Source organism: Glycine soja, chromosome 11, assembly GCF_004193775.1.
Source record: "Glycine soja cultivar W05 chromosome 11, ASM419377v2, whole genome shotgun sequence".
NCBI classification, from domain to species: Eukaryota; Viridiplantae; Streptophyta; class Magnoliopsida; order Fabales; family Fabaceae; genus Glycine; species Glycine soja.
In genome coordinates this window covers 50946240-51171586 of record NC_041012.1, presented here as the reverse complement: position 1 = coordinate 51171586, position 225347 = coordinate 50946240, and the positions used below count along the sequence as shown (strand labels likewise).

At 32.2% G+C, this 225347-nt stretch overlaps 28 protein-coding genes and 1 non-coding gene across 50 annotated transcripts; 17 read left to right on the top strand and 12 right to left on the bottom strand.

Annotated features, from left to right (window-relative positions):
- Window positions 1-946: 946 nt before the first annotated feature.
- On the bottom strand, window positions 947-3568 carry LOC114373400. The gene is made up of 6 exons (XM_028330865.1): window positions 3479-3568; window positions 2859-3173; window positions 2580-2763; window positions 2278-2451; window positions 1700-1890; window positions 947-1371 (listed from the first exon to the last, which is right to left on the bottom strand). Exons 2-6 carry the CDS (start codon window positions 3162-3164, stop codon window positions 1087-1089), a joined length of 1140 nt encoding a protein of 379 aa, XP_028186666.1. The 5' UTR covers window positions 3165-3173; window positions 3479-3568; the 3' UTR covers window positions 947-1086.
- A 549-nt stretch (window positions 3569-4117) lies between these two features.
- On the top strand, window positions 4118-8937 carry LOC114374626 (endonuclease III homolog 2, chloroplastic-like). Of its 2 annotated transcripts, none has more exons than XM_028332290.1 (9): window positions 4118-4440; window positions 4589-4637; window positions 4716-4831; window positions 5469-5535; window positions 5759-5850; window positions 6064-6201; window positions 7665-7769; window positions 8349-8432; window positions 8551-8937. In XM_028332290.1, the coding sequence occupies exons 1-9, from the start codon at window positions 4321-4323 to the stop codon at window positions 8605-8607; spliced, it is 828 nt and encodes a 275-aa protein (XP_028188091.1). In that variant the 5' UTR covers window positions 4118-4320; the 3' UTR covers window positions 8608-8937. The 2 variants fall into 2 exon arrangements, with proteins under 2 accessions (XP_028188091.1, XP_028188090.1); XM_028332289.1 differs by having other exon boundaries at window positions 4121-4440; window positions 8547-8937.
- A 1192-nt stretch (window positions 8938-10129) lies between these two features.
- Window positions 10130-10201, top strand: TRNAP-AGG. The gene has a single exon. It is a non-coding gene; the product is annotated as a tRNA-Pro (tRNA).
- Window positions 10202-11073: 872 nt separating this feature from the next.
- LOC114376009 (protein farnesyltransferase/geranylgeranyltransferase type-1 subunit alpha-like) lies at window positions 11074-14369 on the bottom strand. Of its 3 annotated transcripts, none has more exons than XM_028333902.1 (5): window positions 14262-14369; window positions 13465-13920; window positions 12637-12757; window positions 12415-12510; window positions 11074-11753 (listed from the first exon to the last, which is right to left on the bottom strand). In XM_028333902.1, exons 2-5 carry the CDS (start codon window positions 13869-13871, stop codon window positions 11289-11291), a joined length of 1089 nt encoding a protein of 362 aa, XP_028189703.1. In that variant the 5' UTR covers window positions 13872-13920; window positions 14262-14369; the 3' UTR covers window positions 11074-11288. The 3 variants fall into 3 exon arrangements, with proteins under 3 accessions (XP_028189703.1, XP_028189704.1, XP_028189702.1); XM_028333903.1 differs by lacking the exon at window positions 14262-14369 and having other exon boundaries at window positions 13465-13574; window positions 13641-14035; XM_028333901.1 differs by lacking the exon at window positions 14262-14369 and having other exon boundaries at window positions 13465-14042.
- Window positions 14369-18303, bottom strand: LOC114376010. Of its 3 annotated transcripts, none has more exons than XM_028333906.1 (9): window positions 18106-18303; window positions 17944-18008; window positions 17467-17649; window positions 17302-17349; window positions 16791-16857; window positions 16305-16405; window positions 16037-16081; window positions 15230-15700; window positions 14369-14772 (listed from the first exon to the last, which is right to left on the bottom strand). In XM_028333906.1, the coding sequence occupies exons 3-9, from the start codon at window positions 17599-17601 to the stop codon at window positions 14599-14601; spliced, it is 1041 nt and encodes a 346-aa protein (XP_028189707.1). In that variant the 5' UTR covers window positions 17602-17649; window positions 17944-18008; window positions 18106-18303; the 3' UTR covers window positions 14369-14598. The 3 variants fall into 3 exon arrangements, with proteins under 3 accessions (XP_028189707.1, XP_028189705.1, XP_028189706.1); XM_028333904.1 differs by having other exon boundaries at window positions 17467-17636; XM_028333905.1 differs by having other exon boundaries at window positions 17467-17627.
- A 14453-nt stretch (window positions 18304-32756) lies between these two features.
- On the bottom strand, window positions 32757-40493 carry LOC114376461 (probable E3 ubiquitin-protein ligase ARI7). The gene is made up of 15 exons (XM_028334591.1): window positions 40071-40493; window positions 39490-39614; window positions 39271-39376; window positions 39052-39142; window positions 38689-38861; window positions 38220-38324; window positions 38042-38130; window positions 36754-36861; window positions 35304-35394; window positions 35093-35182; window positions 34899-34946; window positions 34335-34406; window positions 34012-34111; window positions 33802-33928; window positions 32757-33378 (listed from the first exon to the last, which is right to left on the bottom strand). Exons 1-15 carry the CDS (start codon window positions 40245-40247, stop codon window positions 33111-33113), a joined length of 1770 nt encoding a protein of 589 aa, XP_028190392.1. The 5' UTR covers window positions 40248-40493; the 3' UTR covers window positions 32757-33110.
- A 5883-nt stretch (window positions 40494-46376) lies between these two features.
- LOC114373807 lies at window positions 46377-48462 on the top strand. Its single transcript, XM_028331353.1, has 3 exons — window positions 46377-46564; window positions 46720-46800; window positions 47665-48462. Exon 3 carries the CDS (start codon window positions 47711-47713, stop codon window positions 48122-48124), a length of 414 nt encoding a protein of 137 aa, XP_028187154.1. The 5' UTR covers window positions 46377-46564; window positions 46720-46800; window positions 47665-47710; the 3' UTR covers window positions 48125-48462.
- Window positions 48463-54857: 6395 nt separating this feature from the next.
- On the top strand, window positions 54858-59938 carry LOC114375296 (beta-glucosidase 24-like). Its single transcript, XM_028333075.1, has 13 exons — window positions 54858-55070; window positions 55618-55687; window positions 56074-56132; window positions 56721-56796; window positions 56899-56976; window positions 57069-57156; window positions 58220-58463; window positions 58548-58663; window positions 58752-58978; window positions 59061-59098; window positions 59191-59293; window positions 59446-59554; window positions 59631-59938. The coding sequence occupies exons 1-13, from the start codon at window positions 54906-54908 to the stop codon at window positions 59806-59808; spliced, it is 1551 nt and encodes a 516-aa protein (XP_028188876.1). The 5' UTR covers window positions 54858-54905; the 3' UTR covers window positions 59809-59938.
- Window positions 59939-63421: 3483 nt separating this feature from the next.
- LOC114377105 (DNA topoisomerase 6 subunit B) lies at window positions 63422-69732 on the top strand. The gene is made up of 19 exons (XM_028335500.1): window positions 63422-63676; window positions 63761-63813; window positions 63922-64019; window positions 64110-64215; window positions 64438-64575; window positions 64776-64827; window positions 64949-65013; window positions 65178-65284; window positions 65364-65466; window positions 65608-65693; window positions 65781-65977; window positions 66567-66682; window positions 66801-66886; window positions 67149-67221; window positions 67788-67879; window positions 68217-68355; window positions 68438-68532; window positions 68658-68832; window positions 69399-69732. The coding sequence occupies exons 1-19, from the start codon at window positions 63583-63585 to the stop codon at window positions 69543-69545; spliced, it is 2022 nt and encodes a 673-aa protein (XP_028191301.1). The 5' UTR covers window positions 63422-63582; the 3' UTR covers window positions 69546-69732.
- A 4575-nt stretch (window positions 69733-74307) lies between these two features.
- Window positions 74308-78703, top strand: LOC114372885 (glucose--fructose oxidoreductase). Of its 2 annotated transcripts, XM_028330444.1 has the most exons (12): window positions 74308-74455; window positions 74549-74820; window positions 74896-74944; window positions 75106-75123; window positions 76114-76229; window positions 76295-76408; window positions 76859-76909; window positions 77401-77489; window positions 77569-77629; window positions 77757-77831; window positions 78008-78118; window positions 78296-78703. In XM_028330444.1, exons 2-12 carry the CDS (start codon window positions 74551-74553, stop codon window positions 78422-78424), a joined length of 1083 nt encoding a protein of 360 aa, XP_028186245.1. In that variant the 5' UTR covers window positions 74308-74455; window positions 74549-74550; the 3' UTR covers window positions 78425-78703. The 2 variants fall into 2 exon arrangements, with proteins under 2 accessions (XP_028186245.1, XP_028186246.1); XM_028330445.1 differs by lacking the exon at window positions 74308-74455 and having other exon boundaries at window positions 74462-74820.
- A 6063-nt stretch (window positions 78704-84766) lies between these two features.
- On the top strand, window positions 84767-88000 carry LOC114375104 (FT-interacting protein 3-like). Of its 2 annotated transcripts, none has more exons than XM_028332852.1 (2): window positions 84767-84986; window positions 85379-88000. In XM_028332852.1, exon 2 carries the CDS (start codon window positions 85413-85415, stop codon window positions 87738-87740), a length of 2328 nt encoding a protein of 775 aa, XP_028188653.1. In that variant the 5' UTR covers window positions 84767-84986; window positions 85379-85412; the 3' UTR covers window positions 87741-88000. The 2 variants fall into 2 exon arrangements, with proteins under 2 accessions (XP_028188653.1, XP_028188652.1); XM_028332851.1 differs by having other exon boundaries at window positions 84767-85286.
- A 5073-nt stretch (window positions 88001-93073) lies between these two features.
- On the top strand, window positions 93074-94798 carry LOC114373399. The gene is made up of 4 exons (XM_028330864.1): window positions 93074-93280; window positions 93732-93955; window positions 94032-94234; window positions 94346-94798. The coding sequence occupies exons 2-4, from the start codon at window positions 93754-93756 to the stop codon at window positions 94796-94798; spliced, it is 858 nt and encodes a 285-aa protein (XP_028186665.1). The 5' UTR covers window positions 93074-93280; window positions 93732-93753.
- A 258-nt stretch (window positions 94799-95056) lies between these two features.
- On the top strand, window positions 95057-101837 carry LOC114374875. The gene is made up of 4 exons (XM_028332591.1): window positions 95057-95410; window positions 95486-95664; window positions 95777-98758; window positions 98994-101837. The coding sequence occupies exons 1-4, from the start codon at window positions 95068-95070 to the stop codon at window positions 101616-101618; spliced, it is 6129 nt and encodes a 2042-aa protein (XP_028188392.1). The 5' UTR covers window positions 95057-95067; the 3' UTR covers window positions 101619-101837.
- Window positions 101838-108297: 6460 nt separating this feature from the next.
- Window positions 108298-111204, top strand: LOC114376488 (ETHYLENE INSENSITIVE 3-like 3 protein). The gene is made up of 3 exons (XM_028334638.1): window positions 108298-108567; window positions 109018-110788; window positions 110890-111204. Exons 1-2 carry the CDS (start codon window positions 108533-108535, stop codon window positions 110756-110758), a joined length of 1776 nt encoding a protein of 591 aa, XP_028190439.1. The 5' UTR covers window positions 108298-108532; the 3' UTR covers window positions 110759-110788; window positions 110890-111204.
- A 1894-nt stretch (window positions 111205-113098) lies between these two features.
- LOC114376979 (pre-mRNA-splicing factor ATP-dependent RNA helicase DEAH7-like) lies at window positions 113099-123118 on the bottom strand. 4 transcript variants are annotated; one of them, XM_028335327.1, is made up of 19 exons: window positions 122980-123118; window positions 122748-122886; window positions 122509-122650; window positions 122186-122398; window positions 121739-121809; window positions 121086-121296; window positions 120677-120850; window positions 120404-120549; window positions 120076-120173; window positions 119634-119739; window positions 119324-119501; window positions 119000-119229; window positions 118731-118907; window positions 116575-116646; window positions 116288-116464; window positions 116022-116083; window positions 115770-115922; window positions 113962-115690; window positions 113099-113620 (listed from the first exon to the last, which is right to left on the bottom strand). In XM_028335327.1, the coding sequence occupies exons 2-18, from the start codon at window positions 122751-122753 to the stop codon at window positions 114091-114093; spliced, it is 3816 nt and encodes a 1271-aa protein (XP_028191128.1). In that variant the 5' UTR covers window positions 122754-122886; window positions 122980-123118; the 3' UTR covers window positions 113099-113620; window positions 113962-114090. The 4 variants fall into 4 exon arrangements, with proteins under 4 accessions (XP_028191128.1, XP_028191126.1, XP_028191129.1 ...); XM_028335325.1 differs by having other exon boundaries at window positions 122748-122831; XM_028335328.1 differs by having other exon boundaries at window positions 120677-120847; window positions 122748-122831.
- A 2635-nt stretch (window positions 123119-125753) lies between these two features.
- LOC114377085 (IRK-interacting protein-like) lies at window positions 125754-128249 on the bottom strand. The gene is made up of 2 exons (XM_028335476.1): window positions 127752-128249; window positions 125754-127481 (listed from the first exon to the last, which is right to left on the bottom strand). The coding sequence occupies exons 1-2, from the start codon at window positions 128085-128087 to the stop codon at window positions 125943-125945; spliced, it is 1875 nt and encodes a 624-aa protein (XP_028191277.1). The 5' UTR covers window positions 128088-128249; the 3' UTR covers window positions 125754-125942.
- Window positions 128250-136500: 8251 nt separating this feature from the next.
- LOC114373398 (G2/mitotic-specific cyclin-1-like) lies at window positions 136501-140335 on the top strand. The gene is made up of 8 exons (XM_028330863.1): window positions 136501-136570; window positions 136643-136941; window positions 138175-138308; window positions 138388-138421; window positions 138528-138587; window positions 138708-138917; window positions 139000-140086; window positions 140167-140335. The coding sequence occupies exons 1-7, from the start codon at window positions 136501-136503 to the stop codon at window positions 139318-139320; spliced, it is 1128 nt and encodes a 375-aa protein (XP_028186664.1). The 3' UTR covers window positions 139321-140086; window positions 140167-140335.
- LOC114377179 (histone H3.2) lies at window positions 140139-140976 on the bottom strand. Its single transcript, XM_028335588.1, has one exon. The coding sequence runs from the start codon at window positions 140880-140882 to the stop codon at window positions 140472-140474; it is 411 nt and encodes a 136-aa protein (XP_028191389.1). The 5' UTR covers window positions 140883-140976; the 3' UTR covers window positions 140139-140471.
- Window positions 140977-142777: 1801 nt separating this feature from the next.
- On the bottom strand, window positions 142778-148281 carry LOC114377346. Of its 2 annotated transcripts, XM_028335818.1 has the most exons (5): window positions 148139-148281; window positions 147420-147883; window positions 144413-144696; window positions 143872-144099; window positions 142778-143571 (listed from the first exon to the last, which is right to left on the bottom strand). In XM_028335818.1, the coding sequence occupies exons 2-5, from the start codon at window positions 147844-147846 to the stop codon at window positions 143074-143076; spliced, it is 1437 nt and encodes a 478-aa protein (XP_028191619.1). In that variant the 5' UTR covers window positions 147847-147883; window positions 148139-148281; the 3' UTR covers window positions 142778-143073. The 2 variants fall into 2 exon arrangements, with proteins under 2 accessions (XP_028191619.1, XP_028191618.1); XM_028335817.1 differs by having other exon boundaries at window positions 147420-148280.
- Window positions 148282-154037: 5756 nt separating this feature from the next.
- On the bottom strand, window positions 154038-156924 carry LOC114375170. Its single transcript, XM_028332929.1, has 7 exons — window positions 156416-156924; window positions 155988-156194; window positions 155733-155876; window positions 155358-155477; window positions 155183-155269; window positions 154505-154954; window positions 154038-154289 (listed from the first exon to the last, which is right to left on the bottom strand). Exons 1-6 carry the CDS (start codon window positions 156785-156787, stop codon window positions 154511-154513), a joined length of 1374 nt encoding a protein of 457 aa, XP_028188730.1. The 5' UTR covers window positions 156788-156924; the 3' UTR covers window positions 154038-154289; window positions 154505-154510.
- A 5125-nt stretch (window positions 156925-162049) lies between these two features.
- On the bottom strand, window positions 162050-165220 carry LOC114376824 (transcription factor bHLH122-like). Of its 2 annotated transcripts, none has more exons than XM_028335118.1 (6): window positions 164575-165220; window positions 164041-164369; window positions 163573-163740; window positions 163182-163247; window positions 163044-163112; window positions 162050-162575 (listed from the first exon to the last, which is right to left on the bottom strand). In XM_028335118.1, the coding sequence occupies exons 1-6, from the start codon at window positions 165113-165115 to the stop codon at window positions 162570-162572; spliced, it is 1179 nt and encodes a 392-aa protein (XP_028190919.1). In that variant the 5' UTR covers window positions 165116-165220; the 3' UTR covers window positions 162050-162569. The 2 variants fall into 2 exon arrangements, with proteins under 2 accessions (XP_028190919.1, XP_028190918.1); XM_028335117.1 differs by lacking the exon at window positions 162050-162575 and adding an exon at window positions 162577-162925 and having other exon boundaries at window positions 164575-165217.
- Window positions 165221-171544: 6324 nt separating this feature from the next.
- Window positions 171545-175956, top strand: LOC114376745 (protein FAR1-RELATED SEQUENCE 4-like). 3 transcript variants are annotated; one of them, XM_028335000.1, is made up of 4 exons: window positions 171545-171803; window positions 172534-174705; window positions 174772-174840; window positions 175637-175697. In XM_028335000.1, the coding sequence occupies exons 2-3, from the start codon at window positions 172651-172653 to the stop codon at window positions 174790-174792; spliced, it is 2076 nt and encodes a 691-aa protein (XP_028190801.1). In that variant the 5' UTR covers window positions 171545-171803; window positions 172534-172650; the 3' UTR covers window positions 174793-174840; window positions 175637-175697. The 3 variants fall into 3 exon arrangements, with proteins under 3 accessions (XP_028190801.1, XP_028190799.1, XP_028190800.1); XM_028334998.1 differs by having other exon boundaries at window positions 171549-171803; window positions 174793-174840; window positions 175637-175956; XM_028334999.1 differs by having other exon boundaries at window positions 171549-171803; window positions 172516-174705; window positions 174793-174840; window positions 175637-175956.
- A 4393-nt stretch (window positions 175957-180349) lies between these two features.
- On the top strand, window positions 180350-182265 carry LOC114376728 (DNA damage-repair/toleration protein DRT100). The gene has a single exon (XM_028334971.1). It carries the CDS (start codon window positions 180880-180882, stop codon window positions 181984-181986), a length of 1107 nt encoding a protein of 368 aa, XP_028190772.1. The 5' UTR covers window positions 180350-180879; the 3' UTR covers window positions 181987-182265.
- Window positions 182266-194823: 12558 nt separating this feature from the next.
- On the bottom strand, window positions 194824-196482 carry LOC114374637 (serine/threonine-protein kinase UCNL-like). Its single transcript, XM_028332304.1, has one exon. The coding sequence runs from the start codon at window positions 196263-196265 to the stop codon at window positions 195105-195107; it is 1161 nt and encodes a 386-aa protein (XP_028188105.1). The 5' UTR covers window positions 196266-196482; the 3' UTR covers window positions 194824-195104.
- Window positions 196483-200484: 4002 nt separating this feature from the next.
- Window positions 200485-204905, top strand: LOC114375160 (pentatricopeptide repeat-containing protein At1g62350). 3 transcript variants are annotated; one of them, XM_028332911.1, is made up of 3 exons: window positions 200485-200569; window positions 200948-201204; window positions 204184-204905. In XM_028332911.1, exons 1-3 carry the CDS (start codon window positions 200566-200568, stop codon window positions 204595-204597), a joined length of 675 nt encoding a protein of 224 aa, XP_028188712.1. In that variant the 5' UTR covers window positions 200485-200565; the 3' UTR covers window positions 204598-204905. The 3 variants fall into 3 exon arrangements, with proteins under 3 accessions (XP_028188712.1, XP_028188711.1, XP_028188713.1); XM_028332910.1 differs by lacking the exon at window positions 200485-200569 and adding an exon at window positions 200578-200811 and having other exon boundaries at window positions 200911-201204; XM_028332912.1 differs by lacking the exon at window positions 200485-200569 and adding an exon at window positions 200580-200747.
- Window positions 204906-205582: 677 nt separating this feature from the next.
- LOC114374296 lies at window positions 205583-206942 on the top strand. Of its 2 annotated transcripts, none has more exons than XM_028331924.1 (4): window positions 205583-205741; window positions 205945-206221; window positions 206314-206356; window positions 206626-206942. In XM_028331924.1, exons 2-4 carry the CDS (start codon window positions 205952-205954, stop codon window positions 206760-206762), a joined length of 450 nt encoding a protein of 149 aa, XP_028187725.1. In that variant the 5' UTR covers window positions 205583-205741; window positions 205945-205951; the 3' UTR covers window positions 206763-206942. The 2 variants fall into 2 exon arrangements, with proteins under 2 accessions (XP_028187725.1, XP_028187726.1); XM_028331925.1 differs by having other exon boundaries at window positions 205584-205741; window positions 205906-206221.
- A 4340-nt stretch (window positions 206943-211282) lies between these two features.
- LOC114376807 (serine/threonine-protein kinase BSK5-like) lies at window positions 211283-215553 on the top strand. Of its 4 annotated transcripts, none has more exons than XM_028335087.1 (10): window positions 211283-211662; window positions 211784-211995; window positions 212341-212513; window positions 212684-212817; window positions 212900-213005; window positions 213481-213566; window positions 213768-213956; window positions 214118-214282; window positions 214604-214717; window positions 215079-215553. In XM_028335087.1, the coding sequence occupies exons 3-10, from the start codon at window positions 212372-212374 to the stop codon at window positions 215319-215321; spliced, it is 1179 nt and encodes a 392-aa protein (XP_028190888.1). In that variant the 5' UTR covers window positions 211283-211662; window positions 211784-211995; window positions 212341-212371; the 3' UTR covers window positions 215322-215553. The 4 variants fall into 4 exon arrangements, with proteins under 4 accessions (XP_028190888.1, XP_028190887.1, XP_028190889.1 ...); XM_028335086.1 differs by having other exon boundaries at window positions 211285-211662; window positions 212341-212476; XM_028335088.1 differs by lacking the exon at window positions 211283-211662 and having other exon boundaries at window positions 211984-212104.
- A 636-nt stretch (window positions 215554-216189) lies between these two features.
- LOC114377472 (zinc finger A20 and AN1 domain-containing stress-associated protein 8-like) lies at window positions 216190-218761 on the bottom strand. Its single transcript, XM_028335998.1, has 3 exons — window positions 218521-218761; window positions 218334-218410; window positions 216190-217178 (listed from the first exon to the last, which is right to left on the bottom strand). The coding sequence occupies exon 3, from the start codon at window positions 217160-217162 to the stop codon at window positions 216644-216646; it is 519 nt and encodes a 172-aa protein (XP_028191799.1). The 5' UTR covers window positions 217163-217178; window positions 218334-218410; window positions 218521-218761; the 3' UTR covers window positions 216190-216643.
- Window positions 218762-220712: 1951 nt separating this feature from the next.
- Window positions 220713-224842, top strand: LOC114377601 (zinc transporter ZTP29). 2 transcript variants are annotated; one of them, XM_028336195.1, is made up of 13 exons: window positions 220714-220878; window positions 221070-221128; window positions 221276-221368; window positions 221489-221578; window positions 221721-221802; window positions 222037-222092; window positions 222235-222291; window positions 222544-222584; window positions 223337-223404; window positions 223731-223787; window positions 223875-223992; window positions 224441-224486; window positions 224571-224842. In XM_028336195.1, exons 1-12 carry the CDS (start codon window positions 220815-220817, stop codon window positions 224484-224486), a joined length of 831 nt encoding a protein of 276 aa, XP_028191996.1. In that variant the 5' UTR covers window positions 220714-220814; the 3' UTR covers window positions 224571-224842. The 2 variants fall into 2 exon arrangements, with proteins under 2 accessions (XP_028191997.1, XP_028191996.1); XM_028336196.1 differs by having other exon boundaries at window positions 220713-220878; window positions 224441-224842.
- Window positions 224843-225347: the final 505 nt, after the last annotated feature.

The window sequence follows — 225347 nt, the reverse complement described above, 5'->3', positions numbered from 1 at the left end:
TTGATAAAAAAAAACTTTTTTCAATAACAGATTTGTACTGAATGTCACCCCCAAGAGCTTTATTTAAAATGTTACAGTCTAGGTGGATTTTATTTGTACCTCTTATTTCTCTTCATATTTCCTTTTGCAATTTTGTAATTTTTTCCTGAAAATATCTGCAAAAGATTTTAAATCCTTTGGAAAATTAAATTTCTCTTCATATGTTCCATAAACTAATTTTCAAAACATTTGGAAAACTAAATTGAAAAATATATTAATTAAAAACAATTCCAGAAGTATAAAAATTTATTTTTTTTAGCAACAAATTGCACAAAACCCACTAATTCCTTGTTTCTTCCTTTTTTTCTATTTCCTTCCCATTTTCTTATCATTTTATTCAATACCTCCCTCAATTCAACACACTACTCTCATGTCTTAGACCACTCTTGCTCTGTTGCTTTTTGCTGAATAACTTTATTTAGTTGTTTTTCGAAAACTAAAGTCTTTCAAAGTAGAAATCAACCACACCCTTCTGTATGGTTGCTAGTTTGTTATGTACAAAAAATAGCACTGTAAATGGAAGAACATTCAAGGCAAAGTAAAACAAGTAAACCAAAAGATATAAGTAGTTAACTAAGGATAAACTTGGGAGTTGAGAATGATACTACACAAACCACCGGTGATGTCGTTTGTTTTACAATTCAATCATAAAAAAACACACTGCAGTTTCCTCAATATTCCTGCTTTACTATGGACGTGGCTTACAAACTTGGAAAAGGATTTCAACACCCACTATAACTACTGGTCTTCCAATGTCAGAGCAGGGTTTCTCAATAGAGTAGGATAGAATATTAGAGCAATTTTCTGTAATACTCTAATTTATAGTTCACATTCTTGGTCTAATGAATATGCCAATTATCATGGGACCAAATATGGACTGTAATATGTATTCCTAGTACCCCTGGTACTCAATTAATTCACTATATTATTTTTGCTGAGCAAAAAAAAAAATACTAAAATGGCATCACTTATGGAATATACGATGTAAAATTGAGTAAATACATCCAAATCAATCAAAATCAGGCGTTACCAAATGGGAAAAGAGAACTACACCAACCTAGAAATCCACTCCAAGATTACTTCAGAATAAAGAAGCACATAGAAGTACTCAACAACTGAGGTGACTGTCCAACTGCTAGAACTCCTCTTGACCAATGGACCTAGCAACCTATTCAAAGAAGGGATATAAAATATTGCGCATAAGCATGTGCAAATTTTGTTAACAATCTGATTTATTTCTATTGAAAAGTCTAGGGACAAATATCCAAGTAAACCAAGAACAGGAGTACCACCTCGAGCAACAAGATAGTGCAGGCTAGCTTGCCACAGATATTATTCTATGATCTCCTATTGTATAAAAATATAACAAAAACAGAAGAACCCTTATGATAAACTGCAACATATAGCTAACAAGTAGCCATTCAAAGAAATCCAGGAAAAATGAAAATAACTATCAAAATTGATGTTAATACCCCAAAGCATTCAAAAAATTCATAAACTAGATCATAACTTGATTTAGAAGCAACTAAAGTTAATGTTGTATGAAAAAAAGTATCTTTGACATTCCGGTTTCCGGGGAAAGTGAGCTAATGAATCCATCTGAATAGCAGCCGAGCCCGACGACATCTATGCCATTCACCCTTTGGGACTCTCAAGTCATCAGGCTATCAGCCAATGGAAAAATAATAGCAATTGAAATGAACCTTTCAATCAAAGATTTGATAGGTTGAATAAATTCCAGATTGATCAACTGGGAGCACTTCATTATATAAAAGCGTGAAGCTGTCTTTGCTTTGCTCTGAGAATACACAGTGTAGCTTTCCAAAGACGTAATATCAGTTTTATTAATACCTGTATAGCATATGAGAATCATATTCAATTTTTCATGAATCAAAAAACACCCATTAAAACCAAAATTAAGAGATAGTGATACATTTACTAACATGTGCAATATGATGCAATAGCTTTTTAGTACAGACAAATATTTATTAAAGAGAGAAAAAGAAAAGAACAAAGTAAGACCCCATATTAACCTCAAAACAGATCGAGAGAAAAATCAAAAGTATACAGCATAGTATTGTGCCCAGTCATTTTGACATCTTCACTAGATCAAACAAATTGGATAGTGAAAAATCCTTAAACGGAACAAGTCCCCTGATTTGTGGTCCTAAAGTTAAAACTAAAATACAGCAGTCACTAAGAATACATGTGGCAATCTTTCAGTATGAGGATAGTTACCTGCAGCTTTCTTTACTGCAGAATATCCAATTTGCAAAATTCCTTCTTCCTCAGAATTTGATTCATTTTTTGTAGGTTTTTTAATGGCTCTTCTCTTTTTGTACATTTGTATGGCTCCACTTGTAATTTCAGAACTTCGGCTGAAGGTATCCACATCTTTTTCAACCACTGATCATACCCCTACATCAGGAACATTTTTTAATGCATCCAAGCAACTTTTGAAATTGGCAATCCCTCTACATCAGGAACATTTTTTCAAGCATTCAAGCATGTACATATATTACATGCATTCAAGATCTTGCCTTCTGTTAATGACAACTGCTCCACAAGCTCAGTTTCATCAGGCTTCAGCATGGATTTCATATGCACTGATAAAGTTGATCTCAGAACCAAAGCTAACCTGCAAAATTCAACAAAGGACAGAAATGCAAGCTCTGGATATTGTTTTCGGTGGTAGTAGTTGTACAGTAACACAACAGAATGAACCTGACACAAATGACCCCAAAATCCAGAATAATAAGGTAGACAATTACCTCTTCAGATGTGCCTATAATTTATAAACTACAAGTATATCCTTATTATGCTTGTACAACTTGCTTCAGACAATAATAACACAACATCCTCAACAACCCTCCAAGCAGAGAATAAAAACATTTAAAAAAAAAACTTAAACAGGTATCCAAATAAATCACCCAGGTTAATCTTTGTACAAGAATAAAAGAGAAGAATGAGGATATATATACCTGTTTGGCAACTAACTGGTGTTGAGATGGTGAAGGGGAATTATCTCGTGTAGAAGGTTTAGCTGGCAGCACTGGATCAACCAAGTATTCTAGGAATGCCTTAAGAGCATCCTCAGTGGGACACACATCTGATGAATCGGCCATGAGTTCCAGCTGTCACATGCAAGACAACCTAGTTAAAACTTACAGAACAAACTTGCATTGTCAAAATCAAAATGTGTGGAGTTGCTATTAGACAGGCTACAGCTTACAGAACAAGTATCGTGGATTTTAACAGGAAGATAGTTTTTTGCTAAGACATGCAACTCTATAATAATCAAACACAAAAAATTCCAACTTTACAGGACAAGAGTTTCAGAAATGTTTCTACATTCTCATAAATAAGTTCTTTTGCCCGAAAACAAAACACAATGACAGAAAGAAACAAGGGTTTTCAGACAGAAAAGAAGAGGCGCCACCTTGGAGAGAAAGGAAGAGAGGGAGCCAAAGCTTCACTGTCACCGTGCTTTGACAAAAGGACAGTGAACTCTTGTCTCTGTCTGTTTGTAACATTCGATTTTCTATTGATATACTCAATTTTTCTTTTATTTTACTCTTATTTCATGTATTATATATATATATATATATTTTTTTTTTTAAAGTATACATTGAATATTTTCCTTGTAATCAAAGGATCATATGCGTGGAATAATGTTAAAGTTGAAAATATTAATGCTTTGTTTGGATGAGTAACGAGTAAAGAGGAAATAAGTATACACGAAACAAAAAAGAATGCAAAATAAAATATTATTTGAATAGATAACAATAAATACATCTATTTAATAGTTATGTCTTATGTTTCAAATATAAAAAAAAATCTTTATTTTAAATATAAGAAAAATTTAACTGTATTTAATATTTTTCAATTAATTCAAGTGTTAGTTTTAATGATTTTTTTATCTTTTATAACAAATTTTAATGAAAAATAAATTAAAAAATATTTTAAAATTAAAATTAATACTATTAACTATTTTTTTTAATTAACAACATGTTTATTTTATTTTTTTATATATGAAACTAAAAGGAATACGTAACTAAGAGAAAATGCAAAAATGAACGCAAAAGGCGAGTAAAGTTCACGGGTTTTAGTTTACTGGTCGTTGCGGGCGAGGTGACGTTTGGAAGGGAAGAGTGAAATATCATAATTTCTGTGAACCAATCTCTGGCCATGAAACTCGGAAGCGAGGAAATTTGTAAAAAACACAAAATCGAGTTTTGAATTTGATTATTATGACATGACATAAAAACAACAACAACAACAATGTTGGTGGTTTCTTTGGGGCGAATCAATGTCTCCTCGTTGTGTGCCAAAACAAGAAAATGCTTTTCCTCAAAATCTCATCTCCATACTTTCACTCCTGCTTCAGTCTTCCATCAGAAAGTGAGTCTTTCAGTTTCATTATCGTTAGAGCTTTTCTGAGCTCTGCAATTTCAACCTTCAATCACTATTTCTTAATCCTTTATCTAAACACTTCCACCTGTAACTGTAATATGAATTTCTTAACTGCATCGTTCTGATGCCGTGTCAGTTTCCAGAAGATCCGATGATTTGCACAAATGAATTGCCTCAAATTAGTAGTAAGTACTTCTTGCCTCAAGGTTGAATCTTTGCTTTTAGGAACCTTAAATTATGCAGTTCCATGTATGTATATGTAGGTGAGGCCCCTGCACATTGGAAAATGGTTCTTCAAGGGATTCGCCAAATGCGGAGTTCTGCAGATGAACACCAACCGGTTGCACGTGAGAAAGCTGCTGATACTGTACCCCCTAAGGTCTATCACTATATTCTACTGTTGTTGATTTTGTGTGCGGGGAAAAAATAAATAAGAAATTAAGCACTTGTGTTTCAATTTCTGTCTTTTAGAAAATGTGATTATAAAATTATGTTATGTACTTTCTATAGCATTGGTTCTCAGTTCTCAGACTATTGTTTAGGCAAACAGAAGACAATGCCTGTATGTCTTTGATTTCTTCAACAGTTAGGCTACGTTTAGATATTGTTTTGACATTATATGACGGGATGGAGGTATTGGATGGGATCATGGAGTAGATTTGATTAGGTTCCATCACATTTCACCTTATTTTAAAAATTCCAAACAATGGCAACTAATGTCATTGCATTCAATTCCCCTCTATTCCATCCCTTTCCTTTAATCCAAACATAATTTTAGTCAACCGTTGACCGTTAACTCATTCTCCCCAAAGTAATCTTTTGCCTATGTGCTGTCTCCTATTACTCATTACTCATTAATATAGGTTTTGAATCTTGAATTGGTTGGATTGTCATAGGGACTTTCTATTAACTATTTTGATTATTGGGGCATTTTTTTTCTTCTAATTTCAGCATACAGTATAAAGCATGATATGGATAAAAATACCTCTTATCTTAATTCTCGTGATTATAATCAGGAAAGAAGATTTGCTGTCCTGACATCTTCCCTTTTATCAAGCCAAACTAAGGAGCATGTTACTCGTGGTAAGTATACATTGCATGATATAGAGTATAGAAGGTTAAACTATGAGAATCAATACGTTGCAAATGAACTGCCAATTTAAGAGATGCACTGCCATTGTACTTCAGCCCCCCAATTATGTTTATCACCTGTCTTCTTTATGTGATTGATGCCCATTGCCAGTGTCATCATATTCAACTTGTTTATGAATCTGTTTTAATTACAAGTGTGTACTTTTAAGAGTAGGAGCGACACAACGTCTTGGTGAAAATGATCTGCTTACTGCTGATGCAATGGACAAAGCTGATGAAGAAACCATCAAAAAGTTAATTTACCCTGTATGTTCTTTGCCAAAGAATCTATGGTATCTGTTGAAAACCATTTACTCATGCTATTCAAATAATCTGGATTTGGTGAAGGATGCTACGTTTGAAGCATCCAATATTTTCATAGTTTTCATGTTAGCATGTCAATTTCTTTTGTTGTTATGTTCATTTTGTACTATATTAATTAAATTCCTATGCGTGTAATGTATGGTATTCTTTTCCAAGGTTGGATTTTATAAAAGAAAAGCTAGTAACTTGAAGAAAATTGCCAATATTTGTCTCTTGAAGTATGATGGAGACATACCAAGCTCAATTGAGGAACTACTCTTGCTGCCAGGAGTAGGTCCTAAGATTGCTCATCTGGTACGTATAAAATGCTTATGAGATTCAAAAATCATTTTTTTTTCTGTTAAAATAATTATTTGGTATGACACATTAGGAATTAGTTCCTGGATGAAAAAACTCAAATTTTAATCCTTATAAAGGCATATAAGGACTAAATTTAATTTTAAGAACTAAAACTTAAGAAATTAAGTAACCACAAGAATCAATGTTTATTAATAACGGTATATAGGAACTAAAACTTATTTTGTTTTTTCTCTGTACAAGGACTCATTTCTTAGTGTCACCTATAGGGATCAAATTATTATTTAAACCTTCTTTAGGTGCATTTTGTTGGTGATATTAGTGTGCTTGTTGGACAAGTGGCCTCAATAATTTAAGAGGAAGGGTGGATTAAGTTTTAAAATTTTCGACTAACAACCTTTTTAATCCCCTTTTAAATGATATATGTTAGGCTCAGAACGAACAAGAAGAAGCAGCAATTAAATTAATCGATATTCTTTAAACGTGTAAGACAAAATCAGTTGCAATAAAATAAATGAGACAAGGGAAGTGAGAATTGCTAACTCGATTTATATTGGGTTGACCACTTCCCGTACCTACGTCCAGTCCTCAAGTAACCTACTTGAGATTTTTCACTATCTCTATAAATCCTTTACCGTCTTTGAACACACCTTGAGATCCCTCATCTTTGTGTTCAAGATTCTCACAAGCCAAGAGACAAAACAGTCTCTTGATTACAACTGAGTTTTAAAAGAGAAGAATAGATTGATTTATCTTCTTTAGAGTAGATGATATAAATTGAAGATTCTAGAAAAATTCTCAATAGATTTACAAGTGTTTGGCCAATAGTTATTTAGAGAGCATTTGACAGTTAAATTCTCTTAGAAAAATCTCTCTATGTTTTCCAAAGTAAAGACACATATATAGGCCCTATTGTGCCTGTTCAAAACAACTTGAAGAGATGTGTCTTTTTAAAAATATTTTCTAAAACTTTTCCATTGTAATCGATTACAGAATTCTAATAATGGATTACATATTTATATTTTTGAAGAGTCATGATTTTTCGAAGTTTTTCTGAAATCTTTTCACTGATAATTGATTACAGGATTCTGGTAATCAATTACACAGATCAAAATTCAAATAAATTTGTGTCATTATTCTACCAGTTCAAAATTTAAACAAACTATGTTCACAATCTCTCTAGTAATCGATTACCATTTCAAAAAGATATTATTTTGAACTATTTGAACTTTGATAAAGGAATTTTGATAGAAGACTTTAAGGTCAAACTATAACAATAAAAATGAGATTATTTTAACAAATTGGCTAAGTCCTTATCTTAAATTTTCTTGATCTTGTTTGTTGACTTGAATCAATCTGTGCTTTCATCAAGTAAATTCTTTTGACATCATCAAAACATGCATGATTTATAGTGCTTTTTTGTTTTCCTCTTTAAATTTATTCTGTTAGTGGCAGTATAGGTTATGATTGTTGGATGGAACAATGTCCAAGGGATATGTGTAGATACTCATGTCCACCGCATTTGCAATCGTCTTGGATGGGTTTCGAGACCAGGCTCAAAACAGGTTCATATAAGTTTGTGGCATCTCATCTTATGTTTCTTCACTGACTTTCTGAAACTGACATTTTTATTAAAAAATATAAATTTGTTATTACATTTTTTACTGCTAATGCAACCCATTACCAGTATAATTTCTTTTACTGGAATTGGATGCCAAGTGTCATGCCAATTGCCAAGTATTATTAGGATGTTACTTGATTCATTGTCTCCCAAAATCTAGCCGTGTAGGTGCTGATATAGAAAAGACAATTGTGACGTACGATGGTTGTAATTAGTTTTCATTGTATTTGCTGGTCAGATAAAAGAATTAAGCAAATTAATTTCCAAGGTTTTTCAAGGCATGTATATATATATATATATATATATATATATATATATATATATATATATATATATATATATATATTTTGGTGAATGTCATTAACTCATTACCAGATCACATCACTTGTTCACTGTGATATCTGAAAGTTGCTGCACTTATGAGTCCGTTTCAATCAGCAATAAGAAATTTGCTCTTTGATTGACTGATTTCATTTCTTCTGCTAATTTGTTTCTACTGTCACAAATTGAAACCCTTTGCCAGAAAACTTTGACACCGGAAGAAACAAGACAAGCGCTGCAACGGTGGCTTCCGAAGGAAGAATGGGTTCCAATAAATACTCTTTTGGTATGCTCAGCTCATTTCTTTTGCTGTGTATAGTTATGAACAGATGTCCTAAATGGTTACTTTGGATGCCATATGTTGTGTATATACATCATCCTCTGACTTGAACGCAAACAGGTAGGATTTGGACGAGCAATCTGTACTCCTCTACGGCCTCACTGTGGAGATTGTAGTGTAAATAGGTTCTGCCCATCAGCATTCAAGGAGACTTCAAGCTTGTCATCCAAGTCCAAAAGGTTTACATCGAACAAGAAGCCTTAGTGCATGTTTTGATATCCGATGAAAACTTCAATGAAGAAAACATATTTATAGGCATGAACTTGTTCAATGAAGAAAATACAATTATAGGCATGAACGTAGAAGTAACTTTTTACTTTTGAGAAAATCATAGTTATGTTCAACGGAACAGTTTTGCAAACAATCTTAATCTAAGCTTATTGGAACTTATCAACTTATTACAAAAAAGACTAATTATGAGATTCATGTGAAAGGATTTGTTTTCTAGTCACCCTAACATTAGTACAAAATATCCATAGTTGTGTTGATGACTACTAATCTATATGTGGTTGGATTTGAATCCTTTGAAATAAATAGGAGTAAAATAAGTAATTTTAATTATTGATAAGAAAATTAAGTGTTTATATTATAACACATGCATGTACGTGTAATATTAACAATTGATATTTTGAAATTACTTTATTTTCTAAAGTGAGAGGAGCGAGGAGCTGGATTTGTAAGCCAAAAGGCTATATTCATGTTGAGACTGCAAAATTTTCATTCTACAAAATTTGAAAATAATTATTTGTTATAAAATAAGCGAGAACGTTATATTCATATGTTCAATTTATTAAATATTATTTTTTTGGGATTAACTTAAGTGACGATAGACACATTTTACTCGAAAAGTTTTATTATAATCTCCATTATAAGTTAGCCATAATGGGATAGTCTTCACTTCACTCAATAAATGAAAGAAAGATAAAAGATGAAATCGAGTTTCTTAAAATAAATATTTATAAAATCACGGAGAATGTTATATTCATGTACTTGATTTATTAAATATTTCCGTCTTGAATGAAAACATGTTTGGAAGTTATTATTTAACGAAAAAAATTTCAAGATTTTTTACCAAATGAGATCTTTTTATGAATTAAAATATTATCCTGATTTCATGTATTAAACATTCAATTTTATAATTTGTATTCCTTTAAAATATACTTCTTCGTTTTAATTTTAAATTTAATTTGATTTAATAATTAGTCCATTTGTTTTTTACCATTTCAAAGCACTTTTCTTTTATCTTATTTGTATACTCAATTTTCTTAATTATTTATTTCTTTCAATTTATCTTTTATCATCTTTATTTTCAAATTATATTTTAATAAAATTAAAAATAGTCTTATATCAAAATATAATTTATTTGTTTAAATATATATATTTACTATAATATTTTCATTATAGAAAAACAAATATTTTTCCTTTCCATTGCAGAACCAAAATGCTAGTTTATCAAATAAATAATTAGCTCTGGTAATAGTAATTTTTGTAATTCACTAATTTGGGCGTAGCGTATGTTAAGATCGACATCATTTCAGATTGGCTCAATTGATTGCTGTCAAACTGTCATTCCTCTTTTGGATTCTCAGAGCTCTAATGTTTTTAGTTATTTTTAAATAAAAAAAGGAGGATTATCAACAATTGGGCATTTGGTCTAGTGGTATGATTCTCGCTTAGGGTGCGAGAGGTCCCGAGTTCAATTCTCGGAATGCCCCTTTTCTTTCTTTTGGTGATTATTTTTTAGGTGATAAAACCATGACTTTCTTTTGGAACTACTGGGATTTTTTTGAGAAATTAAACTTGCACATGCACGTGCATTTATGCTTGTTTAAAGTTCTCACAATCACACTTCTTTTTGTTTTTTTTTTTTTCATTCATTCCGTTCTCATCATCTTACCGTAATGTTGACTATCAAAATTTACTCTTTCTCATGAACGTTAATCGTATTATTACAAAAAAAATAAAAAATCATTACAATATATCTCAAATCACCAAATTGCTGTTGTAGAATGTGATTTTATCTAATCTATCACTTGTTCTATGATTTTGATTCTCAACATTTTGTTTAACAAATTGTATGAGATCTCAGCCATAGTTTTTTTTTTCTTTGCATTAAGATAAAAATAAAATTTATAATTAAGCAAATACCTATCGATGGATAAACGCTGTACAAGTGTACAGTCTTTCGTTTGTTTCAGAACTTGGAGGATCAGTGGATTACAATCTCTTTTATGAGCTTTTCTTTATTTATTTTTTAAATAAACCATGTTAAGAAATGATTCGAGATTGGAATCTCTATTCTGCCTTCAACTTCCCTGTTTTAGTCTTCTTTTTTTTTTTTTATCTTTTTCAATCTATCTTTACTTTTGACAATTACAAGAATATGATTAAAGAATTATGTATAGAAAAATTGCTTTACTTTCCACTTCATCTACAATTCAAGATATTTAATTAACCTAATTTGCCAAATTTATTAATTTTAATTTTTATAATTGAATTTATTTATTAAATTTATGTATAGATAGGCTAATGATAATTAATGGATCCAATTGTCACCACAATCAAGAACTTATTCAGGTGACAAGAATTTCAACGGAAAAAAAAACTTAAATTATTTCCATAGCCCGTACTAGATTTGGCTTTCAATCCTTACACTCAGAGTCATATGCCAGTAATGACATGACAAAAAGACATTTGCACAAACAGCAAAATGACAACATCACAAAAAAATAAGCATCCACTTTCAATAAACTAGGTATAAAGTACACATGACACAGACTTGTCCTTTAATTACTTTGATTACTAAGCTGATAGAGGAAGTCTGCTCTTGCGCCAAATCCAATAGTTGGTTCTAATTGGATCAACTTGTTCTAGGATAGAACAAATATTTTGAGCTATATTTAAATTTTGCTGTTCCCCTTTCTCATTATCATCTAAATTTTGCTTATCCATATCTGCGGTCTTTAAGGCGTCAATGGCATCTCTAAAGTCTTCATTTGGTAGATAACCAAAGCATATAAGATCCAAAATAGTGCTAAGAGCAAACACGTAGTTACTCTTAGTTCTCAAAATCTTTAAACATACTGAAGAAACTTGGGGATCATTTACCCATGAAGTGGTTTCACCTTTATAAAGTCCTCGTAGATATCTCCACGAGCTTTCATTTTCAGGGTAGGCTATAATGGCTTCGATGGTGTAAAGCACTTCAGACTCTCTCATAGCTTTTAGGCCCCCCAAGAAAGGAGACCTTGTTATGACAAAATATCTCTGTAAAAATTATTATAAGTTAATTTTCTAAATTGAGAAAGAAAATGAAGAAAAGATTTTAAAAATAAAATAGATTGTCAAGTTATTGCACTAGAGGTAAACCCCAAGCTGCATATAATAATAAGTATGTACACATGCAAAATATCAGATTCTAAGTTTCTATTTTATTTTCCTAATAATAATTGATTATTTGTGTATGAGCAAGTAATTAAATAACAACATAAGAGACTTAAATTCCTTGGAAGCTTTAAGAACATTAATAACTTTAACCCTGAGCTTATTATAAGTTCTTAAGGATTATACTTCCTCATTAATTGAGGCAGGGGAAGATGAAGAATGCAAGACACCAAGGTGTATGTGTAGGAATTTTTTTGACAATTATATTGAAGAGATTGAAACTCAAATCAATTTACTATTAGAGCTCTTTTGTTTGTAAAGAACCTAATAGAGAATAATGACCACCATTAGTTAAAGTTACAGATGATATGGAACTTTAACAAAGTACAAGGAGATGGTTATGTTTCAACTGTAACTGTTGAAAAATGTAACATTAGGGGCATAGGGATTTGTGTGGGTGTGCTCAACTAGTTAGGCAACAATCATACAATCCATGTTGAACATTTGTTGCGACATGTTGCCAACAGGTACCATAGTTCCATACCTGATTCCAAGCGGAATTGTTAAAAATGTCTTCTTTAAGAAGTTCTGTGCAATAATTAAGTTCATCTTCCCATCCTCCTAGTGCTTGAAGAACCCACTGTCCACACAAGAAGAGAAGAAACTTTTTATTGAGTCTCAAATAATTAAACTGAGCCTCAGACTAATGTGCAATTGCTAAAATTGTGAGCATTTTAGATTCGTGGGGACAATGTGAGAAACAAACCTGTCTATGAGACCATGCATGATAATGTTTGGCATCAACGGACAGTATCTTTTTGGTGAACTCAAGCTCATTTTTTCTAGCTTCTGGACCTAACTTCTCAGCAACCCATCGTCTATGATGCCTACAAAACATCTGACAAGAAGATCAATATGATGGCATGCGTACAAAAGAAGATAAATAACTCAGAAGCACTTCAATTCAGGATAGCATGAGTACATACCATGGTTTATATAAGAAACAACAGCCAAACACAGCATACAGAAGAATCATGGTAAAAACAAAATGCTATTGTGCAGCTGGAATATAATGTCATTATGAACAAAGAAGCATTTAAAAGCACTGGCTGCAAAGACACCACAGTTCATAAATTTCCACATTATATCTCCATTTGGATAAACTTCTCCATAAGCACCTATAAGAGAAGAAAATAAAAAAAGTAAAATGAATTGAGCTTCTCACATGAGCTAAAATCAACTTATACACTTAACTTTTAATATCTCCAAAAACTATGGTGCAGAAGTTGATTTTAGATTAGGGAGAAGTTTGTCCAAATAAGATTATATATGACTAAATTTACATGAATTTATCTTTCAGCCATGGACATTTGAGTGGGGCAGAATGAGCACAAGCAGGTCATGGACTTAAGGCCCAGTTTGAATAAGCTTCTAGTTCATGAGAACTTTTTAATTGATTCCTAACTAAAAAACAAAGTATAAGTCGATTCTAGCTTATGTGAACAATACTAGTTTTTGAACAAGTAGACAGGATGGGGAATCACAATGAAGTGATAGCAAAGTATGGAAGAAAGAGCAGAGGAGAGCATCTGACCACATCTGATAATTTTTAGAATTTCCAGCGGCCATACGCTCCACAAAGTCCAGTTCAGCGTTCAAGTCAACTTTTAGCGACTCAAGTAACAACCGTCGGAAATGCCACACCTGCAACAAAGACGAAATAAACAAAAATAAACGCAATCGGAAGAATTTAATACGAACTTGACATACAGTGTAGTTGCCGGAGTTGAATTGAACGGCTTCGGCGGTGAGAGCGAGGGCGCGAGGGGAGCGTTCATCGGCGAGGTAAACGGCGCGAAAGTAATCCATAACTTGGGAAAAGTCTTCCGTGTACTGGATCGGAACGACAGGGTTAGGGCCGTCGTTTTGAGGAAGCGGAGTAACATCTGACCACTCCGCTCTCTCCCTCAAAGGCACTCGTTGCTGTTCCCCTTCCTTCATCCTTCACTTTACTCACTCACTCACAGATCCTCCTTTTAACTAATAATCCCTATTTATCAACAACAAACTTACTCAGTATTTGTTCATTAGTATTATAACTCCTTATACATTATTTTCTCACAAATCATCCTATTATTTATCTAATAAAATCATTTACAATTAAGTAGTATACATCCAAAGTGGAAATTTTTAAATTATATTATTATTAATATACTTTTAACACAAATTTTAATATACGTCTAATACTAATTTTTAACAGTAACTTTTTTATTAATTCCTTCTCTTCTTGACAATTAAGCAATAGTATTAGGACACAAGTAATAAAGATCTTTAGAATTACTATTCGCTTTCAATCCTTGCAGATTTTTTGGCTTTAAATTTACATCGCACCTTCTCATCTCTAATAAAGCTGGGCATTCCACTCTAATCCAGCCAGGCACGTACTTTAAATTTAAAAAAACAAGCTCAAATGTTAACTGAAAATGATACACGTGCAATAAACAATAGTAGTAGTGATATAGTAGTACTACTACTTTTTCAATATAACTAACGTTTGATTTACAATTCCAATATCTGAATTTCTTTTCCAACGAGATAAGTGTGCAACCTCCATTATTACTAAGCTATAAGAAAAATGAAGAAATTATAGATTTAAAAAACAAAAGAATGCCTGTGACTCATATTATGTTTTTGCTATGGTAGTCCATCCTGATTTTCGAATTCTTTTTTACTTGTGGAAGAACTTCCAGATGTCCCTGTCAGCCAAATCCTTGACTAAATGTGCTCCAAAAATGCCCTCCTCATCTACCAAACTTCTCAGTTGTCGTACTCCATTACTGAAGCCAACATAGGGCCTCTTAGTAGGAGCTAGATATACCACCCCATATGGAGGCCTTAAGCACTGATATCAAAATCAAAAGGAAAAAACAAAAAGAGGAATTAAAAGTTCTGCGGTTACAATTTGAAACTCAATTCAATATTAATAATTCGGTTAAAATAGAAAAGGAGAAACTTCTGCCATCAGGGCAGTGCCATAGTTACTACAACATGCATCAAACTTGATCATGCATCATTGTAAATATGCAACTGGAATTGGTACCAATTTGTTGTGTATGAGAGCACAGCTACAAGTGGAAGCACCACTGCCCACAAATCACAATACACAATATAATGTACCAAGGCTAAAAACAAATCAACAAATAAAGTGTGAGACACAACTCACATCCAAGCAGACCATGATCAACCACTTGTCAAGCAAACATATGCCACATACGATATGTTTACCATAACAGCAGACTAAGCCCTAAGGAAAGCATAATTTTCAGCGAGTATAGACAACCAAGTATAGGGAAACAAACCTTCTTAATAAGTGCATACAGCTTCTTCAATGAGGTAACAGAGTATGAAATCTCTGTCATTAAAATAACATCATAGCCACCCTCTCCTTGATCGGCCTCACTACCTCTTTCCCATGCTCGACTTCTTGAGAGCTTCCTAGACCGTCTTGAGTAAGATTCGTGTCCAATGATGCTACCATCTTGACTACTACATCCATCCATAAAATCTTCCTCAGAAAAGCTCAAACTCATTCCAGGCATCACTTCATATCCATCACTTTTCACAATAGACAGCACAGAAGGTAATTCTTCCCAGTCCCCAGCATAAAAGTTAACCGATGGTGCCAGAGTCTGTCTTGAAGGAGTAAGAGGAGACTCTGGCTGTCGACTCTGCCTATCACGAGCTTGCTTGAGATTAGCAAGGACATTTGGTATAGTTGTGCATCTTACAGTTTCTGCACTCTGATCTTGAAAATGCACCACAGAAGCTCCCTGTTAAATAAAGAGTCAGCGTGTTTCTTTGAATATGCAGGTTAAAATTTTACTCACTACTTGATTGTCTATTTGCAATATTACCCCAAAAGAAATATTGAAACTTTTCGTGGTCACACCAAGAAGACAGTGTAATTCAAGCATTCAAATGACAACAAACCACTTCCTACACAATTTAAGTCCATGTCATCGATTGTATAAACAGCTTGCCAAATAAACTTTTTGCTTTAAGAAAACATCTAACTAAATGCAGATATTCTTTCCAGCTTACACATAAACTGGTGACAAATGAACCAGCAAAAGGAGAAAGTGATATTTCAATCCTAAACTGTATACCTTCAAGCAAGCGAAAATTCCAGGAAGTCCATAGTTGCAACTCAGCTGCAAAATACAAGAAAGTGAAGAGATTTGTAAATTATGAATTGTAAATAGCACAGACATGATTGAAATATAGGGATTAAGGGAGAAGAAAAGAAAGTGATCTCATGAAGATATAGCTGACATTGTGAGCATTTGAAAATGAGGGAAGGATGATGCAGCACGAGGAGACTTGAATACAGTCAAGTTACAGTAGCAAGCAATAAAATGTTCATGGACAATATACCTCAAGTACTCTTTTTCCTCTGAAGGTCAGTTGCCCATCACGAATCTCATGCTTAAGAACACTAACAAGATCAATGGAACTAGTCCAGTATTTCAGATAACCTAAAAAGTCAGATGAGTAAAGTTGATAACATCAGTCCTTTGTACTGATGAGAAAATAAATTACATGTATATAGCAAAGCATAACTGTGAAAAGACACTTTCCTCAACAAGAATCATGTCACTTTTCTTTCTGACTTAATATGGATTTGAGGCTTGTTTAAATTTCTTGAGAAAATACTAAGCTAACCTTGGAGATTTGTCATTTTCCTTTCATGCCAAATAAGTTTTTGCCTTAAGCATTATAACTTAATAAGGTTCTACGCTGTATTAATTCCATGACTATGTTAATTTTATGGAGTAATGAACTTGAAAGAAAATGCCAGTTCACAAGAAAAACATCAGTCACGTATCCAATGTCTACAAGTCTGAAATATTAAGCACATACCATCAGGTTTTAAGGATATTGTCTCTGAACCACTGAATCCAACAATATCAGCAACACTAATTAAACCCTGTTATTGAAGATAAAATTTATGAGAAAATTCTCAAAAAAAAATAAAAATGAGAAAGTTTTCAAGAAAATGGAAAAAATTAAGTTCTAGTTAAGAAATAATGAAAACCCATCATGTAAAACACTTCAAAAGCACATAATAAACCATGGAAATGTAACCAAAAGGTCTTATTTCAGTATGACTTAGCAGGCACATTTCATTATCACAATTCACAGCATAATCTTTATGGAAACAATGCCTTTCATACATCAATGTCAAGAGATAAAACTTGCAGATATTTACAAAAAAGGAATGAATAAAAAAAACAACCTATAATCCTTCCACTATCATTGATTCAACAATAACACAACTTCCCATAAAGAATTGTGATTTAGGTGACAAGCCATCTGACTATGCCATCCTTCATAAAACAAATACTATAATATGAGCCACATTAAGATGTACCTTGAAATGATCTATATTCTCCCCATTATCCTTGTCAGTGTGAACTGCCTGCAAAGCACGACAAATTCAAATCAGTGTTACTCTTCTTAACCGCAATCCCTTCAACATTTTTTAGGGGGAGTTGAGTGGTGATTGGGTGGCTGATGGTATTAACAAGAATTGTACCTTGGAAGGTAGAATCTCTACTGCTGGTGATGGGAGATGAAAATCCTTCTCAGGAACGGATGACATGCTAAGACTTCCACGATCATGAGGCACTAGGCCAGGTAAGCACTGCGCAAGTAATGCCGGTGCACGCATTGCAACTGATATTTAGAAGCAATCTCCTGGAATAACTGATAAGATAAGCTACAACTATATATTAGAATTAATACATAAAAAAGAACAATAGAAAAAAATCGCAAACATCCAGTGTGCTTTAGCTACTGCTATGTCTATAAGAAAGCGAGGAACTCACAATCATAAAGAAAGAAACAAAATTATAACCAGAAAATAAAACTATCTTATGACAATTAAAAAATAATAAAGAGTTTATAAACTTCAAACACGGTCGCAGGTCCTCGATTGCATACAAGGAGGCAGACAACTGAAAGTTTTTTCGCTGCTAAGCTAAAAAAAAAAAAATAAGAGGGGAAAATTTACCTTTTTGCAAAAAGGAAAAGACAGTGGCAGGTATCCAATTGACACGGAGCTTCAAATCGAAAGTGCTGCGAGTAAGAAATTAGGGAATTAAAGCGATGCAAATTGAAAGAGGAAAATTAAACAATACTCAATCAGTTACAGAAGTAGGAAGTAGATTCGTACGAGAGAAGGCAGAATAAGACACGATCAGAAAGAAAAATAATAATAAATTGAATAACAGCAAGAGAGAGAGAGAGAGAGAGGTGAATGACAGTGTGGAAGAAGAAAGAGGGAGGAGTTGGATTTGGTGAGGAAGTGGGAAATGAAAAAGAGCCCAAAATTTCAAAGTTGTGATTTCTAAAGAAAGGAAGAGCATAAACAGAGAAGCTTCGACGTCAGAGGCTTGCAACAGTCTTAATTCCCAAAATGCCCTTTCTATGTAATTTTTGGGGATGCGGTGGGGTGGGGTCATATCAGATCACACGCTTGTCTCTAGACTTCGGCTTTTTTCACTTTTCTTCTTTTTGGTAAACAAAATCAAATAAAAATAAATACTATTCACTGAATCACTGTAGTGTGTCATCGTGTCATATGTTTCATTCCATAAATAAAGAATAGAAGGAAATAATATAAAAAATTTAATTTTTATCATTTATATGAGAAAATAAATACAAAGAAGATATGGTTTTAGAAAAAAAAAAATTGGGAATGAAATGGGGAACTGGTTTCTTTCTATTTCTTTTTATAACAAAAAAAATTAAAAAATAATAAATGATTTTATGTTGACAATAATAGAGTAATAATTGAATGCTTCATTATTATAAAAATAATTTTATTTATTTATCTACCCTCCTTTTTTACCTATTCAAACCATCATAAAAGAAAGAAATAAAATCTTCACTTTTTTTCTTATTTAACAAGAGATGAAATAAATATGACTAAAAAGTAAAAATGAAAAAAGTATGTTCTATTATAGATTTTTTAGTTTAAATACCATAGATGAATATGAGATATTAATAAGAATCTCACATATGATACAATATTATAATTAAAATAAAAAGATAGAAATGTTAACAACATATCATTTGACACATTTTTTTATTAGTTGAATTTATTAAAAATATATAATAAAATATTATTAAGCTCACATTATATTTAATTATTATTTATTTTTTTCAGTAAATTTTAATAAAAAGAATGTGTTTGAATGAGTGTTTCAAGCACTAAGTGAAAAATAACAAAAAGTTTTTTTTTAATTACAAAACATCAATCAACTTAGAGACAAGTTGTGTTGCATTGTTATACGTTAGGTTATATTACATGGCAGTGTATTTGGATAATAAGATAAAAATTAAATTATAAAACACTCCTTGATTTTATTCTTATATATTACTCATAGTTCCTTAGTTTTTTAATGTTTATAAAACCTTTTTTATAAAGCATGTGATTTTTTTAAAATAATTAAGAAAATTAGTATAATTTATAAGAGTGTTGTGTAATTTTTTCATACAATCAAGGGATTAATGTAGGAGAGAAAAATGGAGGATAGAGTGTCTAATTTGAAAAAATCTTTAGCAGTGTCAATATAATTTAGTCTATGATAAAAATGTGAGAATAATAAGATTGAGAATGTTAAGATAAATATATAACTATAAAATATTTATATATAATAAAATATTGATATAACACATTAACATCAACTGAGAAAAGGATGATAGAGAATCATTTAAAATGAGTTAGACACATAAAAAAAAAGTCACTAGAATTAAATTTTAAAAGAATAAATTATATAATCTTTCTAAAAATGGAAAAGTGAGTCCAAGTAAGACATCCACGACACTTATTATAATGAATTTCATAATAAATAATATTAAATCGCAACATAATACACTTTCTAAATTTCTTCTTAATGCACAATTTATGTTTATGATTATAAGAGTTTAACTATTTTCAAAAGAGTCTTATTCATAATTTAATGAGTTTAAAATTCACCAAAAACAAAACGTCACCAATATGTTATATCAAAATATCATATGGTTATTCCCAAGTCGGTTCGTTTCTCAGATTCGGTAATTCTCAAGACTCGACATCTATAGTTCATATTTTTTATTTTATTTTAATGAAATGTACCCATTTTTCAATTTTAGGTAAGATCTGTATAGGGATCTTTAGGTACACTAACCCCACCATGATACACGTTTTTTTTATAAAAAAAAGTTACTAATCATCTATTGTTTTGGAACAGGGAATGGCTAATTAATAAGGGCGTAATGAGTTGGTCATGTTGTGTCCGAGTTACTAATCATCTTTAGGTATGCTGTTCATTGTGCATGAATCATTTATCTTTCCAGAGTAATTCTATGCTAAAAAAAAAAAAGAATTTTACTTTTCTCTTATTTTCTAAACCTTTTTTTTTAAATTTAAACATGACCATTAAATAATCCAAAGTCAAAAAATTAAAGAGTGTAAATGATAATTTATTGTCAATATTTTTTAAATATACAAAACTAGTTATAATCTCACGTAGGGATAAAAATGTTTTGGATAAAGTTAGATTTTATAATATTTGAGTTTTATCTATTTATTTTATGTATATATATTTTTAACGTCTAAATTTTCTTTTTAAAGAGTTTTATCTCAATTTAAAAGTCTATTTTGCAATTGTAAGTCTTTTCAACAGGAAAATTGTGATTTTAAAGAAAATGGAATAAATTTTGATGTTTTTTTATTCTGAAATTTTGACGTATTATTAGTTTTTTTAAGTACAAAAAGATTTAAAATGCTTTAAAAAATATTTAAAATAATTAAATTGTTCGATATGTGAAAATTTGAATAGAAAAAAGTAGATTTATACTGACATTCCTTGTAATCTCTTTGAAATTCACACAATATCTCTATTTTTTCTTATACTAACTTTCTTAATTATTTGGAATATATTACACTAATATCACTTATTAATAAATAATAAAAAAACACCTTAGATTATGCATTCCTATAAAGGGGTTGTTAAAAAGTTAAAACAGCAAGAATATCGAATGAATTTTGAAGAAACTACAAACAATATTAGTGTAACTTTTGTTAATAAAAAATAAGAATTTGAAAGTTTTAGAAAGGTGAACACTAGGGTGAGCTTAAAGTTTCTTGATTTTAAAAAAATACACAAAAATCAAATTATAGGATAAAAATATAAATATTTTTCTTTTTCATGATGAAATGACAAAAATAAAATGGGTTGTTGTTGAGTTCTTGTTCTCCTGTTTGCATTTACCTGCCGCATTCATTCAATTATTGGAATTATTTTATTTTTTTTCGGCACATGACAATGAGTTGGGCCAAGGAACGTTCATTTCCATTTTCAACCACCAGTTGGTCCAACTCCGTCATTTGTCTCTCCTATTTTTTTTATTTTTTATTCATCTGCTTCTCAAATGTAAAATTTCTAGACTTAATTTCTTTAAATAAAATTTTAAATTTAAGTTTTATGAATAAAAATATAAAATAAAATTGATGAATATTATGTAAGAATTAAAAGATTCTACTAAAGATTTACAACTCACAACACTCACACTTTTTTATTCAGTCAATTAAATTAGACTTTCTTTCTTCATACAAATATTATATACATATTTATTTTGTAATTAAAGCATAATGCTTTATTGTGGAGAAATCTGTCTCTAATATGTAATTAAGAAGAATACATACAGTATTTTATATCATTTTTTCATTCATAATTTATGCTGAATTTAACAATGATTTGTTATTTATACCATGAACTTTTGTCGATTTTTTTCTTTTTAAAATTATTGACATATAAATGTAGTAGGCTCATAAAAAGTTACAGGTTTATGCAGGAACCGTAGATTTTCTCCTCTTTGCGTGATGCATGATAGAAAAAACCAGACTCTTTCATATCTAAAAATTATCTAAATCCGATTAACTAAACCCATTTAAAAAAAATACTTATTCTTTATTAAAAAAAACTAAATTCCTTATCACTTAAATAAAAGGTGTATTCATAAAAAAGACCAGATACAGACAATATATACGTATAATTAGATTCCTAACATGAATCCTTCTACCTGACGTATGAGCGCGTCTCTCTAGTTTGACTTATACCCGTAGACGCCTTTCTTTACAAAAAAACATATTAGAAACTATTGAAAAGCAGGTAGACTTTTCATGAGTATTAATTTTTAATCATATTTTGTCACAAAAAATAATCAAAAGTAAACGCTTAAAATTAAACAATTACCAACCACTTAATTGAGAAACTGCTCTAAAAAATAGTGCAAAGCATTTGAACAAATTAACTAATAAGGAGTTAGGAGGTAAAATCAACTTCTGATATATAATATTAGCTAAAAGTGTCTCTTGTGATAGACATCAAACAAAAACAAATGAAGAAATTAACAATGAATATCCATGAACAATAGCTAGCCAAAAGTTCAGCCACTAAGCCTAACTATTTGCTACTGGAACACGATGTGACCTATATGTACAAACCATGCCTAATTTTACATATGTTATTCAATTAGGAGAAATACATATTTAACAATTAAGACACAGAAAAACATTAGATCATATAAACAGGTAAAGGGGGTTAAAGGCCTAATTTAGTACTAAGTAGCAGTCATGCTAGTAGCTAGTTCTTCAGTCTTCACTCTTTTAGGAAGATCATTTGCTTAATTAATTATTGGAGATATTCGTCCAGCAGAGATACATCATCGAATTCCGAATCAAGCCCCTCATGTCCATCAAATTCCTTGAGCCCCACCAATGTCTCAATGGTAAGCTCTTGACACAAATCAAAATACTCTTTTCCCAAAAGAAGCTGGTCCTTGTTTGAATCAAAATGTTCACACTCAAGAAGAGGCACTATCTTTGCTGAACTTTTAGCCCACATGCTTAACTTTGACGTTTCATAGTTCACAATGCATAGAGCTTCATTGCCTTTTTTTTTATCACACCCCTTTATTCTTGATGTCGTTGATTTAGAGTCAAACCTTCTCCTCGGGGAGGTACAAAATGAACTCCAAGGTTCCTCAGAATTCCAATTGAGTTTCCCTTCAAATGGCCAAAAAAGTGGTTCATCAGCACTGAACTCTTCTTCTGAGTTGCCACACTGTACTCCAGTGAATGAGGAGCTAGTAGAGACTGAAGGAGGAACCACAATACTCCAACTACTCGAATCTGAGAGCCACTCAGAGTCTTCATCTTCAAGAATGAGTAGGGAAAGCAAGTAACTTGCTTTGTCCAAATCTGAAATCTCATAGTAAGCATCATACTTGTAGCTAAGAGGAGTTGAATTCTCAGATGAAAATCCATAAGACTTGGAATCTGAGAGCCAGTCGGAGTCTTCATCTTCAAGACTGATTAGGGGATGCATGTAACTTGATTTGTTCAAATCTAAAATATCAGAAAAAGCATCACACTTGGAGTTAAGAGGAGTTGAAGGGTTCTCAGATGACCATCCAAAAGAATTGGAATCTGAGAGCCACTCTGAATCCTCATCTTCAAGACTGAGTAAAGAATGCATGTAACTTGATTTGGAAAAATCTGAAATCTCAGAAGCAGCATCAAACTTGTAGCTAATAGGAGTTGAAGAGTTCTCAGATGAACCTCCAGAAGGCTTCGAATCTGAGAGCCACTCAGAGTCTTCATCTTCAAGACTAAGTAAAGAATGCATGTAACATGCTTTATCAAAGTCTGAAATCTCGTAGTAAGCATCACACTTGTAGCTAAGAGGAGTTGAAGGCTCCTCAAATGAACGTACAGAAGGCTTTGAATCTGAGAGCCATTCAGTGTCTTCATCTTCAAGACTGAGTAAAGAATGCACGTAGCTTGCTTTCTCCAAAGCCGAAATCTGAAAGTAAGCATTACACTTGGAGCTAAGAGGAGTTGAAGGGTTCTCTGATGAACATCCAAAAGACTTGGAATCAGAAAGCCACTCAGAATCTTCATCATCAAGACTGAGTAAAGAGTGCAAGTAACTTCCTTGCTCAAAATCTGAAATCTCATAGTAAGCATCACACTTGTAACTAGGAGGTGTTGAAGGGTCCTCATATGAAAGCCCATAAGGCATTGAATCTGAGAGCCACTCAGAATCTTCACCTTCAAGACTAAGTAAAGAATGCATGTAACTTGGCTTATCAAAATCTGAAATCTCACAGTAAGCATCACACTTGGTGCATAGCTCACTCCAGCTAAACGTATCATTTGTATCATCCTCTGTGGTTGCATTTGAGATGGTTCTTCTGTCAGATGAAGAAACTTTCTCTGCATGTTTTCCTCTAAAACCGCCAAAAACATTGACATCTTTGCTCAAGAGAAAGTAAGAGATTGCCACCAGGAACAACCAAAAAGCTACCAACACATTAGCAAAAAGATGAAACGAATTAACAGCGTAACTTTTGTCCTCAACAGATAGCGAATGCCGCAATTTCATGTTGCCGTCTGATGATACTCGCGGGAAAATAACATCAACTTGGTTTCTAAGATTACAAAAGTGATGACCTGTCATTTTATGTTCAGGTTCCATGCAGAAGACAGTGCCATTTGCTGTCAAACTCATTCTGGTAGCTATCCTCATTAGGAATCAATGGCACACTGTTACATTGGTTTAACCAAAGAAAAATAGGGATAAATATAAGTTGACAATTTGTGGGAATAAAGAAAGAGCAAAAAGAACGTGAAAGAAAAAACAGAATAAAAAAATGAAAATCATTCTCAAAACTCAACTGTTACATTTTTTGCTTACTTTCTGTTACAAGCTAGTTGAGTTAATTAGCTAAAACTCTCACTGTATATATAGTGCGACTCACTCTATCGGTGTAATTTTTCTGCGCCACTTTTTCTAATGTGGTATCAGATTTTTGACGCAGTTCACTCTATATCATCAGCCAAGAGAACTCCATCATAATTAGTGCTTGTTTGAACTTTGAATTCGCATTTTATCATCCATATTCACATTATTAAAATACATCATTTTACATAAATATTTGCATGTTTATTTCTAATTGAAAAATTGATCATGAATCCAAACGAAATTGGTTGAGTTATAATTAATTTGTTTTTAAAATAAAAATATACTAATATAAATTAAATCACTTCATTTCAAAAATAATTTTGCAAAATAAATTTCATTCAAAGTTATTTTTTCTGAAGCTCTTCCAACAAACAAACACAATGAAAAACAGATATCAAAGGGGAAAACTTAAAGGGAAAAAATCCACAAAACACATATTGTAGTACCCAGAAAATGTAAACAAGGGTTATATATAGATTATAACGATCAAGTGCAGTCGTAATTGGTATACCATGTCGAGTACGACATTTTATTTTCAAGTTTCAACACATAAAAGAGGAATAAACAAAAAGAAAACGTCAAACATGTCAATGAATGAGAAAGCTAAAAAGTAGAACGCGACATCATAAAAAAAAGAAAGTTGAATGAATAGAACACAATAAGATAAAGGTAATTGATCAAACAGTGAAAATCTGTAAATTATCCTATTGATATTATTATATGTGGACTAAAAAGCATAATCAAGTGAAGAACAAAAACATAGCATCTAAGGCCTAGAATGAAAGTATATAACCGGCCATTAATAAATTCATAAGAGATGATAATTGCCAATACGAAAAACTGAAAATGAAAGAGAAAGAAACCTAGATATATACACATTAAAAAATAGTCGTCATGGGAACAGGCACATAAAGTTAAGATGAAAAAGAAAGGAAGATGAAGAAGTGAAAAGAAAAAATGGTTACCTTTAATTAGTTTGAAGGCCACGTAACGCAGTTCTGAATAGCAATAGACTGGAGAAAAATAGGCATAAAAAACGGGATTAGTGGGAATGAATTACGCTAGAAATTAAGAGCAAAACGCGCCACTAAAATGGTACATAAAATAAGAGAAGGGTGACGTACTGAAAAGTGATAATTGGAGTTTAATAATATGAATTCAATCTTAAGTAAAATCAATGCCAAAACAAAACATATGGTAGCTTCGCGCTTTGGATTAGAGTAACCAGCCAATGTTAAAAAAGTTCAGTCCTCGTATTACAATGTTGTGATATTAATTCTTGAATGATTTAATTTAATTTAAGTACATGCAGTGAAAATGTGGAAAAAAAATATTAAATATTATTTTAAATAAATTATTATGAATTACTTTGAAAATATTAATTTTAATTATTATTATTACTCGTTTATATATTTTAAATTGATTAAGTTAAGAAAAGTAAAATATACTTAAAAGATAAGTATTGAGGTATTATTTATATAAATATATAAATACGAAGATTTTTTTCCTTGTATATTTGTTGAAATATAAGAAAATGATTATAAATATTAATTTATGATTTCTAAAAAGATAAAACTCTAACAAAAATATACAAACTAATATATAATATAAATAAGATATTTTTAAATATTTCCATATCATTTAACATTTCCATTTGTAATTTGTTTGACACTCTAGGCTTCAAAGGTGTCAAAATTGAAGAGAAAGACTCACCAGCTGTCTTCACAGGAGTTAAAATTGAAGAGAAAGAGTTTGGAATATCTTCTGTATCATTTTGAGGTTACTGCAAACAAAGAACATAGTGGAATTGATGAGATGCGCATTATCTGCTATACATATATGATTTAATGAGAATTAAGTTATTTCTCATTCCTAAAGAGTTTGAAAGTATTGATATATATTCCACTTGAAATGTCTACAAAATCAGAGATATAATGCATTGTTTAATTTTCGAGTCTGTGAAAATGATGCAATTTGTTTGTCCGCGTAGAGAATGATCAGAATAATGGATATTGTTGTCAACATAATTAGGCTTTCTGTTCACAATTATGCACGATTAATTTGAAAAAGTTGCTCAGATAAAAAGTCTACTAATTACTTGTAAAAAAATTAATTATTTTACGATTCCTAAAATTACAAACTCAAATAAAGTGTGGCATGTTTTAATATATAATTTAATATGGAACTAAAATGTACTTTAATATAATAAATAAGAAAAATATATACACATAATTCTAACCATAATACATACAAACTAATTCTAATAAATGAAAATAAAAATATGGCAGTATTAATATCTACATATACTACATAAAGAAACTAATTAATTTTAAGAGATAGTTTATAATATTGTAAAATATAATTAACATATTTTTAAATATTTTCATAAACAGTAAGCCTGTAACCATAATATTAATTATTTATTTATTAAATATTATATTTAATTAAATTTAACAGTATTATCAAGTACAATATTTATTAAATTTAACAAATATAATGCATTTATTTTATGTATCACTATTAATAGATTTTAAGAATTATATTATTTTTATTACTTTATAAAATTCACCAAAAAAATTCATTCGATAAATATTTTTAAAATAGAAAAATTTAAATGTACATTAATATATATATATATATATATTATTTTATCTATTTTCTTTTAATTTATTTTTAGAATAAAAACATCTAAACACAAATCACTTCATTAACAAAAATTAAATTTACAAAATAAATTTCATTCAAACTTAAATTTTCAAACTCGCCCAATCACACAAATACCAAAGCAAAAAAACTTTAAAAAAATCACAAAAATATTGTAAGACCGAAAATGTAAGCAAGGGTTACAGATTATAAAGACCAAGCGTAGGCGATGGTATACGATGTAAAATATGTCTTTTTTATTTATAATATTTAAAAGAGAAACAAACAAAAAGAAAACCTCGAGTATGTAAATGAATAGAAGGAGATGTCTTAAAAAAAGAATAAGGGCTAAAAGGGTTGGAGCAAGTCTAAACAGCTAACTAGGATTAAGTAGTATATGATGCGTCGGATTATATTAATAATAGGTCACAATTAGATAAAAGGAATCGATCCAACAGTGTAAATCTATACATTATAACCGATTGATATTTCCTATGTGCTATAAAGCACAATCTAAGTGAAAATATATAATCGTCCATCTATAAATTCATAAAACATGGAAGAGGAAAGAGAAAGCAACGTAGACATACATACATAAAATGAAGAAATGAAAAGAAAAAATGATTACCTAGTATTATGTTCTGAACTTCTGATAACCAAGAAATTTGAGAAAAAGGGATCAGAGGAAAATAAAGAGCAAATTACGGCACAGAATAATTGGATTTAATTAACCTCAATTCAATCTTAAGCAAAACTAACACAAGGTAGCTTCGCGCGTTTACGGTAGCTTTCGCGCTTTAGATTGGAATAGTCAATGTTAAAAAGAAAAAATTAGTCCTGATATTTATTTATTTATTTATTACTTAAAACTATAGGCATCTTTTATCGAAGATAATATTTTTTAGTCGTAAAATTAATTCTTGATTTTTTAATAAACATATGCCAATATGTCATTTAAGTTTTTTTATATTTAGTTAACTATTGGATATTAATTTGATGGAGTACTTGTTTATTTTTTCCTTCCTTTTTTTTCGGTGTTGGTATTTAAATTAAGAGATTATTTTTATACTATTAACTAATAAGAAAATTCCTAAAAAAACTAATTAGAAAATATTTTACATATGATTTTTAAAATAATTATTATGAGAATTAATAAATTTACCATAAGTAAGAATATCTGATCGCATGACAGTGTAAACAACTCTTACTTAAATACTTATCTCTAAATAAATTCCAAGATTAATTATTTCCAAATCCATCCAATATTGAGATAGAATCATTTACAATTTGATTTAGTGCCTTTTAATCCCCGAAACAAAATAAATTAGTCCATAAAAGTAAACTGCACCAATTTCTTCTTCTTTTTTATTATTATGGAAGGAAACCGCACTAATTTACACTTCATTTTACTTTATTTTGTGTTTCTGAAAAAATGAGATTAGATATAAAAATTAGATAAAATATAAGTACTTGTAAGGTTTTTTAGCCCAAAAACATTTAATATATTTGATTGTGACACCATCCCTTTCTCCTAATTTTTAATTCTGTCAAAAAAAATTGAGTTTAGCATGTTGTATTTATTAAATATATAATTTTATTAATTACTAATTATATAAAAATTATTGTATTATTAAATATAATACATAACTACCTTTAGTAATTTTATTAAAGATAACGTATTTATTAAATTAAAGAAAAATAAAATATATTTATTAAATTTAATAAATATTGAATGTATTTATTAAATATGTATGACTTTTTATATGTATATTTATAGTAAATATTTTATTAAAAAGTATTAAATAATATATATATATATATATATATATATATTAAAATCTGACTTTAATATTTATGTATTAATTGTGTAAAACAATTTTACATCTGATTCAATCATATATTATCGTTTAAATTATTTTAAAAGTCAACAAGCTTATTATACATAATGATGAGTTATAATTGAACGACTGTATAAAAAATTTACACGGTCATTACATAACTATTTTTCTCTTACAATTTCATAAACAATAGTTATTTTTCACGGGAGGCAATCTTATTCAAGGCAAATAAAATTATTATGGGTGATAAAACTCTTTCTCTAAGCATTTAAATATTTAGGACTCCAACCCAAGATCTCTAATTAAATTAGAATAACCCCACATCAGTTATGGTCTACACCTCGGCGATTGTTATATATGTGTTTGAATATGGGAAAAGAAATTTAAGTATTGTCTTATGATTTTTAAAAGGCAAAATGTCTAATGAAATAATTATACAAATGAATGTTTAAGATTTTATAAACTAGAGTGAGATTGTTTCAGTTTAACCAAAGATTTAGATTTGAGTTCTAGGCAAATAATTGTATTAAATATTTGGAGGAAATTTTTTTTTTGTCCATAATGATTTTATTTGACTCGAATAAGATCGTCTCTAATGCAAGATACTTATGATCTAGAAAAAAAAATGAAAAATGAAATTAAGGAAATCCATCGATACAATATATTTTAATAATTATAAATATACTAAATAAGGTCATTAGTCCTGAGAAATAGTTTGAAATTTTATAAAATATAATCATTAATATATTGTTCTAACATTTACATTTATAATTTGTTTGACACTCACTAACTTCTAAGGTATAGTTAGAAAGGATAGGATATGAAGTATATATATCTTCCATGTCATTTTTGTGTGGTCACGAAAAAAATTCCAAAAATATGGAGATTAATAGGAAACTACGTCTCTTTCTTAGAGACCTAAAATATGCTAGAGAAGATACACATTATATGTTATGCAATATATGATTTAATGAAGATTGAATTATTTCCTAATGCTATATATATATATATAAGTATTGATAGCACTTCACTTGATGCATCGGTCTATAAGAGAAAGAATTTGGATGTTTTCTCTTTGTCCCTTCCCATGTTGTTTCTATCCCGTCCCTTTAAAATCATACAACTTTTATGATTTTTAAAATTAAATGTCACTATTAAATATTAACATAGGTGTTATTTTGATGGGAGAGCAGAGAAACAACATGAAAATGAACAGTAAAGAAGTTAAATCCGAAAGAACTTGTCATTATTTCAGGTGTAAGAATGGTACAACTTTTGTTGTCTGTTTAAAAAAATTGAGAGTAATCGATATGTATATTGTCAAATACATCAACTCTTGAAATTGCTAAACATAATTAGACTTTCTATTAAGAACATTCCACCATTAGCAAAATTGTTTAGAATTAGATATCTGTCGTGTCAGATAAAATTAATTAAAAAATCAGTTAAAAATTGAAAAATTATTTAAATTAGATTATCCCTTGTGTTAGATAAAATTAACTAAAAATTCAATTAAAAGTTAAAAAAGTGAAAGGTTAATGAATAATTGAAAGTTGAAAATTAGTTTATTAAATGTAAGTATTTAACAAGATTAGTTATTGAAGTAACAGGAAAGATAACAAAATTATGATGTCTTTAAAAAAGATATTAAAAATAATGAGTAAATATATTAAGGATAAAAATAAAATAAAATATAAAATTTAAAAATTAAAAGTCAATATTTAATAAAAATATATTTCAAGTAACATTTAAAAAAATACTAAAAAGCTATTAAAAAGATGTAGTTTTTCATAATGTCATGGTTAATGATTTAATTGATTTGAACAAATATATATTGTGTGTATAATTCCTGAATTAAAATACAAAATTAGTAAGAAATTTTTTATGATCATTAATGATTTGACTAATTTGAGTTTGAATAACATTGGCTTGTTCTTTCTCAGTGCTTCTCTGATACACACGATGAAGGGACATGCATACACACGCACGTGCGCTCTTATAGTTGTATCTTGTATGCATGAACATGAACGTGGTTGGAATTGGAATTTCACATTAGTCTTTAAGCAAAGGCAAATAAAGAGCCAGGTACAAATAACCTTAATCATTTCTGTCCTTTATTACAATATCTCTGTCTCACACCCTTTCAACACGCTCCACTTCCCTACATTAACATTATATCATATAACCTCCAACACCCATCTCAATCCTTAGTCCCTCACGTCATTTATTTCTTACTCTCTGTCTTCCTGTTAACCTTGGATTCCCCTTGGTCCAACAAAGGAGTCTCTTTTATGCTGCAAGATTGCAACTTCCCCCGATTCTCACAGAAAGTATGTCAACAACTCAGAACAAGATGGAAGGAAATTGAGGAAGGCATAGATTTGAGATACAACATATGCATCTTGTTCACTTTTCAATATATTTCAGCTCTCTTTCTTTCTTTCTATTCGGGACTACTTATTTCACTGTGTATATGTATAATTTTTATCCAATTCACGACTGTCCATGCTATTAGAGTTTCTGATCAGTTTCTTAATTTCTACGATAATACAAAAGCATATATGAGAGCAAGAGGTATATACGGAGCCGTAAGAGGCCTATTTTGAAAAATTTATAGCGTGTTTGGAAAAGTATTATCCCATTTTTCGATGCACGAGAATACGAACATCGATCATTCTCTCGTGTTGGATTGTTCTAGTGATGAAACGGTGAATCAAACAAACCATTATTCGCCTCACGCCAATATATTTTTAATACAGTAATAATTCCCGAGACACAACGACCAAGGGATAGAAATAGTACAATTTGGTGCAAGTTTTTTCCCCGATCAATTTGCTGAAGCATGCCTTACGAAACAAATCTAGCAGCCATTCAGAGAACAAGGGGGGAAGATCCATTGTTGAACGTCCGTTCCCAGCCTTCCCAACAGAATTTCAAACGTACCCTTAATAGAACAATCGCACAAGTGAGAACCACGAAAAAGAGGAGAAAGAATATGGAGGAAGGATATGGATTAAATATGCCTGATTTTAAGAGAAAAGAGAGGATAACATTAATAAAATGCTAAAAATGATGCTTCGAACAAAAAAAAATTGACCAAATAAAATGGATAGACTAAGTAAAAAAAAAAAATAGTGAGAATATATTTTAATTTAAAAAATAATAATTTTTAAGACTCCTGATTTTGTCAATGTCTTTAATATTAGCCTCTGGGCCATTAACTAGACATAGGTCGTTCCAAACTATAAAACTTTCAAGTTCAAAGTCAACAACTTTGACTTCCTATATATAGTTGAATCCTTAACTATTGACTATTCTTCCGTCACTAAACCTGCTGTTGTTTTGTCAGTCACAGGATTTGTGGAATCTGAGCAAGCTTGGATCCTCTTAACAACTTCACCAATCAGCTTTCTAAAAATCAACCAGTTAAAGTTCACAGGTGCTATAAATCTGAGTGACAAAAATGTATGGTATTTGTCAAATAGTCCCTTTATTTGTCGGACATTTAAAAAAAAAAAAAACCAACCCAAAGCTTATACACAACTGACTCAAGGTAAATTAAAGAAGCTGCATAGAGATTTACTAGAAGAAATCAGGATACAAACAAGCACATTTGTGTTCATCTCCGGCATGTGCTGTATAAGATATTCGGTTACAGAAGCCTGTTGCAGAAACCCCATACGAAAATTTTAATGATAAAACATTATATACATTAAATTGGGATGTATTCAATAGGAGTGCAAGCAGGATAACCCTTCTTAAGCGACTTAAGCCCCTTTCACAGTAAATAGCATTACAAAAAGGAGCCAGCATATGATATAACCAAAGTAAGGACTCCATTTCAGCTTTTGGTGCATTGGCCTTAGGCAGAAGACATGTATTTCTAATGAAGGATCCAAGTTTCATCGACGCTGTTGATTGCACATTTGACATGTGGTGGCAGACTTAACATTGGCATAGGTACAGTGCTCACAAGACCAATGATTATCATCAGTCATTCTGCTGGATATAGTTCGAATAGTCGCTTTTCCTCTTCCACCTCTCCCCTTGCTGCTCCCAGCAGCATTTTTTGAGCTCGTTGCTTTGCTGGAAGCAGCTCCATTACTATCCACATCAGCCAAACCATTCTCTAATGCCCTAACCAAATTCTCAAAGTAGTTTCTAGTCACACTGCCAAAACAAAAGGATTAGAAACCAAACAACACAATTTGGGAAGGATCAATAATGATGTCCTACTGAAACCAAATTGATAGACCAAGAGAATTGACATACGGGAGATATATACATTGGGGGGGGGGGGGGGGGAGAGGGAGGGGACAAATCCCCAGAAACTAAACACTAAGAATAGATTTTTTTGGAGTATGTGTAATATACAAAATGTATTTTTGTCATCACCATATTCCAACTTGAGGCTGTAGATTTAGCACAGCTAATTCCAAAATAAGATGCTCATAGCATGTCACTTTTACAAAGAAACTAGAGGAAAACATAAGTTAAATAACCAATTTAAAGTCAAACTTCAATCACAACACAAGAAAATAAAAAATAAATAAAAAGACAGCATGAGGAATACTTAAAATCTGGAACATCTACCTGGTCAATCCAGCTAGTTTAGTGCGAAAGTCATTGAATTCTTTAGATGGGCCATCAGCATTCAGGAATAGCTGTAGTTCCTTTTCAGCACATTGATGAAGTCTCTCCAAACCAGATTCTGCCTCACCTGTAGGGAAAAAAAATCGCTTGTAGGGGAACTGCCACAAATGCAAGACATTTCAAACTAAGATTCTAGTTGAAGAATAAAACCTTGTAAGTACTCAAAGAACTGTTTTTTAGCATGTTCATGCTCCGGTAAATAGTACCCATATGAATATGTCCATTTCAGCACCCTCCTGCATTCAACTATCTGCCAACATGAAATAGAAATTATAAAGCCCTCCATTTTACAACTGTCAAAAACATCCATATGATCACCTTCAGAAAACAGTTCAATTAACAGTGACGTCATTTGTGCCCTAGGGAACAAAAACTGACTACTCACAGTCCAAAAACATGTAAAAGCTTCATAAAACAATTATACAAATTTTATAATTTATTATACCAACTCCAAAACTATAAGCTTCATTTACCTGTAACCAGGCCTCTGTTATGAACTTAAGCTGTGATTCAGGCTGGCACTGTGTATCACTAAGCTTCTCAATCTGCCAAAGGAAAAATGGCAATTACTAGACAATTTTACAATTCCTAGAAAAAGATATTAAGCTCTACTTATATGCAAGAAAGTGCCTAAGCAATCCAGCAGAAGTTATATTTTTAAGAAAGAAGCAAAATGGTTTTTAAGAAAAAAAGAATTGCAACTATGAGGAATGCTGGAAAGGTTAAGACCTGGGCTAGTTATTTTTAGTCAGTTTAATTATATAACAAAAAATTATTCCAAGGTTCAATTCTTTATTACAATGAAAGAATGAATAATTTAACATTTTTACTTTACTGATTTATTACAAGGAAAATTAAAATTTGCAACATCACATTCCATTATTCCTGAATGTTGGAAAACAAGCTTAGAAAACAGATTTGCCTAGTGCAGTTCACTTCAGTTGTCAAAATAACACACAAGCTAAAACAAAAACTTTGGGAAGAGGAGGGAGGGGGGAAGACGGGTGAAAACAAAAAGAAAAGTATGTATAACATACATGAACAGTTTGCATCTGGTGTAGATCTGCAAGAGCTTTTTGCCTTGACTGTAAGAAAGAGAAAATTAATTATATACTCTTACACCAAAGGAATTCTAGCAAACTAAAGATTAAACTGTGAAGAATTTGGAAATTGTATATAAAAAAATAGAGATATACGATACTGAATAGGAAAAGTATGGAGTAGTGCATACAGATTGGTTGCTGGCCCACCGCTCATAATAATGTGTGTATCTCTCCAATGAATTCTTTGCCATTTCTCTTCTTCTTTCAGTTTCATCATACTACATGCAACAACATTTAGTTCAGAAGAAGATATCGTTATCAAAATATATGCCAGGGGCAGTAGGTTAATGGTATCATGAAACCTGAACCAATGAAGTAGAGTATTTCTAATTCCCTTACCACTCCCTCTTGTTTAGCTGCTTCATAACGATTGCAAGCATAAAATCCACCAGTCCTTTCACCATGGTCTGACCATGCACCAAGGCATAGCCTATGTAGATAGAAATATATCAAGTTCAGTAAAACTTCTCACAAGCTCAAGTTGTTTGAAAATAATGAGTGATAACTGCGAAGTTTGAGTTTAATTGATAGTCAATTTTGACTTAAGAATGATTACAATTCCTCTACTATAATGTTGTTTTTAATGAAATAATGAGGATTTTAATATTATTTTAATTTTTGACTAGTAAGATTCAAAAGAATTGATGTAAAAACTTGAATAAAAAGTTGAAGATTGGGTCAGTGCAAGCTTAGCGCAAAGAAGGCCCACGAAGAAGCTCAAAGGCACGCTTAGCGCAAATCCTGCGCTAAGCGCGTGATCATCGCCATACTCACTAAGCCCAGAAAGCCCGCTTAGCGCGGGATCGCGTGAATTTTAAGTTACCTTATGCCTATAAAAGAAGTAGAAAGCAAAGGAGAAAGACACACCAAGACTAAGAACTCTCTATTGAATACACCCAAAGTCTAAGCATCTCTCTTAGGGAAAATCCCTCTCTCTCTAGCCATTCTCCCCTCGTTCTATTACCATCCATTTTCTTCTTCTATCTACATTAACCCCTAAAGTGTAAAGTCTTTCATGACAACGAGAGGTTAAACCCCCTCTGTTGGGAGCCTAGTAGCCAACACCCCTGTAATGTAACTTCTTTTACTATCTATTAAATGCAATTTCTGTTCTATTGTCTATTTTTTGCTCTTCATTGTATAGTATGGTCTGATCATCCATGCATTTGTTTAGAAATTATATATTGGAAAATGATAATTTCTAAAGAATTGAGAAAGAGCATCTAAACAACTCATTGTTAGGGATAGAGTGATCTTGTTTTGTCTAGGCATACATCTCCAAACTTCATGCAATTTACTGTTTTATCTTTGCAAAAGAATTTGGGAGAAAGAATAGATAAATTAGGCTCTTTATCATGAGGGGTCAATGTTGAGTATCGTAGTAGATATGGGTGGAAATTGAAATAACATTAAATAGATAAACACGTTAATATTGCATCAAGGGTAGTTAAGCATGTTAGGCCCTAACATATTTAAATTCTGAAGTTATCATTTACATTTAATCTTGTTATTTTTTACTTTTATTTTTCAATTCCTTCTTTCTTCTTCCTTATCTTCTGCTTGCAAATTGGGTATACATCAACTCAAGTACAAACAAAGTCCATATGGATTCGACACTTGGACTTCCGAGTAAATTTTACTACTTAAGACGAATTGGTACACTTGTCAATGAGTTACAATGAGCTGTTACCCATGCTAAAGGCGCAAATATAAACGTATCATTCATCCCAATGAAAGGAAGAAGAAAAACAATGGAAGCAAGCAAAATAATCATGGAAAAAAAACATACCAGCAAAACTCAAATTTACAAGGAGGAGTACATGTCATATGCATGCACCCTTGGTTTTTTTCAATTGGTCGCTTGCACTTGGGACATGGTTTTGAGTTAGCAAGTATCCTGAAAGTCATTAAATTAACAGTTAGCTCAGGGCCTCAAGACTAAATCTCCAAAAAATAACAGTATAGCAGTGTATACAAAGGACATTAAATCATACGATTCAGAGAAACAATGAAGAATAGCTTGAAATATATTACACAATTGGTATATAACCGTACATTATAAACAAAATGTTCAATATCAATCTCACAAGACAAAATCATAAGTCATTGTGAAATTATGAGGATTTACTTAGAGAAGGTAGAAAAGAAAAATTCACTTTGATTTGATGAAAAAGATGTAAACTGAAATTAAAAATATAAAACACTGATCCGTATTTATACTCTTAAACCTAATCAATCAAATCAACTAAGGAAAGAAATCATGAAGTAGTAGAAAATATGAAAGGCAATCTTAAGAGATCATCTAAGATACTATACAATAGTCTAAGACTCTAAGATAAATTGATATTGTGAGATATTTTTCATATACTCTTATCTCACAAATAGTAGGTAATCAAGTTGTCCAAAGTTTGTTCCTATGCTTGGTTCTCGAGTACAGTTGAGGACGAATTGGCAGAAATAGAAAAAAAAATCCCAAACATTTTTACCCCCTCAATTCCTGTGTCCTATTTCTTAACAAGAATAAATACATCTCAATATAATTAAACACCAGGAGTATTTTTATATTTGAACAGTGTTGTATAATTTTGCTCATCTTTAGTGTTGTGTAATTAAGTTATATAAGCCCTGGTGTAAGCTGCTTATCAAGATTCAGTTGAAGACAAATTCTAGCATATAGCCCATATAAGAAGGCATTGGCAGAGCTAGAGCCATTCAAAATAAGTCAGCAAACTCATTGACCTTGACATAAATTAGGCATCAAATATTATAATTTCTTATGGCAACTAAAAAAGGGACAATCAGTTTAGGAATATAGTCTAGTTTCATTCCCTATCTGTACTGTGGGTTTTTCAGGTTGTGATTTATATGTCTGTATCCTATTTTCGTATGACATGACTTTTTAGCTGTATCAACTAGTACCCCTGGTACTATTTTATATTATAATATATTATTTTTGCTGAGCAAAAAAAAAAAAAAAAAAGGGACAATCAGTACATCACAGCAGACACTAAATAAAATGTCCCAAAGGATTATAGGCAAGAAAATAGTATCTACAGATGTCAATATATATTTTGTACCAGTTCATGTTTTCAGATTCAGCACTATTTTTCAAAATCCACTTTGAAACAGTGCCACAGTCAACTGGACGGTGAGCCTCCTCTGTGCACTGTAGATCCAAAACACAATAGTTAGCAGAATATAAATATTTTAAAATGCAATGCTATAAAAATCTGAAACAATCCATATATAACTTACATTCCAGCAAAAGCTATATGAACAGAGGCAAGATACATCATAATTTCCACTGCCAGCATCAAAAGTAACTGCATATTCACAACCTGGAGCAGGACACCACTTGGTCTACACAGAACAGAGAGAGCAGAAGAAATAAGATAATTATGCCAGTAAGACATTGAAATAGAGAAAGATGTCAAAAATATTAAGTATAGAACCCCATCTATAGCCATAAAGGTAGGGTAACATCGTATTGAACTAATGGACCATTAATCACAAAATTTTAGGAATTCATAGCCATATGTACCCAGGTGATAATATTGTGGTTAATACTCAAATCAACACATGAAGAGTTGTGAATGCATAAATTGGGCAAAAAATGTCAACAAATCAAATACAAGACTGCAATTGGCAGTACTATAAGATCTGAGAAGGTACTAAATACCTTTACCATCATTATCGATGTCCAAATTCAATATCTACCACATACCTTCTTGTTGTCTTCAATATAAGATCTGAGAAGGTAACGGTCATACTTCTCTTTATCTTCATCAGATGCTAAAAGGTTAATCATATCTTGACCAACAGCAGCACCACAAGAGGGATCAGGACATCTCAGCACCAAACATCCCGGACCATCATTAATTGATGTGCCAATATATCCTAGCATGTCACAAAGGATATAAGAACATAAGAACATGATATAACAAAATGAAGAAATAATATTAAATGATACATGTATTGGCACTATAACCAAAGAAAAAAAAAGCAAAAGAGCAAGCCATGATTTATTAACGATTCCAGATAGTATCTGTAGCCACCAAAGAACACAAGGATGATACACAAGTAATACCTGCCCAGCATGAATAGCAGTAAGGGTGGCCACAAGCAGCAGATTCAACCCGTGCACGAGGATACATTTCAAAACAGATGCCACAAGTAAGCTGACCACAAGAGAGGGAAAAATGTGAGATAATTCAATTACTGAAGATTAAATGAAGTCCAAGCAGCATAAGACAAGAAATTTCAACATTAGTAGACCTATTTTAAAGCCCAAACAACCATGTCTCACCTCTCTAGTATTAGAATTCTGGAAAACTGGCTTCTCCAACAAACCAACTGTTTTCCGGACTTGATCTTCATCAGCAAACCAAGCATCATGCACCTTACTAACACTCCTGCATTACCAATTCACTCTCCTTCAGTACAATTAAAGATCCAAAGCTTTACATATCACACAAAACTGCAATGGAAAATAAGCCAATACAAGGTCAACAGATGACAAATTTACCAGTTGTAGTGACGAAGTAGGATGCTCGCAGAAACCCGCGGTATGGAAAGAACTGCCGCTACTCTAGCTATGTCATCCTCCTGCCTTTGCCGGATATCCAATTCCCTCAATATTGTAAAGTTTTGCTGAAATCCAAACAGGGATCCGTCAATCAGATAAGGATAATATGATTGCAGAAACAAATAGAGACACACGTAACATGGGAACACCGTATGTCTTGGACGAGGAATTACAGCACTCATATGATCATATATCCATAAGAGTGAATCCAACAAATGATTATTACTATTAATCTATTATCAGCATGCTTATCAAGATCAATTAAGCACATATTCCTGCCCTACCAACCACACACACTAGTATAGTTCCAAAAATTTATTAAGAATCAATCATAAAGCTTCAACGGTATCCCTTTACATCCATGATTGAGTGCAGCAAAATCCTCCACCGCAAGAGTCCAATTACTTCAATTCTTCACAGTTGGTGAAAACAGGCAACAAGAACACGCACAGCTCAACTGAACAATACAGAGAACAGAAATTCAATTGAGACAGCGATGGTGAGCAGGGGAGAAGACCTACCTCAGGGCGGCGAGACTCAACCCGGTCAGAATCGTCAGCATCGTCGAAGTAATCGTCAGCTTCGTCGTCGTAGTCACTGTAGTAATCCATGGGAGCGTCCTCGGTCTCGCCACTGTAGAAATCGTCGTCAAGGGACTCCACATCGTTGGCGTCGTGCATATCGTCCTCGGAATCCATGGGAAACCCTAGCGGGAGGGAATTCGGGAACGATTGAAAGGATAGAGAAAATCTAGGGCACCGCAAGCAACGAAGAAGGTGAAGGAAGGAATGAAGAGGAAAAAAGTGTCTTGCTTTATGGTGATGCTTCTTCCTTTTGATCCTTTCTCCTCCTAACAACTAACTAGAGGTTTGGAAATTGGAACAATAATATTACGGTGATAAAATATAAATAAATATTTCTTTTTTATTTATAATAATACTGAAGATTGTGATTGTGGCAGGTGTGATAGGAATTAATAGGCAGTAACATGGAAGGAAAAGAGTTTCGTGGGCAAAACTGGAAGTTGCCCAAAATGTTGTAGAGACAATTAGGTTATATTTTTTTCAAATTGATAGAGATTAAATTTCATAAAGAGTGGCATGATCCATAAAATGGTACACTTTCAGATACAAATTAATTTTTTGATTCTTATAGAAAATAATTCTTTTTAATTTTGATTATTTTAAAAATGGTTATGTGTTGATAGTAAAAAAAATTATACTTTTATTTAATTATATTTATTCATGTATGATAAATTTATTAATTTCTAAAATAATTCAAACCATGATGATTATAATCGAATGGCTTAGTAAGGAGTAACTAAACATTATAAACTAATTTTAAATATAGATTTTATCTTCAAAATTTAAATATGCTCTCAGTATTCTTTTATGATATTAATATTAATTGGATGACTTAATAAATTGTAACTGCATGTATATCAGAAATCCGTTTCAAATACATATTTAAATTTTAAAAAAATTTGATCACTTGTTCTTTTATTTTAAAAAAATATTTATCTTACATTTAATGCAAAATTTTAACATAATCTTACAAGGGTGCATTTCTTTCATGTACCCAATCTCTCTCTCTTCCTTTTCATTCTTTTGACCTGTTAACCAACAAAATGTAAACAAGAGTCGGTAAAAAAGAAAAAGAAAATACTAGTCAAAACCAAATTGCAATGACAAGAACAAAAATACTTGTATAAGAACCAGATTGATTATACATTTGATTCCGCAGCGACTTCAAAAACAAAAAGAGAATCAATGGTCGTGTTGTATCGTGACATATAAAACTTGGGGCATGTATTCAGGCTGGGTAAAAGGGATCATCAAATTAAAGTTACTAAGTATTAAAAACCTATCGAAACTTTTGATCCAATCAAATGGCTTTGGTTTTCAAATTAATTTAAATCTTGAAGTTGAAGATGCAACTGGGATAAATTCGTTTGATGCAAGAATCAAAACAAATGCTGTAGCTATAGGTTGATCGATGTTTTCCACTCTTTTGAAAGCATATAGCTAGACATGTGTCCATTTGTGATAACTGAAAGACTCAAGTTGATGTTGCTTTGTATTATGGAAGGCTTTCAGGTGTCTTTGTCGTGGACAAATATTCCACGATTCTTATGTTTTGATAAACTGGTTTTTTATCTGTTGGTGCTTTTGGTTTATTTGAGCATATGAAATTGGAATGATTAGGACAAAATGATACTGCTATATGTCAGGGTGGGTACATATGTCCAAGAATGGAATTATAAACACACTGTCGATGTGAATTGAGATTGTTCTAGTTTAATTGCTAGTTTTATTTTATCGAATTGAATTTGATTAGTTCAAGCAAAAAACGCATCAAGTTATAACAGAAAAAAAAAAAAAGAAGAATGAAACTACAAAAACTTTGCATAACTTGGTGTATACAGTAAGCATTTGCAAATTTGAGGTAAAACAATATTTATTAGGATATTAGTGTTCTAAATTGTTTTTATTGAACACAAAAGTTATTCAAATTTAATTTTTACATAAGAATAAATGTTTCATCACACTTGAGCTAACTTGGATAACGCCTAGACAAAGAAGCAAGATGACAATGTCATCAAATGTTTGCCTAGGTAGACAAACATGAGTACACATTTTTAGACAAATCGATTACAAAAAGACCTGCTGAAAACACGTATGAATTTAGGAAAAGAATCACACGATAAAATTTGTAAAGATTTAATAACAAATACAATAATTTTTATTTTAATGTAATTTTAAATAATTTAATGTGATCTAATATGTGGATGATCAAAGTGAAATTACACTTAGAATTCTTAAACAGAAAAAAAAATTATAAAAATGATTAAATATAATTTTTAAAAGAAATTATTCATTGATAAATTAATAAATACTCTCACGCATGATAAAAGAAAAAAAAAATAACTCAACTTAAAAGCAAAACGAAATTTTTGGCAAATCATCTGCTCTTGCAGTAATGACGTCCCTGAATTGCTTGATGCTTTCTCCGCTTCATTTCCTTTGTTTTTGTTCTGGCTTTTATTTTTATTCTTGTTCCGGATAAGTAATCAAAAGCTTGAATGGAAATTTTATATTAGGGCCAGAAATTAAGATATAACATGGGATTAAGGTAAGGACTAGAATGCCTTTGCTGACATCCAAAAGCCAAACAAGCGTGTGAACTTAACTACACTTTCTTAATTATAAGATGTGGATGTACCTTCTTTACAAGACCTTCTGAATGTCTGTTAACATTATGTTTTCTGATATTGTCTGGAGTCCTTAGGTAACAATTGCATTTCTAAAATTCAATAAGTTTGGGAACATGTCAGAGATATTAGACACAATTATAACCGGAAATGCAAATGTAGGATTTCTTAACATTTAGTAAAACAATAATTCGGCTTAGTCACGTGTCTAGTCTTTGTTCCATTCATTTTCCTTCCATTTTTTCCTCTCTTATTTTAATTGTTGATGGCCTTTATCTGCATTTGATTCATTGCTTCACATGCATTTCTTTTTATTCTACTTAAGAACACTTTTCTGCCTGACTATTTCAAAATTTTGAAAATGAAGTTTGACTTGAGTGCTTCAATTCTTTCTCTTCTTCCCTCTGATTCTAATCGTCTTTGTTCTTGAACTTTCGAAATAAAGATGTTGATTGTTATAAAAAAAAATATATTATACGTATAATTTTCACCAAATACAATTCTATTGGAGTTAAATATAATTATTATAAATGATAAAATTTTACTTTTAAAGTATTTAATATAAGTACATATCTATCGGAAAGGACGGAAACTTGGTTTCTTTGATTTTTTTTTCCAATTAAAAATAGATTATTATTTATTTATTATAAAAAAATCTAATTTTTATTCAATATAAAATATGATTTCTTTTATCAGTAAAAATAAAAAACAATACTAAAAGATTTGTAACACTCACACATACTTTTTTTAATCAATTGAACTATATTGCTTTAATAGTAAAAAAAATTGATTTGAAACTGAATATTATATTTTATTATAATTTCATCATATAATTAATTTTTATCTCTAAACTTCTTCTTAGATTATAAAATACATGGTAATCTTATTTTTTTTTAAAGAAATCTTATCTCAATATTATATTTTATCAAATTTTAGTTATTATATAATTAATTTTTATCCCAACTTTTTTAAATTATAAAATCAATAGTAATTTTATTTTTTAAAGAAATTTTTATCTAAATATTATATCTCATCAAATTTTAGTTATTATATAATTAGTTTTTTTTTCTTTTGTTAATACCTAATTGTTAAACTTTATTTTTTACTGTTGAAAGAATCCTTATTTTTTAAATCTCGTATAACCAAGGTTATTTGATTGATTGAAGATTATTATAATTTTAAAAAAATACATAATATTAGTAGTGAGTTGCATGAGCCTGCAAAATTGACAAGAGTCAAAAGTTGAAAGAGAGAAACATCACAAGAATAATATTAGTAGTGAGTTAATATCTTAGTAACAAACACTACTTTGTAATAAAATGAAAGAAAAAATATTTATTGATTATTTATTAGTGTACATTGAAAAGAAAATTGTTGAAAATTAATATAAACTCAATCATTAATTTATTTCCATGACATATAAAAAAGATGTTTTGTGTTCCGGTGGTTTATTAATGTAAATATTTAACATATTGGAACATTAAATTATAAAGAAAAATTGTATAAAAAATAATGAAATATAATTGTTAGATGATTTTTTTTATGGCTCGCCCCTGTTAAGAATAAAATTTGATGTTTCTTATCAAGTAAAAATAATCTTACTTTAATTAAATCAAAATTGGTTAGTTGATTATTTCAACTAAACAAATAGCCAATTAATTATCCAAATACTGTAAAATGTTATATTTACTTTGTTCACATTTGCACATAGAATGGTCTCTTTTTAGTATCTGTTATTGAGCAAAGTAAAAATATACACACACAAAAAAAAAGGTCTCTTTTTGTGTCTGTGTTATTTACAATAATCTATAACTACATTTTTGTAGCTTAGTTTAGGAGCCCAACAAAACAATGAGGAACAAGGATCCTGCTATATCGTATCATTTGATCAACCCATGATTTTGTATTTGTAATTAGGTATTAGTTTGGCTAACATCAATTCTGAAAAGATAATGAAAGAATTAAAAAGACATAATCCTTTCAAAGCTTATTTATTACTTCTACCGAGCTAATAAAAATACCATATTTTTATTATTTAAATCGTGACTGAATTACGGCCATAGTTAAACAAGTGGGCCGATTTATTGGTCCAAAAAAAATGGTGAACTTGTCTTCAAACAGTCCATTTAACCTAAAAATAACAGATTTTGAACTGGGTGTTTTATTTTTGTATTCAACCACACACACGCACACACGCACACACAAACAAAAAATAGTACAAAGTTAGGAAAATTCGTGTATAAGATTTACTTATGATTTATTATTATTTAGCCTATTATTATCAGATTTCATATCTTGTAAGATATATAACATAATCACTTTATTCTAATAATTAAAATGTATTTTATTTTATACAACGAGAATGTGAGGTTGGATTTTTTAAGCTTTATTGGGGGGAAATTAGAAAAATGAGAGAAAAGATCGGTGATTGGAACCATCCATGAGATTAAAAAAAAAAAAGCAAGGGAGAATGAGAGAGAATGAGTTATACTAAGGCACGAGAAGAAAGTCTCTTCGTAGTAAGTAACTATTATGAGAGCTTCAATATTATGTGGTAAAATATATATCCAGAATTAGTTAATTTATTACTTTGTGATAAATACGGGATTTTTTCTCTCTTGTATTTCCAGTATTAAAAAAAAATCTACCTGTAAAACAAATATTCCCTTAGTGAATTATATATATATATATATATATATAACGTCAGTGTGCCCTAAGATCCTCACTTGGTTGGGTAATAATTCATATTCATCAGCCCAAAACTCCAGCTAACGTTTGAGTTGAAAAAATCAAATTTACATTTTCATCTCATTTGTCGTCTCTATTGTCATTCTTACAATTTTCTGCACCCATACCATTTAAATCTTCACATATATAATTAGCAAATATGCACACATGCAGTCTGAATATTTTTTTATAACCTAAATAATTTATTATATCGCCACATCATATTAATAATTTAATTTTGTATAGTGTAAAGACGTGTATATATATTATGAATAAAGTAACGTCAATTCAGTCACTTGTTAAAAATGATTTTGCTTATCACCTATGAGGAGCAAAATTGAATAGAGACCACAAATCTAATTCCAAAATGGAAATACGCTTTACAAATTCCCATAATGTTTTTTTGTTACCATTAGAATAAACAAGTCGCATAAACACTCTCAATTCCACTTACATCACATTGCTATCGATGATGTAATGCAATAATCTATGTCCCTAATAGCAATGGCTCGCGTCACACAGTAGTAGCTAATTGTTTGTAGGGAATGTCCCTTTTTCCAATTACCTAGGTTTCAGTTATCGTTGTTGGGAGACACTTTACACTACAGATACGATACCATGCAATCTGCATTTCGGAGTTCGACATGCATTCATGACTCAACTTAAGCTATATAGACCCCAACACACGTAAGCACGGAACACAAGCACTAGCGGTTAAATTTCTATGTAGCTGTTACATGGTACACGGTTTTTTTTTTTTTTTATCTAAATAAGCACTTTGGTTTCAAATTACCAAAGTGGCCCTGGGGATTTAATTTTGTTCACGCTTTACACTGACGGATATAAGCATAAAATAAATAAATAATACACCTCAGTGTACAGAGTCACAGAGTCAAGAACCAATAGACAAACAAATATCTATTAAACACAACGCTCCTCTTTCTTTCTTTCTATCCCTACTTCGCCTGTTTCATTTGGCCCGTTGTTTCTCACAAGCCACACTCTTTCATTGAAGCTTAAACTCTCTAAAGCCCAATCCTTTATTAATTTACTCAATCTCAATGTTTCATCATCTGGGTATTGCTTATTTCTTCTTCATCTTCAGATCATAGTGCTTTGTGTTTTTATTTTTCTTCTACCCTTTTGAAATCTTTTATGTTTTTGAGCTTTTTACTATTCGAATCTACTTGCTTCTCAATAGATAATAACTCTCTGGTTGTTGCTTATTCTAGAGTTCTTCTTTTGAGGGCTTTAGCAGATTCCATTCCTTGAGTCTCATGCTGGATATGCCAATCCTTGTATCCTCATTTCTGGTTAGTATTTACATATATATTTTTTGTTATTTCTTTCTATTTTCTGTTCTTATTTTAGCTGAATTTTGGATTGAAATATGCGTTTCTTTTGCCCGGTTTTGTTTTTAGTGCTTTTCGATTTATGGGGTTCGAAAGTTTAAGGTGAAAATTTTGTGGATTTCGATTGTTATCATTTCTTTCCTATTACAAGCTTATTACTTTCATGGTTTATTATGAATCTTCTGCAGATTCTTTATGTTCAACATTAGAAACTTATTTTGTTCATTATTTCTCAATTGATTTACAATTTCATTGAACTGTCATTTTCTCTTGTTGTGTTCTTATATACCCTAATCTTTTTTTCTTTTTTTTTTTAAATAGTTTTTGGGAAGATGCATCGCTTTTACCTGGCTTTCAGCTTTTTTAAAGACCAATCTGAAGTTTTGTTCTATACTCTATAGTGCTAAAAAAATGGAGTATTTTGCATTTGGAATTTTGGATTGTTTCTCTGAAATATCAAACCCTGTAAATACAGTTTACTGGTTTGCTCTAGGTGAATAGAAGTGTGCAAGTGCAAGAACAATTGGGTAGGAAAAGTCTTTTTCTTTCTAGATAAAATAAAATGGGAGACTGTATTATTTCGGATCAGATATTCATTTTTTAGTTAATGCTCTGGAGGCTTTTAAGCTTGAGTTTGCGCAAGCCTTTTTTAGTCATGACTTTACCTCTTTATGCATATGTTTGTTGGATAAATGACTTTACCTCTATCTCTCCTAATGAAGCTACTCCAACCTGACTAAATTTGAGCTGATTAAGAATCCTATTGTACCTCTATTGAACATTATATTATGTGCCATTGTGCCCATCTTTTTATTTTTTTTGCAGATATCCTTGTTTGCATGATCACATATTTTCCAAGGATTTTAAAACCATGGGTAGAGGTAGAGGAAAGGGTAAAAAACTAACTGTTGCCAATTTTGAGGATCCAGCGAGTGGCGAGGATGAAAAAGTTCCCACGCAAAAGAGAAGAGGGAGGCCACAAAAACCGCTAAAGGACGACTTTGATGAAGAAGAGGTAGAGAAAATAGAAGACGACAGTGACAATGTTAAGAATGGAACCGCTTACAAAGAGATGAAAAGCCCCACTGCAACTGAAAATGGAAGGAAAAGAAAGCGAAACTCACAGGTAAAAGAGAAATTAGACTCAGTTGAGAAAGAAAATAGCATTGGCAATGGAACAAGCACCACTGATGAGTTGACAAAGGCCAATGGTTTTAGGCATAATGGAAGCAGGCGCAAAAGCACGCCCCGTCGAGCTGCTGAAGCAGGTGTGCAGTGCAAGTAAGGATAGTAAAAGTTGTGCAATAGCTTTCTTCCTTTTCCATATTATCAGTCAAAATTCATGAGAAGATAGGAAGTGAGGCGTAGTATCATTTATTTTGTTTACTTGTTTTGTTTCTTTATTCCCATTTTTAGTTTCCTTTTTCCTCGGTGAGTCTGATTTGAGGGGTTGCATTTGGTGATACCCTATCATTAATTCCTTTTTTCTTTATTTCAATCATGAATTTGAGAGTTTACAATGCTGGTTGTTGTCTTATAATGCTGTAACACTTCGAATTTAATCTTTTCTACTTTGACTTTCAATTTAATTTTTATGCTCCCTCTCCTTTCATCATCAGATCATCCCAAGGTCCACTAAATGAAATGATGCTTCTAATTATAAGTTTGCAGAGAACTACACAAGTCTTTACCTTATTTTCTGTATTATTCTCACATGTCTAAAACCCGGTTTTGAGTTTTGAGTTACCATTTGCAGTACCTGTCGTCCCCCCCTCCTCCTCCCCAACACACAAAAAGTGTATTAGTCCTTTTATCTTAGAGCTTCAAAGATAAAAGGAAAATTCAAATGACATTCATGAGTGCGAGCCTCTGAATTTGAAGTCATTTTGTAAGAATGAGAAGCAAATGGACCTTGAATGACACTTGTTAGAAGAATTTAGCACTCTATTTGTATGCTTAAGAGGCTATTTGCAGTTTAAATAAGTCCAGATTATTAATAATAAAAACAAGAAATTTGGTGCATAAAAAGTCCATCATGTGCCAAGACTGGTGAACTTTAGAAGTATCTACTTAATTTCTTTAAGAACGATTATTAATCTTCTGCAAATGCTTGTTTTACACGTATGGTAGTTCTATAATATATTAAATTTAACAAACTTATTATGCATTTTAATGTGTAATCGAATGATAGAATAAAAAAACACTTTTCACTATTAGTATTTATACTATTTTTTTTCTTTAAAACATTTCAAGTGTTATTTAAGTTTTTGAAATTCAAAATTATAGGAGTGTGAAAGTAATTAATTTTTAAATTCTCTTCCTTCTCCTTATAAACCAAACAAAGAAAAATAGAAAATGGTTATCATCTTCTTTACTTTTAACCAAGCAAAGTAGGATGAAAACTTACTTTCCTTACTATTATTTCCCTCTTTCTTTTTAATTTTCATCTTTTAAACCAAATAGAGTCAAAGAGTTAGACATTTACTCGTGGATAAATTGGTGTATGTTTATTTGCACGCTTTAAGTCGGACTCGTCAACATAATGTTGGAAATAAGATGGTTCTTTGCAAAGTTTAATTCAAATAGAATTTTTTTATTTATTTTAAAAATCAAAGACAATATTAACGAATTTAGAATAATTCATATGCTTAAGTAATTGAAGTAGAAAATTCAAATTAAAATTGGAAATGATTACTAGGTTCCCCCTGCTCCAATAATTGGGGTGTAGGTCACGTTTCCATGTCGATCTTTTGGTGACATCAGCAACACTGCAGTACTAAATAAATCATCTGGATTCCTTATGTTAAAAATAGAGAAGCAAGGAGGGAATTTTCTTCTTGCACCTAGTGTTTTTCAATACATCATTTGCTTTTTCTTTAATTCCAAAACTATCCTTACTTATAGGGTATTGTTGTTAGCAGCATGAGTTGCACCTATATATTCTCGAATCTCGATGTTTCTTCGCTCAATCGAAGCAGCTTCCCACAAAGCTTTATTTTTGGGACAGCATCCGCTCTCTTCTTAAAGTCTATTAGTTAAATGATCTAAGATTCTAAGTTTCTAATTAAGGTTTTGGATTTAACGTTGTAACTATCAAAATGCTATCAATATCAATATCAAGTAGAAGAAGGGAAAACACTTTTCCTATTTATATTTCCCTCTTATTTATTGATAAAATAATTGTTTTATTTTTATTTTATCGTATTTTCTGTTAACTAGGAAAAAATAGATAGATTCAGTTAACTAATTAAGCTTATAATTCATCATAGTTTTTCTAATTAATCATCTATGGAAATATAATATAATTTTTTGCAAGGTTCAATTCATTTGGTTTCAATTTTAAGAAAAACTCAAATTTTAATATTATTGATTGTGAGAAAATTGATATTAAAAAATTAATTTAACTAAAATTCAAAGTCATTATTGCTTATTTAATCTCATCTGATAATATAGTACAAAACATATTTATCTATTTTTTTATACATTTAAAAATATATATACAATGAAGCTGTACATATTTATCTTCTAAAAGTTGCCAATCATATTTAGTAGTGTCATTAAAGACTGGATCATAGTAATTAAATCCGTATAGACATGAAAAGTATGATTCTTATTTTCAAAATCTAATCCGTTAAGCTCTATTTGCATCTCTAGTGAAAATGATTGAAAAGAATAGATAAAAAAAAGTAAGAACGGTTTAATTATAAAAAGAAAAATTACTTGGGACTTATATTTTTCTTTTCTTTTAATATAAGAGAGTGAAAAAATTATTCATTATTTATTACAGTAAAAGTTTTAGCTGTTTCTTTTAATTAATATTCATTTAGTAAAATTATTTTTCTCTTGTTTTTTATTGATAGTCATTTTTCATTTTAATAGTATTTTTCTTTTCTTTCCCTCCTCTTCCTCTTCATTTTTATTCTTTTTTTTTTTATTTTCTATCATTTCCTATTGTCCTTCACCCAAAACACATAATCCAGCATCTAACCAAATGGTTTAGAATTATCATTTTACGACCTCTTCTTTTTGTATACTATTCATATTTTTTTTTTATGATTAAGATTCCTTCAAGTTTAAAAATAATTACAAAGCAATCCAAATTTGATAGCTGGTCAATTATGCATTCCTTTTTTTATCTTTAAAAAATATTTTTCTATCTAAAATATGATTCAATAATTTTATAATTATTATATAAATGTCTAAATAATATTTTTTCTTAATTATTTTTAAAACATATTATTATAATTTTTTAACTTAAGATAGTTAATTTATAATTAATCTAATACTAATAAATATTTAACCTGCAGATAAAATACATGACAGAAGCAATGGAGATATCGCAGTTGATCAATATCACCGTTACAAGGTACGATTCAAATTCCAAACCATGACAGGAAAGTGGAAACCATATAAAAAATCATATTTCTTCCTCCTTCAAAATTGGGATGAGTTAAAATAGTTAAATTCGTCCATAAATTTGTAATATGGTGATAAATACAATTTTAAAAGATGAAAAAAATACAAATTAATTTTTAAATATGAAAAAATATAACAAATTAATTTTATTGTTAAATTTGTAAGATTATTTTATCATTAAATTATAATATTCAAAAGCTAATTTAATAATAAAATACATATTAGTATTGAAAATACGTATTAGTATTGAGGAATTAGATTGATAATATTATATTTTTTAAGGATAAAATGACTTATTATTAGTATTGAAAATAATCTAGTTAACTCAATATATATATATATATATATATATATATATATATATGCGTCTGTTTTTTATTTTTATATGATGTTGAAAATTGGATCTATTTATATATTTAAATTTTTTTAACATCGATTAAAAATTGGATCAAATGAAGAAAGACATGAGAAAATCGATCGAAGGATATAATATCTAATAATTGGTAATGAAACTGGGGGTTTGAATTGCAGTACGTTATGATAATATGCTTAGTTGGGTGTAGAAAAAAATGAATAATAATATTTTTTATTTAATTAGAGAAAAAGTAGAAAAAATAAATTGACTTCAACAAACAAAAATCCAATTTATATTTTATTTTTCAATTTTCTCTTAATTTTTTTTCCTTTTTCATATTCCATAATCCAACCAAACCGATCGACCAATATTAACGTTAAGAGGGACTGGTGAGCCATCATTTACTAAGATCTGTGCTATATTTACTTATATAATCAATTACTAACCAGATAGATAAGGCATCGACCGAAACTTCTGCATTCTTTAAATATCCAGCGAAGAGGACCAGGGCCATAAAATACCACACTTCAAGGCTGCACATGATTTTTCAACCAAAAAAAATATTTTATTAAATCAATCTTTAAGTTATTAAAAATAAAAATCTTTAACCTAACACTTAATAAAGAGGTATTTATCATATAAGTAATATATGTTTGTGTATAACTTATTTTTATAATTAAAAAATAAACTAAACTTATTTTTATATAAATTATAATTTATTTTCATAAATTCTTCTAAACATTCACATCTCATGCAATAAGTTTAAACTCAAGTAAACGCAATATTAGTAGGATATGATTAATATTAACCAAGTCCAAAAATAGTTTCTCAGCAACAATAATCAAACCTTATTAAGTGAGATTGGTTATATAGATGATAGATCACACGACATCATTTAATTCAATATATATATATGCGTCTGTTTTTTATTTATATATATATATATAATCGATGTTGAAAATTTTTAATAATTGATGTTAATAGTGTATTTTTTAGTATTGATGGGTTAATTATAAGTTATATGCATGATTATAAGTCTAATTGATCTATTTATATATTTACTTATTGAGATTATATTATAAACATATTTATATATAATTATTATAAAATTTGATGACTTTTAGTTATTATAAAAAATATGTTTTAATCCTTTTTTACTAACTTGAAGTTAAAAAAAAGTGCACAAATTGAGGAGTAAGTCAAAGATTAATTATTTTTTTAAAATTTCGGAGACTAAATTACATGATATTAGAGTTTTAGGTACTAAAACACAAAATTTATGGAAAGTATAAGTGATTGAATTTTTTTATTCTAATTATTATGATATCTAAGGAATTTGTTCTTTTTTTATGGTTTGTTAAGCGTCCGGTTGATTGATAGCTATTGTCGTATGAAATTAAAAAATCAAATTAAAATATATAAATGAGAAATAATTCTTACTCGAACTAGTTTTTAAGATTAAGTTAAATCTAAACTTTTTTTCTTAAGATTTTAAGATGATCAAAGTGTTACTCATTACTGTTTACACACCAAGTCTAAAAAAGTTCACTAAAAATAAAATTAAATTTGAGGAAGTCTATAACCTAATTAATTAAAGTGGAAGAAAAAAAATCAACCCTCTTTAATGTATTCGTGGATTCATATTTTACAGTTTTGTCTTAATTTGGGGAAGTCTATAACCATAAGCGGTTTCAAGGCCCGGCTACCCTGGGCAATTGCCCAGGCTCTGGCCCAAAGACATAGACAGGAATTTTATTATTTTTATACAAAATGATATTTTTTACAATAAAAAATATAAAAAAGGGGGGCATACTTAGTAAGTTGAGAAGTGAATTGTAAAAGTGAAAAATTATTTGAGTTGTAAGTTGTAACAGCATATTTTGGGCTATTATTCTGAAGACCGAGGATTGAACTTGTGGTATACGGGCTCTTAATGGGCTGTATTAACGTAACTGCAATACTAGCACATACAAGTCGTTCTTCACGTTTTTCAGAGCTAAGATGCTCAAAAAGATAAGCTCAAATAGTTCCAATGCCTTCTTATTTTATTTCTTATTCTTTTTTTTATTTCCCTTGCTCATGGAAATGTTGTCTCAAATCATTTTTTTTTAATCCACTAAGATAAGTCTAGTAGTGAAGGGTTGAAATAGATGCATAGGAATTTAAGTTTGTTCTTCATTGCTATTATGCATTGTTTTTTATAGTTGTATTCATGAAAGGATAATTGTAAAGATTTACTTACTTTTTATATCAAAAAAATCGATTCCATCTTGTTTCCTTTCTATTTTTTTTTTCTTTTTTCCTCATCATCTCACTTATTAGTTATTATATTTTCTTGAAATTGTTTAAAATTTTGTGAAATGAAATAACCTGACTAATTGTTTAGTAATTTGCTTCCTATTTTATTTTCTCAAATAATGGAATAAAAACTTAAAATTTTTCTCCACTTTTATCAAAGAATATTCTAATAATAATTATAATTTTATCTATTGCATGACATTCTATTTGGCAGGTCACTGGATATCCTAATGTGGCCTCAGTCATCAAATTATGGCATTACAGTGTACAGATAAATGGCAACTCTTGGTTCAAACTTCAAACAGTATTGTGTGATAATATTATTTGTTATCCAAACAAAAGTTATGTTACTACAAAACTCCCGTTTCCGTAAATTCACGTTGATTCAAAATTAATTTTACAAATATATATATATATATATATATATATATATATATATATATATATCCAAACGCACACTAATAAGATGTTTGTGTTCAATATGACATTATCCTCACATGGATTTAGTAAAATGTAGAAATATACTCTGCCAATTGGGTCTCTGCTCTGGTTACTTTCTGGCTTGTCTGTCTCTCTGTTTCAAACAGGGATATCGCGGACTTAGGTCACGCACGCCTTATGTTCTTTTGACTGGAAATGATTCCTAATTTCTTTGGCACTTTTGACATGTTAACAGAAATTGCGTGCCTTCACCACTTATCCATATTTTATGAATTTGCTATCTTTAAATTTTTGCCCAGACTTTATAATTTTTCTGGCTCCGCCACTGTCTATAACCTAATTAATTCACTCACACTTTATTTTCTATACGCTACAAAAGTTTGGCCGGCCATTATTTGAATTCTGAATCAGAACCAAAATTAATGTTGGTCCCCTACGTACACATGCTGCACTCTAAACTATGCATATAAGTGTATCACAGCTAGCTAGCTAGCTTATATAAAGGACATTGTGCATTCAGCATTGATCAGAATCATCCTTGAATAGATCACATAACATGGCATCATTGGCATGCAACACGTTTATTGTTAGCAGCACGTTAAGATCAGTTGTTACTCGTGCGGAACCACCTAAACCTGGTCCTCTTTTCGATCTTAGTTCATTCAATCGCCACAGCTTTCCGGCAGGCTTCACTTTCGGGGCATCATCTTCCGCGTACCAGGTATACATGATATTGCCATATTGCTGTCAAATTTTGTTGTTGATTAATACATGTAGTCGGAAAATTAATTTAACTCATTCTTTTAATTGTGTTTTTTTCATTCAAAATGTTCAAACTCGATCCATATTTTACCTAAGAAAACTAAGTCAATTTTACTTAAACAATGATCAATATTGGTTAAAAATAATGATTTAATTTTCGATAAAAAAAAAATGATAAGCTTAAGTATATGATACAAATGTGTAAATTTATTATAATTTAATTTAGTCCCGTCTTTTTTTTAAATAATTACCATTTATAGTTTATTTCCTAAAGGCTATAAACTAGATCGTGTACATAGTGGATTTAAAATCCTGGTAAGATCAATCCCTATTCTCACGAGTTTGGATTTGCATTAATTTGATTCCAAAATCGTGTCATTTCGTGTTTTAATACAAAAGCTTGTATCAGTAAATTCATTCTAATATCCACATCCTCAATAAATTTGAATCTCCGTTTAAACTAGGTTTATTAATGATTTTTCTGTGTTCATAATATGCATGTACAGTTTGAAGGTGCGGCAAAAGAATATGGTAGAGGACCAAGTATATGGGATACTTTCATCAATCAACATCCAGGTATTTTGCTTTCTCTCTCTCTCTGATATATAACATGTTATATATATATAACATGCTATCAAGTATAGAGGAAGATAAAACACTTTCCTTGTTTTTATTTCCCGCTCAATTATTTTAATAAAAAAGGAGAAAATTTTCTAGTTAAAAACTAAAAAATTTAAAATTATCATTTTATGAGCTCTTCTTTTTGTAGCATTTATAATTTATTTGTGTAAAATAATTTTTTTTTATGATTCCTTTTGCAGTTCAAAAACAATTAATTACAAACTATCCAAATGATAAATTTTAAAATTACATTATATTTTTAAAAAATCTTAAGCAAACTAATATATGATAAATTAATTCAGAAAAAAAAAACTAATGATAAATGAATGTATAACCTGTAGGTAAGATAGCAGATGGAACGAATGGAGATCGCGCACTTGACCAATATCACCGCTACAAGGTACGATCCGAATTCCGAATGGTGCTAGGAAGTAGGAAATCAACTTAAATTGCTTTTAATTTCTCGTGTTAATTTTATATACCAGGTAAAAGAAATATACACTAATTGCTATAACAGCTTTTAATTGCTTATATTGCCATAAAAAAAGTTGTTCACCTGCTATATAATTTTGGCAATCATATATTTCATGTGTTAATTGCTTTTAATAGTACGTGTTAATTTTTTCGTACAGCTTTAATAACGTTAACTGCTTTCAAATTGGTTTTGCCATATATATGTTAAGTTTTAAATTGTTTTTTTTTTAATTTGATAGATAAACTAAATTATATAAGGGAAGTTAATTTTAATAACTATAGATCACTGTATTGTTTTGATCATTAGGTCATTGTATTGTTAAAAAGAAGATCATACCAAACAAATTATTGTTGATTTATGTGTTAAATTTTTGTTCTGTATTTTTTTTTTCTGTTCCTGACTGTAATATAACTATCAAATTGAAAGAAAAATTAACTTATACACTGTAAATTATAATTGTTTCTTTTGAATTTTATTATTTTTTAACTTACTGAACATATATATACATCACAGGAAGACGTTCAGATCATGAAAGGTATGAATTTGGATGCATATAGGTTCTCTATCTCTTGGTCAAGAATCCTCCCAAGTGAGTTAAATTAAATATAAATGATCATTTTTATCTTTTAATTATCTTAAGAAAATGATTTGTGTTAACTATTTAAAAAATATATGATTTATTTATATATAGATGGAAAACTTAGTGGAGGTATAAATCGAGAAGGAATAAATTATTACAACAATCTCATCCATGAATTGCAGACTAAAGGTAAGAATTTATACTTTATTTTCTTGATATATTTTTAATTGAAGTTTAACATTTAACAATCATCTAGAATTAATTAAATATTAATATCGCAGGTTTAAAACCTTTTGTGACCCTTTTTCATTGGGATCTCCCCCAAGCTTTAGAAAATGAGTATAAAGGCTTCTTATCCGAGTCCATTATGTGAGTGATACAAAATCTAATTTCTATTTCAATTATAGATATCATATTTACATATTTGATTACATATGTATAATAGGATAAGTGCACTTTTTAAATAGATTAAATTGCATGTTGTATTTATTTTAAGATAGTGTATTATTTGTCTTTTAAGATATTTACATATATGACTACATGTTGTGTATTATTTGTCTTTTAAGATAATTTATTTTTTAAAATAGTATTACCTAATTCAATATGATAAAATAAATTATTTTTTTTTTACAAATTTATCTTCATTAAAAGAGTTAGAACGTGATTTTTAATTCATTTGAGTGTTTAAATATTACATGGTGCTGCAAGCTTAGTTGTGATTTTTTTTTATAATCAAAGCCACCCTTACTAAAAGTTAGTAGTATTTTTTAAATGAGAGCAATTTTAAAAACTATTTTCAATTACAATGTTTTTAGACAATTTTTTAAACGAAAACGCTTTTAGGAATTATTATCACTTTTATTGAGTCACATAGTTTACTCTAATATCATAAATGAAAGATTTTGTTTTATTTTAAATTTTTATTTCTTTCAAATGTACCTTTTAATTTTAATTTGATTGAACAACTAGCTCAAAAAAATATTTTATCGATTACTCAAACTACTCTTCTTTTTTGTTTATACACATACTTAATTTTCTTAGTTTTTTTATTTGTTCATTTATTTATTTATTTTTGTAATTTTTTTTGGCAACGGCTTATCTCTTTGACATTCATTATTTTTTTAAAAGAATTATCATTAGTTAAAAATAAATTTGTATCACAATATAAATTATTTATCATAAATTCAAAATATAATTTGTTTCTTAAAATTTATTTATTTCTTATAAATTTGAATTATATAAAAATAAATATTTATCCAATGCATTATACAAGCCAAAACACTAGTATAAGATAATTTAATAATTTGGTAATATATTTTGTTGGATGTATTACAGTTGATAATCCTTTGTTTTCGTTATTTTGTTATACTATTGCTTAATATATATTTATGTTGTATATCGTCCAATATCATAATTTATGATTAATTTGCAGAGATGATTTTGGAGACTATGCGAAATTTTGTTTCGAAGAATTTGGAGATAGGGTGAAGCATTGGATTACTTTTAATGAACCGCATATTTTTAGCTCGCATGGCTATGCATATGGGACGAAGGCACCGGGTCGTAAGTCTCAGGGGCTCCGTCCAGACAGTGGAGGGACAGAGCCTTATCGTGTTTCACATAACATACTTCTTGCTCATGCAAAAGCTGTCCAATTGTATAGGAATTCCTATAAGGTTCTTTATAACCATTTTAAGATTTAATGTTGTTTATTATACTTCTAAGAGCATTTTTATCCAAAAGACTCTACGTACACACAGGAATCTCAAAATGGAGAGATAGGCATAACCCTCGATTCTAGATGGTTCGTGCCCTATTCAGATGCTTCTTCAGACATAGAAGCTACCGAACGAGCACTTGACTTCGAGATTGGATGGTAAATGCATGCTTACATTACAAGATCATCCTTCTCCAAATAACTAATAATTAAAAGGTGAAGAATCTGAAATTGGGTATGGTGATAGGTTCATGGAACCATTGACATCAGGAAAGTATCCAGAAAGCATGCAGCTTTATGTTGGTAGACGATTGCCAGAGTTCTCTAAAGAGGAAGCCGAGCTTGTCCGTGGATCATTTGATTTTATTGGACTAAACTATTACACCACCAATACCGCGCGCGTTGCCACTGGCTATACGGACTCAGTGCATCATCATCCAGATCTATCTACTGATCCTAATGTCGAACTTGGATGTAAGGGTGCCTTTGTCTGTAACATCTCTAAATCATATCTATTCAATTTCATAATATCATTTTTTCTTTTGTGTGCAAGTAGTAACTCGTCTCAACGGGTCGTCTCCTATAGGTCCAGTGGTACGTATATATACACGACATATTATCATCATTAATGTATTTGATTTAATTAATATATAATAACAGTACTCTATTTGTAACTCCATTTGCAGCCAGGTTTAGGATGGTTATGTGTTTATCCCAAAGGAATTAGAGAATTGCTGCTCCGTATCAAAAACCTGTACAACAATCCCTTGATTTATATAACTGAAAATGGTAGTTACACTTAACATCATATTTAGTATCCTGGCAAGTTACTCTAAAGTAAATTTATTGACAAAATTGTTAAGAATACATGTGAACTTTATCATAAAGTTAGATGTCAAATTTCTTATAACATTAACTTGTATCATTTTTTTTAATTGTAGGAATAAATGAATTAGATGATCCTACACTATCACCTGAGGAATCTCTTATGGATTTTTACAGAATTGATTATCATTATCGTCATCTATTGAATGTTCATTATGCAATGAGGTAATGATTGTATTTTCATGTATTTTAAAAAAATTGTTTATAAATCTAATTTTTATTTTTATTTTTACTTTACAAGGGATGGCGTGAGAGTAAATGGATATTTTGTCTGGTCACTGCTGGACTGCTTTGAATGGAGTAATGGTTATATACCTCGATTTGGATTGAATTTTGTGGATCACAAAAATAATTTGAAGCGATCTCCAAAACTCTCTGCAAAATGGTTCCAGCAATTTTTAAAAACTCGACTGCTTTGAATGGAGTAGCTCTTAACAATGTAATAAATTTAACTATGAATTATTATATGTTTGTATTTTCTCCAAAAGGAAAATATATTCCTTAAATTATTCGTCCTCTATATATCATATTTGTCCATGTTAAAATGAATAGTGTATCCAAAGATTAAAGTATAAGTTATAATTTCCAATTAAAAAAAGGTCTTAAGATTAAAATCAAATAGGTATATATGTATAACAATTTACGAAATTTTTAAAATTCAACCATCCATTAATTATTTTAACATTTAAAGTGCATTATTCACGTCATGGGGTTTAATTTTTTTTTTTAATGTGTGCACATTTATTTAGATGCATTTTTCTTTTTAATTTCACCATCTCTTTCAAAAGGTAATATAATAGAAGATGTTATAAGTTATGAATAATAAATCGATTAAGTAAATGTTTTGTGCCCAAATATATTGCAAAGCGTTTTTAAAAGCATGTTACAATATAATTATACACACGAGTAACCCTTAGGCTTTTACATCTATGATTTAGATGTCTTTTACTAGCTTTCTTAAATAATTGAATTCATTTTTGTTCACAAAGAACAAAAAATGATTCAAAGTTTTAATTCGAAAAAAAGAAGATCAAATCTTATATCAAATTCATCGTTGCCCATAATTTTACTTGAATAACATTAGTTTAATTATCACAGCTTTTTTTAAAGGAGTTTAATTATTACAGTTAAGAAATTATTTCAATGATATCTAGGTAACGAATTATATTTGACAAGAACAAACACCCTATATGTTAATAAACTCAAATTTCACACACAAAATAGATAAAGAAAAATATAATAAATAAAAAGACGCAGTCTCAACAAAAGGCTAAAATACGATTATAAAAATGACATCAACAAATTATACACATATCTAATATTAAAAAAAACCCACATTTTATTGAATTTGGATCCAATTTTATTTAATTATTAAATAATTTAAACTGATCGAACCAAATTACATATTATTTTATTTAATCTTCAAATTAAAAGACTTTTTAACCAAAAACCAATATAAACAGATCCGGAAAGCACATGTTTTTAAACTGATCGTTCACGAGTCCAATATCCTATCTAATATCCGACACTATATATGACATAATTAATGAGCCAAACTACGGGAAATATCTGCGAATAAAAAAAGATTTGTATATGTCGAGGGTTGATAAAAGTAAACTTTTACCTTTCTTTTTAATTGAACCACATCAATAATTTATACAATTTTTTTATACATAAAGTTCGATTATCTCTCTATTTTAAGAAGATAATAGTATTTTATTATTTTTTCTAAAATATAAAAACTAATTTCTCTATCTTCTCCCACACATTTTTCTCTCCTTTATCACCTCTCGTGTAGTCGATCTCAGTCAAAATTTCCAAACTCTTTCCTTCTTATACATTCATCTTCTCACCTCTAACAACGGAACAAATATCTTCTTAATTTTGTGCTTCTTCTGATACTAATTATATTTTAACTTCTGTATAGCACATATTGATTATTTATTTATATAATTAAAATTTATAATAAATAAGTATTTTAAATATATAAGTTATATTGTAATTAAATTTTTAAAATAATACTTATGGATATATAATTATATTTTAAATTTAAGATAAATAATCTATACTGACATATTTTAAATAATATTTTAAATATCTTAACAAAACTGATATCCTTTTTTCAATTTTTGAAATAAAAAAATATATATTTTAGTTGTTTTATGTACTATTTTTAATTTTTCGTAACATACATCTCCCCGTGTACTATGTCATCTTATCCCACTTTTACTCTCTAAACTTTTTATTTTTATTTTTTGTAAATATATTTTAAATGCAAAAATAAAAACAGACAAACATATGCTCAGTGTATCAACGTGAGAAGAGTAAAAGAGAAAGTTTTAAAAAATAGATGAAAATAAAAGAAATAGAAAAATAAACAATTATATAATTCATAAATGATCAGTAATAATTAACAAGAATGGAAAATTGTTCTCAACTCCCACCTTTAGGCTCCAAAGATGTTGCAATTGGTCGTTTCTTAATGTTGATATTTTTATGTTCCGTTTGCTAGAAATGAGAGAATTAGGATAGATGGAAATTAAATGAAAGAGTAGAAATATGAGCGAAATAATGTGTAAAGTAAATGTATTTGGTTAAAGATAAATATAAAAGAGTTAAGAAGAGAGATAAAGAGATGAGTAAAAATAAATGAAAATAATATAATGAATTTTATATTTTTTTTCCTAAATTTCACCTAGCAAGCATGCTAACTTATTTCTATATACATATGAAATTATTTCCATTTTTTATACCAAACAACATCTTTAAAAGGTGTATATGGAACTCCTTCCTCGGTATCATACAAAAGGGAAGATTGAAGAACCTAGTCTAGAGACTTAACAAAAGAGTATTAAAAAAAGTGTTGGTAGCGTTCTTCCAAGGATATTAAAAACATTTACATTTAATTAAAATGCATTTACAGTATAAAAGTTTGTTACATTTTTATTTAATCATAAATTGTTATATAATGTAAGTTTATTGTTATTTTTTATTATAATTAATTTAAAATTTATACTTGACTTTTTACTATTAACTATATTGTGGGTTAGCAAAAACAAAAGGTAGAAAAATTAAGTGTAAGAGGAGAGACAACAAAAACTGAAAAGAAAAATAAAGCTTTGATTACCATTCAACCGACACATGACAACAATTGAACAGTTTTTATATAACTACAGACAATAATAATAATAATACATGAAAATTATTAAACTTGTGACATTTTTAACAAAAGTTTTTTATTTTTAGTTTCTTAACCAAAACTACAATAACAGTAAACATTAGGCAAAAATTCAATTTCAATATTGATAAGTTATGTTCCGTTTGATTGGATGAAAGAAAAATTTAAAATTTGAATTGAAAAGAAAGTGAAAGAAAGAAAAGATTTCAATTTTTGTTTCCATAAGGCAACTTTTTTTTTCCTCTCAAACCAAAAAAAGAAAATATTTGGTTAGTTATATATTTTTTTTTATTATTTTCTTTCATCCTATTTTCTCTCATGTCAAAGAGATGATTAGAGTATTTTTAATGAATAATTTATTTTGAGTTCTTAGACCATTTTCTATGGGTTTTATAATACTATTGAAATAATTTTTGTCATTTTTTACTTTAGTGATCAAAATCAATTTAAATGATTGGATTTTACTTATAAAGCTAAAAAAAAAAAAAGACGTTAAAAAATATTATTTTTTAAAAAAGGTGAGTTCTTATAAGTTTTTGAATCTCCCACGAAGAACACTTAAACAAAAATAGTAATAGAATCTGGTGGACAACCTATTTCAAGAAACTCAATATTAAAGATGCTCTTGCATTAAATTTGGAAAATGCAATCACAACAAAAGAATACCCTGATGCAGATTGCAGACAACAGAATATGTAAACTATCAGGGATCTTGACCGTCCAAATATAAGGACTACAGCCATTGATATTATGCAAAACTATTAGCCGTTGATCTCGTGAATGGGTTTTGCCACTGGTCGTGGCAGCGTGATCCTCAATGCGGACGACCGCACTAGATCGCCACAAATCAAGCATTTTCAGTTTTTCACCTTAGAACCCTAGTGCTGGGTGCAGGAGCTTGCTGAATCGAAGTTAATTGCTCTCACCCACTCTCAGCTTCTGCTTCTAAATCTGAACTCAACGGTTCTGTGAAATCAAAATCCGCGGCAGTTCAGCATTCTAGGGTGATATTTTCATGGATGGAGATGGTAGCAGTGAAAGCCCAATCGAAACTAAGAAAGCCAAGTCAAAAACCCCTCGAAAACCTAAAGAAACCATTCTGAAGCAAAGTCTCTCACTCTCTCTGGATGTTGCAATCTGCGTTTCATTTCATAGCCTCTATCTTTCAACTGATTTTTTTTTTTAATTTGTAGAATCCCCTGCCGAATTCTTCGCAGAAAATAAGAACATTGCAGGATTTGATAACGTACGCATTATTGTACAGTGACATGTTTGATTTGCTATATGTGCATTTTTTATGGTATTTTTTTCTACTGTATATGTTTTCTCTGAAATTATGTGGATTTAACTGCAGCCTGGAAAATCTCTTTATACTACTGTTAGAGAGCTTGTGGAGAACTCACTTGACTCGGCGGAGTCCATATCGGAGCTTCCGGTGGTTGAAATTACTATGTAAGTGTGCAAGTGCAAGTATGATGAATGATGAACACGAGTAATTTGTATCTGTAAACTGTTTCTTTCATGCTAACTTCGTTGTTGTAGTGAGGAGATAGGGAAAAGCAAATTTAATTCCATGATTGGTCTTGTTGATCGGGAACGTGTTGATGCGGCTTTGTATGATGATTATGAAACTGAGAAGGCTCGTGAGGTGTGTTTAATTTTATCTTGTTACATTGGCTTGCTTTACTGAGATGTGCTATTCTGGATCAAACTCTATGGTTTGGTACTATAAATTGTTAATTTGTTATGGTAACTAATTTGAGATTCTTATCTTGGTTCGTTCATATAAACAACTTGTTGCAATTGGGTAGACTAAAGGGGAAAGGCTCTCTGGGTATGGTTCTGTTTCACATAATACCTTCCCTTGCAGAAACGATTAGCAAAAGAGGCCCGTGCTCAAGAGATGCAAGCAAAGAATGCTGCCCTCGGAAAGAAAGTGAAAGATACTCCAGCTTCAAAGGCTATCAAGGGTCGAGGTGAGGCTTCCTTTTACAGAGTTACATGCAAGGTGCGCATGGTTTCTGCCTCAAGCCTTCCTTTGTGACACTGTTGATGTGCTTTGTCTTTGTGTTAATTTTGATCCAGTCAGCAGAACTGTTTGATCAGATTTTGAAATCCTATTCGAAAGTAGTTTCTCATTTTCTGTTGTTATCAATCTCATTCCTGTAAGTGAAATGTTGACAGTCTCATGGTTCTTACTAATTGCAGGATAATGGAAAAGGAATGCCACATGATGACATCCCAAATATGTTTGGCCGAGGTCAGTCAGTTACTTGCTGCCTCAGTTATCTGTGCATCAAAATGTTTAGATATTTCAGTAGTAATATTTTGTTGGTTGGAACTAGAAACCTCAATTACTGTAAGCTTATCTATTCATGCAGTTCTATCTGGGACAAAATATGGCTTGAAACAGACACGTGGAAAGTTTGGTCTTGGTGCAAAGATGGTAATGATTGACAACATGCACTAGTTTAAATATAATTTCCCTTTTTTTGTTTTGTTTTATTTACTCAGGTAATTAACTTGTAAAAATGGGAAACTTTTCTGTTGAAGTTGTATTACATACGTGTTTCACTTGGCCGTATTAAGCAGTAATTTTCATGCATGCAGGCATTAATATGGTCTAAAATGAGTACTGGGCTTCCTATTGAGATCACTTCATCAATGAAGAACCAAAATTATGTTTCATTTTGCAGGCTGGATATTGACATTCATAAGTATGAAAATTTTTAGTATTGTAAATGAATTAATATTTAAACTCCCTCCAAATAAACAAATGCTTCAACTATTTTTCAGGAATATTCCTCATGTACATTTACATGAAAAACGGGAGAACAAGGAACATTGGCGTGGAGCTGAAATTCAAGTTGTCATAGAGGGGAACTGGACAACTTACCGGGTACATAATACTTATGTGATGAAATGTTAATAATTTCACTGCAAACTCTAGATAGCAGTTCCATTTTCCTTAATAAACTGTTGTTGTGCTTATTGATTTTATCAAAAGACTAATGGTGATCATCTTTGTTTGCATTTGCAGTCAAAAATATTGCATTACATGCGACAAATGGCTGTTATCACCCCTTATGCTCAGTTTCTATTTAAATTTGTGTCAGATGCACCTGAGTATGCATATGTATCTATATCTTTTCAGCTTCTGCCCCCCAAAACAACTGTGCACAATCATCTTATACAAACTGTTCTCTTTGGCAGCAAGAATGTCTCTATAAGATTTGCTCGCAGAACAGATGTAATGCCACCCATTCCTATGGAGACAAAGCATCATCCATCATCGGTTGATTTGCTGCTAATTAAACGACTTATTGCTGAAACTTCGAAGCAGAATCTTTTGCAGTTTCTTCAGCATGAATTTGTAAATATCAGTAAATCTTATGCTGAAAGATTGATAGGTAAAGAAAAACAGTAATTTCATTAATAATTTGTTAGATCTTTTTGCTTCTTATTGAGCAAATATTTATGCAGGTCTTTTAACGAAGCATTTCATATGGTATTTATACAGTCAAGTTAACTGTTTCAATTCATCATTCTAACAGAATTAATGACATTGGTATTTGGTTAGGAAATAGGAAAGATAATAGTAAACTAAGGTTCCCTACTTGAGAATTGTCATTTGTCTCTGATATAAAAACATTGTTATTGTGCAATGATTAAGTGGAGAGAGAAGATATATTTCACTCTGTCCTTGTTGATATTGAAATATGGGAATGATCAAGATTTAAGGGCCCTTTTTTCTTACTTTATATTCCCTTTTTCTTCATAAGTTAGTGATGGACTAAGTTGCCTTCTGCAGCTCTGCTGTATGTGTATATTTTTGTTACTGAGGCTCAGAAAGAGATACTTTTGGTTGCTGTTGACATTCTAGTAAAGTAACAATTCATTTTGCCTGTGATTAGAGGAAGTTTATATTCACATGGTTCAATGTGCATGTTATTGATGCCCAACATGTTTTCTGCTGCACTCTTTACCTTTCTTTCTCAGGAGAAATGGGTCCAGACTTCGGCTCGAAAATGACTGTGAAGTCTCTAACTTCACAGCAATTAGTACGGATTCATCAATTGCTTCGTCAAGCCAAGTTTGATGATCCTAGTGGTCATGTAAGTAATGGAGTCTGTATTATGGGGCCCTTTCATTTATATTTCATTTTCTTTATTTTTTTTTCATTTTAAATTCCTTGTTTTTGTCATTTTATATGCCCATATTACCTATTTTCAGTGTCTTAGCCCTGCTGGTGAATACAATCTTCGGTTAGGAATTATAAAAGAGCTGCACCCGGACATGGTTGCAACTTATTCAGGCAGGTTGTAGTTTTACCCGATCTTTTCTCTTGCCTCAAATTATTACTTTTTTGGAACTTCCGTATCTCTTAATTAATCATTTTTCTATCCTTGTTATGGATCACTGTGGGTATTTAGCTTACTTTTTTACTCTATTGGAGGTTCAAAAGGGGAAACATAGCCACTAGTCTAGAAACCCATGAGAGATTTCTTAATGTTTATGTGCTTGACTTTTCTGATAATTCATAATGATTTAAAGTTAATTTCTTCTGTCATTGCTGCACAGTGCTCAAGTTTTTGAAGGTCACCCATTCATTGTGGAAGCTGGAGTCAGTGTAGGTGGAAAAAATGTCAAACAAGTTAAGTTTCGTTTCCAGCAGTATTAATGCTTGATAATAGTTTGAAATTCATGTGTTAAAAATATCATTTTATCTGAAAAAAGTAGTTGGAAATAGAGTAAAATATTATAAATGTAGTAATAAACGTGGAGAAAAATATACAATCGAAAATAAATCTTTTGTTAGACATGCAAAAGGATTGGATTCAGAGAGATATTTTCTTTTATGTTCTTTTTCCGTGTTTTTGTGCTTTTAGCTGACTTCCTGATCCTACTGGTTTTTTTATTTGATTTATATTGTAATAAATTCTTGTTCTATAAAGAAAAAACTTAATTTAGCTCTTGAATATGCTTTCTGATGGATTGTAATAATATTCCCTGCCCCCACACTCCCATCTCTTCTTACTGTATTGTATTGTGTTATAGTTTGATTGCTACTATGGTCTTAAATTATGTGATGCTGGGTCATTTTTTATCAACCATTTGATCAGCTGGACAATGTTAGGAGGTAGTTGTAAAGAGACGTTTCATTCTATTCTTAAACGATGGTAATGGTTTGTCAGTGACGACATATAGTACTTGTTACAGGGTCTGAATATATTTCGATTTGCCAATAGAATTCCACTACTTTTTGAGCAAGGTGCTGATGTTGTCACCAGAACTGCACATAAAAGAATCAAGTAAGTATGCACAGAAACACATGGTTTATTTTGACTTTCTAATTTTTACTTTGTTTGGATGAGGGAACAGAATGAGAGGAAAAAGAATAAAAAGAAAGAAAATCAAGAGAAAATGAAGGTATAAATGATGTTTGGATGAAAAGAAAAAAGTGAGGAAAGAAAATATATTCATGTTATGATGAGGTGAAGGTATAAATGTTGTTAGGAGTGATTTTTTTTTTTTTAAGTCAGTCCCACTATAACTTTTCTTTCTTGCCAAAATCAATAATTGCTTTACAGAAATTCTCTGGCATCACAAACACTAAACCTATGAAATCTTTATGAAATACTTTTTCAGCTGGAGTAGTTACAAAATCAACCAGATGCAAGATAAGATTGGTGTCTTTGTAAGCATTGTGAGCACAAAAATTCCATTCAAAGGAACTGGGAAAGAATACATTGGAGATGACATAACTGAGATTGCTTCTGCTGTCAAGGTTTGAAGTTTTTAATATACAAATTTTCATATTTAGCTATGTAAAATAAGCTAACAGCATTTTCCCCCCCTGCAATCTCTAGTATGCTATTCAGCAGTGTTGTGTCCAATTAAAATCCAAGATTGTGAAAAAGATGCATGCACGTGAGCAGCAGGAGAGGAAACGAAATCTAAGCAGGTATGCCAAAGTTCTATTTGTCCCTCATAATTCCAGGAATGAACTGAATGGTGCAATTGTTTTCTTTATATATATATATATATATATATATTATGAAATAAAATATAATTCCTATCAATTGGCAGGTATATTCCTGATGCTTCTGGTGCAGTATACAATGTTTTGAAAGAAATGACACAGTTACATGCATCAAAGAAGATTCGTTATGGGGATGATGATGCTGAACTACTGAGTAAAGTCTCTGAGAATTTGATTACTAAAGAAACACTGTGTGAAAAGCTTTCTAAACATGTTGAACAGGTATACTCTCTAGCTTTGTGTGTGAAAGTTTCATAGTTTTCTTCCAATTTACAAACTAAAGGGATACCTCACAACGACACAACCTGAATAGATGGAAGTGTCAGAGTGGCAGTAAATTGATCCAGAGGAACTACTCTTGCTCGTCATATGAGCATGTCCACTCCACCTTAAGTTAAAATATAGATTTAGTTATATTTGGTAGCTAACAAGGGTTTAGCCTGAAGAAATACGAAATTGTCCTCATAAAACTTCTGAGTTATTTTTTTTCCTGACTAATGCAAAACGTATCTCCTGACCTGGAAATTTCTCTTTACATTCTAGATAATGTACTTAACTGCTTATTACCTTTTTTTAAGCTCATATTTCGAGCAATAACGGGTAGTTGCAATACCTTTAGTCAAAATATCGAATGAAGCTTTAGGCAGTACCATCTAGGATTGTCTCCTTTATCGATAGTATGAAGTTCATACAATGAACTGAAGATCAAGAGATGAGCTAGGTAGGAGATGCTTGAATTTTGAATTTATTGCTGAAGTTTTGTATATAATTTATATTTGTATATGCAGGTTGACTATGAAATGGCATTGGAGTATGCCACGCAGAGTGGAGTAAGCGAAGAACCCAGAGAAACAATATACATACAATCATTGGAAGCTGAAAATAAGATGATTGACCTACAGACTCCATTTATTGTTTTCAGAGTCTTTCAGTAGGCTTAGAAAATTTATTTGATAGTGAAAAGAAACAAAAGCGAAGATGATTTTTCCAGATTAAATTTATATTGTGTTACCCGAAAGAACAATTATTGTATCTATTCTTTTCATTTGTACCAAATGGCAATAAGATTGATATGATATTGCTGTGAGTTCTGAAATAATGTTTACGCGAGCATCTACAGTACACTGCAAGCATTTAGAAAAAGCACAGATAATGACTCAAACTCTAAACCCACTAAGAACACGGTTCTTTGCCAGTGAAAACAAGCTGAAAATTGTTTATTGTGATGATAGAGTATGTTGGACAATCACTATTCCAGTATTCCTGATCTATTTTGGAAAAACAACCCAAAGCCAAAAAAGTTGGGCCAAGATGTACTTTTGTCTGTTTTATAATTTTTATTTTACAAAATAATTTATTATTTGTTGTATAAACTAAACTAAAATACGTACTTTGGAAAGTAAGACTCCTTTCTCAATTTCACACTTTCAATCTAAGAATAACGTCTCACTGAATTTTCTACATGGGATAGTTGTTAGTTTCCTACACTTAGATTGAAATGTACGGTCTCTTAAATTGAACTTCATAAGTTCAATTTGTTATATTTTGAATGGATTAAAAAGGTAGTAGCATTTGCTTATTTATTTAATGGTATATAAAAATTCGATACCCAAAAAAGGTGTATAAATAAAAATTCCAATACAAAATTATGGTTTAATAGGTCTTTCTTCTATCAGTAAAAAAGTAAAAAAATAAAAAAAAATACATTTTTTCTAACATTTTTCTCTCCAATATTTAATGTTTAAAATTTATTTTATTGTAATTTTCTTTATCAAATTGAATATGATACTAACATATTTATAACACTCACACAGTATACATTTTACTCAATTGAGTGAGTTAGAATCTCTGATATTTTATTGTAATCTAAACAAATTATTTATCCATAAAAAACATGGTACCAAGTCTTTATTTTAATTAATTGTTTATCTTTATTATTGTAATCTAAAATATCAAGGGATAAAATACCAAAAAGGTACCAAGTCGATTATAATAACAAGTTAAAAATAAAGACAAACAATTAATTAAAATAAAGTTACAATAAATATAATATGAATCAGGAAAGGTGGCAGAGCCCCCTGGTTAGATTATATTATATTTTTTTATCAGAAATAAAATACAATTAACGAATTCAATTAAAGAAAACACAATTATAAGAGTATGCAGAAGGAAAGATCGATTTAGATGGATAAAGGACGCTCCTCAAGTAGACACGGTAAGTTATTTCATTTAAGAAAAATATAAAATGTGATGATCCCAGACTTTTTTTTATATATAAAAAGAAAAACCTTATAGGTTTTTTGGACATTAAGCTAAGTATTGAAGCTCACTGATAGCCCACACTCTTTGGGTCTTACGAAGATCTTATTTTCCTCCAAGCACTATCCTAACCATAAAGGACTTTTGTATTTTTTAAACATGTATCAAGGGCACACCTTTCAAGGCTTACAAATCCATGTTTTCTTAAAAAAAAGAAAAATATAGTAAATATATGGATTCTAAATCATATTTGCATTTTTTAAATGAAAATAACTAAGATCCCTTGAGGGTGTCTTCAAAAAACTTAGCCAGCCATAATAGATATCATATTTACAAATAGGAGGAAGAACAAGGGGGAAGAGGGGAGATTCAGAGAATACTGAATATTATTGCTGGTATCAAACCATTACAAACTACTACTTCTCTTTCTCTCACTATCTTTCTAATGTGTGTCTGTGTATTACAACTAAGCTCTGAGGCTCTTTATATAGAGAAAGATGAAGGAAAAAAAAAGACCCCTTTAGTCAAGAATAGTAAAATTATTATTCTTTTACTCTGTTAGAGGGTCCATTTTTACAACGGTTATTTATGAAAAGACTCAATGTCAGAGACTCAGCAAAAGCAAAGATTCTTGCCTTGGTGTATAGTTGTATTTTGGCAGGATGTGTCTATCTTCTGAACAATTTTTTGAAGACTTCGTAACAGTAACATTTTCTTCTTCTTGGATGTTTCCAGAGCAAAAAATGTCTAATGAGTCTTCCATGGAAAGGTCAGTGGATGGAAATGGAGGAGTTTGTTGTCCATGACAACCATTGGCCTTATAAATCTCTTTGTCTTTTCTTTCCTTATGAAAAAATTGTACCAATTTGTTGTTGTGTTCAACCGGGAAGAGTGTGAAAAACTTCCCGTTGTATGCTGGTAGGAAGAGTTTTGTGTCATGGATTTCTCTTATCGGGTCAAAATCTCTTTTGTCTGAATATGAGAAGAACCATTGTTATCCTTGTGTTTGTGCTCTCATAAGGCTGTATTTGTACTGTATGTTACCCTGCACATCCTAGGTCTTATATTCCTCATTGAACAGACAGGAAAAGTCCCTGCTGTCTTCTGGTAAGAGTTTCATAACATGAGAGGGATAATTTTGTGCAAAAAAGTTGCTCGGGCAGTTATAATTTTGATGGAAATATAGTCCATTATTTCTGTCTGTATCGGGTTTGTAGCTTCATTTATAGAGGGGTTAAACCCCTCAAATCTGTCTAAGGGAGGGATCAGAATTAATTCTAGACATCTATAGTGCAGGAGACTTTTTGTGGTGATTGCCAAGTCTTCATATCCGAATGACTTGAACTGGTCTAGGTCCAGTCTGACTTTTCTAAAAAGAAATTTTATCTTGCACGGACAATTAATTTTATCTTCGCAAAATGGCGTTTTATTAGTACACACAAATTTCTGGTTGAAATAGGCATGGACGCCTATGTAAAGGCCAACAATGGCTATTGTGTACCTTAAACAATAATTTTGGTATCTTTTTGAGATTGTCAAGGTTCAAGTTGTTTATTGGTCCGGGGACATTTGGGCTGACAGAGTCTTTGTAGGTTCTGGGGAGGTTTTGGCTTTTGGTAAGCATTTATGATTATGGTCATAGCCTCTAGCTAGAGGGCCTTCTTTATCTTATTGATATCACTGGTATTTAATTCAAGAGCTTTTTCTACTTCTTCCCTTAAATAAAATCCTTTGTACATTAGGCTTTGGATACCCTCATTTGTCAAGTAAAGGTCTTTAAAATTGGTGTAAACACCTTTATGAGATCCTGATAACAGGACAAAAGTTATATAACCTTTCCCAGAAGGAGAGGCTCTTGTGAGGAGAAAAACTCCTTGGTTATCTGTTATACAGAAATTGTATAAGACACAAATTATGCTCTTTTTCACATAACAAACGAAATTCTCATTATTGTTTGTGTGCTTTGTAATATTCCAAATATTGTTGATAAGGTAATTGAATGCATCATTGATAGCTTCTCTACCAGGGGTAGTGAAACTCATTTGTAAGTATTGACAACTCTTGATTGTTAAACTTCATTTTTTGTTTTATATTTTGGTAGGAGACCTTTAGATTTAGACAAAAGAGATTTTGACCTGATAAGATAAACCCATGATACAAAACTCTTCCTACCAGCATACAACGAGAAGTTTTTCATACCTTTCCCGATCGAACACAACAACAAATTGGTACAATTTTTCCAGAAGAAAAGGAAAGACAAAGATTTATGAGGCCAATGGTTGTCATGGAAAACAAACTCCTTTATCTCCATCCATTGATCTTTTCATGGAAGACTCATTAGACATTTTTTGCTCTAGAAACATCCAAGAAGAAGAAAATGTTATTGTTACGAAGTCTTCAAAAAATTGATCAGAAGATAGACACATCCTGCCAAAATACAATTGTAAATCAAGGCAGGAATCTTTGCTTTTGCCGAGTCTTTGACATTGAGTCTTTTCATAAATAACTGTTGTAAAAATGGGCCTTGTCTTATGACAGAGTAAAAGAATACTAATTTTACTATTCTTGACTGAAGGGATTTTTTGTTTTGTTCCTTCATTTTTTTCTATATAAAGAGCCTCCGAGCTTGGTTGTAACACACATACACACATCAGAAAGATAGTGAGACAAAAAGAAGTAGTAGTTTGTAATGGTTTGATACCAGCAATAATATTCAGTATTCTCTGAATCTCCCCTCTTCCTCCTTGTTCTTCCTCCTATTTGTAAGTATGATATCTACTATGGCCGACTAAGTTTTTCGAAGGCACCCTCAAGGGGCCTTAGTTATTTTTATTTAGAGAATGCTAATATGATTTAGATCCCAGACATTTGTTATATATATATATATATGTATGTATTTTTTTTAAAAGAAAACTTGGGATTTGTAAGCCTTGAAAGGTGTACCCTTGATATATGTTTAAAAATATAAAAGTCCTTTATGGTTAGGCTAATGCTTGGAGGAAAATAAGATATTTTAAAACCCAAAGAGTGTGGGCTGTTAGTGATCTTCCGTCGACTTAATATCTAGAAAACCTATAAGGTTTTTTCTTTTTATATATATAAAAAAAGCCTAGGATAATCATATTCTATATTTTTCTTAAATGAAATAACTTACCGTGTCTATTTGAAAAGTGTCATCTATCCATCTAAATCGATCTTTGCTTTTGCATAATAATTGTATTTTCTTTAATTATATTTTATTTATGATAAAAAAATATAATATAATCTAACCAGGAGGTTCTACCATCTTTCCTAATTCATATTATATTTATTGTAACTTTATTTTAATTAATTGTTTATCTTTTATTTTGTCTTTGTTTTTAACTTGTTATTAACTTATTATAATGAACTTGGTTCCTCTTTGGTATCATAAAAATAAAAATCTTTTAGAAAGGTTTAATTGTAATGGTTATGGTAAAGTTGGGCCGGAGTTCACTCCAAGTGACAATAGGGCATTACAAAATCCAAACAACAGAACAGGTGATATGCACTTGCTAGAAAATTAAATAAAGCTAAGGAGAAATATTGAGAAGCAGGAAGAAGCAAGGTTCGATTTGAAATCTGAAACCGTGTATCACATGAATCCGAATTGGTAGATAGCTACATGACATTACGTGGTAACATTTGCATTGTGTTGTAGTTATGGCGACGAAGCAGCTTCCGCAGATCGCCATTCTGGGAGCTGGTATCTTTGTGAAGACTCAGTACCTTCCGAGACTCTCCGAGATCTCTCATCTTTTCATTCTGAAATCCATTTGGAGCCGCACTCAGGAATCAGCTACAGCTGCCGTAGACATAGCTCGTAAGCATTTTCCCCAAGTAGAGACTAAGTGGGGAGATAACGGTTTTGATGACATCATTCACGATGGATCAATCGATGCTGTTGCCGTGGTCTTGGCTGGACAAAATCAGGTCTCTTAGTTCTCTCTTCCAAATCTAAGAGACACATTCAATTCTTCACTATTTACAATCAATCAATTGCTGCAGGTTGACATCTCACTCAGGTTGCTAAAGGCTGGTAAACATGTCCTTCAAGGTATTTTTTTTTTTTTTTTGCCTGCCTACTTCACATCATTCTAGTAAACTGATATTTTATAAATCATAACCATTTAATTTTCATGCCATTAACTCTGTTTTCTGTTTGTTTTGGTTTGGATATATTGTTTGCGTTGGGTGCCTAATTTGGTGGATATAAAGAAAAACCTGCAGCATCCTGTGAGTACTGTTTTCTTATACCAATTATATACTTCTATCTCTATGTGGATCAACATTTTAGGTCGACCTTTTTTTTATTTCTTTTCGTCAGTGTGTATGCAACTCAATTTTGTTCCCTATGAGAAAAAATTATCGACAAGTCATAAGGGTATTGTCTCACATGTTCTATGAAAACTAGACCTCAGTTTATTCATCTTCATATGATGACATGTTGTTTAGGATGCTTTTTCTTGTTATTTTCTAAGGTTGTATTAAGGCAATAAGAAGAATCTTGAGGCAAGACATGTGGATATTAAAAATCTTTAGTGCAATAATAGTGAAATCAAACTGAAACTTTGCTGCATTTAGGAACTCCTGAGGACCTCCACACTTTCTAATGCCAATTGTTCCATTTACCTTTTGGAATTCGATTGGTTCTATTCAAAATGTAAGTCAAGACGCTACTCATTTACTGATGAGGGAATATTGACTAAGAATGTGAAGAATTGTCTCATCTAGTACATTCAAATCTTGCAGCAGTTTGGTTCGGGTTTCATAGAGAAGAGTAAGGTAAAAAAGAAAAATTAGAAAAGAACAAGAAATCACGAGAGTGATATGGCTGCTTACTTAATGTGATAATAATCACATCTATTTGTAATCACGAGTCAAATACCAAGTTGCACACAAGCTAGAGTACAAAATTTCACCAGGGGGCATTATAGACCATCTGATGATTCCCATCTCACTTTTGTAATGGAAGTCTGTTAGGACCCAATGATACGTTTGATAATGACTTGGAAAAACACCATTCCCTCTGTCATGTTGATGACTTCTATATTAGGTGTTCCATGTATAATTATATATTCTATTCCTTTATAATTGCCAGTTATGTTATCATGCTGGTCTTATTGTTGATCATATTGTTGTCATGCCTTGTATAAACAATATTCTAATATTCTTTCCTTAAACTTTAAACTCTTAGCATAATTATATATCAATATAACAATGCAGGTACAAGTGAATTGGAAGCTGCATTGTCTAGCTACAAATCTATTTCTTCTGATGCTCCCGGTCAATTAATTTGGTCTGTGGCTGAAAATTATCGATTTGAGCCTGGCTTAGTAGAGGTATTTGTTTGTTTGAGATCTTGACCTATGAATCCAACTTTGCAGTTACATAATTTTTTTGGCAGTGCAAGAAACTAATTGCTGGCATTGGGAAAATGATGAGTGTCCAAGTCATTATTGAAGGATCAATGAACAGTTCAAACCCCTATTTTTCAAGCTCTTGGAGGCGCAATTTCACTGTATGTGCTTTGTGATTAAGTTGCACATTCTTTGTCTATTTAAATTTAACAGAGTGATTGCTTCAATGAACTCTGCCATTCTGGCCTAAAAATTAAAAGAACTCTACTATTTAATATAATAATTGAAGAATATATGATATCTTAATATTACAAACTTTATGATAGTAATGAATAAGAATGAGGTTTTAGTTTTTTCCCTCTCTCCCAATTTCAAGTTTGAATTCTTTATGACATAACCAATGGAGTACTAAGACATTCTAATCCATTTTTAATAAGGTTCATTTTGCTTTTCTGAGGTTATACTTGATAGCTAAACTGTTGCAAATTCTGGAAAAATTTCAATAACTTATCATGTTATTATTAGCTTAACAGTTTACGCATGTTTTATTGTCCTAATCATCATTTTTTTTGGTTCCTTATGTGAAGTTATCTTTTTCTTCTTTCTGGCAGGGAGGTTTCATTCTTGATATGGGTGTGCATTTCATTGCAGGGTTAAGAATGGTAATCTTAAAGATTTTATTGTATAATTCACAGACTATTTTGTTAATTATCTCATATCCTTCTGGTATTTCCAATGCAATTTATTGTGCAGATAAACTCCTCTGATTATTGGTCTTATCAAACTGATACTATTTGGCATCAGAATCTTAAATTATGAACTGTCTTACCATAAACTCTATTATTAAGGTTTAATGCTTTGCTACCAAAATACAGTTGAGTAATGAAAAGTTATTGATTGTATGATTTAATTTTTTTTATGAAAGACTGTATTTTGACATGCTTATAGTTTCACACTCAAAACTATTGAGTGCATAAATTATGAAAGATAACTGCTTTTATTTTAGTGCTGAAATGAGCGTGAAATGGGAAATTTGGTTCTAAAAGTTGAAGTAGTTTCCTTTCAACTTACTTCTCTATTATAAATCCTAGAAAAGGGGCTTAGAGGCTTGACTTCTATACAATGACGGTCTTAAACTTTTTATTTTTGGCAGCTTGTTGGGTGTGAGATTGTTTCAGTTTCAGCTATGACATCTCATGTGGATTTGACCTTACCTCCCCCAGATAATATATCATCTGTCTTGTAAGGCTCTATTTCATGTTGTTAGCTTTACAATACATGACTGGAAATCTAAGATTAAGTTTGGAATGTTTTGCCTTAGTCATTTGGAGAATGGATGTTCAGGAGTGTTTGTAATGGTTGTCTCCTCCAGATCCCCCAAGGCATGTATCAATGATCATTCATCTTACAAAATACACACATGTGCAACGCATGCTAGGATGTAGATATGCTTATTATTTATTCTTGCAAGTCTTTTACTTATGTCATGATATTTAATACCTTATATAGACCTTGTGGCGAGTTGTTGGCTTGAATGGAACCCTGCAAGTTGAGCGTGGATTCCAAGGACAACATGGTTACCTGGTATGTACTTTAATTTCAGTTAATGGTTTTCATGAATAATCAATATCTTAGGTAGGATCCGAGCTTTACTTTAAAATCACTGAAGTTGCAACCTATTTTAACCAAAGCACTGTAAGTTATCTTCACTGTCTTACCTAAAATGCCAGCATTTTTTGTTGTCTTATGATGCTATATAGGTTTCATTTTATGGTACCGATGGACAAAACAAAAGCTCTTTTTTCCCATTCAGTGGAGTAACTGAAGAATTAAAAGCTTTTATTAATGATGTATCTGAAATCACCCTCAAGGTAATTGAGTACAAAATGGTTCCTCCTTCTCATATTTGAATTCTATAACAAATTCCTCTCGTTGATTTATCATGTTACCTTACCCTCAATTATATGTCCAAACATACCCGGAACTATAGATTCAAATCAACCTGAACAGGGTGCTATTCTCTAGTCTAATTTATTTCCTTCTAGCAGAAGCGGAATCAGTTTGTGACTGAGCCTCGCCTCTCTTATGTCGAAGGTGCAAGAGATGTTGCTGTGTTAGAGGCAATGCTTGAATCTGGAGCTAGGCAAGGTGAGTTAGTTCGTCTGAAAAAGTTTTGAGGCAATAATGGAATTGGTCACCTAGTTCAATGTCTGCGGATATTTACTCTGTATTGTTCTTGAACATTGAGGTAAGCAAGGCAGTTAAGTATTAGATGAATAAGGTGGTGTTTAAATAATTGCTCTGATCAATGTCATTGGATGAAGTTGTAGGATTTGCATAATATATCATGCATATATTAATACTGTGAGAAACTTGGTGCTCTCATATTTCGTTTTGTACATATGCTCTCGGGCACTTACGAATTTCTTTAATTTTGGTGCACTTCGTGGACTGGATTTTGGATTGTCTTTTTACCCTCTATTGTTAGAAGAGAAGCTTTGTGACACCCATGCCCCAACATACATATAAATAAATAAAACATATAAAAATATTGATCAACAAATTCACGTGGGTAAAAGGTTCACATTCACTTCATTATTACTAAATAAGACTTATTAAAAACATATTCGGCTCAAAACAAGACAGTCAAAGTTTACAAAAAATGTTTTGTTAACATTTCATGCTCACAATTTAACATCTCATAATGTCACAATCCATTATCGCTGGTTTACATGTATCTCACAAATTAACATATGTTCCACTTTATACTTATACTCGATTTCAACGATAGTATTATAAGCTGATACTGTTCATGAATTATACAATATTCACGACCTCACACTCGTGTTTAAAACACGTTTAACACATTGTGCTACAATTTAACACTGGTTTCTAACTAGGAAACCTATATTTTTCCTTTAACACGCATCAACATTTTTTTTTCAAGATAAATATTGGTCGGGTTATTGTATAATTTATAGCTCACAACACAATTAATGTCACATCAAGTGTAAATCACACACTTATTCACAATTAAAACTCATGTTCACAACTTCACATCTCATTATATCACAATCAACCATTTTATGCTTATGTGTATCTCGCAATTTAACACATTCAATTTTGCACTTATACTCAATCTCCATAACAATATTATAATTTCAAAGTAATATATTATTCTAAAATTTATCATATATTCAATTTATCACTTATATATAATCTCAATCATAATGTTATAATCTCAATATAACTATTTATTATGCTAATCTTATTCAAAACACAAACAAATTATACAAAATTATTTCTCAATCCACGGGGAGTAAAATCCCTCAAACAATTTCACATAATCATTCAATACAATAAACATCCCAAAATAAACCCAAATTTGATCCTTTAAGAACCTTACACATGTTCATTATAACCACAATTATGATAAACTCATCATTTACCTCTAAGCGGGCTCACGTGTATATTGTGACAACAATAGCGGCATTTCTAACAGTTTCCTGAGATTTCTCAAGTTTTTCCTATGACTGCTCTAATAGGGTTCCCAAACGTTAGAGAGAAGGAGAAGAGATTGAAGTCTTTATTCCACTGTCTATGTGCGATAAGTATTTCTCCCTCCACAAATGTTATTTTGCAAATCAACGATGAAGATGTGCATAAATGAATTGCGAACCACATATAAAAATTTTACGACAATCTAACAGTTAACGAGTCTGGGATCGTAGTTTTACTAAGATAGTTTTGAGTTTCTGCGGGAAAAAAAAAACCTACGATGCAAAGGGTAGCTCTCAGCTCTGACCTGTTTTCGTAATTCCCAATAGTGAGAATGTTTGGAAATGAGTTCCAAACCTGATGCTCAAATTTCACTATGATCCAATGGTGAATGAGTCTGAGAACGTTGTTTTTCTGAGACAGATTTGATGATTTGCAAGAAAAAGAGAAGATTTTGAGAGGAGAAGAGAAAACAAAATTGAGAGGAAGAGGAGAAAACTGACCTAAGATATACCTCTATTTATAATTAGGGTACTCAAAGCTTATTATTTACTCTATTTTTCTTTGTTTATTATTTTATAAACAAATGCTTTATTTTATTTCCTATCAAATAAATAAATCAAATATCTTTTTTTTCTTTCAAATCATTATTTTAATAAAGTTATTTCTCTTTATTTATTTAATTATAAAAATCTCATCTTTTTTTTAAACTTCTATTTATTTTAAATAAAAAAACCTTTTTAATTTAATTCATGAAAAATGAGATGTTACAAGCTTAACTTAATTGACAATTATATAATGTATGAATTATTTAAATTTAGTATATGTTAGAAACTAGAATGTCATACGGTTCATGATCATAAGCTAAATGCATTTAGTTGTCATAAGGTATTACTCCGTATTTAGGAAGTTGCTCCCATTTACTCTTAATTAGTCTAGGAAATAGTACCCATTTAAATTTCGTTCTGCATAAAGAATGTCCTGTATTCAACCGAATAAGCAAACATTTCATTCAGAAAATTCTCTCTAAACTATTCTCAAGCAATTCCATCCGGAAGCCATTGAGAGAGGATTGGTTTGGTTAGTGGTTAGGCCAAGCAAAGCGAGAGTGGGCTGAGTCACGCGTTTTTGGTTATTGTTGGACTCAATGACTCACACTCACCTTTACTTGGCTGTTGGTAATGCACATTTGAAGAAGGAAAAGGAGAAGGAAGAGGAGGAGAATTGATTTTTTTTTAAAATAATTTAAATAATAAAAAATTATGTATTATTTATGTGTAAGTAATTATATTTGATGACGTGATAATCCATCTATCACATAATCACTTAATAGAATAAGACTAATGACAAGGATTATATTAAAACATAAAAAAATGTGAGATATTTAGGTGATCAAAAGTAAATTTTAAATAATAAATTGAAAATAATCTATTTTTTTAGATATGATAAATATATTTAAATCATTAATTAATTTAAATAAAAAATATTAACACTAGGTAACATGATCTAAAATATAAATGATAAAATTACGTTGTGTTTTATATGGGTGAAAATTATCTGATAAGCAAAAAAAGTTGTGTTCGACTCTTAAATTTTGTTTGGGTTGTAGGAAACACGGGGAAAAAAGTATGGTCCAAAGATAATGACTTCTGAAAAGAAAAAAAGGAGAAAAAACTGATTAACTGAAGCAGTTCCCTCCCACTTTGCAAATCTGTCGTGGGAACAATGATTTAGGTGTCTGTCTTTTGTCTTTTCAAAACACGCATTCTATCCTTTGTTCTTTTTTCAGAGAGAAGATTCATGCATTATTAGACATTGACTTGTCTCGGTCTCACTAAAATCATAATTACACATGAAGAAAGAATAACACAAACAACCCTTAAAAATATAAGTGCAATTCAATGAGTACAAATAATGAATTGCGAGCTTAATTTTTTTTGCCATAATTTTTCACAATTATTATTTGAACAAAAGCTACATAAAATAAGATTTTGTTTAAAACATAATTTCTAATATTATAAAGACGCAATCGATCGTCATTTTCACATTTCCTTCAATTTTTTGTTTCATAATTCTAGAAGACACTAGTCCTTGTTTGGTTCACCAAAGGCAGAAAGATAAGAAATCAGTGACTACAAAATCAAACTCACAAGTCAGACGTGTTTCAGTCAAGAAACAGGTGGTTTGATTTCACCTCTCACATTATTTCTAAATCGTAATAACATTACGTGTTTTTTGGTAAATTTTTACCCATTTACTTTGTCGTAAAGAAATTGATTTTAAGTTTAAAGTTAATTTTAATTAAGGCAACTTTAAGTAATTTTTATGTCACAAAAAAAATTATACATCAAATTTTACTATTAACTTACTCTTGTAATAAAAAACATCCAATCATAAATTATCTTCCTTCAATTTTTTAATTAAAATTAATTTTACAAAGCGTATACCCTTTTTTCATGGAAATATAGGGAAAAAGAAAATAGAAGAGAACAAAACATGATAAAAATATTAATTTTTTTTTATTTTGTTGAGATGAAAAATAAGAAGAAAAATTTGTAGGGATTTCAAAAAAGAAAATCCCTGGATAGAGGGAAAATGACGAGGATAATCTTTTTCTTTGTTTAGTTTATCTAAAAATTAAATATTTTTCTTATAACAAAAAATAAATAATTTCATGTTAATAATGATATAGTAAAAAATTTAAAACTTATGATAAATTTATCTTTTAATTAATATAAAGAATTTCTATAAAATTTATTTATTTATATTTAAATAAATGATAAGAAATTTTTACTTTTATATTTTTATCAATCCAAATAATATTTTTATTTTTTTCTTTTAATTCTACATCTCTTGTTTTATTCTTTTTTCCATTTTACTTCTCATCCAAACGTAGCAGTGTAGAAGGGTTCCTTCTGCGTTGTCCGTTTCCTTCCAACAGACACAATGCCGTTTTCTGTACTAAAAAAAGACACAATGCCGTTAATTAAGTATAGTTTGTAAAATAGTAGTAAAAATTATCAACGTAATTTATAAATTTAGTTTTGATAAAATGTGAATTTACAAACAATCTCCTTTCATTTGGATCCCGTCGTAGGATTCCAATTAAGAATATGCGAAGTTTTAAAAAAAAATTCCCTCCATCCAATAATGTCATAAGAAAAAAAAAATATTTTAAAACAATTACCATTTTAATTTTTAATGATACCAACTAAAAAAAATCATTAAGTTAACTTTGTAAAATTATTATTTACTTTTATTTATTTATTTATTAATTTTTCTTCATCTGACATAAAGTATCTAGAATGACAATTATAATGGATGAATAAAATAATTAATATTATAAGTGTTTTTAATATTATTTTTTAAATTAAAGTTAAATATTTGTCTTTAAAGTAAAATTTTACCTTTGCAGCTTTACTATTATTGGCGGATAAGAAAAGGAAGCATTCCAAAATTTACCAGCTGGACCACACTTAACAGTGTAAGTTAAGTTAGTCTTATAGGGGTAAGAACCGTAGGAATCGTAGGACAACGACCCCACCAACAGAACTACTGCAGTACCAATGCAAATGTCCCCGCATCACCATTTGTTAAATTTTATAGGATTTTCTTGGAAAAGTTGCTTTGATTATTTTTTCATGGTATTTGTGTGTTTGGACTTAGGATATCGGCTTTCAACCTTAATCCAACACCACCTTACTTTTATGCAGGAGCATTCATTTGTTCAGTTGATTTCCATGAATTTGACCAGCTAAATTAAATTAAGAAAAAAAGCACTTTTAATCTTTATATATATATTGTCAAACTTGATTTTAATTTTTGTATTTTAAATTAATAAATTTATTTCTTTAATTTTTAAAATAGGTGAATTTAATCTTTTTAGTGGCAAGTTTTTTTTATCACGAGCACAAAATTAGACTAGGAACTAAATTCATATATTTTCTAAAGTTAAAGTTTATCCATTTAAAATTATTGGAGTTAAAACCAAATTTGACTAAAAGTACAAAAATAAAAAATATATTTTTATTTAAATTAATTAAGGTGGTTTTTCTAATTAGATTTTTTATGCTTATTGATTAATGTAATAACTAATTTTACTAAATATATTTTTAATTTCATTAAAAAAATTTAATTCAACCAATTAAATTATCAAATGTCAACTTCCATTTTTTAATTTACTCTTCCATTGTTTATGTTAAAGCACATCCGTTATCAAATCACATAAACACATTCCCCTAACCATAAAATAAAAGAGACAGGACTAATCAAAATCCTGAAACATGCCTCAGGTTTAATTCTACCATCTTAACCTAAATTGAAGATCATATTTACTTTGGTACAAGGTGTTAGTCTATTAGGAATAAGCACCCAGCATTATTTAAAAAGAAGCTATATTCATTGAACCTATTTATGAAAAAAGTTGTATAAATCTCCTTATATTTATTCCCTGGATTTTTCCGGGATTGATATTAGAATTTATGATTTTACTTGATAATCGACTCAAATGACTAAGATAACAACAAATAATCTATAGACATCAGAATTTCTTGAATCAAAAGTCTTCATGAGAATCCATACATGGAGGCTAGATTAAGAGTCTCACAGACATTGTACAAAGTACTAGAACATTTTGACATCATTGACTAGGTAAGGCCCAAGCATTCATCGATAAGCTCTCAGGGCCATAATGAAATACTTGAAAATAATTTTCGTTTGAGATAAAATCTTATACCGGGTATAAATGATAAGATTTGAACACCAAATAAGGATAAAACTCATAAATTTAAGTCTTAAAATTTTGGATTAAAATATATTATCAAATTTACTTGTTCATGATATATTGGTATCATTGCCTGGTTGGATGTCCCAACAAGTTATATTATAGATGTTAACTTTCATGTTCCCCCCCCCTATTTTTACCATATTAATTGTTTCATCTCTATTATAAAAAAATCATATAAATATAATATCTCCTAGACAAAAGGAGGAGACAGAGGGTTGCAGTGGGTAGTTGCTATTGCTGATATATAGGAACTTTTATGTGTGAACATTATAGAGAATCAGTTTCCACCGATCACCCGTTTTTCTTTTTTCGTTTCATGTAGATTTCAAAGATGTATAGTTCCTTTTGTTTTTGGTCTTTAATGCATCTTCTGCTGCATACTGCAATGTCACTCTCCTCCTTTAAGAAGAAACTAGGAAGATATATAGGTGCACCAAGATGCTGTGACGTTTGAGGTATATACAGTGCTGTATGTATATCTTCTATATATGTTGCGTGTGCGTGAACTTCAAAGAACACCAAATATTTACCAATCCCTTCTAAAATAGTATTTGGTTTGAGTGGTTGTGGTAGTTGAAGAAACACTACTGATTCATACAACCTCCATGAAAAATAATCCATAAAAAACCAAAAAAGTGCAACACGCTCAACTTTTGCCATTTCCTTGGATGGAATGTTTATCTTGAGCAAATTTAGAATCTGTATACAATAGTAACACGCATGTTCTGAATCAAATGCTTCTTTAAACGCAGCAGGTAAATAATTGTACATTTCCTTTTATAGTTCACTCTTGTATATATTTATGTTTGCTTTCTTCATTTGAAGTGTTTTCCTTACATTGGTGCAGGTTAATTGGTGAGTATAGTGTCTAAGAGAGGAAAATGCATAAACCAGCAGAGGCACTAGACTTTGCTCTCAAGGAGACTTCACCCAACATAGGTGCGGGTGCTGTAATGAGGGACAAGCTTTCCTGTACCTATGACCTGGTTGAACAAATGCAGTACCTCTATGTTAGAGTGGTGAAAGCCAAGGATTTGCCAGGGAAAGATGTTACTGGTGGTGTGGATCCCTATGTTGAAGTGAAGCTTGGAAACTACAAGGGCCTTACCAAGCACTTTGAGAAAAATTCCAATCCTCAGTGGAATCAGGTTTTTGCCTTCTCCAAAGAAAGGATTCAAGCTTCTGTTCTGGAGGTGGTGATCAAAGACAAGGATGTTGTTGTGGATGACTTCGTAGGGAGAGTGATGTTTGATATTAATGAAATCCCAAAACGTGTGCCTCCAGATAGCCCTTTGGCTCCACAGTGGTACAGGCTAGAAGATAGGAGGGGTGGCAAAGCCAAAGGAGAGTTAATGTTGGCGGTTTGGATGGGAACTCAAGCAGATGAGGCATTTCCTGATGCATGGCATTCTGATGCAGCAACTGTTGGTCCTGAAGCTGTTGCAAACATAAGATCAAAGGTTTACCTTTCACCTAAGCTTTGGTATGTCAGGGTCAATGTTATTGAGGCTCAAGACTTGGTACCAAGTGACAAAACCCGGTATCCTGAAGTCTTTGTGAAGGCTAATCTGGGGGTTCAGTTTTTAAGAACTAGAGTATCTCAAAGTAAAACCATAAATCCAATGTGGAATGAGGACTTGATGTTTGTTGCTGCTGAGCCATTTGAGGAGCCCTTGGTTCTGACTGCAGAGGACAGGGTTGGACCAAGCAAGGATGAGATCCTGGGAAGGTGTGTGATTCCTTTACACAATGTGCAAAGGAGGTTGGACCACAAGCCTGTGAACACAAAGTGGTTTAATCTGGAAAAGCATGTGGTTGTTGAAGGGGAACAAAAGAAGAAGGAGATCAAGTTCTCAAGTAGGATACATCTGAGGGTTTGCTTGGAAGGTGGCTACCATGTGTTGGATGAATCAACACACTATAGTAGTGATCTTAGGCCAACTGCAAAGCAGCTGTGGAAGGCTAGCATTGGAATTCTGGAAGTTGGGATTATAAGTGCACAAGGGTTGATGCCAATGAAGACAAGAGATGGTAGAGGAACCACAGATGCTTATTGTGTAGCAAAATATGGGCAGAAGTGGATCCGTACTAGGACAATTGTGGATAGTCTTGCTCCAAGGTGGAATGAGCAATACATTTGGGAGGTTTTTGATCCATGTACTGTTATCACAGTTGGGGTTTTTGATAATGGTCACTTACATGGGGGAGACAAATCAGGTGGATCAAAGGATTCAAGAATAGGGAAGGTGAGAATTAGGCTATCCACTCTTGAAGCTGATAGGGTGTACACACACTCTTATCCTCTTTTGGTACTGCACAATTCAGGTGTGAAGAAAATGGGAGAAGTGCAATTGGCTGTAAGATTCACAAGCTTATCTTTGATAAACATGCTGTGTATGTATTCACAGCCATTGTTGCCAAAGTTGCATTACATCCATCCTCTATCTGTGATTCAGCTAGACACTCTTAGGCATCAAGCTATCAAGATTGTGTCAATGAGGTTGAGCAGGGCTGAGCCACCACTGAGGAAAGAGGTGGTGGAATACATGCTAGATGTAGATTCACACATGTGGAGTATGAGAAGGAGCAAAGCTAATTTCTTCAGAATAACCAAAGTTCTAGGAGGGTTGTTAGCCTTTGGAAGGTGGTTTGATCAGATATGCAATTGGAAAAACCCTCTCACATCCATACTCATTCATATCCTTTTCATAATACTGGTTCTTTATCCAGAGCTAATACTTCCAACAATTTTCCTTTACCTTTTTTTGGTTGGAATTTGGAATTTCCGATGGAGGCCAAGACACCCTCCTCATATGGACACAAGACTATCACATGCTGATGCTGCTCATCCTGATGAACTAGATGAAGAGTTTGATACATTCCCAACTTCACGATCATCGGATATGGTTAGGATGAGGTATGATCGCTTAAGAAGCATTGCCGGGAAGGTCCAAACTGTTGTAGGTGACTTGGCCACTCAAGGAGAAAGGTTCCATAATCTGCTTAGTTGGAGAGACACAAGGGCTACCACTCTTTTTGTGACATTCTGTTTCATTGCTGCAGTAGTTCTCTATGTCACTCCCTTCCAAGTTGTGTTCCTTCTAATTGGCTTCTATTTGCTAAGGCACCCCAGATTCCGCCAGAAACATCCTTCAGTCCCATTCAACTACTTCAAGAGGTTGCCAGCTAGAGTAGACAGCATATTGTAAACATGCTCCTCTATCAGAGTTGCCTTGATCAGATATTTCAAGCCAGGGAAGAAACAATTGTGCAAATTGCTCCTCGATCACAATGTCTCAGATAATGTATTGTGTTTGTCCATATGAATTATAAAATTTCATGTGACTGCAACTATGCTCATCTATTGTGAATAGATTTTGCTTGCTTGTAACTCTGATGTTTTCAGTGTGCAAAACTAGTCATTACTATTTTCAGTGATTTGTAATATAGTTAATGTTACTATTGGACTGATCGCATTTTATTGTAGTTGACACAGTTAATTATTTCACGTAAAGGTTTTAAGTATAAGGAACCAAAAAATAATATTTCTCCTATCCTCTTCTCATGATTCAAGAACTATGTTCGGGCTTTCAACTATATTTCAGTTCAATCAGTTAAGTTTTGATGATTGACGCGTGCAACCTTTTATTTCTTACTTGTGCAGATTATCAAATTCTGTTTTTCTCTTGTTCGTTGCTTCTTAAAAACTTTTATGCTCCATTTCATCCATTTATGTACTGATAGTTCTTGATGATCTATAAACTCCACAACTTGCTTCCTATTGAAAACAAGAATTTCCCGGAGCAATGTTCCATCAAAATAATCTAATTAGAGAAGTAAATAGTAATACTTTAGAAGAATTTAACAAGAATGCTTAAAACTTAAAAGTATGCTATAAAAAATCTTTACACATAGTGCTGAAAAATTGAACTCTGCTTTAGAAAATATATTATCCACTTCTACTAATCAAGTCACCTTTGATTTCTCTTAAAAAATCATTCAAACTATCCGCTAGAATAAATTCAGTTAGTTAAACAGGACATAAATTGTAAGTGTAGGATTTTGATCTCTCACAATGTATTGCTCCCTTTTCCATTCTCTTATCTCTTCTTTTTCCTTATACTTGCATCCATAAAAAAATAAAAAGTCATTTAAAATGAATAATACTGCTAAAAGATAATAATAAAAAATGCTATATTGAATGAACGAGTTTGTTTAATGACAAATGCAAACAGTATTTGCTTGAAAACCATGGCATGATGCAGTATCTTGGTATGCGTTGCCTCTGCCCTGCCAATTGGCAAAACCCCATAAATCAAGTACGAAATTTTATATTTATTGTAGAAATGTCATTTTCATAAAAAAGTTACCATGTCAATGAACTTCATATTGCATCTAATTAATTTTCGCTCATGTTTGCAGACCCCATGATTAGTATCACATTCATAATCATCATTTATTTGACTTGTTAATATGTTTTCAGAAAGTCATTTTCATTACCATTGCAAATGGAAAAAAGAAAATGACATCCATTTTACTTATTTATTTATAATTTATTTGTACAAACTGATTGAACATTTGCATGCCAATCAATATAAAATTTTCTACGAAATGTTTGGAAAAACAAAACAATTTAATTGCCAAGATGTAATTTAAAAGAACAAAAAATAAGCTTAATCAAACTAGTACATTATTATTAATCCAATCTATAATCAATTTTGTTAAGTTGATCGGATCAACCCAATCTATAATCACCCTTATTTACTAGCATGTATTTCTTTCTATATCTTAAAAAGTTCATTTTTAGGATATCTTAAAATTTGACATATTCTTTTCTTAGCTCTTTAACAGATACCCTTTCTCTCTCTGTGTGGGAGAAAAACATTCATCACCTAATAATGCTATACAATTATTTATTTAATTACTTGATAACTACAATATTTTTATTTCGTTAGAAAGTCAATTTCAAATAAAATTTCAAGTGCGAAATTGCGTGGGGATAATCCCAAGAATCAGACTATAATTTATAACCTAAAAAGAGGACAAATATATTTTAAAGACCATCAAACCAATGTAAAAAGAGACAGCGAGAGTAAATATAATTTTAAGGGTATAACATTTTTTTCTCGTATCAATACAATACATGTGTCATCTATGCTCGTACTTTTTTTTTTTTAAGAGATGTGATATATATATATATATATATATATATATATATATATATATATATATTCAGTAATACTAAATGGATTAAAAGTGGGGGAAAGCTAGGTCATGGAAGTTGAAAGAAAAGAGAAGTTGTTATTGTATATTTTTAATTAATTATAAAATATGTACAAAAAAAAGTTGAAAGTAAATTTAAATAATCAAATGAGTGAGGACTCAGGAATATAAACAAAGGAAAAAAAATTATTTTAACATCCAATACTAATTGATCACTTGAGAGAGATAACAAGAAAAGAGAAAAAAAATACTAATATGATAAATGATGTGAAATGAGAGAAAAAAATAAATAGAGATAAATAAAAATTGTTGATTGAATGTGTAAAATAAAAGATTGTCAACCTATCATCATTTTAAAAGAAATGAACAATCTCTTGTGGGAGCTCTTGATCTTGAGTTCCAACATAGTTAGAATACTCTTGTTACCACCTTTTGATTTAAAAGAAAAAAGATGAACGTGGAGGAAAAGAAAAAAGAAATAAAAATAATTTATTTGATTTAATTATTTGGAGAAGAAAATTAGAGCCTTTTTTTTTCTCTCTCTCCATCAACATGAAAGTTTTAATTAAAAGCAAACAAACGTACATAAAATGATGTAATGTCTTTCGCAAGCGTTGCCCGTGCCAATAGGCAAACACCAAATAATATTACATCTATGACTTTGTAATTTCTGTTAAGGATTATTTAATAAAGAAATGTCATTGTCGTTAAAAAGGAACCATTTGTCAATGCATTTCAAATTGGATCTAATTAATTTCTGGGTATATGGTTGCAGCCATGCTTGAATCACCGCGAAAGCGAAATCACAACAGCCGGCTATGGGAGACTATACTGTACTAATCCAGGGATAAACCCCATAATTATATTAGCACACATTCATAATCATCACTTATTGACTTCTTGATAAGCCTTTTTTTTTATTATTATTTCTTGATAAACTTTGCATTACAATGTCAGTGCTTCAGATAATTATTTTCGAATGATCAGATCAGCATTAGCATGCTGATTAAACACACAAGCAATGTTAATAGAGTAACAATTAGTGGATACATACTTCAACACTCTAAATTAAACTTTATTAACCTCACTATATAAATTGCTTTTTTTTTTTCTGGAAAAGATGCGATTGCGAGACAAAGAAAAAGTTCTCGAATATTCTTAGTTATTATTGCTTTTTTTAAATCAAAAATAGGTTAATTATACTTGACACTTTATAGGATAAAAGAAAAATGTTTTGAATTTTGAAGGCAATCCACCCCAATAATTCTCAAGGCCTAAGACACTTTTTTGATAGAATTTAAACGTACACTTAGAGATATTGAATAGCCTTGTTCAAAACTCTAAACAAGTTCCGTCAACTTTACGAAATTAAACATTAAATTATACCGACCAATTAATTAAAATAATTTTTGTTTGAAAAATCACAAAGTTTAAACACTATACGAATCTAGAATATACGGGAATTTAAGAATCTATTTTCAATAGAATTGGCTGCAACCGAAGTCTTTCGAATTACAAATCCATGTTCATGAAGGATATATGATTTTTTTTAAGGACATGAAGGATGAATTAGACAACCACATCCATACAAAATCAACCAGTATATACCAAGAAGTTATGAAACAATTTAAATTAACTACGGATGCTTAATCATTGATTGTTTCTTTATACAATATACATTTAATATCTTATTATAATACATAAATATCTACTTATTTTAAATATCTAATTAATATTTCTTATTTTTGTGTTTATCTATTTCTTAGTGTCACATCATAAATCTTATAAAATATATATTATTTTTCTTTCTATAGATATATTATAACATAATGGATGTTCATAAAACATTTGTATTTTACAAAACACGAGTATTTTTTAGGATAGAGAATCATGTTGTAGTTGAATATGTATGACCTCTATTTGTGGATAATAAGATATTCTTTCCGAATACTTAAGGCAACACTTATTCTCAAATTTAAGATTATTGATTAAATTGAAACTATTATCTCATTCATGGATTGGGAGTACCTTTGAGTTATGAAGTCTACACTATTAACGACAAAACATAGATAAATAAATAAATAATGGACATTTCATGGTGAGCTTTGAAAATTCCGTTGTAAATTATACGCATCAGATCGATGAATAAGAAGCACAATGAGATAATCCGAATCTTGGAAAGAATAACAGCAGTTAATTATCTTTCATCGTTGTGTAATAATCGGCGCCTGCCTCAGGTTTACTGTTTAAGTTACATTTTTTTATTACAACTGTTTAAGTTAATTATTTGAAGGAGAAATATTACATTCTTTTAAAAATCTTTCGACAAATCTTTTTACTAACTTATAAAGGATGTATTAAATAAAAAAGTAAATGTATAAACATTTTAAAAATATAAATGTAGCATTTAATACCTACACTTACCATACAAAAGAAGTAAAAAGATTAACAAATATATATATTAGGAAAATTTAGAATTGTTTTTATCTGAAATTGTGATAATGTTGTGGTTGTCCAATGTGCTATATAAAATATTCTGATTTAGCTAGTTAATTTTCAACAAATTATTACAAGAACCAAAATGGTTGATCCAAAAGAAAAAGTTAATGAGATTTAGCTCAATCAATTAGTTGATTAGTTGAATAGGGTATGTAACTTAGGGTAAATTCTTGATATTGTCTTTAATATCCATGGATAGAAAAAAATGATAAAAAATATTCATATTCACAAGGATATAATTTCAAATTTTTATTATTGATATTAGAATGTTGGTGAATAATATGTAAGTAAATATCTATATAAGTAATTTTCGAACCTACTTTAATGTCTGATAATAAGTCTGAGATTCAACTCATCTAACCTTTTTTGAATAATAATAAAAAAAACTTATCATGACAAGGGTGAGATAAAATTGTCAGCATCAGACGGATTGCTCAAAGGGAATATCTGTATCTCTAAATGCTATGTAATGTAGGTATGTGTTGTACAGAAAGTGAAACTCTCGTAGATATCGAGACCGACTTAACAACAGCATCAACTTGTCGTTGCTCTTATTATATGAGTTTGGACTTTTATATATATTACTGTAATGAGCTCAGCGGAATTCATTCTAATTTCTATGCATGATAATACAACGGAAACAATTGTTCATTTTTTCTCACATCATACCATTTGGCATACACTAGAAACAACTTAATGTGTTCCATAACCACTCAGGTAACTATATAACTACTTTTCTTTCTCTTTAATATTTTCTTTCTTAAAACCATTTTTGCTTTGACTTATGGCCATGCCTGATCATATCAACATCATCAACATGTTTCATCTTTGGTCTGAGAGTCTCTGTGATATTTTCCCACAACTTACATGTGTGTTGCATGTATTGTTCACTTCAAGTTTACGAGTTTATGTTGACAATCAATGACATTGCAGTTACAGCAAGTGCTGCATGTAATAATGCTCCGAGCTGATTGAGAAGTCCTCATCAAGATTGACAAGCAAGTGCTATACACCTCTCATATCTAAGGTATGTTTAATTCTCTCCTCTCAAAACATTTATGCAATTACGTAATATCGAACAGCAAATAAAACTCGTAAAACTTGGTCTTTTCTAAATTTGGCAATTTCTCATAAGGAAACAAAACACCTTGTTCGATTGTCAGAACTTATTTTCTATTTCAAAACCTGTTAAATTGCCTTTCAAACTTCTTTTTTCCTTTGGTTTTTTAAGTTTCTCAAAAGTCAGTTTCTCACTCTTTTGTTACTGTATGCTAAGTCCTAACTACACTTTTGAGTCTACTTCCTCTTAATACTGTCAGAAGAGAATGCTTTGAGCAGTGGTCATGACATTTAATTTTCTGTACTATGGGATTGGACCTTGCTCCTGAATGATGCATGTATAGGAATACAACTGAATCAACTGAATTTGAATGCAATCATTAGACCAAGTTGTCAACTGATCTAAATAACTTCCACAGGTTTCAGGATTTGAAATCAGAGATGGATCCAGAAAGATCAGTAGAGGATCAATTCTCCAAGCTGCATCCTTCCATGCCAGTAAACACCAGAATTGGAATAGTGGGTGCTGGTCCAAGTGGCTTATCAGTTGCTTATGCACTGGCCAGACTTGGTTATAATAATATCACTGTCTTGGAGAAGCATCATACAGTTGGTGGCATGTGTGAATCAGTTGAAATTGAAGGTATCCTATATCTTAATATGACTCTCTAGCTGATCAAGTTGACTATGAATTTTAATCATAATATATGTTTATGCAGGAAAAATATATGATCTAGGTGGCCAAGTTTTGGCTGCAAGCAGTGCTCCTGTCATCTTTCACTTGGCAAAAGAGACAGGCTGTACACTAGAAGAAATGAACTCCCACAAGCTTGCTGTTATTGACAGCTCCTCTGGAAAATACCAAGATGTTAAAGTTGCTGATGATTATGTATCTGTTATGTCACTAACATTGCAAATCCAAGTTAGTATAAATACTTTTTGTCTTTCATAGACATATAAAGAAAATTCCTTAGTATCTATGACTTGACAGTTGAATGTTTAATGATGTTAATTATACTTGTTCTACTAACAGGAAAAGGTGAAGAATTCTGGTCGTTTTGGGGTTCATGCTCTCAGTGAAGTTGCTTCAGACTTAGCTCCAGATTATCTTGAGCGTCAAGGACTTAAATCTGTTCCTAAATCTGTGGCTTATGGTTATACTGCTTCAGGATATGGATTTATTCAAGACATGCCTTATGCTTACATTCATGAATTTACCAGAACTTCCATGGCTGGAAAAATTCGACGATTCAAAGGTGGATATACAAGTCTTTGGCAGAGGATTGCTGAATCAATTCCAATAAAACTTCACTATAGCACTGAGGTGTTGGCAATCAGGCGGAACTCTGACACTGTCACTGTTAATGTCAAGGGCTCAAATGAAATCGAAACTATGGAATTTGATAAGATCATAATCTCTGGTAACTTTCCATTAAAATATGGAAGAACTTATAGATCGGCGCCTTCAACTTGCTTAGGTATGTAAACTTCTCACTGCTTCATATTTACATGTTGTTTTTATTTATAAATTTAATTATAATAGTACTGTCAATTAAAAGTCATTGATAGTGGAAAGGATTTTACACTGTCATCTAATAATGAATTGACATATAATAAATATTGTTAACTTTTATATAATTAATTTAAAAGTCAAATCTAGGATAGTTTCTAATTAGTTGACCAAGTAAAAATCTTCATGCTGAAAGTATATCAGAATCGAACTCTTTTCTTGTGGCAGAGAATGAAACAGAAGTAATGGATGCAAGTGAGCTTGAAAAGGATTTATTCAGCAAAGTAGAAACAAATGACTACTACACAACAGTTTTAAAGATCAAAGGGCTGGAACGTATGCCGGTTGGATTTTATTATTTTAGTGAATATATGGAAGATCCCAGCACAATTGGAAATCCAGTTGCCATGCAGAAATTTTATGCTGACAGTAACATATTCTTGTTCTGGTCCTATGGAAACTCTGCTGATATTAAGGGACCAACTGTCACTGAGCTTGCAATCAAATCAATAGAATCCATGGGGGGAGAAGTTCAGAATATCATTCTTCAACGTCGCTTTAAGTATTTTCCTCATGTTAGCAGTCAAGGTATTTTTTCATCAGTTTTCAAATTCCATTTTCCCATTTCTAGCTAGAATTCTAAATTTTGAAGTTTGAATGCAGATATGAGAAACGGATTCTATGAAAAGTTGGAGTCAGAGCTTCAAGGCTCGAGGAATACTTATTATGTTGGTGGGCTTATGGCATTTGAGCTTACAGAGAGAAATTCATCTTATGCCATGGCTTTGATCTGCAAGAACTTTGCAAATAGCAGTGATTTGCCAGTGTTTCCTTACACTAAGGTAATTTAGCACTTTATAACCAGTCATTGATTTGAATAACTAGATTTTACATACATTAAGCAGTCATGTTTTCCAAATAGAGCTGCACTTACTAGAAGAGTGTCTTTGGCAGAGTTTGTTTCCCTTGCAAACTGATATCCAGAAAAAGGAGCCTAAAGAACTAGTTGAATTGCCTGGAGTGCAATTTCCCAATTTGCCTGCTTTGAATAGCTATTTAAAGCACTGGGGAACTCATCCAATCACTCAAAACAGAACTCTTTATACTTGGCTAAATGAAGGAGGGACTGTGGTTGGCAAGAGGACATATGGAGAACAACATTTAAATGCTTCTTGCATTGCACATAAGCTCTTAACAAGCCAAAAGCCGGTTATCAAGCCTGGTGACAGGGTTCTCCTAGTCTATGTTCCTGGCCTAGATTTTGTTGATGCCTTCTTTGGATGTCTAAGAGCTAAAGTTTTACCAGTCCCAGTTCTTCCCCCAGACCCCATGCAGAGAGGTGGACAAGCACTTCTTAAAATTGAGAACATTGCCAAGTCATGCGGCATAGTGGCAATTTTATCAACGGCATCTTACCACACAGCAGTACGTGCCGGTCTAGTGAAAAGCTTGATCTCATTAACTGGGAAAAATGGTAAATACACAGCTCAATGGCCAAAACTTCCGTGGCTGCACACCGATACTTGGGTCAATAACTCAAGAAATTCGGCTGTGGAAGATGTAGATGATCAATGTGAACCCCAGCCTGGTGATGTATGTTTCTTGCAGTTTACCTCAGGTTCAACTGGTGATGCTAAAGGAGTCATGATAACACATGGAGGGCTCGTTCACAATGTGAAGTTGATGAGAAGTAGATACAAGAGCACCTCAAGGACAGTGCTAGTGAGTTGGCTTCCTCAATATCATGACATGGGGCTGATTGGAGGACTTTTTACAGCTCTTGTTAGTGGTGGATCTGCTGTACTGTTTTCACCATTGACATTTATTAAGAAGCCACTCTTATGGCTTGAAACCATCAGCAAGTATCAAGCAACTCACAGTGCCGGACCCAACTTTGCTTTTGAGTTGGTGGTTCGAAGGTTAGAGTCCGAGAAAGACAAGCTTCAGAGTTTAGACCTTTCATCCATGATTTTCCTTATGGTTGCTGCTGAGCCGGTGAGGATGAAGACCTTGAAAAGATTTCTTGATCTAACCACTCCTTTTGGCTTATCTCAAAAGGTGATGGCTCCAGGATATGGCTTAGCAGAAAATTGTGTGTTTGTGAGTTGTGCATTTGGAGAAGGATGTCCTATTCTTGTTGATTGGCAAGGAAGAGTTTGTTGTGGATATATTCACCCAGGCGATTCAGACGTTGACATTATAATAGTTGATCCAGAGAGTGGTGAAGAGCTTGAGGAAGATGGAAGGGAAGGAGAAATCTGGATAAGTAGTCCAAGTGCTGGAATAGGATACTGGGGAAAGGAAGAACTGAGTCAGAAAACTTTTAGAAATAAGCTTCAGAACCATCCTGGACGCAACTACACAAGAACTGGAGACTTGGGAAGAATTATAGATGGGAAGCTATTCATCACTGGGAGAATCAAGGATCTTATCATTGTGGCTGGAAGAAACATCTACTCAGCAGATGTTGAAAAGACGGTTGAGAGTTCATCTGAATTTCTTCGTCCGGGATGCTGTGCAGTCATTGGTGTCCCTGAGGAGATTTTATCAGCAAAGGGGATTTCCCTGCCAGATGGATCAGACCAAGTTGGCTTGGTTGTGGTTGCTGAAGTAAGGGATGGTAAAACAGTTAGCAAAGATGTGATTGAGCATATTCAGACACGTGTGGTTGAAGAACATGGAGTTAGTGTTGCTTCTGTCAAGTTGATCAAGCCAAGAACCATCAGCAAAACAACATCAGGAAAAATCAAGAGATTTGAGTGTCTCAAACAGTTTTCAGATGAAACACTGAACCTGGTTCCACAACCTATTTTGACAAAGAAATCACTGTTGAGGTCATTTACTACAGGAACATGCAGAGAAGGAAGAACACCTCGGGCACATTTGGTGAGAAGTAGTTCTCCTCTACCTATTCCAAGAATCAGCAACAAGGAAATTGTGGAACACTTGAAAAGGATTATTTCTGACCAGTCTGGAATCCCGGTCAACAATATCTCAGTCACAGACAACATGTCAACCTATGGAATTGATTCAATTGGAGTGGTCAAAGCAACTCAAAAACTCACAGATTTCCTGGGAGTGCCAGTTGCGGCTATAGATGTTTTCACTGCATCATGCATTCAAGAATTGGCTAACTTCTCTGAGAATCTTCTACTCAAGTCTCAACCTCAACTCATGAGCAATTCACCACATGCTCCAGAAGCTGAAATTGATTTTACTGAAGTGGTTGTGGATGTATCCAAGTCTCGCCAATGGGGTATCCGTTTACTTCAACTCCTAGCACTTGTTTATATTTCTATCATGCTGGTCACTCCTGCTTATCTATCCATCACTGCTTTTCAAAGTTTCATACCAAATGCCAGTGAATCGGTATATGGAATGCCTTGGTCAAGCTATTTGATTTCTTTGACTTTGGCACCACTTTCTTGGATCCTTTGCATAGTTTCCACTTGCCTTTGCATTTCCTTTTTTGGGAATTCTTTCTTGAGGCCAAACTATGCCCTTACACCTGAAATATCCATTTATTCAATGGATTTTGTTAAGTGGTGGGCGCTCTATAAAACTCAGGAAATTTCTTCAAAAGTTTTGGCAACACACCTCAGAGGAACAGTGTTTCTGAAATACTGGTTTGAGATGCTCGGTGCAAGAATTGGATCCTTAGTTTTGCTTGACACAGTGGACATCACCGACCCATCTCTGGTTTCAATTGGAGATGAAGTTGCCATTGCAGAAGGGGTTTTGGTTCAAAGCCATGAGGTGAAGAATGGAATTCTAAGTTTCCTTCCTATTAGAATAGGTAAAAATTCTTCAATTGGACCTTATTCTATTATTCAAAAAGGAAGTATCATCAAAGAAGGATCTGAAGTACAACCCCTGCAAAAGGTTGAAGGAGGCCAACATGTACTCAAACCTGCTAAGCATAATAACGTTAAAGAGGTCAGTACATGCAAATTGCTCAAATAACTGAGATTTATTTTGAAGGAAATGTAACTTATTTAAATTTTAGTTTCCACTGATAGCACTATTGCTACAGTTCGAGTATTGCCATCCTTTATTGCTCAAAATTTCATCATTTCATATAATAGCAAGTTCATATATTTAAACTAATGACCAGTACCACTTTAAGCTTGAACTATAACTAATATCTTTATTTTTTTTTTATTTTTTTCAGAATGCCCTGTTGCTTGTTTCTACCAGCAAAATACAGTCCAATGCCATGTACCATTTTCTGGGGATCTATCTCACTGGCTTTCTCAGCTCCCTTGCTTCAGCTATTGCTTACATCTTGTACATAAGGCTCTTCCAGATACCTGCATCATTCCAACACTTCTCATTTCTTTGTGTATGCGGTGCCTTCCACTGGATCCCATTTACCGTTGTTGCATATGCCACCATGTTTTCTGATGTCCCATCAAATCCCATTGCCTTTACCATTTCATTTACCAGCGCATATCTGCTTCATGGCCTCATACTCACCTCTCTCACTTGTGCTTTGACACGTTTGCTAAAATTCAACCAAAATCAAACCCATTTCAAAACCTGGCTTAGACATCAATTGACCATTTCCTGCCACCATAGATTTGCAAAGCTTCTCTCAGGAACAGAAGCCTTCTGCTTATATTTACGCCTTTTGGGTGCAAAAATTGGCAAACACTGTTCCATCAGAGCCATCAACCCAGTTTCTAACCCTGAGTTAATGTCAATAGGCGATGGTGTCCATCTTGGTGATTTCAGCAAGATAATCACCGGTTTTCACTATTCCAATGGATATGCTTGTGGAAAAGTAGAGGTTCAGGATAATTCAGTTGTGGGGAGTCAAAGCCTAATCCTCCCAGGTTCTGTTGTAGAAAAGAATGTCATTCTAGGTGCACTTTCAGTTGCTCCAATGAATTCTATCCTCCATGAGGGTAGCGTGTATATCGGATCTCAAACCCGAGTTGCAACCAGAAACTCTTCGTATCATTTAGATGAAAGGATAGAGGAGATGGACATGGAGTACAAAAAAGTAGTTGCAAACATGGCTGCAAATTTAGCCGTCACTACTATTAATGTCAAAGCAAGATATTTCCACCGCATTGGTGTTAGTGGAAAGGGACACTTGAAAATCTATGACAAACTTGATGGCAATATTCCACTACACAAGATTTTTTACCCTGGAAAAAGCTACCCTATCATGTTAAGACACAGTAATAGCTTGAGTGCTGATGATGATGCAAGGATTGATGCACGTGGTGCAGCTTTGAGGATTCTTTCTGATGAATCACCAGATTCTAATAACCTGCAGCATGCTTCCCTCATTGACCTGACACTAAAAACTGGCAACGCATTTTATGCTCGCACTCTTGCTGATTTTGCAACCTGGCTTGTGTGTGGACTTCCAGCGAGGGAGGAACTTGTTAAGCGCACCCCACATGTTCGTGATGCAGTGTGGAATTCCCTTAGACATGCAAACTCATACGCTGAATTGCACTACTATTCAAACATTTGCAGGCTTATGCGCTTCACTGATGGACAAGAAATGTACGTGAAGTTTAAGCTAAGACCTATTGACACAAGCATTAGTGAGGACACAGGTAAGGTTGTACCAACTGGGATTCTTCCACCAGAAACGGGTGCAATTCCTAGGGATGAAAAGGACACACGTCCTTTGCTTTTCCTTGCTCAAGATTTTCAACGCCGTGTGAATTCTCCTGGTGGAGTTTGTTATGTGTTTCAATTGCAACTCCGAGCAGTGCCAGAAGATGAAGCCGCAGGTGACATTGCACTGGACTGCACCAAACCATGGGATGAAAATGAGTTCCCTTACATTGATGTTGGAGAGGTAAACATCAATGAGAATCTCTCTACGGAAGAATCAGATAGGCTTGAATTTAACCCTTATCTCAAAAGCCATGAGTTGGATGTGATCCCTGCTACTTCCAACACCCAAAGTGCTTCAATTGATCATGGCCGTTCATTGATCTATGAGATTTGCCAGCACGTTCGTAACAGACAGCCACTCCCAGAATCTTGGAGGAACCTCGTAGAGCAATCTAACGTTAAGGTAGACTTGTCTTGCTGTCCCGTGGCAGCAGCATTGCCCAAAAAGGAGACGACAAAGAAAGTTACAACAACCTTAACCTTGACAAGAACCTGGTACCAGACATTCTCAGCACTTTTCACTCAACCGTTGCTGCAAACTGTTTTGCCTTACACGGTGATGGGTTTAGCAGTTTTTGCTCCTTTGAACTTTCTTGTTAACCTTAAGAACGTTGAGAAACTCCAAGTGCAATGGTTCTTTCCTTTGTTTTGGGTTGTCTCGGGTGTCATGGCTGCACTGGCATGTGTTGTGACCAAATGGGTTCTCGTGGGAAGAAAAAAAGAGGGTGAAACCGTGCCCTTATGGAGCAAAAGGGTAATCATGGATAGCACGTGGCAAGCGATTAGAACCTTGGTTGGGGATTATTTCATGGACATGGCAAGTGGGTCGTTTTTGTTTGTGATGTGGATGAAGTTGATGGGTGCGGACATAGACATGGATGGTGGTGGGGCCTACGTGGACAGCACCGGGGCTATGTTGAACCCTGAAATGGTGACGATTGAGAGAGGGGGTTGTGTGGGAAGAGAGGCATTGCTATTTGGACACATATATGAAGGTGATGAAGGTGGAATGGTGAAGTTTGGGGGAATCAAAATTGGTGAAGATGGGTTTGTGGGAAGTAGAGCTGTGGTCATGCCTGGTGTGCATGTGGAGAATGAGGCCAATCTTTCTGCTTTGTCTCTCGCCATGAAAGGAGAAACAGTTAGGTCAAGATAAAATATATTGATGTTTGTTTCCATTTACTATATATTTATATTTATCCCATCATATGCAGGTTAGATTAAGGTAATAATTATCTTATACATTGTAATGATGTGAGATGACCACGTAATAGTGTGAACAAAAAAATTGCACTACTGTGTGGATTAAAATTGTTAAACTTCGTGCATACCTCATTCAATCGTACAATAAAATTGTTATATTTATGTTCATGAAGTTTTCGCGTTTGGTTTCTGATTGCTCATTGAAATACCAAGTTTGTTGTTTGTGTTGTACTGTATTTCACTTTGTTGGAACCGTTTCTTATGGTTTGGGGGATTCTATCAATTTGGGTACGTTTAGGGTTTAAAAATCAATTTCCGGATCGTTTCATATGTCTTTAGTAATTCTAAGTGCTTTAGCTTGTGCTTCTGAATGCTAATTCTGAATACTCATTCAAACACCAAGCTTGTCCTTAGATGGTTTACTAATTCTGAATGCTTTATACCCTTTTATGGTATACTAATTATGAATGCTTTAGCTTGTGCCTCTGAAATGTGTGCAAGAATTTCAATGATGTAAATCCATCAGTCATTTTTCCTGGCTGAAAATCTTTGACGACCATGAAAGAAATGAAGAAGGTGAACAGAATTAGCTGCAAGCGAATGGAGAAGGATATGAAGAAGATGAAGGCGAACTGTGAAAGATGTTTCACAAAGGAAGACAATGTGGGTTTCTGAAATCCTAAATTGGATTATTGGGGAAATATATTTCAAGTTATGTTCCATGGTAGTACAACAAACCAAGGATTGACTAAACATAAGCATAAGGGACTATCGCCTGGTTACAAAAATTGAAAAAGACAAAGGATTCAATTATAAAGTTTTACAGTCTAGGACCTAATTAAAGTTTAAGTAAAAGTTTAGAGACTTGCAGATGTGTTATTCCTCAAATTTAAGTAAAGAAAAAGAATGTAAAATCACCAAAAAAGAAAACAATGTACAGAAAATGACAGTCTATCAATCTTAACGTCCATTTGTCTACCTACCTTATAAGCTAGTAGTATCTTACTATTTACTAATGTGTTAGAGGTAAGTGTATTCAGAATCAAATCAGGTGTAAAATTGAAAGTTGATAAAAAAACTGAAAATCAAAGAAAAACCAATGATCATTGGTTTTATTTGGTTTTTTTATTTTTCAAATTGCATTGTTTGATTTGATTTGTAGTTTGACACATAAAAATTGAACTAATATTTATCGTGAACATCTCTTAAAATTATTATTGTAATTAATATTTTGTGTTTAGATATTTATTTTCTAAGTTTCTATGTTGAAAGTATATATTATGAATGTTATTTTATTATTTTATTGTTAAGTTCGTTGAAACTTGAAAGTATATATTATATTATTTTTATTTTTAAGTTGAATGTTATTATTTAAGTATTATTTAACTTGAAAATAATTATTGTTTTACTTTAAATTTAATTGTTGAAATTTTTATTATTCAATTATATAATTGATTGTTAAATTATTTATTATTCAAATTTTGTCTAATTAATAATAAATTTTTTAAGTCTTTTTTTAATATTTGTTAGCAGAATTTTTAAATCGCAAAAATCGAAATAAACCAAATCATAAAATATTGTACTTAATTTTATTTTTTTAGATTAATTTTAAGCCAAAATCATGCAAAACTACCCCACGAACACCCTTAAATAAGCATCTTTAATTTCTAATTTCCTTTTTTTTTACTTTTTACAACATAAGCATCTATTTTCTCTAATCCAATAATTTTTTTAAAAAAAATTGTTAAATAAGTTTCACAGATAATTTAACATCATGTTTATTAATTACTTTTTAATATTATTGTAATATAATTGAGAAAAGAGATAATAATAACAATGCTTATCTAAGCACATGCTATCCAAGGACTGCTTGATAAACACAAGCTCCCATTGTAACATTCCAATTTTTCGTAAATAAATTTAAAAAGCTTTTTAGTAAAAACAAATAAATAAATAAATATAGAGCAAATAATAAGCTGAGTACCCTAGGTATAAATAGTTATCTTAAATCAGCTGTCTCCTTTTGGCCTCATTTTCGTTTTTCCTCTTCTCCTCTCAAAACCCTTTCTTCTTCCCACAGCCCACCAAACCTGTTTCAGTAAAACGACAATCTCAAACTCGTTCACCGTTGGATCGTCGTGAAATTTGAGTATCATGTTAGCAACCCAATTCCGAACATTCGCACCGTTAGAAATTTCAAAATAATTTCAGAGCTTAGAGAAAAGCCCTTCTCATTGTAGCATTTTAATTTCCCGCAGAAACCTAAAACTGTCTCGATAAAACTACGATCCCGGTTTCGTTAGCCGTTGGATTTTCATGAAATTTGGATATGTTGTTCGAAATTCAATTCCGCACGCTTCCACCGTTGGGATTTGCGAGACAATATTCGTGGAGGAAGAAAAAGGAATCGCATGAAAACAGTACAAGTGGAGGTTTCAATCTCTTCTTCGTCTCTATGACGTTTGGGAATTTTATCGGAGCAGTCAGAGGAATAACTGAAAGAATTTTATGGAACCGCTAGAGATATTGCTATCGCTGGCTGAAGACACGTGAGTCCGCTCAGAGGTAAGGGATGAGTTATTCACAATTGGGGATTAGTGAGAACATGTGTAGGGATCCTTAGAGGATTAAATTGGGGTTTTATTTTGGGATGTTTGTTAAATTACAATTTTTTTTCCTTTATGATTATAAATAAAATATTGATGTCCTAATGAAGATTGCTTGATAAATTGTGCTCTTGATATTTGTATGTTTTGACCTATGATTTTGATATAATTGTGTAATATTATTTGAAGGGTTTTAGTCCTCATGTTGTGATGGTCTTTTATATAAATTGTTATATTGAGGATATGAAATGATGATTCAAATTGTGAGTATGTGATGAATTGTAGAGTAACATGTTACTTTGAGATTATAATATTATTATTGAGATTGAGTATAAGTGTAAAGTTGAACATGTTTTAATTTGTGAGATACATGTAAACATGTAATGGTGGATTGTCACACTATGAGATGTGAAATTGTGAATGAGTTCTAGTTGTGGATAAGTGTGTAGTTAACACTTGATGTGAAATTACTTGTGTTGCAAGCTATGAATTGTACAATAACCCGACCAGTGTTATCTTGAGAAAAGCGTTGATGCGCAGTGTTAAAGAGAAAATGTAGGTTTCCTATTTAGGAACCAGTGTTAAATCGTAGCGCAATTGTGTTGAACGTGTTTAAAACACGAGTGTAAGGTCGTGGGTGTTGTATAATTCATGAGCAGTGTCTGCATGCCTAAAATTATTTTAGGGGTTGGACCTGAATCAGGAGGGAGAGGCCCTGACGGACTCTTCGGAGTGTAGGCCTTGGGGGTCACCGGGTTTGAGTGCTCCTTTAAGCCTATGCTGATCTCATATGGTTGGAGCATTCTCGCAAAACATCGTGACCCTGACTGGTCTCCCTATGATCTTACTTAGTGAGAGTGACCTAACAAACCCATGGTGTGGTGTGTCTTGTTATGTACTCCTAAGCGCCCCAGGGTGGTTTTTCACTGACATAGTACCACATTGCATATAGGATTGAGTCTTAGCATAACTATTGCATATGCTTGCTAATTGATGTGTTATTATATCTTGATCGAAGTGTGAGATTCTTGTGTAATGTGATTGATAATTGAAAAGTGAATTTTGAATGACGAAGTGGTGAAGTTACGTGAGCTATGTTTAAGCAAGTGGTATCTCATTTGTATAATATGTATATTTAATTGTCTTGTTCCTCTATTAGCTAGGAATGTGATAACTCACTCCCTGTATGTTGTTGTGTTTGGATCCTGTGATGATCTTGAACTTGTGTTCGGGGGAGCAGATGAATAGGTGGATGACTATGAAGAACCTCATGCTAGAGGACACGGGAACACAACGCTCTGATAGGATGTGACATTAGGATATAGGTTTTATATTAATTGTATGAAGCTTAGACGACCTTGTTGAGTCGAGAATACTTTATTATTTATTTGGATAAGTTTGAATATGATGTAGAAGAAAATGAATATGAACCTTTTTCCCCTTTGAAAGACTTGTTTAAAAAAAATGTTTTAAAAATACTTTTAATTAATATTTGAATTTTTTTATTCCTTATTAGTATATATGTGAGGGGTAGAGGGTGTCACACCAATTGGGAAAGTCATTTGTGTTTAATAAGTAAAATAAAACAAAAACTTTTGTTGGGAGGTGCCATTATACGGGCTATTGTAAGTTTAATATAGTATTTTTTTTTAATTTAGGCTATTTTCGGTTAGGTATTTTAATTGGCTTTTAATTTTTTTTACTAATTGAAAAGTTTATTTGAGTATTCAATAAACAAGTTTTGTTAAATAGTTTCTAGTGTTTTTTAAAATACAAACTTTTAACTTTTTATATTTTCTTTCATTTTTATTCTTGATATATTTATTTCTTTTTCTTGTTATTTTTTAAAATAAATTATGATTTAATTATTTTTCTATCATTTTACATTTTTCAACTACTTTAATAATTAATTTTACCAAACACTTATAATTTAATAAGTTAATTTTTCAATTTTTAACCATCTTTTCAGCTAATTTTACCAAACATAACCTTAATTAAAAATATTTAATACATTTTAAATTATTTTTAAATTTATTTAAAATAAATTTACAAAAAATATTTACAATATTAAAAATGTAATTAATAAATGTATTTAAAATTATACGAGTTGATTGTGTTTTTTTCTTCATCTTTTTATATTAGTCTATACTTTTTATTTAAGTTTTAACATATGAAATTTTAATACTTAGATGTATGTAAACAGGGTAAAAAAAAACACATTTAAATGCATTTGATCATGTGATGATTACATCTAACAACATAAGAAAAAAACTTTATATAGTCTCTACTCTGTGTTTTCCGTTTTAAATGATTTTTTTCTTTCTAGAATTAAAGACACACTCACATCACCTCACGTAAAAATTAATTATTAATATTATTGCCAAATAAATTTAATACTTAATATTATAATTTTATATAAGAAAATTTATAAGTTAAATTATATTTTTGGTTCCATTTAATTTATAATTGATGATTTTGTTCTCCTTATTATTTGTTAATTTTAGTCTCAGTATTTTAAAAATAATTTTAATTCAATCCTCAATTTTAAAAATGTTTATTTTTTTTCAATTAAATCTTAAACCTAACTTATTAATTTAAGGTGTCATTAGTAAATAATTTAGTTAATTAAAATATAAAAATTAAAACATATAAATGTATATAAAATTGAAAATTGGATCAAAGTGTTGGTGGATGTACTCACACTTCTATTGGGGCAATTGGCCCCACAAGCAATTTTTTTACTTAGACATCTTTAATAATAAAATGCCCCCATTAAAATTAGGTGTTACCCCTGTGTTTTTTTTAAATGAAAGTAAAAAGTTATAAGGGATCGACAAAGGAGAAAATACATTGATATGTGCACAAGGCGTTCGCAATTTATAGAAATTTAGGCATTTTAAAAAAAATATCATAAGATTATATATTTTGTAAAAATTTATAATATTTTATATTAAATATTATGAATTATATTTTACTCCACTAAACAATTTTTTGGATCCGCCACTGATTCTAAGTTATAGATTTTTTGAAATTTTGAGGGAAAAAATGCAAGAAAAATGAATAAGGGATCAAAACTGTGCATCATGAAATAAAGAAGAACCAAAATTTTAATTTATCAAATTTATATTTGATAATAAATATTTAACAGTATATTTAAATGTTTCTAATGTTGCTTTAAAGTAATAATTAATACAAACATAAAAAAGGTAATATTGAATATTTTCATTAATATTTTTTATCAAGCCAATTATACTTTGTCATTAATAATTAATGTGTGAGTGTATCTAGTGAAAACTTTTTTTACTACCTAGAATGATAATTATATATATATATATATAATTGGACGAGTAAAAGTGTAAGATTGAGTTCAGATTTTCTAATGTATCAAATTTAAGTATAGAAAAAAAAATCATTAAGAGACAGCTCACAAAAGTAGCCCGATTTTTTGAAATTTTAACAAAAATTAATCATCAATAAAATTAATAAATAATTTAAAATAATAGCATATATAGTGACCTAAAAAAATATTTGATGTGGCTTTATTGTAAAAGTTAACAGTGGCTTAGTAATTTTGATCATATGGCTATAAATTATAACAATCTTTATGTTAGAGTATCGAAAGAAAAAAAATCTGTTTTTTTATTAGATAATCATATTTCAAAATGTATGGTTGAATTAAATGTTCTTAATATATAAATTATATTTTATATTTATGATAAATAATTTATACTGTGAAATAAATTTATTTTTAATTATTGATAATTTAAAAAATATTATTAAAATTTAATTTAAAAACAAAGATAAAAAATAAAAGAGATAAGAAATTAAAAAAATATCTAAAAAGTTATTTTGATTTGTATATAGAAAAACTTTAAACTTAAAGAAAAAACTATCAAAGTTCAATTCCAGTTATTTTAAAAATAATTAATTAAAGTACGCCCGTGGATTTAGTTCAGAAAATGCGAAAGACAGAAATGGAATAAAAGTTTGACTGATGGAGAGGTAAGGTGAGGTGCATTCTACATAAAATACGCCTAACGCAGAGTATCTTCACATTGAATGCCACACTTTCAATTAAAATTGTCTTCTCTCCCTTAGGCTCATGGAATTTCGAACATTATTGGGTCGTAAAAGCTAAAACCTTTTTTTCCTGTTCTCACCCTCTTCGCCGAATTCGCCAATAAGAAGAGAGAATAAAAAAGAGGTACCCAGAAGAGTCGAATCGGAAAGTTCAAATCTTTGTGCTTTCAATTCCAGATTGATGGGCGAAATGGAAGAAATTGGAGCTGATGTCTGGTGTGTCTATCATGTTTTGTTATTTTCAGAACTTCAATTTTGTTCCATGTTTGACTGTCATATGTTTCGTGGTTTTCTCTTGTTAGTCTTTTCAGATTTATTTTTTTTGTGGTTTTATGATTTGTGAATTGTGAATGCTATATTTTTATTTATAATAGCCTTGCTCCTTGAACTTCTATTGGTTTTTGTTAATCGTGACTTAGTTGGATTGAGTTTATTGGTTTTTGGGACTCAGTATCTATAAATTTCTTACTGTTTTGTCAGTTTTCAATCTGATATGGGGTGTCAAGTTGTTAACTACTGTGCAATAATTTTACTAAGGAATCTGTCTCTTGGAAAGTGTAGGCGAGATCGTTCAGCACTTTAAGTTCAAAATTTGTACTTTTTTAACCAATCTAAGAGATTTCGTTGTTTAATTCTCCTGACTAATGGCGACACGTTAAATTGCAGTTCGGATATAGAAGTTGATGATATTAGATGCCCCAATATAGCAGAGAAAGATGTCAGCGATGAAGAGATTGAAGCAGAAGAATTGGAGCGGCGAATGTGGAAGGATCGAATCAAACTCAAAAGGCTGAAGGAAAAACAGAAGCTAGAAGCGCAGCAAGCTGCAGAAAAGCAAAAGCCGAGGCAGTCCAGTGATCAAGCTCGTAGAAAGAAAATGTCTAGAGCACAAGATGGGATTCTTAAATATATGCTGAAGCTCATGGAAGTCTGCAAAGCTCGTGGATTTGTGTACGGTATCATTCCTGAGAAGGGAAAGCCAGTTAGTGGTTCCTCTGATAACATTAGAGCTTGGTGGAAGGAGAAAGTTAGGTTTGATAAGAATGGCCCTGCAGCCATAGCCAAGTATGAAGCGGACTGTCTTGCAATGAGTGAGGCCGATAACAGCCGAAATGGTAACTCGCAGAGCATTCTCCAAGATTTGCAAGATGCAACGCTTGGATCACTCTTATCTGCTTTGATGCAACATTGTGATCCTCCTCAGAGGAAGTATCCATTGGAAAAGGGTATACCCCCACCTTGGTGGCCAAATGGGAATGAAGATTGGTGGTCACAGTTGAATTTACCTCATGGTCAGAGTCCTCCTTATAAGAAGCCCCATGATTTGAAGAAGATGTGGAAAGTGGGAGTACTTACTGCTGTTATAAAGCACATGTCACCTAATATTGCAAAGATAAGGAAGCATGTCCGCCAGTCAAAATGCTTGCAAGACAAGATGACAGCAAAGGAAAGTGCAATTTGGTTGGGGGTATTAAGTCGAGAAGAAGCTCTCATTAGGCAGCCTAGTAGTGATAATGGTACATCTGGAATAACTGGAGTGCCACCTGGTGTTCCAGTTGAGAATAAGCAAGCTGCTACTAGTAGTGCTAGCAACTATGATGTTGACGGTACTGATGATGGCATTGGTTCTGTTTCTTCTAAAGAAAATAGGAGAAATCAGTTTATGGATACCGAACCGTCAGATAACTTGCGCAGGGTTAGGAAATCTGGCCAAGATACAGATCAAGCTAAGAAGCAACCCAGGCCCAAAAAACCCCGAAGGGCCAATGACAAACCACCAGCTCAATCTGACAATGAAATTTCACTTGTTGAGCCAAGAAGCAATGGGCTCAATATGAACCTGACAGAAGCACAAATGGGTGGAGTCCAGATTCATGGAAATGAGCAGAGCAATGAGACAGATTCTGCTGCAAGGCCACTGGAAAGAGGACTTGAGGTGTCTGCACAACTACCAGCACCTGAGGTTGATCATTACTCTTATTTACATACAAACAACTTGATTTCCTCAGCAAGCATGTATATGAGTGGAAGGCCAATGCATTATCCTGAGTTGCAAAACCCTGACATGCATCATGAAACCACTTATAATCTTTATAATCCAGCAGCAGGATATGAGCCCGGTCAGGATGGGCAGCAGCTACATTCTGCAAACAATGAAGCAGTTAGGCCAGAGAATGTTGTAGTTTCTTTGCAAGGAGTACATATGAAAGGGGATGGAATTAATGGAGGAGACTTGCAATATTTTGGTAAAGATGCATTTCAAAATGACCTTGATAGACCTATGGATCACTCTTTCTTTGGATCACCCCTCAGTAGCATGTCATTAGATTTTGGAGGACTCGGCAGTCCATTCCATTTAGATGATTTCATGTGTGATGATGAAATGATACAATACTTTGGAGCATAAATTATTGAAACTGCTAGCTCAGCAGGGACCGTAAGTGCTATTTTTATTATTATTCTCTTAAATAATGCTGAGTCATAATATGTATCTTGATTCATGACTTCTCTATTGTTTTTTGGTTCTTCCTTTTCCAGGAACTAGAAAAATTCCTGCACCTGTTGCTTCTCTGGGTTATGGTTCCTAGATTGGTATTAGTGTTTATGGAGTTAGAGATTGAAAGATATAATATTAAGAACGTTAACAAGTCATAAGCACAGGTCCAGAAGAACTGAAGCATGAATTCCGTTTTATTGATTACCCCATTTCCATATCAATAAATATGTTTTGGGGTTGTATGTAAACTTGTCAATTGATGGATTCACTGAACTGCACATATGAATGTCTAGCTAAATATTTTTGGAATAGGGTTCCCTCCAAATTTAATAAATTATCATTGTTTCCATGCTCTTTCCTTTGCTTTGTGTAGGTTATATAAAAGTGTGACTGCATGTGTTTCCAAGACTGTTTGATACATCCCCCTTTGCTTAACATTTAGTATACTTATGTTTGCCTAGGGAAGGGATATTTTCCAATGGAAGAAAAAATTGACATGATCAACTCATTTTATTCTTTTAAAATTTTCATTTTATAATCGAAGTATAATAAAATTTATGGAAGGGGTAGGATCTCATACGGTGAATTTGAGGATCAATTCCCGTTCTGCTAATAACGTATGTTGGGTTTTCCAACGAATCAACAATTGTGCACTTGTCCATATTAGGAATTTAAAATATGGGTAGTAAATCACTACATTATTAAATGAAAAAGGTCATAGACATAGTGATAAGTGTCACTAGGGCGTAGTGCTCAAACTACGAACCATAGAATCAATAAATGCGCTCTTCGTGTCGGACAAGTTAAGGAGTCACTATCATGCTGATTTATTTTCATTTGTTAATAATGTCATTTTACATATGACGTTGATGAATTAGGATTCTTCATCTTCCTGTTTTTTGTTATTTTTAGATTCTTTCCTTGCCCTATCCTTAACCCCCTAAAAAGAATATTGATTGTTGTTAAGACCTTGTTTGAACATGATGCGAAATTGAAGGACTATCTTTGGGATCTCCCTCGTATCCTCGGACACATAACATAGGATTTTGGTTTTAGTCCCTACCTTAAGCGGAAGACACTCTAAGTTCCCATCTAAATTCTAAACTAGGGTAAACCTCTTTTCGTGATTGAGAAAAGGTAGAGCGAAAAGGATATAATTTGAAGTCTATAACTCTTTTTCCCTTCAGAATATAGAGCTTAAATTTGTTATATATATTTGTACTGATTGTACATAATACAAATTATATATCCGAAACATATCCAATTTTTATTATTTTTAAAGCAAAAAGCCTATCACGTGCTAAGTTTTTGTTTATAATATTACATCTTTATTTTTTTATGCAAGAAAACTTTTATTGACTTCTGTTTTTATATAAACATTATTTTATCATTATATATCGCTTATTTTTAATCATTAAACATTTCAAAATTTTCTTTTATATTAAAAAAATATTTTGCCTCAACATTTCATTTTTTTTCGATAATAACATTTCAAATTTTTAAATTTCAGATTTATTACTTCCCAAATTTTCTTTCTATATTGAAATGGCATATTTCATCTCACATCTTATCTATCTATAAATATAATCGAGACTTTTAAAATTTAGCTCATTTTCTCCTTTAATCTAAGCTACTTATATACAAAAAGGAGAAAGGAATTGCTCGTTTGTACAAAAAATGACAAACTGTTTTATATACAAATCTGCCTGATTTATGTCTCGTTTTCTATTTTTTTTTCATTTATTCTTTATTCTAAAATTTATGCCAATACAAAGTGGCCACCTCAATTCGTACTCTCCTGTCTCGTATACAAGAGAAAAAAATGCTGATTAAAAATATATTAGTTAACATTATTTAGTTTTACTAATTCCATTTAAAAAATAAACTTTTTTGATGGAAATGCTAATTAAAAATATATTAGTCTGCATCATTTAGTTTTACTAATTCCGTTTAAAAAATAAACTGTTTTCCATAGATTGTCCTTCATTAAAACTTCATATAAAAAATATAGAATCATTAGAAATACAGTCTCAATTAAATACAAGATATTTTAAAGATAATTTTATTAAATAAATTAAGAATTAGTTATATTTTAAATCAACATACATAAAATTTTGTTTGCTTATAATCCAAACCAGTGGAAATACTATTTAACACTGCTGTCAAAAAGGGAGATGAAAATTATTCTTTTCTTTATGTAGAAATTTTTTTAAAAAAAAAGAGATTTAATACCCCAAAGTCCTAACAAAATTGAGCCAATCACCTCCCTTTCTTTTTCCTAACATTGAGAAAAACACAAACAAAGGCAAGGCAAAAATAGTATTATTTGTTCAAATTCTGCCTTGAAAATCGCAAAAACAAAGAGTCACTCCCCCCTCCTTAATGTCTAGAAGTTAAAACTCAAACCTCATTGTGTATGGAAAACGTGATGCTTAGGAGTTGAAGAGCTTACAATGACTAAATTACAATGATAAGTGGGAAGATGAGGTTGTAAATACTAGACATGGTCACACACCATAGGAATACATAACCAGTTGTTTCATGTGGACAGTTTCTGCTTTGTGCAGTTATGAACCCTAGAAACTTGCAGAGCAATCGACAATATTCCAAGAGCTCAGTGCTATTACCAAAACTAATATATCAGGTCTTTCGAATATTGTTTTCCATAATGTAAATACAGTGTGTTCTGGCAGTCCAGCACCAAAATCGCAAAGGTTTATCAGGTCTTTCGAATAATGTTTTCCATAATGTAAATAGTGTGTTCTGGCAGTCCTGCACCAAAATCACAAAAGTTTATCACCATGGTACCTCCCTTAGATTGCCCTCAACTTAAACAAAACATGAATGGGTATAAAAACCGTTTAGTCTTCCAATAATGGCTGAAGATATTATTTTTACACAACAGGCTATAAAGGATGCATACACACTATAATTTACATAAAGATGTCATCCAAGAAAGAAATCACTTAACCAAATGTACTTTAAAAGAATTTCATAAGCAAAGATGAATTCTGAGAGTCATCAAATTCTTTTATGCAATTCAACCTGCCTAAATCAGCATATATATTTGAAGCCTCTGACCTACTAATTAATACATCAAGATAGTGAAGTACCTGCCGCCATCCAAGGAATCTGCGGCCGTCTCTTTCTTAGTCTGCCAATATTTCTTACATCTCATTACAATCAGAATGCAGCCTTCTCTTTCACAGTCTGCTGATATTTCTCTGTATTATCAACATAATTTACAAACCAAACTTCTTTGGCCTCAAGAATGTGGAAGAACCCTTCCTTAAACCTGGCATGGAGATTTGCTGCTGATGCTTAGCCATCTTTTCCTTCTCCTTCTGTTTCCTTTCTTTCTCAACCTCTGCTTGCACCTTCTTCAAGTTCTCCATCTCCTCCTCCATGGCTGTTTTCTCTTGTTTTTGTCTCTTCTTATGCTCCAGTAATGATGTATCAGAATCTTTAACAGAGAAAAACATGGGTCCCAGCTCAGCCAGCCACTGGGGCTCCACCGCTGTTGCACACTGCATGTACTCCTTTGTGGTCAGGATTAACTCATGATAAACTACATACTCAGGAGTGCAACCCATACCATAGAGAGCACTACTGGGATGAAGATGACATGGCATCCCATTCCTGCAGTTAACATACTCCCCCACACCCTTTAATCTTGCTGAATTGTGGAAGTATGCAGAACAAATTGCTTTCCTGACAATGTCAGTATCCGGCCAACATGAGGTTAAGGGGATCTTTAAAGTCTTGAGAATATCAAGCAGCTGGGATCTAACCTCTCTGGCCTTTCTTAGGCCTTTAACATGCAAAAAATGATCATTGCACCAATCACCTCTGTAATCATGTTGTTTCCATTGCTGATAAACGTTGTACAAGGTTAAATGGTCGGACTCTGGCACAAAAAATCTTTCCCGTGCAGCGTCACTCTCTTCCGCCCGGTCCTTGGGTCTAAAGAAAACAGATGGCACTGACAGCATGGAAACAATTGTCAAAACCTCCTCAAGACACCCTAATTGTTCACCCATCAAAAGCATCTTGGCCAGCGGAGGGTCCAGTGGAAATTCAACCATTTTCCACCCAAGATCAGTTAACCCCCCCACATTGTTAAGGGCACCCAACACCCACAACTGGTACATCGAATTGAGAATATTATCCTGTGGAGGTGGATCCATGAAATCAAAATCAAGTAAATTTTCAACTTTAAGAGATTTCAGCAACAAAACCACATTGCCAAGGTTAGTCCTCTGAATCTCTGGAACAGGACTGGGCAACATTTCATTTAGGTAAGCACTCTCAGTATACAACCGATAGCACGTACCAGGACCAGTTCTACCAGCTCGACCGGCACGCTGGTCAGCAGCAGCACGACTAACAGGGAAGACTTGGAGAGCATCCATGCCCATCCTAGGGTTATACACCTTCATTTTACCATAGCCAGAGTCAATGACATAGAAGATACCATCAACAGTTAATGATGTCTCGGCAATATTAGTGGCCACAATGCATTTACGGGCTCCATCTTCAGCTTTCTGGAATATCTTAGCTTGCAAGTCAGCAGGAAGCTGAGAGTATATGGGAAGAATCAAGAGTTTAGGGACAGCTTTCTTGGAAGATGACACCATCTGCTCCATTCTTTCAGCAAGGGCATAGCAAGCTGCCTCAATCTCATCTTGGCCAGTCATGAAGATAAGGATGTCACCAGGAGGACTGGTTATGTGAATAGTCATAGTCTGCTTCACTGCACCTTCAACATAATCTTCAACTGGAGTTTTACTCCATAATATATTCACAGGAAATGTTCGCCCGGGAATATGAAAAATTGGTACACTGCAAAGATGCCACAATTAGGTTGAATCAAACAAAAGTCAATAACAAGAAACACTGCTAGCTGACAAACTAAATTTACCTTCCAAAGAAATTTGAAAATTTCTGGGCATTCAGAGTTGCTGATGTGACGATCAGTTTGAAATCACGACGTTGGGCTACAACTTTCTTCAATATTCCAAAAAGAACATCTGTGCTTAAAGATCTTTCATGGGCTTCATCCATGACAATAACCCTGAAACAGTTTCAAACCAGATGATTGGTAATATTGTTCTAATTGCAAAGAAACAATATGGCATAAATGTGAGGGCAAATTTTGTTAATATTTCCATACCGATACTTGTCTAGATCAGAGTCTTTGAGTGTTTCACGTAGAAGTACCCCATCAGTCATGTACTGTAAAATTCAACCACTGAAGTTTAGAGCATAGCACATTAAGTTTATGATTAATGTGACCCAAATCCACATAATTACAGTATATGCTCACATTTGTGTCAATTACCAAATATATAAAATGCAACAAAAAGAAATCACACTTAATAGCACAGAATAACAGCACAAAAATTATTTCTAATCATAGAAAACATAAGTTGGGTTCACCTTTATAATGGTCTTTGGCCCAGTCACATCCTCAAAACGTATAGCATAGCCAACTTTATCACCCAACTCTGTATCCATCTCTTCACTAACTCTCTTGGCAACACTCATAGCTGCCACACGCCTTGGTTGGGTGCAGCCTACTATACCACCTATAGTATAGCCATCCTCATGCAGATACTGTTCAGCAAACAAGTGTCAAGATTTTCTATCTCAGATTCCTTTCTTGATTGGATAAACACCAACTAACAATACAAGACACGCAAGGAAAAGAAGAAGACAATAAAAACCTGTGTCAATTGTGTTGTCTTTCCTGAACCGGTTTCTCCAACCACCACCACCACCTGATTTTCACGAACCACCTACACATTGTATATTCAAGAAAATTATTACAATAACATTTATAAGCCAAGACTGACAATTTGGAACAGAAAATCCAAGTGGAAAAGATATTATTGAAGGTAAGGCAGTTGAATCAAAACATATTGATAAAAGGAGAACAATCCAAACATGCAGATAAAATGTGAAATTACAATATGCAAATGCATAACTAATAGGAGAAAAGAAGGAAAAGGGACTTGGTTATGTTATATATCAAAATCATATAATGATAATTATAGTTTTATATCCAACTCAATTACCAATACCAACATGATCAAGAAAATGAAAGGAAAAATATTGAGTTGACATGACATGCTCAATCCTGACCCCCTTCCACATGATATAAAGATGTATTAAAACTATATATTGACAAAGATATTCATTGTCCTAATTTGGAACATTTAGACTGATTGGTTGTGATCATTAACTGCTTCAACCCAAGAGATTGAATTCCCATATGTTCCTTACATTTTGACCAAACACAGCCCTATCATATCAATAATTGCCACATATATAAACAAGAATAAGTAATCAACCTGTAATAACTCTTCTCTCACTGACAGATAAAATGTGAAATTACAATATGCAAATGCATAACTAATAGGAGAAAAAAAGGAAAAGGGATTTGGTTATGTTATATCTCAAAATCATATAATGATAATTATATTTTTATACTCAACTCAATTACCAATACCAACATAATCAAGAAAATGAAAGGAAAAATCCTCGTATATACAGCATATCTCGGCAGCAACAACATTCAATCCAGCAGATGGGGACCGCAACAGCAGGAGGATGGGAATGGCACCTAGAGTGGAGAAGGTTTTTTAGGGAAGTGGAGCTTGATATAGTTGCAAAATTAATGAAGGACATTGAGGCTGTGACAGTGCAAGTGAATCAGCAGGATAATTGGGGGTGGAGGTTAGATCCTTGTGGGGTTTACACCGTGGGAAGTGCTTACAAAGTGTTAGCTTCCCAATTACCATAAGAAAACAACGATGAGGTATTTAATCAGGTTTGGAAGCTCAAAATTCCAAGTAAGGTGTATCATTTCATTTGGAGATTGATCCAGGAGAGACTTCCAACAAAGGTTAACTTGAGAAGGAGGAATGTGGAGTTGAATGATATCTTGTGCCCTTTCTGCGGATCTAATGAGTAGGAGGTATCCCACTTGTTCTTTAATTGTGACAGAATACTGCCTCTTTGGTGGGAATCACTGACTTGGCTGAATATAAAGGCTGTTTCCCAAAATCACCTAGAGACCATTTCCTTCAACATGACCATGGTTATATCAAGGGTTTTATCTATCAGCGATGGCAAATATGGTGGACTTCCTTAACCTGGTGCATTTGGTTTCAACGAAACAGAATTATCTTTGAAAATGAAAGGTTTACTGATCAGAAGTTGATGGAGGATGCCATTTTCTACTGCTGGAGTTGGCTCAAAAATCTGGAAAAAGGATTTGATATTCCTTTTCACTCATGGGAAAGCAACATAAGGGTTGGTTTTGTAATCGGGGGGGGGGTTGTTCTATAGGTTTTTGATGAAAGGCTGTCTTTACTAATTCACACCTATGGAGAGTTAATTCTTGCAATAAAGCTTGAATTAGGTTTCCATAGGTCTTTATTAGAGTAAGTATATGAAAATAACGGTTAAAAACAGTTTGCTAGGGCTGTTAGCTTTTGCTAACAGCACCACTCTTACTAACATAATTCTGTTATTCTGTCTTAGGCTTAGACTCAAGGTCTAGAGGTTTATAAATACCTCCTTTGTAACTAACCTTTCAGAATCAATAATATCAGTTTTTCATCTTTTTCTGTTCTTAATGTTTTCTCTCTCACTCTGTTCTCTAACTCTGATAGTCTTCAAATAGTAAGAACACAATGTACATATATCAGTACCACAATTAGTTTTGCTTACCAAAAAAAAAAGACTGATTGGTTGTGATCATTAACTACTTCAACTCGAGAGATTGAATTCCCATATGTTCCTTACATTTTGACCAAACACAGCCCTATCATATCAATAATTGCCACATATAAATAAACAAGAAAACGTAATCAACCTGTAATAACTCTTCTCTCACTGAAAAAATAGGCAGATATTGCCTTTGCTCTGCAAGGGTTTTTGACTTAGCAAAGTCACTCACGGCTTCTCCCTTCTTCATATGCTGTGAAAACTTAGCTTCCTCCTTAAAATCAATTTCACCATCTTCACCCACTTCAGCAGTGTCTGCATCAATCTAGCATTTACAAAAAAAGTATATAAGATGAAGTTTTCAAACCAAACAGAAAAGGCAAAGGACACAATTACTCCAGACTCCAAGAAGAATACCTGCTCTGCTGTTTTTTCAACACCCAAGATATCACCAAGTTTTGAGCCTGCAAGTTCCCAAAAGCGTTGGCGAGACTTGTTCATACTCTGCTTCTCATGGATTTCTCTAACAAGAGTAGATCCTTTGCGAGATATTATAGCCATGTCAGATGTTGGATCTTTTAATGGCATAATTGGCTCTGCCTGTTTAGTAAAAACAACTCTGCCATCAAGGAAAGGAGGCTTTGTATCTGTGGTCAACAGGGAAAAATAATTAGTCAAAAATGAAGAGTAATACCATGCAACCATCATTAAAATGTCAAAGTTGGCCAGATGAATATTTACCATGAACAAGAAGAATAACTTTGTGTTCTTCCTCATCGTCAAATTCAGTCTGAACCTCGGTACCTCTAACAGCTCCTGATCTCAGCAGTTGCCGATCCTCCCATTGAGCATTATCAGCTGTGAGCTGAGACAACTTCTTGCTCTGAGCAAGGGACATCTTGGTCCCATCTCTTCGGACCTGTGTAATAGATAAAAACACTTGTAAGAGAATAAGCCCGTACCAACATGCTCCAAACAGCATGCTTTTGGCCAACTCATCACTTATAAAATAAAAGTTAGTTTAAATATGTTCAGAAATTCTAACAGTTACCAGTCTTTTGGCCAACTCAGCCTCTTTTTTCTGAAAGGAAGCTTCGTCTCCAAGAAAAAGTGATGAGTTATCGCCATCAAATGTGCTACCTTCCTCTCTATCATACCTTCATGATATAATCGTAATTAGATCACACTATAATATAACGTGAAGTTTGAAAGAATCATCTACAACTTCTGCTCTATCACTACAAGGTAAAACTTGCATGATGAGTCAAAATTTGAATCTATATATCAAACAAGAAAAACTTGAAGCAATTTAAGCCATTAATTAATTCTAAAAGATAAGCACAACATAGGAAACAGCATATTATTCCAATATATCATTATTAAGCACTCTGATCTCTCTTTCCCAATAGATTCATCTATGATAACACTACATATTTCAAAAGAGATTTAAAACAATATCAACGAAAAATACTTTTCAAACTAGATTTAGATACCATGCTCGGTCAGCATCATATTCCATCTCTAAACGCATGCTTTCGGTAATCTCATACTTGTGTTCTTCACCCAAGTCAGACTTATCAGCCACTTCATCCTGAACACAAGAAAATCTGAAATTAATAATTATATAAGTTGATGATATAGCATGCATATCAAAACTCAGAAGTAATCCATATTAATTACTGTGAAAGAAGAAAACCACGCAACATTTCAGATCTTTGCTTTGTTTATTTATGCTAAAAGTCATTTATTTTCATTGTTCAGCATCTATAACGAATTATCATATACACAAGGGAACTATCAGACATTAAATGCAAAATATACCTCATATCTATTTGAAGTTTCAGATGAAAAACTAAGTTGATGTGACCTTCCATTATGTCTAGAGACAGAAGATTTGGTCGAAGATCCAGAAGCACGTATTGGGACAGGAGACGGAGAAACATGGTCCCAAGGAGAAGATGAAGTAACTGCATTCAATTAACGATATAACAATATTATTTCTCAAAAACTACCATCATCAAATTCAATTATAAGAACCAAAAACATTAATATTTTGACAATAACAAAAACAATATCATATTAAGAATAACATACAGGATGAATGAGGAGTGTGGCCTCCCAACCATGGCGAAACTAATCGTGCATCAGGTGAGGCACCTACAAACATTGGGGATGGTGAAGGTTGATGACGTCTAGAACTAGAGACACTGTCCCTTCGTGGAGTGTCTCCCCATTCCCATCGGCCATCGTCCCAGTCAGACCTGCCTGCTGGTACAAAAATTGATAACGCCTAGGTCATAAAGAATAGCTAGTTCATGACATTTTTTAAAATTATATTTTTTTTTTAATAAAAATATCTTAAATGTCAAATCAATATAATTGGAACAACACAGCAAAAAGTTTTTAGTATTCCAAGTACATAGAAGTCCATGACATTTCCTGGCTTCAATACTTGGATTAATTCCAAAATACTTACAAGAAACAGAAAATAACAATTACATACCAGGCGTTCTCCTGGAACCTTCATATCTGTTTCGCTTTTTGCCATACTCACGGTCATACCTACTATGTGAATCCCTTTCTGAATAAGATCCCCTACTCTCATAGTAGTCCCAATGCCGCACTCTTCCACTACCGCTTCTTGAATCATCCCTGCGATGCCTCCTCTCACTCCTATGATCCTCCCTGTCATATCCAGAAGGCGATGCAGGAACCTTCAAAATTGATAAAGCAAAGTTTCAAAATAATGAGAAATTTATTGAACGAAAATGGCTAATTGTAAATGGGAAATGTCAAAATATTAAAAAATGAAAATGTTGAACGTTTATTTATCACACAGATCGAGAAAAGACGTTTTTAACACTTCCAATAAAAACTAACACCTGTCATATTCTCTATCTTCAAAATATTTCAGCAAAAACCAACAGGGAACAACAGCCACTTAAAAGTAAGACAGTAATCTAAAACAAAAGTTCTTTTGATTCTTCCTTTTCCTTTATCATCCCAATGCTTTCTGCAGGTAACAAGTTTGAATGTTGTTTCACAAATAAAGTATTTCCTTAGGATAGCAGCATGACACTTTAAATGTCGTTCCTAAGGAATTAAAATGAGACCATTATATGAAAATAAATAAAAAGTAGAGAGAAATAATCTTACATCTGAACCCTTGTGCTCTGTTAAAGGAGTTCGGTTGGTATCACCATAGTGATCTTCGGTCACAGAACTTTCTGTACAGACAAAATCACAGCACTTTCAGAGGTTATTATTTGCTTTTCTTGAGGAAAAAATTAATGCCTAAATTCCATCATACAATAAAAAGCAATACACATACTTCAAAAACAACTTTAAATTATCATTTTAAAAAGATTAAGAATGTTGAGTTGGAGAAATTTCCTTTACAATTACCCTTTGTACTACATTGCTTTCTCACTTTATAAATCCAAAAAACTTTGCTATTTACCATTTTGTCCGTTTTTTTCTCATCAATAACTCCTCTGATGACTTTAAATATATCAGGCAATGAAGATAAAGGAGTACATGAATCCAACTGGTGGCAACAACTATACAAAGGGAAATTAATTATATATAGTAATTAAAAAAAACCTGCATGAGATGTTTCGTTGGTCGTATCACGGTATCTCCTATTAGTGTGTCTGCGTCTGTTGACAATCCCATCATGCCCACTTTCTTCAGAAACAGATGACTCGGACTTATCTTCATCCTCTGCAGATGCTGCAATGGAAATGGTTCTTTCTTTTGGCACCTTGAAGCCCACATCATGTTGAGACCGTTTTGCGCTGGCAAGGGCATCGAGTCCTATTAAATTATTAATTAAAATAAACAATGAACAGCATCAGCATTCAGTGCCTAAGAATGTAAAACAGAAACTCATGTGATTCAAAAAGGACATCAAAACAAAACAATACCTAAACGCGATTTTCTCTCCTGAGGCACGTAAACCACTCTATCCTTGCCAGGAACATAGAGCCCACCACTAGTAGGTTTTTCCTGTTCCAATGTCGTCGTGGTCTTGTCTATGTCAATGACACCAGCACCAGTTCCATCCTTCTGTTCACAAACAAACAAACAACAATAAGCTGAAGTAGTGAAACCAAATTTCGAAACCATTTAACGTGCTGAGCAATAGAATTAATACGATACTAACCTCCATGATGTGGTTTAACTAAAAAAAATTGCCCCAAAATCGTTGAAGATGAGAACAGAACAATTCCAATCGAAGCGCGGCTCTCTACAGAAAATTGAAGTGAAACTAAGCAACGAAGTATATTCCCATTCCTAGAACCCTAATACAGACACGTCGCTAAGCAATCCCAAATTGAGTACTACAAGATATATTCAAATTAGGTTTATCGCTGCTAATATTTTGGGATTCGTACCTGAGTTTTACACACTCGATCGCAGTCGCAGAGGTATCTGAACGTCGCCGGTTCACCGCAGAGAGTGACGGGGACGCCACCCCTTTAGTTTTTATATCTCGTCTTTGCTCCCAGACGACCCACTTCAGAGAGAGGGCAAAGATTAAACAAATAAAAAGAAATTAAAAAATTCAATAAAATATTAGTTTAGTGATAAGACACAGAAACATACATGTTTTATTTTTGTTCGTAGGTCAGATAATAGGGATTTTTCCTCGTCTATTGAATTAGAAATTAATCTCCTTTGAGTATATATAACGGTTATTAATTCAAGGAAATTATATATAATAAGTATTCATTTTTCTTAAAGCATGATGCTAACCTTGTCTATCTTTATGTTTCTTTTCTCTATTAATATATGTAATTTTCAAAGGCTTTATTTCAGAAATAACAGCTAGAAAAACAACTTTGTTTGCCAAGTGACCAATGACACAAAGGAAAAGGAAAAAAATAGGAGAAAAAAGAACAACTGACTCTTGAATCTTGAAAAATTTGTATTTGTATTTTTTATCAATGTTATTATAATAATTCCGAGAAGATTATGAAAGTCATTTAGGCATAATATTTTTCTTTAAAGATATTCATTTTGTCTATTCTCACATCTTTGGAGAAGAAACTCTTACGCTGACCTCTTTATCAATCATGGGGTCATTACCTTGATTAGAGATCATATTCAATTGTGATTTCTACTGCATTTAGTGTTAGTTTGTTTTTCTTTCATAATTAATTCCTCTTGATTTGTACATGTTCAAAAGCAATTTTTATCGTTCAAATTAATTTAGACACATGTCTCAATCATGTTTTTTTAATTTAAAATCTAATTTATCAGAATCAATTATACTTAAATTTTAAAACAAATAATCATGTAAGAAAGTCTCAACTAATTTAATAAGATTGAGGTAGATCTATAAAATAAAATAAAATTTCTCTAACACTTGGTGTTATAGTTAAATATGAATTCATAAGTACTCATTTTTTCATCACAACTTTGATCGTAAATAATTTTGCTTTGACTATTAAGGAGTGTTTATTTTACGGATAATTTTTAGTTTTGAGGAATATTATTCTTGAGAATAAAACATGAGAATGTTATTTTTAGGTATTTAATAATAAAAAAATGTGTTTGGTTGACTATAAAACTAGTTGAAATTTTTTTTTTGATATTCTAGGGAATAATTAAGAGAAATGTTTGGTTAAATTATTGTTTCCTAGAAATATATATTATAAATACTAAAATATCATTATTATGTTAATTAAAGATGTTATTTTTTTCATAAAACAAACAACTTTATTATAAGACCAATAATGTTATATATTTCATGTTTTCATGACAAAAACCCTCTCAGTACTCCTTCCTCTACCATTCAGTGTAGTATGACCCAAAATTTAAATATAATTATTGGCACCACATCATACATGCAAAGAGCAATTGACCATGAATGAAAAATTATTGTGAGTAAAAATTAGGAGATGATAAATAAAATTTGACACATAAATGAGAATTTTGAGAAGGACAAAAATTAAAAAACATAAATGAAGCATTAAAAAGAGAGTGTGATACTAGATAGGATAAGAATATATGTGTATTTTTATTAATAAAGAGAATTGTTGTTCCATGGGAATAAATATTCTCTATTTCTTTTCTTGGGATTAAATATTGACTAAATATAAGATTATTACTAAGATAAAAAAAAATATATATTTGAGATTAATTATCTCATTACTTTACAAACGTGAGATTATTTTTCACCTCTTATATATCGGAAACTACAAAATCTACCCACAAAATAAATAATCAGAAAGTTTAGATTTAAGTTTTTTTCGCTTTGTAAGAGCGAAAAATAAATCAAGTTTATGTTTTTTTTAAAATTTTTAAAACTACCTAATACTTTATTGAAATGACTTTTTTGAGAGATTATTAAAATGAATTTAATCTTATAGTCAATATTTACATTATATATACATATATTAAGTAAATATTCACCGTAAGATTAAACAATTGCAAATGTTCAATTTATTTAAAATGTTATATACATGATCATCGAATTAATATGCCCATAGTTAAATTAATAAAATTCAATATATACACCCAAATTTTTGGCCATTTAAACCAACAAATATTGGTTAGCTTTTACTTAGAGTTGTCGAAATGAAGAACTCACCCATGGCCCTTATAGGAGACCCCTAAAAGAATCTTCCATCCTTTATGATATTCCTTATCATATCTCTGATGTAAGCAGCTTTCTTCTTGATCAGTCATCACCATCCCTTTTTCCGTTTGGTTCGTCACCAATTCACTTTTGGCCACTAAATCTTTATGCTTGATCTCACAGCTCTTCCCTCTCACCTCTTCTTAAAAGAATATCTTGCTAGTTAATTCACAATTAGAAAAAACTCCATTTTGTTTTACAGTAATTTAACTCGTATTGATAATGTTTTTTGTTAGGTAGTATCATTGTGTCCTTGTTACCCAGGACACAAGACTTTTTGAATTTAAGATAATATCATGTTCAGAATACTCATGAACATTGAACAACAAAAAATTTATCTCAAAGTAGCCAACATTGTACATTCGGCAATTGATTAGGGTAGTATGGGTTCTCTCGGCCTGTAACTTATATTGACTATCCTTGCATGCAATTTGGTCATACCATTTTTTTTTTTTTGGGAACAGGTCATTAATTATTCTAACACAGTAATATTCGAATTCATTATTCATAATATTATCCGTGTTATACATAGACAAGCCCACTTAGTGCTCATTATCAAGCATCCAAAATCTAGTTAGTAAAAGATGTAACCAATTTGAGCGATTATACTTTATTACCGGATACATTTGGATTTTACAAACTTACAGAGAAGAGAGAATCTAAATAAAATGGACAGTGAAATTAAAACAATTTCCAAGTTCCATTTCACTTAATTTATGGTGCAGATTTGTGCCTGCAAATAACTCTACACCTCAAGATCATATCCTGAACATAGAACCCTGGCACCACCACGATCTTAACCCGGCTTGGACCTTGTGACCTCTGTCTATCAGTAACCAAATCTTCCATGTAGTGAGGATCAAAGCTTCTATTCTCTTCCACCCTTAAAATTCCCAATGGAGGGTTGAAAGAAAATGCCAATAAATGTAGCAACCATATGCACTTTGCTGCCACGAAGAAAGCCTGAAGGAGTTGCTCAGGCCAAGGCCTAGTCCAATTCAGTGTAGTAATGATGCAACTCATTTTCTGGTCACAGAACTTGCTAAACTCTTCACTGTAATACTTAGTACCCTTTCTGAGAACCTCACTCCAGCTCAAATTCCTAAGCGCGACAAAGGATGAGAATTGTGCTTGGCGATCTTGCCTAGGGTCTAAGAATTTTGTGCAGCCATTCTTTTGGAACACACTGTTCTCAAAGTCTTGGTAGAAGGACTGGTTTATGAAGGCTTCAAAATGGTATAGAACTGCCTTTGAGTATTTGGAATTCAAGGAGAGCTTATATGGTTGGAGAAGCAAGTTCAAGTTGTCCATCAAAGAATGATCAGTTTCTTCAATCTGGCATATAAGGGTCTTGCAGAATTGCTTCACCGATAACCTTGATTCTGACACTATCTGCAAGAAGCCCTCAACCATAACATCCTCACCCACAGGCATCAAATTTTCCCCATTCCCATCAAAGGGTGGTGTTCCTCTCTGAGGAGGGCTATTAAGCTTTTCAGAAAATGTGGTTTCTCTTGTGAGTATTGCTTGCCTCAAAGCTTTCTTCAACTCTTCACAGTAACTCTCTACGTACTCCAACTTTTGTTTCAGTTCTCCAAGTGAAGATCTCATCTCAGAAACTTCCACCAAGGCAGCATCTCTACTCTCATTTGCATCCATCAGTTCCCTCTTCAGTGCCTCAACTGACACTATCCCCATGTCCTTGAGAACCTGAGAGACTTCCTCAGATTCTGTTCTGCTTGGGGAACTCACATTCTTATTATGCTTCTTCTTCAACCTAGGGAACAGCCATGAAATCAGCCCTTTACTTCTTGGTTGGGTTTGGAAAGAGGCATGGGAGTCTGTGAGGGGGACAACAATGTTGGAGCTCTTGTTGTTCCTTGTGTTCTCATATTCACTAGTTATGACAGCAGGGTTGCACCTATTGCAGGAAGATAGGGGCTGCTTCGAGTCCCCCAAACTGTTTGTCCTCCTGGATTTGAAGTAGTCATTCGCGGTGGCCGCCGGTGATGTTTGGAGAACAGTAATGTGATTTGCACAAGAACCAGTCACAGATTTGGTATCATCATCAGCAGGACACATGTGAGAGTCAAGGTTGCCAAATCCAAAAGGTAGTCCCTTTCTTGAATTTGATTTCTCCTTGTAATCTGAGGGGGTCATGCTGTTCTCTCCTCCTTCTACCCCATTCTCATCACAGCTTTCTGATATTGTTCTGCTCCTTGTTGAGTTCTGGTGTGCCTCATCTTCATAACTCTGCCAATGATTCCCTCATTTAGAGACTAATTGTTCAACATAAAAAAGCACACATGAACTATACCTCTAAAAATGAAATAAAAAAAAAAGTAAGATAAAAGCAAAAGTCCAAAAAAGTTAAGTACTTGAGTCACAAATTTTTAAAGTTCCGTGAAAAGCAAAAGTCCTAAAGAAAAAGGTCAAACTCAATTCTTGCTTTATGTTAATATTTCATGCATAGTCTAGTAATGACAGAAGCAAAAAAAACAAAGTATAATTACATATTCTTACTGGTGTGAAAACAGGGTAGTCTTGGGCAGAGAAGTGAGAAGCAGGGGAAGGTGATGGAAATCTAGCATTGTTTGTGCCTGGACTACTTCCTTGTGTTAATGCAGCATGAAGGGCCCTTAATTCCACTGCTTTGGCTATGGCAGTTTGGATTTCCTCCCTTGTTATTTGAGGGTTGTTGGTTGCAGTTGCAGCCATGAGGCACAACAAAAGCAAGAACAAAGTGGAGCATGTAATGCAAAAGCCGAGAAGATAATATGTGTGCACTAGAATATTGATATGCTTGGAATTTTTATTGACAATCGGAAAAGAACAAAACGGGTTTTCAAGTGGTGGCATCCAACGGCTGGATTTGGCTTGATGGCTATTATTGTATCTGTGGTAAGAATGAGATCTTGTGGAGAATCAGAAAATGGAATGAGGTATACAACAGGTCACGTCTCAAACCCAATGAAACGAGCCTTGTCTCTGTTCTCATAGGGAAACTAATGGCGTGAGCACATGTGAAGAAAAGAGAGATAAGAGTAATTTTCTTTTTTGATACATGAGACTTGAGATAAGTAATTTTAAGTTTTTTTTATCATAAAAAAAATGTTTGAGATAAATTCAGAGTACATAACCTCAAAAATGCCAATCTAAACACAGATAATTCTCATTGTTTGATTTCAGTCATTTTGATTTATCACATGAAAAGTTATTTACTCGCATTGGTCTATCCCAAGGATTATACTTTTGACTCTGTGTGCATCCCAGCAGTGTGAACCCAGTTTACCAAAATACCCACACGTTAGGAAAATTACCAGAGAGTGGAATTAGGGGGTACTACTTTATAAGCAACATGGGATATGTTCCCCCATCATACCTAAGGTGAAGTAATATTCAGCTTTCAATTTGAGGACATTGTCAACGAGATGTTGCTTTAGCACTCATTTACATTTTGTGTGTAATCATGACCTTAGTATGTTGCCTACTAGAACTGTGTTCAAAAGGCCACCAAATACTTCCCTTACCCTGATATAGTGGTGAGAAGTAGGTGAACAGACTAATTAAACTAAATGGCCTTAACCTTAAAGAATATCCTTCTTGTATATTAAATGCCTAATGCACAGGTTAAACTGCTAACTTATTTATTTTTTCCATGCAATCGTGGTGATCCTTCATGAAAATTACGCTTGTGAATCTTTAACCTGTCCATGGAACCAAAGGTTACTGGGAACTTTCAAAATGATAAAAAAAAAAACACTTATCAACTTATCAAATTCATGGTGTTGACCTCAAATTGGACAACTTAGAAGCCTTTAACATGCATCAATAGGGAAATTAATGTTACATTAAAAGGATCTAAACAAAAATCTTGAGGTTATATACATTTTCTTTTGCAAATCAATAAATCACCAATTACAATGCAAGGGAGGCTGAGGTTAATATCGTCCAACCACAAAATGTAAAAATAAACAATATTGAGCCGTGCAAGGGTTCAGTTTTTCGGCCGAAAGGGGAAGGAAAATAGCCCAAAGGTCCAAAACAATCCAAAAACTTACAGACAAGGAATCCTACAAGACAGAATGCCACAGTGGGGACCAATTGGTTTGTAGCATCTTTTAAAAAATAAAATTACTTAAAGCCCTAGTCATGCCATATATAAGTAGAGGTCCCCATAGGGTATTTTTGAAATTGGAGAACGTTCTCTTATGCTTGGAGTATGGCATCGGTTATCCTTTTTATATAATTGGAATTGGAATTCCATGTAGGACAATAGAATTGTTTAATATTGAGGAGTTCGTTGTGACTGTGACATCCACTTTTTCTCGCACATGACACTATTTTATGGAAATTATGATCCCTAAGAAGCCCAACCAGCCAGGGCAATTAGCAAGATTTGTCAAACAAACACATGCAAAAGGTGTCTTTTCTCGCTTAATTGATAGCATTAACGTAGATTCCTGAATTAAAATTCTGGTATTTTAATTTCTTTGATCAAGGAATATAACACGAGCATTTCACAACCACTAAAGAAAACTCATATAGTAGGTAGTTTAGCTATCATTTAGAAGACAGGCGTATTTGGTTTTGACTATAATTGATGTAGTAGATGGGAAAACTTCAGTCTTCTCCTAACCACCAAATATAATTTTTGTTCCCACCAAACTAATCATGGCAGTAGTAGCAATGACAGCATCAAATAAATACGCGTGTTAAGAACGAAAGGAGATATATTAGTTAAAGAACACAATAGTTAAGCAGAGAAAAAAATCAAGGTCATTGAAGTTGTCATTTTAAGGGCACAATACTCGTTGTTTGGAAAGAAAGAAAAAATAGGAAAGTAAAAAGATAGGAAAGAATTGCACAATTACCTCCTACATTTTGAGGACAAAGATTAAAATTGAATTAGGCAAATTGCCAAATTCTTTATCAACCATCAGTAAATTTAAAAAGGCTTGTGCAATAATTAGAAGGAGTTGATGATAAATTGAGAAATCAGTTGGAATCTCAACCGTTTGATATACTATTGATCAAAACTTAGCTGACTTAATAACAATTGTCTCTGCTATTATTGTAAATCATGATTCTACACCGTTGTAAATGTGAGTTTAATGGGTCAGAGACATGCTGAACATGTTGTGTAGGGTTAATACTTGAATATTATTATAAATACCAAGAGTACAGTAACACGAGTAATATCTAAATTTATAAATAAAAATGTATGTATATATATATATATATATGTATGTATGTATTGCTACGGTTTGTATTGGAATGGAATTTAAAATTAAATATGAAATTCGATTGAATACAATATTTATTTATTTATTTATTTCATCCCATTCAATTTTTTGAATTAATTAATGAACGTGTTTTTTTTATCATGCAGAAAATTATAAAATAGACTAACTCCTAAAGAAGACTATGTGCATAGCATCAGCTTGCAGTAAGGGAGTTATAACCGAGGGAGAAGAATCCAACACTACTAAGGAGGCATCATTTATGAACGTGTTTATAATTGAATATAATTGAATGAGTCATTTTATTCTTTAGAGGAGTTGGTTGGCTGATATAAAAAGAGAAAAAAAGAGAAATGTTATTGGTAAAATAATATGTACAACACATTTTACAATTTAAGAGAGAGAAAAAGAAATATAAAATGTAGTTAATGATGTTATAAAGAGATAGAAAGAAAAAGATTATGTTATAAGTAATTATATAAATAACACTTTTTTTTTAAGTTTCCTATACCAAACACATGATGTGTTTGGTGGAAATGAAATAAATATATGGGAAATTTGATGGATAAAAATAGGAAATAGAGAATTGTAGAGTGAATAGAAATAAGGGATGAGAAATAAAATAAAAATAGAAATATTCAATTTAAGAAAAATATGAAAGATAAAAATAAGAATGAAAAAATCGTTTAAAATGTTACTATATATGCACAAACAAGCAAGTCATCGTATTTTCCTTTCATTTTCCCCATTTGAGAGTATGAATGTTTTAATGTGAGACATCACTTTTTAACTTCTCACCCATGTATTGTGTCTCAACTAATAAACACTCAAAATTTTAATATTTTAATATGCTCTTTATTAATTCCACTACTTCGTGTAATTCCCAAGTGTGGAAATACAAGATAATGAACTAAATTTTAAAAAGAGACGTCTTATTAAGTTTAAGTGAAAAAACAACATACATTGACCTTTTTTTTATCTTCCATTTGTAAGGAAATGAAACAAGTACTTTTTCTTGAACTGCATGATAAATAAAAAAATCTTTCCCTTCACACCAATCACGAGTATTTCTCCGTTCCTTTCCTATATTGTCATAACACCCTTAATACTAGGTTTTAAAAAGACTTTTCATGTTATCTTATTTTCCTTTCAATTTTCACCATTTGAGAGTAGAAACAGCATATCATCACTTTTTAATTTCTAACCCATCTAATCCATTTCAACTAAACACTCTAAATTTTAATCTCCTTTCTATTTCCACTATTTCTTCTCAATTTTTCACTCATTTCACCTCTACCCAACAAAGTGGTAGAGTAGCTATTTTCTCTTCATTAATAAATAAATAGAAATATTAATAGTTTAGTATATTATATATAAATTTCTTTTTCTCTAATATTTTCCTTAGATAATGGCTGGCAAATGCGACCAAAATTAAATATCAAGGCATATATGGTCGATCAATCATAGCGTAAGATTTACTCATGCAGCAGGTACCTTTCGGTAGTCTATTTTCTTCAATAATTAGCACAGGAAATTAAAGACTTTTACAATGGCGGGGATGAGGGAATTAAACTTAAGATGTATATAAAGGAAACCTGTCTCAAGTTTGAAACAAAAAAGCACGGAAATATGGGACCGTTCGCTAAGGTAATCTTGCCTGTCACAGACCCACAGCTTACACTAGTAAATAATGGTTTCGTAGCAGTTAGAACCATATACACTTTGCAAATTATTCTTTGTTCTGTTGCCCTACCTTCGAAACTAAACATGGGAATGTACCTTGATTCCAGCTCTCTCTACGTGAACAATACTTCTCTTTCACAGACACAGCCTAGCTAGGCTCTTTCTGAGTAAAAAAACTCCGGAAATAGTAAACAACCCTACGAGAGCAAGGTTCTTTTTGTCTAGTATAAAACGACAACACTAAAACATTTATCCTTTTATATATGTATCCAATCTTCCAATTTCCGTAGACCGTAGTGTAAACTCAAGTAGTAGTTACTAGTTTATTACCAATTAAGTTACGTTAACGTTCTATATATACTTGTACTTACTCTTGTGCTTTTCGTTAAATGATTTGATTTTGTCCTATTATGGAAGGTAACACTCCTGAAAAACCAGATTCAATTCCCCATTATCACTGTTTCGCCCATCTTAAATTGTTAACTTCTACATTTCTCATATATGTATTGCTTAGTTATGACTCGATCATGTTGTACTGCATGCCTTCAGACACCTATATGCATTTTGGTACTGTTTCTGATCTTACTCATATATATATAGCTTGAGTATTATGGGCTTAGGATGAATGATCAAATGTAAACAAATATGAAAAACAAAATACGTGTGGTTGAATCGACAAAATTCTTGGAGCAAGTTCACCTTCACATGGGTTAGTTGAAGGTAAGGTCTCGGAACTAGGAACAAGACGCGACAAGTCGCAAATTTTCCTGGTTTTATTTTAATTAGTTTTGTATGAATTTAGAATGGTTATCAAAATGAAAGTAATTTTTAGAATTGATTAAATTATAATGGTCATATATACGTATTTTAAAAAATATTTTTTATTAAAAATGTGGAAATTATTATTTAAATACGTATTTGATCTCAGATTAGAAAATTAATCCAGATTCTAAAATTTATTTTAGATAAATATTTACCAATTTAATCTTACATCAAATAAGATTTTAGAATTGATCATGGATCTCAATCAATTATGAATTAAAGCAATTTCATATAATTTTTGCATCAGATAATTTTTGTTATAAAATTTTACTTCTAACTTGTTTTTAAAATAAAAATACTCACATAAGAATAAAAAAAAACACAAGTGTTATATGTTACCAAACTCAACAAGAATTTGGTAATTCACTTGTCTTTGTAAACGAGTATTTTAACAAGGTACAGCTTGAATGTATTATAAAAAAACTACAATTAATCTTGCAAAAATTCATCGTCTAAAAAATAAGTTGGTATATATGTTAATGAAAACAAATCCCTATTTAAAAAAATATTTCTTTCAAGAATTTTTTTGTATAGAAATTAAATTTTATTAATTAAATTTCTTGTTGAGCAGATAAAGTTTACAATTTCCATAAAATCTTAAAAATATTTTATACTTCATAAAATAAATATAATTTAATGCATAGCATACTTTTTAAAATATAAAAAATCTCAGCTAAAAATATTACATACTTACAAATGTCTAATTTATTTAAAATTTGGTTTGTATATTTATTGAAATAATATTAAAATTTTAATAATTAGATTAATCAAATTTAATATATATATATATATATATATAATTATTGAAGATAATAAATCTATTGAAAATTAATCCTAGGATAACTTGATTCCTGCTGATGTATGTATGTGTATGGATTTATTTCTTACACCATCAGTAACTTCAGATCAAATCTATCTTTCGTTAATTCATTCATTGAATTGAAGCTTTTTATCTTATTTATTTATGTAAAGAAAAATAGTACAGTAATAATCTGATAACCAAATAGTTTTTCTTTTCAAACTTTTCAAAATTATATATAATGTATTTCAAAGATATGATATAAAAAGTAATTTTAAATTAATATAAATATATGTAATTTACTTAATTCAGTTTTATAAAATGTATAACTGAAATTCATATAGTTCTGGTATAAAAGAATCAAAATAAAACAAAAATTGAATGTTTCAAAAAAGGCCTATTATATTTTTAGTAAAAATTTTCAACAAGTACGTGATAATGATAAAATTTGAGTTAATTTGATAGTTAATTTTGTCTAAATTAAAAATGATTGTAAGTTCTTTATTTTATCATTGTCTTTAATGAAATAATAAAGAAATTAATATTTTTGTAGTTTTTTATTAGTAGAATTAAAAAAAAATAAGTGCTTTAGAGGAAAATTGAGACAAAAACGGGAAGAAGGCTTGAAGAAAAGTTGAAGATTGAGACAACTTGCTTAATGCATAAGACAAGTCCTCCTTTAGCAGCAAGGTCATGCTTAACGCGAAAAAGACCCACTAAGGAGTCTAAAGGCGCTCTTAGCACGAAGGCTCGCGCTAAAAGGAGAAATATATCATATCTCTACCCACCTACACATCGGGACACCTCAGAGCTAATACATCCTAAACCAGAACATCTCTAATAGGGAAAATAATATTTTTATATCCATTATCTCATTCTCTTCCTTTTATCCATCCCTTCTTTTCCTCTATCCACATCAGCCCCTAAAGTATAAAGTTTATCATGGTAATGAAAGGCAGTCAACCTTTGTAATGTAACTCTTTCTTATTATCTATTTAATGCAATTTTATTTCTATTGCTCTTTTATGTGCTTAGTTGTTTATTATGGTTTGATCATCCATGTAGTGTTTAAGGAGATAATGCATTGAAAAATGGTCATTTTATAAATAACTGAGAAATAGTATCTAAATGAAATTATTGCTAGAAATAAATTGATATTCATTTAGCTTATTTCATGCATTTCTAATCTTAATGTTATTTATTATTTTTATCTTTACAAAGAAATTTGAAAGAAAATAATAGATAAATTAGGCTCTTCGTGTAGAAAACCAAAGATAGAGTATCACATTAGTAGATGTAGATGGAAACTGAAATAACATTAGATAGAGAAAATCATTAACATTGCATCACAACTAGTTCCGGCATGCTAGACTCCAACATATTTGCATTATGAATTATCTTTTTATCATCAGCTTTATCTTTTATTTTTCTTATCTTTAAATCTCTTTATCTATTTTATCTTATATTTTTTTATCTTTAAATCTCTTATCTTTTCTTTTAAATCTTTATCTTATCTCCTACATCTCTTTATCTTCTACTTTAAATTCCTTATCTTTTACTTGTAAATTGGGTTTTTCAATCAATCTAAATACAAACAAAGTCCTTGTAGATTCGACACTCGACTTCCAAGTACTTTACTACTTGGATCAATTTAATTTAAAAGAAATAATCAAATTGGATCAATTTTATAAATTAGAAGATCTATATTATATGAGTACCCAACCTAACCGAAAACTTGGTTATACCCTTAAAACCTTTAACACATTGAAGCATAATTGTCTCTTAAGAGTATTCAGATATCCGACTTTGCTGAATACTCGAGTACTCAAACAGGGTGTAAGAACTACAAGTCCCCCAGCATTCGACGTAACCAAATACGCAAGTACCTTCACCTTCAACATAGCACCTAAGAAAAGTCACTGATTAACATATTTAGTAGCAGTGTCGAATACTCAAATACAAGTTTCTACTAATACACCCAAGAAATTCACACTTAAAGTACTCAGGCACTCAACCACGCCAAGTACCTGCATACCCCAAAGGTCATGCAAATCATAGTTAAGACTATAAATGTAATTGTCTTCTGAAAAGATTGATAAGGCCATCAAGACAATCTTTAACGATAATTATCAAGATATTACCTAATATGACAATGAGGTACAAAAGCCCATTAATGTATGATAGAATTGTATTTCTCTATCAACATCAGCATTACAAAGCATAAGTAGTGGAATTTGATAGAATTGTATCTCTCTATCAACGCAACTACGCAAGACAACCAAAAATAGAAGATAACATAAGCTCTAAACATAAAAAATGCAAGTGATATATTTAGTTAAAATATTGTATCCTTATATTTTAAAAAAACAATCTCGATTTTTTCCTAAACATATAAACTAAAAAAATGACACAATATTTTAACTAAATATATCACTTGCATTTTTTATGAATGTAACATATATTGTTAAAAATGCAAGGAGTTACAATGTTTGAAATTCTAGAATTGTTATTTTGTTTACGGTCTGTTTGGATGGAATATTTAAAATAGAAAAAGTAAATTTTTAGAGGATTTCAAATTTCTAAGCCTAAAATTTTCTATTTGGATGTCCTGTTGAAAGGAATTTGAAATTTTAGTATTTTAATAGATAATTCTTAATTAACTAAAATTTTGGAATTGTAAATCCTATCTAAAAGAAAGGGAATTCTAGAATTCTCGTTTGCTTTCATGGAGGCGAACCTCTCTCTGACATGCGACTCTCACCTGGAGTTTCCCCAATCTGGGGGTCGCGATTCTCGTTCTCTTCGATGAGCGTGTGATGCAAGGCAATGTGGTTGAGCCAACGACGACCACGAACACACCGCTGTAGAAGCCGAGGATGCCTTCAGATTGGAAGGTTTTCACGATTGTGTTGAGGGTGTTTTTGTAAATCTGTGCCACGCCCTTGGTCTGCATCTTGGTTTTGATGGTGTCGAGGGAGAGGAGGCAGACGTAAGTGAAGGCGCCAACGAGACCGCCCGCGACAACGTCGATGAAGGCACGATCGAGGACGAAAAGGGTTTTGAGGAGGGGCTTTGGGCTGGGCCAGGCCCATTTGGAGGTGGAGGCGAAGGGAAGAGTGGGGGTGTGGGAAGAAAAGTGTGTGAGGAGAGAAGAAAAATCGGTGAGGTTTGAGATTGAGAATTGATGGAGTTTGGGGGAAGGAAGGCCAAAAGAGGATGAGTCTTGGTTTGAGAGAGGATGAGAAGGTGTGATGTACTTGTGTTGGATGTAATGAAATTTGAAAAATGAAAGAAATTTAATTTATTTATCCAAACACAAAATTTTGAAAAAAAATAATAATTTCTTTTGTCCGAACACATAATTTTGAAAATGAAAAAATTTCAATTAAAGAATTTGAAATTCTTAAAATTTAAAATTCTTTAAAATTTAAAAGTACCTCATCCAATCACACTCTTAAGTATTTTTTTTGTTATAATAATTTCATTTAAGTTTGTTAGTCAGAGAAAATAACGTTTTTGAATATTTTCTAACTGGCGATTATTATAGGGTATAGATAGGTATTCCGAAGCTTAAAATGTGATAAGTAGAATTGGAATCAGCGTTAGGCTGCGGGAGATCGTAAACATGAAAAGATTTAGCTACGACAAGTCGATGGAGGGGAGGATAATGGGTGTTTGAGAATTTTTTGTAGTTCTTTAGATAGATCTGTGTAGTTTCTTTCTCCTTCCATCATTCTCCTATATTCATCTTGTTTTTTCACTCTCTGATATTCGATTACTTTTTTGTAATTACGTTATCTTGTTTATAATTTTCTGTAGTTTAAGCAATTTCCGACTTTGTTACATTGTTTTGTTTCTAATTTTATATTTCAAAAGCAATGTGTTTTTTTCTTCGAAACAATGATCAGAATTTATTTTGTTTTCAGAAAGAGAAGAGAAGAGAAAATTTGGAATCAAGGGAAAGTAAAAATAAAAAAAAATATGAATGCTTATTTCCATTTAGTTTTTACATAAATAAAAGAAAACAAAATATGTGTCTTGTCTCTTTTTTTTTTCCTCTCAGGTTATATTTCTAACTCTCCAAACTAAAACATAAAATGCTTATATGTATGTTAATTCAAGAGTCATTCTAGATTAGCTAGTTTTGTTTGAATAAGTTATCAATGATTTCATTTGAAAATTCGTTCTTTAAGAAAATGAAATTTGTTGCAAAAATTGCCAGACAATATTTCAACAAAACTAGACACATGTACTACTTACCCTAGAATATTTCTTAAAATTGTGATCTCACTGATTGAGTTGGATTTTTTGGGCTACCACTCGATTATGTCGTCTATTGCCAAATCTATCAGTGTCAGTCTTTTCTTTGGGTTTAGAGTTTACATTTTCAATGCATTAGGTTGGCGTATTCTTTGCAGGAAAAGCTGTAGATACGGAAGTTGGACAAGGGTGCCGTCAAGTTTTTGGAGATATTGGTAATTTGGAGGTGCCTAGAATCACTGAAGGGAAATTGATTTCAAGGCCAATAAAAAGGTTATTCAATTTCCTAGTTGCTCTTCATGAGTAGCTTGCCTTGTGTCTTGCTGACCAGACTTGCTTGTTATACTCGCAGGAACTTCAATGCAAAACTGTTGGCAAATGAAGAAGTAAAAGATGAAGTGTCCTTTGCTATATCTTTATTTGGCAATGAACTTGAACTAAACATCTATCTATGCATCACGTATTCAGTGAATTTGTCCCTGTTGATTGCAGAATCTGGCAAACGTGTTAGAAGTTGAAGCTAACAAGCAAGGAGCTACACAGGGGAAGAAAGTAAAGTACCATTAAGAAGTCATTTTCTGGTCTCATTTTAAACATGCATTGTACTTGAACAATCCTTATGAACGACTTAATGCACTTTCATTCTTTCAATGGCCATATGTTTGTTTTCAGAACGTTATTGTACCTGCACTCGACAATGCTGCAATTGTTCACCAAGAACATGGCGCAGAAGATTCAACGCACAAGCCAAATCCTGAACCTGTAGATATGGTTAATTTTGAAGCTGAAGATAGCGCTAATTTTGTTTGTGAAAGAGGGTCAAGGGAAAGATCTCGTAGGAATGTCAAGACGCTGACTTCAGAAATTATAGCACAGAGCAAGGTGATTCAATTTTGTCTACAAGCATGCATGGTGATAGACTTGGACAACTTCCTCTAAACACTATGGTTTTTTCTCCATACAGAAAGCTTGCGTAGTATTGAATGACACTAAGGAAGAGCCTGTTGACATGGATGCAGATGATCCTAATGAAGTAGTTGTAGCTGAATACCTTGAGGATATATACAGATTCTTTAACCTAACAGAAGTACCAGCTATCCTCAAATCTTATTCATTTCATATCTATGTCTTCATTCTCTTATTATTGCAACTTATGATGCAGCAAGAGACTGACTATCAAGCTTCAGATTACATGAAAAAGCAACATGGAATTAATGATAAGATGAGATCTATTATAGTGGACTGGCTGGTCGAAAACCCACATGAGATTTCAATTAATGCCTGAGACACTCTTTCTTACCGTAAATATAATTGATCGATACCTCTCATCAACAATTGTGCCTAAAAAGGAATTGCAATAGTTGGGCATTAGCTCAATGCTCATAGCTTGCAAATACGAGGAGAAATTGTCTCCAATGGTACTTTAGCACTAACCTTCACTTGGTCGCACACTGAACCTTTCAAATGATGCCTACTCCAGAAATTCAATGGTAGTTAGCACTAACCATCACTTGTCTCCAATGGTAGTTAGCACTAACCTTCACAATGGTGGTAGTTAAGCTATTCTAACCTGAAATTTCAAAACATACGTTAAAGAATTCATAAGCATATCAAATGATGCCTACTCCAGAAATCAGATCCTTTACATGGAGAAAGCAATTCTGGAGAGGCTAGAATGGAAATTGACTGTCCCAACCCCCTATGTCTTCTTAGTTAGACTCACCAGAACTTTTGCTCTATCACCAGATCAGCAGGTAATAGTAATATACTTGAACTCGAATACAAAAAACTATCAAATACAGCTTACATGCTTCACTTGTCATTTAATTCATATTGTGCAGATGAAAAACATGGCATTTTTCTTAGCAGAACTTGGCCGTGTGCACTACGGAACCGCAAATTTGTTCATCCCCCTTCAATGACTGCCGCAGCAGCTGTGTATGCTGCTCAATGCACACTCAATAGGAAACTCAATGCACACTCAATAGGAAACCCCTATGGAATGATGAAATCCTAAAGAACATGGCAGGCTACACCGCACCACAAATAAGGTACTTTACATTGGCACAATTAAATAAAAGAGAGCAATTAATCCGGAACCAATTAAGTTCTTCTCTCATTTTATTCTCAGGGATTGCGCCAAACTTCCAATGAAGTTACACCCAAGTGTTCCAGAGAGTCAAGTGATAGCAGTGCACAGAAAATTCTGCACTGTATGCAGAGTGCAGAGGAGGTGTTGTTTTTCTATCATCACCGAAGGATATATAAAATTAGAGAATTATCTCGTTTTTCAACATAAATTCAGTTGTGCAGATCCATATGGGAATATACCTGATGAAATAAGATGAATCTTACAATAAAGAGGCATTTGAAGAAAACACGAATTACAATAAGCAGTAACCTAATTTTAATGTCAAATGACACGAAACCCTAAACTTAAGCTCTCTCGCCTCTGATTCTGCGAGCGAGTTGAATGTCCTTGGGCATAATGGTAACTCGCTTAGCGTGAATAGCGCAGAGGTTAGTGTCCTCAAAGAGTCCAACGAGATAAGCCTCCGCGGCTTCCTGAAGAGCCGAAACGGCGCTGCTCTGAAAGCGGAGATCGGTTTTGAAATCCTGAGCGATTTCTCTGACGAGCCTCTGGAATGGGAGTTTTCGGATCAGAAGTTCGGTGCTCTTCTGGTACTTTCGAATCTCCCTCAGAGCCACCGTTCCTGGCCTGAAGCGGTGGGGCTTCTTCACTCCGCCGGTCGCCGGGGCTGACTTGCGAGCGGCTTTGGTTGCCAATTGCTTCCTCGGAGCCTTTCCTCCGGTGGACTTGCGAGCGGTTTGCTTGGTACGTGCCATTGCTCTCTTAATCGAAAACGACGAAGGGAATTGGGTTGTACAATGGTGATTAAATTGGAGAAACGATTTTGCTATGCCAAATTGGTTTGGGTTTCGGGGGTATATATATTGTGAGAAGAGGTGGAGCGCGAATTTTGAAATGTTTTCGATTTGGTGAATGTGATTGAGCAGGTGGCGAAAAACGAAAACTAGGACCGTTGATGAGCTCCTCAATCGACGGTTTAAGTGTTTCCTACGCTCAAGCCACGGATCGCGATCCGTGGCAGTTGGCACTCACATAGTTCGAATTGTTAATTTAGCTATTGTCTATATACACATTTTGACACTGTATTCACAGTAAATAATCAAAATTATCTCTTAAAATTAACAATTAATTTATTAACCTTTTTTAGATCTAATGCAAATGATGTATGAGTTTTAATCCATAACTTTGAAATTTTAATTATATTAGTCTTGAATTTGATGTGTATAATTTTTTTTATATAATCTATTTGTGTAAATCAATTTAATTCCTAGTGTTTGCGACGACTTTAAGGTTCTACTTCGAGTGGAGTGGTGCTCAAAACACCCTTGGAACCAACAGACCTCAATATCAGCCTAATATTTTATGGCAAAAACCTAGCGCGTGATATATAAAATGTAACATTGATGCAACGCTTTTCAAGGAGCAAAATTGTTTGTGTTCGTGGTAATCTAGGAAACTTGATCAAAGCTAAGCTAGTTCTTTGTTGTTTTCGAGACTGACTGAGCCAAGAGAAGCAGAAGCGTGGTCTTTCCTGCAAGCTTTGAATTGGATGTCAAAAATGGGTGCCTCATATGTGGTTTTTGAGCTTCAGTGTAAACCTAGTAAATGGGGTTGCATCTCCATCACATGGCTACTTGGATTTTCTTTGTGAATTTTATTAGAAAAGCTATATTTTCCAAACTCAATAGTGAATTTTATTAGAAAAGCAATCATGTTGTCCAAACTTTAGATAGAGTGACAAGATTTCATGCTAGCGTCCAAACTTTTAATCGTATTCAAAATTGTATTTTCTCTATTATTTGAAATGGAATGAAGTAATCTTTTTCCTTTGAAAAAAGTACTGTTTAGCTACGTTTTTCAAGTTATTTAATCTGCGTTTAGGTTATTAACGTCACTCTATATCTAATTTAAAAATAAAAAATAAAAAATATTTAGTAATATAAATTTTAAGGGCTGAATTGATTAATAATTTTAAAAATTACAAATCATTTTTTATAATATAATTATAAAGAACTAAAATATTTATAATTTTACGAACTAATATGACATATTACTCATTTGTATTAGTGTATAACTAACATTATATTCAATTTTATTAAATATTGATTTGAGAGGAAAAAAATTGAAAGAGGACTAAAGAATTTGAATTTTATATTAAAAAATAGAAGAAATAATTATTTTATTTCTCCTTGTAATTTTTTCATTCACCAAAAAATATAAATTATATTATTATTTGTGTTTTCTCTTTTTATAATTTTCTTCCTCTTCACTAAACAGATTTTTGATATTACAAGTATTGTAGTATGTACATTTCGTAAGACAAATATTTTTTATATAATTAAAATTTATAATAAGTAAACAACTTTGAATATGTAAGCTATATTTTGGATTTATAACAAATAATTTAAATTATAATTAAAGTTTTTAAAATTATTGATAATTTATTTTAAAATGATTTAAATTTAATTTAAAGATAGAGATTAAAAAAATACAATTGATAAAATGTAAACTATATTTTGGATTTATAATAAATAATTTAAATGTTAATATAAAGTTACCTTTCATTATTGATAACTTATTTAAATTTAATTTAAAGATAAAGATAAAAAAAAAAAACATATGAGGTAAATAATTAAGAATATCAAGTATATAAATTTTTCCTGACCCAAAACATCCCGAGTAGGAAACCAATAACTTCTCTCAATTTATTATCCACACCCAAAACTATAGAGGGAAAGCCAAAGGCTAAAAAGGTCACGATGCTTTTAAAAAATCCTAGTAACCAATTCTATATGCTACATTATTCTGCTTTACCGCGGACAAGCTAATGAAGCAAAACAAAATCGAAGGCCCGAAGTCTAAATCAATGTATACTATATGTACAATAACAAACTACAATAGCATAACAATCATTAATTTGACATGCAATTACGTATTATATCAACATCATACCCAGTTGCTAGACAAGGCAAAATCGTGGAATCTAAAAGAGAATTCCCCTGCTGTGTCTCTCTCAAGCCTGGAGTGCGAAATTTCACTTGGTTCAGAAGGTGGAGGGGGCAATGGCAGTACATGAGTTTCATCTGGAAGGCGTGCTACTTCAATTTCAGATGCATGAGATGGCAACACAGAAGAAGACAGAGCCCTAAATCTAGAGCTTCCTCCACTTGAAGAAACCAAAGCCCGGTCCCAAAGGAAGACGTGTAGGAGAATGGGAACTCTGGTGTGTCTATGCAAGGAGAGCTTCTGGCTGAGTGAAACAGTGTCATAACACCGAATGGCTCCTGTTGATGAAACCATCCATGGAAGGACTTTTTGATTTGACACTCTTGAAACTACCAACATCCTACAAGTATCCGTTGCTAGTTTATAAAGATTGCTCAGCCCTGATCGTGTGGCTGGTACATTTTCTTGATTAATCACTGATGAGATGAAAATAAATCCCTGTAGATTACAAAAAGAAAATTATTAATTAGCTGAAACTTTAAACAATGCGATGTGTTTTTAATGTAAACATATATCAAAATTCGAAACAAAACAATTTCCAAAGCGTTGTTTCTTCTGTTCTTCAATCAGGATTGGAGTTTCACTTCAGAAATCTATATAGTAAAGGTTTGCATTGAATGATTATATAGATTACCGAGATAAAACTCTAATTCTGATTAACAAAACCGTACAAGCAGCACTTAAGGAACTGTATTTAAGCTTTTTTTATATTTGAGTATACATGATCAAGAGAGAGACCTCTTCAGTACGACTAATGGCAAAGCCAAGCTTCGCGTCTTCCTCTTTTAGTTTGATCTCAATAGAGAACTCTCCTGCAACCGGAGCATACCATAGGCGAACTGCTCGAACAACACCGATATCTATTCCATGGTAATCCTCAAAGCCGTAAAGGCTTGCATTTGCTAAGTTAGCTAAGTCAGATAATGACCCTGCATTCACAGTGGAAGAAGCTGTCTCTCCTGATATCTGTCACACATATAAAAAGAAAAATTCCACGTTACATTGTGCAGAAAGAAGAAAAAAAGAAAAAACCCAGCAAATTCTCTCAAGAAATTAAAAAAATGAAGATGGTTAAAGTTTCGTTGCCTCCTAGTGTACAAGACAATGATAAAATCTTAAATTGTGTGCTCCAATTTCTTATGATCAACTGCAATATATATTGTGAAATGGTAACAAAAATTAATAACCAACACTTTCATCATGTCACGAATCAATTCTTCTAAGTTTAAGCTTTTAAGTTAAAAGCTCACGAATGCCACAATAAGGAGTGACCGTTTACCTTAGTAAGTAGGGACTCGGTTTGGATGTTCATGAAGACAATAGGAACCCCTGAGGCTTGACCTGCATTAAGCCATGCATTTGCCCTGGCTAGGGTGTCCTCCAGATCATTATAGCGAGAAGCTACCCGATCTGAAGCTTTGGGAAGGAATAATATGGAAAGGAAGTTGCTAGAATTGGGAACTGATAGCATTTCCTGCATCCTCCTCTCCCATGAATATGAAACATATCCATCTTGTAGCTTGGTCCTGGTTAGCGCATTTACCATCCTTGTGTTCCTTGAAGCTGCAAATTGTACACATTAATTACAGTACAAGAAAGGAAGAGAGTGAAGAAAACAGCAAATCAATTGATGACCAAAGTCCAAACAACTGCTGATTATCAGCCAACACAGACGGAGAGGTTGAAAACAATTTGTGCTACAAATTCCCAGAATAATTTAAGGCCAGTGCAAGATGATTCTTCTGTTATTTTGATATTGAGGGGCCTTTAAGTTCTTATAACCTTACAAGTTACAAGACAATACATTGGCAGAAATATTGAATACTTTGTTGGCAATTCATTCATACGAATTTGTAATAAAATCCGTTACTTCATTTGAACATTATCTATTTACCCTGTATCAAGTTTACTATCTTCTTCTAGATGCAGACTATTACTTTATTTGTCATAATAAAGCCTAATACCTATGGTCACCTCAAACACTGAAGCTAAGCTTGAACCTATTTTGCATTGTTTGTTTTCTAATAGAAGGGTTCTCTCTAGACCTCATTCATGTGTACTGTTGAACTGCAATTAAGATTGTGCTAGCAATTTTTAGGTCTGTGGCCATTCTATTGCAACTTGCAAGAGTGCCAATCATTACTTAGACAAAGCAATCCATGTGTGTCTTATCAAATTTGCAAGTTAGGAAACATTAAAGCCTAATTGTGTCAGGAAACAGTAAGCCTTTGAGCCCAAGATGCTTCCAGCCAACCGTTCAATTTTAGATTTGTCCTTGAGTCAATTATGTGAATCCATTACTACTGCTTATGTTCGTGTCAAACAGAAGTTTAATTTACTCCTTACATTTTAAAGAGTATTAATAGGCAAAGTGTGCATTTGGTTTGATGTTGGAGAATTGATTCTGAATCTAAAATTAATTATAAATACATTTTTATATGTTTAGTTTCATATTGAAGAAGAATTTAAGATTGACTGAGTTCATAATTGATTCTAAGTTAAAACACTTTGAGTAGCTTCAACGTTAGATACAAAATTTTATTTTAAATTTTATTCCTAACTTTATTTTATAATAAAATCATTTAAACATAAATTATATCACTTTAAAATCAATTTTGAACACATAAAAAGTCTTTTTATAGTAGATTGAGACTATACAATGCGTCCCAAGCTATGTTTTGAAGAAAATCAGGGAATTTTAAAGCAAAAACAGCATTTCACCAGATACAGTAGCCAGTTTGATCAAAACTAATGACTTTTACGCATCAATATCCATTAGTCAATCCAATGACAGCCAACAAGAATCCTGAGCTCAAGATTTTTTTTTCATTAAACTTTACTGTGATAGCGTGTGGAAAACATTGGTTCCTATAGCTAAAGGGGCTGACCAAGTCACAAATTATAGGTGACTTCACAAGAGGAAGCCACGAGTTTAAGAAGAATCTAATACCGTTTGCAACTTTCAGATGAGAAGTTCACGCTTCCAGTAAAGGGAATTCAGTTCAATAAAATGAGGCGTCTCTTGGTCAATAAAGTCAAAGTCAGTTCACATAAAGTAAATTAAGCTCATGTTTAGATTAAAGTCTGAAAGAGTCTAAACGTAATTTTGTTTTGAAAATAACAATTTTTTCTTTTTTCATGTTCAAACTTTCCTGAATGGTTGGATGAAGTATGAGAAGCTTTTCGTGAAGGATATCGCAATGCATCAGTTCACGAAGGCACATTGGAATTGGATCACAAAAAGAGATGGAATACAAATGCGAAAGATCCAACATGCACGAAGAAATGCCAATTCACTGCCAACCCTAAGCATGTTTAGGTGTCAACAAATCAAGCAAAACAGCCGAAGTTAGTCATTAATTTTTTTTAATGAGTGGAAATCAAAAGATAGGCATTAGGAGTTTCACTCTCAAAATTATATACTTTAATCTATTCTGCATGAATAAAATACAATCCTTTTAATTGTCTATTTCTTTCAATGTATCATCTTTATTTTTATTTTTATTTTTAAATTAATTTTTAGTATATTTTTTTAAAAAAAATATCAGTAATTAAAAAATCTTATTTCACAATTTAAATTATTTAAACATATTTATTTATTATAAATTTTAATTATATAAAAATAAATATTTATTATCTTCATGCCAAAATATTAGAATACTATATCATCATAATTAATTTCATCTCCTTATGTTTGGGGTTAATTAGTTACTACCCTTATAATACCTTCACACAAAAAAAGTTACTACCCTTGTCTAGGAAGTTACTAGTATTATGCAACTATCTTCTATCTCATTTTTAATATATTTTTTTCTCCTACTATTTATTTTTCATTTCTCATCACAATTATGATTTTATTTTTCTTATTTTCCCTTCTAAACTTAAAAATAAAATTGGTGTTTATGTGCAGAAAAATATTTGATATACATTTATTGAGCTATCCAACACCTAAAGAAAAAATGAAAAAATATATTAATAAAATATTTAAAATAAAAAATAATTTGTATATCATTACTTTAAGTTCTAATCTATCTCAGCTATTATTCTAAGTTCTAATCTATCTCAGCTATTATTCTAAGTTCTAACCTAGGTACCCACGCGCACGGGACCTAGCTAAAGAGCATATAGATCCAACTTCCCAACCTCACCTCATGGCGCTAATGTCAAACGAAATTAACTGTTCCTAATGCACTCAAACAATTTTTTAATAAAAATAAAAATAATACACGAAAACTCAAAAGTCAAAAGCAAACCGGAAAAACGAACGAGAGAGTAAAGTAAAGTACCTTGAATCTCGAAGCATTCCGCTTCGGTCCGATCCACAAACCCGACCACGTAATTCGGGTCAGAAATGGATCGCAGCACCAAGTTCTTCTTGGCGGTGAATTCGTTGGGCACGATGCACGCCTGCAGCTCCGCCAGCTCCTCCGATCCTCGCCGCACCCGAACAACGATCGACGTCTCCTTCTTCTTGAACGCCTCCTGAAGAATCTTCTGCACGCCGCTCTTCCCGCCCTTGAACGGCCACTGGTACCGGATCTGCGACTTCGCCGACGATCCAATTCGCAGCTCCTCCACGATGTCGCCGGTTTGGAGCATATCTCCGGTCCACTCGTCGCCTTTTGAACTTCCTTTCAGACATTCGATGGATAACACTTTCGCTTCTCGGGTCGGTGAATCGGAACTGCTTTGAGATGATCTATCCATGGTCATGTTCACGTAATTAAATTTCTTTGTTCTCTCAACAACACTGATGGATTCAAACAAAAAAATAAAACGTGAGTTAGGTTCAACAGAAGTGTAACCCAAACACAGCCTAACTAATTAACTCTAACTGCTTGTATGTATGTATGTATGTGCCTTTCATGGAGATGAAGGGAAGGTGGGGAATTTTGAGGGAGGTATCATTAACGCAATGGTGTGATGAAATGCTTCTACTTTAAGCTATGCTTGCTATATCAACTATATGAATTATTAAGAATAGTGCTAAGTCAAAGAAGCTAGCCCTCGTCGTGGTTAATAATGTGAACGTAATTTTCTGTAATTTAAAGGCATGGAGTTGTGGAAAAGTATATGATTCATGCTGCCATTGAGTTGTAGACTTTGACCAATTTTCTTTCTAATGCTCTTCCCTCAAATGAAATCTTCTGCCATCATTAACAATGATATAATATATAATATTTGGTAGGTTATACAGCCAAACTTTGAGAGAATTATTGCTTTTATTTATTTATTTGTTTTACATATAGACACCCAAAACAATGATATATGATAATTGAAATACTATCATATGCTTAACTCAACTAGCGCAGGATATTTCAACTCAAAGAATAGTTGTGAATTTGAGTTTTAAATATGTAATTTCATTAAACATTCAAAGATAAAATTTTGTCACTCATGTATAATTGCCTTATGAGAGGACTACCCTCTTCAATCATAATTCCTTTCTCGTCTTTTTGTAATTTGAGTTTAAAACTTATAGTTTATTAATTATAATATTTTATTTTTTTATATTTGTTTATTATGTGAATAAAAGTTAGTCTAATTAGTAAGGATCCCACAAGAGTATGTGGGTAAATTTCTCATTAGTAATGTGAAGACTTTATTGGTAAATAATTTATAAGTATATTTGAAAGTGTTCCTTAAATTTTGAATCATCTGAAAATTCAATTCACATAAACCTTTAAAAAAAACATATAATTAGCTTAAATATATTTTCGTCTAAAATAGAAAGAGTAAATACAAAGGGTCATTATTGAGAGGTTTCATAAAATTACGTAAATTTCTTTTATTTTGTAACATTTACAAGAATTGCTCTCCCTTACAACCGAGTACAGTATAATGTTTTTCTAACAATTAAAAGGATGTTTTCTTTACAAAAATTAAAAAGAGTTAGTGTTACAAGAAATGTCAGTGTATATTTTTTTTAAAAAAAAATAAGGGATTAATGTAAGAGTATATAAAAGCAGGGAGAGTTTGTGTTACTTCACAAAATTTTAGGAGTACGTAGTTAATGAAATTAGTTTAATTATTTTAACTTTTAACTAATTCATTAGTTATTTTCGTGAAATATAACTGCCTTTGAATTTCTCCTTAATTTAGACTTCCAAATTCATAGCTTCTTGATTAAAAATTGACAGCACTTGTTTTATTTATTAAGGAAACTTTTGGAAAGTGCCCAATTGTGTGAAACGAAAAATGTAGTCCATCAAGCTAACTAGAATATGCTATAGATAAGTTGGATTAAAAAAAATATTAGAATACCCAAATTTTGTAATGTCCTGTCATCAAGTATGACAATAAAATTTAACTTTAGTTAATTCAAGGCAAAGTCAAATACCATGTAAAATTTAGACCTTGCACAGTTCTTAAAAAAAAATACACTATTTTACTGGGTAGTGAATGAGAATAATAATCAATCATTATCACATAATACATATATTAATATACACAAATAACTACTAATTGCACGTAAACATAAAAAAAATATACGAAACAATAGTGTGTGAACAATATACCAGAAGTTCATTCCGTCAGCAAAAAAAAAAAATACCAGAAGTTCATTAATGCTTGTATAGTTGTATGTCGTAGGCTGTTACCCCGCATATAAAGAAGGTTGGAGTTATACCATGCTTGATAAAAAAAAAAAAATCATTAGGTTAAAGATTTCAAATACATATGAACTGAACCAAAAAATTTAATTGAAGTATTTGTTAGATTTTTATTTGATATGAGTTCGATTCAACTAACCTTTGTGGCATTTCTAGGTATTAGATTACACACGTACGACCTGTGTAAAGGGCAATTCGACATTAACTAAAACAGTCAAGTTCTATCAAGAATTAATTAAAATGTATGAATTATTATAAATTTTAGTATTTATTTTTATTCTTGTGAATAAAAAAAGAAGTCAAAGAATTAAGTAATGAAAATTAAGTGAACATTTTAATGTATTACTTTTTCTTTATGTTTTTTAATAATAATTTTTTATTTTCTTTATCAGTATCCTAAATTAGCATTTGGCTTATTTTTCTGATTAGAATAATGTTGTCTTTACTCATGAGATTACCTTGTTTATTTTTTCTAGTCGAGGTGACATTAATTTCCTCGAGGAAATTATTTGAGTTGAATGTAGAAAATCCGCAATGAATGCTGTAAAGTAACCGCACGCAAAGAAAAGGCGTGTATGTACGTGGACTGAGTATGACTGGATGGAAGCTTGTAAAGGCATCTCTAGGAGATTTTATTTTAGGTTTTTAATTATGTAGTGCTATATTATTTTTAAGATTTTTTAAATTTTTTATTTCAATAATAAATTTTATTTTTAAATTTTAAATTATTTTTTTATACATCTCAAAAGAGATCTACTTTTTAATATTTATTTATAAATTATTTTAATGAAAATTAAATAATTATATATTTTTTAATTTAAAAAAATATAAAGAAAACATAAAATGTATTAATAATTTGAAAATGCTACAGTAACTAAAAAAACTGAAAAAAGAATATCCTACACTATAGAAATAAAAACTATCTCCGACTAATTCCGCTATCCGATGGCCTGTTTAAGTATCTAATTTCCCCTTTTCTCATAATTGATTTGTTTTGTGTGCTGCAAGAATCCATTGTTTTATTGAGCTGATATTTGACTCCAACTTTGATAATGTATCTACAAAGTTAGATAGTGTAGTTGAGGTTTCTATGACCTATTTATATTATTCACTCATGATATATTAATTCTTACATGATGAGATGTGTGAAGCATATTTAAGAGTGAATCTCGTGATTTTTACTATGGCATAATATACAACACGTTCTAGCCAGGGACGAATCCTAGAAATCACATGATTCATGGAAAAATAAAAAAGGTCGATCAAAATAAAAAATATGGACTAACATATATGAAAGAGAAAAAAATCAATCAAAATGTTGTTCAATCTACAAGTGAGTAGGTCATTAAAAAAACATGTGTCTTTACCATTCTAGAAGTTTTAGTCTAATAAATTATTTTTTCTATTTACTATCAATGTATTTAATTTCACACTATATAAATTATAAAAAAATCTTCAACGGAAGTATTTTTAGTTATTTTTCTTTAATTTTATTATTTTTTTAATATATTCTCTAATTTTATTATTTTGCATTAATTTTCTTTATTTACAGTGTTTTTAATTTAATTTTTTAAATCATTTCCCTTTTTTAATTTATTTTAAGATTACTAATTAATTTTTTCATTTTTTTAATTAATGTACATAAGTAAAAAAAAAACCGCAAACAAAAAAAAATTAAACTTCAGAAAAATTCACAGCATGTTCAGGTACCTTAAGTTTGTAATTTATTTAAGTACCTACATGGTAACTAAAAAATTATATCATAATATTCTCTAATTTTATTAATTTCCTTTATTTATATTATTTTTAAATCTATTTAAAAAATTATTTTTTCATAAAATAAATAAAAACTTCAAGTTGAAAATTCGAATTAGGGAGACACAAATTTTCAATGGGTTTTTACAAAATTTTTGGAAAAACACGGTCTAAATTTGGGTCTCCCAACCTCAATTTACACTCTGAATAGTAAACATGTATGTTTTGATAAATAATGAGAATATGTATGTTTTGATATTTAATTAATTTTTTATGTATGTTTATGGGAAAAATTCATTTATGGAAGGGGACTAGATTTTTTATTTATTTACTTACTTTAGGATGAGTTTGGTTTAAAAGAATCAAAGAGGGGTGAAATTAATAGATAAAATATTTGAATAAAAGTAGAGTGTAAAAGTATCTAATTCACTCCAATTTTTAAAATTTTCATCTCAAATACAACTAAATATAAATCAACCAAACACTACCTTAATGAATTACTTAAATATTTAACTTCTAACAAATAAATATTTAATAAATAATGACTTTTATAAAATTATTTATTAGTTTTACACATAAAACTAAAATTGATTTTTATTCAAATGATATAAGAAGAAAACATGTGTTTTTATAATTTATACTAATTTTTTATTTCAAGTTTTGAAAGATTTTTTTTTTATCTCTGAAACACAATAACAATTAAATAGACATTAATCTTAGTCTCAAAATAATAAAAAAAAACTCGTTAAATATAATAATAACTAAAATTCATCAAATTTTATAACAAGTATATTTAATATAATCTTAATAATTAATTGCAATACTTGAATATATAGATAAATAAGTGAGATTTATAATAATACTCAAAACCTAATTAACCAAGACAATAATAATAATTGATAAAAAAATCATAAAAATATCATTATTATTATATTTATTAATAAATATACATATCGATTTGAGTTAAATTATAATTAGTGGAAACAAATATTATTAAAAAGATACTATATTAAAAAAAATTTATTATAAAATCAATGAAAACATGTATTATTGGATTTTTTTTATTAATACATACCTGGGGTGCGGAAGCCCTGCTTGTCCCCCTTAAATTCGTCACTTGGCTCTAGTTGCAATAAGGTTGGTGTAGTAGTGTAGTGCCAAAGCATTCTCAATATTGAGTCTTAGGGTATGTTTGTCAGCAGGAGAAGAAATAAAGAGAGATAAGAAAAATGGGTGAGAAATGAAAAAAAAATGTAAATGGTTTGATAAAAGAAAAAAAAGTAAAAATAAAATTGACCAAAAACACACAAAAACAATGTATTTTAAGTGAAGAAATGTTTCTGCCTGGGACCCAACGATAATTTTAAAAATTTCTCCACTACTTCTTCGATGCCAAACCGATGAAATTATGTATCTTCACGAATTTCTCTTATTTTCTTCGATGCCAAACACACACTTATGGATAAAATATTAAAGCTTGATAGTAGTAGGCCGAAGAGGATCGAGAACAAAAGAAAAATGATAATGATATTTAATAAACATTAGTCCTAAAGAAAAAAACAATAACACGTGCAAAAAGAACTTCATCACAATTAACCCATATTTAATACATTGCCACTCAATTATAATATATTTTGTGTGTAAGTTTATTTTTAAAATGATTATTATTAAAATTATTAAAAATGATTTCTTATTAATTTACAATAAAAAATTTAATTGTTTTATTGGTGTATTGTATATACGGACTTTATTGATGATTAATTTTCATACAAAAATATAAATAATTACTTTTAATAGTATTTCATTTCTCAATTTATTTTATCTAAAAACTCAAATCTAAAATTTCACTTAAAGGATATGGTTATAATTTCACTTGAACCAAATACTTATTTATTGGTAAGTAAAGTTTTTATATTAACTGTACATATCTATTCAACTAAAAATCATGGAAATCCATAATGAGAGAACATTAATGCTCTATGCCATGATGGTACGGGTTACAATTCAACTTGCACAATTCATTTCCGTCCATTGGAGCCAAAAATCCATTCATATAAGAAATTATTAAGTAGTTTCAAACCACCACCTATGGTTTTAACCAATTTTTACATGACACTAATTTTAAAATAAATATTTGCGAAAAAATTAATAGTACATGATTACATGTAGAAATTAATAGAAAATATAATAGTTACAAACTACCTGATTCACCCAAAAAAAAAAAGTTACAAACTACCTAATAATTTATCGCGTTTAAGAAGGACAGTGACTATAAGAGTCTTTAATAAGAGCTATACGATGCCATTAGTAGTAGGAAACTTTTTGTTCATACTAATCCAGGGCACTCAGCTACTTGTCTAACCCAAAGAAACTAGGCCCATATAGGATATCCAGGTCAATGATCCAATTCAGCAACCAATTGAGATTTAGAGTTTTAAATCAGTTAAGTTTCACGTGGAAATGATAGGAAAATAAATTATGGTTTCGTTCGTTTCTGATTCTTCAATCGCAGGAGAAAGAGACCATCGATCAATCGAATTTAATGACTAAAAATAGTCCATGAATTGAAGGATAAAAATAAACCAACTGTTAGACAGCACTAACAGATTTGAATAAAATCCCTGTCACTGCGATCTGCAATTTAAAAATCTAAACCAGAATGTGCCACTGCTAAAGTATTTAACTAGTATATATGCCTATGAAGTATTTACCATCTGTTTGACACCGATCCCGTTGGATAATTGCAAACATGGAGCAAAATGCACCCTTGACATACCATTCCACCGGAGCCTACAAGGAAAAATGAAAGCGAATAAACATAATAGGTGAAAAACACCACTTAATGAATACAAAATATAATGAGAAAAACAAGGAATTTATTCATGGAAATAGCTGGGGGGGTTTTTAACATGTGAAGAAAATCACAATGAAACTCAAGTTGTAGCAAAGTGAATAAAATTTTGTAAATTTTGGCTATCATGTTGATAAGGTTCAAGATTACTTACTCGTTACTATACCCATCCCTTAGGTGCAGTTGCACTCTTATCTCCATTAAGAGATCGTCTTCTATTTTTTTTCAAGTCCCCACGAGCTGACAATAGCTTTTGGGCTGAAGCGGAAGCTGCATTAGATTTTTGGCTACTTGAAACTTCTTTACGAGGACTAACGGATCGAGACTTTGAGTGGCGTTCAAAAACTCTTCCTGATGAACTGGATACTTTTGCTGGTGTAGGATTCTGATCAAGTTTGGGAGCAAAATCTTGTTTCAGGACAACATCAGTAGGAAGTTTTGGTGCTTTGACGACAGAAGAACTATCTGAATCAGAAGATGAGGAGGGGCTAGTGGTGCTCTCCATATCATAAAGAAGGTTATCTATCATAATATGTGGCGGCTGACCGTCATTTGTGCCACTGGCAGAGAAAGAAGGTCGACGAAGTCTTGTAAGTTGGACAACCTGCAGTCAATTGTGAAAGAGCTAGTCATACAAGAAGCATTTGAAATTTGTAGATAAGAAATTCTTCTTGTTTTGCACTACTTTGAGAGCTTACAGCAATGTAATGTATACTTAATCCACTATAATTCAAATTCCTGGGTTTGATTCTTATCATGCAATACATCAAAAGACCAAACTGGAGCGTCCCAATCTTTTATCTAGACCTTTTACTATACATCCGCATCTTACCTTTTGTTCTAAAACCAACAAGTCCTTCTTTAATTTTGAAATTGTTGTATTTTTCCTCCGTATAAAGTCTTCTAATTCAGCAATTCTCTGTTTCAAATAGCAGTAGAAGTAATGAGTGGACTGAAACAAAAACAAATTTTTTTATAAATTATAATCTTAAAATGCAAAATGTTACCTTGCAATTAGCAACCTCATTAGAGTTCAACAGGCTGGTTAACTCCTTTATTGTGGTATCCTTCTCTTCAGAGTCCCTCCTAAGATTATACATATCTTGTTCTACAGCCAAGTTGTTTAACTGAGGATAACAAAAGGCATGACAAAGGTACCCAAAACAATACAATAGAAAAAGTATGTTTGCAAGGAAATCAGGAAACCGAATCACACATGATCAGTTTGGTTTAGTTTGAATTTGACATTGCATTCAATGATATATTGTTTTTGTATTTGGTTCAGATGACTTTTTGCCTAATAAAACCAAACCACAAACACCACTAACTTAAGATGCTTGGATTAAGCATTCGTCCATTTGCGCTCTTGAAGAAAACAGTACCTGGATATCAGCAGAAGATGTGACACTTGAAGCCCAATCTGACATGTCAGACATTCTTCGCTCCTCCTGATCTTCATTAGAGAAGGGCATCTTATATTGAAGCACCTCATTTGCACCAGAGCTTCTTGCAATAGAAGCACCCTCCTGCAGACAAACTCAACGAGTAACCAAAGCCAAGTGGACAGACACATTGTGAAAATACAGCATCATCATAATTGCACAACACCAACAGAAAGCAACAACCAAAATTCTCACCATTAATTCATTAAAGAAACCAGAGTGTTGCTCACAATGCCAACAACCACAATCAATAAAGTTAATTTTCCCAGCGCCAAAAGTCTCATTCAATTGCAATTCCCCATCCTTGTCACAAGACTTATTAGTCCAGTGTTCTTTAGAATTGTTAACTACTAACTCGCAAAGACTATCAAGCTTTTGCTGCATGTTTAACAGCACCTGGTCCTGGCAAAAAGAGTAATAAAAATAAAATTCATAAAATAAAATTATACTCATTCATAAATGCACAAGCAAAGAAGAAAATAAATCTATGTGACCAAAACATTAAAAGAGAGAGTGCATACATTAGATTTGAGTATTAAATTTGAAAGAGAAAACGGTAATGGATTAGAACAAGTAATAATAAAGCAAGGCAAAGAAAAGCGCGTTAGGGACGGTAACGGTACCCTGAGTTGAACGGAGTTTTTGAGTTGGCATATTTGAAAGTCTTTTCGGGAGCGCGCAACGGCAGCGCCGATGACCGCGACTAAGAGAAACCTGTGGATGGGAGGGAAGAGGTTCCAAGCAATGGCTTGTTCGGCGCTGAAGACGCCGCCGCCGATGGTTCGAGCCGAGCTGGCTTCGTCGGCGTTGAGGAGCCTTCCCTGGAGCGATACCCACGCCATTGGCTTGAGCTTCTCCGACGACGAGACATGGAGGCGGCTCCGCTCCACGAAGCTCATCGATAGGCGGCGCCGGGAGCCGGATAATGCAGACACCGAAACGACACATGGAGGCGACGGAGCTCCGTTACCGTTAGCAATAGCTTCGTCGTCCATGGGAACGTGATTGAACTGAGACGCTGCGTTTCAAACTTTTGAAATTGAGAGGGAAAGAGTAGAATGAGCCATGGTATGGTATGGTATGGTATGGTACAGTAGAGGACAAAGTATTGAAATGGTGGATGAGGACAAGAACACAAATCTTACATCCCTAAATAACTCTCTTTCAATTTCAAATCTTTGTTTACCCTATTTCCCCTTCTATGTATTTTTTTCTTAAAAAAAAAAATAAGGAAGAAGGGTATTTCAGATATTAAAATATCCATTGTCAATCTTATTTTTTAAGAAAAAATCTTTATGTTGTTATTTCATCATCCAAACTATTAAAAAGATATTAAACTTCATAAGTATATTAAGTTGATTTGATGATAAAGGATGACCGAAGATACTCAGATAGTGACTATGAGTTCAAATTTTTCACTGAAAAATTAACAATTATTACGCAAAATTTTTAATTAAAGTATAATTATAAATATATACAAACAATTAATTTAAGTGTTAAACCATTTAAATTATAAAAAAATGACAAGTAATCGTCTTTAAGAAAAAAAATTAAAAGATCAATTAATACGAAAATAACGTATTCTAATTAAAATAAAAGAGTGGAGAAATTAAAAGAAGGTGATTTCATTAAAAAAAAAAAAACAAAAGTGTCATTCCTTTTTACCATTTTTGGTACAAATTATTATCTTATTTTCTTTTTACCATTTGGACAAATGATTATGTTATTTTCTTTTTTACAATATTTGTAAAATAAATAATGAAGAAATTTTGGGGAAAAAATTTAATGCAAAAAGTTGTAAGTAATTAACTTAAGTGTATAAGTATTCACAAAAATTTCTGAAAATAACTGCAGTAATAAATATGCTCGAAGAAATACTAAGGTAAAAAAAATTAAAACAATTAATCATTTAAAATATTTGAAAATACATGAAAAGCGTCACACTTTGACCAAAATTTGTACATCTTACAAGAAATAGAAAAATATCCTATTCTCAAAAGTATTGACTAAAATTTATTCTAAAGGGGTGAGTCAGAATATATACAATTAAATTAAAGTGTACAGAAATATTCCCTTTAATTAAAGTACTAACAAAATCAATGTTTAAAAACTATTTTAATAAAAATATATATATTTAAAAAATCAAAGTTCACTTTTGAACTTAAATTATTTTTTTACAATATTATTATTTAATAAAAATTAAAATTAACTAATTTAAAATAATTGAATTTTAATTTTAATTCAAGCAGGTCCTTAAAGAATTAAATTTTTAATCACTTGAGTCTTCAATGTTGAATATTTGTTTGAATAACTTAAATGCTTACATTAAATGCAAGAATTATAAATATGTATTTAGACTATGTTCTTTTATAAATCTCTTTCACATTTTTTTAAGAATTAAAAAAGTAATTGTTAAAAAAGTAAACAAACTTAAATTTTGTTTTTTATAACAACCATGATTAAGATGATGTTTAGTTTTTCGGTGAAACTTTAAAATATTTCTATAAACTCTTATCTTTTAAGTTGATTATGAAACTGATTTTTTATTCATAACTGAATCATACTTAAAGTTTTTATTCTCTCCTTAAGAATATATTCTACGAAAATTAAATTAAAATTTTTTCATAGACTTAACATATATTATAAACTGAACTATGTTTATTGAGTATACTGAATCTTAATTGAAGTATTTAAAGGTTCTTATTTATTTCTTTGTAGTGAAGTAATAAAAAAAAGTAAGTCTTATAGTTTCATGGAATTTTCAATTAAATTCATATAGCTTAATTTTCACCTAAACAAATCCCTATAGTTTAAAACTTTGACCTAAATGTTTATAATTCAAATATTTTATAAATTAAGTTTTAAATAATTAATAGTTTAATTTTAATACACGTCAGTATAAAAAATTATATTTTCAATCGATTAAAAGCACCTTAAATATTATTTTTAAATGAATATTAAAGAAGACAACGGTCTTTAATTATATTAATCAATTTAAATCACCTTAAATATAAACATAGACACGTCTAAGAGGTATAAAGTAAAAAAAAAAATATTGAGAAAAATAAAAACTATAAATTTAGTTTGTATAATTATAACATGGATTATCAAAATTAAATGTTAATTAATGATCACATAACCAATTAAAAAAATATGTTTTTTAATCTTGATAATTCCAATATAATTTTTAAAAAATATTAGAAACACATTATTTAACACACTTTTAATTTTAATTATTAGTTGTACATTTTAAAAATCACATGATTACGCTAGTTTTACTCCTTATTTAATTATTTTGTTCATGATTTAGTAGGGTTTTCAATACATATTAAACAATAAAAGATAGTGTATTGTTATCATTCCTTTATGATCTAAGGATTTTTATTTGTTGTTTTGATTTCTCACAATTAAAAAAATTCTAATTAGATACACATGTATAAGAATTATCAAGTGAGAACAGTCTCATCTTAAGAATATGAGAGCTATAAATCTGAAATATTTATTAAAAAGAGTTAAATGCATTTCTCTTTTGATCTTAGTCATTTAAATATGATTTAATAGTTTATATTCGTAGTTTTTATTTTCTTATAATAATAAGTGTTGTCATTTAATACTCTTCTCTCCCTCAAACATGTCAATAGCTCCTTTCATTTGAAAAGTGCAAAAATAGAAGGAAAAAAGGCCTTGGACTGTTTTGGGCTGTTGGCCCGTTTTTCTATTGCATTGTTGGGAAAAAAAACTTTAAAATCAAATTCAAGATGCTTTCATCGAGTCGAAACATATGAAAAAGAAAAAAAAATATTAAGACCTACATGCAAAATATTCCACGCCACACTTATGGAAAAAAAAAAGTACAACCCATGAACCCACGAGGAAACGTTACGTAAAATAATTTTTTTTTACTGCAATTACGTAAAATAGCTAATCTATTATTATCTCAATTGTTATATTGTAATGATATTTTTTTATTTATAATAATTAAACACGATATAAAAGGTTTATAAAATTTACGCATTCTCTTTAACCAAAGTGAACTAAACCCCTTTGGTATATTGTAAGGATATAATTGTTATCTAACATGATTGTATTTTTTTCTCATTTTTTTCTTTCATCGAACCAGACATATTTTTTTTACCATTCTTTATTTCAATGATTTATAGTTTTACAGATTTGATTACAAATTTTGAAAATCATGTGAACTTAGAAAATTAAATACACATTCTCTAATACAATCAATTTAAATAGTAACACTAAATTGAATCGACTTCAAAAATTAAATAACTAAAACTAAAAAAAAAATCAAATTTAAACCGTAAATTAGAGGAAAAAAATAATTTAACCTTTATACAATAACATTCTTCGAGTTATTTTAAAATTTCCCCAAATTCAGCTCATGGAAAAAAAGCTAACACTTCACTTGTTATTCAAATGAGAAAAAAAAAATAGTCCACACATGCATAGTTTCTTTTTCCTTTTATGAAACATATAATGTGGGTGAGCGGGTAAAAGTAATATTTCCGTTGATCCCCGCGGCTGAAGGGAGCTAGCTTAGAAGGGTAACACTGCTTTATGGCATTTGGAAAAGATGGTTGCAAGTTGCAAGTTGCAAGTTGCAGTGCAGTGCAGCTCATCCCCATCTGATCCGAGTCAAGAAGCATTGAGAAAGACTCAATTCTGTGAACAATATTTGATCAAATACTTGATGTTCACGTACGCTAAAGGATTGGAGAGAGTGAAAAGCCCAAGCATCTGCGTGTCTCCCTGTGGCTCACTACCTACAAAATTCGTTTTTATTGTTTTCTACGTTGTAGCTACTAGTAGGCCCGGGCCCCGGGCCCCGGGCCTGAGTGGGTTCCATTAATAACATTGCTCCAATCCAACGAACCCACTATCCCACATTTACTTAACGTTTTAGGGTAACTTTTGCTCTCTGACATCATCTATGACATGGCATTCACTTAATTGGATTTGGACCCCACACTTGGCCCAACAGGGATATGCTCACTCATCCTGTCCATTGCTTCCAGCTGTGCCGTATCTTTCAATCCTAACTTTCTCTTTTGTAACCTTATCGACTCCAAAAGCCCATTTTATTTTTCCTTTTTCGGCCATCTATCTCCAACCAAGCTTTTTTTCTTCTCTACGTTGCTAATTAGTAGTTGAAGAGATAATCACATTAAATCACCACAAAACCCCTAATAATAATAAGAGAGAAAAAATAAGATGGGTAGGGCAGCACAACTGGCCCTTTATCTTTATTATTACATTTACATCTTAAGTTTTCATTTTCCCTTTAAGCTTAATAAAACTTCCATAAAGCAAATAATAATAATAATAAAGAGTTTTTGAAGTTAAGCAAACGTGCAATATCTGTTGTATGTTTGTGTTTGGATTGACAGTGACAAAATTGATTTTACAAACTTGATTATGGTTAATATTAATTATAAGGTAATGTGATTTTTGTTTAGATAATAAATATAAGAAAATTATTTTTTTAAGAGAATGTTGTTTGGATACTTTGAATCAAAATTGATTTTGAGTATCTAATTACTAAAATGGGTTTTAGTTATTTGTAAATGTCTTGTGTATTCTTATTTATTATTATATGAATATATTGATTATTAATTTAAAATAAATAGGTAGGCTTATAAAAAAGTTATAATAAAATTAATAATTAAAATATTATCTTGTGAAATAAAATGCATCTCCTAAAGATTATTATTGATATTGATATATAGATTTTTTTTTTTTAAAAAAAAAACTAGTTTTTTAACAATTACAATAAAATTAATAATGTTGGATTATGAAAACTACTTCCCATAAATTAGATTATGAAAATTAATTTGGCATATATTAAAACATACGAAAACTAATTTCTATAAAAGTATTTTTACTACAATTTTTTTGTTAAAAAGTGAGATAGTATGAGCTAAAACAGTAGCTTAGGTAGACATTTATTGTTACGAGCTTCTCTCCCAAAACTTTTTGAGTTTAGGTTCTAAAATCTGAAACTTTTCGCAAGGCCTCTGAAGTCTTCCAGAGTTCCTACTTTTTCTATTACATGTGTGAGTGCATTTCTGTTCTACTCCTCTTTTCCATGAGGATGAATAGGTAGAAAAGACATAAAATTAGAAACAAAAAAAAAAAAATATTTTGTCATATCCATAAGCTACTCAAAGCAACGTTAAAGGAGACAGACGTATATTAAGCAAAATAACGTAAAATGTATAGTAACGTGAAACCAAACATACACGTAATTTGCATTCACATCATAATTGGAGTTATCATTTATTAAACTACAGAGTAGTCGAATCCAAATTGGTGATAGATAGCATCCAAACAAATCCTCACAATAATGGAGAGCCACCGTTCATAAATGGTTTGAGATAATGAGCCCCAAAAATGGATACGACAACCACTAAATTGGCTTTATCGAACACATCTAGAGGTAAACGGTAAACCTCGCTCACACTTTCACTTTGGAATTTGGATCACCAACGAAACCATTTTATGTCGGTCTAGGGCCCCCATGTTGCTATGCAATTCTCCTTGTGAAACCAAACCCGTACAGTTATTGCAATACCGATAGATTTAGATTTTTTTGACCCCTAAAATGGGGTCCTCAAAGCTTACGGATTAAACTCACAACACAAACTTTAACAATTGTACAGACATGACATGCTTTGTTCATGCGGCATCAAAAAGTCAACTTTTTTAAGCAATTATTCTCCCCCGCCTCCACAACCGTTGAAGAAGTTGCACTTGCACACCGGCACCCTACAGCTACATAAATTTATATATATTTATCTTTATTTTGGATACACGAAGGGCCAAACAATTAAATGTATTTTTCTAAGTACAGAAATAGAGAAAAGGCAATCTAGATTTCTAGCTAGGCGATCATCAAATTATTACTAATCTGTACAGACTACAGAGACTAAGTGTATGGGAAAAGTCCTATACACACGTTTTCCCAATAGCAAGAATTGGTTGCTTCTGGAGCATTGAACTCAACAAGCTTTTCAATTTCAACGGGGTATAGAAACACAAACTAAGTCGACCAATCTCCCTTTTTGCCGTTATTGTTGCTTCTCGTGTGAACACGTACACTTTGCATGACAATCTGAAAGCGTCTACAATATATAGACATGTTGGAAGAAAACAAGCGAATGATGGGTAAAATTATTTCCACAGTAATAAATGACACATTTACAATGTTGATAGCTAAGATAACTTGGCTTTTTAAAATACCTGAACTTGCTTTTGAAGGTCTTTGATGTAATCCACAGCCAAGTCCAACATATCAGCTGTGTTAGTTTGCTGAAAAGGGAAACAATCAACACAAACTGTGGCGTATGAGCAATGCAAGGTTTAAGCCAATAATCTTACCTTGTCCATGTTTGGGACAAGATCTTGAAGTTTCCTCATACGCTCACTAATTTTAGTTCTTCTAACCTGAAGGCAATTTCCACAAGAATATTAAATAAAAACAAAAACAGCTCAACTGTGGATACCCACTGTCACACTGATGCTTTCCAAAATAAGATAAGTGTTGTGGGGAAATCCGGCTGTCTATTTTAGGAGAAATTATTGTATGGTCCTGTTACCACATCTTGTCCAATCTCTACCTAACATGTAATCATTTTTTTTTTCAATTTACAAAAAATAGTTAATAATGCACATGAAGATTGACCAAGACTATATGATCCCCAGATCATACAATAATTTTTGCTACTGGAAAAACAAAGAGGGGAAAGTTTTGGTTAGAATAAAATGGTACCCTCTCTGCAATGCTTCTTGGGTGAGTGGCACAGCCCCGTTTGGCACGGATTTTGCACGGAACAGAATCTGAAAACTGCAGAAACTTCTCAATGGCAGCCATTTCAGCTGAAGTATTTGGCAAACTCAACTGATGGGCCAAAGGAGCATGAGTCTGTCCTGTTTCATTCTGATGAACAACAAAAATTCATGTCAATGGTACTCCACTCACAAATCATACATCAGATCAATTATAGACTCTCTTTAGATAAATTTCTCAATAAGCACTTACAGAATAAGATGATAACATGAATTAAGTTTCTCTCAGTTCAAATTAACATACATATAAATTAAAATTAGCTTTTAGAAAACATAAATGAGAAAGTTTCTACAAATTTAACTTATGAGAGAAACTTAATTCATTTTATTTCTTATTTTCTTCTCTTACAAAGAAACTTATCCAAATCAAGACACTCTAGTATCGTTCTACCTGAGTCTCAGCCGCATTTAAGCCAGAAAATGGTTTTGAATCGTTTTCTCTAAATCTTTTGAGACCACCAACGTTGTCAGACATGATTGCAGCATCATCCCAATGACCAACTTGGAAACCGGTGATAAAATCGTTACCATCAGCAAAAGCTTCATTGTCTGGACTACTTTCTCCATTCCCTTTGTCCCCAATTTCAGCAATGGACGACATTCTCCCCGACGAAGAATAGTTCGGTTGATTCTTCAACCTTCTCGAACTAGAAAATTTTGCATCTTCGATACTGTTATTAACAGCCCCCAAAGTCCCCATGCCTCTCACACCAGCATACACTGCCAATTAAGCTTTCATAACATCATTATGGCAACCCATACATAAACCCATTCACGCCCTAAACAAACATGAAGCCTAATAGTAACCCCCAAAATAATTAGTCTTTTTTTTTTTTTTTATCTCTAAGTTGACAACATAATTGTACTACCCTACAGCTCAAATTAAAAAAGTAAATAAACATAGGATATAGGATATAGGACATACCATTTTCAATGTTAATTTGGGAAAATAGTCCTGCGGGTGAGCTGCTATGCCTGATAAGGTTAGAGTTATTTCCACTATGCCTGAGTCCCATTGAAAACGATCCTTGTTCCATACCTGAGGACAGGTTCGGGTTCGGGTTCGGCAAGGGAGGTTTGGAGGAGGAGCTTTGGTAGAAATTACGAGAAGCAGAGTTGTTATAACTATTCATGTTATTATTACTCTGCTGTAGCGCCGCCACCACCACGTGTTCCTCGTTGACGCTCTGGTCATGTTGGTTAACAACCTCTTCCTTAACCGCCGCAGAAGAAGAAGAAGAATCAGTTGAGAGCTTGTGCTGATGGAGCGAATCTTCTTCTTCACTGTTTAAGCTGTTCATGAAGCGTGAGAACACTCGCTCCGTTTCGGGACTCGAGGGACGGTTGAAGACGTGCTCGTAGAACTCGCGGTCAATGATGTTCGAGAAATAAGAACTCGGCGCCGATCGGTACCGAGTTAAACCCGAGGAATTCACCTGCGGCTGTTGCTCGAGATCTGACTCCATTGTTTTTCACTGTTGGCACGTGCGGGGAAGCACGGAGAGAAGGAACCAAGCCTTCAATTTTGCTCAGATCTATAGAGGACTATAGGCCTATATCTGTCTGTGTGTTTAAGAGAGAGAAATCCAAGGATTTTTATTTTTATTTTTAAAAAATACTTTATTTAATGGTTGTGACATATCCTCTTTATACTAAAAAAAATGTTTACAAATTATCTATCAATATTTTTTTATTATTAATAAAAATTGAATTCATATTTTTATAAGATATGAGTATTTTTTTAACAACTGAACTACTATTTTTTATTGACAAATGAAGAATTGTTTTTTAAATAATAATAATAATAATAGTTTTTTCTCTTTCCATGAAAAGCGAGGCACATCCATAAATTCTGGGTCCTCCTCAGGTTTGGGATGTTTCAGGCGGCATTTTTACCGTAATGCCCTTTGGTTTGGGAAGCAACTCGAGTGTGAGAATGGTGGCAGAGAGACAGGAGGGGACTTGTTCCCAAGGGAGAAAGGGCGAAAATAAATCCAAATTTTACAAGGATAGGTTTTGATTAAATGGGAAGGGTACGAGGTGAAATGACTTTATTGCCTGCACTGCTGCTAAATGTCACAATGCATGCATCAAAATTGGATCGATGCAACTATGTATAGCTCAGCTTCAGTTAGGTTTTAATGGATCACACTGTTCATTTTTTATTTTTCTGTAAAAAATTTAAATGCATGAGTGCCATCATGTTTACCCGGTTCTTGAATTCAAAGCAAGTACAAGTTTGTGTAATAATTTCGTGATTGTATTGTACTAATAATTAATTCCTGGTGAAATTCATCACATGCTTGCATTCATTGGGGAAGATTTCCCCGCGATTTTTTAGGTGATAAATTGAATAACTACAACGAAGCACTCAAATATGTTCAACACTTATTGTTGCCTAGTTAATTAACCGAATAAAACTAGCCAAAATGTGACTCATATCTAACATGAAAGCCATAGAACATCAAGAACTTCTACGTATGATGAAAAATTAATAAAGGTTATGCGGCGATTTTTTTCCTTGTCCACGAAGTTAGAAGATGATAAAAAAAAAAAAATCATACTTAGAAACAACACTAACGTCCAAGTAAGTAAAATTCTTTTTTCCCAATAGCCTGTAGCCACTTAGAACATTTGTTTCAGGGATTAGATTACTGTTTTTGGAAATAATATTTTTGGTAATGTTATTACTGAAAATATTATTCTCATCAAACATGTTTGGTAAATATCTATCATTTTTTGAAATATTTTTAAAACAAATTAATTTAAAAGGAACAATATTAAATAAATAAGTGAGGTAAGATAAGAGAAACATGGGAAGTTATTTGTAATTTTCATGGAATTACAAGATTCCTACCTTTTACATATATAGGAATAAAAAGATGAAAAAAATATGTGTAATATAAATTCCTGATAATGAGTTGTGCTTTCGAAAAATAATAAAGAATAAGTTATGAATATGAATAATTTTTCAAAACTAATAAGATACATAAGAATGTTACATTACCATGTTAACATTTTTCAATATATATTGTTAATTCTTAATTAAAACAAACACACTCTTATATGTTGTTATTTAATGTTCCTCTTCTACACTTTTTTTCTCAACAATTAATGTTGCTATGCTTTCTTCAATTTTGTTGGTGTCATATTATCGATTTAGAGAGAATATGTAATAAGGCTAATAAAGTGTATTTATATATAGATCCATAGGAAAATTAACAAATGTTAGATGGAAAGGTCAAAATATATATTTATAAACTATGAGAATTTAAATCCAGTAAAAAAAACTATGGGTTTGTAAAAAAATGAGAATTTACATAATCTTTAAGTTGAACGATAAAAAAAAATACCATCAGTTGAGTTGAATAGAGTAAATGTGAGAAAAAAAAATACTAAAGTTACAAGCAATAACTAATGACAAAATAAATAATTGTCATATGCTTAAAAAATTTCATACATATAAAAATATTTGACGATTAAAATAGGTGTTTATGACGGTTACTAGTTAATATAATTTTTGTAGGTTGACCAAGGTGACGAATGTTGTGTGGTGAGGACGTTTAGTCGCATATTGCGCTCCGAAACACTGGGCTAAAGTGGAGAAGGAGTCAATGGATCGTGGGGGTAGGGCTTGTACCATGTTAGCATCGACCCTTTGAGGGAAGTGGGAAATACCTTGCACATCACAACATCGTCATTGGAGTACAGGTTGACCTGGGTGGTAAATGTGCCTAAGTGTTCGTTTGGATCCGAGGTGCCATCATATCTTTCAATGTTCAGGGAATTCCATGTTATGGGTAGAGGGGTATCCATGATGTCATCCACAAAAGGGTGTCAATGAATGACATCATTATGAATGTGCAACGATTTGGGTCTAAAGTGGATTTGGGGTTCCTCACAATGATTGTAATAGGAGAGTTGAGTATGACTTTCTTAGGTGTGTGTTTCAACATGGGTGGGTGGTGCAGATGGGGAGTGAGGTGGAGTTAGTGGTGGTGGGGGTGGTGGAGGTGGGTGCTGGATTATAATGTAGACTTTGAGATTTGTGTTTTCCTTCCTTAATCGTCACATGTCCACCTCATATTGTTGCCTCGAGGCCTCCAAATCGGACTTCGTTTTTTCCATAATTGTTTCATCTGTTTTCTAATTTCCCATATTGTTGATGTCTCGACTCATGTGGAGTGCATAAACGAACTAGGATTGCCTCTCCTTGTTGCTACCATCTTGTGGCCGAAGGAAAATTTTTCCTTGACCCCACGATGGGTGCCAAAGGTTCCTGTTGGCAAGCTCCTAACAGGTTGCCTAGTTCTCCTCGTCCTTAGCAGAATCTTCGATCTTCTATGTTGAAGTGGGGGGGACGTACCTGCAAAAGGGACTCTGAGGAGCAAGTTAATAATGCTCCTAGGTATTTTATGTATCTATCGATGAAATGAGTAAAACGTACCTGAAGGTATTTCCTCTGGCTCTGTATATACACGTCCGACATTGAGGAGGTTGTGTCATACTCAAAGTCACGTTGGTCAACTGTCCCTCTATGTGTCGTGCCGAGTTTAAAGGAGACGGTTGAAGTCCATCACGTGTCGAGTATGCACCGAATTTTTAAGCTGCACAGTGCAATATTTAATGGTTTCAATCAATCTCAAATTTAATTAAGTAAAAAAGACAATACTTTTTTGAGCCCGAAAATTTTCAAAAAATGTTTCAATGTGTTGTTATCTTAAATTAAATTTTTATAAATGTATGGCCAACTTCTTTTATGAATTAAAAATAATTTTTAATTTATTTTTGTAAAATAGTCTTAAAAATAAAATAAAATTTATTTGGTGGTTTTAATTTAAGCTCTTCTAAAATAAAAGTTTAATTTTTTTACAGCTCACGTTTATTAGTTTATGATAGAGGAAGACTAAAGTCTAGAGTCTGTTTTTAAAATTTGTTTATGTTAGTATTTTTAAGCTACTTATCTCATCTTTTATTTTATAAGAAAAAATAAGCTCCTTAACTTTTTTTTAAAATCCAAATGTATTAAGCCTAACTTATTCGTTTAATGAGAAAAAAAAAATAGTTCAGCAAAAAAATATTCCTATAGTCAGCCGCAACGTGCGCACTAGAATTCTCCCAATTCCCACGAAGATGCGATTTGGACATGATGGGTGCGAAATTTGCGGCCAACCAAACGAAGATTATAAAAGTTCATAGCCAATTACAGTCTAAGATTGTGATTTACACCATTTAACTATTAGATTATCATATCTTATGTTTCTGTCTGTTCACACCTCACACTGTGCTTTTGCCAAATGACGAAATCTCTTTGATTGATAACGAGACTAATATAACTAAAGCACCTTTTTGTCTGAATGTGAGATAATATATAACTTACAGTATTTAACAAATGTACGATTGTCTATTGCTAAAATTCAATTACGATCTTGTCACTAGTGTTCACATTAAGTGAAATTAGAAATGAAAAGCGTACACGTGTTTGTCGATAAAAACTTAAAAAATCAATGTCATTTCGATTAAATTTATTTTTTAAAGAACACTGCTAAATTAAAAATATAATCTAAAAGGGAAATGTAGAATAACATATCGAGCTGTTTTGCACGAAGAATAAAAAATATTACATTTTTATTATTAATTTCTTAGTTTGTTAACATCAATACTTAGAATTGATTACGGCATATAAAAGTGTAAGTTTTTATAGAAACAGAAATTTTATTCCATCAAAATATAAAGTATAATAAGTTCTTTAATATATTCTTTAAAAAAATATTACTTTTGGATGTTTAAAATTTATCCTGATAGTTGATATAATTTTTTCCCCGTTTATATTATTTTGAGTTTAATTTTGTTTAAAATCATAAAAAGTTTATCAATTTCCAAATTCATTAGACATTTAACATAAAAAGTAATTTAACCAATTTATATATGTTTTTTTAATTTTATACATTAGGTACATGGGTGTTAACTTAAAAATAACATAATTTTGTTATCTATTTTTTTATTATAATTAAATTATTTAGCTACAATGATTCTGGATTTCAATTTTTGATAATTATAAAAATTGAGAGTATGGAAATACAGTTCTATTTCTATAGAGACAAATCCCAAATAACTCATTTTCTTCTTTTGATTTTCCTCTGTAATTCACGTGCAAAAGTTCTTGGCCTCTCTCTTAATATTGTCTTTTTTTAATGAAAAACTTTAATATTACATATTGTCTCGGGCAAGGTGAGATCTCCTAATTATTCTTACACGGTTGGATTGTTTAGCTTTAATTTGTTTTCGATAGAATAGTGATGTATACCTTTTAACTTTAATTTGTGATTTAGCTCTCTTAACAGCAAACCCCTTAACAACATTGTCAAGATTTACATTTATGAAGCCATACCTAACATATTCCTTAATTCAACGCTTTTTGGACGGGTGAAAATTGATTAGATTGGGTTAGAATTGTTTATTTTTTAAGGGATTATGTTAAAATTGATAAGATTTGAGTTTAGTCACTTCTTTAAATATAAGGTTTAACTATGACTTAGTCACTATTTTTTTAAGAGAACTTGATCACTTGATATATGCATTTTTAAAGTTTTATTTATTTATTCATACCAAACCACAGCTTAAATGTTTTTATGATGTACAAATAAAAAAATGTGTTTATTATGTAAGAAAAACAAATTAAATATATCTGTAAGACTAATATTCTTTAATATATATATATATATATATATATATAAGAATGATTTGAGACATTTATTAATATAAATTATTTGAATATACTTTTTTTAATCATCAAGATATACTGATATTTACTAATATATATTAGCATCTTGCTTAATTGATACTTAGAGTATTGAGAATGGCTCAATGTCTAACACTTTTATAGTTTTATTTACAAAAATATAAAAAATGAAAATTAACTAAATAACCTTTATATCACTATAAAAACATTTACGAGTCTCCCAATTATTATTAATCAAAACAAAATAAAATCAACTAAATTATTATATTGACATTATTTTATTTTTGTATTCAATATTCATCAATATTTTTTCTATTATAATGAAAAATATTTTTTTTTAAGAATAGTACTAGTCATTTATAAAGAAAAACATATTTTCTTTAAAGAAAAACTAACAATTATAAAATGTGAACTTTTCATTATTAATATCTATTATTAAATAACATGTATGCATAAAATAAAATAAAATAGTATGAGACACGTGTAAGTATAAAATTATTTGAATATGTATTAATATTTATAATCATTTTTTCACATTTTCTAATTATCTATATGTATATATTTACTGATGTATATTTATATGAAATTTGTTAAAAAATAAGAAATACATTAAAAAATAATAATAAAGTAAAAAATACAAAAAAATATTTTTGATTTCTATTTTTTTATAAGCATAGTCAAAGTCTTTTTACTTTTATATTAATTCTTAAACTTTAAAAATATACTATTATCTCAATGAGAGATGATAATTCACATATTTTTTAAAATTTGAATACCAAATTCATGGATAGAAAAATAAAAAAATCTTGATCAAGTTTGATTGACAATAGAAAAATTAATTGTAAAAATCATAGATTATATACTTAATACACGTAAAAAAATGAATTGTTAGACTAATTTATTTTATTAACACATAATTATTTTAGAACACATTAAAGAAAATACAAGACATCAAACCAAATTAAAAATGATCCATGTAACAAAACAAATTAACTAAAAACGACTCAAAACATAACTTGAGTTGATCCACCAAACAATTAAAAAAAAAAAACTCAAATCTTAGAAGGCGACTCTCATTGCTCATTTTACATGTGTAGAGTGCCGCTGCCCGCTGCGGCTTAAACAGACCGTTATTAATTAATTTGGGATAAATAAGTTGTTATTATTATTAACAACAAAACACATCTTCGGCCCAATTTTCTGTTTATTGTGTTTTTAATTTATCCTCTACCTGCACGTAGAGTACTCTATAATCATCGATAGATAAACCCTAATTTGTTTTCCGAAGCCAAATTGAGAAGAAAAGACAATAGGTTACTCAAATAACTGGTTAGGGCTTGGATCCGCGCGTATGGAAGCAGGTTTCTCCCATCGAAGGCAAAGCAGAAAGAACGGAAAGGGTTCAAGTCGGAGTGAGTTTACCTCCGCTCGTTTCAATTGCGCTTAATCTCTGCATTTTTTCTAGCTTCATTTTGCTTTTATTCTTCTCATCCGTACACCGCTTCAATTTCTATAAATGATTAATGATTTAATTGAAGTTCTGCTTAAGCTATGATTTTCTTTTGGGTTCCTATCTGCTGCTGGTTTGTGTGAAAAATAAAAAATGCTCTAAACTAGGTAAGGTGCATGTTCAGACTTCAGATAGATAAATTTTATTGAGTTAACTTGTTCGAATTTAGAGAATGAATGTGTCCAGTGTCATCTCGCTTATTAAATTAATGAACAGTATGTTTGAAACGTAGAGTGGATGGAAAGCTAGATAGCTGTTTCTATTTAATTTTTAATACCATAAAGTCAGATTCTGCTAAAGTATACTGGTCCATGTCATAGAGATTCGACAAAGTTTTACGTTGGCCGTCGAAAGCCTAACACAACCCTCTCCTTTTATCCGGGCTTGGGACCGGCTAAGAATAGCAAAGCTAACCTAGGCAGGATTGCTAAAGTATACTGGTAAAAGAGAATTATGCATAAATATAGAGTTAATTAGCTTTGTGGAAATGCTCAGTTTTTTAATACTGCCTGTTTTGACTGTTTTTGAGTCCTTCATTTCTTTACAAAAGATTGTATAATTATATCTATAATATCATTTTTTTAACTCCTGGCTGGCACAATTTCTCAATGAAGCATTGGCCTTCCATTCAGGTACCACCTTTGCTGGATCATTGAGACAAACCTTTGCGTCTTTCATACGTGTGATTCTTTTAGACATGTGAAACAATTGTTTTCTGGAGCTGAAATCTGAATGTTACTGCAATAATTATGGATTCTTCTGCTGTTGTGGGTAGCACAATTTCAGAGCCTCATAGTGATATGGAATTTGAATCTCATGAAGCGGCATATGCATTTTACAAAGAATATGCTAAGTCTGCAGGGTTTGGCACTGCTAAGTTGAGCAGTCGGAGGTCTAGGGCATCAAAAGAATTTATTGATGCCAAATTTTCATGTATAAGATATGGTAATAAGCAGCAATCTGATGATGCAATTAATCCACGCCCGTCTCCAAAAATTGGTTGTAAAGCAAGCATGCATGTGAAGAGAAGGCAAGATGGTAAATGGTATGTCTATAGCTTTGTGAAGGAGCATAATCATGAGCTTTTACCAGCTCAAGCTCATTTTTTTCGGAGTCACAGGAGTTCTGATCCACTAAGTAATGATGTTCGAATGCGAAGGCGCAAGAACTCAAATGCAGTTTCTAAATTATTTACTGCATATCAGAATGTTGATTGCTTAGAGAACTTTGTGAAACATCAACACGATAAAGGACGAAGTTTGGTTCTAGAAGCAGGACATGCTCACTTGCTTCTTGAACTCTTCATGCACATGCAGGAAGAGAATCCAAAATTCTTCTATGCAGTTGATTTGAATGAAGAACATCGACTAAGAAATGTGTTCTGGGTTGATGCTAAAGGCTTGGAAGATTTTACTTATTTTTCTGACGTTGTTTCTTTTGACACAACATATTTTACGAGCAAATATAAAATACCATTGGTAATGTTCATTGGAGTAAACCATCATATTCAACCAACATTGCTTGGCTGTGCATTGATTGCTGATGAGACAATATATACTTTTGCCTGGTTACTGCAAACATGGCTCATAGCAATGGGAGAACGAGCTCCACAAGTGCTTCTCACTGACCAAAACGAGGCTATTAAAGCAGCTGTTGCTGCTTTTCTTCCAGGAACACGTCATTGTTTTTGTTTGTGGCATATTTTGGAAATGATACCAAAACAACTGGAATTTTTTGGTGCGTGGCATGATAGCTTTTTGGAAAAATTTAACAACTGTATATACAAATCATGGACAGAGGAGCAATTTGATAAGAAATGGTGGGAGTTGGTTGACGACTTTAACCTTAGAGATGTTGATTGGGTTCAATCCTTATATGATGACCGTACATGTTGGGCACCAACTTTTATGAAAGATATTTCCTTTGCTGGCTTGTCTACTAGTTCACGCTCTGAAAGTTTAAATTCATTGTTTGACAACTATATCCAAATTGATACTTCATTGAGAGCATTTATAGAACAGTATAGAGTGATTCTTGAAGATAGGCATGAAGAGGAAGCCAAAGCAAATTTTGATGCTTGGCATGAAACACCTGACCTGAAGTCTCCTTCCCCTTTTGAAAAGCAAATGTTGTCAGTTTACACACATGAAATTTTTAGAAAGTTCCAGGTTGAGGTTTTGGGTGCAGCTGCTTGCCATCTTAAGAAAGAAAATGATGGTGTGACTAGTGCTTATACTGTGAAAGACTTTGAAAATAATCAAAACTATATGGTAGAATGGAACACATCAACCTCAGATATATGTTGTTCATGTCATTTGTTTGAATATAAAGGTTATCTCTGTAGACATGCTATTGTTGTTCTACAAATGTCTGGTGTTTTCAGCATTCCACCAAAGTATATATTGCAAAGATGGACAAATGCTGCTATGAGCAGGCATCCTATTGGTGAAAAATTGGAAGAGGTTCAATCAAAGGTGCGACGATTCAATGATTTGTGTAGACGGGCAATAATATTAGGCGAAGAAGGTTCTTTGTCACAAGAAAGTTACTATATGGCTTTAGGTGCCATAAGTGAGGCACTAAAGCAATGTGCAAATTTGAACAACTCTGTTGAGAATGGTATGAGACCTGATGCCTCAAGTACCCATGTTGTTTGTAATGTTGAAGAAGAATATCATTCTATTATTACATCTAAAAATAAGGTCCCTGATCCAAAACCGAATACTGGAAAGAAAGCTGTGAGGTCTGGTATGGCTGGTAGGAGTCTAGGAAGTGTTGAAAACAGTGAAGGAAATAAAGGAAAGGTCAGTTATTTTGATGATTAATGAATTTCCTGCTACTATTAATTTTTTTTAAATAATGTCTTTTAGTTTGCTCTCTTTGTGCTATAGGTATCTCAGGTCGAAGTAGGTAGTGGCAAAGATGGTTTTCAACAAATGGTATGCTATTCCCTAATGCTTATTGATTGCCATCAAACATCTCTAGTTATATTTTGTTTTAATTTTGATGAATAAATTCTGCTAATTCATCAGATTCCATGAAAGACCTGTCTTCTGGGACTGAACTGTTGACTACATTTATTTTGGTATATGCATTAACAGGATATGGTATCCATAAGCAATGAAAAAATTAAAGTAAATTAAAGAAAATGAAAACTAAAGAAACAAGGATGCTAGGAATGCAGTAGGGAAGCCAATCCCTTTGCATATTGAATAAGACAACAACAACCCCTTGAAACTCTCATTAGCCGGGTACCGGAGAGAAGCTAAGAAAAAAAAACCCAAAAGCGAATATAGGGGCAAGGGATGGATGTGTGCAGTTCTGTGGCATCTATAGTGTTCAGGTTTTTTAGCTAGATTTATACGTCACTCACTGGGGAGAGAATAATGTGAAGCCAGTTAGTCTGTCTTGACCTGTGGGATAAACAATGACAAATGCTTGTTAAGATTTGGGTTCAGAAGGGGAAAGAAAAGAAGAGCAGGCTATCAGTTTTAGATTTTTGATCCATTGGATAATAAATTATGCGGATTATAATTTTTGCATGTCTTGTGTAGAAGGATCTGATTGGTGTATGTAATCATACATCTGCAGATTCATTAAACATTATGTTAATGCCAACAAACATTCAATATCTGTATTCTTGATGAGACCATTTTATAAATTGTCATTCAAGTATTAGTGAAAGCATGGGTATGGCATGGTTTTACAATTTTAATCTGTATTTACATGTTACAGGAGCTGACTGATCCAAGATCACACAATGTCATGCCAATGCAGTTTCACAGCGTGGTACCTGCTCTGTTCCATAATGTTTCGTCACCATTTCATACTGCACCTTCAACTCATTTGCACGAGAATCGTTAGCTTGATAAAAAAATGTTTTTTAAAAGGATCTGGTGGCCATGTATAAAGCTGTACTTAAGAAATGGCACTTTTGGAAGGCACTATACCTTTCACTTAATGGTATTTGTGTTGCAGAGCCCAGGAGGCAATTAAATTTGAGTGTTGGTACTAACTTGAGTATCATTGTATTCTAAAGGTAAGTTCACCATAAATGGTCAATGTTGGTAAAAGTCCAATATTATTGTTAAAAGTTAAAAATTAAAATAAAACAAAGGATAAATGATTAATTTTGTCCATAAAAGTACAAGACAATTGATTGTTAACATATTTTTGGGAATTAAATTGACAATAAATAATTAAGTTTAAGGACTAAAATGATAACAGAAACTTTCAAGGACCTTTTTGTCATTTTATTTTATTTAGGGACTAAATTGATAACACTTCATACTTTTAGGAATAATTTGTCATTTACCCTAAAAATGAACTTCCTCCATTATTACTGAATTATTTTTTATAAAAGAAATATTTATCAATTTAATCTTTAAAATTACAAATATTTATCTATTTATTTCTTAAAATTATAAAAAGATTATTTTAGTTATTGAAATTAGTAATATTGACCATTTTAAGTTTAATAATTTGAGGAACTCAAGTGATATCCTTGTAAAATTAGGAACTACATGATCAATACTCGTAATCGAAGTGTCCACATGAACCATATATATATATATATATATGTGTGTGTATGTATATATACCCTGTCCTCGTACATTTTAAAGAACAAGGGATGTTCGCAACGTTAAATTAAGTTCATTGAACTTAAAGAACTTGATAGATTTTAACTAAATTTGATTCTCAGGTAGGATATTGGTCGCCGCAGAACTACTTGAAGCTGAATTCTACATATTTCCTCAATCATCTTTGAACAGATTTTACTTTTCATGTTATCTTTGACTCTTTGTAAGTTTGTAGAGTTCACACTTATTGTAAATTGTAATATAAAAGAGGAAAAAATTTAATGGACACTCTAAACTCTAAAGTAACATGTAGAAAGAGAGTAAAACATATAGATATGATATGATAAAATTTTTATGTGGTAGGAAGAGATAGGAAAAATAAAAGGCATTAATAAGGTGTTTAAAATAATGAGATATTTATGTATCATTAATCATGTACAAGTTGATGTGTTATAAATAATTGCATCCTTTTCTTTTTTACCCGCATCTTTCCCGGTTCCTTGACTTTGCCCCAGTTTTTGAACAAGTTATGTAATCTTTCCCGTGATGTGGCTGTTATTTTTTATATAAAAAAATAGCTTGATTTCTGAATAACGCGTCTCATTTAAAAAAAATGTTTGGTTTCTAAATAGTATGTTCTCCCGTCCTCTCGCGGTCTCGTCTCACTTTACATTATCTATTAATTTGATATTGCACTTACAGGATATCGTTGAAAATTGAAGATAGAACGTAGAATTATTATTAAACTCATAAATTAAAAAATCGTAAACGAAGTGTGTTTGTTTTAGGTTTTCAGCATAGTTTGAAGCTTCCTCACCGCTTTTGGTTACCAAATAAACTAATCCTCAACGCTGTTCGTTGAACTCTCAGGAAATCTGCAACAATCATTTACTTTGAAAGACTTTAGAAGATTTTCTCTCATTGAAGCAAATGTCAGCATACAAAACCTTCTAACTTTCATGTAAGGAACTAAATTTCATCCACGTGTATTTTTTATCTCATGCATGTAGCGATACCTTCCAAGCAAACTGTTTATTTTATTATTAATGTAAATGTAAACTAAATTGTCATGCTCTAAATATTGCGTGACTGAAGGTTAGTTCATGTAATTTGTTCGCAGGAAATGAGGATCAAACGCGTAATGGTCCTCGTTGAATGGCACGTTAATGACGTGTAAATTACATTGTTGATGTTTTAGGAAGAGATAGTGGACCTTTTTTATATTATCAGTAGAGATAGGTTGGGCTTGAACAATATAATTAAAAGAGGCTTTGTGCTCCTGGTGGAGTTGAATTAACCCATACATAGCTTGTACAATACAATATATTTGTTTGCTTCTATAAAGGTGTAATCAACGGTTGCAGAAAGGATGATGGTAGCAAACTCAAGATGGTTTTAGTTACATTCAAGGAAGAGGATAAGGCGAGTTTTTGCGAGGGTTGGTATGGATTTGGTGTCTGTTTAGAAGATCTTTTTTCAACTTATTTCAATAAACTTTTTGGGATAGCATCTTAATTAAGTTATTTAACCAAACAAACTCTTCAAATTCTTACAAACTTTGCAGTTCTGGGTTTCAACAGGCAACTTGGCGACAACATTTTATTGACATGGTTAGTGATTGGGACGTACTAAACGAAAGAGGGGGTCGGCTCCAAATTATATATACATGAATTTAATCAAAATACATTTACAGTGTTTTCATACATTTAATCAAAATACTTTTTATAGTGTTTTCATATATTTAATGTACTAATATAGTGTGACAAGATAAATAATCTTATTTCTTGAGCATGTAGTCAAATATCTTCTTCATATGCATGGAAAAATATTTTTTTGGTAGAACTTAACTCTTACACATATTTTGATAATTCAAGAGATTAGTCATTGATCTCTGACCAAGAAATCCTTTGGACTCATAAACAATAATCCTAAATTGTCATAAACAATAAAATTATTGATTTTTATAATAATTATTTCAAAAATTATATTTAAATTAGTTAATTGTATAAAAAAATTATATCAAAATCAAACTCTATAATTAGATGAATGTAAATTGTAAGCACAAGTTACAAATGTTAATTTTTGTCTCAATGGGATCAACTGATCATATGTTAATCACTACAAATGTACAATTCATTTTTTATTGCTTGAAACTATTTAAGAATTAAACATACTCAATTAGGTGTTATGTAGAGATTAGGGGATAGTCTAAAAAGATAGGAAGAAGAGAAAGATAAATGTGACAAATGATATGATAAAGGAAGAAGGAGAGCAAGAAAAAGAAAAATGAGATGAAAAAGAGAATACATGTATGTATATGTTAAATATTTTCCAATGCTAATTTCTCCCAAAGGAAAAATGGCATTTTTCTTTTCAAGCCAAGACAAACTGTTTGAGTCCCTGGAGTGGAATCCTATGACCAACCATCAGCTGTGTGTGAAGATCATTTTGCACATGGAGAGACATGCTTATTGACAATCATCTTACCTTAAGAAATGGGAGGATCATGGGTTATAACTGGTTTAGTCAAACTAAATTCAAACTGGAGAGGCTCGTGTATCTTCTGCAATCTATTTATTTATATGAAAATAAGGAAGGGAAAAAGTTTGCGTGCCACCCAACTGTCAGGTTTTGTGTGAAATCTTAGTAGAAACAAACAAAATAAAGAAAAGTTGTTTATTTAGCATTTCTTTATTTTATGCAATTGTTCCTGATTCCCATAACTTGGCATATATAAAATCTTGCGGATAAGGTTCCTGGACATTACTTTCCTTCACTGGCTTGGTCGGATTCTTCCTCTTGAATGCAAAGCGAGAGAGCTAATAAAATAATTGAAAACGCGCACATGTACAGCAATATTTTAAACGAGTTTTGTTGCATTCATTTTTGGCTTTCTTGGATTGACAGATAAAATTATACAATTTCCCTTCTCCAAATCTGATATACATGAAAAACATACAAACATATATATAGATAACAGAGCTGCACATATTGATATTACAATTATTATTACTAATATAGCGATGGAGAAAAAAAATAAAATAAGAAATATACGATGGGATTGTCCTTATCGACCAGCGCTGGTGACCCATATGCATATGCGCAATATCTTCATGCAAGTGGGTCATTTTTCAGTGTGTGACCACAAAAAGGCAACTGGATTAATTAACTATCATCCCCCGTTTAATTAGTTCACGTACACAGACTCTGATTTTGATACCGACCACAATAATTATGTTACGGCTAATTAGGTTAAATCAAGGGCATTAATTATGGAATTAAGCTTCCTTGTTCCCTCTAGTCCAAAATAAGATACGGAGACAAAGATTTAGGTACCTGTGGGGTCACTTTGCATTGTACTAATAGTAATACTCGTCGATATACATGGAACATGACAGTGTCCTAACTTCATTTGCCTAGGAAGAACCCTCCCAAATTCATGAACCTACTTTCCTCTTACAAGTATTAATATTGTAATACAAATATATAGTACGCTTTAATATAAAATTTGTGATTGAAATGATTATAGACATATATTTTAGTTATCAATTCTAAGAATTTCCAAACCAAACCAGTTAACGTTGAAGAATTCCTTCCTAACCTACATGTGACAGCTCTTAAACTTAAGCAAGAACTTTCCATTTATACATGTCGATCCTAATTAAAAGACTTTACTTAAATGAACATGCCATATATAGTTGGAATGAAAAAAAAGACATGTACCACAAAAAAAAACCCAAAGTCATAAAGTTAAATAAAAAAGGATGCGAGAACGCGATGATTGCTGCATATATATCCGATTCTGAAAAAAAGAAACAGTAATTACTTTGACAATAAATGAGAAATGAGTTAGAACTTCCAAGGTCCCAATACAATTATCAATGGGTGTATACTATATAGCATATAGAATAGAAGCTTGCGAGCGAGTCTCATAATTTAGTTTGGATCTGGTCCTTTCTCCACCATGTGCATGCTTCAACTCTAATCTCTATCTGTCACACCATTTCCCTTCTACCCACAAACTTATCCCTCTCCCCCCATGTTCAGTTGTTCCTCCTATTTTCTTCAATTTAAAAACTAAAGAAAATAAATTGACCAGATCACAGTCCTATAACTAGTCTCCAAGATCACTTCACCAGTTAGGAACTCTGTAAGGGGCAAACTCGTCACTCGCCCACAAAACTTGAATCAACAACAGTACTATAAATACCAGCATTGTCAGAATCCCAAACTCCAATGCAAGTAGCCACACACCCCTCCCACCGATTCATTAACTTCACACACAGACACGGTGTTTCCACCACACCATAGCATATAGTACTAGTAGATTAAACGCCAAAGAAATAAATTACTCACTTTCACGTAAACCATAACGTGCTTCCACCGCAACCAACCACAATGGGTGCCGTTAGGTCCATAACGGTGTTGCTACTAGTGTTATTTATGGCCATGAGCTCCGGCGTGCGCTCGTGTCCGCCGTCGGACAGGGCGGCGCTGCTGGCATTCAAGGCGGCGCTCCACGAACCCTACCTGGGAATCTTCAACTCGTGGACCGGCGCCGACTGCTGCCACAAGTGGTACGGCGTGAGCTGCGACCAGGAGACCCGCCGCGTCGCCGACATCAACCTCCGCGGCGAGTCGGAGGAGCCGATCTTCGAGCGCGCCCACCGCACCGGCTACATGACCGGCTACATCTCGCCGGCGATCTGCAAGCTCGCGCGCCTCTCCAGCATCACCATCGCCGACTGGAAGGGAATCTCCGGCGAGATCCCGCGCTGCATCACGACCCTCCCGTTCCTCCGCATCGTCGACCTCATCGGAAACCGCCTCTCCGGCTCCATTCCCGCCGACATCGGCAGACTCCATCGGCTCACGGTGCTCAACGTCGCCGACAATCTCATCTCCGGAACAATCCCAACCTCGCTGGCGAACCTCAGCAGTCTCATGCACTTGGATCTCCGAAACAACCTCTTCTCCGGGCCCATTCCAAGAAACTTCGGTTCTCTCAGCATGCTGAGCCGGGCCTTGCTCAGCGGAAACAGGCTAAGTGGGGCCATCCCGAGCTCGGTTTCTCAGATTTACCGTCTGGCGGATCTGGATCTGTCTCGTAACCAGATTTCTGGGCCCATTCCGGAGTCGCTGGGTAAAATGGCGGTTTTATCGACACTAAACTTGGATATGAATAAACTCTCTGGGCCCATTCCGGTGAGTCTGTTTAGTTCCGGAATCAGTGACTTAAACCTGAGCCGGAACGCCTTGGAGGGAAACATACCGGACGCGTTCGGCGTGAGGTCTTATTTCACTGCTCTGGATTTGTCGTATAATAACCTAAAAGGGGCCATACCTAAGTCCATATCCTCTGCTTCCTATATTGGGCACTTGGATTTGAGTCATAACCATCTCTGTGGCAAGATTCCCCTTGGCTCTCCTTTTGATCATCTCGAAGCCTCCTCCTTTGTCTACAACGATTGTCTCTGCGGGAAGCCCCTCAAACCTTGCTACTAGCTCACCATTACATGCAAACTCAAATATCTTGGAAAAATATATGTATATTTGCAGTTAGACCAGTGTGTACCTTCCTTAGTTAACTCATCGGTCCGTTTCATGTATCAATTTGTTGTTTGTTATCGCGATCGTGATATAGTAAATGTAGTACTATATGATTGGGCCTACGCTACGCTAAATAAATTACTACAACTGTTCTTATAAGGTCCTCGCACGTCGTTTTTATCTGCATGAATTTGTACCAGGTACTCACTATCTATCTATCAACCAATTCAACTACATAAGGATCCAAAATTTTACGTCATTCTTTTCTTCGTTTTCATTGCAATCATTTCTCGTGGAGTGGACAACCCAATTCCAATCAATGATCAATCGCTGGCTAGACCAGTCAACTTTATTATGTGATACGTGAAAGTGAGCATTTAGCGTTATAATTGGATTCAAAGATAATATGGAAGTGAGTACGAATGAAAGGTGTTATGACCTCAAGTCTGCGCCCATTTTTAGGGTCTCAATATTTAAGGTTTGTTCGATTAAATATATTTCAGTAAATTAAAAAATATATATTTATAAATAACATGTGACTTCATATTGAATCAAAAGAAATATGTGTTTCAGTATTTGGATAATAGAATGGGATGAAATAATAATAATAATAATAATAATAATAACTGTATCGTTAAATTACTAATATACCCCTATAATTAATGTAATGTTTAGTGTTATAGTCTCAACAAATAATTGCCATTTTTAGTATTATATATATGAAAATGTGTAATGTACAATAATTATTTTTGATAATAATAACTCTATCGTTTATATTTTTTTTTATAAATGATAGATAAAAGAGAAATTATTTTTCTGTGAAGGACAATAATTACACCTAACAAATACTACTGTCGAGTGTCGATGATGATAAAGTTTAACAATGAAATATCGCCTTTTATTATTGTAAGCTCATATATATCTCAATATCTAATATAAATGAAAAGTTATGTCACCGACATGGGCTCAAATACTAGTCGCTTTCAGGTTGATTACTTACTTTATACTTGCAATGTGGAAATTGCTCTTCAATCATTCGCTTGTTGCCTTAACAGTTAACACCCTTCTAGCTTGACTTTTGGTTACCTAGTATTGATTTGAATCATCAAAATTGTTAAAAAAAAGTAATTAATTTTCATTTAGTAACGCACCTTTACTAATAATTACCCTTACGATAATGGTTAAAACTTTACATTCATTAATATGAATTTCTATTATTTTTATATATTCACTTCAAAATTAATTGTTCTTATTCATCTGCCATTTATACTCTCACTGTAAATAAAAGAAAAATAATAATGAAAGTCATATATATAGAAAGGCGAAAAAGTTTTTCAAAATATACAAAAACATCAATTATATTTCTTAATTTGTGAGTTGTTTTTTAAAGAACAACCTCCCCATTTAATTTTTTTGACAGGTCTAAAGATAGTAATACAATTAAAAATTAATAATTAATTCTATTTTAAAATTTAAAATAAAAAATCTCGAAGAATATATGCGTGTACGTGTGTGCATTAATGAGTTTTATTAATCTGGAGTTATTAATTAAGAAGAATAATTGCTGAATATTTCATTAATATATAGTTATTAGTGGTACTAGTTGAGAAGAATAATTGTTGAAGGTTTTATTATTTTAAAGTTATTAACTGAAAAGAATACTTGCTGAACAGGGGATCTAAAATCCAAATGTCTCCACTCATAGCATAAAGACATGAGATATCACAAAAAAGTAAACAAATGATAATGTTAGATGTAGGGACAAAATGAGTGGATATGAGTAAGAAACGCTAGACACCGCACGTGGTGAGATATAATGACTAAGATCGTAGCTGGAGCACTGAAGAAGGAAGGAGCCTCTGAAAGTGATATGATGAATAATTGCTAATCCATTCATAACCTTAATTGGTTTGGTCTTGTACTCTCATTTCTTCTGCCATTTTGGTCTGATCAGTTAGTGGATTGCAAACAACATTCTCTTATCGTTTCCAAGGGCGTGTTCGTTTGTGTGAAAATAGAGTAAAAACGAAAAAAAATAATAATAATATGAAACTTATATTTTATATTTTACTTCAATTTTATTTTATCTTCATTTAATCTTTTTTATTTCTTGTCTCTCTGTGGAACGGACCCTAAGCGCAATGAAAGGCATCACACTAATGAGATAGCTCTATTTCGGATCTTCTTTCCCTTTCTTTATGGTGAAAAGAAACAAATCCATTTTCTTTCCTTTCTTTTCTTTATCCTATTTCTTACTTATTGCTTTCCTTCTCATAGTGTTTAATTGAAGTGGAGGAGTTTTAAAAAACTTTTCTTTTTGGGTTGGTTTAGTTTTTAATAAGAGAAATGGAAACAGAGGGAACCAAAGTTCTGCGTCACCTAATTTGAGTTTTTCTCTTATAATTGGATTTGAAGGGGGCAAAGAGGGAATTTGAATTTTAAAAAAATATATTTTCACCTCTTGTAAATTAAACAAAGAATATAGCTATTTTTTCTCTCTTTCTCTAACCAAATATTTAATTGAATTTCCTATCTTCCTCTCCATTAAAACAAACTGCTCAAAAGGGGTTAATTGCCAATAATTAGTAAAACAAAATTTAAATCTCAGGTGCTGAAACTGAAACAGGCTGTAAGCATATTTTTTGGACTACGACAAAACCTTAACACGGACTAATCTAAAATGGAGTAATACTAATATTTTTAAATACTTGAATTCGAAAATTTCAACTTAATTAAGATGGAATAAATCCTTGGTAGTTGATCTAATGATTATGTCTATTGGCCTTTTTGTTTGCATTTGACTTGTACAACTCCTCCGGGTGAAATAATTTTGAAACGTGTTTTCAGTGGCTCATATTATGCCACTTGGTTGTAACGTGAACCATATCGCATCTAGAGCCGAAATTACAACAAGTGCTTGTTCCCACCACTGACTCCTAGCGACAAACGGCAAAAAATGACTAGGTTAGGCAATATCAAAGTGAAAATTCTGGTGGTGTCAATTCAATAGTAACTGTTGATATTTATTGACATTTCATAAAAATATTTATAAAACATTTATTTATTATATAAAAATATATTCGATAAAATGTTCATATTTTTTACATAAGAAATATTATCTTTTCAAGAATGCTCTTATTAACTAGTATTTTAAAAATACCGAGTAAATAATCAATAAATGAAAAAAATGTTAAAATTACGGTAAAATTATATCAAGAATCACTGTCGAGGAAAAGAGGTAATAATTAACACTTTTTCATTACTTTTTTTCTTCTCTATTTTTTTAACATGTTTGGAATGTGGGTGAGGTGAGCAAAATTATGTTCACTATTATAGGGAACTTCAAGTAGCTTATTGTTGCTTTAAGAAAACCACAATTTTTTACATGATTTCATGGGAGCCATCACGATTTTTGCGATATCCAAACACACGGCTAATTCTTTAATGAAAGTCCAATAAACATTCTTCTTGTAAAATGACTCGTGTAACTTTATATATACATGCTTATTGTTACTTAATTTACTTATTTGTAATTCTTGAGATGAGAGTAGTCAGTAAATGCATTAATGTTGTTCTCACTTGTAAAATAATAGCACTATCCCTGACTCTAAGTGACCTGCCATAATACTAATGCACACAAAGTTGAATCCTAATTTCTTTTTGGGTAGCAGAAGCCTATATGTACACTGCAAAACAAGCTTCCCCATAATTGGGAAACTCATCCATTTCATGCATCTTTATCAATCACTGAATCGCAATGCAGTATGCTATATATACTAATTAAACACTCACCAATAATTAATTAAAAACAGTTTGTATATATAAGAGCTTTCTAAAAAGATATAAGAGCTTTCTATATATAATACCAACAGTCCAACATAGTGTGACCATACACTATAAAACTCAAAGTAAAAGAAAGTACCATAGAAAAACATTCTATAATTAATTGAATAAAAGATACAACTAATTGATAGTGAGTATGAACTCTATTTGTAGAGCTTATTAAAGTTAACAAATAAGTACTTCTAACAAACTTATAACAACTCATTCATATTCTTAAGAAACTAACCACTGTTAAAAGTTTAGCTCAAGTGCAGGGAGCGCGTGTGAACAGAACAACCCAGCTACTCTCAGTTTTTCAACACTGCATGAAGAACAGTACAGGTGCGTAGCATTCAATGATAGTGGAAAATATCTCCAATGAGCATATCAAAAAATTGTGGGGAACCTGCACTGCATGGGGCATCCTTCATGCACTCACAAAGGTACCATTTGATAGAGTGAAAAAAAAAAGTGAAATAAGATAAAAAATTTGAATTAAAATAGAACTTAAAAGTGTGAATTCAATCTTATTTCATTTTTTTTTTCGTTTTCTTCCTATGAAAACAAACAGAGAAAAAAAAATCATAATAGTACACTACAGAAAAGGCTAGCTAGGTACTCATTTATTGTTATCACCTCTTGTACTCACTGACTTGTGCATGAGAATTCTTGATTCCTTCTAGATGATCACACTTGAACTTCACTCCAAGAATACCTTCAATTTTAAAGGCATCCCTTAAGATTCTCGTAACTCCAACGAATATTCCACCTCATCACACCGGTGCAGAACTAAAATTAGTTGTTTATCAGTAAAGTAATGAAGCGTCAAGTTTGTCATTTAACTTAGTCTTCTAACGAGTTAGAGATAATAGTTCAAATCAGTTGTATATTTGTTCCTTTATTCCCAAGTTAATGGGGGCCTAGCAACCATTTAATTGATGCATTTTTAAGTTGTCATTGACGTTTAAATTATCTGAATTATTCTTTTATTAATGTTAATCTTATATTCTCTGTCTCGTATGTGACCTGGGTTAACCTACTGAAAAATCGTTGTTCTGTCACTATAGGTTTTTTTATGCTAGAACTCCTAGGAGATTATCGCAGGCGAATAAGGTTTTTTTCTTTTTTTTTTTGGTACTTGCTATTTACACCTCAGTTTTTTTTTATCAATAAAAGACACGCGGCAAACAGGCCCAAAAAGAACCAAAACACTCCCGCAAGAGTGGCCCAGCAGTACACTAGAAATCTAACAAGCATCTCATTTCTCAAGTACGCTCACTCAATGACGCTTGCAGTAAGTACACCAGGCAAGTTGAATAACCAAACATGTAACAAAACTCAGTGAATTTGGATTAGATTAAACTTTACAAATTAATATTGAGTTAAATTTATTATTATAAATTGTGTTTCTAAAAATAATTCAAGTCTTCCTTTTACAAAACTGAATTTCTAAAAATTTATTTAACGTGCAAGCATATTTTTAAGAATAACCAAAGATGTAGGAAAATTGAGTTTGGACTTTGAAACGCCACAAACTGAAAACTAAACATACCTAAGTTCTTGAAGATACTGTTATTACACTTTGGGTTTCATGCTTTTCGCTCTAATTTTCCTACATCTTGGCGGGTTGCTAATGTTCATATTGGGGTCCTCACTGGCCATGTAGCATTTCTATTAATTCAATCGAGTGCATTTCTATTTATCGAAAGTTTTTCAATTTTTTCTAACCCTAGGTTTCAAAAAATTTTAAGAAGACAAAATAATAATAGGTTCTTTTTTAAAAAAAAACTGATAAAGAAAGAAATGATTTATAATAAACTCCATTTTGAAACTTATCTCGTGTTTATAAAAATTACTTATGATATGTTTATAAGTTGTTTTTAACGTGACAAATCAATAGAACGATAAACTTAGAGAGTAAGGATGATAAGGAGTAGAATGAAGCTTCTTTCGAATAGGAGTGTACTCCAGAAAATAAGAGAGAAATGGAAAATTAAAAAGCTAACTTTTCATGTAAATTCATTCCACTTTTGACAGAACCATTACAAGGGATTTATAGCAGTGGCATGGTGGCAAGTTGCACTTTGCACTACCCTCACTCACTCAACAATTTCCTAACCAACTCAGCAACTAACCAAATGTAATACTGAATGCAATAACATAATGCATAATGGAATGCAATAACAGAATGCTAAAACTGAGTGCTAACAATGGCAACTGCTTTGTAGAACAAAAGGGGACATATGGAAATATTGGGCTGGGCTCATAACAGTCACTTAGCCAACAGTGGTCGTATCAAAGGAATTTAGTTATTTGAATGCTTAATTCATTTTGATAAATTAAATAATGCACAAAATGATTAAGCCACATCAGTCCCATATAGCAGCACCTTTAATGTTGAAATAAACCGTATAAGGCACATCAGTGAAGGGCAATAACGGTTCCAGAAGAAAAATCCTGTAAATGTAGCGTCAGAGTCTACAACTGTTAGAGGATGTTCTATTCCTTAGTGGATGATCAATAGAGGATGTTCTAACATCACTGATTTACCAATATCATCTGTCCTTGCATGAGCCGAAACAGTTCCAGGCTGAGGTTGAGTTTGTCAAATCAGCTTGGGAACTGACTGTTGTAGCCGGCTGGAATTGCACTAATCCAGTGTTTTATAGAAGTATTTGGTGCAGATTTAATGTTCCAATCACCAGTGATCTGACCAGCAAGAAGATAGGCCCAGGCAGGGTTGTGTAAGCTACTAGGTCATTGATAGGTCTTAAATTTTTTTAGGGCCTCAACAATTTTATACATTTTTTAATAATTTTTTTATTAATTTGAATTATTAAATGATAAATTCTGTTATGTTATAGTATAATTTATTATATACTTTTATTTTTACTAATAAGACCATAAATATTATTGTTTCAAAAAAAGACCATAGATATTAAATATAGATGTAAATATTATTATAAATAATTTAAGTGTAATTTTATTATTTATTTAAGAAAGTTTAGAAAATTATTTTACATCTATTTTGGATCTACCTCTTTCCTTCTTAAAAATTATTGAAATTAGTATAGAGTTTAAATTTATAATTGATATATATGAAAAAAAATATTTTGGTGCAAATATTGATGTCAAGATCATATGCATATAACTAAAATTCTATTTGTATAAATTATTTTGTATTTAAAAGTATATCTTTAATTTGGAACTCAATTTGAATGCATTTTCAAATACTAAATCATAATCAATTTTTATTTGAATTCTAAAAATTGAAAAAAAAGTATATTACTCTTGATTTATTTTTAAAAATAAAGATGTTGCAAAAGTACATACTAAAAAAAAATACTCTAATTAAAGTATCACACTATATCAAAAGATTATTTTTTCTAAAACATGCATTGTTTCTAAAATATTATTAATAAACTTGTAATTATAATTATTGTCGAAAAAAAAATTAAAACTAAAATTATTTAAATCTTATATAACATTACCTATGTCAAAAAATAAGTTGATTGAATTTGTGGTTTATATATTAAAAATAAAATATTTAAATATTAAATTTTGATGAGTATAGAATAAATAAATAAAATAATGATAATAAATTAAAACTTAAATATAAATTTTGTCTTAGGCCTTATCACTGCTAAACACGGTCCTGAGATAGGGACCATAAAGAATTGCTTGAATAGAGGCATATTTAGTCCTATCATGTATTTGATTCAAAACGCTATATCAGTAATGTGAAGTACATGATTAATTTTTCCATTAGAAATATACACTGAATCCGTTATTGAAATTGAAGGCTTAGCTTGTCACCAGAATTCCATTTTCGCGTGATCGACAGAAAATTGCCTACAGGTCCAATAAGTTGCAATTGTTAATTTTCTCTTTATATCTATCTATATTTCTATTTTCTAACAACTACGGTGAAATCTCTACCTTTTGGTGCTAAGTAAAGAGAGATTCACACCTGGCGCTGGCAGAGTTAAAGTCTCATTATTTAATATGCCCTTTGCACCATCCCTGTGCATCCAAGTTGGTAGTCTCAAGTTAAGCGTAGACGAATCACCAGTTTTCTGCACAAGTAGATAGGTTTTAGAAGACTAATTAAGAAGAGAAGGATTTTAAACTTGGTAGCTTGTTGATTTCTTGTGAACAAGGTAAAAAAAATTGACATTATTAAGCCACATTTCCATCACCTGTCACCAGAAGATATTGTAACAAGTCCATTATCTCTCTTGGCAATCAAAATTTTGAAAAAATTAACTAATTAAATTGGCATAATCAAGTTGATAGATCAATTTATTTTATCATATAATGAATCCATCTTCATTTAATATTTGTCTGGATGTAGCATTTATAAATCTGTACTGTTATTTGCATTTTTTAAGTTCTATCAATAAAGACTGTTATTCAAATCCTAATATAAACTAAAATTCAAGCAAAAGCAGCCATCTTCTATATCACTATTATTCTAGTTATATCGTCATGCTTCAGCATTATAAAAAAATATGGCTGAGCTGTGACAGTATTAGACTATAACGAGAAATTATACTTTCTTTTTCACATTACAGATGACCATGATTCATTGATCATAAAATAATGATCACAAACAAACCACAAGTAGGGTGAAAATTTGACATGTATTCCTTTCTCCTGATTAGTTACATATCAGTAGATCCCTAACCAGGCTTAGCATTTGTTTAAACTGAAAGCATTAGTAGAGAAAGGGTTAGGACAAAACAGAACAAATAAAGCCAGATTAACTGCTATAGTGTTTACTCTAGAAGGTATCTAAGATAAATGCTTGGCTACATGAGATGCATAATACAATGTTACAATCACCTTAGCAGGGGAAAATGTAAATGACACTCGTATATAGGAAAGGATCCCATGAAGAAGCTGGAACCACTGTCTGATTAAGGATAATTTGCCCAGATTTCCAGTTAAATAAGCTTGATATGTACGGGATGATGTAAAGAGTAGGATTTTCCCCTTGCTCTTCAAAATAGATAAAATCTCCCAGCTTTGAGAATGATTCAATTCCTACTAAACAGGGAAAAAAATGAGAACATTTGAGTATGGAGTACAGAAATGATATGGTGTAGTGTGACACTTTGAAGCCATTTATAAAGTATGATGGACATAGCATAGGGGCACCTGTTCCATAGCAGCACCGGAAACTATCAAACTTGTTTCCCCAACCAAAGTAAGTTTTAGCCTTGGAAACCCCACGGCCTTGTGGAAGCATATATATCACCACTCCAGGTTCTGTTCCTCTTTGAATGCTCAATACACCATTTGTTAAGGCACGCTCACAATAATCTGCATATGATACTTTTTTGGCCCATGTAAACAAGTGCGTGAGACCTGAAAAATTGTTTTTCATTCTTGTACTTGAGGACAATGTAAAAGCTTCAATATAATAAATTAAGGTTTATTTACAAATATTTAAGTGTTAGATGTGCTCACTCACTTATAAACACATAAATATCCACAAATACATACTAATGTAATGCATCGTCATGTGATAATAAACCTACCATTTTATATACTCATTTTCAGCTTCTCAAGTATTCCATGATGACTGATGAAGATTGGCTGTACCTTCAGCATATTGTAAGTTGTGCATGATTCCTCATTGTCGGTAGATTCTAGGGTGTCTACCATTCTCTTTGGATCACTCCTATGCAGAAAAATCGAAGTAAAGCATTTTTTTTAGAAATAATAATAATAAAATAATTATTTTCCTCATAACTTTTAATAAAATAAAATTCATGATAAATGATGCTACAAAAGAAATTCATGATAATTTTTTATCTTAATTTTGTGATTTTTCAAGAGAAAGAAATTCTAATTAATATGAAGTTCAACCAAGTAAATAAAATCTGACAAAAAATTATTTGTATCTATCAGGAAATTCGGATAATAATTCAACTATTCAACGGAAATTGATATACATTATTAATTTATATTGTTACTACGACATATTTATTATTAGTCTGCTAGCTTATACTCCATGCTTTTATTATTATAATTTAATTTTTATTAAACCGTCGTCATTAAATAGTATGAAGGAGCTTGTTATAAATAAGTGAAGAATTCAAGGGTTTAAGTTTTATTGGTTAATATAAAAAATTAAGGGGAAAAAACATTTGGCAGAAATCATGTTGAGATAATGGTGTAACAAATTTCGTCGTATTTTGTATCATATTATCTCGCATTTCTCTTTTCATTAAATAAAGTTCATACCTACAAAAAGTATATATCTAACCACTAACATTATATTCGTCAGTAAATTAATAATTTTTTTAGTGAAGAAATCAATTAGAGGGTGAACTTAAGATGCTTCATGCCTTCATTGGTACAGAAAAAAAATGCTTCATTGCTGAAAAAGATGCCTCCGAATTATTTACAACTTACAATAACAAAGTTCTAACTTGTAAATTGTAATGCCAACCGCCAAGTCACGTGGTCAGAAAAGGATGATAGGATTCGGGCGTTCTTTGAATGCATTAAGGAGACTTTTATGCAGAAGAATGATACTTTTATTTGTTTTGGGTTTTGACGGCAGTTTATTTATTTTTTTATCAACTTATGTTAATTGTTATTTTTTAAAGAATGAATGTTAACGGGAGATTGAAATTCACCACTTCCCTTCTCTTTCTCTCTTCAATCCTTCTTTCTAATAATCAAATCAACCTTGCAAAATGAAATGATTTGCATGTGCACACTTTTCCATTCAACATATATATAGGCTTTCCGATTACTTTTCACATCCAAAGTTAAAGGTAATCTAATTTCCACTAAAAAGCTTATTAGACTAAATTATTCCTAGTTAATTATTTTACCAACAGCTTTCGGCAACTTACCCCTTCAATTATGTAATCTTATTATGATATGAGTACACACACTTTACTAGTGTACATATGAAGACATAAGGAGTCAGATCAGGGACAATACAAGAGAAGACCTTAAAAGCTGGCATGGCTACGAGATGGAAACAACGTCATCTCATGCATGTAGCTTTTTATTGTTGAGGGCCACAACAGGCATATTTGAATAGTCACCACTTGTTACAATTGCTAATTGCTAGTTGCTATCCAAACACATGCAGACCCAATAAGTGTTTGGGTTATGAAAGTGCATGCAGTGAACAAAGTGCAAAAACTATATAACTACCTTAAACTTGATGGAGTCAGACAGAGGTAGAAGACAAAAGGGTACATATAGGTCCTGAGAAGTGAGAAGTGAGAAGTGAGAAGTGGTTTCTTTTCTAACCAACTTTCGTACCTAATATGAAGCCAAAAATTGGCCGACACAAGGAATGCTAGTTCACGTTAGTGCTAGCTACTAGGGAACCTATTCCTAATTTTAGTCCCTTTTCAACTGAGCACCAGATTCTCCGCACAATCCACAGTTGAGTGAAGTAACACTGGCATTTGTCACCATGCCAGGAATTACTCACCGTCGCAAGTTTCTTTTTGGTGATGAGAATCAAATATGTACGAGAATCTCTCTTTTTTATTTTGTAAAATAAAATTTAAAGGTCATTGCCAAATTAATTAAGTCATAAGATGTCAAAGCTAACACAGTAAAAAAAATATAATTGATCAAAAGATTTGCAAAAGAAAATAAAACAGTCCATGTAAAGCTAACATAAGCCACAAATGGCTACAGGACACATCCGCAATACATGGGTTGGTGTAAATTTGTCATTAGTTATCCTAGCTTGTTCTTTGTTTAATTGCAGTTTCTAACCGGGAAATATATAATTATTACAGCTATTCCAATTTATCCCTGAGGATGACACCAGTCCAGGACGAATTGCACGTGTTAATTAGTTAAAAAATAAAAATTGCTAGGTAGTATGAAAATTTTCATAAAGCACGACGCAGAATTAAGTACATGATTTTTTCTTTGTTTCATTCTTTAATTTATTATTATTATTAGTCATCCAATAAAATTCATGATATGCCTTCCATCTTAAATTTTTGTATTAAATAAAACCGCTAAAACATTACTATCAAAAGATATGAAAAAGATTTGGGGAGTTATATCTACACCATACGTTTGGAAACTATATATATATGACAATACTGGCCGGTTTGCACATCTATTTCTCCTTAGCATAGACAGAAAACCGTAAAGTAAGAGGATTGCAGCATGAGAGGAAAACAAGCCTGAGCACGTGTTGAAGAATTATAACTTCAGTAGCTCATTATTATGTGTAATAAAGACTTTATTTGATTAGAAATCGCCACTCTTCACGGGATAAACAGTGTTGTAACAATTATACTGATAATTTCTGTTTGAATAAGATGGTATGCCACTTCACTTAGAATCAGAATAACTGGTCATGCTAAATGCTTTCTTCTCAAAAGAGAGATGCCTTTAGTACTTTCCCAACTCATATATGTAACAATGTACCTTACAGATCGATCAAACCGAATACAACAAAAGAGGAAAATTTTCAACAATTGAGATTTCTAATAATTCGCACTCAATTCACCTTGAAGATTGCATCAGAAATTCTTCTAATTTTCTTGACAAAGTTTTTTTCCTTCCAAATAATAATTATCATGTTTGAACAAGATGGATCCATATTGATCATATATATATATATATATATATATATATATATATATATATATATAAGAATTAGCATGCTGTTTATAAAGCATATATAGTACTTATTCGGAGCCTTTTCCTTTAGGGAAAAAAGGGATATGATGCCTGTATTGTCTATATTAAATATATGCCATTCTTACCTGAGTAACTGAGTTACCTCCCATCTTACATTTTGTTTTTTGGTACTTAACACGGTTCTGATGTTTTTGTAGTTACTATTTTTAATGAAGAAATTTCTTTGAAATTCCAAAGCTTATTACCACACGATGATATCCTTCAATAAAATAAAACTTACACCCATCGACCACCTACTCCATTCAACCACGTTGAGCAAAAATGTGGAAAAACTTTATATTTTACTCTTATATACTTCTTGAAAACATAATCAGTATTGACATATATATGTAAACTGGAGTGGGTGTATGCATGTGAAACACATAAAAAAGATTTCACGTATAGACAAACGTACTATACAATTCTATCTGTAGTTTTTCTCACTAACGCCGTTCATTCACGTGATACCGTTATTCCCCATATAGACAGAAATTTGAAGAGTTAAAAAGAATAACTAACTGGTGCAACCGTACGTGCAAGGCTATATACAATCCCCCACACGTGAGTCAGAATTCCGGTAAAGAAACATTATTCTGAAACTCAAAGGACGGTGAGCGTAACGGCGAAGGGGGCAGAGACGGCGGTGATTTTAAGCTCTGAAAGTATCCCTTTATGTCAAGTCCCGCAGCGAAAGACTTGGTCGTTGTTGCGTCGACGTCGTCTCTCGACGGAATAAACGGCGGGCGCAGAACCTCCGTTAGTAGGTCCCACTTAACCCCTCTAAAGAACTGATGCTCCTTGATCTCACTAGCGCCTCGAACGTAACCCAAACGCTTGGTGGGGTCCTTTTCGAGCAAGCCCATGATGAGGTCCGTCAACGCCGTTTTCTTCCCCACAAACTCCGGCGGCTTGAACAACACGTTTCGAAACGTCTCCTTGCGATTCGTCCCCTTGAACGGCGTCGTTCCGTAGAGCATCTCGTAGGTCAGAACTCCGAGGGCCCACCAGTCGACGGAGAAGTCGTGCCCCTCGGCGCGGAGGACCTCCGGCGCGATGTACTCCTCGGTGCCGACGAAGGAGTTGGATCGCACGAAACTGAGTTTGCGTCGGTTGACCGGGCTGACTCGGGCGGGCTTGGGGTTTTTGTTTTTAGCGTGGAGTGGGAGTGGGAGTGGGACCCAGCGGCGGTGTTTGCGGGAAGGAGGAGGAGTAGTGGTGTTGGAGGGAATATTAACGGAGGGAGAGAGGGTACGGGAGAGGTCGAAGTCGGTGAGGGTGACGTGTCCGGATTGCTGGATGAGGACGTTTTCGGGTTTGAGGTCGCGGTAGGCGATGTTCATGGAATGGAGGTGTTGGAGAGCGCAGAGGATCTCGGCGACATAGAAGCGGATGACGGCGGGGGAGAAGACGTGATCAGTTTGGCGGTAGCGGAGGGCGTTGAGGTCGCCGCCGGGGCAGTAAGGGACGGCCCAGCCCATTAAGTTTTGGGAGTGGAATGAGCCCAATAAGGAAGGGAGGAAGGGGTGCGAATGGGATAAGCGAGAGAGGACGTTCATTTCCCAGCGGGCGCGTCGAGGAGCGTCGTGGTGGGAGGATGATTTGTCTACGACTTTCAGTGCCACGTGGGAGTTGTTGTTTTCTAGTTGGACCAGGAACACGGTGCCCATGCCTCCTTTGCCTAACACTTTCACTGCTTTAAGGTTGTCCAGCTTCAGCTCCTCCGCCATATTCACCCTCAAATTCAAACACAAGGACACCTACTTTCTTTTCATCCATCTTCCTTCCTATTCGCCTTTTATAGCGTTACTCTTCTCTTCTGTTAGTGATAGGCTCGGCTTCACACCTAGCTCGACAACAAAACATTGTTAATTTATTCGTTTTGAACGTACGTACCTGTTAGTTTTCAGTGTATTTGCTTATATTTGATGTTGTTTATATGCTTAATTTGCAGTATAACCTGAGACATAAAAGAAAAGAAGAGAGAAAAATATATAGTTGATTTGATTGATAATATAATATGATAGGAATGAAAAGAGTTTTTGATTAAATGTTTAAAATTTTTGACTGCATAAATATAATCACTCATTTTTGTAATGTTCTTTTTTAATTTTTTATTTTACAGTTTTTAATGTCTTGTTTGTATAGACGTTGTTGGGCATCTTTAATTAGTGATTTGGATTTTTTTAAAAAGGAAATTTTATTGCGTCATTTAGTGGAATTCTTAAATTGCGTTATTTATAATTTTTGAGTAATTGTTCATTTAATGATTATGGTTATAATATTAAACTAATTGCAATATTTGCGTCGTATAATATTTTTCCTTGTATCCTCAAAGTGATTTTGTGCCTCTCAAATCTCAGTGGGTGAAGAAAATGATATTAAACTAATTTAATGCTTTTAGTGTCAATGTTTGTAGGCAGGTGATAATGGAAAAATAATGTTGGAAGAAAATGATTTCTCTTATTGTGGAGAGAACATGCATATTGAGAAGTTCCTAATATTATTTAATAAATAGATCATAAAATGACCTAACTATACCAACATCATTTATCTCAACAAGTTGTCGCTGTGTTCAATATCTTATTATAAAGAAAAAATTTAAATAAAAAATAAAATATTAAAATATCAATAATATATATATATATATATATTAATATTATTGAGAATTAAAATATAGAATATTTTATTATCTTTATTCCTAATTATAAGACTCTTTTAATTAATTCACGTTTCTTAAAAAAATAATTATCACATTAAATTTATCAATTATTTATACTATCATTTCAAAATTATATTTTTATTTTCTCTTTATTTACTTATTTATTTCTCATTAATATTTGCAAAGAGAATAATTAAATAAAGATATGTATGAAATGATAATTAATGTATATAGAAATTAAAAAGAGATCTTATAAAAAGGAATAAATAAATTTTTTTAAAAAAATTTATAATTAAAGACAGAAAAAGTATTAAATAATTAATACATATAAAAATTAAAAACAATTCTTATAATTCCAACTTTCATCATGATTGGTTGCTACTTCTAATTAAGAGACATGAAAAAGGCAAAAGGAAAATGCGCTATATAATATACTGGCATTTATTCTCTGATATTATATTACGACATTTTTTAAAACCCAAAATTGTATAACAGATCAAGAAAAAAATGAATTACGAGTAGAGTGTGGAGAATGATGAGATATGATCAAAGCGAGAAGAGATTCATATTTAATAGTACTACATTATTACTCCATTAAAATATGATTTGTGTCATTATATAACTATATGTGTAAATCGTTTGATTAAAAAATATTATTAAATGACTATATTTTACATCCAATCGTGTCTTAAGATTAGAAATATATTAGCAAGGTTAACTTAAATAGTGATTAACTCTTAAGAATAATGCATTGATAATATGTAAGTGCACATTTTTCTAGAGGAGGGGACGACTTGATTTGCATAACATAAACTCGTAAAGCATATGAATGGATGGTCACACGTGTGAGACATAAGCAAACAAAACTCATCCAGTAATAGTAAAAAATAGTGACAAACAAAATGACAAAATGAAATTGGCCGTACGGTAGTCACATGGGAGCTCCCTTATTCTAAGGAGAACGTGAACGTGCACCCTATGCTATTGCTTGATGTTGTCACCTTGTCATTCATCAATCCATTATTTTATTAGGCTCCTTTCTTTCTTTAATTAATAAAACAGGACATTTCACTCACCCTTTGTCACGCTCCCAAAGAAGTTTTTTATTACTTTGCTCAATAAATCATATATATCTTTCAAGTATACGATTTGCCGTGTGTATTGCACTTATCAAATTGACTTTCTATTGATCAGATTTAGGTACATGTGTATATTATTTGCTGCAATCAGTTTTGGCGTTAGACGTAGACCTGCTGTTTTGTATTTTTAGGCTTATTCATTGGTATTCATACATGATAATTCAATATTTTTTTTCCCTTTTTTAGTTTGATTCATCTTTATTAATTAAGCTCATCGAATGGTTTACCTGGTTATATTTGAATGCTAATTTTCTGCATCATTATCAAAAAACTAAAAAAGATAGATATTTAATGTTTTAATCATCAATCCCGTTGTTTACATTGGTATGTGTTGAACTGCAACCACAAAAATTAAATAGGACTACTGTTTCTAACAAATTAAGGACAAGCAAAGCAATTAATGGAGTTTCACATGTTCAATATTAATGTTCCATAGTTGTAATTTAATGTACGGTAAGCCATTGCACGGATGCGAATTTGCAAGTGGGTCGTATATAGTACCAAAAATCATTAAATAATCTGGAGGAAGCCATTGCTATGTTGAGGATCAATTAGGTGGATGATGCTGAATTAGGATGGCTTCATTGTCAAAAGTGTAGGCTTTATGCCAACATAAAAGATGTTGACATATAAAGATGGCATATAAATTAGAACTAAGTCTATGGTTAAAACAGATCAAAGGGTAGACAAGTGGAGGACAGAATGATTATGCCTCCTTTAACAATGAATTGACAATACCCTATTGATTTTGCAAATCTTCTACTCGAAACTGTGAACTTAAGGAGAAAGGTATTTTATTTACCCAAGGAACCCACACGTATAGAACAAGTCACTAATTCATCAAAATTCCTTTTGTAGTTATGACGACTTACAAAATAACGTGGAATCGTGATTTGGGTGGAGAAGTTAGGTGGTCTTCCGTCGGATCAAATCCTTGATAACATCACCCACCAACTACAATTCTACAAAAAAAAGGTGTAGAAAGGAGTAGAGGAATGCTTCAACCTAGCTAGTTGGTGGTTTCAATTCCTATTCATTATAATGTCTTATAATATATTCTTTAATTTTATTCTATTGTATATGATAGTGAGATTATGATTCCAAAGCGGGTTATCACCACCCCTCATTGTGATTCAAAGTTTCTAACCTACTTGGTTTGCGAATTAAACAAATTGTACGCAACTTCAATCTCAATTCTCATATACACAATTCTGTGCCTTGGCGAATAGTTTCAAGATAGCTTCTCTTTAATAAGTTAATTTGTGCTATGCGAATATGGCGTTGAAAATAGTGATTTTTTTTATATATATATTTCAAATACTATCAAGTCCATCATTTGTATTTTCCGTGTATGTTTGAATTTTGTTTGCATTATTATCTTATTTCTTAGCACGGAATCTGGGTGGCACCAGGATACAATGATGGCGTGCAGCCCAATTAAGGTTTTCTTGGGTCAATAACAAAGACTTGGTAGGGTCTAGTTTAGGGATATTTTAAAATTGGGAGGTGCATGAAGCAAAACGAAATATGAAGGAAGTAAAAGCCGGTCTAGCTGTCTGGAGCGGAGGTTTCCGTAGACCCAAAACATTACTTAGCCCAGCCCAATTAGGAAAAGCTTTCGGATCTGGCTGAACGGCGTAATCTGTAAGCCCAATTAGGAAAACATTAGGACGTGTATGGTTTGGTTGTTTTCTATTTTCATTAATGGTGATTAAAATGCGTTTGATTGGATTTTTGAAAACATTTTCAGTGAAAATGAAAACTGGAAACAACTAAAAAAGAAAAACAATAAATTTCCGTTTTCAATGTTTTCAGTTGAGAACAAAAACCTCATTTCGAATAAAATTAAATTACGGTGACAATAAATATAATTTTAAGCAAAATCTAAAAATACAAAAAGACAAGAAGTCAATATATCATAAATTTTCAGCATTTTTATTTCATGAAAACAGAAAATAATAAGTCAAACAAAATATATTTTCAGAATTCTAATCTTTTGAAAATAAAAACAGCTTTCAGAAAATAAAAACAAGAAATAAAAACAGAAAATGCAAATCAAACACATCCTTACTTTCCCCTCCGATTCAATTGATTGAGTGAAATTCCTTCTTTATTAGTAGCTAAATCCTAAATCAGAACTTTTGTGTGATAGGTTGACTTAATTGAGTGAAGAAATAGCGTAATAGTGGAAGCATATACACAGGAACACGTCTACAAGCACCCTTGAGAATGTGTAAGTTGTGCATCTTGGCGCAACAACCCATGATTTTAAAAATAATACCCATGTTGAGTTTTGTGATGGATAGAGTCATATAAATACAAAGAGTGTTATCAAATCCACTTCTCTATTCAGATATAACATACCATGGAGTTTGAGTGAGTTAAAGCTAAAACTGTGAAGATTAAAAAAGGTTGATAGCAATGGCCAGAAATATATACCTCTGAATTTTATTTTTTTTCTGCTTCCGCTGTCTGGTATGAATGTGTTAGTTATGGTTCATATCAGTATTCTTAGAAGTTTTACAATAGCATCACACTTGTTTGTTCCCCTCCTTCCTGCTCGTTCTGGTTCAGTGTTTGTTAATGCCGATGCGTGTTGCGGTTGCTGCAGTGGTGCGAGTGGGCTCACGTAACTGGGCCCGGTGGGCTTCAGGTGTGGCCTCGAGCCCAACCCTTTCGATATGGCGGCGAAAGAAGGAGATGGGGAAGGAAGGGCTGGTGGTGGCCAAAGAGCTGAAGAGGCTCCGGTCGGACCTGGTCTGGCTCGACCTCTTCATCCAGTCCAGCGTCTCCCGCTTGCTCAAGTCCGACCTCGTCGCCGTCCTCGTCGAGTTCCAGAGACAGAACCAAGTCTTCCTATGCACCAAGGTTCCTTGTTCTTCTTTTTACTTTTTCTTTTTTTTAAATTTCTGATTTTCTGTTTTGATTCATTCGAACAACTAATAAAACATCTCATTATTTTAACCTATTGTCCAATTTGAACAAATTGTACTGGGATTTGCAATGTGCCTGCTTTATGAATCCAAAACTTATACCTGACTGCATTAAAACTTGGAAGAAGAGCTTTACCAACCATAGTGATTCTACTCGGTTTGAACAGGATTGCCTCTGGTGGAGGATATCTATGGTCTAGACAAAAAAAAAACTTATACCAACTGAAAGGAAAATGATAATTTGGCACATGCTAGTATTCCTAACAAGCATGCCCAATTCTGAATTAGGACAAAACTCATTGCAGTTCCATAAGTGTTGTTTGTACTGTTCTCCATAAGTGTAATAAGTTCCGTAAGTGTTTTTTGCATTAAAGAATTACTCAAATTATTAAGGTGAAACTCTAATTTTGATTGAAGATCCGAAAAAACAGAACCTAAAGAACTGTATTGAAGTTTTGTCCAGTGTGTTACATTTCACAGGAGTCCCTACCAAGGCTTTAGTGAACACACCAGCTACTTGGCCTCTAGCTTTTATATGCCCTAACAAGTAACAAAAGTAACCCTTAATGAGATTTTCCTCGAATGAAATGGTGATCTACTTCTATGTGCTTAGTTCTTGAATGGAATACGAGATTATTAGTTGGGTATGGCTGTTTGGTTGTGACACTGCATCTCCACAGGATAAGAGATCCCAACATCAAGTTCCTTCTATAAATGAGATACACATAACTAAGGTTATGCATATCTTGAACCATTGCTCATTACTCGGATTGAGAGCTACAAGATTACCACTGACAAAGACAATATGCAGTGTTGGGCTTCCTGTCAACTAGAGATCCTGCTCAATCTGCATTAGGGAATCCCTCACCTTCGCAAGCACCTAGATCTTGATTAACATCGTCATTACCTAGTGCTCCTTTAAGATATTTTAGTGTGAACAACTATATCCCATTGTGTAGTTCTGGGTGATGATGTGGACAAACCAACTCCACTCACTGAGAAGACACTATCAGGTCACATCACAGTAAGATAATTGAATTTTCACACAAGCCTTCTATATCTTTGTGCATCTTCCAACTCATCTTTGTTGTTATCATTCATTTTCACATTTGTTATCATGAGATTATCACAAGTCTTACCTTTCAATAGTCACATGCACTCTTCTATAGACCAAATTCAGTCTAGACTTTTTTACTAAACCCCCCAAACCGTGCTTTGGTAACTGTTTCAACCTATATAGAGATTTGTGAAGTTTGCAAAAGTCAAGTCCCTATGAGCTCCACACATATACATCCTCTGATGGGTCACCACGAAGGAATTCTTTACATCCTAGTAATGAAGGAGCCAACAATGAGTGGCCTCAACAGAAACAAAGAGGCAAACTAATATGAGGATGGCCACCAGAAAGAAAGTCTTAGAGTGATCAACCTAATAAGTTGAGCATACTCTTTAGTTATCAATTGAGCCTTCAGTGTAGCCATATAACCATATGGATTCTTTTTAGTAGCAAAGATCCATTTCGAACCAATGGCCCATTAGTCAACAATAAACCCAAAAAGATTGCACACATGACTCAATTCAAGAGATAGGAAGATATGAGCGAATGATAGTGGGTGGAACATAGCATTGAGAGATTATGGGTGTCAACCTCTCAAGTAAACTCTTAAACTCTTAAAGTTTATGACTCTATCACACATAAACAAGTTAAATCAAGTGTAAACTTCGTTTTTGGTAAACTTTGACAAATTTGATATACTCTCAATTCTGTTAGTTTATGAGCCTAGATTTCTTCATGGTTTTACCACAAAAAGTACAGTCTTAGTTGATTAGGTCTAACTCAACTGAAAAGGTAGTTCAAGAGGGGAGGATTAACAAGTTATTTTAAGGATAAGTTTAGCCGTATATCCATCTGGCGTAGGATCTTAGCACACCCTCCTAATGTCTAGGATTGGATATTTAGAGTGTGAAAGTTTTCAAAACTGGGCATATGTGGTTGGCTCATCATATAGATCAGGATAGAGTTTGATACCATACTATTTAAATGGAGAACAAATTGATTCTAATTCAACCCTAGAAGCTAGATCAAGAGAGGGATTACCCAAGTCATTATAAGGAGTGCGTGGGTCAGATGCCCAGCTAATGTGGGATATTAACACATATATATTAGGTTTGTAAAGCTAATTTTATCTTTTAGTCATAATTTTATATATAATATAACTGTTGGATCAGGTAAGTTATTATGTATAATTTTATACAAATTAGGATATATTTATTACTTCTAGTTGCTTTATTATGAAGTTGGAATGTTGAATGCTTATTATGGAGATGCTATTAAATTATGTTTGGACACCAGGATATGATTTTTAAATAATGTTTCTGAAGTATATATATTCTACTAGGAGTCAAGTTTAGAATTAGAGTTTATTAGGTTTACATGGGTTTGCTTAAGCTCTCAAGTATGACAAGAAAACAAACCTGTCACAGATCTAAACACTTAAGCATTGGCCATTGGGCTGGATGACTGACCCTACCTATCATAAGGAAAAGCTTTCATGGTTGGAATCATGAAGATCAACTGTGCAACTAATTTTGCTCGTAATTATTTTTGGCCTATCATTGGGAAGGAAAAAAAAATCTTTTGAGCAATTTATCTACTTTACTTGAATTGCTTTGCTCATGCCCTTATGCTACTGTACTTTAAGACTGAACATTACCTGTTTAAACATAATGTGTAGTGAACATATAATATAAAATTGGCCCAGAAAAAAAAAACAATAAAAGAGACTGCAAAAGCTAAAATTTTATCCAACATTTCATTGCTTTTAGTACCAACTTCTTGGTGTTTTTGTAACTATTTGATCTCATTTTGATATGCATTGATCATTTAATGACAAATCATTCGTTTCTTTCTCAGTTGTATGATATAGTCCGGAAAGAAATATGGTATCGGCCAGACATGTTTTTTTATAGGGACATGCTTATGATGCTTGCGCGAAACAAAAGGGTGGAAGAAGCTAAGAGTGTTTGGGGTGATTTGAAAGAGGAGGAAGTTTTATTTGATCAGCATACGTTCGGAGATATCATTAGAGCTTTTCTAGATAACGGATTGCCCTCAGAGGCAATGGACATATATGAAGAAATGAGACAGTCTCCTGAGCCTCCCCTTTCATTGCCTTTTCGCGTGATATTAAAAGGGCTCATTCCCTATCCAGAATTAAGAGAGAAAATAAAAGATGACTTCTTAGAGATTTTCCCAGGTATGATCATCTACGACCCCCCAGAGGACTTGTTCGAAGATAATGAACAACACAAGGATAGAGATAACTAGAATAGAATTGCTTAGTTCCCTGGACTCCTACACAACTATATGTGTTCTAACATTCAATTCATGTGGAGATCAGGGTGTTTGCAGCATATTTTGTATGCTGAACCTGCCTGGTGCCATGCAATGTTGAGACCTGGTAGCTGTTGCTGTATATATAATAATTTCAAAGTGATTCTCTTTTGATCTAAGCTTTGAGTTTTTCCTAATTTAGATTATTTTTTAAATTAATTTACATCTTAAGCCTAAACAGTGTAAACGAATGTTGATGATACGTATGGAGGGAGTTGTTCAATGGAAATTAATACACACAAGTACTCGGATTTTTTTTCTTTTGGTTTTATGTTCGGCTTCGAGTAATTCTATCGAAAATTCGAAATACATATTCAATTAATGCGGTGTTCCTTATAATCTTTGTGGACTTCATTAAGAGTTTTTTTTCCTCCTGTGGATACTTTTGTAATTTTATTATAAAGCACAATTGTTTAATTATTTTTTTGACATAATCATGCATTTGTTTTCTCCAAGGTTAATCGAATGCTTATGTAGTAAAAAGTAATTAAAAAAGTTCGGTTCATATCGACGACCCATAATAGGTCGTGCAAATATTTTGACAAAATTAAAGAAAATTTAATTCTAAGTAATTCATATTTTATGTATTTCAATTTTTTTAAAATCTTAAATTTTTTAATCCTAACATGATATAAGATTTTTAACATTTGTTTCTTCATAGTCATTGGGTGCGAGCTCTAACACACCGGCAAAATTGTGTCTTAGTATATACAATGACTTTGGAATGAAATACCATAACTTTATTCCCTTTTTTTTTTTTTTAAAATGTACAATGACTCTCCCCGTACTTATATTTCAGTAATTTTAAAGACTAATTAGAAAAGAGGGTGATAAAGACTAAATATGGTTTATTAATGATTTATTTTCTTACTTTGGGCTTCTTCCAACTTAAGCCCGTATACAAAAGCCCAAAAGCCTAGTGCTCACTAACCCTAACACTGAGAGAACCAAGAAAAACGGACTGCATCTTCAACCTCTCGCAATCCACCGCGACCAAAGATCGTCTCTGTTTCAAACCAGTTCTGTTTTGATCCTCTGCGGCTTGTTTCTCTGCTTCTGCGAGCTAGCTATTGTTCGGGTTCGGTTTCTCATGTTTATGAATCTACGATTACGATTCTATGAATTTAAGCTCAATTAAGTATTTGATGTGTGTTATGTAGTTATTTTCCCTCTCTTTTTATGTTATGTTACGTGCATATGTAAAATTTATATGCCTATATATGAGTTTTATGAATGTTGTAGAAATCGTACGGTTCGTGTTACGAATTGTGATTTTAACAGAAAAGCAATGGCAAGTGCGTTGAGTAGCAGAGTTGAATCTGTTCGAAACTCTCCCTCATTAAGATTTTCTCTCAACTGCATCAGAGCCCTTAGCTCTTCTTCTTCTGCTGCTGCTGCGGTTTCTTCTGGTGAGAACCCTAATAAATCAAAGCGAAGGAAGAAGAAGAACTTGTTCGAGGTGGCTCAGTTCTTACCTAACTGGGGAATCGGCTACCACATGGCTAAGACTCACTGGAATGAAGTTTCTTACGAAATCACTAAAATCAATCTCTACAAGGTGGTGCTGCTCTTTCAATCTTGAACGCCTATTTCATTTCACAATGAATTGTATTGTAGAGTCTCATTTTTATTTCATGTATGTTTTTGCAGGATGGAAGACATGGAAAAGCATGGGGGGTTGCTTTTAAAAATGGTTAGTTAGTGTCATAAGTTGCATTAGAATTGTTTTGTTTTTTGACTTTTGGTTATTCTGTTTGTTGAAGGCAGTGATAATAACGCAGTGCTATTCTTCAATGTTAGTGTATAGGCTAGGCTAAGAATACCTTTCCGAATTCTTACATATGAATTTACCATGGTGGCCATATAGGATAATCAATCTTATTATTATATCATAGGCTCTAAATCTATTATTATAATTATTATATACACTTAACAAAGTGGCTTGATTTCATATTCTTGCAGGCTTGCCATTAGCGGATGCTCCCAAAAAAATTAGTGGAGTTCACAAGCGCTGTTGGAAGTACCTACCAAATGTAGTAAAAGCATTAGAAAGCTCAACAGACAGTGGCTTAAAAGTTGAAACTGAAGCAGCAAGTTGATACTTTCTAGTCATTATCCCATGTCTTAGGGTTGATTTTCAGTTGACATAGTTGTTTTCGACTATGGCTGCATTTTTTAGTCCACCATGAAACGTGCTTTGAGGGAGTAATCTGTGGATGGATTTGGTTCTTACTTTATTTGTGCCTGTCTTTGACGTATTTTACATCCATACTAGTAAATCACTTGAGGGCGAGCCCTGGTGCAGCGGTAAAGTTGTGCCTTGGTGACTTGTTGGTCATGGGTTCGAATCCGGAAACAGCCTCTTTGCATATGCAAGGGTAAGGCTGCGTATAACATCCCTCCCCCATACCTTCGCATAGCGAAGAGCCTCTGGGCAATGGGGTACGAAGTTTATTTTACTAGTAAATCACTTACTCTGTTATATTTTCCAAGTTGGTATATCCTCAAGAAACATAAAGAAAACAGGATATACGTAACGAGGATTTGAGAATCAATGTCGCACTTGTGAACAGGGTATAATTGTTGCTTATAAATACAATATAACATAGATGAAAAGTAAGGGAAAGAAACTGGGTTATAGCTGTTTAACTGTGTTTAGTCTCTCAACAAAACTATGACTGCTTTGAACACATTTCCAACATTCATTTTTCTCAAAATAAAACGCATTCCCTATTGTCTAATTTCTACATCATCCACCACACCACATTCTCAATAAAAAAAATTGCTCCAAAACAACACACTAGAAGAATTTTAGTAGGAAAGTGAAAAATTCAATTGATCTAAATAAAAATCTTCCAGGGTAAACCGTATTTAAAAATTAATTTCTCAATCAAACCAACTTATTTCTTAACAATTTGATCTACCCTTTTCTTTTTTTGGCAATGGTGTTATTAGTACAAAGTATCTTTGGACTTTTGTAGATGGTTAATTTTTGGTGTAGAACATGACTAACTACTAGACAAGTTCTTTTCTTTTTTCTTAGGTTTTTCATTCTTAAGTCAAGAAGTTGAAACCTTGTTTAAGCGGATCAAATTTAGTTTTATTCGTAATAATAAGTAGTTGGGTTTAGTTTTCTGATTTTGAAAACCATATTAAAATTAATCTTCGATATTTGAAAAATCACTTAATGAAAGAGTTTAACTCAATTGGCTCTAGGAGGATGATGAAATGGGATGGGATTATTGCGGATATGGGGAAGAGTGGTAACCAGATAAAGAATCCAAGTGAAGTAGACAATTCAATTCATGGCCAGGCTAACAGTGGGTTGATCTGATCCGATGATGTAATTTAACAATCAATAATAGTGCTTCCTGTCTATTTGTTGGGTCATGTGTGTGTTAGTTGTTAATGTTTATTATTTGCTCTTTTATTTTTTATTTTTAATATTTGAAAAATCACTGATGCTTTTTTATGTGTTACTGAGCATTTTCAATTAATGATAAAATAAAAAGAATTCTTCTTCTCTGATGTCCCACGCTTGCTGCTACTCTTTTCCTTTCTTTTCAAAACCTTTTTCTATTTACATTCTTGATTCTCCAATCCTCCCGTGGGACGCTGTATTGAAGTTATGCATGCATGATATTGGAGAAACTAGTCGTTACATCACATTGCTTTCTTCAATTCCTTTCCTATCTAACTCACTACTGTTTTACCTTTTCCATTGTATTGTATCTATACTAATAACGTGACACTTCCTCTGTCCTTTCCCTTTCAATGTAAATTTCCCAAATCCAAGATATCATTACCCATGCCATGACTGTGCACTTTTATTTCCTGAGGTTGTTTGTTTGGTGACAAAACACTAGGCAAGAATATGTCTGACTTTTCTGTAGCTATTGTGTCAAGTAAGAAAATAGTTTTTCTCCTTCCATTTTGCTTGCAAAGAAAAACATAATTATTACTTTAACTGAAACCCTAATATTTTCATAAATCAATATATTTATGTAAACTTTTAAAAAGTTTTTTTAACGTGTATTTAGGACATATGTCAATAAATAAATAAAAAATATTAATTGAAAACTAACAGCATTTTAAAACTTGAAAATAAGAAATATTAATTAGTGTCTCACGTATAATCGTCTATATATCCTCTTCATATGTTTTCTCTCTATATATAAACATATTGTTACTATGTTGAATTCTAACTTAGGCATTAGACTCTTTACAAATGGTTGCCACCTGGCTTCATGTACTTTCCCAACTCGACGATATCAACATCCTCGTCATCATCCGATTTTTGTTAGATCCATGCTAGCACGAGACACATGCTAACAATAATAAAATTTAATAATACAACTTTCCATGTCTTTTGTATGTTTATTTTTCTTGTATAACTTAAATATTTATAAGGGGAAACTATAGCGGACAATTCTTGTTTACTGTTCATAATAATGGCAAATAGGCCCAACTGAGTCACTTCAGGTTGTAGCAATTATCTATATGTAAAAATTGATCAAGAAAATACCCTTTGTCGAAGGTTTTCATAACCATACAACGTATCTCCAATAGACCTCTATTATTAGACGAAGTGTTAAAGAAACATTATAATGGACCCCTTTGTGTCAAGTGTCAACTTTTCAAGTATAGTGGAACATTTGTATGCAGTATAGCTGGATTTGGATGTGATGTCCATCTCTTCACATTTTACATTATTGTAACCATGAAAAGAAAAAACATTCCAGTTGGGTTGTATACTTGTATGTATAGTAAAATAAAAATTAACTAATTTGTAGGAAACATGTTCGTTTCACAATCCTATAGAAGAAGAGAATAAGCGAATAAAGCTGCAAACATGGACCATATATGATAGTATATAACAATTCTTTCTCGCTCTTCTCTCTTAATAATTGTAAAAGAATGGAGACACCAAACATTTGTCACTTTGTATGTTTTGAAATTCTCTGTATATTAATTACGGTCATACATTCTGGACATTGATCAAAATTCCAAATTCATGCCGACACAAGTTATTCAAATCCGAATATATAAAGTTGGTTTGGTGGAAGAAGAGGAGAGACTGAGAGACAATAGGTTTGAATCTCTTTACTAACAAAAACTAATATTTATCGATAAAAACTTATTTAGATCTAAATTCATTCAGAGGGGGGGGGGGGGGGGGGGGGGGGGCCGGGGGTGGGTTAAGAAGTTGTTTTTACACAGAACGCCATGATCATGCTTTCTAGACAAAATAATGACAACATAATCACAATCCATGGATCAAGGGATTGCACCATCGTTAATTAAAGGGATAGCCAATATGAATGATCAAGGCTTTAAATGTAAGCAAGCAAAGCTGGAATGAGTTAATAATGTCATAAAAACCATACGGGACCTTATCATTAAAAAACAAAAAGAAATATGATTGAGAAAATCAAAATAATGTGTTTCTTCATAATTAGAATTATATTTGTTGAACTGAAGGTACACAAGTTGAGCAAGCTCTTATTTGTCTTAGTCTGTTTAGTAACTACTTTAGTATTACAGTGAAAAGGACTGCATAATTATAGATGCAACTATATCTACAGCTTGAGCACAACAACTTGTACACGTTATTGAAACTTATCTTTTACATGAACATTGACCCTATATATCAAGGTTGAGATATCATTTGTCGGGGAATTGATAGCGATTCCTTTTATTACGACGTGCCCATTCACAAGTGGTAGATTAACATAAGACATTATTGATGTTACTACAATTCAGACGACACAAAAAGCTGTAAAGGATATTGGGCCAACTAAAAAATTGAAAAGAAACAGGAAAAAAACTTAGCGACATATTAATTGATGATTTTTTTTTTCAATATCAAACTCAACTCTTATGTTAACATAGTATTTAATTGGAAGGAACGAAAAAAGAAAGGATTTTTTATTTTTTTTATTTAATTAAAAAAATCTACTGAGAAGTGAAAGAGAGAAAAGTAGAAGAGACTAAAATCTATCCTAAATTCATTTTTAGCTATTCTCCAAAAATTGGGACGATTTAGGGGGGAATTTTTATTAATTAAATTTAAAAAATTTAACATGTATAGAACTTTTGAGTTATGGGAATAAGGTTTCCTCCTGCGTACATATTATAATACACCCTCCTCTGTATGTGTCTTACAACAAATGAAAATAAGGTTTCTCTCAACTTCATTGTATGCTATGTCTCAATACTCAGTCAGTATAAATTAACAGAGATATAAACTGTGTTTGTGTTTAAGAATTTAATTACAAGACTTCAAATTATAAGAAATTTTTTTAAAGTACTTTTTTTTTACTGGAAAAAGTTTGTAACATTTCATTAAGGATAATTGTCTCAAAAGGTTGTTAGGTGTATCTTTTTAGGCTCTGTTGTTTTTATTACGTTGGCATAATTGTAGACCATCTATATTTCCCCCCCTAAAAATAACAAGAATGAAAATAATATATTTTTATTTATTCACGTGAAAGCAGTCTTGTTCAATGAAAAACAATAGCATTATAACAGTACAGTTACAGTGTGAAATCAATTCTCCCGTTAAAACTTTTTCCATATGTTACAGAATCAATCATATATCATCCAGCGGTCGGTGCTTATTAAAATGAAAACAATATTGACTCAAGCAAATAACAACAGAGAAACCAGAAGAAATGAAAGCAGAGAGAGAGAGATCAAATGAAATGATGGAGAGGTGGTGAATGATTTTGATGCCACCAAACACATGTCCTTTGGATCCAACAGAACAATTATTTTCTCCCTTCAACTTTCTCTCTTTCTCCTCATTCTTTCATTCACCCTCCTTATCCTTCTTTTTTTCTTTCCTAACAACACTTCAAGAGAGAGAGAGAAGACAAGAAAAAAGTGTTGTAGTCTTGCTTTAGTAACTTGCATCAATGGGAGCTGGTTGTTCTAAATTGTGTCTATGCTGGTGCCCCTCCAACTCCAAACCCAATCTTCATGACTTACCTGATAATGGTGAACTCATATCTCACTATTCACACCAGAAAAAAAAAAAAAAAACTTATTGTTTTACTTCATCATTGTGTTTTGGAATTAAAGTTTTGTTTTTTAAACACGGACTCGTTTCTGGGTACAGAGAATGAGAAGGAGGAGTCTTGGGTTGGCTTCACCGAGTTCACCTTGGATCAACTGAGAAGTGCCACATCGTCATTTTCACCCGACAACATAGTCTCGGAACACGGTGAGAAGGCTCCCAATGTTGTCTACAAAGGAAGGACTGAAGATGATAGGTTGGTTGCTGTGAAGCGCTTCAACAAGTCTGCTTGGCCTGATCCTCGACAGTTCCTAGTTCGTGCTCCTTTCCTTTACCTTTGCACTTTCTTGAAGATCCCACCACATTGACTAGTCATATAGCTCAAATAATGTACATAAACGCGAGGCAGCCCTCAATTTTCGAGTTGAGTTACTGCATGTTTGATTTAAAGTTGGAAATGTTATGTGCATTCCAATAATCCAACGGATAAAAGTAAAATCCGTTGGAAAAAAATACTTATGCCTCAAACGTAATTTTGCACCTGAGAATCAAACGTGCACTTAGACCCAAGTCCAAATTGTAAGAAATTTGCATTGCATGTTTGTGAACTGTGAGTGGAAGGTTAGTTTTTGATGTCTTTTGTGGGTTTGAACATTTAGGAGGAAGCAAGGGCAGTGGGGCAGCTGAGGAATGAGCGGTTGGCTAACTTGGTTGGTTGTTGCTGTGAAGGGGAAGAGAGATTGCTTGTTGCTGAGTTTATGCCAAATGAAACTCTCTCCAAACATCTCTTTCACTGTGAGTTTACACACACCGTCATGCATTTCTTCAACTGGTAAACAGAATGCTGACAATGATGGATATGGATTGATGCCACATTTTGTTTAATAAACTAAATCTAATTAATTTTCTCTTTCCTCATTTTGTTAATGTAATTTGTGAAATCTTAAAGTTCATGTCGACCAATGATTTTTTATTTTTGTACGATTTGAACTAATCTGGTAGGGGAGAGCCAGCCAATGAAATGGGCAATGAGGCTGAGAGTGGCCTTGTATTTAGCACAAGCATTGGAGTACTGCAGCAGTAAAGGAAGGGCATTGTATCATGATCTTAATGCTTATCGAGTTTTGTTTGATCAGGTACTTAAGCTTTTATGACCAGGCCAGCTTATGCCGTTATGTTTTATTATCCCTTGTTTACATGGTATCCAATGGTGGACAGGATGGAAACCCTAGGCTCTCTTGTTTTGGACTCATGAAAAACAGCAGAGATGGCAGAAGCTATAGTACAAATTTAGCTTTCACCCCACCTGAGTATTTGAGGACAGGTACTAATTTATTTTTCTTACAAAAGCTGATCTTGTTCTTGGTTGTCTTAAGATGTAGTATATGCATTTCTGATTGTCTTAAAAGGAGGTGTTCAATGCTATAAAAAAGCAGTTTAGATTGTTGTACCCTAGCTAGTTGAATTATATAGTATTACTATCTATGTCTTCAGTTTATCCTACATTCATTTTGCATAAGCAAAAGTTGTTTTTGTCTTCAATTAAAGTAAAATGAATAGACATATTCATTGGTATAGGCATTATTTCAAGATTGGCTCTTACAATTAAAGTAAAATGAATAGACATATTAGGTTCTTACAATTTTTCTACTTGTGGAAAAAAATTGTTTATTTCAAAATTGGTGAAGCTTGTTATTTATTGGAAGTCAGAACAGGGGCATATTTATTTTGATATGTTCATGCATTCTGACTTATTCAATTTCTTAACCGAGCCAACACAGTTGTTTGAAATTTGGCAGGAAGAATCACCCGAGAAAGTGTAATATACAGTTTTGGCACACTCTTGCTTGATCTTCTGAGTGGCAAGCATATTCCACCCAGTCATGTATACTCCCAGCTTTCTACTTTCTCTTTGATTTAATTCAATGTTATTTTGTTCAATGAATATTTGATTCGTAGAATTTTGGTAACTTGTGTCTGAATTTTACTGGGTTTACAGTAGCATCCTATGATAGATTTGCTCAAAATGATCAGAACAATTAAAGAGTTCATGAATAAAACGGGTGCATAATCCTTTCAATTGTAGGCACTTGACCTAATACGTGGCAAAAACTTTCTGATGCTGGTGGACTCATGTTTGGAAGGTCATATTTCAAATGATGATGGAACTGAGATAGTGAGATTAGCTTCACGCTGTTTACAGTATGAACCTCGTGAGAGGCCAAACGCCAAGTCGCTTGTGACTGCTCTAGCTCCTCTTCAGAAAGAAACTTCAGTATGCACTTCCTTTTTCCTCCCAGTTTTTTGTCTGAAGATTCCTCTATCACAAGTCAATCAAGGATCAACATAACTTGGTTGGCCTGTATTTTACCAGATTAGTAAAACTCAATGGAAGCATAAGAATTTATTCAGTTTAAATCTGGTGTTATTTATCAGGTTCCATCACAAGTTTTGTTGGGCATACCAGATGAGATTACCCCATCAAAGGAAGCAGTTCCACTGACACCTTTTGGTGAAGCTTGTTCTAGAAGAGATCTCACTTCAATATATGAAATTTTGGAAACGGTGGGGTACAAGGATGATGAAGATGTAGCAAATGAGGTAAAATGCAACGTTTCCCCATATTTCTTTCCCTTGTGATAGATTTTACCAAGAATGCTATGATATGATTGGATTTACTTATTTTTCTTTTTCTTGTTCTATATATACAAGTTGGTAAGCCTAGGTGTTTTGCCTTGAATTCTCAATATATATTGATGATGAATTTGCTTGCCCAAAACAATCACATTTCTTTAGAAAGAAAGTTAAAGTCATTAGCTCCGTGAAGATATGTTGTTGTGCTTGTGCAGTTCTTATCAAGCTTGACCTTCACTAACTTTGTACGTTGTATTTTTGCCTTTGTGCCCTTCCTTTGCAACACAGCTTTCGTTCCAAGTGTGGACAGACCAAATACAAGAAACACTAAATTCTAAGAAGCAAGGAGATTCTGCTTTCCATGCCAGAGACTTCTCTAAGGCCATTGAGTGCTATACACAAGTAAGTCAGCTAGAAATACGTGGAGCATGAATCCATTATGAATCTCCCAAAATAGCATGCAGATTTCACACTTTTGTACAAACTACATAACCTTTGGTTATCAACTTCATGGCAGACAAAGTTCATCTTTACTCTATTGAATTTTATGTGTTACTACTTACTGTTATTTGGCTAAAACAGTGAATGATTAGTTGGTAACCTAAAGGGGTCAATGCTTTAGAATTATCAATTAACCTTTCATTACTCACAAAACATGCTAAATAAAGAAGACTAGACTGTTATGCACCTCCCAAACTAAAAGAGTGTTTTCTTGTACTCCTTTTTTCTCTCGAGAGAATTCCTACTTGCTTGTTTTGTGTAGTTCATCGATGGCGGAACGATGGTATCACCAACTGTGTATGCAAGGCGCTGCTTTTGTTACCTTATGATCAACATGGTACAAGAAGCACTGGGAGATGCCATGCAAGCTCAATCAGTATCCCCCACATGGCCAATTGCATTCTATCTTCAAGCAGTGGCCCTCTTCAGCCTCGGGATGGACCATGATGCAGAGGAAAGTCTTAAAGATGCAACAACTCTGGAAACCAGAAAACATAGAAACTGAAGTGTACATAGCTTTTTGTTTTCTTTCTTCCCTTTCTTTTGGTTCCCTTTCATTTCTCAAGGAAATGTTACAAGCATTAGCTGTATGTATCTTTGTCTGTCCATTATTTCCTTCAACAGTTTTGAAACTCTTATTGTCTATGCCTTCTAGGATTTTATTTTCCTAAAAAAAAGCTGTGAAATTGCCCTAGTTCGTATAAAAATATTATATACAATAACTTAAACATTCAATATTCAATTAGTAATATTTATTTGTTTATAATTTAATTGTTAATTATTTACTAAAAAATATTAATATAAAAAAGAAAATTCTAATTTATACAAATAATACAATTTGATTTTGATTTTCTATTAGGTGATTAAATGTAAATCAATTAGATAAAAAAATAAAATCTTCAATTAATTATTGATTGGGTAACAAGAGACAAAATAGTATTAAATGCAATAAATTTGTAACAAAATGTTTTCACTGCCCTTGCTTTATGCGGAAATTTTTTCTCTCTAACAACAACTTTCTAAATATACGTAGATATAAAATAAGATAATTATTGCTCAAGGAGACGGGATAATTATTATATTATTTTTTCTCTAACAACAGCTTTCTCTCTGAATAATTATTATATTATTTTTTTAATTGTCAGATAGTCCAGGTGTCATGATACAAATCTTGTTATTTTTTATTCAGAGAAATTGAACTCAAGTATTCAGAGTTTACAAAAACTCACATACACTACTCATAATTTGTCATTATAGTTCAAGTATTTATTATGACAATCACTGATACATGAATACAGACTGACATACGAAGCACTGCAGGTTCAGCTTATCATAAAAAAGGGGAGGGAGTGACAATCAAATTATCTCCAACCTTCGGCACTAATCCAACTCTAATTAATAGCTTTATAGAAGAACTTTTGATCATGTACGTAAATGAATCTAAACGAGCATCACTAAAGTCCACATCTACAATTTACAATCTAACCACATGTCCAATTATCCAAGGACATGATTGACCCTGAAATCATCTGTAAATTGCACATACCATTATGACAGGTACTAATACAGAGATGCCTAACAATGCCAACAACACCAACTTCCACCAAACCAGCAGAGATTTAAATACTTGAAATTAAAGAATGGGAAGTATATTTTTGCAAATCACATGAAATAGTACTTCGAACTGCAGCGATGTCCTATAACTCCAAGTCCTCCATCACATATAAAATATAATAATACCATTAAAATGCAGGAAACTCGGATCATCTCATGAGGACAACAATGAGCATAACAGCACCTAGAACATGAAACTTAAAGACAACAAATCTAGATCTTAACAAGTTTCTCAGCCTTGACAGTTGGATTTGCTTTAGCTATGGCATCCCTTGCAGCAGTGCGATAATCAAATGGGCAATTATGCTTGTCTGAGTAGCGATGTTCAGAACAGAAAAGGTTACCGCATCGACAATTAAATCCTGTCAAACCAACCCGCTTATTGCAGTTGCTGCATCGTTTTGGACCATCCTTGGGCTTCGCCTCATCACTCTCGTCTGAACCTGAAGCAACTAAAGGTTGAGCAGAGATAATTTTAGACTCTACTGAATTGACTGAAACATCCACACTGGTAGCAACGACAGGTTCATTTCCACTGCTGCTTGATGACCCATTCATAATATTCCCAATGGATGATGCTACAAGCTTTGCCTGCTCCTGCTTCAGCATCATGTCTTTGTGGCACTTAGAACACATGCTCAAGGTAGCTGCACTTCCAAAAAATCCGCAGTTGTTGATGCACAATATAGGACCTTCTGGGGGAGCTTGGCATCCAGTCTTGTCATGGTCCATCTTTTTTTCAACTTTCCTGCGCCAAAGAGATTTAAATACTAAACTGTTTAATGATAAAGTCATAGCTAATTTAAGAACAAATGCCATTTCTGAGCATACAGTGTCCAATAATGTATATTAACATACATACTAGCAACCCTTCCTGACACTTGTGTGTAAATATGGCAAATCAAGCTAGTTGATAAGTGTGCTCTTAAGCAGGAAACACATACCGTGCTTTGTCTAACTATTGAAGCAGCATATGCGAAAGCTCACATAAACAAACAAAATCCCAAAAGCCCAAGGTTCAAATCTTAATTCTAGGAAAAAAAAACTGGAAATTCTTCATAAATAGCAAGAAATCAAGTTAAGGGTATGTTGGAATTCAGAATTCATTGTGTCACGGTAGGAGAAATTGATTTTACATAAATGTGTCACAGAGGGAGGAATTGATTTTTTGTGTTTCCTAAACAGGCATTTAACATATGTCAATGCATACTACCAAACAAGCTCGATGTTATAAGATAATGCAGAACAATCCCCTAAGCTTATTCCTAATCCTAGACAGTCCCGTTCTCAGAAAAGTTTCACTTTTGAATTGCATATATGATTCCTCTGCCCATACTTGTGCTCATACAACTGTTTTAGATCACAAACCTTCTCAAATTATACACAAAAAGAAATTCTTCATTAACCAGAATAGATTGTTCATTCATGTAACCAATACTATAGTGCTAGCTCTGCCAGAAATGACAAAACAACTATCTCCAGTAAAATAAAAACTATTTGAAAAACATGAATTTCAAGGAAACACAAAAACATTAAACCACATGAACCTATCGACTAACATGAAAAAAAGAAAAAGAAACACAACAATAATAAGTCCCAAAAACATTGAACAACAATCAGGCCTTATAGACCACAATTCAACCATCATATGAGCACATGGGGTCGAGTTCCTGCACTGAAAATTCAATAAACATATTTCAAAATGAATATGGCAACCCTACTTGTCTACCCTTTGTACATATCTCATATCTGCATGCATAACATATTACATCCATTTTTCCACCCAACCAAAACTCAGATTCCTTAAAAAACATTGGGAAAAAAATCAAAACTGGACAAAATGATTTTGAACGCAACAGAAATGAAATATAAAATCTGCGAACATTACAAGACACAAACTAACCTGATAGCCAGGAAAAATAATAATTAAAAAAATCCGCAAAACGAAAGCTTCCGGCCGAATCGCATCGAATGAGAATCCTGCATACAGAAAACAAAAAACAGAAAAACAGATTAATTATTAAAAAAATGACAACCCGATAAAAGTAAAAAAAAAAAAAAAAATTGATAAAAGGCCACGGAACCCTAACCCTAGTAGATTTGGGATCAACGAGGGGAGAGAGACAGAGAGAAAGAGGTGCTGTTATTCTCTCTATCTTTCTCTATTTTTTGTGCATTTAGATTTTAGAAACGCTTTTGTTTTCTCCTTCACTACAAAATGAACGCTATTTCATGATTGGAGGCAACGTGTGAAATTATTAATGGCGCGCTCCTCTCGCATTTCCAAATTTCCCCCTACTCAAATAACTATTGACGGTGTTGCCACGGTGACAGTGTTAACTTCACTGTCGTTCGGGAACATGGGCAAGACGGTCCAGTAAATATTTTGTTAAGTGCTTGTTACGATAATGGGAAATTTGGTGAGGTGGAAGGTTAATCACGGCAAAAACGCCCGAGTTGGTTTATGTTATGATTTTCAATATGTTGATCACCTTTATGTTATGATTTATGAATGTTGCTTGATTCTTATAATTTTTATAATTTTCATATTGATAAATCTAGTAGGACAAATTTTACATATTGAATGAATAAAAAGTATAAATAGATAACTTGTAGTTAGGGATAGAAATAAGTAAAATTAAGCTAGATTTTGTTAGGTGTGAAATTGACTTTGATTATATATATACTTCTATCAAAATATGTTGAAAGGTGAGTTCCCAATATTGATTGCAGTCCTAAATAGATGGTTGTGCATCATTCTCTAACAAAAATGAAGTAGTGCAACAACGAAAGAAAAAGAAAATTGAAGTCGTTATTGTCAAATGGGGTCTAAATTTTCTGAGTTTTATGAAGGTGGAGACACTAAGATGGGTGCATTGATATGCATTCAAAAAAATGAAGTTGCCATTGATTAGGGACTCCATCATGTAATATTTTTAAAAAAAAATAGTGAAAGTCGAAAATCTAACAAATTAATAATTAATATTAGTCTTTTTTTAAATAAAAAAAGAAACATGACTTACACATCCTTTCATAATAAATTTGAAAAATACCTATCTTAGTATGTTATTTTTTTAAAAAAATAACCCTTAATGGATAAAAACATTCCCTTGAAATAAGTTTCAACACAGAAAATCACACAACATTGTGTCTTCAGAAGTACACTTAATTAATTGATTTTTTCGCCAAAAAAATAAAAGATATATACACTTATTTAGTCGATTATATTGTGAACTAATTGATTAAATTCAATCAAATTTAACTTTATTGATTAACGATACTTCTATAACTTTAAAAAAATTCCTTTCATTCCATCTAAATCAAACAACTTTATAATATTTATGCTCTATTTTTCATCAATTTTTCTTAAACTAAACAATTTAACTTTCAACTATATTTTTACTTCTCTTTTCTGATTATTATTTACCATTTTTATATACTTTATTTTTCTCCTCGTAAACAATTCGACATTCAACTATATTTTCATTCTATTTCTCTTTGTTTTTTTTTTAATTTGTCATAAACAAACAAAGAGAGTGCTATCGGTTTTAAGAGGGAAAATAATCCGTTTGTTGCTTCCACAAGTTCCACTGCCATATTATAGTCCCTTCCCTTGCTTTATCTCCACACGCAGTTCTCAAATTAATTAAAATATCATAAATACTATCCCACCCATCCATTATTCTATTAAAATCATTTCGATTTTTTCCTTATTTCATACACAGTTAATGTAATTTTTTTACATTATTACTTTTGAAATATCATTATTATAATAAACAAATTCATCATATACATATATACATATAATCATTTGTGATTACAGACATTTTTTTACAATTCTTCAGACTTCAAGTTCTGTTTGTTTCCAATAATTATAGTTTAGAAATGAAGTGACGATTTTGGCGCAAAAACAAAAAAATTTCGCGAGCAATGACGTTTCTGTTAATTAAAAAATGTTTTATACCAGCCATGACCATGGGCGTTTTTTCAAACCTGTATTTTTTTTCTTCATTATTAATTTAATTTTCAAATTATTTTAAATGATTTAATTTGATTTCAAAATTTTTAAAAATTTAAATTTGATTTCTAATTTTTTAAAATATTTAATTTAATTCTTAAATTTTTTAAAAGTAAATCAATTTCATCTTTAAATTATTTTAAATCACTGAATTAAATGATTGAATTAGATAGCATGCGTTTTTTCTGTGTTTAAAAAAATGAAAAAAAAGTAAAAATAAACATTAATTTAAGTGTAAAAAATAAAAATATATTTATATACAGCTACGTCGTCGTTCTTGGGTAAGGTAAGGGCGAGAGAGTCCAGTGAGTGTTAGCGGTTCTGGTTCTGGAAATTGATCGAGTCGAAAAGAACCCTAACAATAACATGGATTCTCAGGTTGCCGTAGCTCTTGCTCTTTCACTTGTTGGTGGTGTCAGCACTTCTATCGGTACACAATTTCACTTACATAGCTTCAACATTGTTATTTCATTTTCAATTTTAATTTCAATTGGTTATTTATTTATTTATGCCAGTTCCAGCTCTTGACGAAAGCTTATCATCAGTTATTTATTTGTTATCGATTTATCTTTTGAATTATAGTATTTCCGTTCAGTTTTTGTGTGTGTCGTTGTGAAACAGGTGCACTTTTTGTAATTGTTAATAAAGCTCCCAGTTTGAAGATGCTTGGGCTATTACAGGTAGTTTTAGTTTATGAGAATGCATTGATTCAGTTAGAATCATTCTGTCCCTTTCTCTCTTTAGTCAAATGTGATGAAATGTATTCTATTTGTTGGTTTGCTTTGCTTGGTCAATTCTGTTTTCTGAAACTATTTCATTGTATCAAGGGTTTTGCTGCTGGTTTGATGCTTAGCATATCGTTCTTTGATTTGGCTCACAATGCTTTGAACTCATTGGGCTTCTTGAAAGGCAACCTTTGGGTAGGTTTTGCACTTCAGCTATCATAAACAAGTCATCTAACAGCAATGTTTTTCTTTTGTATCATCTTCTCTCTTGTGATGTTAGTTCTGACCAGATGTTCCATCTTCTCATTCATGTAGTTTTTTGCTGGGGTAATATTCTTTGCTGTTGTTGCCAGTTTTATCCCAGAGCCAACACTTACACCCACTTCTGATGTGAAGGGCAGAAAGGTTTTAATGAACTTGTTCTTACAAATAAATAACTGCTACCTCTGTATTGTTGCTTTTGCAAAGTGACATTGGAGCTGCTATGTATAATAATATCTACATAAATATAAATTTTTGATAGATGTAATCACATGCTTGAAAATAGAAAAATGGGGATGAAGGAGGCAAGGATATTATGAAAAAGCATCGCCGGCAAGTTTTGTTCAGTGGAATTGTTACAGCCGTAGGTATGATTGTCTGGGTACTTTCAAACCTAACATTTTTCTTACAATGTGGTTCTTTTTGGACCAAAAGATTATGAACATATTAGAGAACTATGAATATTAAATTTCTTTTGAATTTTCTAGGAGTTTGGTATTCAAGAGTTAAAAAATCTTTGTTAATTAGAGACTTGATCAACTTCAATTCTCATTTTTCTCTGTTTCTTTGAGTTCTTTTTCTTTTTTTTGTTCATTTCTTAGGCATAAGTTTGCACAATTTTCCAGAAGGAATGGCGGTGTTCCTTGGATCCTTAAAGGTACCCATGAACCTATTGATGTGCTTATGGATCCGCCACATTATTATTAATTGTTGAAACATTACTTATATTTTATCCACCTTGATGTGCTTGTTAATAGTGCCACTTTAATTTGATGTTTTGTGACATGCGTTTTCAACAGGGCCTCCGTGTTGGCATCAACTTAGCATTAGCCATTGCTCTGCACAATATCCCAGAGGTATAATTTTTCATCTTGTGATGGAGCCTGTTTACTCTAGACACATTAATTATATTTGAGTGGTGCAATTAATAATGATGGAAAACCACTGTTCCTTAAAATCCTTGATGCTTTCTTGTCTCTTTTTTATTTTAATTTTTATTGTTCATTATTCTGAGTTTGTCAGTTTTTCTACCCACATAATATTCCGTCAAAACACATTTTAAAAATGCTCTACAGTTCTTATTGTAATTTTAACCTTCTGTCTTCTAGGGTGTTGCTGTTGCACTTCCTGTTTATTTTGCGACACAAAGGTAATAACTTTAAGGACTCCTGTTGGTTCTAGTATTTGTAGCTCTTAGAGATGACAAATGACTTATAATTGCTATTCAAGCGTAAAGGGTTTATGGTCAATTGCTACTCTCTCTGAAATTTGCACATGAAATATTGAACTTAACAATGGGATCTGACTTCTCTGCTGTCCCTTTCCAAGCTGTCCCTGTGCTGTTCATGCAAAACGACGTCGCATAACAGTTGTGTTAATATTTAATTGTGATTCAATTTTAAAAATCATGAAAACGGTATCGTTTTGAAGGGGCAGCACAGGGACAGCAGAGAAGCCAAGTCGCTCAACAATGATATATATATATATATATATATATGTTCTCATGGGAAATATGTTCTCAGTGGCTGAGTAGGTGATATTGGAATTGTTATCTCAATAGTTTGTGCTATAGAGGTTTGCTGATGCATATGATCAGTGGGTCACCATTTTATTAGTGGTAGTAGTGTGTGATGGTGACAATGGAAATGATAGCTGTTTTGGATTTGAATGCCGGCACCTATACAAATAAAAACAAATGCTTATGAAAATCTAGTTTCAAGATGTAATGATGGGTACATTTGCAAACTTTGATCCTTGATGTCATTCTTTTGTTATATAATAATAACTCCTGGGATAATTAGTTAAACCTTAAATCTTGATTTTTGTTGCTATGTTAAATGAAGTTGTGCAAGTAATTATGTAAAATTGAATAATAACCTTTTTATTCTGGATGTGTCCTAGTAAATGGCAGGCATTCAAATTAGCATCACTTTCTGGCTTTGCTGAACCCCTGGGAGTTATAATTGTAGGTATGTCATCTGATTTATGTTGTTTTGTGCAATAGAGGTTACTTTTCCTTTTAAAGAAGCCGAAAGCAATAAATTAGCAGTGATGTGGTATTATAAGTTTATAACAATGATGAAGCATGACATGCTTCAATTAGGGTCAGGTAAGGTATGCATTACCCAGTTCAAGTTTTCAACCTTACCCATTAAATTTCTATCTCTACTCCAGAATTGGTTTTTATGGTTTAATTATGTAGATTCATTATTTTTTTTACGCTAAAGATTTCTTAGATATGCGTGAATTATGAAGTCGAGCTTAGTGTGATGAGTTTTTTTCTCTCTCATTGTAGCCTATCTATTCCCTAGCAGCTTAAGTCCTGAGATTCTGGAAGGTTTACTTGGATCAGGTTTGCAATGATACAGCATCTAGATGTCACTGGAATCTTTGGCATTTATGTTTTTATGCAGATTTGATCTATGATGATTAATTACAGTTGGTGGAGTTATGGCTTTTCTGACCCTTCATGAAATGCTTCCATTGGCTTTTGATTATGCGGGACAGAAGCAATCTGTGAAGGCTGTCTTTTTGGGGATGGCTTTCATGTCTGCAAGGTCAGAATCTCATTTCTAATCAAATAGTTTTTCAAGAGCTGATGATATAGCTTTTTATTTTTATTTTTTTATTGCTACTTTGGTAAGATATTTAATGCATCTGAGTATCCTTTTTCACGTCTCTATATGTTAAAAGTAAATTAATATAACTAGCAACTAGTAATAATGAATATTGCCTCCTGCAATGAGAGGAAACAAGAGTGTTATTGTGGTGACAACAAGTGCAGACAATTGGCTGGGTCTATTCATTTATCCAAGAGTTAATAATAATATCAACTTATTCTAACAAAAGATTTGTAGCTCTTTAGTGTCTTCCTGCCTAAAATTTATGTTACCACTCACCAGATTCGGTACAAAATGGTCAAAACATTATTTGTAGCTCTTCAGTATCTTTCTGTCACTTTTTTGCTGATGAGTTCTCATCTCGTTAATATTGCTGGATGTGCAGCCTGTATTTTCTAAGTATCAGCTTACCTGAGGACTTAAGCTTGTAGGTGGGAACAACCTCTTCTCTTCTCTAAATGTCATGAATTTCAGTCACATTGTGATGTGTTTCCTGATTCTATCACCTATCGCAGCAAAGTTCCTTCAGAAGGGGTCTCACAGAGTGTCCAAGGACAATAATGCACCACCATGTGTTTAGGATAGCTATCAATCAGACATCAATTTTAGGGATGCATTCCACCTATGATTGTGGTTCCCCTATAGACTAATGTACAAAAAAAAAAAAAAAAAAAAAAGAATAAGAGTACAGCCCCTTTAATTCTTTTACTGACCCACCTTGTATACTGTATCATCAACGATGATTGGACTTTAAATTGCGCAATTTGCAGATAATGTGTTGTGTTAATATATTTCAGCCTTGGGGGTATAAGAGACAATCACATAACATAAATATTAATGTTGGCTAGAGGAAGGAACACTTCTGCTGGTGAAAAGGTTCCTAATGAGTCATGAGTCATTTATGCATGGAGCATTCTTCCTTTACAATTGGGTTACTCCACTAGGCACAGGCAGACACAAGTTTTTTTTTGCGGCTGTTGCTTCCTACACCCTAAAAATTGCTTCCTGTACCTTCTTACAGAATGTAAAGGTGCAACAAATACGGAATGTAATTTTACATTTCGGATTAGCCAATCCGGAAGCCAAAAAAGGATGCAAGAAACAACTTTTTGGTTCAGGAAGCAACAATCATATTTAACTTGCATTCTCAGCTCTCAAGGCTCCACTGGCCCAAACCCAAAGGATCTGGGGTAATCGGACCACTTGCCTGCTTTGGTAATCAGTCTGGCTCTCACTCTCAGTTCTCTTTTACGAGTATTCTAAAAAAAAAGTTCTCTTAAACAAAATAGGTT

What these genes read in the sequence shown, in the direction of transcription:
- LOC114373400 (XM_028330865.1), bottom strand. Translation starts at nt 3,164, where the DNA reads ATGGCCGATTCATCAGATGTGTGTCCCACTGAGGATGCTCTTAAGGCA. An exon ending in GCAGTTGTCATTAACAGAAG is followed by an intron (nt 2,452 to 2,579) that starts GCAAGATCTTGA and finishes ATGTAGGGGTAT; the next exon opens with GATCAGTGGTTGAAAAAGAT. An exon ending in TTCCATTGGCTGATAGCCTG is followed by an intron (nt 1,372 to 1,699) that starts ATGACTTGAGAG and finishes ATCATAGAATAA; the next exon opens with TATCTGTGGCAAGCTAGCCT.
- LOC114374626 (XM_028332289.1), top strand. Translation starts at nt 4,321, where the DNA reads ATGTTGGTGGTTTCTTTGGGGCGAATCAATGTCTCCTCGTTGTGTGCC. An exon ending in TCAAAAAGTTAATTTACCCT is followed by an intron (nt 5,851 to 6,063) that starts GTATGTTCTTTG and finishes TTCTTTTCCAAG; the next exon opens with GTTGGATTTTATAAAAGAAA. An exon ending in CGAGACCAGGCTCAAAACAG is followed by an intron (nt 7,770 to 8,348) that starts GTTCATATAAGT and finishes ACCCTTTGCCAG; the next exon opens with AAAACTTTGACACCGGAAGA.
- LOC114376009 (XM_028333902.1), bottom strand. Translation starts at nt 13,871, where the DNA reads ATGAAGGAAGGGGAACAGCAACGAGTGCCTTTGAGGGAGAGAGCGGAG. An exon ending in ATGCATGGTCTCATAGACAG is followed by an intron (nt 12,511 to 12,636) that starts GTTTGTTTCTCA and finishes TTGTGTGGACAG; the next exon opens with TGGGTTCTTCAAGCACTAGG. An exon ending in ACAATTCCGCTTGGAATCAG is followed by an intron (nt 11,754 to 12,414) that starts GTATGGAACTAT and finishes TAATTTTTACAG; the next exon opens with AGATATTTTGTCATAACAAG.
- LOC114376010 (XM_028333906.1), bottom strand. Translation starts at nt 17,601, where the DNA reads ATGCGTGCACCGGCATTACTTGCGCAGTGCTTACCTGGCCTAGTGCCT. An exon ending in AATATCCTTAAAACCTGATG is followed by an intron (nt 16,406 to 16,790) that starts GTATGTGCTTAA and finishes CTGACTTTTTAG; the next exon opens with GTTATCTGAAATACTGGACT. An exon ending in TGTATGCACTTATTAAGAAG is followed by an intron (nt 14,773 to 15,229) that starts GTTTGTTTCCCT and finishes TTTTGATATCAG; the next exon opens with TGCTTAAGGCCTCCATATGG.
- LOC114376461 (XM_028334591.1), bottom strand. Translation starts at nt 40,247, where the DNA reads ATGGATTCCGAGGACGATATGCACGACGCCAACGATGTGGAGTCCCTT. An exon ending in CAGCTAAACAAGAGGGAGTG is followed by an intron (nt 35,183 to 35,303) that starts GTAAGGGAATTA and finishes TGTTGCATGTAG; the next exon opens with TATGATGAAACTGAAAGAAG. An exon ending in GTTCTTTGAGTACTTACAAG is followed by an intron (nt 33,929 to 34,011) that starts GTTTTATTCTTC and finishes TTTTCCCTACAG; the next exon opens with GTGAGGCAGAATCTGGTTTG.
- LOC114373807 (XM_028331353.1), top strand. Translation starts at nt 47,711, where the DNA reads ATGGGTAGAGGTAGAGGAAAGGGTAAAAAACTAACTGTTGCCAATTTT.
- LOC114375296 (XM_028333075.1), top strand. Translation starts at nt 54,906, where the DNA reads ATGGCATCATTGGCATGCAACACGTTTATTGTTAGCAGCACGTTAAGA. An exon ending in CATCATCTTCCGCGTACCAG is followed by an intron (nt 55,071 to 55,617) that starts GTATACATGATA and finishes ATGCATGTACAG; the next exon opens with TTTGAAGGTGCGGCAAAAGA. An exon ending in TTGGTCAAGAATCCTCCCAA is followed by an intron (nt 56,797 to 56,898) that starts GTGAGTTAAATT and finishes ATTTATATATAG; the next exon opens with ATGGAAAACTTAGTGGAGGT.
- LOC114377105 (XM_028335500.1), top strand. Translation starts at nt 63,583, where the DNA reads ATGGATGGAGATGGTAGCAGTGAAAGCCCAATCGAAACTAAGAAAGCC. An exon ending in ACATTGCAGGATTTGATAAC is followed by an intron (nt 63,814 to 63,921) that starts GTACGCATTATT and finishes ATTTAACTGCAG; the next exon opens with CCTGGAAAATCTCTTTATAC. An exon ending in TTGATGATCCTAGTGGTCAT is followed by an intron (nt 66,683 to 66,800) that starts GTAAGTAATGGA and finishes ACCTATTTTCAG; the next exon opens with TGTCTTAGCCCTGCTGGTGA.
- LOC114372885 (XM_028330444.1), top strand. Translation starts at nt 74,551, where the DNA reads ATGGCGACGAAGCAGCTTCCGCAGATCGCCATTCTGGGAGCTGGTATC. An exon ending in TCTTGGCTGGACAAAATCAG is followed by an intron (nt 74,821 to 74,895) that starts GTCTCTTAGTTC and finishes CAATTGCTGCAG; the next exon opens with GTTGACATCTCACTCAGGTT. An exon ending in TTGAGCCTGGCTTAGTAGAG is followed by an intron (nt 76,230 to 76,294) that starts GTATTTGTTTGT and finishes TTTTTTTGGCAG; the next exon opens with TGCAAGAAACTAATTGCTGG.
- LOC114375104 (XM_028332852.1), top strand. Translation starts at nt 85,413, where the DNA reads ATGCATAAACCAGCAGAGGCACTAGACTTTGCTCTCAAGGAGACTTCA.
- LOC114373399 (XM_028330864.1), top strand. Translation starts at nt 93,754, where the DNA reads ATGGATCCAGAAAGATCAGTAGAGGATCAATTCTCCAAGCTGCATCCT. An exon ending in TGAATCAGTTGAAATTGAAG is followed by an intron (nt 93,956 to 94,031) that starts GTATCCTATATC and finishes ATGTTTATGCAG; the next exon opens with GAAAAATATATGATCTAGGT. An exon ending in CACTAACATTGCAAATCCAA is followed by an intron (nt 94,235 to 94,345) that starts GTTAGTATAAAT and finishes TTCTACTAACAG; the next exon opens with GAAAAGGTGAAGAATTCTGG.
- LOC114374875 (XM_028332591.1), top strand. Translation starts at nt 95,068, where the DNA reads ATGGATGCAAGTGAGCTTGAAAAGGATTTATTCAGCAAAGTAGAAACA. An exon ending in TCCTCATGTTAGCAGTCAAG is followed by an intron (nt 95,411 to 95,485) that starts GTATTTTTTCAT and finishes GTTTGAATGCAG; the next exon opens with ATATGAGAAACGGATTCTAT. An exon ending in CAGTGTTTCCTTACACTAAG is followed by an intron (nt 95,665 to 95,776) that starts GTAATTTAGCAC and finishes TGTCTTTGGCAG; the next exon opens with AGTTTGTTTCCCTTGCAAAC.
- LOC114376488 (XM_028334638.1), top strand. Translation starts at nt 108,533, where the DNA reads ATGGGCGAAATGGAAGAAATTGGAGCTGATGTCTG. An exon ending in GAAATTGGAGCTGATGTCTG is followed by an intron (nt 108,568 to 109,017) that starts GTGTGTCTATCA and finishes GTTAAATTGCAG; the next exon opens with TTCGGATATAGAAGTTGATG.
- LOC114376979 (XM_028335327.1), bottom strand. An exon ending in GGAGAGAAAATCGCGTTTAG is followed by an intron (nt 122,399 to 122,508) that starts GTATTGTTTTGT and finishes ATAATTTAATAG; the next exon opens with GACTCGATGCCCTTGCCAGC. An exon ending in CAACGAAACATCTCATGCAG is followed by an intron (nt 121,810 to 122,185) that starts GTTTTTTTTAAT and finishes TTGTCTGTACAG; the next exon opens with AAAGTTCTGTGACCGAAGAT.
- LOC114377085 (XM_028335476.1), bottom strand. Translation starts at nt 128,087, where the DNA reads ATGCCACCACTTGAAAACCCGTTTTGTTCTTTTCCGATTGTCAATAAA. An exon ending in ACTACCCTGTTTTCACACCA is followed by an intron (nt 127,482 to 127,751) that starts GTAAGAATATGT and finishes AATCATTGGCAG; the next exon opens with AGTTATGAAGATGAGGCACA.
- LOC114373398 (XM_028330863.1), top strand. Translation starts at nt 136,501, where the DNA reads ATGGAGGCGAACCTCTCTCTGACATGCGACTCTCACCTGGAGTTTCCC. An exon ending in AGAGAAGAAAAATCGGTGAG is followed by an intron (nt 136,942 to 138,174) that starts GTTTGAGATTGA and finishes TCAATGCATTAG; the next exon opens with GTTGGCGTATTCTTTGCAGG. An exon ending in GAGCTACACAGGGGAAGAAA is followed by an intron (nt 138,588 to 138,707) that starts GTAAAGTACCAT and finishes GTTTGTTTTCAG; the next exon opens with AACGTTATTGTACCTGCACT.
- LOC114377179 (XM_028335588.1), bottom strand. Translation starts at nt 140,882, where the DNA reads ATGGCACGTACCAAGCAAACCGCTCGCAAGTCCACCGGAGGAAAGGCT.
- LOC114377346 (XM_028335818.1), bottom strand. Translation starts at nt 147,846, where the DNA reads ATGACCATGGATAGATCATCTCAAAGCAGTTCCGATTCACCGACCCGA. An exon ending in GGAATGCTTCGAGATTCAAG is followed by an intron (nt 144,697 to 147,419) that starts GTACTTTACTTT and finishes TACAATTTGCAG; the next exon opens with CTTCAAGGAACACAAGGATG. An exon ending in CCATTAGTCGTACTGAAGAG is followed by an intron (nt 143,572 to 143,871) that starts GTCTCTCTCTTG and finishes TGTAATCTACAG; the next exon opens with GGATTTATTTTCATCTCATC.
- LOC114375170 (XM_028332929.1), bottom strand. Translation starts at nt 156,787, where the DNA reads ATGGACGACGAAGCTATTGCTAACGGTAACGGAGCTCCGTCGCCTCCA. An exon ending in AAAACTCCGTTCAACTCAGG is followed by an intron (nt 156,195 to 156,415) that starts GTACCGTTACCG and finishes TCTTTTTGCCAG; the next exon opens with GACCAGGTGCTGTTAAACAT. An exon ending in TGTTGGTTTTAGAACAAAAG is followed by an intron (nt 154,955 to 155,182) that starts GTAAGATGCGGA and finishes AATTGACTGCAG; the next exon opens with GTTGTCCAACTTACAAGACT.
- LOC114376824 (XM_028335117.1), bottom strand. Translation starts at nt 165,115, where the DNA reads ATGGAGTCAGATCTCGAGCAACAGCCGCAGGTGAATTCCTCGGGTTTA. An exon ending in TAAATGCGGCTGAGACTCAG is followed by an intron (nt 163,741 to 164,040) that starts GTAGAACGATAC and finishes GTTGTTCATCAG; the next exon opens with AATGAAACAGGACAGACTCA. An exon ending in ACCTTCAAAAGCAAGTTCAG is followed by an intron (nt 162,926 to 163,043) that starts GTATTTTAAAAA and finishes TATATATTGTAG; the next exon opens with ACGCTTTCAGATTGTCATGC.
- LOC114376745 (XM_028334998.1), top strand. Translation starts at nt 172,651, where the DNA reads ATGGATTCTTCTGCTGTTGTGGGTAGCACAATTTCAGAGCCTCATAGT. An exon ending in GTGAAGGAAATAAAGGAAAG is followed by an intron (nt 174,706 to 174,792) that starts GTCAGTTATTTT and finishes TTTGTGCTATAG; the next exon opens with GTATCTCAGGTCGAAGTAGG. An exon ending in AAGATGGTTTTCAACAAATG is followed by an intron (nt 174,841 to 175,636) that starts GTATGCTATTCC and finishes TACATGTTACAG; the next exon opens with GAGCTGACTGATCCAAGATC.
- LOC114376728 (XM_028334971.1), top strand. Translation starts at nt 180,880, where the DNA reads ATGGGTGCCGTTAGGTCCATAACGGTGTTGCTACTAGTGTTATTTATG.
- LOC114374637 (XM_028332304.1), bottom strand. Translation starts at nt 196,265, where the DNA reads ATGGCGGAGGAGCTGAAGCTGGACAACCTTAAAGCAGTGAAAGTGTTA.
- LOC114375160 (XM_028332910.1), top strand. Translation starts at nt 200,920, where the DNA reads ATGCCGATGCGTGTTGCGGTTGCTGCAGTGGTGCGAGTGGGCTCACGT. An exon ending in AAGTCTTCCTATGCACCAAG is followed by an intron (nt 201,205 to 204,183) that starts GTTCCTTGTTCT and finishes TTTCTTTCTCAG; the next exon opens with TTGTATGATATAGTCCGGAA.
- LOC114374296 (XM_028331924.1), top strand. Translation starts at nt 205,952, where the DNA reads ATGGCAAGTGCGTTGAGTAGCAGAGTTGAATCTGTTCGAAACTCTCCC. An exon ending in CTAAAATCAATCTCTACAAG is followed by an intron (nt 206,222 to 206,313) that starts GTGGTGCTGCTC and finishes ATGTTTTTGCAG; the next exon opens with GATGGAAGACATGGAAAAGC. An exon ending in GGGGGTTGCTTTTAAAAATG is followed by an intron (nt 206,357 to 206,625) that starts GTTAGTTAGTGT and finishes ATATTCTTGCAG; the next exon opens with GCTTGCCATTAGCGGATGCT.
- LOC114376807 (XM_028335086.1), top strand. Translation starts at nt 211,581, where the DNA reads ATGGGAGCTGGTTGTTCTAAATTGTGTCTATGCTGGTGCCCCTCCAAC. An exon ending in CTCCAAACATCTCTTTCACT is followed by an intron (nt 212,477 to 212,683) that starts GTGAGTTTACAC and finishes CTAATCTGGTAG; the next exon opens with GGGAGAGCCAGCCAATGAAA. An exon ending in CTCTTCAGAAAGAAACTTCA is followed by an intron (nt 213,957 to 214,117) that starts GTATGCACTTCC and finishes GTTATTTATCAG; the next exon opens with GTTCCATCACAAGTTTTGTT.
- LOC114377472 (XM_028335998.1), bottom strand. Translation starts at nt 217,162, where the DNA reads ATGGACCATGACAAGACTGGATGCCAAGCTCCCCCAGAAGGTCCTATA.
- LOC114377601 (XM_028336196.1), top strand. Translation starts at nt 220,815, where the DNA reads ATGGATTCTCAGGTTGCCGTAGCTCTTGCTCTTTCACTTGTTGGTGGT. An exon ending in CTGATGTGAAGGGCAGAAAG is followed by an intron (nt 221,579 to 221,720) that starts GTTTTAATGAAC and finishes GCTTGAAAATAG; the next exon opens with AAAAATGGGGATGAAGGAGG. An exon ending in CCTGGGAGTTATAATTGTAG is followed by an intron (nt 223,405 to 223,730) that starts GTATGTCATCTG and finishes CTCTCATTGTAG; the next exon opens with CCTATCTATTCCCTAGCAGC.